The sequence below is a fragment of the Pleurodeles waltl genome, chromosome 7 (assembly GCF_031143425.1).
Source record: "Pleurodeles waltl isolate 20211129_DDA chromosome 7, aPleWal1.hap1.20221129, whole genome shotgun sequence".
Classification (NCBI taxonomy): domain Eukaryota; kingdom Metazoa; phylum Chordata; class Amphibia; order Caudata; family Salamandridae; genus Pleurodeles; species Pleurodeles waltl.
Window position 1 is genome coordinate 1,283,401,240 of NC_090446.1, and position 288,358 is coordinate 1,283,689,597.

General features: G+C 45.0%; 1 protein-coding gene across 2 annotated transcripts; it reads right to left on the minus strand.

Annotated features, from left to right (window-relative positions):
- Positions 1 to 110,791: 110,791 nt before the first annotated feature.
- On the minus strand, positions 110,792 to 194,769 carry LOC138246177 (uncharacterized protein ZSWIM9-like). Of its 2 annotated transcripts, none has more exons than XM_069200499.1 (4): positions 194,672 to 194,769; positions 149,395 to 149,748; positions 145,887 to 146,131; positions 110,792 to 116,640 (listed from the first exon to the last, which is right to left on the minus strand). In XM_069200499.1, the coding sequence occupies exons 2-4, from the start codon at positions 149,521 to 149,523 to the stop codon at positions 115,272 to 115,274; spliced, it is 1,743 nt and encodes a 580-aa protein (XP_069056600.1). In that variant the 5' UTR covers positions 149,524 to 149,748; positions 194,672 to 194,769; the 3' UTR covers positions 110,792 to 115,271. The 2 variants fall into 2 exon arrangements, with proteins under 2 accessions (XP_069056600.1, XP_069056601.1); XM_069200500.1 differs by having other exon boundaries at positions 112,086 to 116,640; positions 145,883 to 146,131.
- Positions 194,770 to 288,358: the final 93,589 nt, after the last annotated feature.

Consider the following 288,358-nt stretch of genomic DNA (forward strand, 5'->3'; position numbering starts at 1 on the left):
AAAGAGACAGGGGAATCCATGCCAAGAATGCTAGGTCTAACACGTGTCCCCCCCAGCTGAAAGTGGGGAGAACTACCCAACCTTATGGGAGATCTCATCACTAAGGCAGAAGAATCTGGACAGACCATCAGCATTGGCGTGTTCTGTACAAGGGCGGTGTTCCACCGTAAAGTCCATTCCCTGTAGGGAGATGGACCACATCAACAGTTTTGGGTTCTCACTGCTCATCTGCATTAACCATCTGAGGGACCTGACGTCTATCTGAACCCGGCCGTGAGTGTAGGAGGCTGGCCTGGCTTATAGTGGGTACCTTGTGGTACTTACACCTTGTGCCAGGGCCAGTTATCCCTTATTAGTAGTACAGAGGTGTTTCTAGCAGCTTAGGCTGTTAGAGGTAGCTATGGGAAAGCAGCTTAGGCTGAACTAGGAGACATGCAAAGCTCCTACTATACCACTTATATCATATAGCACAATATCATAAGAAAACACAATACTCAGAGTTACTAAAAATAAAGGTACTTTATTTTAGTGACAATATGCCAAAAGTATCTCAGAGGATACCCTCACTTAGGAGGTACATAATATACACAAATTATATGTACACAAACCCATAACAGGTAAGTAACAGTAAGAAACGTAGTGCAAACAATGTAGAATCACAATAGGATGCAATAGGTAGACATAGGCCTAGGGGCAACACAAACCATATACTCCAAAAGTGGAATGCGAATCACGAATGGACCCCAGACCTATGGGAGGTTGTAGAGGGTCGCTGGGACTGTGAGAAAACAGTAAGGGTGTCCAAAATACCCCACCCCAAGACCCTGAAAAGTAGGAGTAAAGTTACCCTACTACCCCAGAAAGACAGTATAGTCAAGATAGGGGATCCTGCAAGAACCACAACTGCTACCAAAGCACTAAAGACGGATTCCTGGACCTGAGGACCTGTAAAGGAAGGGGACCAAGTCCAAGAGTCACGCAAGTGTCTAGGGGGGCAGGAGCCCACTAAACCCCGGATGAAGGTGCAAAAGGGCTGCCTCCGAGTGGAAGAAGCCAAAGATTCTGCAACAACGGAAGGTGCCAGGAACTTCTCCTTTGGTCAGAAGATGTCCCACGGCGTGCTGGAGGAAGCAGGAGTGTTTCCACGCAGAAATACCACAAACAAGCCTTGCTAGCTGCAAGAGTCGCTGTTAAGGATTTTGGGTGCTGCTGGGGACCAGGAAGGACCAGGATGTCACCCTTTGGAGGAGGAGACATAGGGGGCACTCAGCAACTCAGAGAGCCCCCACAGAAGCAGGCAGCACCCTCAGAAGTCCTGGAACAGGCACTTAGAAGATCTGAGGACAGCGGTCAACTCAGAGTCACAAAGGAGGGTCCCATGACGTGGGAGTCCAACTCAGCGAGTTGGGCAATGCAGGACGGAGTGCTGGGGACGCAGGTTAGGCTGTGCACAAAGGAAGTTCTGGAAAAGTGCACAGAAGCCGGAGCAGCTGCAAATCACGCAGTACATAGGTTTGCTGTCGGGCGTGGCGAAGCATGGACTTACCTCCACCAAATTTGGACAGAAGGGCCACTGGACTGTGCAAGACACTTGGACCTAGCTCCTGTGTTCCAGGGACCACGCTAGTCAGGATGAGAGGGGACCCAGATGACCGGTGATGCAGAAGTTTGGTGCCTGCGTTGGCAGGGGGAAGATTCCGTCGACCCACAGGAGATTTCTTCTTGCCTTCCAGTGCAGGGTGAAGGCAGACAGCCCTCAGAGCATGCACCACCAGGAAACAGTTGAGAAAGCCGGCAGGATGAGGCACTACAATGTTGATGGTAGTCGTCTTGCTACTTTGTTGTGGTTTTGCAGGCGTCCTGGAGCAGTCAGCGGTCGATCCTTGGCAGAAGTCAAAGAGGGAAGTGCAGAGGAGCTCTGGTGAGCTCTTGGATTGGTTATCTGAGTAATAGCCCAGAGGAGAGACCCTAAATAGCCAAAAAAGGAAGTTTGGTTACTGAGAAAGGAGGATTGGCTACTGAAAGAGGTAAGCACCTATCAGGAGGGGTCTCTGATGTCACCTGCTGGCAATGGCTACTCAGAGCTGTCCATTGTGCCCCAACACCTCTGAATCCAAGATGGCGGAGGTCTGGGACACACTGGAGGAGCTCTGGGCACCTCCTCTGGGAGGTACTGGTCAGGGGAGTGGTCACTCCCCTTTCCTTTGTCCAGTTTTGCTCTATATGACACTTACTGGCCTTAATAGTGAGACCTGCCTTCTGCAGGGCCTTGAACACTTAACAGAGGTGTTGCAGGTGTTCTTCCGAGCTGGAGCTGGACACTGCGATGTCATCCAGGTAGGCAGCGCTGCAATCCTCCAGCCCAGCCAAGACTTGATTGACCAACCTCTGAAAGGTGGCAGGGGCATATTTCATCCTAAATGGCATAACCCAGAACTGATAGTGCCCCTCTGGGGTGGAAAATGCTGATATTTATTTTTTTCCCTATCAGTTAAGGCAATTTGCCAGTTCCCAGACATTATGTAAAATGTGTTGAGGTACTTGGCAGCTCCTAGACGATCTATGAGCTCATCAGCTCTGGCGATGTGGTGCGCGTCAGTCTTAGTGTTGGCGTTGAGTCCATGGTAATCCACACAGAATCTCAGTTCTGGGGTGGAACCGGGAGCAGCAGCCGTTGGGACCAAGACCACTGGGCTGGCCCAAGGACTGCTGGAGAACTCAATTACCCCTAACACTAGCATCTTGGAAAACTAATCCTAGATGCTGGCTCTGACCTTGTCAGTCACCCTGTAAAATTTGTGTTTCACAGGTGGAATGTCCACGTCCTAGGTACACAGATGAGTGACCACTGGGGTCAAGGAAAACAGGGAGGCAAACTGTCGCAGCAACCGGCGACAGTTCCTCTTTTGCTCTAGGGTCAGTGTTGGGGAGAGGTTCACACCCTCCACAGACCCATCCTTCTTCTGGGCAGACAGGAGGTCAGGAAGAGGCTCACTCTCCTCCTCCACCCCTTCATCTGTTGCCAAGAGCATAGTTAATTCAGACCTCTCAAAGTGAGGTTTGAGGCGGTTCACATGTAGGACCCTCAAAGGGTTCCTGGGACTCTGCAAGTTCACCAGATAGGTCACATCACTCTTGCGCTCCACCACCTCAAAAGGCCCAGTCCACTTGTCCTGTAGAGCACTGGGCTCTACTGGGTCCATGACCCACACTTTCTGGCCAGACTGAAACTTGACTAGAGTTGCATTCTGGTCGTACCACCGTATCTTTTCCTCCTGGCTGGCTTCTAGGTTCATCTGAGTGACTTTTCTTAAGTGTGCAGTCTGGTTTCTAAAGGCCAGCACAAAGCTAAACATGTCCTAGGGGGGCTTACTGGAAGTTTTCTCCAAGCCCTTCTTCACCAGACTCAGAGGTCCCCTTTACAGGGTGTCCATACAGCAGCTCAAAGGGATTAAAACCAAATCCCTTCTGTGGTACCTCCCTAAAAGCAAAGAAAAGGCATGGCATGGCATGTAGTGACATGTAGTGACCTGTGTCCAGTACACTGGTAAAATGGCTTCCCCACACTTACGAAGTCGAGTGCAGAGGAGCTGGAGTTCGTAGGGGTACCTCTGCTCGTGCAGAAGTGCCCTCACACACAGTGGCCTGCCCTCTGGGCTAGGAGGGCCTTCCATAGGGGTGACTTACAGTAACCTGTTATACAGACCTATGGTGAAAGGGTGCATACACCTTTTCATGCAGGCTGCAATGGCAGGCCTGCAGACACATTTTGCATGGGCTCCCATGGGTGGCACAGTACATGCTGCAACCCCTGAGGAACCCCTGGTGCCCCAATGCCATGGGTACCTAAGTACCATATATTAAGGACTTACAAGGAGGCACCAGTATGCCAATTGTGAAGTGCACAAAAGTCCTAGGCAACCAAATTTAGCGGAAGAGAGCACAATCAATGGGGTTCTGATTAGCAGGATCCCAGTGAAAACAGTCTAAGCACACTGATAGGCAAAAAATTGGGGTAACCATGCCAAAAAGAGAGTACTTTCCTACATACAGCAACTACTTGGTGAAGCACGTGGAAACTACTTGCTCTTCAGACACCAGGTGACACCACACATTAGTCACACTGGCTCCTGTGTCTCTCAGAGACTTCACCCTCTGTCCATTGATGGTCACCCACTGCCTGTACTTCTTACCATTCCCAGGCACAAAGGTCCTCTGGACCATCTCACAGCCCCCTAGTGAGGTGAGACAAGGATCATCTCAGCTGGCTCCCACGCTTCTCCTGGAACCTACTCCTCCCCAAGTGCTACACTGGCCAAACCCTGTGACTGAGCACCAGTGGGTGCCGGTGTCCACTTGGGACATTTAGGGTCTCCCCTCATGTGACCCACCTGATCACATGAAAAACCCTTGCAGGGACCCTTCTCTGCATGTTTCCCTGTAGAGATTGATGGTTTCATCTCACCTGGGGGCTGGGAATCCTTACCCTAGGAACTAGGTTAGGCTCTTTAGAGAACTTCCCCTTGTTTACTCTTACCTCCCCACTTCTTCTGATGGGGTTCCTGCCACCCGTGGCTAAGTCTCCCCTACACCTCTTTTGGACCCTGGTGCTCTCCCACCGGTCCGTTTCCTGGGCAAGCTTCCTGGGGTCAGTAAGCTTGCTGTGAATTAGGTGCTCATGTAGCTCTGGAAAACAAAGACTATACAAGTGCTCCCATGCAATCAAATTGTACAGCCCTTCATAAGTTGTTACCTTACTGCCCTTCACCCAACCATCCAGTGCCCTGGGAAAAGAGTCAATACGTTCTAACTAAGTTTGAGAAGTCCCCTTTTTGTTAGACCTGAACTTCTCCTTGTACTGCTTTGGAGTGAGGCCATATCTGGTGAGTAGGATGCCCTTCATGATAGAGTAGGTAAGCCCCGAGGATCCCCTGAGGCTGTCCAGCTGCCCCTCCCCTGTACTAGGTGCTTTCACAGACCCGCACCACAGTATACCTCAGGAATCAGGTTCATGTGAAGAGCTGACTCATGCCCTTTAAACCATAAGTGTATGTCATCCTCCCTCTTGTAATCTTTTACAAGGTCTTTGGTAATGTGCACTCTTTTCTCAGATTGCGCTATGGTACTGTTGCCACCATCTTTGCTGGACCTGCCCTTCAAGTCCAGCTCCTTTAAACTAAACTCTTGTGCAAAGATTAGTTTCTTCTCTTCCGTGGCAAGTCTGTCTTTTTATTCTTCCCTTTTTTTTTCGAGCCAGCTGCAGCTCCTTCTCATGCTGGAGTCTGAGCTTCTCCATCTCCAATTGATGCCTCCTGATTTCATCCTGTCCTCCAGTTCCTCCTGGGTCAGGCCTTTGGAGGAAACACTGCTACCTGCCCTGGAGGCCCTCCTTCTAGGCAGGTCAGGGTTATACAACACAACATCATGTATGCTCTGCACCTTCTCTTTCACAACAACATCCTCCTCTGCTGTGTGCTCTTCAGCCTCTTTTGCTGCCAACCAGGCCCTCAGCTCCTTTTGCAGGTTCTCCTTCCTAGCGGTGCTTTTGATTTGACATTTTGACTCCATACAAAACTGCTTGAGCTGAGCCACTGTGTACTCCTCCAGCTTCTCCAGCTCAAACACCACATTTGTAGCAGCTGCTGATGGCTCACCAGACCAGGACATGCTTGTGGAAAAAGTGCAAAATTCCAGCAGGCAAGGATAATCCAAAAAGAGAAAAAAACAATATGTGGTTGTGTAATGGTCTGCAATAAAACAGTAGTGTACACCAATCACTGTATGTCAAGTACAAATACAAGTTCTATCCTCACCGCGGATCACCAATGTTAGCAATGGGGTATTTGGTTGGCAGTCAGTTTGCACCCTGTCCAAGCAGGGACCCTCACTCTAGTCAGGGTAATGGACATACACACCTAGGATAACCCCTTCTCACCCCCTTGGTAGCTTGGCACAAGCAGGTTTATCTCAAAGGAAATTTGTAAAGTATTTGAACAATCACACACAGTAACACAGTGAAAACACCACAAAAGTGGATACACAGCAAATGCCAGTCTTTGTCCTCTTTAAGGCAGAAGCAGCAACTGCAGGCCAACCCAGCACAGTGCACACATCAAAAGGGCAGTACTCCTCCTTCAGCTCTTCTCCTCAGCAGAGGTTCCTCTTGATCCAAAAGTGTTCTAAAAGTCTGTGGTTTGGGGGCCACTACCTATACCCTTTTCTGCCTTTGAAGTAGGCAGACTTCACAGGAAAGTCTCTGTGGTTGAAAAGATCCTGCCTTGCCCAGGCCTGGACCCAGACACTCATCAGTATGTTGGAGACTGCATTGTGTGAGGACAGGCACACCCTTGTCAGGTGCAGGTGTCAGCTCCTCCCTCCCCACTCTAGTGCAGGAAAACTCATCAGGAAATCCAGGACCTAACTCAGCTCCCCTTGTGTCCCTGTCTAGAGTAAATTCACAAACAGTCAACTGTCAGTCTGACCCAGACATGTATTCAGCAGCCAGGCAGAGGCACAGAATGGTTAAGCAAGAAAATGCCCACTTTCTAAAAGTGGCAGTTTCAAACAGACAATCTAAAAAACAACTTTTCCAAAACTCCACATCTCTATCTGCTCCCAAAGGGAAACTGCACTTAATAGATATTTAAAGGCTGTCCCCATGTTAACCTATGGGAGAGATACACCTTGCAATAGTGAAAACCGAATGTGGCAGTATTTCACTATCAGGACATGTAAAACACATCAGTACATGTCCTGCCTTTAAAATACACTGTACCCTGCCCATGGGGCTGCCTAGGGCTTACTTTAGGGTTGATTACATGTAGTAAAAGGTAGGGTTTGGGCATGGCAAGTTGGTACACTTGCCAGGTTGAATTGGCAGTGCAAAACTGCATACACAGACACTGTGGTGGCAGGTCTCAGACATGTTTACAGGGCTACTCCTGTGGTTGACACAATCAGTATCTGCAGGCCTTTGATTTACAGGCCCTGGGCACACATAGTGCACTTTACCAGGGACTTACCAGTAAATCAAATGCTCCAATCAGGGAAACACAATTACCAATATCTTTTAGACAGAGAGCACTTGCACTTAAGCAATGGTTAGCAGTAGTGAGGTTCCCAGAGTATCAAAACCAGCAGAAACGAATTACAGCACAGCATCCAAAAAAATGGGCACAGAAGCACAAAAGTACAGGGAAGCCACGCCAAGAGCTGCCAGGTTAATGTCCACATATTAGTTTGTCTTGTATTTATTTTTCACTCCAGGTGTCTGCATTATATTTTAGATGCAGTTATCACCTGCGGTCAGAACCACAGATATTATGTAGTGGAGATGACATAAATAATGCAATAAAAGGTAAATTATGAGGCATAATGCAGCACATTTTGTGAAGGTATTATTTCATTATCTTTAAATTTTTAAAAACCTTAACAAAGGTGCCACATCATCAGTACCCATTTAACAGCCAAATACAGAAATAAGCAACAGAAAGACTGACAGGTCACCTTGAGAATGGCTCTCCACTGCACTGATTTGTGTGGCTGCAGTTTTAGTACCTTTGAATTGGTTTGAGCTAGAATTTTTTTGTTGTTAAACTCTGATGGTTATGCAGCAGAAGACAGATTATTTTACAAATGCAGCAAATCCATAATTATGAAGAAAATGCAGAAACCGCAGAATTGCATTATTCTGGCCCTGCTCATGGTGCACTGCGCTACAAGGTATTAGTGAAAGTAATAAGCTGGTCCACACACACATTAGAAACGTTAGCTCAGCACAGTAGGATACTACTTGACAAGACTTCCTATGCTCAGTTTTATGTGAAATGCTGTCACCATCAAGTGACCCATCGTGAATTCTAAAAGCAGTAAATGACATTTTGAACAGAGAATGTAAGAACATGGAGAACAGGAGAAACTGTTGGTGAAAGGTAACATAATGGTGAAGCTTCAACAAAGAAGCCTTGAATATTCTATCACCAGCCATTGAAACATGTTTCAGGGAGAGAATGAATTTACAGAAGCAACTCAACCCCTGGTTGTGCAGTCCTGCCATTTGATTGAGTAGTACAGATATTTAAATTGAGACTAAACATGATTAATCCAAGGATTTAAAATGTTTTTTTTTAGCTTGGGTTCCTCAATTTTTAAATCAGACAAAAAGTAATAAATATTTTATACAATAAAAAAAAGTCAGCTGGGTCTATAAATAAAAATTTATTCACAAGTTATCTATAAGTCAAACACTAGCAAAATGATTAAATAATATGATGTTATTTTTTCCACATCTCTATACCCATCTCCTTTGTGGTCCGTATCACAGTTCCCATGCTTTTATGCACTGAAAAACAAAAAGTTGAAAAAGACTCCATTGCTGCCTCTGTTTAAACTTTACATGTTGTTGGAGTGTGTATGGTTACACTGTAACAATCTCTTACCTGGCAATGGTAGTATGCAAGAATTGGGCTGGGCGGCACACTGATCGTCCTGTTTTTCAGCATGAAACTTGGCTCTGAAACATGAAGCAGGTTAGGGGTGCATAGCTGCCAACTTTCCCAGGTGCTTGAGTCAGGCGTTTTTCCCTTCAATTCTGGGACTTATGGTGTTGGTTTTATAATTCAAGAAATAATCCTACAAATTCCACAATTGAAAGAAAAAATCTAGAAGGAAGCAGCTTATAACACATGCATCTATGAAACCTGGTAGTGCTGTTTCTGAGGAGAGTCTGGGGCACTAGATGACACAGAGCCTGGTTCTGACAGCCAGTGGGTGATATGTGGAGGTCCTAATTCTCGTCCTTGGCAGGCTGCAGGCAGTAAAGAGTAGACCGCAAACATCTTCCTCCTCATTTGTCCTCAGTGGCACAGGACACTGAATCTGTGGGCAACCAGGCACACATAGAATGGGCAACGCCTTCGAGTTTAAATAAAAGGACAGAGCGATTAAGGCCTGAGTTAACTTCATGACAGTCTGTTACATTACTAAGGCCTGTCAGACAGTCAAAAGCAGGGCCATAATGAGCCAAAGTGACCACATTTTGAAAATCAAAAACCGGGACATTTGTCAAACACAGAAATAGTATTACATTTTTGCCTTGACTAATGGGCACAATGAACAAAAAGGAGATTTGGTGAACTAAAGTAGTTGCCTAGGATCACACGATGTATGGAAGCTGGGTTTGATCCCAGGTTTTCTAGCTTTTTGCTGAGCAATTCAGGAACTAGATGCGTATCTCTTTCTGACATAAAAGGGTAATGCTTTGTCTGTAATTCTTAGAGGATGAGATTAAAGCGCAGGTGGCAGACAGACTCCATATTTTATTTTGGACATTTTTAGATAGTAGATAGAAGAGATTGACTGTGAAACATATTTTATCTTTTTTCAGCACAGTGATATTTGCCAGGGTTCACAGGATGCGGAGCTAAGGCCAATATTCAAATTGGGTTCCCCATGTTGCATGGTCCGCAGCTGTAGCCATGCGGTCATATCATCTCTTGTGAACGTTTAGCTTGTTATGGGCTCGAGATTCCAAGAGGACCGCGAGCTGATTCACAGCCAGGCTTATGGCTCAAGCTTTTAGTGGCTTGTCCAGCTTGACATTCAGGCCCGTATTTATACTTTTTGACGCTAAACTGCGCTAACGCAGTTTAGCGTCAAAAAGTTTAGCGCCGGCTAACGCCATTCTGAAGCGCCATGCGGGCGCCGTATTTATTGAATGGCGTTAGCCGGCGCTAGCAGACCGGCGCTGCCTGGTGTGCGTGGAAAAAAACCACGTACACCAGGCAGCGCCGGCGTTAGGGAAAATGGCGTTAGGGCGTCTTAAAAATGGTGCAAGTCAGGTTGACGCTAAAAAATCACCTCCACCCGATTTGCGCCATTTTTAATGACGCCCAGACGCCATTTACATGACTCCTGTCTTAGTAAAGACAGGAGTCATGCCCCCTTGCCCAATGGCCATGCCCAGGGGACTTATGTCCCCTGGGCATGGTCATTGGGCATTGAGGCATGTAGGGGGGCACAAATCAGGCCCCCCTATGCCAAAAAAAAATATAAAAAAAATAAAAATGTATACTTACCTGAACTTACCTGAATGTCCCTGGGATGGGTCCCTCCATCCTTGGGTGTCCTCCTGGGGTGGGCAAGGGTGGCAGGGGGGGTCCCTGGGGGCAAGGGAGGGCAGCTGTGGGCTCATTTTGAGCCCACAGGTCCCTTAACGCCTGCCCTGACCCAGGCGTTAAAAAGAGGCGCAAATGCGGGGTTTTTTGCCCCGCCTACTCCCGGGCGTGATTTTTGCCCGGGAGTATAAATACGACGCATTTGTGTCACAGTCATTTTTTTGGACGGGAACGCCTACCTTGCATCTCATTAACGCAAGGAAGGCGTTCACGCAAAAAAATGACGCTCTTTCCTCATACTTTGGCGCTAGACGCGTCTAACGCCAAAGTATAAATATGGCGTTAGTTTTGCGCCGAATTTGCGTCGAAAAAAACGACGCTAATTTGGCGCAAACGGAGTATAAATATGCCCCTCAGTTTGGGTGCATTCTGGTACTTGCAGTTTTGACTCTAGAAAAGTAAAATCAGAGCTGTAAAATCCCGGAAGACAAATATAAAACCAGGGCTTAATATGTGCCTCCTAGACAGAAGGGATGGTAGTGAACAGAGGCACAAGGATCTATAAAAACAGACTGCCTTTTCTACAATCTGGAACCAAAAAAGAAAATATACGTGGCAGTTAAAAAAAAAAAAAAAACATGATTTAGCATCAGAGGTTTGCCAATTTTGTTACAATTTAAATGAAAACGGTGCAAACATGTTTTCATTATATAGCCCCTCTCCTTTTCAAAAATGTATTTTGCATCAAAGTGGGAATCTCAGGAACTCTGGCGTCAGCTGGCGGTCATTTCAGATGCTGATTTGTATCTCTTTCCCTCCTGCTGCACTGCTCCACTGAGAAACTGCAGCACAGCAGGGGAGTCTCTGAAACCACTTTAAAACAATTACCATACGCCCCTGTGATAGGAGTGGGATCTAGGGAGTGTCTAGCTAATGGTGGAGGTTCCCCAAAAGTTTTTTAATTCCCTTTCCTCCTCCCCCCCCCCCCCCCCACCTTGTCCCCTGTATCCCATCTACTCCAAAATCTGGGGGGAACATATCCCCGCATCTCCCACACGTTTTACGCCCATGAAGACAGGTCTCGTAAGTGCCTTTGAAGTTATATGTTAGTATACATGCCAACAGATTAAAAAAAAATAATCAGGAGAATGTATTTCCCCTACTGACATGTATTGTAGCAGAGGCAAATTCAGGTGGAAGGCAACCAAAATGAACCCTTTTTGGTTACAAAATCGGGAGTCTCCCGCCTGAATCAGGTCTACTGGCATGTGTGTTTGATTGTACAAGATTGCCCCATGTTAGAGAGCCCTATTTGAAAGCAAACTTTAAAACGCAAATGTATTTTTGTGTGCATATCAAGTTAGTCTGAGATTTGCCTGTAAAATAAAAGTAACTAATGAAACGGCTAAGGCAACAAGTCACAGTAACTTTTGTAGCGCATTATGAAATATTAATCTTCAGTGATATTTTTACAGAGCTTTGCTTTTTCAACAAGAGCATTGTGCTTTGCTAAAAAATCGATTTCTGCCCAAGTGTAGATTTCACACTATCCAGATTGCCTCAAAACAGTAGTTGCTTGTACCAAATGAGTAGACTTAAAAGTTGAATTTTTGAGCTTTCACTACTTTTGTTTATAATTTCAATAAGAAATTAATTACTTACATGTAGCTCTAGCTCGCAATCATTGTCATCTTTTATAGATTCACATATATGATTCATTTTCCGTCATCAAGGTGGGAATCCTCTGTGTTTTTAAAATGGCAAAAAAGTGTTAAAATGGCAATAGACTCAACAGCAGTGATTGATTTTATCACGTCCACCTCATTTGAAACAACCAGAGCTCCAGCCAATATTGTCAAAGTGCTGAGCTCTCTATCCCGCTGACCACAATTCCTCAGACTTCATTGCACAAGTATCAAGGATTTTAAGTAGTGAGGCTCACTCGGGAGGGTTGTATCCACAAAAGGTAAGAAAGTTGGAGAGCTAGAGTTACTGCTAGTGGAAAATTCCTTCTGCAGCATTGGAATCTTCATTGATTCACATGCTCGAGTCAGAACAGCAAGCAGTAGATCAAATTACAAATTAGCAGGAAACAGGCTCACCCTTAATGTAATATAATGCATAGTACTTGCTTTTACGTTGGCAGCACAGCATGAATGTAAGGTTAATTTATTTCCTGGCTGAGGTGAGAGCTAAGAGCCATGCATTTTCCATGAGAGAAATTTGATGTGCACTTTTTGGGTCGGCTGAATGAATGGCAAGATGACTGAAGACTGTGTTTAATTGCCACGGCAGAAGGGAATGTCCAAATAAGTCCTTCATGAGGTGCTTGATGATGCTCTGGGAAGACATTGATGTGGTATCTTTTGTTCTTCTAAGTTGTGATATTGCAGCAGGTGAACCCTGAAAAGTATTTGAGACCTTCTTGAGCTAAATGTTGCAGGTATGGCAGCATGGAAATGGATTCAGTCCTTTACCCTTGCACCACACACACAAGCATTTTTGCTTTTCATTGTACATTTCTGTTGTACTTGGTTTATATACAAGTGCCTGTACCAGTATCGTCCTTCCGTTTACAGGAATATTGATATGGCCAAATTCCTAGCGGTCAGGAACTAAGCTATCAGGTTGACTGACTTCTTGTCGTGGTGAAAGAACTGACAATTGTGTCTAGAGAGGATTTTGGGGTGGTTCTTTATTTGAAGTGTCATAGAAATGGGTGACTTGATAGTACCTGGATGCTCACTGGAAAGTTACAACCAATCTTGGAAAAACTGGTCTCTCAACTGTGGTGCTCTTAAAGGGGAAGATTCACCCAACTCCCCCAACTGCAAACCAAGGATTGACAACAAAACATGAGTTTTAAGGCACACACTAATCAGTGTTCAAAGCAGTACAATATACAGTCATAAGCAGTAATGTTTTTTCATTGGTGGTTTATTTTTGGCCAGATTGGCCTCTTCTTTAGCCTTCTTTCTTAGCCTTTAGCCATCCTTTAACCAACATGTGTTTCGTCATTTTAGGGTATATCCCTACGACTTCATCAGGGCTAAAAGTAACAGAGAACAACTACCATGTAATATTACATGTAATCCTCGCATGTAATTACATCACCCATCTCTTGGTGATATTCGTGTATAAGCTTAAAACACTGTGCAATATATAAGTGGAAACCCATGCACAATTTATAAGCAAAAGTTAATACCATGATAAGTATTATCTCCATAACAAAATAAACATTATCTATACCATACCAACTGTATCCACTTATTCATAGTAATACATCAGGCCATGAAGTAGGCACACAGAGTATTATCGCAACATCACGTGTCATGTACAATTTAATATCCATCAATATGGTGTGGGTGTAAATAAAACCTAATCACCCCAAACTAATCCTACTCAAGTGTGGGAAGACTTAATAGCAAAAGCATAAAAATAATAAGAAAAAGTGCAGAAGCCCAAGTCAGGGTACTGTCCATAAAGTCATACCAAAAAAAGTACCTGTCCCGCCAGCCAAAGATTAAAGTCTGTAAACAGAATGATACTAAGTGTCCACCATTTATATCCCATATACAGGGAGTGCAGAATTATTAGGCAAGTTGTATTTTTGAGGATTAATTTTATTATTGAACAACAACCATGTTCTCAATGAACCCAAAAAACTCATTAATATCAAAGCTGAATATTTTTGGAAGTAGTTTTTAGTTTGTTTTTAGTTTTAGCTATGTTAGGGGGATATCTGTGTGTGCAGGTGACTATTACTGTGCATAATTATTAGGCAACTTAACAAAAAACAAATATATACCCATTTCAATTATTTATTATTACCAGTGAAACCAATATAACATCTCAACATTCACAAATATACATTTCTGACATTCAAAAACAAAACAAAAACAAATCAGTGACCAATATAGCCACCTTACTTTGCAAGGACACTCAAAAGCCTGCCATCCATGGATTCTGTCAGTGTTTTGATCTGTTCACCATCAACATTGCGTGCAGCAGCAACCACAGCCTCCCAGACACTGTTCAGAGAGGTGTACTGTTTTCCCTCCTTGTAAATCTCACATTTGATGATGGACCACAGGTTCTCAATGGGGTTCAGATCAGGTGAACAAGGAGGCCATGTCATTAGATTTCCTTCTTTTATACCCTTTCTTGCCAGCCACGCTGTGGAGTACTTGGACGCGTGTGATGGAGCATTGTCCTGCATGAAAATCATGTTTTTCTTGAAGGATGCAGACTTCTTCCTGTACCACTGCTTGAAGAAGGTGTCTTCCAGGAACTGGCAGTAGGACTGGGAGTTGAGCTTGACTCCATCCTCAACCCGAAAAGGCCCCACAAGCTCATCTTTGATGATACCAGCCCAAACCAGTACTCCACCTCCACCTTGCTGGCATCTGAGTCGGACTGGAGCTCTCTGCCCTTTACCAATCCAGCCACGGGCCCATCCATCTGGCCCATCAAGACTCACTCTCATTTCATCAGTCCATAAAACCTTAGAAAAATCAGTCTTGAGATATTTCTTGGCCCAGTCTTGACGTTTCAGCTTGTGTGTCTTGTTCAGTGGTGGTCGTCTTTCAGCCTTTCTTACCTTGGCCATGTCTCTGAGTATTGCACACCTTGTGCTTTTGGGCACTCCAGTGATGTTGCAGCTCTGAAATATGGCCAAACTGGTGGCAAGTGGCATCGTGGCAGCTGCACGCTTGACTTTTCTCAGTTCATGGGCAGTTATTTTGCGCCTTGGTTTTTCCACACGCTTCTTGCGACCCTGTTGACTATTTTGAATGAAACGCTTGATTGTTCGATGGTCACGCTTCAGAAGCTTTGCAATTTTAAGAGTGCTGCATCCCTCTGCAAGATATCTCACTATTTTTGACTTTTCTGAGCCTGTCAAGTCCTTCTTTTGACCCATTTTGCCAAAGGAAAGGAAGTTGCCTAATAATTATGCACACCTGATATAGGGTGTTGATGTCATTAGACCACACCCCTTCTTATTACAGAGATGCACATCACCTAATATGCTTAATTGGTAGTAGGCTTTCGAGCCTATACAGCTTGGAGTAAGACAACATGCATAAAGAGGATGATGTGGTCAAAATACTCATTTGCCTAATAATTCTGCACTCCCTGTACACTCATTAGATTTCCTTCCTTATTTCCGGTTGAAATTCCTACCCGGAATAGCCACTTTCGTAGTTTCATTCTAGATATATAAGCAAAACAATTAGAGACGAACCCTATTGTATTTGCTTTTAGTCTATGGCCCAGTTAGCCACATTGCTAAAATAGCAATCCGCTCACCAGTACCTTCTGTTTTTGCTAAGCATTATAGGAACAGGCTCTTCAGTTCAATCCTATATCAGACATTATTGCATTAAAGATCCTCACGGGATGGGGACTTTCCTCCCTGAAATACAATGTATACAATGCAAAGGGTACAATTATTAATGTAAGATTATGCGGCCCCCACACCTTGAATTAGTTTTGTGATTATCAGTAACCAAAATCCTTTTATAACATTCTGTAAAAACATTCAGGACACCAACAGAGCTTGCGCCCTCCGATCTGGCGTCTAACCTGAGCACCACTGATCTGTGTCTGTAAAACAAGAAAGGAAAAGAAAACAAGAACAGGTCCGATTCATCAGAGATTATACCCGGATGTCTAATGTTTTACGGAGTAGTATGCATCTGACATTAGTAATTTAACCAAAAATATACCGCCAACGAAGAAACATTGCAGCTTACGACTGTATATTGTACTGTTATGTGTACTGATTAGCGTGCTTTACAATTCATGTTTTATTTGAAGTGGTGGGACGGTCACAGTAGACTAGTCTATAAGAATTGGTGCGGCCATAGTGGAGCGATTAGTAATAGCGAATAATGCTCTGCCTTGGCATTCCACAACACTTTGGGAATGAGGGGAAAGGACGGGAAGGTGTAGGCAGACAATCAACCACATCATCAGGCTTGCCTGTGTACCTCAGTTGCTAATACTTGCTGGCACAGCACAGGCATATCTTGTTCTGCAAGATGACAAACCGGTCCAGTGCCAGATGGCTCCATTTTCAGAAGACATGCTGAAGTCGATCTGATGCACCTCCCACTTAAAGTCTGAAAGTGCACGACTGCGAGCATGCACTTGTTCTGATCCTCCTGTCTTCTACAGATATGTTCATCTGGTTTGCCATGGGTTGGACTCATAGTGACTCCTCCAAAAGAGACTTTGTGCCCCCCCATCCCCTGTCTGGTGATGTAGTATATCGAAGTTTGTTGTCCTTCTAAGTCAAGACTTCTTAACCCATTACTCTTGGCATGAACACTTAGAGGCCCTTCTTACGACAGGGAGGTGTAAGATGTTTATGTGGAGTGCTATTTCCGTGTCCGACCTGAGATGTCTTGTCTGCATGTAAGCTCCCCAGCGTTCCACTGAAGCATCTGCTGTCATGTCAATCCTATATGCTACAGGGTGGAAGGGAAGGCCAGCTTTGAGGTAGTCTGGATATCTCCACCCTATCAGAGCTTGCTTGAAGCTTCTAGGGACCATTACCGTGTCGTCCATGACCCTATTGGCTGCTGCCATTGTTGGTCTAACTCTTGCTTAATGGGTCTCAGATGCAGTTGCAGAAGGGAATCGGCTCTATGAAGATGGCACTGGACCCAGTAGCGATTTGTAAGTCCTGACTGAGACAGACCTTTAGTGACAGATGCTTGCTGTCAGTGTTTGAAGCTTTTCAACCTATTCTGCTGAGGGAAATGTACTGCTGAGCTGCGTATCCAGACTTGTACCTAAGAACTGAATTCTTGTGACAGGACAGGTGGAAGGCTTTTGGGCACTTTGTATCAGACCACTTGTTGGAAGAGCCTACTGCAAGTTGCAATGGAAGCCAGACTCTTTTCTAAAGGAACCAGCATGAACCATTCCTTGTACACCTGGTGACCCTATCTCTGTAGGAAACCTGCCACTGGGGCAAGGCACTATGTGAATATCTGGGGGCAATTACATCCCAAAAGGGAGCATTGTGGACTGATGGTGCTTCCCCACCAAGAGGCTCACAGATATTGCCTATGGTTTGGGTTTATGGAGGGTTGGATGTAGACTCTTTGTAGATCAAGGAAAACAAGAAATTCCCCTTTCCGATGCAACAGAAGGATCTATTACAAGGTGACCTTCTTAAGTAACTGTTTCATCAGGAGCTTGAGTTTTCGACTACAGATCCAGAATAGGTCTCCATTATCCCATCCTCTTCCTTACCAGGAAGGACCTGGAATAGAATCCCCAAATTCTTTGGGACTTGAGTACCATATCAATCACACTTTTGAGAAGGAGTAGGAAGATTTCCTCTTTGCTGGGTGGGTGTTTGGGCAGTGTTTCTACAAACTCCAGTGCATGCCTAGACTGCATGATCTGGAGTACTTAGTAATCGGTCGAAATTGTAGTCCATTCGGGAACAAAGTGGGAAATCGTCCTCAACCCCTTACATCCTGCATGGGAATAGGCTGGGCAGGGGACATCATGCAGCAGTCAGAGTTGTTTAGTGGTATCCTGGAAGAGAGATTGTGAGGTGCCAGTTCTCTTTTTTGCTTACTTGTGGTACTTCTGACATCCTTAGTTTCTCCCTAAGGAACACTCCTGGTCCCAGCCAGGTTTTGTAGATGGGTATTGGTGACCTTGCCCACCGTATTAGTTGAAGGTCTGTGAATATATGGAACCATAAAAGGACATGGAGAGGGCACAGCTATACCATGGGCCCCAACAAGTGAGTTCTGCTAGTGCTCATTTTTCTACTTTGCAGTGGATCATTCACATTTGCCAAACAGAGTGTGCCCATTGAAGAGCATGTCAAGGATCTTCCTTCGCCTGCACTTCTGGGTGGAATGTGGTGGTATTGAACCAGCCTTGCCTCCTAAGGGCGGCAACACTGGCTAGCAGTCAAATGTCTGTGTTTAAAGATGTCTATCATACAAGAGTGACAGTAGCCAATGTTAGCTCCCTCCTTGTGGCTTTAGACTCCTCTTTTCTTTATTCCGGGTTGAAATATATCTAAGGTGATAGTAGTGTATTTTCTCCCTTTATTGATGTTGTGCTGTGGAGCTACTGCTAGATTCAGAGCTACCAATACACCTGTCATCTATTTCAGGGGAATTGGAGCTAGGAATTGTCAGGTTATTTGAGCACCATTGAACAGCTGCAGTTACGACTTAGTGAGGTTTATGGGGGCAATTAAGCATGCTGGAGCAGGGTCACATGCTCTGTATTTTTTTTCATGACGTGGCACAACAACATGAACTATGGCAGAAATATTCATGAGGTTTTGGCCTTCCTTTCAGTTAGAGAGAAACTTTGTTGTCTTCCTAGGCTACTCCTTGATTTTGTACAAAAAAGCAGTGGTGCTCAAGTGATGACACTTCTAAGCTGCCCTTTCCAGCATTGCATGAAACCGTGTGGTGTCATCCGGGGGAGAGTACAGTTGAGAGACCATCTTGTCTCCTTCTTTATGGAGGATAAAATTCCTCCCCTCCCTTTAAACCAGTTTGTCATCCTCATTTTATTGTTCTGCATATACAACCTCACCTTCTTTCTCTTTTAGATCTGTATCCAGATCACCATCTCATGAGTCTTATACTTCCTCCATTCCCCTTGCATTGTGTCCGAGGTGGTGGTCGATGTGCTACTCCAAGGCTCCATATGGCTGGGTCTAATCTGAGGTGGCATGATGAGCAAAAAACAATGGACTAGGATGAGGTCTGAGTAAGTACCAGTGGATGCAATTCACTCAAGCATTCCATGAATATTCACATTTTTCTATTTTTCAGAGGTACTACTTAAGGCGCCAGATGCAGTGCCAGTGGATATTGTGGAGGATGCATCTGAGACAAAGGTAACTGGAGTTGAGATAATGCTGGAAAAGGTGTTGCATGTATTGCAAAGTGGTCATGGAGGTGATAGGAACCCGCATCACCAGAGGTTCTCCACAATGATGCCTTGGCTCATAAAGGCATATGTTTGGAATGGTCTTTGGTGTCATACCTGGAGAGCTGGCTGATGATGGGGGCTTGGCAATAATGACATTTGTCATTGATGGTAAGGTCTTCACCGATAACGATGTTTGCAGAAGCATGGACAGATTTGTTAGTGGAGCTGGGTTTTCATGTCATTTTGTGAATAGGTTGGTCCTTGACCTTTTTCTTTACTTTATTTTACAAAGTTAGGTTTTACTTTTCATAGAGATGGATGCAGGTGCTTCAGTGGTGAATTCCAACCAAAGAAGCTCCACATGCTTCAATTTTGTTCCCCAATTGTATATGTGCTTGGAGGTGCGGTTTGTACTAGATCATCCGCAGATAAGGGATCACCTTCTTTAGAGGGGCACATTTTCTTCTTCTCCCAAACATACAAGGCAAGTCTTCTCTGCCTTTCTTTTTTAGTCTTCGAAGAAAGTTCTGCAGATATCACATCAAGATTCTTGTGGGATGGATATAGAAAAATGCACTGACTTTGCGGACCATCCGCTTAAACTTTATTTTGCCTGCAGTCTGAGTATGATTTTAGGAGAGACCTCTTCTCCTTCTCTGCCATGGTGGCAGTTGATAATGTCACCCTGGGCCAGTTGAAGTATAAAAACCCTAGGAACAACTGCCTAGAATAGAGAGCTCAGTGTTTCCACCATATAGGCTGAAGTTTGGATTGCTCCAAATGAAGTGGATTTGCTACTACTACATCAATATTGTTTCTGTTCATATGGCCATTTTAACAGTGCTTGTTGCTATTTTAAATGTACTGAGCAGACCCATCCCAATGGTGGGACATGATTCAGGCATGCTGGAAAAAATGTTAAATTAAAGAAACCCCAAATCTTAGCCTGTTGTCTGTATCCTCTTTCCTATAAGATAGCAGTTTAAGACTTGGGATACCCTATCTTGAAATATAGAATTTGGGAATGTTCTGATGTAAATCACCCCCTAATCTTAAAACATATATGTCTGAAAAATGAAACTGATCCTTAACATGCTCTGAAGGAAACCAGCATTTTTTTTTAAACTTTTTCATATTTTGAAATTGGATGCGTATTGAGGGTTGTGTTTGAGCCCATTGATTGTCTATATAATCTAGTTTTAACTCTTCACTGGGATTATTCTTCTTCACAGTTTTTTCTTGGTCTTCGTTTCTTTGCTCCAGTTTGAGCTTGGTTTAGATCTCTTACCTTTATTTTATAATTGTTCTTGTCTCTTAATTACTACAGGTACGGTGACTAAAATGTTAGAGGGGAAACGGGTTTGATCTTATCTGAGAGAAATTACAGAAGGAGTTGGGTTCAATCTTACCTGACAGAAATCACCAAAGTCAGTCAAAAGCAGTAGACTTGATTTTTGTTACATGTAGTTTGATGATAAGCCTCAAATAGTTGATACTGTAAAAGCCATGCAAAGATCTCGGTGAATTAGTGCACTGACAATGTGAATTGTGTGTCATCAAGATCGGTAACCCATACAGTTTTGTGCCACTGACAGGATCCAAATCTGCAGGAGATTCGAGGAAACTTGATGGCTGAACACCTCTAGTGTATTGGCTTGCAGGAGTAACAAAGACATAGGTGTAAATTGGAAAGTGATGCAGGCTCTCAGTTCACATCAGGGGAAGCATAACAGGTTCTTTCAGAGCCACTCGGATGCAAGCAGATGAGATAAGAGTTGAAAATATGAGAAATGGCAATAATTTTAAAGACTAAGGCCCTCATTCTGACATTGGCGGGCGGCGGAGGCCGCCCGCCAAAGTCCCGCCGTCAGGTTACCGTTCCGCGGTCGAAAGACCGCGGCGGTAATTCTGACTTTCCCGCTGGGCTGGCGGGCGGTCGCCTTCAGACCGCCAGCCAGCCCAGCGGGAAAGAGGCTTCCATGATGAAGCCGGCTCGGAATCGAGCCGGCGGAGTGGAAGCTGTGCGACGGGTGCAGTTGCACCCGTCGCGTATTTCACTGTCTGCACAGCAGACAGTGAAATACATGTAGGGGCCCTCTTACGGGGGCCCCTGCAATGCCCATGCCAGTGGCATGGGCACTGCAGGGGCCCCCAGGGGCCCCGCGACCCCCCCTACCGCCATCCGGATCTCGGCGGTCCGACCGCCGGGATCTGGATGGCGGTAGGGGGGGTCGGAATCCCCGCGGCGGTGCAGCAAGCTGCGCCGCCGCGGAGGATTCAATGGGGCCGCGGTACACTGGCGGGACCCCGCCAGTGGTGCCGGTCCGACCGCGGCTTTACCGCCGCGGTCGGAATCCCCATTGGAGCACCGCCGGCCTGTCGGCGGTGCTCCCGCGGTCCTCCGCCCTGGCGGTCAAAGACCGCCAGGGTCAGAATGACCACCTAAGTGCATTTGAGGTATTTTTCAGGTTCCATGATCTCCAGTCACCTGGGAATGTCAGGCGAACACAAGACATAATCCCTGAACTTCATGGGCACATGGGTTCTTAATTTTGGAAGAGACCAAAGGTGTGTGCAGAACATTGGTGCCGCTTGGTCGATGGCTACAAGATTTATATGTGATACACTCAACAGAACTCAAGTAAACTACAATTCCCCATGATGCCATGAACCCTTAAGACCTGCGGCGGCCATTGTGAGCCTTTGGTTATAATTTCCTTGTGTTGAATGCCGTTCAGTTCTATTCAATTGATCTTCATGTTACTATAGTAGGAGGCCTTGTTACCAGGAGTCAGGTTTCTTCATGTCTGTAAGTCAGTTTCATTTAGAACCTTGTGTGGAGAGAGAAGTATACTGGATGACCCTGTAGATATGAACTCTAGCCTACACTCTTCTGGTTTTGTGGCACGAACCCTATATTGGAGTGACTTGATTTAATGCTATGAGCTCTGTACTGGAGTCATCTTGCTGAATTCTGCAAACTTAGTACTGCAACCACTGGTAGACATACAGACTGTATTGTGCAGACATTTACTTTGTTTGACCCAGATAGGATAGTGAGATAATGGAGTATGTGAAATTAGGATTATTCAAATCACAAATGTAACTTCCAATCTGCTGAAGTTCCAGTAAACCAGAGTTGTCAGCAATCTCAGAGTGGGTACTGCAGAGAATATTACGAGGTATACCATGTGACATAGTGGAATCAGTGAATTGTTATCTTGATTACTATGATCTAAAAGAGTATTCTCGTTTTAAATGTGTCTGCCTCCACAGAGCACAATGAGACCGAGAGGAAGAATCAGGTGGGGTGAAGATATCCAATGACTCTACTTCTCTCTTTTTCTCCAATTCCCCTTAACCCCATACCCCTTCTGTCTGGCATACAAATCGTTTGATGGTCCCAGAAAATAGTTCCTGGGAAGTGTGGCTATTAGCATTGCTCCTGTTGCATTCAAATGACTAGATGAGTGCAATCATGACAACTTGCCTATTCAAAACCGAGCGATGGATCCCAGTGCCAACAGAAGGTTTGTTTGGTTAGGTCTCAAAATAAGCCCTTAAATTCAAGATTAATTTGTAAAAAAAAGAGAGTAGTGCCATGAAAATAAAGTTGAAGTTGCATTCATGCCCACTAGTTAAACCTCTCATACCGATGGTATCTCCAGAGAGGTTTTCAGGGAGTCCAAAGACATTTGCATTATTACTTAATCTGTGTCAATTGCACTTTTTGTGTAAGTCAAAAGAAAGTAGACTTGTTCTATCTTATTTAATGGGAATGCTTCCAATTTGTGTTCTTTTAGGCGCATGCAAACAGATGAGGAAGTTACTTGATTTAAAAAGATAATGCCTTCTTTCCTTAGACAGTGAGTTGCTGAACTTAAGACAGCGTCATCAGACTTTAGTTATATGATCATTTTTAATTGTTTGGTAGCTGAGACTGGTTGGCCAGAGGAGAAAAGGTCTACCCTCTCCTATCAAGGTTTACAAAATGAGTTAAAAGTTGTACTAGCACAAGTTATGCACCCCCCTACTAAGTGTGCTGAGTGCATAGATAGGTGGTACAGTTAGAATAATGTTTAGGGAAACACTTCTCAGAGAAATTTAAGAATGAGACTAAACTATTGGTGGTACCTTCGAAGTTTTAACAGAGCAAGCATTTAGAACCCCTTGAACCTAAGCAATTAGGCAGTATTAGAGGACTAATTTATAAAGAGTAAACAGGAAACAGGCCTCATTCCCCATGTTTTATTCTGCCACAAAACACCTTCCCTACTCCACCTGCCCTCCTCCCTCACCCTCAGCTCCACCTGGCGTTCCCCAAATATATCTACCATTAGCATAGGGCAGCTAGTACTTGGAATTGAGAGACATCTGTGTGGTACATCAATCGGAAAAATCAGTCCCACTCAATAATGCCCCATTCCATGGAGATTAACTTGTAATTGCACAGTATTTCGTCACTGGAGAGTTACAGTAAATTTGCATGCAAATTAACCTCACAGTAAAAAAGTCTCAGTACTGTGCAACTTTTAATTAGGACCCAAATGGGTCCTATGAAAATGACTTTACTTAACAGACAAAGGTTATTTCAACGCTTTGATTCAGTTGCCTCATGGACCTCTAGGGATATTAAGTTTGTGCAATATTTACTAATACCTATAATCCATACAGAATTCCTGATGAAGTTAACCCATTCGGTGCTGAAGATGGCCTGGAGCTGTCCTCAGCCATGGTGGTCATGTGCTAAGGATAGCTCCAGGTCATCCTTGCAACCACCTATATTCAGAGTGCTGGCCCTCTTCCCACCGGATGCCCGACTGTTAGATGTCTCCATTGGGGGTGGCAGCGGAAGCACTTTTGATGCCACCCTGACCTCCCGCGATCTGATGATGATGGTGCTGAGGACGCGCTGGAAGCCATTTGTTTCCAGCGCATCAGGAGAGAGGACCTCCAATAGGTGAGTTCTTCTCGGAGGGGGATTATGTTTTCAGCAAAATAAGACACAGGGGGAAAGGAAAGAGTGGGTAGGGCCACCATTGTGGAGCATGAATCTACACCACTAGACCACCAGGGCTTTGTTTTTTGTTGGTGGAGCAGGCCCCTGGGCAAGTGTTGCTCCCCAGGGGGGATAATTACACATCCATGTTTGGATTGGCCCCCGGGAGTTAGTTGGCCTGTTTGTTTTGGTCAATCTACCACCACGGGGTCAACACACACTAGAAGCCAAAGATTTAATGTTTGTGATTATTGCAGGGAACAACCCTTTAGGGGATATTTATTTTTTGTATGCCGTTCCCCCTTGCGCCCTCTGGGGGAGTGGAAGCCCACTAGACACCAGGGAAATATGCATAGAATGAGAGCGACCCCTTGGCAAGTGTCGCTCCCCTTGGGGGATAACTTTTTTTGTATTCTAGACACCAGGGATTGTGTTTTCAAGAAGACTGACCCTTGGGGGTCATGTGTTTTTATTTTATTCTGCCCTCCCTCGAAGGCAAATTGGCCGATCTGCCCTCTGGGGGGTGGTGGAAGCCCATTATACATCAGAGATTTTGTATGGGAGTGTCCCCTTGGGCACGGATTGCTCTCCTTAGCGGCCATATTATTTTTGCATTGCATCTTCCCCCTTGATGGAAGATTGTTTTGGTTTTTGGTCTTTTTTGAGTGGACTGTGCCTCTAGGTGGGTGGTAACACTAGAGTCACCTGGGAATAAGCTTGTGTATACAGTATGGTGGTGGATCTGCTTCTGGAGTAAGATCTACTCCCTTTTGGTGGTGTGTTTTTTTGCCTTTTTCACTCCCCCTTTCATGGGAATATCAGTGTCTTTTGATTGATATTTTGCTATCATTTTTATTTGTGTTTTAATTTTCTTTTTTTTTTATTGTAGAGCCAGTCGTTTTCTTTGTCTTGGTAGTCAACGCTGTTTGCGAGTGCAGCCTTGGCAGATCTGTAGTTTGTGAAGTTGTGGTTGGTAAGCAACTCAGTTTTTAATCTTTTAATCTAATGTGTATCCTTGGCTTGTTAGTATAATTATTTTTTTAATGCTGTACTAATGTTTGAATCTTTAGTTTTTTGCGTGAGTGTCTTTCAAAGTACTGTATTGATTTGTGCATGTTCTGTACTGCCTTGTGTAACTGTTTTTTCTTTTCCTTTCCAGTGGGACTTCTTTGGTGCTTTATGTGTCTGTGCATAGTAAGTGCAGGTGATCCTCAGTCTTGCTGTCTCTGGGAAGTGAGTGGTATTGTTTTTCAGTACATAGGTCTTTGTGTGCTTTGTATTGATTGACTTTTCCTTCCAGATCACTATATGCCAGCAATTTTACTTTGTTTGATAAAGCCACAGTTTGTTTATTACTTATTTTACACAGTGTTGGTTATTGTTGACTTATTTGTTGTGTTAACCGCTTAGCAGATTGTTGGTTTGCTCTCCGAATCTTTTTCCATGGTTATGAGACTTATCTGAGGTAGAGGAGAAAGTCCAAGATTCTGGCAGTAAATATTCTGTCCAAGAAGAATCATCTGATGATGAAGCCACTATCAGTGCGGTGGAAGTGCTTATTTTAGAGAAGGAGAATTGATGTGCTGATAGCGCAGCAAGAGGAATCTGGATTGTCACCCAGGGCTGAAAGGCTTCCCATTGGAAGTGCTGAACTCTGGGTTCTGGTGCAGTCTGTGTCCCCTGCCTTAGGTGGTATTGCAGGGCATAGAGTCAATACTGAAAACCTTTTGCCTTTAAATGTCTTTCAGTTGTTTATGGATGATGTATTTTGGATGAGATCTTTGACCAGACTAATTTTTATGCTGAACAGTATTTGAGGGACAACATTGCCAGACTAGTCTAGAGCTAGCTGGTGGACTCCCACAAATCTGGATGAGTTGTAGAAGTTGTAGAAACTCTTGGGTTTCCATTTTTTGATGGGATTGTCTTCATATTGGTCTACTAGTCTCTTGAATGGAAACTGCTATATTTCCTGCAACCATGAGTCATGTGATTGGTATTTGCTTCTGCTTAGGATGCTGCATTTGTTGCTAATGCTTCAGCATTGCCATGGGATCAACCTGAATGTGACCGTCTCTTCAAGATTCGGCCTGCCCTTGATCATTTTGTAGATCGTTTTTCAGAGATCTAAATTCCAGGGAAAGAAATAGCTGTGGATGAGTCTTTGGTCCTGTTCAAGGGCCATTTGGTTTTTAGGCAGTACATTCCTAGTACTTGTAGGGCATGTTAAGGAATTAGGATGTATATGCTGTCTTAGAGTGGTACTGGATATGTCAATAGCTCAGGGTCTCCACTGGTAGGGATTCTTCTATTATTGACACCAGGGTTATTCGTCCACTTTTAGAGTCAGTGAGAAAATTGTGCGAGAACTTGGTAGAGGACTTTTTACCAAAGGTCACCATTTACACACCGGTTTGCAGTTGTGCAAGGAACTGTTCAAAGTGGACACTGTTGCTTGTGGGACAATCCGTTCTAACTGTAAAGGTTACCCTGAAAAGCTTTCACGAAAAGACTTCAGAGGTGACAGTGTAGTGTCTTGCAGAGTGATGTACTTCTAGCTGTGAAATTTGCAAACAGGAGATAAGTCCACATGCTGGCAACCATTCATGATGAAAGTACTTCACCTGTGACTGTTTGGGGTTGTAGTGTAGCCATTTTAAATATAGCCTTTTGCGCGTTTGCTTCAAGCATTAGGCCTCTGTGCAGTTTGTTCTAGATGCATTTTATTTAGCCTTGCACTGTTATTTTTCAATAACATGTTTCACGGTCTTGTTTTATTTTCTTCTATCACACTGTTTAGCCTACTTCAGCATCGGAGTTCTCAAACAATACATTCTTGCTCGCTCTGTGCTTCAGTCAAGGATACAGTCTGGTACATTGCTGCTAGACATAGTAGGAGTTTACTCTTTAGGGTTCGTAGAAGATACATATTCTTACGTAGGGACGTTTGTTAGCACACCGGTTTGTTAGTTATAAAAACACTTCCTAGTCCTAATACAGGTAAGAGGGAGATTCTGACTAGGGGACCACAACTAGACTCTGACTGCCCTGTTGCAGATGCTGATCCAGATCACAGGCCTTTGCTCAGGTATGAGGGTTGATGTCCTCCCGGGGAATCTGAAACGCAAGCTTAGAGCTTAACATGCTGTGCTCAAAATAGAACTTAGTAGAGAGAACGTAGTCTGGTAACACTATGATAGCGTTATTTCTATGTTTCACTCTCCTCGTTACTATTTCAATCCTACTGTGTTGTATGGTTCTGGTTGTTGCGGCTCACGCCTTATTATCTAAAATGCAGTCGTTTTATTAAATCAATCTGTAAAACTTAAACTGCCTCTGTCATTTGTATATGAGACCACACTTGGTATGAGAGAACTGGTTGGGATCTGAGTGACCACGACTTCCCTGAGAAGCTCTAAGATGTCATGCGCTCGGCTGCCCAATCATCCCTTCCCTTTGGGAGAGATGAGGCACTGCTAGTTAGCCGGAGCAAAACCGGATTGAGGGTGACAGGGATCCTTCTCCGTGGGTTAGACTTGGTCCCCCACACTGAGAACGACCCTGATACCCAAAAATCCAGTAGTCTCATTAGGATAATGAGAGTCAACGCGACATGGCGCCGGCAACGTTTGGTCTGGCTCTAATTTTCGGGTCCACCAGTCTCTCTCAGTCTCATATATTACAATGATTCCTCGGTTCCTTTAACGGAGACGTCCGTGGCACTGAGGACTTCCAACACCGCGATATAGGTAATCCTAGTTATAGCGGATGGTTGTTCAAGCTTGAACTCTAAAAGGAAAGACCCCGTTTTTGGTGTGCCGTCTCTGAACAGTCGCTGTTTTCATAATGGCGAATCCCCAGGTAATACAAATAGCTCTTAATATGAGGCAACCGCTCACAGCACATTTGCTTGCACATGGTCTTACGAACCAGGGGGGGTCCAGTCACATTTGTGGTGGCCGCCCATGCAGCCTATAGAACAGAACTTTTTTACTACTGGGTCACATTTCCAGCAGCCGATGGGAATACAAATACATTTCACACATATGCGAACGCGCCTGGCCAGTACAGGGCGTACGCATATTTAGAGATACCTCTATCTTATCAAGAACATAATAATTGGCTTGATGGCGGCCTACCCCATACAATATTACCAGTTAGGTTAGGTCCACTGAGTAATGATCGTCCGACCTGGCCTTTATTGGCCACATATACACCACATCCAGCGGTTGCAAACATGGCGGTGGCTGAAGTTTGTCGTTTATATACAGACTTAACGGCTACATATAGACGCTTAGTACAATTTGTGATGCAGACACTAAAAACAAACCCAGCGCGTGCTGCTCCAGCTCAACAACATGCAGTCGCTCCAGGTATAAATCCGGCGACTGTACACTCTAGCATGGGTAAGGTTCCAGCAAAACGGGAGGAGACTCCATTTTGGCTGGCGCAAAAAATTAATACGCTGGAGGCGGTATTTCCCCATACGGGACCTCAGGATAAACATAGGATATTAACAATGTGTTTACCATTTGGAATGTTTCCCACAGTGGAACGTTGTAATACATGGGGCGCAGTGTTTGCCGCGCTCTACACAACCGCACACGGTACACCAACATTGGCAAACCTACCGGAAGTGCTTAAACAGATTCAGGATGAATATGGGGCTGCCCCAGCCTTAGATTTGGGAATGCAACTGATGGGCAATTTTGCCACGATTTCCTCAATAATATTGAGTAATCTAAAAGGGGAGGCAGTGGCACTAGCGGTGCGTATGCGTCTTCGTGATGTCCCGCAACTAGATCAAGAGCGGGAACTGCCTAAAATAATAGCGGAAACATATTCCAGTATCGGTCGAGATAGCCTAGGGGCTAGACCACAGAAACCACAATTTCAAGGAAAAATTAGTAAAGACAATACTAAACAGCAACCTGAGGGTAATAAAAAGCGCTGGGATAAAAAACAACAGACACCTAAAAAAGAAAGGGGAGAATCTCCGCGACCGGAGACCCCGCAGACTAGGTATAATCTAAGAAATAGGGATAACTTGAAAACGCCTGATAGTTATCAATACACTGATACACGCCAATCTTGTTCCTTTCAGGACTCATCGGACAAGAGAAATGAGAGAGGTGGGCGGTCAGAGCGGAGAACAGAATACGTGAAACCAAGACAGGAATCACAACGCTCTTCAGAGGTTTCTGTCAAAAAGGTCGAGAAACCAATACAACAAAAAAAAGAAAAAAGTGGCGGCAGTCTCAGTTAGACATGCCACACAGGAAGAGAGTTCTCTTGAAGAACAAGACATGGGCACTAGCACTGTTAGACAGCACGGCAGGGGTCACAATAGTTCGCCGGAATCTTCTAGAGCATCTGCAGGTGAAAGCAACTGATGACTTCATACAAGTCAAAACAGCAGATATGCGTGTCTCTGATCCCGATAGGGTATATACAGTGACTTTACAATTGGAAGGAGACATTGAACGCACTATAAACACAAACTTTTGGGATTGTGTAGTCAAGATATATGACATTTTGCTGGCTGAACAAGATTGTCCACCTGACTTTGTTCGCACCTGCCCAGTTGGGGAGGAGGTTATTAAACCTTCGTTCTCACCACTTGTTCCAGGGAACTCGCAGAGTCATATAGCATCAAATGGGCTCTAGCACAAGCACCTGCCTTATATAGAAATCACGTGGGGTGGGATAGGGATTCCCCATACCATGTAATTCCGATTAAAGGCGAACCTCAGCCACAACCGCAATATCCAATAAAACATGAAGCAAGGGCACCGGTGAGAGAAATACTTACACAATTGCAGTACCAGGGAGTGATTGAACCCTGCGTCTCACCTATGAATAATCCCATATTTCCTGTAGCTAAACCGGACCATTTATATGGAATAGTGTTGGACTACAGACATTTGAACGGACATACACGTACATATGCTATACAAAATTCACATAGCGCAGCACTAATGAACATTGTGCGGAAAATGTACAAAACAACTTTGGACATCTCGAATGGTTTCTTCTGCCAGAATATAGCCCCTGAAAGTAGGGATCTTACAAGCTTTAGTGCGTTAGGCTCTTAGAAAAATTATGTCGTTTGCCTCAGGGGTATAAGAATAGCCCAGGACTGTTTTCGGCTCGTGTGACTGAAATATTGCACGAGTTGGACCCTGAAGCATTATCATATGTAGATGATATATATCTCACAGATGACGAGTCACTACAACATTTAAGACGAGTAGACCGCATTGTTGTAGGGTTTGCCAAAATTGGCTACAAATTTAACTTCAAAAAGTCGAAAATTGCCTTCCTCAACGTCATCTTCTTGGGATATGAGCTGTCGAACGAAGGTAAGAGCCTAGCGCCACAATTTTTAGAGAAATGTGCACAATTGCAACCTCCTAATACGATTAAGAAACTCCAATCATTGTTGGGATTTCTAAATTTTGGCAAAACGTACATTCCTGATTATGCTACATGCATAAAACTATTATACGAATTAATACGTCCTGATTTTTCAAGCAGATTTTGAACGACTGAGCATACACATACTCTTCGAGAATTGCAAACAGATCTTCTAGCTGCAAAGCATTTACATACACGGGACAATAAGACACATTTGGTCATCAGGGTAATAGCTGGGGCCATTGGGTTTACTTATGTCACCTTTAATGAGGGTGAAACAGTCCCGATAGGATACAAGTCTCACTTGTATTCGACTGCTGAACAACGATTCGCACCAACAGAGAAAATTCTCACTGCTGTGCAGGTGGCTGTTATTAAAGAACGACCTCTTGCCCAGGGCAAACGCATTATAGTCATTTCCCCCATTCCGGCCCTAGAGGCTGTTACGAAGGCGAGTGTTCCTAACGCAAAAGCATTACACCCGTGATGGATACAATGGGATACGTCTTTAACAGCCACTGATGTAGATTACATTTTTGACCCAAAGCTACAGACACAGGAATTTCTACAATAAGAAATTGAATACCCAGTTCCCGCTGACAAGTTGCCTATTGATCACTATCAAGTAGTCATGTACACCGATGGCTCTGCGCAACCGGCGGTGGGGACAAAACACCAATATTCTGCTGCATGTTCAGTAGTGAGCGGCCATATGGAGGGGCAGAAGTTCTGCCCCCAACATACTTATACACAAACATTAGGGGACTGTACGGCACAATTGGCTGAGCTGAAAGCTCTATTACTGGCCCTGGAACATACGGATCCGGCACAGTTTACACTAATTGTTTGTGATTCATATTACTGTGTCCAGTCTTTTAATGAATATCTACATTACTGGCGGTTGAATGGGTGCAGAGATTCAAAGGGCAACACCATAAAGCACAAACTTCTGTGGGGGAAGGTAGCAGACCTGAAGGAGACGCTACCTAAAGTCCATGTTGTACATACTCTTGGACACCAGCGCGTTGGAATACACGGTGCTGGGAATACTTTGGCTGATGAAGCCGCAAAGTCAGCAGTGGCAGTTGCCACTGTGGCCGCAGTTACTCGTTCGGGTTCCAAACCAGACACAGAGATTCTGGCTGCCATAAAAGCTACGGTTGATGGCACCCCTTATCCTAAGGGATTTCCAAATAAATATCAATTCTTAATGGGAAGTATGCTGAATGCTGAGGTTAAAATACCAGGCGTAGGCGTACGCGAGATCCCCAATAAAATTGTACAACCTCAATTGATTAATGCAGCGCATGAGGGGGCGGCATCTGCACATGCTGGCGTGGCTGCCACAATTTCACTATTACAGGCCCGTTACTGTGGCCTGGTCTCTGTAAGGACATGAGGCAGTATGTCCTTTGTTGCGACATTTGTCAACAAATTAAAGTTTCAACGGCTAAGTGCCCACCGCAGACGCCCCTCTTAATATCAAATAGACCATTACAATGTGTGTACTTGGATCATTGTGGTCCACTGACACCAGACAGTGCATACAAATATATCTTGGTGGCTGTAGATTCTTGCTCCAGATTTGTGTTGGTATGGCCACAGCGCTCGGCTGACGCCCGAACTGTTATTAAAGATTTGCGTATCTTTGTCGGTACATATGCAGTTGCGGCGTTCCATTCGGACCAGGGCCCTGCTTTTGCCTCAAGGGCATTCAGGGATGCCATGGCTTCGTTGGGGGTCCAGCTCCAGTTCTCGTCTCCATTTCATCCCGAGGGAAATTCTGTCGTGGAGCGTTTAAATCGCGATTTAAAGCAATCCTTAACGGCTAGAGCAGTGGTTCCCAATCTGTGTGCCGCGGCACCCCGGTGGGCTGTAAAAACTAGCCAGGGGCGCCATACACTAAGCCCACATTTTGGAAACCACTACTCGATGTGCTGGGAAAACCACACTTACTCAGAATAACAAGGTTGATTTAGTAGTGTTGAGAAAAAAATGCTATCTTTCCTGCATTATTTTGCTGCATCAGCTGTGAAAGGGGCCATGCAAGAGTGTGGCATGTTCAGAAATGAGCTGCTTTGCAAATACAGTTGCAAATACGGAGTCAGAGACTAAAGGAGGAAAGTGTGTAACTGCCAGGAGCGTTTACTTGGCTGTCCCAGCAGAGGGCGCTTCCTCCCAAGAACTGGCTTCTTTGATAAGGTTAAGAAAGTAAAAAGTATATCAGGTATGTGGTGATATTGTGCAAGCTGTTGCTACACAAGTGAAGGCCTGCATCAATGCACATAAGGGTGAATTAATGTCATCACTTATTATGGAAAAATGAATGAAATAACTCATTTACGAGTGGATTAATGTGGTAATGCATGGCTATATGGTAATGGCATGCACTGAAGACTAGTTAGTGGATAAATCCTAGCAGTAATGCCAATGCTGGTGGCTCAAAAGACTGTACATATTAAATGGAAGGCAACGATGAATTAATAAATGCTCAGATATTTGGGTGAATTAAGCGATGAGCAAATTAATGGAAACATAAGATGAGGTGACTGGACCAAAAACATTTTTTCAACACATTTATAAAATGCATACATTTAATTTCCGAATTCAAGATCTATTTTTCACATGTTGGGGAGGGGGCGGCAGGGGCACCATTAGTCACATGCACCTTTTATAAAGATCTATAGACAGATAAATAATCTCAAGTCCACAGCAGTTTCTGTGGTGCACAGTCGGAGTTAAATACGCTTTTGGGACACATTTGACTGGCTTATAATGTGCAGATTTTTATATTTTAAATGAATAAAAATCTATAAAATAATATACACAAATAACACAATTAATAATTACTATTGTCATACAAAACAAAAACAAAACAACAAATGCCAGAAATTACCATATGAAAAGAAATAATAAAAAAGACATTGGCCACGCCGCCAACTGGACGATTACACTGTGCACACTACAAATAATACAGTTTAAAGCATTATAACTTTAATAACGCTGGGCCTGAAATGTACAGAAGAGAAACAATACATCCTGTTAATTCCAGCAGCTATGAAGACAATATTGTAGAAGAATGTTAATAATAACATTGACAGCTGAAGTTAGAAATATTTTAAGCAGTATTTTTTAGCAGGCAGAACTGAATTTGTTTGACAGCCAGTTCCAAATATGTTGCCACTCGGAAGAGTATTCTATTTCTAAAAACCTATGAAACTAAAATCAAAGGTTGATTTCTGTATTCCACAGCCAGACTTATTACAAATGAAACATTTTTTTTTGCAGAGACTGAGTTACCCTGGGCATATATGCAAATTTAATGGTGAAAGATTTCAGTAGATGGCTTGCATGTAAAATGATACTCCAGGGGCCAGCTTACATCCCCCCACCTGCCAAAAAAAGTAACATAATGGGAAGCCATGGCCAAAGACCAATAGGTGAAGGGAGCCACCGGTCGGAAAAGTTTGGGAACCACTGGGCTAGAGTATTAGGTACGGGTCGTAGTTGGCTAACCAACCTGTATGGAGTACAGAGAGCACTAAATAACTCATATGAGTGCCTGTTAGGAACACAAATGTTTGTTCCGGATCTAGATGGTCCTGGTGTGGAGGCGGCGGAAACGCCTTTTGACATAAATGATCGTGTCACTGTTTTACAGGAATTACAACAGTTCTGTGAAGATAACTCTTGTGCAAGTTCTGCCTCCACAGGAATTAAGGATGTGCCAGTAACACCTACTGGTTGGATTCCCAGAGTTGGGGATCTTGTGCATGAAAAGGTCGCAGTAAAAAAAGCATTTGGCCCTTCTTATCGAGCACCAATCCCTGTGCTGGGAATACACGGAACAAGAACTGTTTTTTACCACCGTTGCCAGGTGCCAAAAAAAATCGCTTTGTCTCCATCGACAATGTCAAGCTACAACATGTGCCCGATTCTGCACAGCAGACCAAGAGGAACGCCCAGTAGTTCCCGAATCCCTCTCACTACTGGGGAAGATGTTCCGCTCCAAGTGATTTACACCAACACTGTTGCCTCTCCGAGCTTGGGGAGGGTGGAAGATGATCTTGCGATAGTTCCACTGACGACAAATAATTTGGAAACATTTGATCGAGTCACTGTGACTGCTGATGTTGCAGGTGGTGTTATCTACAGTGTACCACTGCGAGAGACACCTACTACTCCATTGTATACGGCGGCACCTTTTGCAAGAACTGCCTCCGGATGCTTTTCCAACAACGACGATGGTCTGTCTGACTCTTTTGCCTCTTCAACACCTGACCCAGGTCCACGTAAGCTGATTTATTGGCTTAAAGATAAGTATTTTGTTTTTCCTTGGAACTATCTGTGGCTTTTCATGACTATGGCAGCATTTTTTCTGTGGATAGGGTTTGTCGTTACCTTTTTTCTGTTGATACATGGTCATTTTCTTCCTGAGAGGTCAGCGGTTGAACAGGTGGAGGAGGTGTTGAAGCCATATTTTTCATCACATAGGGTTCGAAGAGACTTGTCCTTTGTGAACATTTCTGCAGTGCCAATTCCGGATGGGATTGTGTGGAATAAAGTAATGTTTGATATATACGGTCCCCCTGAGATAATTCCGTATGTTCTAAAGTTATCCATGAATGATATTGTAATACCAGGCATCGTATCTGATGATTGGGACGTGAAGACCGTTGATTCCATGATGACTGAGTTACAATATTATACTGTCACGTTCCGCCTCCTCACCCACGCACACAAGGCCCTCCACGACCTGGGCCCCAGGTACCTCAACAACCGCCTAACCTTCTACACTCCCACCCGCCAGCTACGATCGACCAGCCACGCCCTCGCCGCCGTGCCACGCATCAGAAAAGCCACCATGGGAGGAAGATCCTTCTCCTACCTGGCAGCCAAGACTTGGAACTCACTCCCCATCCACCTCCATCTGACCCAAGACCACCTCTCCTTCAGGAAGCAACTCACAAACCTGGCTGTTTGAGCAGTAGCGGTCACCCCTCCCCCAGCGCCTTGAGACCCTCTGGGTGAGTAGCGCGCTATACAAATTTCTTGATTGATTGATTGATTGATCTATGAGAATGAAGATGTTTACCAGTTTAAAGATAATTATGGTGACATGTTTTGTTACAATTATTATGGGCACCACTTTATACATAAAGCCAGTAGTCCAAAGACAATATTTAACTACACGCAATGGGAGCATTGCCCGACTCCCCCACGAGGGAGTTCTAAAACATATTCTGACAAATTTGCGTATTTTTCTGGGCATAATCAAATGAATGCTAAGTCATATTATTTTAAGTTAACTCTGTATAAAGATAAGCAAATGTTGTTGACTAATAAGAAATTCCTATACTCAGATTCTTTTGTTTCCCGACTGTCAATTGAGGGCTATGAATATTGGTCAAAAAATGTTGATTTGAAAAGTGTTTGGGGAACAAAACATTGGCAGACACAGGGTAGAGAAACATTGTTTAGAGCATGTCTCATTCCTGCCCAATTGATTTTTTTAAATGACACTGTACAACAGACTAGCTGTTTGGGCTTAGCGACGATTAGAGAATTGAATATGCCTGGCATACCTGTCCCTACCAAATGAAGGATTGGCAAAAATATATCAATGCCACTTTTAGTGAACTTGCAGAGTGGGTCCAGAATGGTACGTTTAACACTTCATTGTCACGTCCGGGCGGGTGGTTATTGTGGCCTATAGACACCAACGAGTGTCATCAACGTTTTGTCACCTCCTCGGGGGGTTTCAGGACAAGTAGGGCAGACCCTCGCTACATATCACCTGAACATGCTGAAATTATTATTACATATGGCGTGGGAAAATTATGTCAACAATGGTTAAAATCATCCACGCTAGATGCAGTTAAGACACATCTCACGCTCCTGTCTAATAACACTGACTTGCAAGATTTTTTGTCAGGCCCGAAGACACCCCGTAGGAAACGTTTTTTATACGAAGTATACAATGAAATATGGAAACTTTCCCAACAAGAGGCTGCGGCCCGGTTAAGGCAGATAGATCAGGAAAATTTGAAACAGGCATTAGCTGTTGTAGATAATGGAATTCACACCCTGTCCGACCGAATATATACCATTGACAACATTGTTTCTTCTGCTATAGACATTATACGATCTGACATGTCTTCATTATACCATGGACAAAGTCAAACAAGGTCCATTATGCAGTTGGGTTGGACACTTCAGACACTGAAGGCGGGTCGCGTTCCATGGCAGCATATCAGAGCCAGGGAGATATTTTTTCCTTTAATTTAACACGTCAACAACAACTGATGGCTAAAAAGGAGGCGACTTATGTCATGTTAAACATTGAAAAATTGGAAAGATGGAATGGTTTCTTACCTGTAACTCCAGTTCTCTCGTAGGGGTATTTCCATGATAGTCATAAGCACTGAATAGTACTGCGCGCCTGCGGGGACCCCGGAGCACTGATGTGAAATATATTCTTAAGTGCAGATACCAGCCCTTTTGAAAAGGGCCTGTCAAAAACCACTTAAGAATAACACTGTGCAGCCAATGTGAACAGCTACACAGGCCAAATTGTTTAAAAGAAAGACAGCTGTAGTGTAAATACATCTTCAAACACAAATTTACTCTAGAAATGTAATAAAAAATACATTCTCATACTTTATTTACACCTCTAATGAGAATAAAACAATGCAGGGCAGTGTAGCCCATAGGCTGCCATTATACAGGATGTAAATAGAGCTGTGCCTTTAACCCCTTCGCTGCCAGGCCTTTTCCCCCTCCTGTGCCAGGCCTTTTTTTGCCTATTTGGGGCAGTTCGCGCTTAGGCCCTCATAACTTTTTGTCCACATAAGCTAACCAAGCCAAATTTGCGTCCTTTTTTTCCAACATCCTAGGGATTCTAGAGGTACCCAGACTTTGTGGGTTCCCTTGAAGGAGGCCAAGAAATTGGCCAAAATACAGTGAAAATTTCGTTTTTTTCAAAAAAATTGGAAAAAGTGGCTGCAGAAGAAGGCTTGTGGATTTCCCCCTGAAAATGGCATCAACAAAGGGTTTGTAGTGCTAAACTCAGCAGCTTCCTAGCTTTCAGGAACAGGCAGACTTGAATCAGAAAACCCAATTTTTCAACATAATTTTGGCATTTTACTGGGGCATACCCCATTTTTGCTATTTTTTGTGCTTTCAGCCTCCTTCCAGTCAGTGACAGGAATGGGCATGAAACCAATGCTGGATCCCAGAAACCTAACCATTTCTGAAAAGTAGACAAAATTCTGAATTCAGCAAGGGGTCATTTGTGTAGATCCTACAAGGGTTTCCTACAGAAAATAACAGCTGAAAAAGAAAAATAATGAAATTGAGGTAAAAAAACACCAATTTTTCTCTACGTTTTACTCTGTAACTTTTCCCTGCAATGTCAGATTATGGAAAGCAATATACCGTTACGTCTGCTGGACTCCTCTGGTTGCGGGGATATATAGGGCTTGTAGGTTCATCAAGAACCCGAGGAACCCAGAGCCAATAAATGAGCTGCGCCCTGCAGTGCGTTTTCATTCTATACCAGGTATACAGCAATTCATTTGCTGAAATATAAAGAGTAAAAAATTGCTATCAAGAAAACCTTTGCATTTCCAAAAAGGGCACAAGATAAGGTGCTGAGGAGCAGTGGTTATTTGCACATCTCTGAATTCCGGGGTGACCATACAAGCATGTGAATTATAGGGAATTTCTCAAATAGATGTCTTTTTTACACACTCTCCTATATTTGGAAGGAAAAAATGTAGAGAAAGACAAGGGGCAATAGCACTTGTTTTGCTAATCTATGTTCCCCCAAGTCTCCCGATAAAAATGATACCTCACTTGCGTGGGTACGCCTAGCGCCAGCGACAGGAAACACCCCAAAGCGCAACGTGGACACATCCTAAATTTTGGAAAAAAACAGAGGTGTTTTTTGCGAAGTGCCTACCTGTAGATTTTGGCCTCTAGCTCAGCCGGCACCTAGGGAAACCTACCAAACCTGTGCATTTCTGAAAACTAGAGACCTAGGGGAATCCAAGGAGGGCTGACTTGCGGGGCTCGGACCAGGTTCTGTTACCCAGAATCCTTTGCAAACCTCAAAATTTGGCTAAAAAAACACATGTCCCTCACATTTCTGTGGCAGAAAGTTCTGGAATCTGAGAGGAGCTACAAATTTCCTTCCACCCAGCGTTCCCCCAAGTCTCCCGATAAAAATTATACCTCACTTGCGTGGGTAGGCCTAGCGCCGGCGACAGGAAACACCCCAAAGCGCAACGTGGACACATCCTAAATTTTGGGAAAAAACAGAGGTGTTTTTTGCGAAGTGCCTACCTGTAGATTTTGGCCTCTAGCTCAGCCGGCACCTAGGAAAACCTACCAAACCTGTGCATTTCTGAATACTAGAGACCTAGGGGAATCCAAGGAGGGCTGACTTGCAGGGCTCGGACCAGGTTCTGTTACCCAGAATCCTTTGCAAACCTCAAAATTTGGCTAAAAAAACACATGTCCCTCACATTTCTGTGGCAGAAAGTTCTGGAATCTGAGAGGAGCTACAAATTTCCTTCCACCCAGCGTTCCCCCAAGTCTCCCGCTAAAAATGATACCTCACTTGCGTGGGTAGGCCTAGCGCCGGCGACAGGAAACACCCCAAAGCGCAACGTGGACACATCCTAAATTTTGGGAAAAAACAGAGGTGTTTTTTGCGAAGTGCCTACCTGTAGATTTTGGCCTCTAGCTCAGCCGGCACCTAGGGAAACCTACCAAACCTGTGCATTTCTGAAAACTAGAGACCTAGGGGAATCCAAGGAGGGCTGACTTGCGGGGCTCGGACCAGGTTCTGTTACCCAGAATCCTTTGCAAACCTCAAAATTTGGCTAAAAAAACACATGTCCCTCAAATTTCTGTGGCAGAAAGTTCTGGAATCTGAGAGGAGCTACAAATTTCCTTCCACCCAGCGTTCCCCCAAGTCTCCCGATAAAAATGATACCTCACTTGCGTGGGTAGGCCTAGCGCCGGCGACAGGAAACACCCCAAAGCGCAACGTGGACACATCCTAAATTTTGGGAAAAAACAGAGGTGTTTTTTGCGAAGTGCCTACCTGTAGATTTTGGCCTCTAGCTCAGCCGGCACCTAGGGAAACCTACCAAACCTGTGCATTTCTGAAAACTAGAGACCTAGGGGAATCCAAGGAGGGCTGACTTGCGGGGCTCGGACCAGGTTCTGTTACCCAGAATCCTTTGCAAACCTCAAAATGTGGCTAAAAAAACACATGTCCCTCACATTTCTGTGGCAGAAAGTTCTGGAATCTGAGAGGAGCTACAAATTTCCTTCCACCCAGCGTTCCCCCAAGTCTCCCGATAAAAATTATACCTCACTTGCGTGGGTAGGCCTAGCGCCGGCGACAGGAAACACCCCAAAGCGCAACGTGGACACATCCTAAATTTTGGGAAAAAACAGAGGTGTTTTTTGCGAAGTGCCTACCTGTAGATTTTGGCCTCTAGCTCAGCCGGCACCTAGGGAAACCTACCAAACCTGTGCATTTCTGAAAACTAGAGACCTAGGGGAATCCAAGGAGGGCTGACTTGCGGGGCTCGGACCAGGTTCTGTTACCCAGAATTCTTTGCAAACCTCAAAATTTGGCTAAAAAAACACATGTCCCTCACATTTCTGTGGCAGAAAGTTCTGGAATCTGAGAGGAGCTACAAATTTCCTTCCACCCAGCGTTCCCCAAGTCTCCCGATAAAAATGATACCTCACTTGCGTGGGTAGGCCTAGCGCCGGCGACAGGAAACACCCCAAAGCGCAACGTGGACACATCCTAAATTTTGGGAAAAAACAGAGGTGTTTTTTGCGAAGTGCCTACCTGTAGATTTTGGCCTCTAGCTCAGCCGGCACCTAGGAAAACCTACCAAACCTGTGCATTTCAGAAAACTAGAGACCTAGGGGAATCCAAGGAGGGCTGACTTGCGGGGCTCGGACCAGGTTCTGTTACCCAGAATCCTTTGCAAACCTCAAAATTTGGCTAAAAAAACACATGTCCCTCATATTTCTGTGGCAGAAAGTTCTGGAATCTGAGAGGAGCTACAAATTTCCTTCCACCCAGCGTTCCCCCAAGTCTCCCGATAAAAATGATACCTCACTTGCGTGGGTAGGCCTAGCGCCGGCGACAGGAAACACCCCAAAGCGCAACGTGGACACATCCTAAATTTTGGGAAAAAACAGAGGTGTTTTTTGCGAAGTGCCTACCTGTAGATTTTGGCCTCTAGCTCAGCCGGCACCTAGGAAAACCTACCAAACCTGTGCATTTCTGAAAACTAGAGACCTAGGGGAATCCAAGGAGGGCTGACTTGCGGGGCTCGGACCAGGTTCTGTTACCCAGAATCCTTTGCAAACCTCAAAATTTGGCTAAAAAAACACATGTCCCTCACATTTCTGTGGCAGAAAGTTCTGGAATCTGAGAGGAGCTACAAATTTCCTTCCACCCAGCGTTCCCCCAAGTCTCCCGCTAAAAATGATACCTCACTTGCATGGGTAGGCCTAGCGCCCGCGACAGGAGACGCCCCAAAACGCAACGTGGACACATCCCATTTTTTGAAAGAAAACAGTGCCTACCTGTCGATTTTGGCCTGTAGCTCACCTGGCACCTAGGAAAACCTACCAAACCTGTGCATTTCTGAAAACTAGAGACCTAGGGGAATCCAAGATGGGGTGACTTGCGGGGCTCGGACCAGGTTCTGTTACCCAGAATCCTTTTCAAACCTCAAAATGTGGCTAAAAAAACACATGTTCCTCACATTTCTGTGGCAGAAAGTTCTGGAATCTGAGAGGAGCCACAAATTTCCTTCCACCCAGCGTTCCCCCAAGTCTCCCGATAAAAATGATACCTCACTTGTGTGGGTGGGCCAGGTGCCTGGAACAGAATAAGGCCCAAAACCTGAAGGGATAGAAGGGATAGTTGGGGGAGCCACGCAAGCCACACCTCCCTGGACTCCTTGGGGTGCCTATTTTTAAAAAATTTCTGGGTTTTGTAGGTTTCCCAACATGACAGCCGCACCCTGGACCAAAAACATAGGTGGGCCCTCCCCCCCCCAAACACAGGCATTTTTGGAATATATCACTTTGATGTGTGCACATACGTCCGTGATGTGCCAAACACTAAAATTGTGAAAAGAAACACACTTAGGTTATGTGAAGAAGACCCAACACCCACCAACCAAGTTGATGGCATGCTTCATCATCGGGGTCCCACCCGAGGCACCTAGCGTGTCACAGGTGTGCTGCGACGCCTGATTACAGCGGAGCAGGTTTTGTCTTTTTTTACAACACATACTGGTTGGATTTGGCACGAGGGTGAGTGATGGTTCAGTGAATCAAATTTTATTAACAAGAGATTTCACAAAAATGAAATGCACTGCTAATAACTGAAAGGCAAAAAAGTGAACCAATGACTCACAGCTCGTGAGCTGTAAAGCCGCGACAAGGCACCAACCGCTTTACAGGCCATTCACACACCTTTCATACATGACACGCACAAGACCATTCACATCGCCAGCCACGGGCCCAGCACATTACAACACTCACATCGACAGACCGCGCCACTCAAGGGCCCATCACTTACATACGCCCACATGCCTGATACAAGAATTACACCAGCTGATGGGAGTGTGGACTGCCGTTCGGCTGGCACCGCCAGCCAAGCGCCACCCCACGCACACCGCCAGCCAAGCGCCACCCCACGCACACCGCAATCACTTTTTTTTATTTATAAACAACAAAGAAACTACTAATTATAAAATAAGCACAAAACTACAAACACAAAAGCTCTAACTAAATACACAACAGATGCCAACCGTGAAACATATGAAAATATAAAACAGACAGCTTACGCTCAAGGTATTTCCCCGATTTTTTTTTTGGGTATGGTAACTTCTGTAACAGCCGGGAACACACAGCCCAGGCTTTGAAGGGCATTCGGGGCAGTACATCCGGCTCTCCCTCCGGATTAATCTCCGGGCACATACTCTACATTTCTTTGTGGGCATGTCTTTTTTGGGAGTGGGAGGAATGTGATCTGGAAAGTGCCGATCTTTCAATCTAGCCACATCCTCCACCACTTCTACTCTAGGAACTCTTGCCGGTTCCACCACAATAAGGCTTTCTATCACCGACTCCTGAAATTTAACAAATGTCATCCTTGACTCGGGTGAACAATCCTTGTATACAATAAAGGCATTAAAAGTTGCCAAATGAAATAAATGTAGGGCCAACTTTTTATACCACACATATGACTTACGAAGAGCAGTGTAAGGTTCTAACCTCTGATCTACTCTATCAACACCACCCATGTGCCTATTGTAGTCCAAAATGCACGCAGGTTTGCGCACTTCCGCAACCTGACCCCAAACAGCCACAGGGGAAGTACTCTCATCATGGATGGTCGATAGCATGTACACATCCCTCCTGTCTGAAAATTTCAGAGCTAGCAGCTCATTATTCCGCAAGGCACTGCACTGTCCCCTCTCAAGTTTTTTTACAGACAAGCTCCCTTGGATAGCCTTTCCGGTTAGAACGGATTGTGCCACAAGCAACAGTGTCCACCCTAAACAACTCCTTGAACAACTGCACTCCAGTGTAGAAATTATCTACGTACAAATGGTGACCTTTGTTAAACAGCCGTCTAGCAAGTTCCCACACAATTTTTTCGCTAACTCCAAAAGTGGCCGGACAACCAGGAGGGTCAATACTGGAATCCCTACCAGTGTAGACCCGGAAATTATACACATATCCTGTACTGCTTTCTGACAGCAGATACAATTTAATCCCATACCATGCCCTCTTACTAGGAATGTACAGCTTAAAAACTAAACGCCCCTTGAAAAGGACCAAAGACTCGTCCACACTTATCTCTTTGCCTGGGACATAGACCTCTGAAAACCGATCCACAAAATGATCAAGGACAGGCCTAATCTTAAAAAGGCGGTCACAATCAGGGTGATCTCGTGGCAAGGCTAAAGCATTGTCTACAAAATGCAGCATACGAAGAAGAAGCAAATACCGATTACGTGTCATAGTTGCAGGAAATATAGCAGTTGCCATCAAGGGACTAGTAGACCAATAAGAAGCCAGTGACGGCTTCCTGATCAACCCCATCAAAAAAGACAAACCTAAAAACCTTTTCATCTCTTCCAGATATGTGGGAACCCAATGAGTAGCTCTAGACTGAGGTTTAAGTCTGGCAGCGTTGTCCCGCAAATATTGCTCTGCATACACATTTGTCTGCTCCACAATCTCTTCCAAAAATACATCGTCCATAAACAAGTGAAAGAAATGGACAGGCAGAAAGTTTTCCGTATTAACTCTACACCCTGGGAGACCAGTAAATGCAGGTAACTGTGGCTGCTCCATGTTTGGGGCAATCCAGGTGTCAGGTCTTCCAATGGGAAACCCTGCAGCCCCAGGCTGCTGCACTCTTGGCACATCAATGTCCTCCTCTAACACAGGCCCTTCATCTGCACTGAGAGTAGCTATCTCATCAGAAGAATACTCTCGGACAGAAAACTCACTTCCAGAATCTCCTGCTTCCTCCTCTGCCTCAGATGCAGAGTCAGTGTCGTAATCATGGTCTGAAGACGACTCAAAGAGCATGCGAACAACCTGCTGAGCGGTCACTTTGCGGCTAGCCATGATCCTAACAACAAATGGATTGCCAACAACAACTAGCACTAAAATAAGTAATAAACAAAGTGTAGCTTTATCACAAAGAGTTATGTACTACAAAAAACAATACCACACAGTTGCCTGAAATAGCTACTCACCAAGCAACTACTCTGCAATCACCAATGATATCCCACTAAAAAGAAAAAAGAAAAAAGCAATTTAGACATATGACAACACAAACACCACTGTGCTCAAATCTAAGGACAATGTCAAACACACAATACTGCATTTAGTACACCACCTACAAACATGTCAACAATACTCCTTTGGAGTAAATTGCGTTCACTTACCTAAAACATGCAACTATGCAAACGGCAGGACAACTACTGCAAAAACCGCAAAGATCCACAGCAAAGGAAGCAAAAGCGTTGAACTAGAAGAAAAAGAAGAAATAAATTGTTATAATCCCAAATACAAATACTTTGCCAGTTGACAAACACCCCAGCACCAAGAACTTAGCAGTTGTCCCTGGTACCTAAGTGGATCCTGCCCCCCTCGGGGTAGATGGGCGTAAAAGATTTGGCCAATCTGACCCCAAGGGGGGCAGAAATGGGCAACACCTCTGTGCCCCCTTTCAGGTGGCGACCCTTCCCCAAGGGGGCACCCCCAGCACAACACAAAACAAAAAAAATCCCTGCCCTCCTTGGGGGCAGATAGCCCTACAAAATTACGGGCAGAGATGGGCAATACAAATTTTCCCCACCTTAGGGGGGCGACCGTTGCCCAAGGGGTGCCCCCAAACACACACCAAACACAATCCCTGGCACCTAGTGTGCTTCCACCACCCCCCCGGGCCAGATCGTCCAAAAAATGGCTGGTCTGCCATCGGGGGGGGGGGGCCGAAACAGAAAAAAAAAAAGCTCCCCAGGGGAGCGACCCTTGCCACAGGAGTTGCCCCCAAAATAAACAATAAAAACAAAATCCCTGGTGTCTAGTGGTTTTCGCCCCCCCCCCCCCCCCGGGGGCAGATCAGCCCAAAAATCGGCTGATCTGCCCCCGGGGGGGGGGGCAAAATACAAATAAAAATTGCCCCCGGGGGGAGGGCGACCCTTGCCCAAGGGGTCGCCCCCAAAAACACACATAAACAAAGATATCCCTGGTGTCTAGTGGTTTTCGCCCCCCCCCCTGGGGGCAGATCCGCTGAAAAATCGGCGGATCTGCCCCCAGGGGGGGGCGAAATACAAATAAAAATTGCCCCCGGGGGGGGGCGACCCTTGCCCAAGGGGTCGCTCCCAAAAACACACATAAACAAAGATATCCCTGGTGTCTAGTGGTTTTCACCCCCCCTGGGGGCAGATCCGCCGAAAAAACGGCGGATCTGCCCCCAGGGGGGGCGAAATACAAATAAAAATTGCCCCCGGGGAGGGGCGACCCTTGGCCAAGGGGTCGCCCCCAAAAACACACATAAAAAAGGTTATCCCTGGTGTCTAGTGGTTTTCGCCCCCCCCTGGGGACAGATCCGCCGAAAAAACGGCCGATCTGCCCCCAGGGGGGGGCGAAATACAAATAAAAATTGCCCCCAGGGGGGGGCGACCCTTGCCCAAGGGGTCGCCCCCAAAAACAAACATAAAAAAATATATCCCTTGTGTCTAGTGGTTTTCGCCCCCCCCCTGGGGGCAGATCAGCCGAAAAAACGGCCGATCTGCCCCCAGGGGGGGGCGAAATCCAAATAAAAATTGCCCCCGGGGGGGGCGACCCTTGCCCAAGGGGTCGCCCCCAAATTTAGCCACAAAGAAAATCCCTGGTGGCTAGTGGAGATTCGGATCAGGAATCTTGAGAAAACAGACACAGGGGGAAAGGAAAAACCCTTTCCTTTCCCACCGTGTCTGTTTTCTCAACCCCCCCGCCCCCCAAAAACGGAGAGGACTCACCTTTGAGCTCCTGCTCCGAAGACGCGCTGGAAGCAAATGGCTTTCAGCGCGCCGGCAACACTAGATGACGTCAGCGCGCTGCGCGCGCGCTGACGTCATCGGATTGCCGTGGGGGGGGCGGGGGTGGAAGGGGAAGGTCTTCCCCTTCCATCCCCGCCTGGGGGGGGAATGGGGGTGCACGGGGGGGCGCACTAGCGTTCCCCCAAGTTCCCCTGTGCCTAGGACGAGATGATCTCGTCCAAGGCACAGGGGAACTGTAGCCTTGGACGAGATCATCTCGTCCAAGGCACAGAAGGGGTTAAGAAAGTAAAGTCTTCCTGTATCCCATCATGCACAGCAAAAGGCAGTTGCCTCAGTTCTTTTTTGGAGGCTTGTAACATGACATGAATGAACAAAACATTTGTTATAGTACCAACATCGATATTATTATGGCAACTTTTCCTATGTCAACTCCACCGGGGAGGAGGGAGGGTTGCTTATGACTATCATGGAAATACCCCTACGAGAGAACTGGAGTTACAGGTAAGAAACCATTCTTTCTCTCGTAGGGGATTTCCATGTATAGTCATAAGCACTGAATAGACTAGCAAGCCCATCCCCATAACCGCGGTGGAGTAGACAGAATAATACTGAAACCATGAATCATGCAAATAGATTCTTGAGAGAGGCCTGTACGACCTGTGCATCTGCCCTAGCATCTGTATCAAGGCAGTAATGTTTTGTAAAGGTATGGACCGATTTCCAAGTGGCCGCTTTGCATATCTCTGCCAAAGGGATATTTCTCATTAAGGCCGCAGTAGCTGCCTTCCCTGTAGTAGAATGGGCTTTTGGCCTGCTATCAAGAGATTTATTTGCTAACTGATAACAAAAAACTATACATGAAACAATCCATCTGGATAAAGATTGTTTAGACGTGGCCAGCCCTGTTCTAACTGGGCCATAGTTAACAAAGAGCTGCTGTGATTTACGCAAGCATTTTGTCCTGTCCAAGTAAAACTTTAAAACCCTCTTTACGTCAAGAGAATGCAGGGTTCTCTCTGCAGGGGTAGTTGGATTTTGAAAGAAAGTTGGTAATGAAATGGTTTGATTCACATGAAAGTCTGAAACGACTTTTGGTAAAAATGTTGGATGTGTCCTCATCAATACTTTCGAAAAATGAAAAACAGTGTAGGGTTCTTGAGCGCAAAGGGCCTGGATCTCACTGACCCTACGAGCTGATGTGATTGCAACCAGAAAAGCAGTTTTCCACGTAAGGTGTTGTAGAGATGCTTTATGGATCGGTTCAAACGGAGGTAGCATCAGACGTGAGAGGACAATATTCAGTTCCCATGGAGGAGATGGTCTCCTAATGGGAGGGAAGACCTTTTTCAAGCCCTCCAGGAAGTCCTTTATGATTGGAATCCTAAAGAAAGAGGGTTGAGAGGGGCTCTTTCTATATGCCGTTAGAGCCGCCAGGTGTACTTTTATTGATGACAATTGCAATCCAGACTTCGCCAAACCTAATAAGTATGGCAGGATAGTCTCCTCTCCGCAGGATATTGGGTCGACGTTGTTGTCCAAGCACCACACGCAGAACCTTTTCCACTTGCAGGCATAAGCTGTCCTTGTGGAAGGGCGCTTTGCTTCCCTTAGGATTTCCATGCAGTCCTGAGGTAGGTTCAAGTGTCCATATTGTACTAACTCAGGAGCCATGCTGCCAAATTCAACGATGAGAGGTTGGGATGAGATATCTGGCCTCGGAACTTGGTGAGAAGGTCTGGGCAATAAGGCAGCCTGATGTGTGGCTTGAGTGACCGGTGAAGGAGGTCTGGAAACCACCATTGGCGTGGCCATTCTGGGGCAATTAGAATCATCTTGGTGTGAGCATTGGACAGCTTCTGGAGGACTGCCGGTATCAGGGGAAGCGGTGGAAAGGCATAAAGAAATGCTCCTGACCAGTTTATCCACAGGGCATTCCCCAGCGTCCCTGGATGGTAATATCTGGAGGCGAAGTATGGGCATTTTTTGTTTTCTTGGGTTGCGAATAGGTCTATAGAGGGGGTACCCCACATGGCAAAAATGGAACGGACGGCGTCGTCGTGCAATACCCATTCGTGGTTCTCGTCCATTGTGCGGCTGAGGGCATCCGCTTGAACATTCTGTATGCCGGGAAGGAGAGTTGCCACTAATGACAGGTTCCTGGCTAGAAGCCAGTGCCAGATTGTTTGAGCCTCTGTCGACAAGATCCTGGACCTGGTGCCTCCTTGTTTGTTTACGTAATACATGGTGGCCACGTTGTCCGTCTGGAGGAGGAGAGTTTCTGTCTTCAGAGATGGGAGGAAGGCCTTGAGCGCAAGATGGACTGCGCGAAGCTCCAACAGGTTGATATGATACAGACGCTCTCTCTGTGACCACTTGCCTTGGACTCGAAGGTGATCCATATGCGCTCCCCATCCGAGCAGCGATGCGTCTGTTACGATGGTTTGAGCTGGAGGCTGTCATTGGAATGGAATCCCCACCAAAAGATTGTTGGGTGAACACCACCACTTGAGGGATTGTAAGGCGTGGGGAGAAAGAAGGACTCTGCTCTCCCAATCGTCCATCAGTTGACACCATTGATCCTCCAGGCATTCGTGTAAGGGTCTCATATGGAGGCGAGCATTGGGAATGAGGTGGATGCAAGACGCCATCGAGCCCAGGAGTGAGGATATTGCTCTTGCAGTGGTCTGAGGTGTTCTCTCGAGCTGCTGGCATTTTTGGAGAATTGATAACCGTTGTTCCTCAGAAGGAAACACCTTTCCTTGTTTGGTATCTATGATGGCACCTAAGTAATGCAGCCTCTGAACAGGTGTTGCTGTGGACTTGGGAAGACTGACTTGAAGGCCCAGGCTCTGCAGAAGCTGCTGAGACCAGTTGAAATGCTGTTGAGCCTCTAGATAGGTGGAGGCTTTTATGAGCCAATCGTCTAGATAGGGGTAGACGAATATTCAATGCTTCCTCAAATGGGCTGCCACCACCGCCATGCATTTGGAAAAAGTTCTTGGTGCTGATTTGAGGCCGAAGGGTAGTACCGTAAATTGGTAATGACTTTTTCCGACGATGAACCTTAGAAATTTTCGATGTTTCTCGATCACCGGAATGTGAAAGTAAGCGTCGCAGAGGTCTATCGCGCAGAGCCAGTCGCCCTGACGAAGTTGAGGGTAAATTTGGTGCAAGGATAGCATCCTGAATTTTTCTCTGCGGATCCACTTGTTTGCTATCCTTAGGTCTAGAATGGGACGAAACTCTTGTTTGTCTTTTTTTGGTACCAAAAAATACCTTGAGTAAATCCCCTTTCCGCGCTGATTGATCGGGACGGGCTCTATTGCTCTCTTTTTTAATAGGGTTGCTACTTCTAATTGAAGAGCTTCGAGGTGGTGGCTGACTGGTTTGGGTGGAACAGATGGAGGAGGACTGATGAACCTGAGAGCGTAGCCATTCCGCACAATATTCAATACCCAGGCGTCTGATATGATGCGTAGCCACTCGTCCAGATGATTTGAGATACTTCCCCCTAACGGAGTGGGTAACGGAGGAGGGGGAAGCGAAGATTCAGGGCTTAGACGCTGGTGCCTGACGAGTTGTCTGGGTTTGCGGTGTGGAACGACCCCTTGTCGACTTTCGTTGTGCTGAGAAGGTTCTTTGATGCTGTTGTTGCTGCTGGGATCGTGAAGCCATCCACTGTGGCGTTTGATATCTGTAAGTGAACAGCCTTCGTTGGTAGGGACGGAATGCTTTCCGTTGCTCCCTTGGTCGTTCGATGCCCACCGCTTTCAAAGTATCTAGCTCAGATTTCATTCTCGACATCTCGACATCGGCATGAGAGCCAAACAAAGTGGAGCCTGAGAAGGGTAAATTTTGAATTCTCTGTTGTGCCTCTGGTTTGAGAGACGTCAAGCGTAGCCAAGCGTGTCTTCTTAAGGCCACTCCATGAGCATAGTTATGTGCCGATAGCACCGAAGAGTCAGCAGCAGCACTTATCACTTGGTTGGAGACCATGGCACCTTCACTCACGATCTCCCAAAAATCTTCTCTTTTCTCTTTAGGTAGATGCTCCGCAAACTGTAGTACAGAGTCCCAAAGAGCACGATCATATCTACCTAATAGCGCAGTAGCACTGGCTGCTTTCATTGTGATGGCTGCGGTAGAGCATACTTTACGACCTGCGGCATCGATCTTTCTGCTCTCCTTGTCCGGAGGCGAGGAGGAAGATGGAGATGTAGATTGCAGCTTTTTTGCCGCCACTATAACCACCGAGTCAGGCACTGGATCCGACCTTAGGAATAGAGGGTCTTGCTCCGGTGGGCGATACTTCTTTATAAGCCTGGAAGGAGCAGTTTTAGTTGTGGCCGGTGTTAAAAATATATCCATTGCCGGTTCAAGAAGACCCGGGACCAGTGGTAGTAATGGTCTTGAGGATGTTCTCTGATGTAAAGTCTTGAAAATCACTGAGGTCGCTGGCGTGGGTACCGCCAGCGGGATGTTTAGTTTGGTAGCACCGCGCACTAGGACCTCTTGGAAGGTGTTCACGTCGTCTATGGGAGAAACTCACGGAGACGGTGAGTCAGATAGGGTTGGAGAGTAATCCCTTGTGGAAGAAGAAGAATGTCTATGACGTGAATGAGAAGATCTTTGAACTGATTCATGTCGACAATGGTGTCGAGAGGAAGAAGAGCGTCTCGAGGAATGCCGGGAATGTCTTGTGGATTCCGCTGGAGTCACCGGGATGGACTCTGAGGGAGGAGCCGGAGGAGGAGCTGTAGGTGCCACAGGTGTCTGTGGCAGAGGTGACTGCTGAGGAGATGGCTGAGGTGAAGTTGGCAGAAGAATGAGAGAGGCCGAGGATTCTGAGGTGGTATAAACCCTTCTAGGCCTCTTTGAATGTCTCCTCGACGTCGACACACTTCTCGATGTCGAAGTACGGTGACAGCGAGTACCTCTCGGCGTTGACTCCTCTCGTTGCTGAGATCCTCTCGTCGGTGATCTTCCTCGACGTCGATGAGATGCAGTGAGCGTCTTAGACGGCGAGCACTGTCCTCGACGTCGATCGTCCTCATCGCGTCAACGGCGACCCGGACCAAGACGTTCTTGACGGCGAGCGTCTACGCCGTCTCGACGGCGAAACGGCTGTCGACGTCGAGCGATGCCTCTTTCTCGGCGGTGAGCCGGTCCTAGACGGCGAACATGTTGGTGCCGTTCCCGGTCTCGGCGTTGATGCTCTCGACGTCGTCGGAGACCTATGGCGTTTGTGAGCAGGTCTGGCAGTTGCTCCAGAGGAAACAGGGAGAGCCCTGGTAGAAGACTGACCTTCGCCTCGCTCTGTGGCAGATTGACCACTTCTTCTCCAGTCCTCTCTTGCCTGAAGCCGAATTTTCTCCCTGTTGCGAAGAGTTCTTCTGGAGAAAGTTCTGCAGATGTCACAGGAGTCAGGTTTGTGACTGGATGGTAGGCAAATAATACAGACCTGGTGTGGATCTGGTTTGGCCTTTTTCCTGCCACAACTAGGGCATTTGTCAAAAAGTGAAGGCATTCTAAAGACAGAAAAACGTTACATTTCTGTCAGAATTTGGCAGGAAAGGCTAGCAAATGTTCACTCAAGATGAAAGACGTCGAGTGAAATCGAAATTCAAAAGATTTTAATTGAATTTTCTGTCAAAAAAGGCTTTGTGAGGTAGAGCTCAATGCTTCAGGGTCCTGTCAGAAGGAGCCGGAAAAAAGAACTGAGGCAACTGCCTTTTGCTGTGCATGATGGGATACAGGAAGACTTTACTTTCTTAAAGGCACAGCTCTATTTACATCCTGTATAATGGCAGCCTATGGGCTACACTGCCCTGCATTGTTTTATTCTCATTAGAGGTGTAAATAAAGTATGAGAATGTATTTTTTATTACATTTCTAGAATAAATGTGTGTTTGAAGATGTATTTACACTACAGCTGTCTTTCTTTTCAACAATTTGGCCTGTGTAGCTGTTCACATAGGCTGCACAGTGTTATTCTTAAGTGGTTTTTGACAGGCCCTTTTCAAAAGGGCTGGTATCTGCACTTAAGAATATATTTCACATCAGTGCTCCGGGGTCCCCGCAGGCGCGCGGAACTATTCAGTGCTTATGACTATACATGGAAATCCCCTACGAGAGAATGCCTTTTAACGTGGCCGAGATTCCCTCAGCTGAGTGGTTGATACACAGGGTTATTAATCTGCCTATTTCTACACTGCAATTCACTTCTTGTTTAAAACATGGTCCAGTAGGCAGATATGAAAAGCTGGGAGACAGTTATATACATGAGGTGTGGGAACTTCCCTTCTTGTACAAATGTCTTAATGGCATGAGAGAGGTTTTTCTTAGCGGTACTGAATACGAGACTTCAGTCAGCCATTCGATGATTTGTAAGCAGCTGTCCTTGCATGGGCCATGTAATGCCTCGGTTGTGAATTCGGCTTGCTATCTGAAGGGAGTTCCGGTCCCCTTGATTAAACACACATTACAGGTGCTTTGAAACGGCAGCTACGTACTCCTCAATAGTGAAGACTGTTGTGGCATGCGGGCCGGAATAGTTTACGTTGTTTCGGTCACCAAGGTCGTTACTTGCTGCGGGAATGTGTTATTTCCCCCCACTAAATTAAGGGAGGTAGCAGATATCTGGCCTCACATTGCTACTTCCAAGGTGAATTTCGAAAAGTTAAGTAGATTAAAGGCTTTATTGTTTCAGAAGCATGTGGCCCTTACATCTGCACGCGAGACCTACGCACTTCAGGTGGCAAGGTCACCAGCAGAAATACAGTCCCTGTTAAATACCAACTTTCCGAGCCACTTTGGTGAACTCGTGGGACGTATATTTAATGCATCCAGCACAGCTGGACTAGCACATTTTTTCAAAGCTGTGGGTATTGGTTTTGCTCACACCTTCTCTTCCATATTCGGTTTGATACCTTCGGCTATTCATTCAATTTTCGGAAGCATTTTTGGGGGATTTCCGATCACTTTGCCTTTATTAGCCGGCGTTTTGCTGTTGCTGTTGTTTTTCAGCAATGGCTGTCCCGCCGCAACAAGAGCGAATGTGGGCGCTCCCATCAGCGCAGCTGTGTCGTGAACGCATGATGCAGCACTTCGGAGCAACACTCCTGGAACATTTGGAGTGTGACAGGTCTCTGTCATTCAGACCAGTTTTGGATTGTGTGCAGCCCGTGTTTCGGTGCCATTGGTGCTCGTTTGAACATGCACTAGACATCTGTCTCTCACGGCAACGCCCCCCAGTGGTTGATGCTGTTCTGTTGATGTTCCCGGTGAGGGCTTATTCCCAGACATGCGCGCTGCGGCTGCGTTTGCTTCATGAGGCTGATTACGAGATACCCTTCCAGGAGGAAGTTGATATTACCTTGTTCACAGGCCCTGCACGGGATGCCGCCTGGGATGATTCTGAGGCTTTGGAACACACCTGCTCCTTAATAATATTTGGCGTGGAGTTTTCAGTCTTGTTATCTGCCGAAGTGGAGAACCTTCTGCTTTCCATGACCACCGTCTGAATTGAATTTGATCTAAATTGACACTGTTATATGAATTTGGCTCTTAGCCGCATGCTTATTTTTAAATTTAGGATTATTGTGCTTTGGTGTCCTCTTGACTTGTTGAAATTATTACGTTTTCGTAGATTTTTAATATAGGGCATTTTTTAAGCTTCGATTAGAACCACTTTCTACCGACAAGGTGAGGGTGTAGTGTAGCCATTTTTAATATAGCCTTTGCGCGTTTGCTTCAAGCATTAGGCCTCTGTGCACTTTGTTCTAGATGCATTTTATTTAGCCTCGCACTGTTATTTTTCAATAACCAGTTTCACGGTCTTGTTTTATTTTCTTCTATCACACTGTTTAGCCTACTTCAGCACCGGAGTTCTCAAACAATACATTCTTGCTCGCTCTGTGCTACAGTCAAGGATACAGTCTGGTACATTGCCGATAGACGTGGTAGGAGTTTAGTCTTTAGGGTTCGTAGAAGATACACATTCATACGCTGCTTTTACTGTATCCGCTATTTCTGAAGTATAGCTGTGTCATGTTCTGTAACTGAGGGTTGAAACATGTATGTGCTGTATTTATTTAGCATTTGTGCTGTCTCTGTTCGGTTTCTGAATGAATCTTCCACAGTTGCTAGCTGTCTGACTGTGGAAGATTCATTCAGAAACCGGGCAGACACAGCACTTGCAAGCACAGCACAACTAGGTTATCCGAAAGAACATTGTGCACAAAAATATTGAGAGACAAATATTGTGTGAAAAAACATCGATTATCCTATACTTATTGTGGGATTGAAAATATATTGTTTCAGAAATACTGTGGGATGGAATATCTACCAAAACAAGGTAACATTATAATTTTTTGTAAATTTGGACTGTAATGTAATACTTTTATTTTTAATAGGATATAAAATAAATAGTCTTAATTATTTCACTACATATATCTGTGTGTGTAATTTATAAAATATATACACATTTTCAGATACATTTAAGTTCAAATATTTACAGTAAAGTAAATTGATACAAACAATATGTAATCTAATTTGAACCTTAGCATCAACATATTTAAATAGTGTTTTTTTCATTAAATATAGAAACTCAACATTAAATAGAGAAATATGTATATACATACATTCTGATTTTTTTTTAAATATGTACTACAACTGTGTTGCTGTTGTTGAAGTAAGCCTCAGCAAGGCCTACTAGTGCAAGGGGTTCACCTTTCTCTGCACAAAGTCCTCAGACCATGTATGAAGAAGTTGGCACAGAAACTGGAATAAAAGACAAAAGTTTATTAACCTCATGAGGTGGTACTACAGTTCAAACAGCACCCTAGGGTAATGTCTGAAGTAGCACACTGAACTGAGAGAGCATGGTCCTTTTATACCCACACAGGGGCTAAAAGGAGATGGTACAATTATGGAAACAAGACTTGTATACATGTAAGGTCATGTGGAAAATGCACAGTCGACAGGTAGGAGGAGCTAACAGTTTCCAAGGACTAACAGCTGCAGACCTTACTGAGCATGTGCGAAAGTAAGAGATGCTAAATATAACTTGTCACTAGGCAGATTTCAAGAGCAGTTAACAGAAAGGTAGGACAGAGCACATGGTGAGCACATGGCAGCATGTAGCAGAGAAAATGGCTGCCATGAATACAAAATGGATTCCGCAAAATGTTCACAATAGTTACTAAATACAAGATGTCTTCTGCTAATGCTTAATCTAATCACTGCTAAATTACAACAGACGAGCCTTTCAGCATTAGCTGAAGACATTCGTCTTTCTGGGATAATCTAAATATTCATCCTGTATATTTATGCTCATCATTTCAGCTATTTCCTTATCTAACATATGTTGTGCCTTCATTTCTGTAATATTTCTTTTGGTAGGCATACAAGCAGTAATACACATGGAGCAGAACATTGGACCACACTGAATACAGATACAGCATGTAAAAAATATTGCAATTATTACACACAGGACCTTCCAACAGGTAGTTGGTAATATCCATAGTTACCACAAACAAAATATGTATTATGTGAAGCTGTAAAACTACTATTATTTACACTCTCAATAGTTAAAATCGAGGTACAATCGCTTATCCCTACTGGAATTCGTTCAATGCTTCGTATACATAAATCTGCTTTAGTTTTTGTAACAGAAATCACAAATTGTTCTTTCTTGTCAGAGTCTCGTATATTTGTGAAGACATATGGTATTGAAACATTGTCCGGTTGATACTCTTCCGATTCCCATTTAGTTCCTTTAGCTTGGGGATACCCATCTTTGTCTTGGTAGCACACTTTATTAAGGCGAAAAAGAAGTCCGCCCTCTGTATGTTTTCCAGATGCAAACAAAAGCATGTACCAAGCTTGACAAGAACCATTGTGTGAAAAAGGAAGAGGAATGAAAGGTGTTCCTCCTTTCTTTTGATGCGCAGGTATCATTCCACATACCCAACAGTTAGTAGTATTTGTAGCATTATGAGTATGATGCAACATCTGAATGAAAGTATTATTGAAGTACGATTGACGGTGCTTCTGCTCCTGATAGGGAAGCGTAAAGTAATAGTGATCCTCTGGTACTGGAGTAGTGGCAACAAAAAACTCACGAGCAGGAGACTTCTTTTCAATAAACCAGGTGATTGTTGCTGTAACCACCAAAACAACAACAAACCCCATAATACTAATGATCAAGTTGTTATTCATTTTAGCAACAGTGATAATCGACCCTTTCAGAAATGAATTAAAAACAATCGTTGGAGCTCTTATCCCTGGGCAGCCGCTGATTTCTTCACCACGGGCCAAGACCGGTGTCACTACTCTAATGCACGGCTGATCCACCCCCCTTGCCACATTGGCTCTCCGTTTCACTAACCCAGGGCGGTAGCTCAACCAGTCTTTTCAAAACAATTTTCAGATTCTTTCCTTGGTCTCAAATTATATTGCGACACTCCAGAAGTCGTATGGTCCGGGAAGACCTCTGCAGATTCGTCAGGTGATATAGCACGGCCTTTCTCCGTAGTCAAAATCTCTCGATGATCAGTCACCACAGCAGGTTCCGCCAAGGTAGGTAGCACTCTCTTGCAGTACTATGGACCCAATTCTTTCGGTTCGTCACTCGAACTGCTGTCCTTGTCGCAAGGAGCACCTGTTCTGGGCCTCGCCACCTTGGTTCCAAGCTGCTTGATCTTTCAAAAGACTTAATCATCACCTGGTCACCAGGTCGGAGTTCATGGCCTTCACCTGTAGATCTGTCAGGAAGTACTTCTCGAACCTGTTGATGAATAGAAACCAAATTGTCGGTTAACTGTGCCAAATAATCATTCATCAGGACACAAGGTACATCATATACAGATTTTGGTTTAGGAACTCCCCAAATATTCATTGGTCTCCCAAATACTACTTCATAGGGGCTAAGGCCAAGTCGGGAGTGTGGCACTGACCTAATAGACAATAATGCCAATGGTAATGCATCCGGCCAAGTTAAGGATGTGGAAGCCTGTATCTTTGCTAATTTCAGCTTCAATGTAGCATTATACCTTTCCACCAACCCTGCTGATTGTGGGTGGAAAACCGCATGGAACTTCTGTTTGATCCCTAATCCTTTCAGGACATACTTAATAACTTCCCCAACAAAATGAGGTCCGTTATCACTCCATAAAAGTCTGCAAACACCAAACCTAGGGAAAAATTATTTCAAAAGCACCTTCGCTGTGGTAATGGCAGTATTATCCTTTGTGGGGTACGCCTCTATCCATTTACTGAAGGCACAAACCACCACCAAGACATACTTTAAATTGTTGCAGCGTTCAAGCTGAATATAATCCATTTGTAGAACTTCAAAAGGTGCAATTGGTGTAGCAAACCCTCCTGCAGGAGTACGTGTCCCTTTTCCAGGATTGTATTGTAAGCAGATCAAACAAGACTGTACTACTCTCTTAGCTGTACTGGAAATTTCTGGATGCTCCCAAACTTGCGTAAGCAACTTCGTTATTGTTGAAGCTCCAACATGTGCCAGCCCACGTGCCATCTGAACCATAGGTTGTACAAAAGCTATAGGCAATTTCCATTTATCCATCTGCTTATTCCGCCAACAGCCCTCATCATCCAATTCTCCATCTTTAGACCATTGCTCACGTTCTTTCACAGAAGCAGATTTCTGTATATCTAATACGTCATGTAATCTGGAGTACCTAACACTGGTGCAGAACAAAGGGCTTGTCGCAGCTGCCGGAAAGCAGTCTCACATTCATCTGTCCATGGGAGGGGCATTGGAGTATCTTTAGTAAAAAGTGCTAGCAAGGGTTTGGCAATGTGTGAAAACCCTAATATCCATTGCCTACAAAAAGAAGTAAGACCAAGGAATGCACGAACATCTTTCTGAGTAGAGGGTACTGGTGTGTCTAAAATTGCTTGAATACGATCTGATGTAAGTGCACGGCCCTCCTTAGACAAAAGGTGACCTAAATAGGTTACCTTTGGTCTACAATATTGCAATTTCTTTCGTGACACTTTATGATGGTGTGAAGCAAGAAAAGAAAGTAAGGACAAAGTGCACTTTTCACATTGCTCCGGGGTATCAGCTGCCAACAAAATATCATCAACATATTGTATGAGAGCCACACCTTCAGGTAAAACAAAAGAATCAAGGTGTCCAAAGTCATAGTACAAGAACTAATTGCTCCCTCAACTTCCTCATAAAAGGCGGCTGGATTTTTCCGCGGGTCAGGTAATGCTGTTTTAAGTGCCATTACATCTGCCCTATTCCAAGGAGTATACACCCAATTATAAATAAAATAACCCTTAGCATCAACAGAAGTTTTATCATCACTTGTACCCAATCCTTTAGGAGGAACATACAAAGGCGCGGCCTCCCGCATTGGTTTCGCGTGAACTATCATAATCTTATCTGTTTCAAAGATGGAAGCTTGCGCCCCTTCGGTCTGAGATGCTCGTGCAACTGCGTCCGCAGCCCTTTTCTCTTCTTGCAAACGGACTGCCACAATACGTAATTTCATTAAAAGCCTGATTGCATCAGCCACCTGGGAGAAAACAAAAAGACCATCACGCATTTGCTTATGATCAGCTGCTACATCATCGGGCTCTAACTCATCAGAATATTTCCGATATAGTTCAATAACTTCTGAGCCAAATGCCTCAGTAAAATATAGCTGCTCCTTTTCCGTCCACCCTTTCATGTTGTCTAAAAGTTCAGAAGCAGAAACAACGCTACGAATTGTTTTACGAGCAATAGATCTAAGCTCAGACGCACGGTCAGCAGGCAGCATAGAGCGACTGTCCCGCATCTTCTGTTGCTCCGAACTGGAGACTTTAGGTAACTCATGAGGGGCAGAAGGGACGACATACGGAGGTGGAGGGCGATCTAGTAAGAATAAATCATCATGTGGTTTATTAAGGATAGGATAGAGAGGTTGCCTAACAGCGTATTGGCCAGTTACCTGTAGCTTACGTGCTTTCTCTTCTAGCTCCTTTAAGTCATTTATTTCTTTCTTTCTCATTTCCAATGCTTTCACATATACATTCTTCCGCTGCTCTTTCTCAAGCAAGGCTTGCTCACGCTTCACTCGTCCATGCGCTTCTTTCTCCCACATTCGTACACAGTCAAACATATCTTGCCTAGACTTTCGCTTACACATACATTGTTACACATACTCAATCTTTCGCAAATCAAATGACCCATGCATAGGCCAACATAACTCAGGATCCGCGCGGGTGTATTTATTCCATAATGTGCTGTACATTATAGAAGAAAGACCATGTTTAACATACATATCTCTATTTGGCGTCCCCTCTGGGGGTGCCGGTTGCGATTCTTCCAGTCTCAAATTGGTACCATTACAAAAGCAACACATCCTACGAAGTGCGCTAAAAACATGCATGCCAAAAATAGTGCAGAATATGCAATATTATAATCAAAGTAGCACTTAAGGTGCCGTTCAAATCAAAATTAAATTGGAGAGAATTCTCCTCATTACCTGCCTATATAAATTGCAATTTATATATCAAATCCAAAGAATACAAATTGACTAGTCACCCAAATCACGAGAGCCACAGTAAGTAGTGCTAAACTACATTACCAAACACAGGCATCAAAACCCACAGCAAGTGCCGTAAAACGGCTCTTACCAATCACAGGGTGTCCAGGTTCCAACTGCCAAGTTCTAAAATCGACCAAATGGTCACTGCATGACGAATGAACAAAAAGGATCTCAGTCGAGGACCGGCGCCACCTGGATGGTCAAGTCAGAAGGAAGGGAAAAACGCTGTGGTTGCCAAGACTCGGGTCTCCTCAGGCATTGATCGTCCGCAGCGAGATCCCAATCCTTCGTCGCGACCAATCCGTTGGGCATCCGAGTCGCCGATGAGTCCCTGTTCGGGCGCCAATTTGTTGAAGTAAGCCTCAGCAAGGCCTACTAGTGCAAGGGGTTCACCTTTCTCTGCACAAAGTCCTCAGACCATGTAGGAAGAAGTTGGCACAGAAACTGGAATAAAAGACAAAAGTTTATTAACCTCATGAGGTGGTACTACAGTTCAAACAGCACCCTAGAGTAATGTCTGAAGTAGCACACTGAACTGAGAGAGCATGGTCCTTTTATACCCACACAGGGGCTAAAAGGAGATGGTACAATTATGGAAACAAGATTTGTATACATGTAAGGTCATGTGGAAAATGCACAGTCGACAGGTAGGAGGAGCTAACAGTTTCCAAGGACTAACAGCTGCAGACCTTACTGAGCATGTGGGAAAGTAAGAGATGCTAAATATAACTTGTCACTAGGCAGATTTCAAGAGCAGTTAACAGAAAGGTAGGACTGAGCACATGGCAGCATGTAGCAGAGAAAATGGCTGCCATGAATACAAAATGGATTCCGCAAAATGTTCACAATAGTTACTAAAATACAAGATGTCTTCTGCTAATGCTTAATCTAATCACTGCTAAATTACAACACTGTGAGAAGAGTGTGGTGGCCCTCAATCGAACAGCCTGCAAGAAAATGAGACCCTGAGGTGAGGAGAAGTTTGGCCCCAGGGTACATTGTTCCCTGCTGTGAGGAGAGTGCGGCGGCCCTCAATCGGGCGGCCTGCACGAAACTTAGGCCCTGAGTTGAGGAGAGTTTTGGCCCGGGGTGTATTGTCCACTGTACCTCCCCCCTCCTCGAAAGACAGAATTAGAATCCAGGGTGGCGAGGAGTGACCGCCGCTCGATGGAATGGCCCAAACCGGGCTTAAGTGAACTCGGGGCATGGCTGAGGATGGCGTGGCAATCCTGCAGTCAGTGGGGGTGCTGGTGGACTGATTCAAGAGCCGGTCACCACTGGTGCTAGATGTAGGCCGGGAGGGCCTTTGGCTGTAATTCTTATGAACTTTTGGCCCCCGGGTGGGAGGACCAGTGAGAGGCTTCTGGGCCTACCTGCATGACTGAAGTGCAGACCAGGGCCTGGGATGGAGAAGACCTGCCTGCTCAGGACCAGCTAAGTGCCCAGCTAAGTGCCTCACAGTCCCCCTGCTAGAACAGGTATGGACAGTGTTATAATGTGCTATTGGTTAGAATAGAATGTTGGTAGGTTGTTATAGAAACAGTGTCTTAGTAACGTGAGATTCTGCCTGGGAACGGTTGATTCAAGCTGGCCGAGGTGGAGGTCACATTTATGTACTGTGCTTAATAAACACGTAATGAAGACATCCTCGCTGTCCAGACACATCATTACAACATAAATTTGGCGACGAGTTGGAGCCAGCTGCTACGACCTAGAAGTGGTGTGACCTCTATCCTCAAGGAGTAAACGGACTAGCGTGCAGTGGAAAAGAGAGGACTTCGTCGAATCTATGCCTGGTTACAATACACCTGTATTGTTGATGGTGATTAAAGGTTAGGATTGTCGGAAGGAATCAACAGAGGCTGTGGTCATCTGGAGACAAAGAGGGAAGAGAAAGGATATCGTTGGAGCGACGTCTTGCTACAATTTAGCGCATACAGTACAGCGCAGGTACTGTGGGCAAAGGAAACACAGCCAACGGTAGTTATAGGTTGCGGGCGCTGTGTGGAGTGCGACTTTCGTTCAGCGCAGAGCGCTAGAGTCCGGAAAAAGGAAAAGAAGGGACTCTGTTGAATTTTAACTTTTGCCTTGTTACTATACAGTGTTTTGCTACAATTTAGCGCTAAGTTGCTACAATCTAGCGCATACAGTACAGCGCAGGTACTGTGTGTAAAGGAAACACAGCCAACGGTAATTATAAGTCGCGCGCGCGGAGTGGAGCGTGGTGGTGTCTGTTATCCTTTCAGCGCAGAGCGCGAGACTGGCTCTGTTATTCTTTCAGCGCAGAGCGCGAGACTGGCTGCGTGGACAGCGCAATCTGCAGCGCGTAACTCACCTCAGTTCTTCACGGCGACCGCGGAGTGGTGTGCGGTCACATCCTGCAGCGTGTGGGACTTGAGCTCATCTCGGTTTTCACGGTGGGCGCGGAGTGGTGTGTAGTCTCATCTGTGTTCGTTCTTTATCTCAAGAGGTCTTCACGGCAAGTGGTTCCGGTGTTACGGTATTAGAGGAAAGGAACTTACCATCAACTTGACATGAACTTAAGCTGGTCACAAGCTGGAAAACTTTAGATTTTAAATTTGACGTGGTATATCTTCATGTTCTTATCGCATTATTGTTGTTTACGGGGAAGATTACTTTGATATTTTTGATATTTGTATTTTAGGTGTCAACATCAACATGGATTTACATTCCATTGCGCCACCACCATTGTTTTTACCTCAACCTGGTGAGCCTTCGTTTGAATGGGAAGAATGGATAGATGTATTTGATAACTATTTAGAAGCAATAGATGGGCGCAACTTTTCTCTTGGGAGGAAAAATTGCATTTTATTGAATGCTTTAGGAAAGGAAGGGCAACACATCTTTAAGTATCTACCGGCTTTACCCATTCAAGAAGACCAACCTGATGTAGATGTTTATTCTGATGCTCGTAAACGTTTAGAAATTACATTTGCAAAGGGTCGAAATATTGTAATTAGACGACACAAATTTTACACTCAGCCACAACGTCCTGGGGAGTCGATTGATGACTTCATTACTAGATTAAGAGAATTATCGTTAAAATGTCAGTTTGGTCCAATGACTGAGGAGATGATACGTGATCAATTGATAGTGCAGTGCAACAGTCGCAAAATACAAGAAAGATTGTGGGCTGCTAAGAATCCTACTCTAAAAGATGCCATTGAGATAGCTAAAGTTATAGAGGAGTCTGAATATTGCATGAGAGTAATGGATAACAGAGAGGAAAAAAACAGTGTGTCAATCATCGGTCAACATACAGAAAGTCAAGTTTTTAGCAGCAAAAGTGGTACCAGTGCATACAAAGGTGGTACAGGTGGTCAGAGGGTAAAAACAACAGGGAAAGCATGCAATAATTGTGGTAGCTACAACCATGTAACTGGAGCAAGAAATAGTTTTGCGAAGGGAAAGGATTGTAGGAAGTGTAATCAAAAAGGACATTTTGCCAGGATGTTTCGAAGTTCTGCAAAGATGAGAGTAGCAGTGTTATCAGAGGGATCTGATGATAATTTGAATGAATGCCCAGACAGAGTATTATTAGTGGAGGATGGATATTATAGAAAGCAAAGACCCACAGCTGAATTTCGCATTATGGGACAGGCAATTCACTTAATGGTTGACTCTGGGTCTCTTTATACCATTATACCTAAGAGTTTATTCAGGTCCAAGTGGCCAGACATTAAGTTATTGCCGAAAGACATCAACCCTGGTGGGTATCAGGGTGAAAAAATTGATATTATAGGTTATGTGGTAGCTGACATCGCCTTTAGTGAAAGGATTATCCAAGGGAAAGTATATGTTGCAGAAGCGGGTCCGCCGATTCTTGGGTGGGCTCATCAATACGATTTACACATCATTATAAATCCACGTGCGGAGAATCCTGTCATGGTTGTTCAGGAGGTTACATTGGAAGACATTATTAGGGGTGCCGATAATGTGTTTCGTGAGGATATGGGTGAACTCAAAGGGTATGTGCATAAGATTAAATTGAAACGTGGTGCGATTCCTATTCAACATAAAGTTAGAAGAGTACCTGTTCTGATAAGAGAAGAGGTCAACAAATTAATATGTGACATGTTAAAAAGGGGAATAATTGAGCCAGTGGAGACGGCAGAGTGGATTTCTCCAGTGGTTATCACACGTAAAGCTGATGGCAAATTGAGATTTTGTGTTGACTTGAGGAGCCTAAATCAATCTGTTGTTACAGACAATTTTCCACTTCCAAATATCAACGAACTTTTGACTCTCCTGAAGGGTGGAAAAATGTTCACGAAACTAGATCTGAAGCATGCATATCATCAGATTAAATTGCACAGTGACTCTAAATCTTTAACCTCCTTCATAACTATGGAAGGCACGTTTCAATTTACACGTATGCCGTTTGGGTTATGTTCGGCGGCTAGTGTGTTTCAGAGAGTAATGACTGATGTATTCCGTGAATTGGAAAATGTTCTATTTTTCCAGGATGATATCTTAATTTTTGGAGACACAGTGGAGAATCATAATTTCACCTTGAAGCACGTCTTGGACAGAATTTCTAATGCTGGGCTAACTTTGAGGAAGGAGAAATGTGTGTTCTTAGTCAGGGAGATAGAATATCTCGGGCATACTCTTTCAGGGGAAGGTATCAAGCCTAAAAAAAATCTACTTGATTCCATTAGATTGGCTCCATCGCCGCAGGACAAAGATCAATTAAGGTCTTTTTTAGGAATATTAGAATATTACTCTAAATTTGTGAAGAATTTCGCCTCTAAGACTGAGAGTTTGAGAGGGTTGTTAAGGAAAGGGGCAAGATTTTCATGGACCAACATGCATCAAGAGTGTTTTGAGAGTATTAAAGAGGAGGTGTGCTGCGCTGGTATATTGACTCCATTTGACATTGGAAAGAAATCCACAATTACGGTAGATGCGAGTGCATGTGGTATAGGGGCAGTGCTGGCACAAATACACCCAACAGGTGAGAAGACTGTTGCGTTTGCTTCACGTTCCTTAACGGATTCAGAGCGCAATTACTCCGTTATCGAGAGAGAAGCTTTGGCTGCAGCTTGGGGCATGGAGTATTTCAGCGTCTATGTATGGGGAACAAGAGTGACTCTACGTTTCGATCACAAACCTTTGTTGAAAATTTTGTCTTCTGGTGGTGCTGGCAAGTGTTCTGCAAGATTGGCTCGACTAGCTGCAAGGTTGCAGGAATATATGTACGACTTAGAATACATACCAGAGTGGAGGAATGTGCAGGCAGACTGTTTATCACGCTTACCTTTAGGTTGGGAGGGAGTTGATGGTGAAGGTGTACTGAAATACTAAAGTGAAGGTGCAGTTGCGAGTGTTTATGATGTAACTCATTGGACCTTGGGGGCGGTGAGTAAAGAAGAGTGGGAGCGAGCTTTTACACATGATGAGGTGCTTATGGGAGTAGTTAAAATGATAGTGGAAGGGGGGAGGAGAGAGAGTACGTTACCCCCAGCTCTTAGACCTTATGGTAAGGTCTTGGACGAATTATCTATCTTGGACAAAGGAGTTTTAGTACGGGGAGAAAGGTTGATACCTCCTGTAGGTGTCAGGAAAAGGTTATTTGATATAGCCCATGAAGGACACTTAGGACAAACTATGTCAAAGAAAAGCCTCAGGGCTGAGTTTTGGTGGCCAGGAATGGACGATGATGAGGTAAACTGGGTGGAAAGGTGTTCTGAATGCATGGAGAGTGAGAAAAGGTTGGAGGTGGGCAAACAAACGGTGTGTGGGACCATGCGGGATCCAGGCATAGCTTGGCATACTGTGTGTGGTGATTTTATTGGTCCAATTGCAGGAGTAAGTTATAGTCAGAGGTTTGCGTTTGTATTGATTGATTTGAATACCAAATGGTTAGTAGTTAAGTGTAGGAAGTTGGCTCTGTATGTGCTATTTCAAAGTAAGGAATAGCATGCACAGAGTCCAAGGGTTCCCCTTAGAGGTAAGATAGTGGCAAAAAGAGATAATACTAATGCTCTATTTTGTGGTAGTGTGGTCGAGCAGTAGGCTTATCCAAGGAGTAGTGTTAAGCATTTGTTGTACATACACATAGACAATAAATGAGGTACACACACTCAGAGACAAATCCAGCCAATAGGTTTTTGTATAGAAAAATATATTTTCTTAGTTTATTTTAAGAACCACAGGTTCAAATTCTACATGTAATATCTCATTCGAAAGGTATTGCAGGTAAGTACTTTAGGAACTTCAAATCATCAAAATTGCATGTATACTTTTCAAGTTATTCACAAATAGCTGTTTTAAAAGTGGACACAGTGCAATTTTCACAGTTCCTAGGGGAGGTAAGTATTCGTTAGGTTAACCAGGTAAGTAAGACACTTACAGGGCTTAGTTCTTGGTCCAAGGTAGCCCACCGTTGGGGGTTCAGAGCAACCCCAAAGTCACCACACCAGCAGCTCAGGGCCGGTCAGGTGCAGAGTTCAAAGTGGTGCCCAAAACACATAGGCTAGAATGGAGAGAAGGGGGTGCCCCGGTTCCGGTCTGCTTGCAGGTAAGTACCCGCGTCTTCGGAGGTTTTGTAGGGCACCGGGGGGGGACACAAGCCCACACAGAAATTTCACCCTCAGCAGCGCGGGGGCGGCCGGGTGCAGTGTAGAAACAAGCGTCGGGTTTGTAATGGAAGTCAATGGGAGATCTGGTGATCTCTTCAGCGCTGCAGGCAGGCAAGGGGGGGGTTCCTCGGGGAAACCTCCACTTGGGCAAGGGAGAGGGACTCCTGGGGGTCACTTCTCCAGTGAAAGTCCGGTCCTTCAGGTCCTGGGGGCTGCGGGTGCAGGGTCTCTCCCAGGCGTCGGGACTTAGGATTCAAAGAGTCGCGGTCAGGGGAAGCCTCGGGATTCCCTCTGCAGGCGGCGCTGTGGGGGCTCAGGGGGGACAGGTCTTGGTACTCACAGTCTTAGAGTAGTCCTGGGGTCCCTCCTGAGGTGTTGGATCGCCACCAGCCGAGTCGGGGTCGCCGGGTGCAGTGTTGCAAGTCTCACGCTTCTTGCGGGGAGCTTGCAGGGTTCTTTAAAGCTGCTGGAAACAAAGTTGCAGCTTTTCTTGGAGCAGGTCCGCTGTCCTCGGGAGTTTCTTGTCTTTTCGAAGCAGGGGCAGTCCTCAGAGGATGTCGAGGTCGCTGGTCCCTTTGGAAGGCGTCGCTCGAGCAGGATCTTTGGAAGGCAGGAGACAGGCCGGTGAGTTTCTGGAGCCAAGGCAGTTGTCGTCTTCTGGTCTTCCTCTGCAGGGGTTTTCAGCTAGGCAGTCCTTCTTCTTGTAGTTGCAGGAATCTGATTTTCTAGGGTTCAGGGTAGCCCTTAAATACTAAATTTAAGGGCGTGTTTAGGTCTGGGGGGTTAGTAGCCAATGGCTACTAGCCCTGAGGGTGGGTACACCCTCTTTGTGCCTCCTCCCAAGGGGAGGGGGGTCACAATCCTAACCCTATTGGGGGAATCCTCCATCTGCAAGATGGAGGATTTCTAAAAGTCAGAGTCACCTCAGCTCAGGACACCTTAGGGGCTGTCCTGACTGGCCAGTGACTCCTCCTTGTTGCTTTCTTTGTTCCCTCCAGCCTTGCCGCCAACAGTGGGGGCCGTGGCCGGAGGGGGCGGGCAACTCCACTAAGCTGGAGTGCCCTGCTGGGCTGTGACAAAGGGGTGAGCCTTTGAGGCTCACCGCCAGGTGTTACAGCTCCTGCCTGGGGGAGGTGTTAGCATCTCCACCCAGTGCAGGCTTTGTTACTGGCCTCAGAGTGACAAAGGCACTCTCCCCATGGGGCCAGCAACATGTCTCTGGTGTGGCAGGCTGCTGGAACTAGTCAGCCTACACAGACAGTCGGTTAAGTTTCAGGGGGCACCTCTAAGGTGCCCTCTGTGGTGTATTTTACAATAAAATGTACACTGGCATCAGTGTGCATTTATTGTGCTGAGAAGTTTGATACCAAACTTCCCAGTTTTCAGTGTAGCCATTATGGTGCTGTGGAGTTCGTGTTTGACAGACTCCCAGACCATATACTCTTATGGCTACCCTGCACTTACAATGTCTAAGGTTTTGTTTAGACACTGTAGGGGTACCATGCTCATGCACTGGTACCCTCACCTATGGCATAGTGCACCCTGCCTTAGGGCTGTAAGGCCTGCTAGAGGGGTGGCTTACCTATACTGCATAGGCAGTGAGAGGCTGGCATGGCACCCTGAGGGGAGTGCCATGTCGACTTACTCGTTTTGTCCTCACTAGCACACACAAGCTGGCAAGCAGTGTGTCTGTGCTGAGTGAGAGGTCTCCAGGGTGGCATAAGACATGCTGCAGCCCTTAGAGACCTTCCTTGGCATCAGGGCCCTTGGTACTAGAAGTACCAGTTACAAGGGACTTATCTGGATGCCAGGGTCTGCCAATTGTGGATACAAAAGTACAGGTTAGGGAAAGAACACTGGTGCTGGGGCCTGGTTAGCAGGCCTCAGCACACTTTCAATTGTAAACATAGCATCAGCAAAGGCAAAAAGTCAGGGGGCAACCATGCCAAGGAGGCATTTCCTTACACAACCCCCCCCCAAACGAAAGAGGATGAGACTAACCTTTCCCAAGAGAGTCTTCATTTTCTAAGTGGAAGAACCTGGAAAGGCCATCTGCATTGGCATGGGCAGTCCCAGGTCTGTGTTCCACTATAAAGTCCATTCCCTGTAGGGAGATGGACCACCTCAACAGTTTAGGATTTTCACCTTTCATTTGCATCAGCCATTTGAGAGGTCTGTGGTCAGTTTGAACTAGGAAGTAAGTCCCAAAGAGGTATGGTCTCAGCTTCTTCAGGGACCAAACCACAGCAAAGGCCTCCCTCTCAATGGCACTCCAACGCTGCTCCCTGGGGAGTAACCTCCTGCTAATGAAAGCAACAGGCTGGTCAAGGCCATCATCATTTGTTTGGGACAAAACTGCCCCTATCCCATGTTCAGAGGCATCAGTCTGCACAATGAACTGCTTAGAATAATCTGGAGCTTTTAGAACTGGTGCTGAGCACATTGCTTGTTTCAGGGTGTCAAAGGCCTGTTGGCATTCCACAGTCCAGTTCACTTTCTTGGGCATTTTCTTGGAGGTGAGTTCAGTGAGGGCTGTCACAATGGATCCATATCCCTTCACAAACCTCCTGTAATACCCAGTCAAGCCAAGGAATGCCCTGACTTGAGTCTGGGTTTTTGGAGCTACCCAGTCCAGAATAGTCTGGATCTTGGGTTGGAGTGGCTGAACTTGGCCTCCACCTACAAGGTGGCCCAAGTAAACCACAGTTCCCTGCCCTATCTGGCATTTGGATGCCTTGATAGAGAGGCCTGCAGATTGCAGAGCCTTCAAAACCTTCTTCAGGTGGACCAGGTGATCCTGCCAGGTGGAGCTAAAGACAGCAATATCATCAAGATAAGCTGTGCTAAAGGACTCCAAGCCAGCAAGGACTTGATTCACCAACCTTTGGAAGGTGGCAGGGGCATTCTTTAAACCAAAGGGCATAACAGTAAACTGATAATGCCCATCAGGTGTGGAGAATGCTGTTTTCTCTTTTGCTCCAGGTGCCATTTTTATTTGCCAGTACCCTGCTGTCAAGTCAAAGGTACTTAAGAATTTGGCAGCACCTAATTTGTCTATGAGCTCATCAGCTCTTGGAATTGGATGAGCATCTGTCTTGGTGACAGAATTGAGCCCTCTGTAGTCCACACAAAACCTCATCTCTTTCTTTCCATCTTTGGTGTGAGGTTTGGGGACTAAGACCACTGGGCTAGCCCAGGGGCTGTCAGAGCGCTCAATTACTCCCAATTCCAGCATCTTGTGGACTTCCACCTTGATGCTTTCCTTAACATGGTCAGACTGTCTAAAGATTTTGTTTTTGACAGGCATGCTGTCTCCTGTGTCCACATCATGGGTACACAGGTGTGTCTGACCAGGGGTTAAGGAGAAGAGTTCAGGAAACTGTTGTAGGACTCTCCTACAATCAGCTTGCTGTTGGCCAGAGAGGGTGTCTGAGTAGATCACTCCATCTACTGTGCCATCTTTTGGGTCTGATGACAGAAGATCAGGGAGAGGTTCACTCTCTGCCTCCTGATCCTCATCTGTTACCATCAACAGATTCACATCAGCCCTGTCATGGAAGAGCTTAAGGCGGTTCACATGGATCACCCTCTTGGGGCTCCTGCTTGTGCCCAGGTCCACCAGGTAGGTGACCTGACTCTTCCTCTCTAGCACTGGGTAAGGGCCACTCCATTTGTCCTGGAGTGCCCTGGGAGCCACAGGCTCCAGAACCCAGACTTTCTGCCCTGGTTGGAACTCAACCAGTGCAGCCTTTTGGTCATACCAAAACTTCTGGAGTTGTTGGCTGGCCTCAAGGTTTTTGGTTGCCTTTTCCATGTACTCTGCCATTCTAGAGCGAAGGCCAAGTACATAGTCCACTATGTCCTGTTTAGGCTCATGGAGAGGTCTCTCCCAGCCTTCTTTAACAAGAGCAAGTGGTCCCCTTACAGGATGACCAAACAGAAGTTCAAAGGGTGAGAATCCTACTCCCTTCTGTGGCACCTCTCTGTAAGCGAAAAGCAGACATGGCAAGAGGACATCCCATCTCCTTTTGAGTTTTTCTGGGAGCCCCATGATCATGCCTTTTAATGTCTTGTTGAATCTCTCAACTAAGCCATTAGTTTGTGGATGGTAGGGTGTAGTGAATTTATAAGTCACTCCACACTCATTCCACATGTGCTTTAGGTATGCTGACATGAAGTTGGTACCTCTGTCAGACACCACCTCCTTAGGGAAACCCACTCTGGTAAAAATACCAATGAGGGCCTTGGCTACTGCAGGGGCAGTAGTCGACCTAAGGGGAATAGCTTCAGGATACCTGGTAGCATGATCCACTACTACCAGGATATACAGATTTCCTGAGGCTGTGGGAGGTTCTAGTGGACCAACTATGTCCACACCCACTCTTTCAAAGGGAACCCCCACCACTGGAAGTGGAATGAGGGGGGCCTTTGGATGCCCACCTGTCTTACCACTGGCTTGACAGGTGGGGCAGGAGAGGCAAAACTCCTTAACCATGTTGGACATATTGGGCCAGTAGAAGTGGTTGACTAACCTCTCCCACGTCTTGGTTTGTCCCAAATGTCCAGCAAGGGGAATGTCATGGGCCAATGTTAGGATGAACTCTCTGAACAGCTGAGGCACTACCACTCTCCTAGTGGCACCAGGTTTGGGGTCTCTGGCCTCAGTGTACAGGAGTCCATCTTCCCAATAGACCCTATGCGTTCCATTTTTCTTGCCTTTGGACTCTTCAGCAGCTTGCTGCCTAAGGCCTTCAAGAGAGGGGCAGGTTTCTTGTCCCTTACACAGCTCCTCCCTTGAGGGTCCCCCTGGGCCTAAGAGCTCAACCTGATAAGGTTCAAGCTCCAAAGGCTCAGTTCCCTCAGAGGGCAGAACTTCTTCCTGAGAAGAGAGGTTCCCTTTCTTTTGCTGTGTTGCAGTTGGTTTCCCAACTGACTTTCCTGTTCTCTTGGTAGGCTGGGCCATTCTTCCAGACTCCAGCTCTACTTGTTCACCCTGTGCCTTGCACTGTGCTCTTGTTTTCACACACACCAGTTCAGGGATACCCAGCATTGCTGCATGGGTTTTTAGTTCTACCTCAGCCCATGCTGAGGACTCCAGGTCATTTCCAAGCAGACAGTCCACTGGGATATTTGAGGAGACCACCACCTGTTTCAGGCCATTGACCCCTCCCCATTCTAAAGTAACCATTGCCATGGGATGTACTTTTCTCTGATTGTCAGCGTTGGTGACTGTGTAAGTTTTTCCAGTCAGGTATTGGCCAGGGGAAACCAGTTTCTCTGTCACCATGGTGACACTGGCACCTGTATCCCTCAGGCCCTCTATTCTAGTCCCATTAATTAAGAGTTGCTGTCTGTATTTTTGCATGTTAGGCGGCCAGACAGCTAGTGTGGCTAAATCCACCCCACCCTCAGAAACTAGAGTAGCTTCAGTGTGGACCCTGATTTGCTCTGGGCACACTGTTGATCCCACTTGGAGACTAGCCATACCAGTGTTACCTGGATGGGAGTTTGGAGTGGAACCTTTCTTGGGACAGGCCTTGTCTCCAGTTTGGTGTCCATGCTGTTTACAGCTATGACACCAGGCCTTTTTGGGATCAAAGTTTTTACCCTTGTACCCATTGTTTTGTGAAGAGGCTCTGGGCCCACCCTCCTGTGCAGGTTTTTGGGGGCCTGTAGAAGACTCTTTACTATTTTTAGTTTTGGTTGTCTCATCACCCTTCCCCTGGGGAGTCTTTGTGACCCCTTTCTTTTGGTCACCCCCTGTTGAAGTCTTGGACACCCTTGTCTTGACCCAATGGTCTGCCTTCTTTCCCAATTCTTGGGGAGAAATTGGTCCTAGGTCTACCAGATGCTGATGCAGTTTATCATTGAAACAATTACTTAACAGGTGTTCTTTCACAAATAAATTGTACAGCCCATCATAATTACTTACACCACTGCCTTGAATCCAACCATCTAGTGTTTTCACTGAGTAGTCAACAAAGTCAACCCAGGTCTGGCTCGAGGATTTTTGAGCCCCCCTGAACCTAATCCTGTACTCCTCAGTGGAGAATCCAAAGCCCTCAATCAGGGTACCCTTCATGAGGTCATAAGATTCTGCATCTTTTCCAGAGAGTGTGAGGAGTCTATCCCTACACTTTCCAGTGAACATTTCCCAAAGGAGAGCACCCCAGTGAGATCTGTTCACTTTTCTGGTTACACAAGCCCTCTCAAAAGCTGTGAACCATTTGGTGATGTCATCACCATCTTCATATTTTGTCACAATCCCTTTGGGGATTTTTAACATGTCAGGAGAATCTCTGACCCTATTTATATTGCTGCCACCATTGATGGGTCCTAGGCCCATCTCTTGTCTTTCCCTTTCTATGGCTAGGAGCTGTCTCTCTAAAGCCAATCTTTTGGCCATCCTGGCTAACAGGAGGTCATCTTCACTGAGAGCATCCTCAGTGATTTCAGAAATGTGGGACCCTCCTGTGAGGGACTCACTATTTCTGACTAACACAGTTGGAGACAGGACTTGAGGGGTCCTGTTCTCCCTATTTAGGACTGGAGGAGGGACATTGGCCTCCAAGTCACTAATTTCTTCCTCTGTGAGGTCATCATCAGAGGGGTTGGCTTTTTCAAACTCTGCCAACAGCTCCTGGAGCTGAATTTTGGTAGGTCTGGAGCCAATGGTTATTTTTTTGATATTACAGAGAGACCTTAGCTCCCTCATCTTAAGATGGAGGTAAGGTGTGGTGTCGAGTTCCACCACCTGCATCTCTGTATCAGACATTATTCTGCTAAGAGTTGGAATACTTTTTTAAGAATCTAAAACTGTTTCTAGAATCTAATTCAAACTTTTAACAAACTTTTAAACTCTAAAAAGACAATGCTAAACAGGGACTTAACACACAAGGCCCTAGCAGGACTTTTAAGAATTTAGAAAAATTTCAAATTGCAAAAATGAATTTCTAATGACAATTTTGGAATTTGTCGTGTGATCAGGTATTGGCTGAGTAGTCCAGCAAATGCAAAGTCTTGTACCCCACCGCTGATCCACCAATGTAGGAAGTTGGCTCTGTATGTGCTATTTCAAAGTAAGGAATAGCATGCACAGAGTCCAAGGGTTCCCCTTAGAGGTAAGATAGTGGCAAAAAGAGATAATACTAATGCTCTATTTTGTGGTAGTGTGGTCGAGCAGTAGGCTTATCCAAGGAGTAGTGTTAAGCATTTGTTGTACATACACATAGACAATAAATGAGGTACACACACTCAGAGACAAATCCAGCCAATAGGTTTTTGTATAGAAAAATATCTTTTCTTAGTTTATTTTAAGAACCACAGGTTCAAATTCTACATGTAATATCTCATTCGAAAGGTATTGCAGGTAAGTACTTTAGGAACTTCAAATCATCAAAATTGCATGTATACTTTTCAAGTTATTCACAAATAGCTGTTTTAAAAGTGGACACTTAGTGCAATTTTCACAGTTCCTAGGGGAGGTAAGTATTCGTTAGGTTAACCAGGTAAGTAAGACACTTACAGGGCTTAGTTCTTGGTCCAAGGTAGCCCACCGTTGGGGGTTCAGAGCAACCCCAAAGTCACCACACCAGCAGCTCAGGGCCGGTCAGGTGCAGAGTTCAAAGTGGTGCCCAAAACACATAGGCTAGAATGGAGAGAAGGGGGTGCCCCGGTTCCGGTCTGCTTGCAGGTAAGTACCCGCGTCTTCGGAGGGCAGACCAGGGGGGTTTTGTAGGGCACCGGGGGGGACACAAGCCCACACAGAAATTTCACCCTCAGCAGCGCGGGGGCGGCCGGGTGCAGTGTAGAAACAAGCGTCGGGTTTGTAATGGAAGTCAATGGGAGATCTAGGGATCTCTTCAGCGCTGCAGGCAGGCAAGGGGGGGGTTCCTCGGGGAAACCTCCACTTGGGCAAGGGAGAGGGACTCCTGGGGGTCACTACTCCAGTGAAAGTCCGGTCCTTCAGGTCCTGGGGGCTGCGGGTGCAGGGTCTCTCCCAGGCGTCGGGACTTAGGATTCAAAGAGTCGCGGTCAGGGGAAGCCTCGGGATTCCCTCTGCAGGCGGCGCTGTGGGGGCTCAGGGGGGACAGGTCTTGGTACTCACAGTCTTAGAGTAGTCCTGGGGTCCCTCCTGAGGTGTTGGATCGCCACCAGCCGAGTCGGGGTCGCCGGGTGCAGTGTTGCAAGTCTCACGCTTCTTGCGGGGAGCTTGCAGGGTTCTTTAAAGCTGCTGGAAACAAAGTTGCAGCTTTTCTTGGAGCAGGTCCGCTGTCCTCGGGAGTTTCTTGTCTTTTCGAAGCAGGGGCAGTCCTCAGAGGATGTCGAGGTCGCTGGTCCCTTTGGAAGGCGTCGCTGGAGCAGGATCTTTGGAAGGCAGGAGACAGGCCGGTGAGTTTCTGGAGCCAAGGCAGTTGTCGTCTTCTGGTCTTCCTCTGCAGGGGTTTTCAGCTAGGCAGTCCTTCTTCTTGTAGTTGCAGGAATCTGATTTTCTAGGGTTCAGGGTAGCCCTTAAATACTAAATTTAAGGGCGTATTTAGGTCTGGGGGGTTAGTAGCCAATGGCTACTAGCCCTGAGGGTGGGTACACCCTCTTTGTGCCTCCTCCCAAGGGGAGGGGGTCACAATCCTAACCCTATTGGGGGAATCCTCCATCTGCAAGATGGAGGATTTCTAAAAGTCAGAGTCACCTCAGCTCAGGACACCTTAGGGGCTGTCCTGACTGGCCAGTGACTCCTCCTTGTTGCTTTCTTTGTTCCCTCCAGCCTTGCCGCCAAAAGTGGGGGCCGTGGCCGGAGGGGGCGGGCAACTCCACTAAGCTGGAGTGCCCTGCTGGGCTGTGACAAAGGGGTGAGCCTTTGAGGCTCACCGCCAGGTGTTACAGCTCCTGCCTGGGGGAGGTGTTAGCATCTCCACCCAGTGCAGGCTTTGTTACTGGCCTCAGAGTGACAAAGGCACTCTCCCCATGGGGCCAGCAACATGTCTCTGGTGTGGCAGGCTGCTGGAACTAGTCAGCCTACACAGACAGTCGGTTAAGTTTCAGGGGGCACCTCTAAGGTGCCCTCTGTGGTGTATTTTACAATAAAATGTACACTGGCATCAGTGTGCATTTATTGTGCTGAGAAGTTTGATACCAAACTTCCCAGTTTTCAGTGTAGCCATTATGGTGCTGTGGAGTTCGTGTTTGACAGACTCCCAGACCATATACTCTTATGGCTACCCTGCACTTACAATGTCTAAGGTTTTGTTTAGACACTGTAGGGGTACCATGCTCATGCACTGGTACCCTCACCTATGGTATAGTGCACCCTGCCTTAGGGCTGTAAGGCCTGCTAGAGGGGTGGCTTACCTATACTGCATAGGCAGTGAGAGGCTGGCATGGCACCCTGAGGGGAGTGCCATGTCGACTTACTCGTTTTGTCCTCACTAGCACACACAAGCTGGCAAGCAGTGTGTCTGTGCTGAGTGAGAGGTCTCCAGGGTGGCATAAGACATGCTGCAGCCCTTAGAGACCTTCCTTGGCATCAGGGCCCTTGGTACTAGAAGTACCAGTTACAAGGGACTTATCTGGATGCCAGGGTCTGCCAATTGTGGATACAAAAGTACAGGTTAGGGAAAGAACACTGGTGCTGGGGCCTGGTTAGCAGGCCTCAGCACACTTTCAATTGTAAACATAGCATCAGCAAAGGCAAAAAGTCAGGGGGCAACCATGCCAAGGAGGCATTTCCTTACATTAAGTTTATGGCGGAAGTGACGACGGTTTCTACTATGAGGGTGCTATCCGAGATTTTTTGTGAGGAAGGTTATCCTGATTGTCTCATCACGGATAATGGTACTCAACTTACTTCAGATCGTATGAAACAATTCTTAAATGAATGTGGTGTGAAACATGCACGCACTTCTCTCTATAATCCTCTGGGAAATGGCACTGTAGAAAGAGCTAATAGGGTAGTTAAGGGCGCCATTCAACTAGCTTTGGCGAATAGACTAAGCGTAGGAAAAGTTGTGAGTGATTTAGTGTGGGTTTATCGGTCTACTGTGCACAATACGCTAGTATCTTCACCTTTTGAGTTGATGCGGGGCAGGAAGCCCAGTACCAAATTAACACCGTTTTGGATTAAATCCCTGCTGGAAGGAAATAGTTTGGAGGAGGAATGTCAGAAGGGTGAAAGTAGACACACTAAAAAAATAAGTTCTGGGGATTGGGTAAAAATAAAATCGGGACGGTGTGCTGGAGGATTGAACAAATTTCGTGGGCCGTTTCAAGTTAAGCATGTTGGCAGATGGCATGTTGTGTTAGAAAATGGTGAAAAGTGGAATTTTAGGAGGGTAGCTAGGTTTGGTGCGCAAGACTCAAAGTTTGGTACACAGAGGAGTGAGTGTGAGGGGTCAGTGTTGGGTGAAGATGAAGGAGTAACTTCAGAATCTCGGAGTTCAACTAAAGATATTGGGTCAAATTCTTTAACATTTAATATTGATGTTGATAGACCCAGTAGCGAAACAACACAGGATTTGAAGAAGGGGGCCACATCTTTCTCTAAGGATTTGGTAGACAATAGAGTGTCTTCTTCTCAAACATCAGGCATTGAATCTTCTGGTATTATTCCAGAGGTGGAACAATACTCTGGATCTTCCCGAAGGGTTGCAAGTTGTGTACAAAACACTGCGGTAGAGAGTTTGCCTGTAAGGGAGCAGAGACAAAGACGTCCTCCTATGTATTTGCAAGATTATGTAAGATAGTAATATTTAAAGTGATACATACCTTAAGGTAAAGTTCAAGTAATTTTAGTTAGGTGATTTTTGATAATGTACTTTTGCTTCAAATCAAAAGGGTGTTATTATGTAAAGGGGGAGGATATGTTATAATGTGCTATTGGTTAGAATAGAATGTTGGTAGGTTGTTATAGAAACAGTGTCTTAGTAACGTGAGATTCTGCCTGGGAACGGTTGATTCAAGCTGGCCGAGGTGGAGGTCACATTTATGTACTGTGCTTAATAAACACGTAATGAAGACATCCTCGCTGTCCAGACCCATCATTACAACAGACAGCAGCTCTGTGGGAAGTCCCTAGAGAACCATGCTGTGCATCGACCATGTGCAGGGGTGAGGCTCCTTCAACAAACACCCCACAATGATGACCCAGGACTTAGGTTACTCTGCATTACGAAGTCCATACTGGAAGCAGCTCCGTGCCAGGATCATGGCCTTACTTTGCCTGCACCGTGTTAGACTTCAGCATGCTAGCGGGAGACTTTCTGGTGTAAATGGTGTGTCCAAAGCAAGGCAAGTTGGCGCAGGGAGCTGAAATGCAAGGTCTAAAGGTGGATGAGGGTGCGCAGCATGATGGAGGAATGCCACTCGAGGCACACACAGACAGAATCTTGGTGGCAATTCGCAACACAAAAGTGGCATTGGAATGGAAACAAGAAACAGTAGCCCAAGACGTGGGCCTGTTACAGGCGGATTCTAAAAATAAAAATAAAATAAAAAACTGGAGGCAAAGGTGGCTGATGCAGACCAATCTTTAACTGAGATAGCACCACAAGTCACAATTACACAAATGCAGTTGGACTTACTAGGTTGATGGCCCACATGGATACCACTGAGGGCCGCTCCAGGCAAAACAGTGTCCATGTAATTGGCGTCTCGGAACATGTGGAGGGCCCCAATATAGAATTGTATGTGGAACAGTGGCTGCTGAAGAAGGTGCTCAGAGGTTGGTCCTCCAATGTGTACACTGTACCTTAAGTGCACAGAGTCCCAGGCAGCCTTCCTCACCGGAGTACCACCAAGGCCGATAATTGCTAGACTGCTCAACTTCAGGAGACCGGGACTGCATACTGCAGGAGGCAAAGGGCCCTTGGCAGGTCGAGGGCAATCCGGTTAACCTCTATCCAAACTACATCAAAGCGGTCCAACGGCAGGGGGAGACTTTCTTAAAGATGAAACAGCATCTGAGAGGCTTTTATCCGAAGTCTTTGTTTTATCCCTGCGATACTATGCATATCTTTATGCAGGGAGTTTTTCTTCTTTGCTTCGACTACAGAGGTCTTGGACTGGTTGGTGCGAAAGGGGTACCCAGTGTCTGGATTGGCTGACTGGAGCTGTGACCCAAAATGACGAGAGCTGAGATCCAGCCGCTCTGCCCGGCAAAGAGACCACAACAAATGACCAGGCCCAGATGAAGCACTCAAAGGTGGTGCAGGTCAGGAAAGGGCACCCTTAGTCCACCAACAACAAATGGTCCACCCTGGGAGCGGACTCCATGATTCTGGAGACAGCGATGTGATAATTGCTGATGAAGGGGGTATTCGATCCAGCTTTTGATAACCCCCATGACAGCGGATGAAATAGTCTAGGGCAGTGGTTCCCAACCTTTTGATTTCTGTGGACCCCCACTTTAACATTAATGGAACCCAGGGACCCCCACTGAATCATTATTGGAATCCGGGGACCCCCGCCTGAGTCATTACTGGAAGCTGGGGACCTAATTTGTCAATATTTGTTAATATATTTTACTTTTCTAGGCTCTCGCGGACCCCCTGAGAAGGCTTCAGGGACCCCCAGGGGTCCCCGGCCCACAGGTTGGGAACCACTGGTCTAGGGGTACTGACTGGGGGACATCCACCCAGGAGTGACTGTCGGTTGGGGCCTAGGAGTGTGGGCCTTTCCAAGCCAGAGCACAGGATGACTGGTGAGCTGTGGGGCATGGCCCTACTTCACCGAGCCACTGGACTGTAACCCCAGTAGGGTGAAGTATAGTATGTTGGGGGAGGGTGACAGGTACCTTATGCATTGGGGAGGAGGGAGACAGTAGTTGCAAACTCACCGCATGAAGGAACAGGGTGGGTTATGGACTTGAGAGGTGTAGGAGGGGATGGGGGAGACACAATGGCAATCAATGGACATATCTGTAGAAGGTACCTGGACAAAGAAACAATGGGGGGTGCACATAGCAGAGACAAGCCAGGCACTCTCCAGACATTGTCCTGCTACAGGAGACCCACCTATTGGGCAACAACTGTGTCTTATTGTGTAAAGGTAGATACACTTGCTTGCCCATGCAGGTTGCACAGTAGGCTCACATGGCAACTGTCTTCCAGCCCACAACTCCCTCAAGCACCAGGAGAAGGTAACATGGGTAGATCCCAAAGTGTGATGGGTAGCCACAGGAGGTACATAGCAGGGGGAGAACTTACATGTGGCATCTGAGTACTTTCCCCTGGACCTCCAGTATCTGGGCCTTGATATGATGTTGGGATGTTTCATGTCGATCAATAGGCGCTGCTGGAGGTGGAGGGAGATCTTAACCTTTTTCTTTGGGTGGAGTTGGACAGGATGGTCGGGGTGGGGGGACAAATCCTGTCTCTACCTGCTGGTTTGATGGCAACCCATGGAGACGCAGTGCTGTCTGGTTCCCATCGTGGAACAGGGGTGCAGACACTTGGGAATCCATGTGACCAGGGACCTTGAGCTCTTTTATGATAATCTGGGCAGGCTGCTGGGTGAGTATAGGAGCGACATGAGCCATTGGCATACATTACTGTTGTTGCTGCTTGGGTGTGCACCACTCTACAAATGCATATACTTGCTAAAACTTTTGTACGCCTTGCAGAACTCCCTTTTTTGATGTCACAGACAGCTTCTTCAAACAAGTGCTGCTCTCGACCAGGCTGCTACTGTGGGATTGGAAAGCCCCCAGAATTGCGATGTCTACTGCTAGGAAAGTATTTGATAGGGGCATTGTCCTCCGTCTACATTACCGGGCAACACAGTTAGTCGTCATCAACGATTGGTCGTATGTGGAGCAGAAGTAACCCTCCTCGCTAGCAGATCTGAGACAGTGGAGCTGGGGAACTATATTTGACAGTAATATGGTAAGGGGAAATTGAAATAGTTGCCTTCCCCCACAGCTACGATAAACAGGGCCTACAGAAGGGTCATGAAGCACATTGGATGGCAGGGCATCATTAAGTTCGAAACACCCCTCTGGGAGGCCAAAGCACTGGCACCACTGCAAGGAGTTGGGGCAGGAAGGGATGGGATAACTTGGTGATTTCAAAGATGGGGAACACGTGGACTACAGGGGGTCCGATCCCCTTTGAGTCACTTCAGGTGGAGAATGAATTGGCAGGGAGTCTGTGCTTGCGGCACATACAAATCAGACACCTCCTCTGTGGTTGTATAGGCTAGATCAAGGAGACCCTGGAGGACAGACCCCTAAAATTTAAGGTTCTGTGCGCCCCACTACACTGGCAAGCCATATCTGCAGTTTATCACACATTGCTAGCTAACAACACCACAACACTCACAGTCCTTAGAGATAGGCGGGAGACGGATCTTGGCAGATTGGAAGATAATGAGTGGGGGGGAGGAATGCCGCTGTCCGGGTAGGTGTCGATGGCGATACGGACAAACTTTAGGTCGATCCAGCTCAAATACTACATAAGGCGTATTACTCAAAGATGCAGCTCTTTGCTATGAATAGATGCCTGTCGGACAGGTGCTTTAGGAGTGGCACAGACCGAGGCCCATTACTGCATACACTATGGGAGCATCCCAGGCTGCGACTGTTTTGGATAGGTGTCCGCAACATGGTGCCTGAGGTCATAAACACCCCACTGGACCTCATGCCTAAATTAATAATGCTTGGCATCTGGAGAGGGCAATCATTGGACAAATATACCTATTTATTCTGTAACATGGCTATAATAGTGTCCAGGTGTGATGTGATCCAGAAATGGAGAAGTGGCTGGGGTCAGGGGGTGGAGGACTGGAAAGTCAACGTGGACTGGTGCATGAGAGCAAAATAGGTCTATTAGGCTCGGGCCTGTCCAAACAAGTTTGCAAAAATATGGAGAAATTGGAAAGCCTGGATTGAGGGCATGGACAGAGATGGGTGGGGTGGTTTGCGGCATTTGATGAACCACAGTGGAGTTACACTAGGAGGACATTGAGAACGAAGGACTGAGTTACCAACCACAACCCCAGTCCGGAGAACTCTGCGCAACAGTGGGAAGATATAGTTTCAACTGTTGGCTAATGTGTCCTCGCAGTTGGGGGAGTGGGTTGGAGGCTGGAAGGAGGGCTGGAGATTTGTTTTTTGGTCTTTTGAAACGCAATGAAAATATATTTTAAAAATATATATAAAATCATACAACATATCACATATAATAAAGCAGTACAATAAATATAAAAAATACATTTAAATAAAAAAAAAATCTACAAATAATATAAACGTTCTGAAATACAAATGATTAAACAGGTAACAAGAAAACAACATTAAATAACAATACAAAAAAAAGAATATACATACAGCTAAACCAACAGCAGGGAAAGTATTCAACTTATGAGTTATTAATTTACTATTCCCACTCCAGTCTATGAAACATTAGAGAAAGTGTTAGACTTTGGTGGGATTACATTTACTATTTCTACTCCAGTCTAGTCAACAGTAGAGGAAACCGTTGGACTTCTGAGGGGTTACATTTACTATTCTCACGCCAGTCTAAGCATCAGTTGGAAAATTGCTGGGCTCCAGATGGGCTTATATTCACTATTCTCACTTCAGTCTAATAAACAGCAGAGAACTATTGGACTTCAAAGGGGTTAGATTTGTTATTCCCACTTCAGTCCAAGTGACAATAAGGAAAGTGCTGTACTGCAGAAGGGTTCGAATGACTATTACCATTCTAGTCTAAGCACCAGTAGGCAAAAGTGTTAGACATTCCACCTCCTAATCATTTTATAAAAAAAAAAAAAAAAAATACAGAATAAAATGTAAAAATACTTCAGTTAATTAATAAAATTCATTTCCATAGAAAAACATTTTACAAAAATACAATATTGCATACATTACACAAATGAATACAATTTAAAACAACAAAATAAAAATACATTTTACAAATATTGTTAAAACAACTAAATAAATAATGCAAATAAAACAAATTTACATTAATGAACCATTAAAAAGATACATACTTAATTCTGTATTAATCAACTGAATATAATTAGCATATATAACAAACAATTTTAAAAAATAACGTCAATACCTTCCAACCCTATTCTAGGAAACCAACAGCCCACTACCAAACTATAAATTAAAAAAAATATATACATTTTAAGTACAATAAAATTTAAAAACAAATAATACATTAAACAACAATTTAGAAATTAGAGTTTACATAATGAATAATACATCAAAACAATTTTCATTTTGGGAATTAATACTGATCTAAAATTAGCGTAATTTAATTAACTTCCAATCCTAGTCCCTTACAAACCCAACAACTCGCTATGAAAATAAAAATAATGAACAAAAATGTAAAAACTTAAGTATACATTAAAATGAACAAATTTAACTCAATTACATAAAATAATTAAACTGACATTTATTATTGATTAAAATATTTAATTTAGAACAAAAAGAATTAATACAATTACATTACTTATAATTTAATTAACTTCCTACCCTTTTCCTCTACAAACGCAACAACCCTCTACTGAAATATAAATTATGAACAAAATGAAAATGCCTAAAAATTAACAAATGAAACTTAAATATATAACATTTCCATAATCTGCATACATAATAATCAATGTAATCATTAATCTTTAATTTACAATAGAAATGAACACTAAAATTAATCATAATTCAATTAATTTCCTACCCTACTCCCCTACAAACCAAACAACCAGCTACAACATTATAAATTATTAATTAAATATCAAAACAAATTATCCTAACATGTTAAATTAATTAACATGTTAGAATAATTCCCCCTACAGGTCAAGATATATGATAGTCTATTTGTTTTGTCTAATGGCCAGCAAGGTCTTTTTTGGGCACAGTTATTTAGCTCTTTCAGCCTTTTATGGTTGCCATACCAGTCCTCATTATTTATGTCACTGGTTGTAATGAATGTATTTTTTAAAGTTCTGTCAGAACTTGGCTGGTGCGCCATATAGGGCCCGCCCCAGCTCAGTCGCCGGCACATGCGTGCCTACCATTGTGTGCCAAACCATTTTGTGGGGAGGCTCATCAAGCAGCCTGCAAAGCCAACTGGTGGTCTTGTTGCTTGTTTTATTATTAACCTGTTTGTCACCTTATGAGGTTATATTGTTGCGTGCATTGTCAGGATGAAAGTTTACTTGATTAGGATAAAAGTTTCTTGATTGACATAACTGTGCCTTAGAGTTGTGCTGCTCCTTTCTCTATTGTTTTATTGTAGTCAATAGAAAACTACATTTCCCAGCAGGCAGTATAAGCCACGATCTTGTGTGGCAGCAAGTATAAAAGCAGCCCGCCCAGCATGTGTTGCTCACTATTCTTTCCGGATTCCTCTCAAAGATCAGTTTGGTTCCTGTTTCCGGCTCAGCTGAGAAGAGTCTTCCTCGCACCACCAGCTTTACCGCGTTTGCGGTAATCCGATTTCAGATTAATTGGACAGAATCCTTCTTCATTCATCTGGAGCACAATGGAATAGGGAAGATTGATTTCCCCTCATGCGCACTTGCAGAACAGGTCGTGTTCTATACGGTAAGGCGATAAGGCGCATGGACTATTAGTGTCTAACCCACACTAAAAAAAAAAAAGGCTTGTAAGGTTCGTTTTACTAATTGCATAGTGGTTATTACAGAACGAACGGTTACTAACAACTAACGCATAACCTCCTGAGTTCTTTGACATTTTGGCATTGTTGTTGCGTGCATACTTGGTTTGCGAACCTTTTGGTTCATTTTGAGATTGTCAGTGTGAATGCTGGTTTAATATGAATACATGCGAGTGTCGTGAACTCATTGAGCAATTGCTACACAAATCATACTTTTATTGATAAGAACAACATATATTCTCTCTCAGAAACTAAAGTTAATGGAAAGTGGTCAAACCAATCCCACTCCAGGATATTCATATCAACAAGATTTCCAAATTGCATGAAGGAATAGCGAGTATATTCAGAATTGTATGATATTTCTTTCTTAAAGGTCTCCTTCCCTGCTGACCCCCATCCCACACCCTTCCCCTCATCAGATCGCTCCAAGAATCTGCGCTATCAGAGCATTCAGATTTGGAGTTATCTGAAGATGGGCCTTGATGAGCTTCAAACAGATCCCGAGGAAGTGTGCTCCGTCTGACAAGTTCTCCAGCACTTGTTTACTCCTCTTTTTTTCTCATGCCTCAGTTAGACCTTAATTGTTCATCACATATGTAATGTGCACTCCTTTTAAGCCACTTAACAGCTGTCGTTGTCATCACCTTCGTGCAGCGAGTAAGTGAGCTTCAGGCTCTGTGTTAATCTGCTGTACACCACCTTCACAGACAAACTGGTTCTGTGGACATGAGCATCCTTCTTACCAAAAGTCGTAATGTTGTTCCATGTTGATCAAACCATCACCTTGTCGGAGTTCTGTGCTTCACCTTACCCATCTAAGAAGAAAAGACTAAATTGATTGGACCCAAAAAGAGCGCCTAGCTTTTACATCAATGGTACCAAGCAATACTGGGTGGACGATCAGCTTTTTGTGGCGTTCACTGTGTCGCGCAGCGGCACGAGCCGAACATTCGGCTCACGCCGCGCCCCCAGCCTCTCCTGTCTAACTCGATGCCCCCAATTTGGCATGGGGCCTCGCTTCTATACTGGCGCGACGCGCCTCCATTGACTCCTATGGTTTCCCCCACTTACCTTCTATAATGTTCCTTTTCTCTTGCTGTCGCCCTCGTTTTTTCTCCCTTTTTTGTTTTCCTTTACCCATGATTCCCCTCTCTTTCCAAGCCTGCCTTGGTTCCCTATTCACTATGGTGCCTTATCTATTGCCTTCTGTGTATTGTTCCCTATCCAATATGGTGTCCTTTTACTTCCTGCCGGTCGTTTCCTGTTCTGTGGGTATTTAAGGGCTGTGATTCCTTTTCTTCTTGCGCTGCAACACTTCCTTTTGGATGGTGGTCTTCGCTCCTTCTCCTTTGCATCAGATACTGATTCCGCTTTTGTTCAAGTGTTTTCCTGTTCATTTTATCTTGTGTTCTGAAATTATTGATCTTTTTGCTCTTATTTCAGGAGGTCCTTTTTGAGTTTTTTTTCCCCTTTTTAAGGTTTTTTTTCCCTCTGGCACTCCTTCTTAAGGACACGGACTGCCCTTGACGTTCCAATCGCCTGCAGCACTGTGGCTACCAGAAAGAGTTGCCCCCATCTGGGCCAAGGCAGACCCTGCAAGAACAAGAACTTCGTCACACGTTCAGCGGACTCCAGGCTCAAGCAACGAGTAAGTCGTGACACACTGAGGTACCAAAAGGTAAGGCTGTGAAGAGCACCATTTCCCGTTGGATCGTACTCTGCATCAAAATTTGCTTCACATTGGCCAAAAGCAGCCTCTGGAAGGCCTGCAAGCCCATTCTACCAAGGCCAAAGCTGCTACTACTGTTTGGCATGTGGTGTTCCTGTCCTGGCTACGTGGGTGTCACCCCATATTTTGAAGCAATTTTGTCAGGACAGCCAGCTTCACAAAGAAGGGTATTTCAGCCACTCTGCCCTACAGGACTTAGTGGTTTGAACCAATTTTCAGACCTACCACCTAATAGATACTGCTCTGGTATCTGATCAAAAGATGAAAACTCTGTGGTGAGAAGTCTCTTTCAGAATAAGTTACTTACCTTCAGTAATGCTGTTTCTGGTAGAAACTTTATCCAATTGCAGATTCCTCACTAATCCTCCCCTTTCTGTGAATTGGGCTTTATCCTTTAATGAGATCCCAAGTCTAGGGATCTTCTCACTGGTCAAAGCCAAACTGCTGTTTGAGTTCTGCATCTAGAGGGCCAGGCTGGTTGCGGAAAAGACCCTGTTACCGAATGTTTTCACTCACTTAGATTCCCTTTCAGGTGGAGAGGTAGGAAATATGTTAGGAATAGACAAACTCGTGGAGGCCTAAACCACAGGGCTGTGGGGTGAAGGGTGCTGCCACAGGAAAACAGGGTCACCTGGAGAAAGCCAAATGCGCCTGGCTATTAGTCAGTTGACAGGTTTAGCCCAGGACCCTAATAAAATGGCAGTCAGTAACTCATTAAATGGGAAGAGAGGCTCAGTAGAAGTCTGTCTTCATTGTGAGACCTCCGAAAGAACATTGCTTTTTACCTCCATGGTGGGGAGCCTAAGGACGAGAACTTTACCCCACCTCCCATGCATAGCAATATTGTAGGAAGCAGATTCCTTTGTGGATGAGAAAAAAGTGCAGTCCCTTGAGAGGTATCAAGGGCACTAGCCTCCTGTAAGTTCTCGTACCAATTGTCATCAGTGATGGGTTGAGCGAACTTATCACCCAGGTCATAGTCGTCAGAATCAGTGCCAAAGAGGGAGTGCAAAGTGGGCTGCCTCCCCTGAGGCGATGGTAAGTCAAATGGAGTTAGAGGTGAGTAAGGTGGATTGAGGCATGACTTCAGTGAAGGTCTGATCAGTGCCGGCGATCAGGTCCTCCGCCTGATGGAGTTTGCTTAGGTGTTGAAGAACCCGGGTCCACCACTGGTTTCAGGGCCGGAAGTGGGGTTGATAGTGAAACTGGAGGTAAAACTGTCTCAGAGGGTCCAACTGGTGCTGATGGCCAATCTGCTGCCAGTACACCAGATGGAAGTCCTTTGGGCCCGTAGGCATGTCGGAGGTACTGGATAGGGATCCGAAGATCCTGAGCATGGCTGCACAGAACTCTATGATCTGAAGCAGCATGGTATTTGGCCCTGGGAACTCAGGTTGTGCTTGCATGAGTTGTGGTATTGGTTCCAAAGGCAGCAGGCACATGAGAGTGGCACGAGGGAGCAGAATCCTGCATCAAATTCTTGTTTCTTCTTAGAGTTACCCAAAGACTTCAGTGAGACAGAGACTGGCCTCTTGAGTGGCTCCAAAAGCGCTGGGAAAGGAAACAAGACTGGGACCAAAAGTTGGATGCGGCCAGGACTTGGAGCAGCTCCGACTCAGCAGGAGAGTTTCGCCTTGCTTTACCTAATGGCCTTCGGCTTCATCGCCGCACAATCATGGAAGGCTTTGGAGTCGTGGCTCGACCCCCCAGGCACCACAAGCATAACTGATGGGGTTCTATCACAGACATTTGTTTGCAACAGTCCATACAGGACTTGAAACTTGTAATTTTGTAGGCTGACATCCCTTGCACATTGGAGAAATCTGAGGTACAAAGTCTCAGATAGATATGAAGGGATCTCTAGACCCACATCTGGTGGCGTGGACGGAAAAGAATTGGCATCAGCATGTGGGAATGGTGCTTGTATTGACCCTGCACGTCACTTCCAGAGTGGAACTTCATCAGTGAGGAGCCACAAGGCGCCATCTTTGGGCACCAAGAGGTGCTGCTGAAATGTTTCTGGATCTAGTCTGACGCCTGGGGAATATTCAATAGGTGAGGAATCTGCGAGTAGAAATCTCTTTTAGAAGACCAAGGGCCAGATGTAGCAAGGGTTTTCCACGTCACAAACAGCAAAAATCGCTGTTTGCGACTCGCAAAACCCACATCGCGATGCCCTATTCCCATTTTGCGAGTCGGTAACCTGGTTACCGACTCGCAAAATGGGACTGCGAGTCGCAAATAGGAAGGGGTGTTCCCCTTCCTATTTGCGAGTCGCAGCGCGATGCAGGATTGCTTTGTGACCGCGAATGCGGTCGCAAAGCAATCGGAGTTACCACCAATGTCACACTGGTGGTAACCCATTCGCAAAAGGGAAGTGGTCCCCATGGGACCCCTTCCCCTTTGTGAATGGCCTTGAAAACATTTTTTCAGAGCAGGCAGTTGTCCTGCCTGCTCTGAAAAACTGAAACTGACACGTTTCCTTTTTTTTATTTTGTAACGCATCTCGTTTTCCTTTAAGGAAAACGTGCTGCATTACAAAAAAAAAAAAACTGCTTTATTTAAAAGTAGTCACAGACATGGTGGTCTGCTGTCTCCAGCAGGCCACCATCCCTGTGAGTGTTGCGAGTCACATGGGGGGCACAAATTGCGAATAAATATTAATGAGGTGGGCCTTTGCGACCCCCTTGCGACTCGCAGATGGTGTCAGGGACACCATCCTGCATTGCGACTCGCAATGCAGGATTTTCCTACATCTGGCTCGAAATTCTGTGTCCTCATGAACTGGTAGAAATGGGGTCTCTGGTTGGCAGTCAGTTTGCACTCTGTCCAAGAAGGGACTCTCTCTCTAGTCAGGGTAAGGGAGATACATAGCTCAGATAACCCCTGCTGACCCCATTAGTAGCTTGGCCCAAGCAGTCAGGCTTATCTCAGAGGCGATGTGTAAAGTATTTGTACAAACACACACAGTAACATAGTGAAAACACCACATACGTACTCCACACCAGTTTAGAAAAATAGCCAATATGTATCTTAATCAAACCAGACCAAAATGACAAAAATCCAACACAGACAGGTAGAAATATGAATTTTAAAATATTAAATCCTCATACAAACGCTGAAAAACACGATAGCTCCAACTAGGGCTATCACGACGTCGTTGACGGAGTCGTTCCCAACAGTCTGACGCCACTCATGGGGAGGGTGGCGCCGGTCACTGAGTTGCACGGACCCCCAAGTACAGTACCTTTGGTAAACGAGGCAACAAGCCTGTGCACGGAATTGGGGAGGTGCAGCATTGCTGGATCCGGTGCAGTGTTGGTTCATTACTGCACAGCAGCGGAGGTGTTGTAGTGTCGTCCCTGATGATCCAGCGAGGTCGATGAATATGGCCGGTCAAAATGCGTTGGATGACCTCACGGGGTTGCGGTCACGCCATGGACCTAGAAGCACAGCAGTGGAGTTGGGTGTCACAGCACTCAGGACTCACAATGTTGCAGGACTTCAGCAAGGCTGCGGTGGCATTGGCCTCTGGCGTCACTCGCGTAATAGCTTTCCAGCAGGGACCACGGCTTCGGGTGTAGGCGACATCACAGAGTCGGGCACCAGCATCGGTCCTGGAGTCATCCGGTGTCCGTGACCTGGTTCTTGTTTTAGGCCAGCTTTCTCTCCCAAGGGCCCAGAAACTGAAATAGGCACCAACTGTTAAGTTAGGGTCCACAGCAAGCGAACCCAGAGGCTGGTAGGCTTAGTCTTTGATGTCCCTGAGACTTCTTAACAGGAGGCATGCTCAGTACAAGCCCTTGGAGAAACGTTAGAAGCAGGATTTCAGAAAGTAAAGTCCAGTCCTTTCCCTCTTAGGCAGAAGCAGCAGGCCAGCAAAGCAACAGCCAGAGTGACAGGTCCTCCTCAATCACCAAGCTCTTCTCCTTGGCAGTGGTTCCTCTTAATCCAGAGCTAATCTAAAATTGTGGGGTCAGCAGTCCAATACTTAATACTCATTTCTGCCTTGAAGTAGGCAAACTTCAAAGGAAAGTCTTTGCAGTGCACATGACCCTGCCTCTTCCTTACCACTACCCCAGACACACTCTAGGGTGTTGGAGTCTGTATTGTGTGAGGGCAGGCACAGCCCTTTCAAGTGCAGGGGACAGCTCCTCCTTCCCACTCTAACCCAGGAAGACTCATCAGGAAATGCAACACACACCTCAGCTCTCTTTGTGTCACTTTCTAGAGTAAATTCACAAACAGCCAAACTGTCAATCTGACCCAGACGTGTATTCAGGAGCCAGACAGAGGCACAGAATGGTTAAGCAAAAGTGACATTTTCAAACAGACAATCTAAAAACGAACTCCACCAAAAGATGTATTTTTAAATTGTGAGTTCAGAGACCCCAAACTCCATCTGCTCCCAATAAGAAACTGCACTTAAAAGATATTCAAAGGCAGTCCCCATGTTAATCTATGGGAGAGATAGTGGAATACTGCCAAATTTGTGTTTCACTATCAGGACATGTAAAACACACCAGAACATGTCCTACCTTTTAAATACACTGCACCCTGCCCATGGGGCTACCTAGATCCTACCTTAGGGTTGACATACATGTAATAAAAGGGAAGGCTTAAGCCTGTCAAGGGGGTAATTGTGCCAGGTCGAATTGGCAGTGCAAGAAACTGCAGGGCAGGTCTGAGAGATGTTTACAGGGCTTCTTAAATGGGTGGCACAATTAGTGCTGCAGGCCCAATAGTACCATTTGATTTGCATGCCCTGGGCACCTCTAGTGCACTTTACTAGGGACTTACTAGCAAATAAAATATGCCAATCATGGATAAGCCCATCAACAATGCAATTTAGACAGAGAGCACTTGCACTTTAGCACTGATTAGCAGTGGCAAAGTGCCCACAGTATCAAAATCAGCAAAAACTAATTACAGCTTAGGGTCCAAAAACATGGGGTCAGGAGCAAAAAAACTACAGGGAAACCACACCAAGAGCTTCCAGCTCCAACAGGCTCAGGATAGCTGGTTACAGAAGGAATACCTGCCCTACACATGCTGTTAGCAAGTTATGATGTGCTTGGCGCTTCATGACCCAGTCCTGCCTCATTTCCTCTAGATCTGTGAGCTATGTTTTTTCATCCCACTGAGGAGCTACTAGGATTAGTTTTATGTGTGCCTGTTAGCATTTCTTTATCACACATAGTATCAACAGGATTGGTGGAAAAGCATAGGCAAATATCCCTGACCATTTTATTGACAGGGAAAATTCTAGCGAATGTTAAAGAGAGAACCTGAAGGTGAAACTTTGGCATTCTGCATTCTTCTGATTTGTAAAAATGTGTGTATGTGGTGTGCGCCACCTATGAAAAATATCTTACACCACCCTTTGCTTCAACTCTCACTCATGTGCAATATGTGCCTGTCTCTTTGTCTACTTCTGTGTTCTGGACCTGCAGTAGGTGTATCTCTACTAGTATTATCCTTTTTTCTAGGGCCCATTCATCTTTTTTTCTACTGTTCTCCCTGTCGACATTGACCAATCAGGTCGAGCTTGCTCAGATAGTGCCTAGACTCTTTTTGTTTAAGGGAAAATCTTGGCATTTACCGTATTTATTCTTCCAAATAGAAAAATCTTTTCCCTTTACAGATTTGGGGATGACTTTTCTAATCCTAGCTTGTGAAGAGTTCCCAATACAGCATTTTCTTTCCTTGGATCATTTGAACAAGTTCCTCTTTACCAGCTAGTTGTCTGAATAGGGATACACATGCATTCCCCTTCTTTGGAGGTCTGCTGGTACTATGGCTAGATACTCTAAAAACCCTTGCTATGGATTTTATCCCAAAAGGTAATACCTCAAACTGATAATGTAACTTGCCAATGATGAACCTCAGGAATTTTCCGTGTCCAGTGTTCACAGGGATGTGTAGACATGCATCAATGAGACCTATCGTTGCCACATAGTCTCCTTTCTGCATCAGCTGAATGACGTATTGCAATGAAGATACTTTGAAATTTTGTGCCTTGGTTGATCTGTTGAGTGCATTTATGTTGAATATGGGCCATAGTGTCTTGCCTGGTTATGGTACCAAGAAAAAGATGGAATGGACTTCTCGGTTCCTTTCTTTAGGTGGTATTAGTGCTACTGTCCTCTTGCTTAAGATGCAGTTTATTGCTTGTCAAAGGAGCAGCTTTTTTCTTTCTTTTTTCTTTGTTGGGTCCTCTTGTTGGTGGTCTTCTTGTAGGTGGTCTTTTAGTAAGTCTATACATTAACTGTGCTGGATCAGTGTTCATCTGTTGGAGGGGGATATTCCATTCCTGGAAGAATTCTACAATTCTCTTCCCTTGTGTAGGAGGGATTGTGTTGAAAAACAAAAAAAATCACTTGGTAGAGGATTCACCCCCACTGGGGTGGTTCCGCTTCCTCTCCTATGGAAGGTGTGCTGCAAGGGCGAGCCATCCTACCACTGTGGTGATGTAGTTGATGAACCGCTTTCAGATACAAAGGATGCTTAATTGTCGAAAGTTGCATCCCTCCTTTTGTGCATGTTTTTTTACACCCACAAGAGGAGGGATACAACCTTCCAAGAAAAGGCCCTTCGTACTGCAAAACCCTATTGCCTTCTCGCTCTCATTTTTCTTTTGATGTGCTCTAGCGCTTCATCAGTCATCTGAAACTGTTCCCTGTAAAGGGCATGTTGATTACTGAGGCATGCACTTCTTGTCACCCACTGCCAGCCACTTCTCTTCACTATTATGGACACACACAGTTGCCTGCTGGCAGTATTTACCACCTGTAACACCCATCTCAGGTAAGTGTTGGCAAGTCTTACCCTCTTGTACCACTGTTTTTGCCTTCTTTTGGTACTGTTCTGGCAGATGATGCATGGGTTCGGTGACCTTGTCCACTGTTTATGTGTGTATCTGTGTGTAACAGTGTGTTTGGGTTTGCTATGCGTCACTGGGCTGCTGCTAACCTGTCCATCTTTTGTTCCATCATGTCTACCCACTTGCTTTCCTTATCCTGAAGGGTCCTGTTGAAATGGTAGTGACTGCCCTTTTCATGCTGTTGCCACAATTGAGTCTGCTGACACACTGCTCTTTATGTATGGTTGGTCCCTAGTAAAGTATCTGTACTTTTTTTTTTTTACTCAGTCAATAATGTCTCCAGCAGGAAACCTGATTCAGACTGCTTTTCTGATTCTGACTGCTCTTCTTTCAGCTGAAGACCATAGGGGTGTGCTGCTGTCTTTATTACAGCATTGTAGACTGTGAGATTGTCAGGGGGTGATGGCCTTGACAGATATGAATCTACTCCTGCTTCTGGTGAATCTACATAAAATCTTGCCATTTCTCTGTAGATCAAACTAATTGGGAGTGATCCTGCTCAATCAGTCCTTCCTCCACCTGGGGTTCAGGTGCATCCAGTGGCTTCCAAGTGCGTCACCTCCTATTCTTTCTCTAGTGAAGTTTTTTTTTTTTTTTTTTTTTAAGAGGGTCTCGTCAAACCCTTTTTTCTTCTCAAGAAAGCCTCCATTTTGGCTTCAAGGTGGCATCTTTTTTTCTTGACATATTTATGTTTGACGTCGATTGTTTCTAGGTTTTTTTTTTTTAATGAAGGGCTGTTGTTGAAACCTCCTTTATGGGAGTTTTTTTCCTCTCTCCTGTGCTCTCAATCAACTTTCGAAGCCCAGGCCAGCTCGGAGGGTTTCCTTGCAATGGTATCCTTTTGCCTGGACCCTTGGGTCTCTCTCAGGCATCAAAGGTTTCAGCATAAAATGGATTTAACATGTTTCTAGCCCCAGGGTTTTCGACTCAGTCACTGTCCACTCTTGGTATGTTACTTTAATTTTTTTTTTCATTTCAGTGTCTCTGATGTAGTTTTGGGTGTTTATTTCTGTGCCTCAACGAATGTTTCGAGGTCAGGACCTTCTGTGTTTTGTTGCCATCTTCATGTGTTTCGTCGTCGCTTGATAACCTGAAGTCCTTGAACGACTTCCTTGCGCTGGGATGAAACCATAGCGTAGTGTGCCCACCTCTGCTTTTCCCTTGTCTTGAGGGCTTTGGGCTGAAACTTTGCACATGCCATGCACCCTTCTGACCTGTGATCTTTCAGGAGGCAGAGATTGCAGATGTCTTGAGGTGGCATCTGGGGCAAAACCTAAATGGAGTATGCTTAATTCGCATCGGTCATTGTCCGATCCACATGGTCTTTCAGATTCTTGATTGGCTGAAAAACATCAATGTATTTTTGGTTTCCTTCTTTATTTTGTTTTTCCTCTATGACTGTTAGTAATTTGGCTATAAGTCTTTCTGCGATCGGTGTCTTTGATGATTTCATGTAGTTTTTAGCAGCTCCAGAGCCCATGCCTATGCAGCTATGGCGGAAAAAAGAATCTGAAGATGGTGACTGCGTTCATTGGTTTACGGGGCACGTGTATGACACCATCCAAGAGGGACAAGGGACCAAATGGTCACAAACTCATTGATGCCCCCCCCCCAAAAAAAAATGGGTCTCGCATTTGCTCAATTTAGCGCTGTTAGCGTTGTAAACTCCTAACCAGACTTTTCTTGCCACATAACCTGATAATGAAAATTAAAACAGTTTCACATATGCGAGCCAACAGTCGCCATGAGTGTGAAGGAGACACAGAAAAGGAAACAGACGTTCGCTTGCAGTGAAACGTATTGGCAAAAGTGCAATTATCCATGTACCCGGCAAAAGTAGAATTATCCATGTAACAGAATCCATGTCATGCAAAGCGCTCGACTACTGCCCAGCGAGATTACGCTACCTAGGAAATAAAAAGAAATAGTGTAGAAGCCATTCGGAAAACACAGAGCCTCGTATGTTTTCAGTAGTTTACTGGTGCTGTAGAGGAGGGCTAAACACCAGAAAAGGCATGATGTATGGATGCCTTCACTAATTAAATCAAGCGAGTTTTAAAAGGCAAGTCCACAAACCAACCAAACTGATGGGCGTGGTTAAAATCCCACAGAGAGATTACAACAGGGGCCACAGTGCCTGCACGCACTCGACCATAAAAAGAGAGAGAGAAAAGGACTTAGAGCCTAAAAATTCTGGACTAAACCACTAGACAGTGCAATAATGCACAGCTAGTTAATCCAGAAACAATTAATGCTGCAAAGTGTTTTCCAGGACGTGACTCTCTGATTGGTTTAAGGGGACAGCTTCTCAACAGCTGAGCCTCTTCTGTCATCTGCACATCAACCTTTTCAGAAAACCCCACCTCCTGCGTCAGACAACCTTGTTTCTTTCTTTCAGCCATGTTGCTGCCCCTGATAATTACATTTTTACGCGATCAGCATTAATATTGCCTTGTTCATCTGTGTCATAAACTTTCAAAGTGAATAAACGTAGCAGTCATTTAATTTATGGTCCTTTGGCAGACTACCATATACACAGACTGTGATTAGAGGCAAATTTTCTCTGGCAATTAAGGCAGAATATACCCACAGAAACAAAACATTCACTTACCTTGTTGAAAGAAAAAAAAATCTTTACTCCTCAACACTGTCCTGCTGTTGCCACTTTTAGTTAATCTTCAACTACAGTCAAATTTACATGGTCATTCTTCTTGCACTGCAGCTCACAAAAGCCACTGTCACCGTCATTAAAATGGAAGTCAAGTATTGTGGCATTGTAACCTACCACCGACATCACACTGGCACCACTAATGGTCAACACACATCTATCTGCTCTTCTTGAAACACTCACACCCCTAATACTAGATAGTGGCTCTACATGTGACTCTAAAAGTGGATCACACTGGAACAGCTACATACACGGCCTGCATTTGGAGTTGGAAAAACATAATTTTCATAAAGAATTTCAATATACCACCCCGTTTCACCAAATGGTGGACTGTTCATGATTTCCAATGGAAGCTCTCTAGAGGCAGGTTGCTTTTGATGCTCCCGTATTTTGTGCTCCTGCAATACCTCTTAAGGCCTGAATGAAAGTTCAATCAAAGACGTTCAAAGAGGGACTGACCTTTTTTTCTCTATTTCTTTATATAATATCTCCGAGTCAGTGTAGAACAGTTAAAACTGTTTCTTGTCTAGTCCTAAAAATGGCAGGTCATGCGTCTGGAAAACACTTCCTTTTGAGACAAACATTAAAGCACAACATTGTAAGTGCTGAGCTTTCCAGCATCACAGGAGCATGAGAGATGATGCATTTCATGCAACCTGTTCACCTGTCCACTTAACTGTTTTACCCCACAATTCTAAGAAGTTCCAGCACGAATGCTTGAACAATACCTTGGTAAGGAATAACAAAGCTTGCATTTAAAAAAGAAAATAAATTGTTTATTTTAGAAAGATTTTTTGTAGAAAGAGGAGTTAAACTAATCGGGTACCTGTCTTTATCTAACAAAACTCAGTAAATATCAGACTAATGTTTTCATGAAATCGATTCCATTTTTGTACGAGAAACCTTCATGAGCAGTGTCCCACAGATCCAGGGACATAAAAGGAGGTCAACATGCTGTATTGAAGGTGGAGTCTGATGCTGCTTAGCTCCCACCAGGGTCCTTGCACTCTGTACAACTGGATTTAGGCACTTTCTCCATGACGGGAGCCATCAGCTATGCATTAACAGAATCACATTTCTAGATGGCATCATGTACAGATCTAAGTGACTTCTTATACTAAGGTTTGTACATATGTGAACCACTTCATATCTCTTTGCAGATGGGCTCTTTTGTAATATTAAGTATTCCAGGAGAGCTAAGGAGCAATAACAATGCTCATTGCTCTCTCAGATTTGCACGCTTTTATACAGCACTTTGACAGTCTTACATCTCAATAATTTACATAAAGTATCAAATCGAGGAAATTGAGGATTTTTTTTGTTGCACTCTTTCTCTGGCAAGAAAAGAAAAAAAAACATAAGCATTATATAATTATAACTTCGACGTAAATATAACTATCCTCCCAAATGCAAACTCATAACAGAATAAGCATGTGGTATTTTGTATTAAAATACTCTTATGTGCCATGCATTGATAATCTGTCATCCACAAACTGCAATAATTGCCCCAGATCCAAGGGTAAAAGAGAAGCAAGCAGAGGGTGCTTGAAGGGGGAAATACAGCAAAGTATGATTCCTTAACCTATTGGCCTACCTGAAGGATTTGGGACGAAAGTCCTAAGCAAGGCGTGGAAAACTTGTGATGCACAGTTTGCCTCCACTGAAATCAATAAACTGCAAATTCAAACCAGGTACTCCAAATTTTAACAAAATGTGAGAAAACAAAGCTTACGCACTTCTGAATATTGGTGCACAAATGGTGCTCTCTCACCCATAGATAGTCATACCAGACCACAAGGTGGCTGTCAGTCTGTAGCAGATTTCTATAGTTGGCAATACAGGCTTTGCTACTACCACATGATAGGCAGCTTACCTACTGACTCTCCCCGGTAAAACCAAACCAGTCCCAGTCCCTCATTACAGTTTTTTTGTCCCTTTAGTACACGTAATTTGCGTTTTCACATACATTTGACCAGAAAAAACGTGCGATGGATGGGATTCATGGGGGGATACTGTATGTGAGTTGCACAAGATACCTCGTTTTACTACAGTGAATATAGCATCCTAACTTTCCTTTATTCTAATACCATCACAGTCAGTGAAGCAATTCATAAATTACAAAAGGATGCAGCAAACAAGACTAATAACAGAATAACAGTGAGTATTTACAGAGAAAGGGAGGGCAGCCGTAGTCCTTTTGGTGCATGCTGAAAAGGTGTAAGTAATACTGAACAGCTAGGATATTAAAAGAAATTCTGAGTGCTTCAGGTAGATGATTCTAGATTGTAGAAACGAGGTAGAAGGCCTGATTAGCCTGTGTGACTTTTTTGGGAATTCAAGTAGGAAACAGGCCTCCCTAAATGTAATCTCATCCCTTCTCCTTGAATGAGGGTGGACTGCTCAACCTTGCCAACCACGGAGAGTTAAGTACCTACACCAATACTGGTGATGGTGTGACACCAATTTTAAGTGAATATTGGCAATAAAGCATGGGTTGACCATGCACCACAAGAACTGGCCCCCCCACAGTTAATTCCTCTGCTGAATAACTTAAATAAAGTACCATTGAAGATATGTTTCAAACTAGGTTTTCTGGTCTATTTATATATGCCACTTTTCCCCCTTCCCATCATGTCAGGCACGTCCAAGCATACCTTCCCATTTGGATCCGGGAGGTTTGCACCTTCATCTGGCTGACAAATCCCTCTAAAACAAGTATTATAGAAGTAGCAGATCCTTCACCAGCTAGGGCCCCAATTGCTGCAACACCCTACTCCAGGCTGAGAATCCGATTTGCTTAGTGATTTAGGAAAACAATTAAGACATTTTTTCTATTGTCAAACTTCTGGTCCCATAATACACCTGCAACAAGAGACCCTCTAGTGTAGACCAAAGCGTAAAAATGCAGTCAGCCAGCACCCTTGGACCAACTATGACAGGAACCAAGTAACTGCATTATCCTTTGGACCCGCCTGTCCAGCTAACAATATTTCTGTCCAACCACTTGGACCAAGCAATGCCCCAGCCATGACTAGGGAGGCATCAATGATCATATCTTTTAGCTGTACCTTCACCAACTATCCAGTATTTTGTTTACCCACCATGAGTCACTTTTGGTACATGGATACAAACTCTCCTGCTCCATCTTGAGTGCAACCTGCCTCCAGTTGCCATGGTAACAATTTCTTCAACTGATTGGGTGCAACTGCTTTGGAAACATTAGGAACCAGAACAAAGGGTATTCTCTTTTTTTCTACATTGCTATTTACAGTTCAACAAAAACAATATTCTTTGCCCCTTAATCACTGTTCTTTTGAGGTCAATGAACTGCACCTAAGCTCACATCTCTTCTAGATTCTACAATCCTCTTCTCATAAGTCACTGTCACTATTAAAATGTTTAGTGACTGAAGGATGAGCCCAAGCCCCTTCCTATGTACTTACGTATGCCTACTATCCTTCCTAGGGTATAGGCCATCAACCAGGACTCTCCAGCATCTCTGTCCTGGGCTGTTCTTTCAATCTGGCTCCAGGTGTAACCCAACTCCTTGCAGTCAGCCTTGAGGCCTCAATGCCAGGTGTTTCTTGGACTTCCTCCTTTCCTTTTCCCTTGAGGGTTCCAGGTCAGGGCTTGCCTGGTAGTGTTTGATGCAGGCTTGCAGAGGGTGACACGTATCCAGCTCCAGCATCTTGTCATGATTTCTTCATGAGCAGAGTTGGAAAGCCTGCTGACACAGGTTGCTGTTGCTGATAGTGTTTGGACAGCGGATTTGGGGGATTTACCTCAGGAGGATGTTGATGAAGATCTGTTAGTGTTGGTGATGGTTTTCCTCAAAGTTTTTAACCCATACAGAAGGGCTGGTTTGACATTGGTGTTAAACAGTCTGATCTTGGTTTACAGCATTAGGTCTTTGGAGTGCCAGATCTTACTTAGATGAATGAAGGAAGCTTTTGCTTTGCAGATTCTTGCCTCGACGTTGGCGCCTGTGCCACCCTGCTTGTCCATTACACTGCCCTATTAGGTGAAGGCTTCAACCTCTTCCAGTGCATCACCTGCAAAAGTGACTGCAGTTGCGACAGCCTTGTTATCCTTCATAATCTTGTTTTTCCCCCTTGTGATTGTTTAGGCCACGTTGTGCTGATATGGCAGTCACATTCTCAGTCTTCTCTCGCATCTGCAGATGTTTTATACATATATTGTTATTGGCATTTTCAAGGTGTAGCACAATCTTCTGGACTTATTGCATTACTGCAAACAGTCAATAATCGGTACATTTACCATTGTGTATATTTAGAACCATCCTTTACATAAGCTCATTTGGAACCACATGCACATCATAAGGTAGCGCAGGAGCTGCACTCAGCATCTTACTGGTTTCGAAACTGTGTTGTACAGATATAATCGTAGTGCTCCGTCATCGGTAATGGAAGTGTTCATGCTATATCATATAAAGTATCAAAAACCTACTAATGATAATAAACTGCATAACCATTGAACCATGTCCCTAAAAACAAGTGGTCCCCAGGGTCTGTAGGCCATCTCCGTTGCAGGTATGTGCATTATATTACTGCACGCATGTCTAGTGCTAGTGACTACAGGAAAGTTTTAACAGGTGATAGGAATCAGGGAGGGCCAAGTAGTGGGAGGGTGTGCTCAAGCATTTTATGTGTTGGAGCGTCGAGGAGGGCTGACGTGTGGGGCTCCACAGTGCTTCCAGTCACGACTACCAGCCCTGACGTGTTGGTCAACTTCTATTTGGTGTGGCCCCTTTTTCCCCATCATTCAGGTCATCGTTCACTGTACTTATACTGGCAACTGATGTAGTGTTGTTGACTATGTCTAGAGACTCCCATTCATCCACTACTTCAAACCAGAGGTGGGCTATGGGGCAGCGTCTAAGTCCCCTGGACTCTTCCTTCATTAACACCTGCTCTTCGGCTCGAGCCCAACATGTAACGTCTCGTATTCATGCGATCAATCAGGGTCCCCTTGGGGGCTTTCCAAGTCAGTGCCAAAGCCAGGTCCACAAATCGATTCCCCACTTTTTTGGGGGTTGGTCTATTCAGAGACCCAATAGACGGACCTCCAGGGTAACGGGTAGTGTCCTATCTAATGTCCTATTAATTCATGTGATGACCGCATCCCAGTAGGCCGTCAAGTTTGGGCATCCCCATGTCATGTGGCACAAGTCAGCATCTAGAGTCATACATCTGGGACAGCCCCGGGGTCCACCTCCATATATGGCCTGAAGTCCATGTGGAGTAAGGTATGTCCTTTGTGTAATATTGTATTGGATAAACTTAAGGCGCATGTTTCTGGATGCATATGCAGGTATCCGACCCCATTCAGCGTCCAACAGCTCCCTACCTAGGTCAGTGTCCCATCGGGCTCTAAAAGAGCCCAACGACCCACCCACACTCTATACCATTCAATGCCCTGTACAGCCATGTCACCAAGAGTCAGCATCCACACATCCTTCGCGGCTTTCCCCCATAGATACCTCACTGATCTAACCAAAGCCTGGTATCTCAGAAATTGGCCCCTAGGGAGTCCCACCCACTCTGTGAGTTCGTCAAAGGGCTCCAGCCGGTCCTGTGCGTAGCAGTCGCCCACCATCTGCAAACCCACATGTGAGTGTCCGGGGCACCCAGACGAGGACCGGAAGTACCCTGGGGCACACTTGAGAACACCAACACCAACCCAGAATTATTGGGAGAAGCGGCTATCTGGAGGAAGAACAACGAAGCGTAAGAAAAAGGAGTTTTCTCTCGGAGGAGAAGACGGGCCGTGACAAGCAGACCAGAACAAAAACCTGGGAGAAGATGACGTCAGGGAGAGATGCCGAGCAAACCCAGAGTGCAGCCGGAGGAAGGCAACCGGGAGGAGAGAAGAGGCGAACAGACCGGCCACGCTCTGGGAAGAGCATGGCCCTGGCAGGTAAGGAGTGAAAACAGAGCGGTAAGCGGGGAAAACGTGAATTAGGTTTGCTTCCTTAAAATAGAAGGAGACAGATGGGAAAATTTGGTAGTTTAACCTGGGACACGGTTTAGTTTTTATTTTGAATGTTTTTTATTTCATTTTCACTTCCACTGATTCACAGGGCACTAGAGTGGTTAGTAGTGGTTTATATCAGAGAGAGTCTGAAAGGGAAAACGAAGGAAAGGAAAGTACCTACTCCCTAAAGAAAGTACAAGAAAAAGGAGACAGATAAAATAGTGTAAGAAAGAGACAGAAGGTTACCGAGAAGCTTTTGGAACCAAGGAAAGAAAGAAAAGAAGACGGAAAGACAGGAATAGAGAAAAGTCAGAAAATAGAAAGGCCATTCCCTCATAAGAGTTCCTGATAATTCTTCCAAGTTTACTGGCTTAGGATTTTCCAAAGGGTCTCTATGTCCATGCTGTTGAATGCCTTCTCAATGTCACTGAAGTTTACGCGGGAGGGTGGGGGGGGTGACTTCCATTCCATTGACTGCCCATGCTCAGTGTTGCAATCTAGTGTATGCAGGATCTATCTTTCTGGTTACGCAACCAAGCGTCAACTTGATCCTTCATTCTGTTCAGGATGACTCTATTGAACACTATGACCAGGGCTGATAGAACACTTATCCCTCTGTAGTTTGGGTAGTTGCTCAGGTCCCCTTTCTTGGGGATCTCGATATGATATCCTTCCTTCCAGTCTGATGTTACCTTTTCCTCTTCCCAGATCTTTCCAAACATGGGGTACAGCACGTTTACTGGTGTTCCAATGGTTGCCTTCTGTGCCTCTGCAGGAACATTGTCAGGTCCTGCTGCCGTCCCATTTCTCAGATGTTTGATGGTTTGCCGTATTTCTCCATTGGTTGATCTGCTGCAGTCGATTGGCAAGTCCTTGTTAGCTGGTTGTATGCTTGGTGGAGACTGCGGCATGGCCTGATTCAGCAGTTCCTCAAAGTGCTCCACCCATCTTCATTGTTGGACTTCAATTCTCATGATTGTCTTACCAGCTTATTCTTTAACAGGTCTTTCTGACTTGCTGTATCTGCTGGAGAGTTTCCTTGTTATGCTGCAGAGTTCTTTCAAGTTTCCATGGATGCTGCTTTCTAAGTTCTGTGGCAAGCTCATCAATTAATTTTTGCTTGTGCCCTCTTATGCAGTGAGGTATAATAGTTCACTGATTTCAACTTCCTCCTCATTGGAGCGATGATGTGGAGAAACTTCTCAAATCAAATCTTTCCATACAATGACCTTTGACTCCTATTCTTCAGGAAAACATTGTAATATGGGCAAGCCAAAAAACACCATGAATGTGTGGGATGACAGCAGAGCCCTAAATATAAACTTTGAGAAGAATGGAACTCATTACACCACCTTCTATCTGTGCCACCATTCATTTAGCTATTACCCTTCTGCTAGCATCTTTGCAGAAGTCAAATCATGGATGTAACCAGTGGAACAACTTTGAGGCAACTACTGTATCTGTGGTTTTCTTAAGCACACTCTGCTACCCAAAGGGTATAGTGGTGCTAATAGGAAGGCCTAGTAAATGAGATGCTGGATGCAGCTCCCCTGCTTTTACCCCCTAAGCTCTCTCAGGCTAAGCTGAGTGATAGGTCCTAGATCCTGACTGCTGCCGCCCTGTCTCTGAAAAACCCACAATGTGGCCTGCCAGCCTTGCAGAGATTAAGACAGGTGGGGTGAATGTTAGCCATTTGTTGGTACCTGCTCCAGTGAGGCACTTCACTATTTAAAGAGGGTGTAATCAGTTTCCCCATTGTTCCTAACATCAGCCTCTTTCCCAATAGGGGTGCCATAGCATCTCAGGGTAACCACAGCTGTGCATATGTGACACAGGCCTGGATAATTTGTTAACAGAGCAGAGCCATCTGAGACTAAACAAAAAGTACAGCCAAGGCCTTGGATAAAATACATATATTGGATGACCTAGAAATGACAAACTCAGACAGTAGAGCTCTCACATTACACAAATCGGGTATACTGAGGCCTTAGTAGAGTAATCACTTACATAACACTGCTTGTATTTCATGACCAATTAAACATACTATAGATCAACCAAACTAAGGGCTCATTACGAGTTTGGCGGAGGGTATTACTCCATCACAAACGTGACGGATATCCCATCCGCCGTATTACAAGTTCCATTATATCCTATTGAACTTGTAATGCAGCGGACGGGATATCCGACACGTTTGTGACGGAGTAATCCCCTCTGACAAACTCATAAAGGCCCTTCTTGTCCCGGCCCACTCAGAGTCATCAAGCAGCTGAAAATTCATTTGAACCGAAGCACACAAATTGCTGTCAATATAGATCCCATTCCACCCTAGCAGTCCTTAGATCAACATTTATCAACCAAAGATATAGCCTCAGAAGTAGTGTCTCCATGAAGAAGCGTATTTGCTAACATCATTATGCCTAAAAAAGGGCTGTAAGGGTGGGACAGACAGGCACATGTCTGCACAGATATTTCTCAAACATATATTCTGGCAGCATGCTAAGTAAAAGTAAATCTAGCACAACATAATATGCGACCAGGCACTGGCATGGTGAGACATCAACAACTTCTGTAAGATCAACAGAAAGCACTCCAAGAAATAATAGAAAGCATCAAAGACTTGAGGTGAATCAGAGAAGCTATGGAATTTCTGCTATTGCTCCTACAAAAGAAAATACACCTTCTTTATATAAGCTTATCAGCAGGGAACGACTAACTACTGCCCCCCATACCTATACACCTCAACTTGGAAGCAAAAGCCTGATTAGCACCATTTTCATTTGTTGCCCATTCTTGACTCAAATATGGGTCCCTTCGTGGCCAACCCTTTGTTTCAAAACTGCTTTTTATATACATTTATTTCTAAGCGTCCAATGCAGAAAAGTTGTATAAGCACTATATAGTTATACCAGTATTTAACAACACAGGTAAAAAAATCCTATTTTTTACACTAAATACCCTTCTTTGCAAATCAACATTCCTTAAACTCCTATCGCAAAACAATTAAAAACTAAAAAGAAAAACATGTTAATTTGGGGTTTAAAAAGGATGACTTGTGATTCATATCAATTAACCTTTAAGCAGACAACAATACATCAAAGTAAAAAAATACTTTTAGATCCAAAAAGAGGAGCAGTCCTTCGTAGTGGAAGACTGTGGTAGAGGCAATGCTCCGGGATAAGTACAATATGACACTCTCTCCAGTCATGATATCACAATGCTATCTGCTGTTTAGCCCAACATAATGTTACCAATATCACATCCATACTGACAACTGTGACTCTGGCACTATACTGCTGCCTCAGAATGTGCATCTGCAGCACAGGAACAATATGACTGCCTGCGGCAGCCTTGCTATCCGCTACCCTCACAACATATTGCTTTCTACAGCTTAGTTATCACCCAAGAATCCCCTGAAAGTATTCCACAATACAGCAGCTGTATGTGATCAGCAAGGTTATCACCTTGAGCAATACGGATGCCTTTCGGCACACTCACACAGTTACACACACATGCTAATTACAGAAGGTTAGCCCTTCCAGATTTTTATTTCCTTGTATGCACTAGCGTGCAAATTTGGGGCGTGCCTGGCTCCCTTGCAGGACGGAACGGATGCCATTTGCAAGGCTCTCGAGCTTTGCTTTTAAAATTGCTATTTTTATGGTTTTTATTCTTTCTCTCAGTTTTGTTCATTTTGCTTGTGTTGCCAGTACTTGTGTGAGACAAAGGAGGTTGTACCTGCATAGGAGGGGTTGCTGGACCCTCGTCAGTCATTTATTTTGCCCACACAGTTATCGCGTGCTGAAGTGAGCTTTGGACACGCCCCCTCACACCCGCCCCAGATGTTTTGGGTTGTACAAGAGGTCAAACTGCGCATCTGTGCTGCCAATTACAGAAGGTTAGCCCATCCTCATTTTTATTCCCTTGTGTGCACTAGCGTGCTCATTTGGCAGGTGCCTGGCTCCCTTGCATGACAGAACGTGTGCCATTTGCAAGGCTCTCGAGTTTTGCTTTTAAAATTGCTATTTTTATGGTTTTTACTCTTTCTCCTAGTTTTGTTAATTTTGCTTGTGTTGCCAGTACTTGCGTAGGACAAGGAAGCTTGTACCTGCACAAGAAAGGTTGCTGGACCCTCTTTAGTAATGCCCGCACAGTTAACGCGCACGAAAGTGCCCTTTGGACACGCCCCATCACACCCTCCCCAGATGTTTGGGATATATAAGAGGCCAAACTTTGCAGCCGTGCAGAGGGTGCGGCACTGGCGCGCCTAAGGCAAGGCCATCTGCAAACGTCCGTGCTTGGACAGCGCTCAGTGCCAGTCACACAGTCAGTTTGCCATTAGATTGCAGCCTGAGACTCCAATATACCAGAGAAGAGCTTCAGAGAATGCAGGCACAAGAAGGCTGTGAACATCGGTCCATGCTTGATCCTTCTTGTGAGAAAGGCAAGTGGAATTGTCCACGCTGCCCTTTCATGTTAACTAACCTTAAAGCTAGTCCAGCTACCAGCATCAAGCAGCCTTGTAACACAGCCTTTTCTACCTATCATGTGCTCCAGGGTATGCTAACCAATGCCAGATCACTTATTAACCCCTACAGTGCGGGTGTCTCCCCCTCTCCCCACAAGCAAAGGTAAGGTGACCTCTACTGTTGCAGCGGGACAATAGTGGGTTAGCCCAACCCAGAGAGCAGGTGCATGCTGCGGCAAGCACAGAGAGAGTGCTCTCTTGGGAGAGCCTCGATTTAGTTCAGCCCCAAATTCCACCACCCAAATCGTATTCTGGAGACATCACAATTATCTATCACAAAACAACCTGGTTTTGTAAGGCAGGCACCTGTATTTTTGGTCCTGGCCTCGGAGGCCTTATAGGGAAACCTACCAAATCCAGACATTTCTGGAAACTAGACATCCAGGTGAGTCCACAGAGGTGTGACTTGTGTGGATTCCCCAAAGTTTTTCTGCCCAGAATACCGTGCAAAGGTGAAATGTTGAATAAAAACTCAAGTTTTTCTTCATTTCTGTCACACAAACTACAGGAATAAGCTGGGATCCACAAAATTCCTACCACCCAGTGTTTTCCCACCCGTACTATTAAAAATGCTACCCCACTTGAGTGCCTGTACCTAGTGCCTGTGTCAGGAATGGATCACCCCCGGGTCAACAGTTGCTCTCATGTAAGGACCAACATTGACTGGGCCTACCCACACAAGTGAGGTACCATTTTTATCGGGAGACTTGGGGGAATGCTGGGTGGAAGGAAGTTTGGGGCTCCTCTCAGATTCCAGAACTTTGCAGCACCGAAATCTGAGTGAAAAGTGTTTTTTTGCCAAATTTGTAGGTTTGCAAAGGATTCTTGGTAACAGAACCTGGTGAGAGCCCCACAAGTCACCCCATCCCAGATTCCCCCAGGTGTCTAGTTTTCAGACATGCACAGGTCTGGTAGGTTTCCCTAGGTGCTGGCTGAGCTAGAGGCCAAAACCCAGAGCTAGGCACTTTCCAAAAAACACGTCAGATTTCAATGTAAAAATTTTATGTGTTCATGTTTCGTTTCCCGACGCTGGCATCAGGCCTACCCACGCAAGTGAGGTACCATTTTTTATCGGAAGACTTGGGGGAAAAACAAAATAGCAAAACAAGTGTTACCCCTTGTCTTTCTCTACATTTTTTCCTTCAAAATGTAAGACAGTGTGTAAAAAAAGACATCTATTTGAGAAATGCCCTGTAATTCACATGCTAGCACCCCAGAATTCAGAGATGTGCAAATAACCACTGCTTCTCAACACCTTATCTTGTGCCTTTTTTGGAAATAAAAGTATTTCCTGATACCTATTTTTCACTCTTTATATTTCACCAAATAAATTGCTGTACACCTGGTATACACTGAAAACCCATTGCAAGGTGCAGCTCCTTTATTTGCTCTGGGTACCTAGGGCTCTTGATGAACCTAAAAGCCCTATATAACCCCGCAACCAGAAGAGTCCAGCAGACGTAATGGTATATTACTTTTGAAAATATGACATAGCAGGAAAAAAGTTACAGAGTAAAATGTGCAGAAAAATTGCAGTTTTTTTCACCTCAATTTCAATATTTTTTTTATTTCAGCTGTTATTTTCTATAGGAAAACCTAGTAGGATCTACACAAAGTACCCATTGCTGAATTCAGAATTTTGTCTACTTTTTGGAAATGTTTAGCTATCACAGATCCAGCAATGGTTTCACACCCATTTCTGTCACTAACTGGAAGGAGGCTAAAAGAACATAAATTAGTAAAAATGTGGTATGTCCCAGTAAAATGCAAAAATTGTATGTAAAATGTGGTTTTCTGATTCAAGTCTGCCTGTTCCTGAAAGCTGTGAAGATGGTTTAGCACCGCAAACCCTTTGTTGATGCCATTTTCAGGGAAAAACACATGCTTTCTTCTGCAGTCCTTTTCCCCATTTTTCTGAAAAACAATAATAATAATTTAGCTGCATTTTGGTTAATTTCTTGGTCTCCCTAGGATGTTAGGAAAAAAAGGACACAAATTTGGCGTGGATAGCTTATGTGGACAAAAAGTTATGAAAGCATAGGCACAAACTACCCCAAATAGTAAAAAAAAAAAAAAAAAAAAAAAAAAAAAAGGCTCAGCACAGGGGTGAGTGGGGGGGGGGGGGGGGGGGGGGGTGAGGGGCAGGGAAGGCCCAGCAGGTGAGAGGTTAAAAATAAGGGGGAATTTTTCACGTTTCTCAAAGCACATAATGTAGATATTGCACTTGACACTGAAACCTAGGCATATAGAGTTCCGGCCCTGACTTTGTATCAGCAAATCCAGAGGGCTTTTAAGTCTTCAAGTTAGATCGGGCAGGGAAAAAAGGGGCGGACTGGCCGTTGTTTATAGGAACTATCTTATTGGCAGTTTCTCAGCAGCCCCTCTCTTGATTGATTTGGAGGCTTGTTTTTAGGTCGAGCCCAGGCAGCACATGCGCTGTCTCTCTGAGAAATTTAGAAATGAGTATGAGGGTTGACAGTACCGCCATTGGCTTTTCATTGGTTTATTTGACTGTCTTGTAAAAAAATTCTTCCTTTGCGGTGATTCATTTGGGTTTTAGTCCCTCCTTTTAGTTGTTTGGTTACACCTACACAGCACCGCTTAACTACCGTAAACTTTCCACCAGTGGGTTGAAGTACTTGGTTTGGAACTCATTTTTTCATTTTGCTTGCTTTTGTTGAACGTGCATGCAGCTTCTTTTTGGTTGGGTTTGTAATTGAAAATGTGTTTGTGCATTGCCAATATTTTTCCAATAGAAGGATTGTGTTTGTATTTTGATGAATTGGTCGGTCATGAAAGGCCGCTTTTTTGTGAATATAACAGAGTGTGGTGAAGAAGTCAATACATTAAAGGGAACTTCAAAAGAAAGCGCTTTTATATTGTAGCGTATTTAAACTAAATTTGTTCAACATGCATGCAGCTTATTTTTGCCTATTTAGACCGTAGCTTTATTTCCTAATTTTACTGTAATGTGTAACTGTATTTGCAAAGTGAGGAGGATGGATAAGTAGATACATTTAAGGGAACTTTAAAAGAAAGTGCTCTTATATTGTAGCATATTTTCAATGAATTGTTAAATGTGAATGCAGTTTATTTTTGCTAGGGTCTGTAATTGAACATTTGTTTGTGTGTTGCCGATATTTTTTAGGTGGAAGGAACATGTTTGTATTTTGATGAATTGGTGCGTAAGGCTGCTTTTTTGCAAATATTACAGAGTATGCTGGTTAATTCTTTTGTATTACTTTTATATTTTGCTCCATGGAATTATTTCTATGTTTTCCGACATTGTTTTTTTTTTTTTTTGCTCCATGTGTGCATTTAAACTATGTAAGGTTACAGGTTTTTTTTATGTTGAAACTGAGCGTTGTGGGTAATTTTTGCTGATGTATTTATTTGTTTAGTTCCTTAATAGCAGCAACAAAAGGATTTTATTTGGCCATCTTCTTGATATTTGCTGTGTTAATTGAATGTTTTTACGTTCTGCTCAGTTAGTTTATAGCGTTGTTGTTTTTTATTTATTTTTATTTTACTGTAATGTTCAGATTGTAAGAGACTCCAGATTGGTAATTAATAGTAGTTTTCACCCTCTGGCGCATTTTTTATGTTTGAAAGGGTTCATTTATTATTGGAACAGAGCGTGTGGGTACTTATTTTTACAAGTTCTTAGCAGCGCTATATTGATTTTGGTTTGTGAGGGCAACCTGAAAAGAAAGAGTTACAACATTGTAGCATATACAATAATTAAACAAATGGCTACTGTGCACTGATTTGGATATGAATTCAGTCTTCCAGAGCAATTATTTTGGCTGTAACCATTTGTAATACTAGATTAAAAAACATTTTTGCTTATTTATGTGCTTTTTTATCACATTTATTTCAGTTTAGTTTACTTTTTCATTTTTTCATTGATTGTAGTATGTGAAATGTTATTTCTATATGGCTTGGCAGCATCAGCGGTAACTTACAGTTTGTGTGGGAAGTTTCACATCCTGCTGTTTCCGGCAACTGAGTTGATGTATATTCCACATATGCTGCAGACACAAACGTAACGATCTTTACGACGAGCCTTATTTGCGCTTGATTATCCAGTCTCTGTTTCCTTTCAAAACACGTGGATAAAAAATTCTAATGCAGCACACTACTCCAGACTTTTAGGCACACTCTTGCCTCTTTTTTAAAGAAGTGTGACTACCTTCTATTTCGTTTATAGTGTAAAGGCAGCTTAAAGGAGACATTATTGTTTTTTTTAAATAAATAAATGCTTGATTTCAACAAACTGGTGTTGCTTTATTTTTTTATTTTTTGGGGGGGGGCGAATCGCGTTTATTTACTTACTTCTTTCTCAATTACATTCACAAATTACTTTTGTGGAAATTAAATGCAGCACTATTTTCAAATTATATATTTTTGATTGAAAAACAATCTACTGCTATATACAAAGCTGTGTGGCTCTCTTTCCCATATTTTATGTAGGTCTAAAGGTTTATTGAGATGATTTACTGCCACTGAAAATGCTGCATGTTGTTTATTTCAGGTATGCTTTTGGATTTGAAGGTTTAATCTCAAGTGGAAACAGAGCATATGGACACATACTTTTATTATTTATTTTCTGTGTGCAACAATGTAGCAGTGCTTTACTGTGTTGTTGCCTTTCTTTAATACCTTCAATAAAAAGCTTGGCAGCTTGATATATCTATTTCAGTAGTGAAGGCAACCTAAAACTAAAGCGCTGCTAGACTGTGGCACACATAAAATAACTATTACAACCATTTGCTAACACGCATTAATTTAAATATATATTCCGTCTTCTGTAGCAAAATAGTTTGAAGACGCCCTACTCGCAATAACAAAAGGCACAGCTGGTATGCTGCACACTCCCATCTTTGTAATTTTCAGCAGTTGGGTGAGGCACTTTTTGCCAACTTGTCTTCAGTGTTACTATTGAAGTGCATTCTTGTCTTTGTAGTTTGACTTTCACTAGTGGCTGCAAAATGCCGGTATGGAAAGCCGATGTGATGGCCTTTCCACCACTTCCTCTCCACAGAACTCTCACATGTATTTCAGCTATTAACTGTCCTAATGATACTCATTAGTTGTGCTTTAAAGTGAGCTGCAAAAGTTGGAACAGACTTTGCTTTTAATTTTTGTGGTGGAGACAGTGAACACAGGAGATTTAATGCCTTAAAGTAGCACTTGCTTAAAGCTTCACATGATATAAGGAGATAAAGCAGCTGTGCACAAGAGATCTGATGGTGCGTGTTCTTTACTTTAGTTAGATATTTGGCTTTTATGAGGTTAATTTATTTTTTAACGAGCGTGCATGTGGACACATCAACAGTACATTACTGAGATTCATAAGTGTGACCTGCTCCTGGTATATATGTCGCGCCGCTCACGCACACTGCCTCACCCCACTTCCAAGCGCAGGAGGCACCTCACCCTCACATTACTGCCATTCACAACTGTGACCTGTGGTCGGTATATCCCCCTCTCTCTCTTATTCACACACATGCAGCAGGCACATCACCCCGCGAGTTATCTCGCTGGCCAGTTGTGACGTGCAGGTTCTACACATTTCTGTACAACAATAGACCTATCTCTCTCTCTTCCGCTCTATTTCACTCTCCCTCTCTCATACACTGTTCCCACATCACTAATGTCATTAACTTCAAATCTTCACACACAATTTATGTACGTCCCTTTTCAAAGTTTCCTTCCCTCAAGCACACCCTATCCTCCTCTTCTAAGCAATTCTTCAACATACACAAAAGGTCCCTCTTTAAACATCTATAAAATCCTCTCACCTTCTTTCTCACATACTATTACTGCTCATCTTTCTCAACATCAATAACAACTTCATAAAAACTACCCATCCCTCATACTTCCTTTCTATCTATTCTCTACAACTATCATTACTATCGATTCACCAAAACACATAGGCCCATATTTATACTTTTTTAGCGCCGCATTTGTGCCATTTTTTGACGCAAAAGCGGCGCAAACTTACAAAATACAATTGCATTTTGTAAGTTTGCGCTGCTTTTGCATCAAAAAGTTGCGCAAATGCAGCGCTAAAAAAATATAAATGTGGGCCATAATTCTACTACACAAATACACTAAACAACACACAAATCCACAAAACAAAAAAAAAAAAACAGTACTACACACATAGGTACATTACACACCACATACATATACTACAAAACACATAACTAAAAAACATTATCATTTACAACACCAATAGCTCTAACTCTAACAAATGTGAGACCTATTGCATTGCAAATGCTTGTTTCATGTGTATTCAACAACAATACCTTCTTCAATGGTACATTAATCTACCGACTGCCAGGACAGAGATCAGCGTTCCTACACAGCTTTTGCCAATTATTAGAAGGTAAGGCAGAGACCGCCGATTTTACTGGTTCAGGACAATTTAATTTCCATTTGGAGAACAAAAATGACAGGGACACAGAGGGCCTAATTGATTTAATGAACAGTCTTGCCCCGAATCACTTGGTCTATTCCCCAACCCACACGCAGCTGGCCACACACTTGATGGTATTTTCTCTAAAAAATTCTGCATTATCCTTCTCAGAAGCACTACCACTAACCTGGTTCGATCATGCTGCAGTCATGTTCAATCTAAATCTCGAGGATAGGACCAATCCAAAACCCTCTCCCCTTGTTACTGAAAGCTATTCGTCAGTGGCATAAGATCGATGCCACCTTGCTTGAAAAAAAAAGTTGCACACCAGGCTACCCACAGTCACGAAATGTCTTGTCTATGACATCTTGGAATATTAGTCCTGGCTAACCACTGCTTTTACTCAATTGCAATTAACGCAAATAAGAAATGTCTCACTCTCAGCCTTGGTTCTCTGAGAATCTCAAAGAACTGAAAAAGCGCTGCCGACGGCAGCAGCGTTGTTGGAGGGAAAAGTTTGACCCGGCTGAAAAAGTTATTTATAGATTAGAAATCTCCAAATATAAAGAACTGATTTTTAAGGGAAACTGGCCTTCTTTTCACAGAAGATATTATCCTCGAAAACTCCTCTAATGATTGTTAACAGTTTAAAAAAACTTGCTAATTTAGAAGATTCTAACAAAATCTCTGGCAGTCAAACAAGGTGTGACAATAACGCAGCTGCCTTTCAGGCAAAGGTGGTTGACATCTATAACCACAAATCAGGAGTTAGGCTCTTCATTATTTAAAAATCCTATTTCAGACAGAACCGATGCTGTGGCTTACCCGAGGCAGAAAGAGATTTCTCCCTCTCCGGGTGCAATGGCACTCATCTTTTTCCACCCTAACCATAGAACAAGTTCAGGATCTAATACTATCAGTTAGATCTGGCTCACCTCTGGACCCCCTGCCCTCCTAAGATCCTACGACTGGTACCTACAACTATAGCCTGCCATGTTACCAACATTTTTAATGAAATGTTTAACCATGGCCACTTTCCGAACACCTGAAAAATTGACTGTATGCTACCACTCTTAAAAAAAAACAAATTTAAGCCCACTGGACCCAAATAATTACAGGCTCATTTCTCGGATCCCTTCTCTGGCTAAAATTGTAGAAAGGACAATTCATAAAAAATCTCTCTTTTTTTCAGAACTAACAATCTGTTGGACCAATCACAATTGAGTTTCCAAAGTCACTATAGTTGAAATCGTCTCTTTTAGTAGCTTCAGAGGAATTGATAGCCATCCTGATAGTGGCAGTAGTGCAGAACTGATTTTTCTGGATCGTTCGGCAGCTTTCAATATGGTCAATCGTGAGGTACTGATTGACCGTCTCGATCGTTTAGGTGTCTGGGGCTCAGCACTTGCTCTGCTCAAATCCTCTCTATCCAAAAGACAGCAATTGTTGCTGAGGGAGGTTTCACGTCAAGCACTTTTCCCTCCATGTGGGGTTCCTCAAGGCTCATCCTTGAGCGCAACTCTTTTCAATTTATATGTCACACCCTTAGCCAACCTCATTAAAAAGTTTGGGTTCTCTGTGTTAAGTAATGCAGATGACACCCAGATAGTGGTCTCCGTCTCTGGAAACCAGGAGGTTGCAGCTGCTAACTTCCACAGCTGTATACAACATATCAGCCTCTGGATGTCTAAGAATTGCTTACAAATGTATTCCGGTAAAACAGAAGTTCTTTTACTAGGGAACAGTATTTTTTTTTGGTCTCCAGATTGGTGGTCGCCACAGTTAAGTGATTTACTGGTCCCAGCCCTCAAAGTTAAAAATCTAGGGATTGTATTTTACAACAAACTGTCATTTGATAAACAGATTAATGCAGTGACCACCTCTTCTTTTCTGATTTTAAAGCTCTTAAGGAAAGTGCTTCCATTTATTCCTATGGATTTAAGGAAACTAGTTGTTACTGCCCTCATTCTTTCAAAACTTGATTACTATAACGCTCTTTATATTAATATGCAGAAGAGGCTTCTGAGCAAATTGCAGGTCCTACAGAATGCAGCAGCTCGCATGCTGATGGGGATCACCCAACCATAAATCTGCCTCTCAGGCTCTTGTCCAACTTCATTGGCTTCCGGTGCGCAAAAGCATTGATTTGAACACATTATGTATCGCTTTCAAGGCCCTAGAGGGGACAGTTCCGGACTATCTAAAGAAAACGAACACTTCACCTAAAGAATTGCAAGTCTCTGTTATCTTTCAGGAGAAAGCTTAAGACCTGGCTTTTCAGCATCTAGTCTAGTCACCCCTATCCTTTCTTGTCATTTCCCCTTCTGTTAATTGGCGGCACCAAGATGCCTACCGGCATTCGCACGCTTTATGAACATTCATTTCATTTTTACTCAATTACAGGGTTTCCGCCCCATGTCCTAGCTGGGATGGTACCGTCAAAATGTGAGACTGAGGCTACAGACTGGTGGCATGGCCCCATCTTAGTCAAATCAAACTTCATAAAACTATGATTCTCCCAAACTACTCCGCTCACCCTTCAAGTCCCAAATATTTACATTCTCAGATATCCTTTAGGAATTTGGTCGCATCACTAACATAATATCCATCTAACTGGTTGCTCAGCATTGTGTAACTATCAGTTTCATTATGTATCTTCCTTGGTGTACCAAGTTTGCATTATTTCAAGGTTATAACATAGGTTCTTGCCCACATATAGTAATGGCAGTATCTTCTTTATGCTATCAGCAGAAGGGGTAGTAGGGAGCTGTATTTATGTGTCACAGTTTGATCATTAAAGACTAGAAGGTGAAACAGATCATCAAAGTTTCTATTAAAGAAGCAGAGGTAAAGAGACTCTGACCACCCCCAAATATAACTATGTCCAGGCGAGCATAGCCCTGTACTCTTAGTTTGCAATCAAACATAAAGATGGTACTCCTAGTACCAAAATGCAGAGTATGCCAACATCCTGCAGCACAGCATCTACTACCATGCTTCATTTGGGCAACAGCGGTCTTTTCAGTACATCGGTCAGGTGCATTTAATACTTTATGTTTTTGAGAGATCTGCTACTGAGAGGTTTCTCAGGCAGTACTTCACTCCGACACTGGTAAATGAACTTGCACTGTAAGTCCACGTATAGGTCTGCAATTACACCTGAAAGTCCTCATGACTAGTGACTCTTTAGCAAGACAGTCATGTTCTTTTTGAGAAGCTGCATGTCAAATAAAGGTATTTTGTTTTGGAGGCGGGTGGCAAAGAGGTGACGACAGGGCAGGAGGCTCGAGGTGTGGATAGTACAGTTGCAAGAGGTCAAGCTGTGGTCCATAAAGAATTCAGAAATGCCATCATTCAGTGTAAAGCCTTCCTTTGTCTCAGTGATGGTGTAAGTGCCGGGCCGGGCAAATCCAAGTTCTTCTTCAATCAGACTGGCTGGTTCCAGTTTACAGATGGCATGGTAGCGGGCAGCCACCTCATCCTCAGTGAGACTTTCATTCTCCCCTTTGGGGTAGTGTATGAGCACCAGGTCTAGGATGCACTGAGCCACTGTTGAGGAAGACTTGAGGGCAACTTCCAGTTTCTGTTGGTGTTCTGTGATCAATTCACCGCAATCAACTTTCATTGTGTTCTTGGGAGCCCAGAGCTGCACCCACATCTCATGACATGGGTGCCAATGCTCCCGAAAGTAAGTCATAAAGGCCTTTGGAAGCATTCCATCCATACTTCTCACTGCCTGGTTGTAGGCATTTTGTGAGGTGGCTGATGTGAGCTCCACAAAAAAAGGCCAAATCTTCTCAACTTCTGTTGACCCCATCTCTTGTGCCTTCAGCAAAAGTAGGCGTTCAACCTGGGAATGGCAGATCTGGACCTTGGCGTATGGCAGCAAATCCCTTACCACAGCTTTGTCCTCCACTGCCACACCAAGTATCAAGCAAGTCACATTAGGCTTTATATCCGGCACACTCTGTACTAGTGACACCAGAGTGAAGCGTAGCAGGTCAGGCATCTTTCGTGTCAAGCAGTAAGCACATTCTCGTCCCTGGCCCTTGGAATCTATACAAAGAACAGTGTAGAGATCAAAGTCCTCATTCACATGCACCATCCTGTCAAAGATTAATGTAAAGGGGTTCCTCTGACAGAGGGACCTCATTACAGAGGTGAGGAAGAAGATGGTCTTGATGACAACTTGGTCCTCCATGAACACAAACTTGACTTTGGCTCCAGGGTCATTAGTGAAGAGGGCATCTAGAGAATGGAGGGTTTCCAGGACACCATTGTCTCGGTTTTTGCAGTAAGACAGTAAACGTTTGACTTCTTCTCCACTGATAAACTGCTTGGAGATCTTGTTGGTGGTGCGTACAGGTAGGCAGGAATTTGCAAGAAGGTATCCCTTCTTAAAGTAGTAGTTAAACTCAATGGGGCACTGCACATGGTTGTGGGTCAAGTGGCATCCGGTGATAAGGAGACAGTCTTTGTTTTCACTAATTCGGAGGACAATGTAGGCCTTGCAGCCAGTAATCATCTTTGGGTCTTTCCTATTCCTGAAAAGAGATCAGGAAAAAGAGGTCAGTTATCCTACATAATCTTCCCAAGGCAACGTAACATTTCAGAATTTGAAGCAAGTAACAAAACAGCCCCAAGCCTCTTTCATCAACATTATTAATACAATTTGATTATCATAATTCTTTGGATTTAAAGGAAATCGACAGTGCCATCCCAGATCAATAATGTATGGCTACCTTTATGATGAGCAGTAATGAAAATGTCACTTACCCAGTGTACATCTGTTCGTGGCATCAGTCGCTGTAGATTCGCATGTTTTGCATAGCTCGCCATCTGGTGTTGGGTCGGAGTGTTACAAGTTGTTTTTCTTCGAAGAAGTCTTTCGAGTCACGGGACCGAGTGACTCCTCCTTTTGTCTCCATTGCGCATGGGGGTCGACTCCATCTTCGATTGTTTTTCCCCGCAGAGGGTGAGGTAGGAGTTGTATTGTAGTAATAGTGGCCATGCAATGGAGTGACTAAGTATGTACCTATTTAAGGTTAAAATAATATATATACAAATAGTTGAAGGTACCTTCCGAACTGCTACAGGCTCCCGGGGAGGCGGGTGGGCGCATGCGAATCTACAGCGACTGATGCCACGAACAGATGTACACTGGGTAAGTGACATTTTCAGTTCGATGGCATCTGTCGCTGTAGATACGCATGTTTTGCATAGACTAGTAAGCAGTTATCTCCCCAAAGCGGTGGCTCAGCCTGTAGGAGTGGGAGTAGTCTGAAACAATGTTCTTAATACGGCTTGACCTACTGTGGCTTGTTGTGCGGATAACACGTCTACACAGTAGTGCTTGGTGAATGTGTGAGGCGTAGACCATGTGGCTGCCTTACATATTTCTTGCATTGGGATGTTTCCTAGAAAGGCCATGGTAGCACCTTTCTTTCTGGTTGAGTGTGCCCTTGGTGTAATGGGCAGTTGTCGTTTAGCTTTAAGGTAGCAGATTTGGATGCATTTAACTATCCATCTGGCTATACCTTGTTTTGATATTGGGTTTCCTGCATGAGGTTTTTGGAATGCAATAAATAGCTGTTTAGTTTTCCTGATGCTCTTTGTTCTGTCAATGTAATACAGGGAGTGCAGAATTATTAGGCAAGTTGTATTTTTGAGGATTAATTTTATTATTGAACAACAACCATGTTCTCAATGAACCCAAAAAACTAATTAATATCAAAGCTGAATATTTTTGGAAGTAGTTTTTAGTTTGTTTTTAGTTTTAGCTATGTTAGGGGGATATCTGTGTGTGCAGGTGACTATTACTGTGCATAATTATTAGGCAACTTAACAAAAAACAAATATATACCCATTTCAATTATTTATTATTACCAGTGAAACCAATATAACATCTCAACATTCACAAATATACATTTCTGACATTCAAAAACAAAACAAAAACAAATCAGTGACCAATATAGCCACCTTTCTTTGCAAGGACACTCAAAAGCCTGCCATCCATGGATGCTGTCAGTGTTTTGATCTGTTCACCATCAACATTGCGTGCAGCAGCAACCACAGCCTCCCAGACACTGTTCAGAGAGGTGTACTGTTTTCCCTCCTTGTAAATCTCACATTTGATGATGGACCACAGGTTCTCAATGGGGTTCAGATCAGGTGAACAAGGAGGCCATGTCATTAGATTTCCTTCTTTTATACCCTTTCTTGCCAGCCACGCTGTGGAGTACTTGGACGCGTGTGATGGAGCATTGTCCTGCATGAAAATCATGTTTTTCTTGAAGGATGTAGACTTCTTCCTGTACCACTGCTTGAAGAAGGTGTCTTCCAGGAACTGGCAGTAGGACTGGGAGTTGAGCTTGACTCCATCCTCAACCCGAAAAGGCCCCACAAGCTCATCTTTGATGATACCAGCCCAAACCAGTACTCCACCTCCACCTTGCTGGCGTCTGAGTCGGACTGGAGCTCTCTGCCCTTTACCAATCCAGCCACGGGCCCATCCATCTGGCCCATCAAGACTCACTCTCATGTCATCAGTCCATAAAACCTTAGAAAAATCAGTCTTGAGATATTTCTTGGCCCAGTCTTGACGTTTCAGCTGGTGTGTCTTGTTCAGTGGTGGTCGTCTTTCAGCCTTTCTTACCTTGGCCATGTCTCTGAGTATTGCACACCTTGTGCTTTTGGGCACTCCAGTGATGTTGCAGCTCTGAAATATGGCCAAACTGGTGGCAAGTGGCATCGTGGCAGCTGCACGCTTGACTTTTCTCAGTTCATGGGCAGTTATTTTGCGCCTTGGTTTTTCCACACGCTTCTTGCGACCCTGTTGACTATTTTGAATGAAACGCTTGATTGTTCGATGATCACGCTTCAGAAGCTTTGCAATTTTAAGAGTGCTGCATCCCTCTGCAAGATATCTCACTATTTTTGACTTTTCTGAGCCTGTCAAGTCCTTCTTTTGACCCATTTTGCCAAAGGAAAGGAAGTTGCCTAATAATTATGCACACCTGATATAGGGTGTTGATGTCATTAGACCACACCCCTTCTCATTACAGAGATGCACATCACCTAATATGCTTAATTGGTAGTAGGCTTTCGAGCCTATACAGCTTGGAGTAAGACAACATGCATAAAGAGGATGATGTGGTCAAAATACTAATTTGCCTAATAATTCTGCACTCCCTGTACATTAATGCTCTTTTGACATCTAAAGTATGTAGTGCCCTCTCAGCTACGGAATCTGGCTGTGGGAAGAACACTGGAAGTTCCACTGTTTGATTTAGATGGAACGGTGAAATAACTTTTGGTAGAAATTTAGGATTAGTCCTTAGGACGACCTTATTTTTGTGTAGTTGTATAAAAGGTTCTTGTATTGTAAACGCCTGAATCTCGCTTACTCTTCTTAGAGAGGTAATGGCGATGAGAAATGCAACCTTCCATGTTAGGAACTGTATTTCGCAGGAGTGCATGGGTTCAAAAGGTGGACCCATAAGTCTAGTTAAGACAACATTTAGGTTCCATGAAGGAACAGGTGGTGTTGTTGGTGGAATAATTCTTTTAAGGCCCTCCATGAATGCTTTAATGACTGGTATTCTATATAGGGAAGTTGAATAGGTAGGCTGCAGGTATGCAGATATTGCTGCAAGGTGTATTTTAATGGAAGAGAAAGCTAGGTTAGATTTTTGTAAGTGAAGCAAGTAACCCACTACATGTTTTGGGGTTGCGTGTAATGGTTGGATTTGATTAATATGGCAGTAGCAAACAAACCTCTTCCATTTACTGGCATAGCAGTGCCTGGTGGATGGCCTTCTGGCTTGCTTTATGACTTCCATACATTCTTGGGTAAGTTGTAAGTGTCCGAATTCTAGGATTTCAGGAGCCAGATTGCTAGATTCAGCGATGCTGGATCTGGGTGTCTGATCGTTTGGTTGTGTTGTGTTGTGTTAACAGATCCGGCCTGTTGGGCAGTTTGATGTGGGGTACTACTGATAGGTCTAGCAGCGTTGTGTACCAGGGTTGCCTTGCCCAAGTTGGTGCTATTAATATGAGTTTGAGTTTGTTTTGACTGAGTTTGTTTACCAGATAAGGAAGGAGAGGGAGAGGAGGAAAAGCGTAGGCAAATATCCCTGACCAGTTGATCCATAGGGCATTGCCGTGGGACTGCCTGTGTGGGTATCTGGATGCGAAGTTTTGGCATTTTGCGTTCTCTTTTGTCGCAAACAAGTCTATTTGAGGTGTTCCCCAGAGCGTGAAGTAAGTGTTCAGAATTTGGGGGTGAATTTCCCATTCGTGGACCTGTTGGTGATCTCGAGAGAGATTGTCTGCGAGTTGATTCTGAATTCCTGGGATAAATTGTGCTATTAGGCAAATTTGGTTGTGAATTGCCCAACGCCATATCTTTTGTGCCAGCAGGCTCAATTGCGTTGAGTGCGTCCCCCCCTGTTTGTTTAGATAATACATTGTTGTCATGTTGTCTGTTTTGACGAGAATGTATTTGTGAACTATTATTGGTTGAAAAGCCTTTAGTGCTTGAAAAACTGCTAGCAGTTCTAGGTGATTTATATGCAGTTTTGTTTGATGTACGTTCCATTGTCCTTGTATGCTGTGTTGATCGAGGTGTGCTCCCCACCCTGTCATGGAAGCATCTGTTGTTATTACGTATTGTGGCACTGGGTCTTGGAAAGGCCGCCCTTTGTTTAAATTTATATTGTTCCACCATAGAAGCGAGAGGTAAGTTTGGCGGTCTATTAACACCAGATCTGTAAGGTGACCCTGTGCTTGTGACCACTGTGATGCTAGGCACTGTTGTAAGGGCCTCATGTGCAGTCTTGCGTTTGGGACAATGGCTATGCATGAAGACATCATGCCTAGGAGTTGTAATATCATCTTTGCTTGTATTTTTTGTGTTGGATACATGCGTTGTATGATGTTGTTGAAATTTTGAATTCTTTGTGGACTTGGAGTGGCTACTCCTATTGTTGTGTTTATTATGGCTCCTAGGTATTGTTGTACCTTGCGCGGCAGAATGTTGGATTTTGCGAAGTTGACTGTGAACCCTAGTTTGTAGAGGGTTTGTATGATTTGATTTGTGTGGTGTGAGCACGTTATTAACGAATGGGTCTTGATTAGCCAGTCGTCTAGATACGGGAATACATGTATTTGCTGCCTTCTGATGTGTGCAGCGACTACTGCTAGACATTTGGTAAAGACTCTTGGTGCGGTTGTTAAACCGAAAGGCAGTACCTTGAATTGGTAGTGTATTCCTTTGAATACAAACCTTAGGTATTTCCTGTGCGATGGATGTATTGGTATATGGAAATACGCGTCTTTGAGGTCTAATGTTGTCATGTAGTCGTGTAGTTTCAGCAATGGTAACACTTCTTGTAGTGTGACCATGTGAAAGTGGTCTGATTTGATGTATGTGTTTAGTATTCTTAGGTCTAGGATTGGTCTTAGCGTTTTGTCCTTCTTTGGTATTAAGAAGTACAGTGAATAAACTCCTGTGTTTATTTGTGTGTTTGGTACTAACTCGATTGCGTTCTTTTGCAATAGTGCTTGAACTTCTATCTCCAGGAGCTCGGAATGATGTTTTGATAAATTTTGTGCTCTTGGTGGTATGTTTGGAGGGAATTGTAGAAATTCTATGCAATAACCATTTTGGATAATTGCTAGAACCCAAGTGTCTGTAGTGATTTCCTCCCATGCTTTGTAATAATGACCTATTCTTCCCCCCACTGGTGTTGTGTGGAGGGGGTGAGTGACATGTGAGTCACTGCTTAGTTGTAGGGGTTTTGGGGCTTTGAAATTTTCCCCTATTCCTAGGGAATTGCCCTCCTCTATATTGGCCCCGAAAGCCTCCCCTGTACTGTCCCTGGTAACTGGATGGTGTTGCCTGTGAGGTGCTGGCTTGTGTGGCCTGACCTCGAAACCCCCCTCTAAAGGGTGTTTTGCGGAAGGTGCTGTAATTTCCTCTGCTCTGCGGGGAGTAGAGTGCGCCCATGGCTTTAGCAGTGTCCGTGTCCTTTTTAAGTTTCTCAATCGCCGTGTCCACTTCTGGACCGAACAGTTCTTTTTCGTTGAATGGCATATTGAGAACTGCCTGCTGAATCTCTGGTTTAAACCCAGACGTTCGTAGCCATGCATGCCTTCTGATGGTCACAGATGTATTTATTGTTCTTGCAGCTGTGTCTGCTGCGTCCATGGAGGAGCGTATCTGGTTGTTTGAAATGTTCTGTCCTTCCTCAACCACCTGCTTTGCCCTCTTTTGTAGGTCTTTGGGTAGATGTTCAATGAGATGTTGCATCTCATCCCAATGGGCTCTGTCATAGCGCACAAGAAGTGCCTGTGAGTTAGCGATGCGCCACTGGTTTGCAGCTTGTGCTGCGACTCTTTCCAGCTGCATCGAACTTGCGGCTTTACTTATCTGGGGGTGATGCATCCCCAGATGTGTGGGAGTTGGCCCTCTTCCTAGCTGCTCCTACAACGACAGAATCTGGTGGCAGCTGTGAAGTTATGAAAATAGGGTCTGTAGGAGGCGCTTTATACTTTTTTTCCACCCTTGGTGTGATTGCCCTACTTTTGACCGGCTCCTTAAAGATGTCTTTTGCGTGCCGAAGCATACCAGGGAGCATAGGCAGGCTTTGGTAGGAGCTGTGGGTGGCGGAGAGGGTGTTGAATAGAAAGTCATCCTCGACTTGTTCTGAGTGGAGGCTTACATTGTGGAATTGTGCTGCTCTAGCCACCACCTGCGAATATGCAGTACTGTCTTCTGGTGGTGATGGCTTTGTAGGGTATGCCTCCGGACTGTTATCTGACACAGGGGCGTCGTATAAGTCCCATGCGTCCTGATCCTGGTCACCTTGGCTCATGGTGGTGTGAGCCGGGGAATGTGATGGAGTTTGTGCTGGTGAGACGTGAATTATAGGTGGAGGAGAGGGTGGCGGAGTAACCCTTTTCACCATTTTTGTTTGTGGTGTTTGGTCAGTTTGAAATTCCAGTCTTCTCTTTCTTCTAATAGGGGTAAGGGTGCTTATCTTTCCTGTCCCCTGCTGTATAAAAATACGTTTCTGCGTATGGTTTACATCGGTGGACTGCAGGTCTTCCTCAAACCTATGCTTTCGCATTTGGGAGGTCATTGATTGCTCTTCTGTATAAGAGCCTGAAACTGGGTCGGTTGCAGGTTGTTTTGGCACCGAAACCCTGTCTGCATCTTTTTTCGGCTCAGAGGTGACTTTTTTCTTTTTCGGAGTCGAAACATCTCGGCGTCGATCTTCATCGGTGCCGCTGTCTCGGCGTCGAGCCGTGTCTACACCGCTATCTCGGTGTCGATGTATGTCTCCAGCACTTTCTCGGTCCCGAGAAGGCTGCGTGCCGGTGTCTCGACCGGAGTCGGACGGTCTCGGCACTGATTGGGCCTTTTTCGGTGCCGACGGTCGGTCACCGAATTTATGGGTGGAGCCATGGCCTGGTGGCAGTGGCGTCCCCTGGGCCTTGACAACCTTCTTATGAGTGGTTTTCGACGTCTTACTCACGGTTCGTGGATCGTCGAATTCCTCGGAGTCCGATTCGTGTATCGAAAAGGTTTCTTCCTCTTCCTGTACCTCGAACTCTCGGTGCGCTGTCGGCGTGGATGCCATTTGAAGTCTTCTGGCTCGACGGTCTCGGAGTGTTTTTCGGGACCGGAACGCACGACAGGCCTCGCAAGTGTCTTCTTCACTGTGCTCAGGTGACAGGCACAGGTTACAGACCAAGTGTTGGTCTGAATAGGGGTATTTTTTGTGGCATTTGGGACAGAAACGGAACGGGGTCCGTTCCATCGGCGTTCTTCTACACGCGGTCGGGCCGAGGAGGCCCCGACGGGGGATCGAAAACTACCCCGAAGGGCTCCGGAGCTCTTCGATCTTCGATGCGGTGTTGATTCTAACTACGCCGATCCCGAACGCAACAATACCGACGAAAATCTTCCGAAATTTAGCTGTTTTTCCGTTCCGAAACTCGGAGCGACAGGAACACGTCCGAACCCGATGGCGGAAAAAAAACAATCGAAGATGGAGTCGACGCCCATGCGCAATGGAGACAAAAGGAGGAGTCACTCGGTCCCGTGACTCGAAAGACTTCTTCGAAGAAAAACAACTTGTAACACTCCGACCCAACACCAGATGGCGAGCTATGCAAAACATGCGTATCTACAGCGACAGATGCCATCAAACCAATAAATTCTGTTCTTTCTTTCCACCTCCACGCAAAACTCCCCAAAATGAGCTTGCCAGTACAAAGACTACTTTCCAGATATTTTCAGTGCACAACTTCCACAGTCCCACACCCTCTGCAATATGACACCAGTGGTTCAATGTGCCAACAATCACTGAGAAGGTGAATGCTTTTTCACTCTAGGTCTGCACAGCAAAATCTTTTACTTTTTTAACTTAACTACGCATAAAGAGAAGAAAAGAGTTACAAAATGCCAGTTTACTTATTTACAACCTTTTGTGTTATATCTCAGACAGCACCTTTTCATATCATCTGAGGGTGACAAAATAAAATAATTTATTGGCTGTGCTGTCTTTACTCCTGTAGGAAGGTCCTAACATAATTTTAAGTAAATCCTTTCAAATGTTTAAATGCATCATCCACTAGAAGTATGAAAAGGGCTTTATCTAATATTTTCAACTCCAACCATTTCAGACATTCATATTGCCTTTGCAGATGGTCAGGAAACCTGGCATATCAAAACAATAAGTATGTGGCATTTTCAACTTTATGAAATGTGTTAAAATACTAAATTACAATCAATCCACTTAAAAAAAAAAAAAAAAAAAAAAGATTTCAATATTTTCATGAGTGATGCAGAATAGTGTCCTTAATTGTAATGATGAGGGTTACTTAATATTATTTTAACTAATCTAGTAATCCTGTGTTTTGAATACTTTTATTTGCTCCAAGTACATACATGCATCTGTCCTCCTTCGGGCCACCAGATTCAGTTCTATCTTGATCATCATGGACTTACAGAACATTTACTGATAACTGCAACAGACATTTATTTTCATGCTTTGTTGTTTTGGAGGTACAAATTATAGTACTCCTTGAATTGTTTAAAGAGGATGTGGATGTCTAATCTCAATATATGGCAGGAAATCGTAGGTTTGAGTCCAATTAGGCCAACCTCATTGTAGACTGGCATGAAAATTAATATATATACGTGGAATTGTGGTAAGAGTGAGATCAAGATTATTTGGCATGGACAAACGTGCACACTGACATTCATTACCCTTCATATAAAAAGACTATTCAAGGGAAAACACAGTAGTAATCAAACAAAAATGTAGTCTTCACATTGTTTCTTTTAGACATGCCATTTCAAACTAAAGAACAAGGTGCAAAAAAGTTGTAATAAAGGGTTACTGGAATTTAGTGTGAACAGATTTCAGAAACCCATTGTGGAAAATGTTTCAACTAATCATTGAGTTGTGTTTCATCACAAAGTACATGTATGTAGTGGCATACCTGCAAACATGGGCATGCAAGCATCATATGTGGCTAGAAATGTAAAACTACTATTGAACCTGAGGAAGTGTGAAAAAAGCATAACCAGATTGTTCCCACATCAAAAAGGTATGCTCTCTATGTAAATCTGGAATTAACAACAGTTATATTACATGTCAAACATATACTCTCCTCTTACATAATTTACATACTCTTGTTTACTCACTCCAAAATATAATGGCATCACAGTTACCCTTTGAAGAATTTTATATACGGACACACACATCAAGCACTTTACACAGTTCTATAACAACGACATCTGAATTTGCAGTTATTGAAGGTGGTGGTGAACACACTTGGATTTGTTCATTCTGAGCCTTGAAAGCTATCACTATGACTAAACCATGTAAGATTTATTTTCAAGGTACGAAAAAACAAGACATGCAACATTGCCTTCTGCAGGCTAGTTTTGATTTCCAATTAAGAATGTTTACATTTGAAATGTCTTCTGGGATACTAAGCGTCACATATTCTACCGGTTGTGAATATCACTCACAGCCTAAGAAAGAGAACTAGCATTAATGAATGGTTTCATCTCATAAATACAATTTAGGATTTTATATGATTTGACCACAAGGACTATTATTCAATAGAAGGTAGTCTCTCTTCTGTTTTGTAAGGGTTTCACATAGTAGACACCATGCAGAGTATGTTCTGAAAATTAAAGTCTGCCCTTCAACTGTGCCTTTTTGCATACATTTCTCAACAGCATGAGCACCTTTAACTGTGCCATCCAGTTTCTGCCCTGATACAAGATAGCATGCCTCCAGAAGGGAGAGACCTTTTACAAGAAAATCAGTAAGCAAACCAGAAAACATCACAGTCCTATTGACTTTAGGTGATTAGAATAAATTTTTTTCACTAATACAAGAAAATTAGGATTGCAGTCAATGATCTTATGTGACATTCTACAAAAGTGTTGTGAATGTTTGTAATGCTGAAAGTGAAATACTTTAATTAAAACTATTTTTTACAACTAAAAGGTGCAAGTTACAATACACAATCGTGCTTACTGGCCATCTGTTGTATTTCCAGTTATGAACAATTACATTGTTTTGTTTAATATCCTTAGGTTTTCCTTTTTACCATTGCAAAAAGTATATATAAAAAATATATAAATTAATACAAAAAATATATAAAAAGTATGCAAGAGGCAAAGCAATGTATAAATGTCACATGCTTTGTCTATATGGAATCCTAGATAGCCTCTTATTATACTTAAATACCATGCAAACTACTTACTCCAGAAAGCAAACTTTGTATGAGTAAAGAAAATGTTTAACTGTATTCCTAGTTCTCTTCAAGGGAAATACTCATCAAAGTCATAAGCCCCGAATTGTCCCACACGTGTGGGATCTTGAAGCAGTTTGCAAAATATATATGTGCCTGCTTCTTTAGAAGATAAAAAGCACACGTACAATGAAAATGGTTTTTACAACCTAACAAGGCTAGAAATGGACACATTTCATTTCTTTCATTAAGCCGAAGCCTACCAGACAGAGCAGCTGTCTAGTTTGTTAACGATATCTTGAGAACATTTGGAAAGCTTCCCTGGGAATGCATTCCGCCCATTGATTACCATTGGCTTTGTGGTTTGTAACTCATATTTGCTAGCTTAATTTGTTTAAGGCTGTCCAGCTTGAGTTTGCCCCTCGGGAAGACCTTTTCTCATTTACTTTTTTTTTTTTTTTTCTTTATAGGCATTTCAGTCTATAAACATACACAGAGGAGTAATGCAAAGTCCATGATACATAGGCAGCATAATAAAGCAAATGACAATGAGTACAGCTGATGTCGCAGCAAATGCTGAGCAAGAGTTCAGAGTCAATATGGGTTGATAGAGATGATTGTACCTGGGGAAAGCAAGGTCTCAGAACATCACGATAAGCACAGGATAAACCAATAAGAGAAATCACATTACAGAAATAGTATTACCAAACAACAATATAACATTCTTGCAACAAACGGCTGTCTGGGGGAATCAGCAAGGAAAATGCATATTTTTCTTGCAGAAGTCTGGAGAGAAGAGGGGAAAGTGTGGGGGGGGGGGGGGGAGGAAGATGTGCATATTCACAAAACCCAAGATCCTAGTAAAAGATATTGCCTATAAGGTATGGAGTTAGGTGTATCAGAGGCAAAATAGCATCGTCTAGCAGGTGCTTGCAGCAGTGGCTCAGGCATAGGTCTGAAGCAAACTGGACACATATGTAGCCATCCACGGATATTATCAATCATCCCCATGTGTATGTAGTTTCTCAGACAATTTTAGGATGAACCTGTCCCAAGTCCTGACGGGGGCAGAGTCCCCTTGAAATCTGGACCTCTATAACAGCTGAGATTAATTCCATTACCTGACCCCAGGCGTGTAGAAGTGGGGGGGGGGAGGGGACAGTCCCAGACCATGTGACTAAAAGGTGCGCAGTACAGATTGCATCTGGGGCATCTGGGCTGTGTCCCGGGAAACATTTAGCGGAGGCGATATGGCGCGAAATAGGTCTGGTAATTAAATTGTGTGTATTTCAAACGTGCATTTCAGGAGACTCGGACTTGCTCAAGGGCCATGGTCCATTGTTGAAGAGTAAGTGTTATGGACAAGGAGTCCTCCCAGCATGCCTTACTCTGAGGCAGAGGGCCCACCTTACTGTTGTGAAGTGCTGTATAGAGGGTCAAAATTGCCCTGCGGCTCAAGCCATGTGCCAGTATACATTGGCGTCCCAGATGCATCAGGGGTTTGGTCATTCCCTGGGGCCAGATACTCGTGATCCCCGCCCTTATAGCCGAATAACAAAGAAAGAGACCAGTCCCTATACCATTCTGAGCTTGTATGTCAGGGGAAAGAAAGCAGGTTGCCCTCTCAACACAGTGAGCCTAGTTGGGACACTTCTGCGTAAGGGTGCAGAGCACGCTTGACATGTATGTATCAATTCCATGTTTGTTTGGCCACACATAGGAGCACATTTGCAACGCCACCCGGTTTGTCTGGGGAGAAAAGCCATCCTAAAAGGTCTTAATTACTTAGAAGCACCCCTATCATGTTGCCCTTCTGACCCAGTACCCGCTAACAACCTCATTGGCCACTAGAGTTGCACCGCAGCAAAGTACAGTTCCAAATCAGGACCACATAATCACATACACCCCCCCGCCCCCAACCAGGGGGATGGAGGGTTGATAGTGATGCCCTCTTTTGTGCCTGACTCCATATCAGGGTCGATATTAAACCATGTAGGGTGACGAAGAAGGATGTGGGTGGAAGCACTGGCCGGGCTGCAACAAAATACCTTGGGAGAGCCAACATTTTAGCAATCAATGCTCTCCCCAGAGGTGACAGTGGCAGACGCTTCCAGAACTGCATGGATTGACGTATAGAAGTCAATGCTTTCCGATGATTACCATCTAGGAGATTCTTGGTTGTATGATACACACACTCACCCCAGGATATCGGAAAGTATCGAAGGCCCGGGGAAGACAGCCGCTCTCAGCAAGTGGCATTGACCTTGCTCGACTCTCCACAATGGAAAAATGCAGGACTTACCCCAATTAATCTCAAGGCCTGTTAAATCCTCAAACTGTTCAAGGGGATCGTAGAAGTGTGGTAGCGTTGAAGCATGGTCCCGTAAATAGATAAGGACATCGTCAGCATTTAAAGAGACAATACGGCCAAAGCAAACAGTACTGGTGACAGAACAACCCTGACAAGTGCCTTGTTCTATATTAAAGGAGTGTGAGATACATTGGCCTGTGCGGACCCAGGCCTCTGGGATAGTATACAATAACTTGATCGCAGGAAGCTAGGGCTCATGCCAAAAACTTGTAAGACCTGAAGTACATAATTCCAACTAAGCGCGTTGAACGCCTTTTTAAAATCTAAGGAAAACGCCACTGGAAGGCACGGCCCTTCCACTGAGGTGTCAACTACATGACACAGGCCCCTAATATTAAAATGCGTGGCCCTATCTGGCACAAAGCCGTTTTGATCCGATTGAAGAAGAACTCCCAACAGTGAGAGTAGTCTATTAGCGAGGACTTTGCTTCAGATCTTATAGTCAATGTTGAGAGTAGCCTGTAGGACACTACTTCCATGGGATCCCTGCCTGGCTTTGGTAGCACAATAATTAGGGCTTCTCGAAGTGAATCAGGAAGAATGCCACACTCGTGTGCTTAGCTGTAAACTTCGAGAAGGCGAGGAGCAAGGGCGTCACCGAAGGCCGCATAAAACTCGACTGGGAACCCATCAGTGTCTTGCCCTGCACCATCCGTCAGTTAGCTAATACAATTTTTTTCCAACTGGAGCGGTTGCTCTAGTTTCCATCACTGTAGCGAAATCAGAGTGGGAAGCAAACCGTCCCGCAGGTAATCATGCATAATAAGTGTACTCTTGTTCTCCCGGATGACCCATCTGCCAAATGTCGTGGAGGTCCATGGTCTTGGACCAATGTTGAAAATGTTTTGTGGGTTGTATCCGGCTGTTCCCAGTAAGGGGAGGGGTAGTGACCGGTCCCAGTCTGTATCTTGTATACAGTTAAAGTCACCTCTCCACATCACCGAAGCCTGTAGTGATAATAGCATGATAGGTGACAGAGAGTCCAGGAAAACAGCCTGAGCAGTGTTAGGGGCGTAGACAGATATTAAATAAGGGCATCCTTCCAGGGTGCCCTCCACCACTACATAGCGGAACCTGGCATCAGCCAAGACCCTCCCTTCACAAATGGGACCTCAGGAGCAATCCCGGTAAGGGCCCCCTGAGCATAAGCAGAATAGTCCATGCCATATATCTGCCAGCCCCACTGTCTGCTCACTTTATCCAAATCACTCTTAGTGAGGTGAGTTTCCCGTAAACATACTAAATGTATTAGTCGCCGCCTGAGATATGCATAAATTTAATCTCTTATGGCTGGTGTAGCTACGCCCCTATTATTCCATATAAGCACACTTTAAACAGTAGCCATGGGTAGCAGGCGTGTGCGCCCATACGCAGTTGTACAGCAATCCCCCATACACAATACTTCCCTCACAATTCTTGGCCCAGTCAAAGTTTCCAGTCTTGCAATACAAACTAATAAACCTAGAAAATGAACAACCCCCATTTCTTAAAGTCTCCTCTCTTTCCACTTTAAATGGTGTGGCATCAAGAAACCTATGATGTTCATGCCCTCTACAGATTGTTCTAATAACTCACTCTACACCTTCGGCTTCATTTGTTGTACAACTGGAATACTAGAAAGTAAAAGTGTGAGTAGAAATGCCCATCCCTCATGCTGTGGTTGTTCCCCAGGGCCTCCTATTTAAGAATTCTGAATGTTTGATTGAGGGATTTCATGCAGTTTTCGGTTTTACTCTATGGTAAAACAATACCTTTTCACTTGTAAGCTGCAGAGCTGCCTCAGGCCCTAGCCTAGTCTCCATATACAAGTGTCTCATGATGTCAAACTGGGCTCCAGCACCTGCCTGAAGCAGATATGATATTGGCTGAGTGTGTCAGAATGGTGGATTTAGTTGTCTGCATGCTATTTATCCATTGGGGGACAAAGAGAGGACTGTTTACTAGGCACAATTTCAAATTTGCACTCTTCACCCCATGCATAAGAAGATATCCTCTGTCCTGGGGCATAGGTTTATCCTTATTCAAGATTTGCCCTCTACAGATATTCACTCCTTCGCCTGATTCACACGATTGTTGAATAACTGTGACAGTTCCCCTGTTCTTCTAAGATTACATGGCATACCTGTAGCTGAACCAGTTTTAGTTCTCTATCTTAGTCCATATGGCTTTGGAGACCCTTCTCCTGTTCCCTGATAGTGGACCTTTCGCTCTCACTGGGCCAATTGGTGTTGTACACCTGCACTCAACCACTCAGCTTAGCTTCCTGATGCTGAAGTCCAAGAAGCCGCTTGTGGCTGTTAAGCATTTGCTCTAACCTCAATATACTGCAGTCCAAATACAAAAGCAGTTGGTGAGGATTTCCCACTGGAAATTGGAGGGGGACACCAATATGCTGCTGTGTGTTACAAGAAGTGCCTAGTGATTTCTTGACTAGGCAAGTTCGGTCACACAGTTTGGGTCCTGCAAGCTCTGTCTGAGAACTATCAGATTTTGTATAAATGGCCCTGCAAATCAGATTGACTCCTAAGACTAAGAACCATTGGACAACAGTTAGTGTCAGCTGGTGTAGAGTGACGTAGAACACACTGGCTTAAAGCAGAGTGGTGCACAATAGTGCAGCGTAGTGGTGTAGTGTAAAGTGCAGCGATATGGAGTGGTGCAGAGTAGAATGCAGTAGCCAGTAGTGGTGCAGATTATAGTGGAGTAGCGTAAAGAGGCGTATGCATGGTGTGGTAGCTCACTGCCATTTCAGACAACACGTTTTCAATTGAAATGACCATTACACGTGCACAGACATACATTTTTACTGATAAAAGTATACAGCACACAAATAATAATGTGTGGAAATATCATCACTTAGTGTATTGATTTGTTTTGATTGTATTATTTGTTTCCACCACACTTCAGTGTTACAAAACATGCACTTTATTTGTACTTTCATAATTTTGAGATATTCTGAAATGCCTGCACAGTTCATTACAGACATTTAAACTTTGTTGTTGCGCTAGAAAAAAAGACTCTCACTTTGAAGTCAGAGAAAGAAAAGTAAACATCAAGGTCCCTCTGAAGGCAGCCTGACATTTGTTCTCTGTATGCACAGAAAATGTGACAAGATAAGAACAAGATTTAAGGGTCTGCTTCCAGAAATGGAGCACTCTGAAAGATGCAGTAAATGAGAAAAAATGGGGCGTGGCAAAGATGGCGACCACGTTAGACCGCTAAGCACTAAAGTCAGTGTGAGCCCTACATTCATCCTGCCACACCTATCGACGTCCGTTCCCTCCGACTCTCAAAGGAAGGGGACCTTGCTCCGTTGCACCCCCAGAGTGCTTTGAGCAGCTGTGCTCCACTCTCGGAGGGACAGCCGGAGGGCGACCGTGAGTAGGAAGGCCGAAGGGCCAGCAGGCCGTGTGGAGTTAACGTGCAGCCTAGTCCTGCGTGAAATCACACTGCCTCAACGCAGGGTGACCAGAGAGAGATGCAGCGTTGCTTCGGGGCCCTAGAGCGGGGATTGAACTTACTCACCGCAGCCATGCTTGTTCGAGCAGACGCCAGCGGCCGCGTGGTGGAGCGGCACCGTTGGGGCTGGTACAATGTGACGGCGGCCTCCGCTGAACTCCAACGAGGGGAGGGGAAGCATTAAGAAAGCTGTGACGGCCTCTACGGTAGCACATTGACAGACCTCTTCACATCCTTCCCCACTTCCCCCGGCAACACTGGATGTGAACTCCGAGTCCTGCACAGGGCAATATTATTGACAGATCCTGGTGACCTGAGACCTGGGGCTGAGCCCCTCCTGGAAGGGCTGTACGACATGTTGGGAGATCTTCCTCTTCCATGTCTGGGCCTGATGGGACAACAGACTGGAGGCTTTCCCACAGTCAAAAGATAAGTACCGCTCTTTCATTTCACACGAAAGGGTGTACAGTGCAGGACCACATGAGACCTGAAGAGGGAGGAATCCAAGCGACATATATATAGATTGCCAACACTGTTGCCCCTTGGAAGGGAAAACTGACTTCCCTGCTATTTACTACGTCGCCCGCCCCTGTTTCCTGGCACCGAATCAGACACACTTTGTCTCCTGTTCATATACTAAGCCCGGTTACCTTACTTTTCGTACAACCTCTTTCAACTGCCCGGTAGCTGCCAAATATGATGGGGAAGACCAGATCTCTTAAGTCGATGACAATGGGGGCGTGCGAGGCATAAACACCCTTAAAACTCCCCATACAAAGCCCTGGATAGCCTACATCAGCTCGAAGCCACACTGCAAACACATTAATTGAAATTTGATAAGGTCCTACAGGCTATTTCAGACATCCTCCCTAGAAATCCAGATCGACACTATTTCACTGGAGATTAACCTGTTGCGAGTGGACCATCGCAAATCCGTCAACAGTGTTGGTGACAAAGAATCCACCCTCACCACGGTGAACCCCTCAATCCAAGATCTACAGGATCAGCTGAAGCAAGTTGAGACTGAGGTTGCCACACTTCAACGCGGAGCAGAAGATGCAGAGGGATGGTCTGGCCGAAATAAAGTTAGCATCTTTGGCTTCCTAGAGCGCGCAGAAGACAATGGCGCAGAATTATATCTTGAAAACTGGCTTGCTGAGATGGTGCTGGAGGGCAGATTCCGAAGTTCTTGTCCATTGAACGGGCACACCGCATCCCGGGGCAGCCCCCACCGCGACTAATAATAGCCTGGCTACTTAACTACTGAGACATGCTCTTGCAGCTCCACGAAGTGAACTTGAAATATGCCCTGCTGTTTCCAGCAAAACTCTGTGTGATTGATGTCGACAAGAGCCACATCTTCCACTCTGCAAAAGACGTTTGGACCTGGCTGCATGCCAAGAACCTAGCAGGAGAAATGGTTGAGGACACAGAGAATGAGCTTTTATTCACACCTAAGTCACAATAAGCTTGGCATTTAAGTGAATAACTAAAAGCACAGAAGGTGGTTTTATGGCAGATAGCTTCCAGTATGGATTTCGACCTTTGGCTGAACAAACCAAGAAGCGAAGACCACCAGTCTTGTTTTTATTGAATTTTAGGACAAGATTGCTTTTGATGATCATAAGGTTATACAGGGATTACAGTTCTAAAGATGGTTTCAAATAAAGAAGGTGTTATGGCCGTAAACAGCTTTATAACAATTCAGTGTCTTAAACTGAATATATTGTTTTATAGTAAACCGATGTAGGCGAGAAAGTGACTGGCAGCCATGAGAGAATCTAGGTTCTGCCCAGAATGAGGCATGCAGAGGCATTTTGAATCATTTGAAGATCATGTCTAAAGGGAGTCAGCATAGTCCAAACCAAGTGATGAAAGGGAAATAGGCTCGCCTTTTTCATTCCTTGGTTTAGAAAGTTAATATTTTTCTCCGCACTGCGAGAAGGAAAGTACAGGCGGAAATTACAGACGAAATTTGGTTAGCTGTGGGGAGATCGTTGTCTATTTTAAGTAAGAGGCTAAGGGATCCATCTCAACAGTAGGCATCCAGACGACGGACATGTTTACCATTTAAAAATCAATACTTGTGTTTTCCCATTAAATTTAAGCCAATTATTGCCCATCCAATTCCAAACAAATGTCATAGTTTACTGAAAATAGAGATGCATTGCGAGTTTATCGTCACGTTATAGCAGCAGTTGCGTACCATCAGCATACATGTTTGTTCCAATACCTGCATTTAATAGAAGTCTCATCAAGGTGCTCAAAGAAATGTTGAAAAGACGAACCCCGGGGAGCCCTCAACCAAACTGGAAGTGTTTGTGCATGGTACAGTGGCTTGGGAGCATACAAGTAAGAACCACTTTAGAGTGGTGCCATTGATGCCTGTTGCTTGGAAACAGTACAGCAATATAAAATGGCCAGGTAGTCTCAAATAGTCAACAGTATCAAAAGTCACTGACAAATCTAGTAGGATCAGGCATTAATCTGACCCTGATCAAAGAAAGACAAAAGGATTGAAAAATGCTGAGAAATCTAATAAGATCAGGGCATTAACCAGACCCTGATCCAATTCAATATTTGGGTTATCAATGATAGAGAGGTAGACGTTTACTGTACTATGTGCAAGATGGAAATCTGATTGATGGTTTCAAAGATGTTTGCAAAGTTGCTTGGCAACATGATTTTCAGAGATTTTGAAACCTACTGATAATGATGATACTGGTGAAAACTTTTAAAACTAGAGAGCTTCACGCTTTGTTTCTTTAGAAATGGGAGACCATGGCATATTTAAATGACTGAGTTATTATGATTTTCTCAAAATGAGTTCCGATGGAAGAATTGGATTTTAAGACTGTACTATGAATTTGTTTGACTGAAGCAACCCCATGTCATGAGGACTTCCTGAGTCAACTTTGGTTCTCCATTTTTAGTGACATTTTACACATTTTAAGCTTGCACAATATTATTCTGAGAATACACTGTACATGCTGTTTTTTAAAGTAAGTCTTTCTTGGAATGTAATCTGTCCACTCTGTTCAAGGCTAGGAACACAGAACAAGATATTCTAATGCCTGCATTGTCTGCACACAGCTCCTGAAACCTAGACATATCATTGCTTCAGAGCTGCACCTCTAACAGTGTGGTTTTCATTATATAGGCAGTGCACTGACCTACAGGGGTAAGAAGAGCATGCTGGCTGTGATTATCCAGGAACAAATCCTGTGTTTGGTATGCAGCTCTGCTGACACTGATCTTCCATCTTGCAGAGGATTGCCAACTTCACTGTAGGCTAGCTCCCTGGCTCAACTATCCCCATATGGGGGTCTCAAGCTATCCTCCTGTATCAGGCAGAGGGTGCACCTGATATGCTCTCAGAGTATAGGCAGTGATAGGTAGGGATACAAAGAAATAATATTGCCATGGTTGGATTATTTATTATGTTCGCCATGTTAGTATTGTTTCTTCTGCCTAATAATAGCAGGTCATTCTCCCTATGCAAGAAAAGTATAATTTCAATAAAGGGTTGACAACCTTTACTCATATCTTTCTTGTGTTTACCCTGGGCATGCATAAGTAAACAACGGAAGGGTCAAATCTATTTCCACAACGTCTTTGCGAGTCACAGTGGACATGTTCAAGGTTGCTGAATTCATCTGTTACCCTGGGAAGGTAAGGGGTTCAGGTGAGGCACTGTGACCTAGCTAAGAATTTGGCTGCCATTTCCTGATGGTGTAGACGGACTTAGGCCCGACCACCTGAAGTTCTGTTGTCCTAATACGCATTTCTACCTTTCAGTGGGCGCCATATAACACCCTTCAACATAAGCCTTCTCCTGGCGACTGTCCCCTATGGCTCTGCATTATCCACTCTTTAGAGAGGAGGGCAGGACTGACATTGTTTAAGGTAAAGTAGTTAACTAACACTTCATTGATAGTTTGGACTGACCTGGGATGCATTAAACAATATGACATTCTAAGAATCCTGTATTACCACTTCAACAGGTTGGAGAGGGAATCACACTTCCTAGAGGACGATTATGCACTCACTAAGGATACCAGAACACTGAGAGACCTTGTAGCAAAAATTACTGAGTTCACAGAGATGGCCGACAGGGAAATTAAGCAGATGGGTCATCTTGTCAGGACCAGAGTTTACGGCGAGGTTGAAAGACTAAGCAGAACATTGGTAGCACTACTGCGACTACCTGGAATTTCGCATGACATAATATCAACAGGCATTGGCAAAGCCAATATATCTGCACTATGCAAGAGCGTTTAGCTTTGCCAATGTCTTTTTGCCAAGTTGTAGAGTAGCGTGGCTTAAAGTTATTCAAAAAGTGCTATACACATTTCTTTTTTACCAATGTCATAGCGCATAGCATTTTAAAATAACGTTTGGCCATGCTGCACAGCACCCACACTGCTTTACCAGATGGCAAACACACTTTGGCAAAGCTAAAAGCTTTCACATAGGTGAGACACATTGGCTTTGACATGCTTGTTAACAGTGACAAACACTCGGGCCCCTGAAGGGCCATAAAGTCTGGATGACCTTGGTAAGATGAAACAGAAGTAAGTCAATCACACTGAGCCAGTGCCTTTAACAGACTAGCATGGCTGAAACAGAGCCCATCACTCTCAATCAGGAAACTGTCTCCGAAGGATGGCACAGCAGAAGTTGAAGTGGGAAACACAGACAATGGAAGCAGAAGTGGGGATGGGCAATACTGACAATGGGCGTGGGGGTGGGCAACACTGACAACGGGAGTGGGGGTGGGCAACACTGACAATCCACGGGGATTGGCAACACTGACAATGAGAGGGAAAGAACAGACAATGGGAAGAAGGCAACAGGACAGTAAAAAAAATATGATATTACTCGATTATCGCTGGCCGTATCAGAGCAATTTTTTCCTCTTATGGTAGAGGGAGGGGCAAGACAACGAGAATGTGGGGGGGAGGGAAGAAGCTACACAGGCAGCAGGATGGTGGGGGGTGGGATATAAGAAGCTATACAGACAACGGAGTTTTTGTGGGTGGGAGGGAAAAAGCACACTGCACAAGGGTGAGAGAAGAAGCACATTATATAAAACTGATAAGACATTATATACAACTGAAGGAAACTATTTAAAAAAAATAATTATTATCGGTGTTGGAGACACTCATGCAAATGTATACATACTTGCTTTGTATATCGTGGTTTTCTAATCATTTAACATGCCAATTGCTTGTGTTTTGTTTGTTAGTGAAAATTAAACTAAAATGAATTTAAAAGAAAAAAATAATTATTATTTAACCTTTGTGGACTGTATGGAAGCCAAAATTTGTTTAAGTGATGAAAGGGCAAAAACTACTGCTGCTTTAAAGACCGGTGCTCCTTTCCTTTGTTTGGTATTCTCAACAGTACTTGGGCCCCATTATGCCGCTCACTTTGCGCCATCACATCTAGAAAGTTAATAAGAATTACACCCCAATTTCGGGTGGCCCTGAATAAGCAGTTCAGTGTACTCTGGAAATCAAAGAGTTGCAGCCGTTTATTCACTGCTCTGTGCATCATAATCATATTATTGGTGAAAACCTAGGATAAAGGAATGCATCGAACGAAAATAAGAATTCAATAAGCAATCATTAAAAAACTTTGAAAATAAGAAGGGTCATCATTCGACTGCTATGCCATTATGCATCAAACAAAAGGAATAAGCAACTCGGAAGAACAGCAATCAAGATGAAGAAATTAGTACTTGGCCCATGCCCCAGGCAAAAAAAGAGGAAGTGAAGCCAGCACATACTGTCGAATTAAGAGGCAGCAAATGAGTGAGACAATTAAGCCAAAGAATGGTACGCAATGGGCAGGTTCCACGCCATTTGTAGGAAACAATATCTCCTGCAAGCTATAGCACTTGCCGTCACAGGCGAGACCTAAAAATAGTAATGGGGACATGCTTTATGAAGATGACCATATACTGAGAGAGTTCAGTGCATTTTACCTGACTTATATACCTCACAGGAAGCCTCCCCACCCCTAGGCCTTCCTAGATAGAATAACCATGACATGGCTAGGTGGAACTAAACGCCAATACTTCAATGCCCCTCTAACTCTTGAAGTGGTTAAAGAGGTGATCTCTGGTCTTCGTACCTGCAAGGCACCGTGGGGAGATGGGCTTCCCAATTAATTTTACAAGGCATTTGTAGACCTGCTGGCCCAGCTGCTCCTGTAGGTTTTTGAAGAGGCCCATGTGAGGGGTACTCTCCCCCAAACATTGCAGGAAAATGTGCTAATCACATTTCGAAAGCCTGGCGAGTCACCAGATCGTTATGAATTGTACAGGCTGGTCTCTCTCTCTCAAAAACACAAATGGTAAAATACTTGCCCAGGTGTCAGCCAGTAGGCTGCTGCTCCTATTACCAGAAAAGGTGTGTCTAGCTCAAGCAAGCTTTATCCCAGGCAGGTCCATCTCACACAAACTGAGGTGTAGTTTCGCCCTAATGCACAAACTGATTTGAAGGCCATGACTGTCCTGCTAGACTCCACCAAGGCCTTTGATTCCCTAGAGTGGAATATCCTTTTTATATATTAAGAATGGGGATCCCAACCACTTTCTTGATATGGGCCTGACTACTTTATAATGGATCAACAACCAGAGTTCACCTGAACCGACTTCTCTCTGCCACGATTCTAATTCACAGAGCCACCTGTCAAGGGTGCCCACTCTTACTCAAGTTATTTGCACTGGTGTTAGAGCAACTGGCCTGTATTATTAGTCAATGCCATTCCCACAGAGGTATTAATTTTACCTCCTGCAACCTGATTATGTCCTTATACGCAGATGACATCACACTGTACCTCTGTGATCTGAACCGGAACCTGGCCCCAGTCATAAGAGAATTTACTGTGCTTAAACGCTTGTCCAGCATCTCTATAAATTGGACTAAGTCTACAATATTCCATTAACTCCCAGTATGCAGTTTTGATGCCTGGAGTTTTCTCTTCTTTGGTGCACTTCCTTAGTTAAATATTTGGGCATATGGATTACCTAAGTTAAAAAATATATGTTTTATCAGAGAATTATGGCACAGCAATGTTGAAAACAGAAGATTGGATCAAGCGATGATGGTCATTCCCCTTCTCACTATCCAGAAGAATATCCTTTATTAAAATTGCTATATTTCCCCACCTGTTGACCCTATTCATCCATATTTCTATTTCACTTACTCAATACTTTTTCAAGCAATTGAGCTTGCTCATGATTGACTTGGTGTGGGCCGGTGCTCACCCCAGGATCACATGGGAGATGCTGACGCTACATCACCAGTGTGGCCTTGAGGCGCTGGATTTTGAGTTATATTACCTCTGTATAACTGCCCAAGCAGTTTGCGTTTTACTAGCTACACCCAAACACTTTATGGCCCATGTGGCCTTTGAACTGGATATACTGGTTCCTGTACCACTGATGGTAGCCCCGGGACAGTGCCCATTGCATAATAGTCTCAAAATCAATTCCTCAGCCTGCACTCAACTGGCATGGGACAAACTCCATAAGAGAGTTGCAAGCCCCATTCTGTATGCCCCTGAACAGTCTATGTCACAGTACCCTTTATACTCGCTCACTAAGGACAAGGTAATTTGTGACAGACTTAAGCAAAGGGGCTTGTTAACACTGGCTGACCTGTTCCCATTCAACACATTCATTGCCCACCACCATACTGCTAACAGATAAAATGTTATGGCCATGGACAGTTCCCTTTACTATAGACTACAGGTAACATGCAAGGCAGTCTTCTTATCTTTCCTGCAGGAACCAAAGCCATGCAAATGTTCTCCTTAATCCTTACCTTTACCCTTACGACTAACAAACAGATTGTCACTAACCTCTATAGGTCTGTGCAGGCTGAAGCCCCACTCGCAGCTCACTGTGCAAGGGAGGAATGGGAACATGATCTCCAAACTGCTCTATAGGATTAGACTTGGCTTTATTGTTGCACACAGACTGGAGCACTCTCCCCTAGTAATAGGTTGCGTCTACTTCATTTCAAATTTCTGCATCGGTTTTATAGCTCCCCTGTGCTTCTCCAAAAAAGAGGGTTGGTGGAGAAATCAAGTTACCTGAAATGCCGTAATCCCCACACATACTTAATACATCTTGCCTGGTGGGTTGACATTTTCCAAGATGGGTTTTCACTGCTGTACTTGGAAATACAATAATCACCACTGAAGCTGCTGCTAGGTTACACATCCCCTTTCCCTAAAGGACCACATCTGGTGTGTGTCTGTGTGTGGCTCTCTTGCTGGTTAAAATAAGAGTGGCATGTTTCTAGGGTAGAAGCCACTCACCAACAGATAAAGATTGGTTATTGGATATAATTTATTGTAATGACCAATTAGAATACTATTACTCCATGTAATCTCCAAAGACATCTGGTCTGCACTGAATGAATTACTTAATATTACGATAACACACCTATTGCACCTGTGTGATGTTTGGATGCTTTCTTCCAGGGAGTATGTGCTTGAAGAAGAGGCTGAATCATTGTCAGATGTGTGTAGATACTTTGATGGTTATGTTATTACCTACTGCTGCTGTGACTATTGCCTATTTGACTACTTGCTTTTGTAAATGTAGAAAGTGTTACAATATGGCACTACCATCACCAAGTATGATTCCTCTTTTCGTTCTGTGAACTATTTTTGCTACTGAAACTTCTGTAAATAAATACATTTTAGAAAGAAATCCGTAAGCACTTTTGTATTAAGCACAAGTTCACTGGTGGGTAAAGAAATTGGCCTTGCTTCACCCCCTCCTCGCAGAGAATTTTTGTTTACGAAAAATAGTTATTTAGTTGTTCACTGAAGGCCGCCTTAGAAGGGGAAATCTCTTGTGAAATTCAGTGCATATCAGGCCATTTTTTGCAGAAATGATTGTGTCTGAATAATAAGTGAGTCTAGTGCTTAAAAAAATCTTGTGCTTATAATTTGTGATTTCTTTTTACACTATAGTTCAGCTCCCTCATTTTTGTTTGTTTTCCATTTCGCTTCTGTTGCAATTTTGTTTTGACTTTCTATTTACTGGGAGTACCAAGGAAATGTTTCATACTGTTTATCATAAATTTTGAGACTGCAAAGTGCAGCCAACACTCGAAGGGCATGCTTGTGCTTCAGCTAACCTATTTGGAATATAGGAGGAATTACGTAAGATTTTAATAAATTCCTCGGTATGAACCATATTCCATTGTAGGTTAAGCTTATGATCTATTTTTGTGACAACCCTGAATCAGGATACAGTGATTCAAAATGTAATGATAAAACAGTCAGACCACTGTCAGAAGTATCTGGAGATTACTTATAACTGTATTAATAATCCAGATACGATCCCTTATAAATGGGTTGGTCTCTGAATATTTGGGTTATATTTAAAGACACTAATGGATCTGAATATTATTTGGCCTTCGGGTTACGCAGTAGTTGGTCTGCCCAGCAGCTAAAACTGCCAACATCGTTAATTCTGAGCTGAATGTAATTAAAGAAGTGAACAGAAACAACTCAAGTGTGTAGGTGGGGTAACAGGTCAAAAATATTGAAATTGTGAAGGAATTGACAGGTAAGACTATAAACCGGTTTTAGTGTCTTTTGCTGAGGTTATAGGGGATACAGTAATCTAAACACTACTTTTAATAAAGGCTGCCACCCTTCATTCTGCTCTGTGAATTAATCTATTTTATAGTAAAATTTGATATCCATAAGGAACAATATTAATTATGACTGAAAAAGAAGCATTTCAATCAAGTGTAGAAGAATATCAAAGAAAAAACAGAGTATCTCAGCTTTGATTTCAACAACGTGTCCGGATAAAGATATATGTATACTCCTGTTGAAAAAGGGTAGAAACATTTGACTTCCATCTCCACTCCATACTCAAACTCAGTGTGCAAGCCCCCTGTAGCTGTGCTAGGCCAGAAAAACAAGGCTGGTTTAACAGGTATTTGTAGCACTGGGCCATAGTGTGCCAGGTCCAGGCTTGAAGTGAAACCACCAACAGCAGCTTCTAGGATAAAGACCTGAATGGTTCCTTTACAGGGTAAAAGCCATGGCCCTGGTAATAACACAGCAGCTGAACCTAAAGTAAAAAGCTATACTTGACTTAGGCAAAATCTAGCAGACCATGGAAATCCGTGGCCCATCAGTAGAGCTAGCATTTCTCCTGATAATCCAAAGGTTCATGGTGGGCCCACAGGCAACTGCAGAGAAACAGAGGTTGGTACTCCAGAAAGGAGATCAACCAGAATTATGGAATCCTGTGTACAGGTATCCAGTGGAACTTGGCACTAGACATTTCTACTGAGACCATGTTTGGTCAAGCCTCACCTGACCCTGAGCCCTGTAGGCCTACGGTTTCTAGCACCCCTGACTGTTCCTCATGCTTCTCTTGTACCCAGAAATTTCCTCAATAGAAATGGGGCTGTAGCGGGCACCAAACCATCTAGGGTCAGATTAATTGAGGAGGTGGATTTTAAATTATATGATGAACAACTTTGCCTACATCAGTGACTCTGGTGAAATGAATGGGGGAAGATGAGTGATATAGGACCTGATTACAACCTTGGCTGAGGGGATTACTCCATCACAAACGTGATGGCTATCCCGTCCGCTGTATTACAAATTCCATAGGATATAATGAAACTTGTAATATGGCGGGCGGGATATCCGTCACGTTTGTGGCGGAGTAATCCCCCTCCGCCAAGGTCGTTATCAGACCCTTAGTCTGGTAAACTTGAAAGGTGGAAGACTTATCTCATGATCACAAACCTAACAATGGTCTTAAATATAATCTGTCAGAGCTGTGTAGTATGGTCAGAATATTAGTGTTAGTCTGTAATGAAGAGCCGGTTTTGACAAGGACACAAGAATATTTTTCTTTCCTCCTCTAACTGATACCCATACAGGTGTGCAACTCTTGTTAACAACTCAAACCATGGAGTCCACCTCATCTGCACATCTCTTCTGTAAATCTTATGGTACTACACAGAAAACAGTGTAAAATCTGTCTCCAGGAGACTCTTCCTTGCGCCCTTTGATTGTAATGGTGATACTACAAGTCATCCTTTTCTCACAACATTGTATGGTATAGCACGAGGGTGGTATCAAAATCATGTTGAGAGACATCCTGTTGTGTAGCCATTTTAGGTATAGCTCCATGCACGTTATTTTAGAATACTAGGCCTGCCGCTGTGTACTTTAACCTAGATATATTTTATTCAGTTTGTTTTATTATTCTTACCATAGCCACTTTTGCAGTCTTGTTTTATTTCTTTCTATCTAGCTGTTTTTGCTTAGGCCAGCACTATGTTCTTAAACAAGACATTCTTGTTCACTCTGTGCTTCTTTCAAGGCTTCAGTAAGATGGGTTGCCGGTGAACGTGGTATGAGTTTTGTCTCTGGTATTCATAGAAAAACACACATCCTTATGCAGGGACATTTTCTCGGAACATCAGCTGCTTTATTATAAAAACACTTCAATGTCCATTACTCGTTAGAGGGAAATTCTAGCGGGAGAACCATGACTGTATGCCGATTGCTGAACGCTTCACTACAGCTGCTTATGCAGACTTAAGGCCTTTGCTCAGGTATGGGGGATGATATCTTCCCAGGGGAACTTGAAGGGCAGAATTAGAGCTTAACATGCTGTGCTTTATTAGAACACTAGGTAGGAATCAGTCTATTGACTCTAGTGACAATATGGTAGCGTTATTTCTATGCTTTACTCTCCTTGTCACAATTTTAATCTTGTCATTCTGCATCGTCCTGGTTATTGCAGTACAATCTTTGTTATCTAAGATGCAGTTGCTTCAATAACACCTTATTGAAACATATACTGCCTCTATTTGTCATTGTGTATGTGAGACTAATGTAACTGAGAGAAACGGATGAGACCTGAGTGACCACGGTTTCCCTGAGAAATCAATTATGTCATGCGCTCGGCTGCCCAATCATCCTTGCCCTCGGGTAGAGATGAGGCACTGCTAGTTAGCCGGAGCAAAACCCGGATTAGAGCGGCAGATATCACCAGTAGTGGGTCAGACTCAGTCTCCCACACCGCAGGCGATTCTGCTGCTCAAAATCCAGTAGTCTCATTAGAATAATGAGAGCCTACGCGACAATCTTAACCATCCTGCACTGGTGACATGGTGTGTGATTTAGCCATTGTATCTTATCCTTTCGTTTTTTTCCAAACTGTATGGGTACTGTGTAGAACGTACTTCTTTGAAAGAAATTTTAGTCTTTCTTTAATGCTGGTAACAATCCAGCTTAGAAAAACTGAAACATTTTCAGTGCTGAGCTTGGATGCCTGGCTAGTTTCGAAGTTAAGTGGTTTCATTTGCAACTATATGCTGAAGTCCTTTTTTGATGCCTGCTCCTAAGACGTTTTGGCATGATGGTAGATATCCTCCACTCAGAAGCAGGTGGTGTTGAAATAATAATTGTGAAACTGTTGAGCACTTTATGGAGACCACTTTCCTAATCTATTGATAGGTGAGGGTGCAGGATTCTGGACTTCACGAAAGGTTAAGATAGTCAAACAAATAATTTTTGCCAGATTCAGTACCATTGCATGCAACTCCAGGTGTTCCCCTCCCTGCATTTTAAAAGTACTGTGCAGAAATTCTGTGCAACTCTGACACCAGGATTGATTGCTGTTACATGAAACAGACAGGTTATACCAAGTTCTCTTAAAATATGTATAGGGTAGGTTTTGAGCAAAACGGCACTGTGTACAAGTCTGACTTTGAACAGTGGGTGACTGTCACAAATTGCTGACAACTGGGAGTCTAGTTATAGTGCCTGATCAGCTCTCTATGACCAGTACTACTTTGTGCTACTGTGTTTAATATATACATATGTAGAAAATCTTCGGATCTTCCATTGGACAGATGGTTTTTAATCAATTGGCACCCAATATTAGCTTTTTTACCCTCTTGCCTTTCCTGGATGCCCCATGAATCCCTAACTCACTGAAAACACCCATGCCCCTATTCTCCCCTCTACATATCATGGATCATCTATTACCCCTTCACTCTCCATGGACATCTTATTTTGCCTCGAATGGACACAGTAGCATGACTACCCCTCTACTTTCCCACAGGGGAAATCAATGTATGCATTTGAGAAAAACCTACTTACGCATCCACCCTGGTGCTGGCATTAAATTCCTTGCAAACAAGACGCAGAGAGTTGTACTTCAGGGCCTCCACCACTTCAGGCGACGGTGGGTCACTCGCCCACTTGCACTTGCTAAGGGAGGTGGAGTGCTTGACGAAGAAGAGGGCTTTAGAATCTATGCAAAACGTGTCGAAAAAACTGCTAAACTCTTCCAAGGAGTAGAACTGCTTGCCCAGCAAGCTCTTCTCTTCCACCGTGGGAGACCACTAGAAAAAAAAAAAAAAAACAGAAGGTTAATACTTCATAACGCTAACAAAGTGAGATGTTTTTTTTCCATAACATTCAGAATTGAACAAGATGGTTCTCTCGCCATGCCCGCTATCCTCCTCCTTTCCACACTCATTCTCAGTCTCGCCAGACATATACTTCACTTTCCCTCCCAGACTATCACAGCTAGTATATCTCCAACACCACTGCTCCTTCCATACTCCTTCACTCATTCTTTTCTTCACCACTAGTTACCTTATTCCGAAACACACTTTTCCATAGGTGCTAACTCTATGGTCACTCTAATCAATTATTACTCTCGCATAGTGATCATTTATCATAGACATACAAACTGTACAAGAACAGATTGACCCTGTTTTATTATACAGTGCTTATAATGTGAATTGCATGGGCGATGCTGAACCTGGTCTATTTAAATTAGATTATTTGGGGTTGGAGGGGGTGTGGCCAACACACCAAGATGCAGACACGACTGAAGCTCAGGACCAAGACAGCTTGATAGCCCCTAACATCATTTGATGCTAGGATTCACAAAGCCCTTAATTGTCCTGTCAAGCCTGCAAAACAACAGGCCCCTCCATGTAGATGAAACATGGAGCCACCTTCTAACATGTGTGTGCCTCAGGCCTGTGGGCAGAATTCTGGCACAGCATTACGAACATGACACTGCATTTTCTTGGGAGTTAAGACATGAAGGAAGGGAAACAGGGTCACACTTAAAGAGTACACAGATTCAGCCACCACAGAAAGAGCTAAATGAATTGCCTGCTAGACATTGTAGCCAAAATGTCAGGGAAGTGAGGTGCTGCTTGAAGCCGCCACCCTCTACCTTAGCAAAACAGGAATCATTCAAGTAGATTACAGGTGAACTTGGCAAGAACTCTATAACGGGGGAAATGCTATTGACTTCATTTCCAGCTGCAATATAAAACTAATCTTGGAACCATAGTGTATGAGGGGACATTACTCATTAGTTTCGAGCAAGGGGAAAATATAGGATTGTTCCCTAATCAAGAACAAAGTGATGTGCACAGGTCTTCAAAAGAACAGTGGCAGATGCAGAGACAAAAACCTGGGAGAAAAGGAACATCATTAGAGCAATATAATTGCTGAATATGGAGATGGACACTCTTGTGCATGTATTGGCTATGGCACAGGTCTCCAATGAGCATTGTACTTTACACATTAAGATGGTCTGAGGTAAGAGATGAAGTACAAGAAAAGTGAGAGCAGACTGTACACATCAATACCCAGTTAAGGGCTTATCTGAAGGAAGGGCTGCGTGGGTGAAAGCCCAAGAAAGACAAGTGCTGCTAGTAATATCTGAGGATATTAAGCTTCGAACACCGAGTTCTATATATGTTTGTTCTTTCTGTAATGTTTGTTAAGTTAAAGTAGGTATTAGGTTAAATAGTGTTAAAGAGAGCTTGGGTCCAGGGGATGGACAGAACCCCATTGATAGAAGCCTTTTCGAGGTAAGATAGGGCTATGAATAACTGGTGGAACAAACTGAGAAATAAGTGCACCATTGAAGGTTTTAATGTTTAATGCCAGCTGACTACATTCCCCAAATTAAATGTTCTACAGTGTATTCCAAACAAAGAGTCTAACCTAGGTAGTGTTCCTGAAGGGAAACACTTAAAAAAAAAAAAAAAAAAAACACATTCAGGTAAGTTATGATCAAAGCATTACAATTCAGAAACATAATCAGCAGCAGACAAGACACCCTATGGAGCTGCAATTATTTTTTGAACATTTTAAAAGCCGTGCTCCTGGAATACAATGGCTTTGATCAATACCCAGAATCAGACTCAATGAGTTCATCACAGTGGCCATGAGAAACTAAGGATAGGTCATTCTTGGGTGGGAGACTTTAATCAAAGCATGGAGGGCGGACTTAATAGAGATATCGGAGAAAGAATACACAATTTGGACAGATGCAGAATAGAAAAAAAGTAATTTCAGATGAAGGAGTTTGTATGGAAGGTCTAGAAGCAAGACGTTGCTTTATCGGGTCAAGCTTAGTTGTGCAACAACCTGTGGTGCCCCAGAATTGGAGTCCAAATAGGAGTGAAAGAAAAAAAACACAAGTCAAGTTGGAAGTGGGCTTCCTTCAGTCAACCATCTTATGAAAACCAAGCAAGCCGAAGAAATTATCGAGATTCCTGAATCTGGGACTAGAGACAGTGGCAACTACCAAGTGAATATCCTAAAAGGGTTCGGGAAGGTGGAAAGCGAGAAGTCGCCTTCTCTCATATCTTAATATAACTTGGTAAATTAAACTACTTATAGAACTGAGAAAACATGTACTCTTCGTCATTTCTGCTGCTCTGGCAACCACGAAAATGCAGTGTGATGAGTCAAACTCCAAAGTAGGCTTGTGCCAGGAAGGTATTAGCTTTCAAACTATCTTCTGAAACTATACTCTTTAAAGATTTCTTATAATTTATATGATAAATTAATGCCCATTTCAGGCGTGGGCCACAAAGTATCAACATAATGCGAATTAGTGGGCATTTGAGCAATAGTATGCTGCCCAGTGGTAGAAACATTCACCCCTCCAAAATAAATGATATCATCTCTCAGGCTTCAGCTATTCAAATTTTCAATATACATACATTTAAAGAGATCACTTTCCTGTAAGCAAACTTGAATTACACTATAGACTAGCATGGTATTAAACATGCTGCCCAGCCTGGGCAGAAGAAATAAATGTATTGTGTAGAAGTAGTCATTTTGAGGACTGACAAGCCAACAGAGATAGACTGATTATGCAGGCTAGATGCTACTCTGTGGAACATTCTTCCTTCATCTTTTAACAGAGTTTCTGAAGAAAGCACATGTCATTTCCACACACACAAGTATCCAGAATCCTGGCTATATATCCGACATACTCTATGGTTACACTTGTGGTGACAGGCAAAAACTCTATTGGTGCTCAAAGAAGGAGGGCTATCGCTAGCTGCAAGAGAAAGGAGGCTGGGGAGTAATGATTTGTGGATGGCTGTTGCGTTGCTAGTGAGTGAGAAATGTTGCTGAAAGCAATTCTGAGAACAAGAATCATCAGCTGGGATAGGCTGCAAGAGGAACATGTTTGAAGAAATACGTATTTGTAACTGTTGTTCGGAAAGTGTATGCACGTTTAATAATCATCCTTGCCTTAGCTAGTGGTCAGTGTGATTATTTCAATCTGAAACTAAAATAATATGACTTGTGTTTAGCTGTAAAATAGATTACTTACGAGATCAGCTGTCAAGCGTGTTCTTGAGAGGGCCATTAACTTTCTTTCTTCAGCACAGAGGTCATGAGTTTCACACAGTTTCTGGGAGACGTCATTGTGCACATGGGGCAGAGGGTTCATATTCGCCATTTGCGTAAGTGGCAACGCCTGGGTGGCGTGGCCTTCCGTTTGTGCACAACACAAACAACTGATGAATTGCTTACAGGATAAGGATCTTTGAAGAACTGCTTACAGGCAGGTCAGACCGTGTTTCAGATTGGGAGCACGTGGAGAAGAGTGCTACTGAGATTATGGTTTGCCTTTAGTGGTGAGATACCTATTTCTGGTCACCACGATCAGTTTGCAGTTGCTGGCCTGTAAAACAACAAAAATAAATGAATACATAAATAAATACATGAATAAACAGTCGAATTAGTGCTTGACAAATGTTCTTTAGTGGGTGACATGGGGTTATGCAAACTATTTAAGTGTTCAAGTGCAATCGGAAGGTGCTGCAGAGAACAGTACAGTACACTTTTGCCATGGATGCGATCTCTCTCTATCAACTGTGGCTCACAGTGGCCTGAGGAGCTGTAGCCTCTGGAGGTTTGGCCCCTCAACGTATGTTAAGGCATTACGTATGTGTTATTTTAATGAAGTGTTGATGTACCAACTACTATGAAGTTTTCCTCATACAGAAATACTAAAGGTGGTCACTTAGCAGGGGGTAAGTGTATTGTGACTTGTAGTTAAAGTGGTATAATTACAGTGTTCACGAGAAATATCAGCTTGGTGCCTGGAACACATTATATGACTGGCATGATAGTTAACTTCTTGTGTGAACATACTGTCCGGAGCACACTGCTTGTCTGCATATGAGGCACACTGTGCGGGTGAGCGTGGTGCTTAGAATACACTATATATTGCTCTGCATAATACCGTTAGTGAAAAGTGATATTCCTACCCTACTAGAGTTGCCCACTGCCTAACTAGAGGGTGGATACGTTAACCTATTATTTATGTTTTCGTACCAGGTCTGAACTCTGGTGATCTGTGAGGACTGGAATTTAGTTTGAGGATATAAGGTAGAATCTGTATATAAATACTTTCATATTGTGCCCGACAAAGGTCTAGTAACACATTTTTTTTTTTTAAAGGTAAATCAGCTTTATTAAAATCAAAATACATATGGATCTCATAATATCAATACAAGATATCTGTCCCAACGAAAATTAAATAAACTTGAAAGGAATTGTAAAAGCTGTTTAACATTTTAAAGTGTAAAATGGGGGAAAACCATAAAAAACGGAACAAGACCAATGAAAAATAAAAAAGACAGAATGGTACTGAAAAGCTAAAAAAACAGTGATATTGAGTAAAGCATAAAATGACCTAAAATTAGATTCAATCACAAACAGAGATAACAATCAATTCATGGCGGCTTAAAATTCTCAGATAATGTACAATTAGTAGAATTGTAAGCAACAGCATTCAAATAATCAGTCAAAGGTAACCAGTAAAGATCTCTAGCTATGGAGGGACAGCATAAAGAGGTCAAAGCAATGTCTAGTCTATGATAGTGGCAGACAGTATGCGACCAAGCCTGGTAGGAAATGTTGGATGACATTTTCCAATTAAGAGTAATTTGCTGAAAGGCTAAAGCTAACATGAGATCCAACAACTTTATATTATCATCATCTGAAACAATGTTGGCAGAGAGGCTACCTAGAAAAAGCACTGAGGGAGATAACTGGGATTGCAAATGAAAAATGGAGGTAAGCTGAATGTAAACTTTTCTCCGGAAGGAGACAGTGGGAGGGCACTCAAAGAGGAGATGCATAAGGTCTCCTTTTGGACTATCGCAAGACCAACAATTTGAAGTTGAAGATACAGAAAATGCTAAAGAAAGAAAAGTGACTGTGTGGTAGAAGCTGATCTAGATATTCTATAACATCTATGCCAAATCTTATTCCAGAAGGGAATAGTCCAGGTATGTCCCAAATCCAATTCCCATTGAGATTCAATTTTAGACTTAGGCCATGTCAAAAAAAGTTTGAAAAAGTTTATAAATAATTGATGCCTTAGAAAATGAGGATAGAACGGAGGACAAAGAAAAGGGTAATTCTGAAGAAGAAGGAAGGGAAGGCAATGAAAAAAGCACATCCAGAATAACATTAATAAGAAGATTTTTAGACATAAATGAATTAGGACAATGAAATAGAAGTTGGAATTGTGAAAATGAATGTGGAGTATAATTGGAGAATAAATCTTTGACCCACACTACGCCTCTTTGTCGCCAGGATTTCCAAAATAAGGGTTTTTTATTGATAGTGATGAGACGATTATGCCAAATAGGGGAATTCAGAAAAGAGGAATAAGTGAAGTTGGAAGTAAATAGTGAGAACGCAAAGTAGCACAAGTATGTTTAAGAAGCGGGGAGGAGCTAAGCGAAATATTATAAGAGAAGGATACCACCATAGTGACACATTTGTGAAGCTTAGGTTTCATGCGCTGGAGTCTTGGGCTTGTATGATGAACAATGTATTTAGTTGCCTCTCAGGGGCTTCTTACCAATGTTTTCTTTCCAAACTTCTGTTTCATTAATATGTATGAAGAAGGGTAAGAATGTGGATACAAAGCACTCCCTGCTTTCATCTGCCTGAACTGGTGAGGAAATGTTGGCTCTGTCACTGTGAGAATTGATTTGCCCCTCAAGAGAGGCTGGTTGAGAGGGTAGAAGCTGCTCCTCAGAAGACCTTCTTTTGTCCATAACAACCTAGTTCCTGACTTCTGGATGTCACTAATATTTCCAAACTATTTGGGACTCCCCTACTCATTCACAAGAATTCCTTACCATGGTAGGGAAATTTTTATCCCTATTTTCTCTTTCTTTTTTAGAATAACGAGGATGCATACATCTGAATAGCAGTCTAGGTGCATTTAATAAAAAGCTACTAAAAGCTTTGCCACGTTATTCAAGAACATAGCATGTTTAGATATGCCTCCTGTACTAACAAAAATAATACAACTCCCACTCACAGAGAAATCCTAACATTTCAGTATAACTGGAGTAACATTCAGTGTGTAACTACATAACTCATCAGTGTCTAGCTATTGCTACAAAATACTAAGTAAAGTCACCACGCCTGCTCGACTCAGTCGTTCAACCTGAAACTCGCATCAGTTACATTTACTTACTGGCTGAGGACTAGGTACTAACTGCAGTACTGCCTTCTACAGATGTGTGACACACTTACCGCAGTCCACCGATGAATGCATCACATCCAATTAACTGTTCCTCTAGTACGTTAAGACTTGTTTCTTTATCCTCATTACAGCTTAGACCATTCTAACATTAGCTGACAAAGTACTCATATGACATCTAAAGGCACACTATACACCAGCTCTTAACTTACTTGGGAGGGTCAAGTGACCACATCTTTGTCCTTAATAGAATATTAACTTTCTTACATTATACATAGGAAATTTAACAGTGTATACAAGAATCTACAGGCTCAAAATATGCAAGCTGAAGGCTTGTTCGAACTATCAAAGGCCACATCCCTTATTGGTTTGAAAAAGAATATTTGAAAAGTGGACTTCTTGAATCAGCCTCCCGAACTGATATAATTGTATATGTGATTGCCCTCAAAAAAAGAACTTCAAAGCTCCCCTATCTGAGCAAGCCCTAATAATCAAAGTTTCAATTTCTGCCACCTGCATCGCTCATATGACCCAGTATGGATATATGCTTAACACTGTCTTTTGGGTGCCAAAGCTCCCCCTGCAATCAGGACACAGGCAGGTTCCCATTGTCATTTTCTAAAGTATAGTCAAACAAATGAATGGCACAGACCTTCAATGGCATTTTTCGACTTCAGGAATGATTGCCATATATTATATCGCTGAGGACCAATTTCTTTCAATTTGGCATTGGATATTTGAATGTCGAGGGCTAGCTTTTTGACTGCAAGTATATGCCACAGACAGTCCATCTAAAGAACCTACGTCGGTGCCTGCTGTTTCTTCCAAAAAACAACTCGAATAGCAGTTTGGCTGCTGCGTGGAGGTGATACTGAACAATTCTATTTGTTTTTTCCTCCATATCTCCTAACCATTCTCTAAATGCAACAGGACCGTAGACATTGTTACTCCTGTAATAACTCAATACGACTAAGGATCTCATTCCAGAAAATTTTTTTTTCACATTCCCACCAGATGTGGATAAAAGTGTCCCTATCTTTGACACATTTCCAACATGTATCTGCTGATGCAGGATATACCCTTTGCAGTGTGCTCAGGGTCAACTACACATCATCAATACCATAATATTCAACTTTTATGCGTTGAAGCTTTATTTTACGTTGAACCATTCTATTTTCCAACCTGTACTGCTCAGGGATGTGGAATTCCTATCGCCCGACGCCCGGGACATCTTGTTTGGGGTCAAGGGCAACAAGTTTTTATGTTTACTTTGTCCTTGGGACAAGTAGGCCCAACCCTCTGCAGCACAAACCCTCTGGCTGCCTGTTTACAGAGAGTGGAACTCTCTGCAGTTGAGGTAATGTGTTTCCGAAAGACAATGCTGTTCAAACTTGTATTTATGGTTCATTATTTGAAAACCTTCATTATTAGGGTGAGTGCTGTAAATAAATGTTTTAAGGTCACACTTCACTACTGACGTTGGTTCCAGTACAAAAAAAAAAAAAACGTGTATACACATGTTTGAAAAGTTTAGGCTATGAGGCTAAGTATAATGCTCCCAGAATGCTCTCTGATTAGATGCAAATGAAGTGTCATTTAGTAAAATGTTTTGATGCATGCTAGTATTTCCCAAAAATATTTCTAATGGAAAATCAGTGTAACCATTTTCAACATGATTATGGGAAGCATGAAAATACACAAACACTGACAAAGCCAACTGATCTGACATATTTTTATAAGTCTTCTAGTTTCATCAATGCGTGTCTTGTTTTGACATGGCTTTTGTAACACTTTATGGTTGTGGGAGCTACCAGGCCCTTAACATTTTAACAAACACTGGCAAAAAAAACCCAAAACGTTTTTGAACTCTAAAAGCACACCTTGCCACCAGTGGCATAACAAAGGCCCCGCAGCCGCCCTCCAGGGGGCCCCTTCAGCACAGCACCTGCCCTGAGTGAGTCTGGATAGGGGGCTCCTCCATGTTCTTTGCAAAGGGGCACTCTCCAGTTTCGTTACGTCACTGATTGCCACTGTAGTTCCTGACACTGAACAAAACTACTCCTTGTGGAAGGGCAGAATGCAATTACTCACAGCAAAGCCAGCCGAAAGAGAGAGAAATAGAAGTTTAATAAAAACAAAATGTCTTTGTTAACACCAGACCTAATTAGGGGCCAAGACCCACATGTAGGCAGCTTTTTGCATGACGCAAACGTCGACTTTCGCTGTGTGCGACGTGCAAAAAGCACATTGCGATGCACAAACCCAGTTTTGCGATTCGGTAACCTGGTTACCGAATCGCAAAACGGGTTTGCGACTCGCAATTAGGAAGGGGTGTTTCCTTTCTAATTGCGACTCGCAGTGCAATGTAGGATTGTTCTGCGAACGCGGGTGCAAACCAATCGCAGTTTGCACCCATTTCAAATGGGTGCTAACACTTTCGCAAAAGGGAAGGGGTCCCCATGGGACCCCTTCCCCATTGTGAATGTCACTGTAAAAAAAATTTCAGAGCAGGCAGTGGTCTTACGGACCACTGCCTGCTCTGAAAAAATGAAACGAAAACGTTTCATTTTTTGTTTTTGTTATGCATCTCGTTTTCCTTTAAGGAAAACGGGCTGCATTACAAAAAAAAAAAAAAAACTGCTTTATTGAAAAGCAGTCACAGACATGGTGGTCTGCTGTCTCCAGCAGGCCACCATCCCTGTGAGGGCCGCCATTCGCAAGGGGGTCGCAAATTGCGACCCACCTCATGATTATTCATGAGGTGGGCATTTGCGAAGCCCTTGCGAATCACAGATGGTGTCAGGGACACCATCCTACATTTGGATTTGCGACTCGCAAATTGCGACTCGCTCTGACTCGCAATTTGCGGGTCGCAAATCTGAACCTACCTACATGTGGCCCCAGATTCTTAAAGAAAGTCACAAAAGTGCACCCATGGTATATGTCGTACCCCTATAAAATATTTGTGAACTGTATTTTAGCATGGGTAAATACGCATGTGTAGATTTGCTCATGTGAAAATCTATTGAGCATTTGCAAGTTCATTTTCCCTCCAGCCACTTTCTTCCCAACCCTGGAAGAAGTTCTAATTCTGCCATTGTCAGGAGTAAATGTCCAACCTTTCTTATTATGGGAAAATATTAGAGAGAAGCTGGTGAAAATCTTTAAAACATGCAGGTTAGTAGGTTTGCAGACTCAAAGGCATTCCAGCCCTTGAACTATTGCTTACTGCTTCCTCCAGCCCCAGTATGCAGATCTGCAGAAAGGTGCAAAATAAGGAAATTGCTACAGTAGGGATTGAAACTTCAAGTATTCAAGCCCTAATATGGTAGTAGCCCTGGCATATCAGAGAGGTTATTATCAGAGCTCTTACATAATGAGATTGCTGCCATAATTTGGCGCCACACTACATGGCACCAAAGGGACAAGTAGATCATTTTACAGGACAAGTAGATTTGAGCACCAACCTGTCCCCTGGACAAGTAGATATTTTAATAAATTCCACACCCCTGCTGCTAAATTAAAATTCCAATTCTATTTCCCACTGTTTCTGGTAGCCCCATCTTTTCGGGCCCGTGCTACTGCCCAGTAGATTGCATAGTCTTGAGATCAGACTTTTGGTCACATAGTATGTCGAGAGCAACTTCTAAAAGGGAGTCAGAGAACTATCCTGTGTGTCTAATTTGTGGGTGCCTAGCTCAGTGTCTAAACTCTGCATACTGAAATCTGTTAAACTCAGTTTGAGGGATTTTTGTTTTTTCCTTTGCTGGGATTACTCCACCTGCCCCTGTTTAAACAGGCCTTTGATCATTAGACATCCTTTCCGACTCAATTCCCAAATCTTGCTTTGTCCGTTCCAGGCGGGAAGGAGGAATTTAGGTGAATTTGCAGGAATGTGGCCAGAGCAATTATTACGCCTCCTTCGATTCTCACTCTGTTTCCTCTCAAGAAGGGAATTTTAGTAATTTCCAGTGGATACACATTTTGTAGTCGTTCCCATTTAAGGAGCGCTGAAATGTCCCATAAGAGGGGACACCAGTAAGGCCTGATCCATAAACAACCATCTTTTTTATGACTCTCTGGAGAACTATTCAACCGTTTTTCTGAACTGCGTGGTATAATAATACTGCAAAATGTCAAAGGCAAACATGGGCCATGTGTGCACTATCTCACATCATGAAGTCTTTGTAGTAGACATTGGGAAAACAATAACATAAGTTCCTGGCGTGTGATTTGTAAGCAAAGGAGTAGAAGGAATAATCACTTTGAAAAGAATATTGTATTCTTACTACTTTAACGTCCAAGTCCTCCTTGCACCTGTATATCACAACATGCATGGATATATTTTATAATTAAATATGAGTATTTTCTTATTAATTTGAAGTGGCATTTAGTCTCAAAATGTTTGTTAATTTTCATGTGTCTGGCTTAAAAGTCATTATATTTGAGGTAGTACATTTGCACATTTTCTGCATCTCATAGTAAAGTGGAGCCTCACTTTCAGTATTGGCAACCAGTAGCATGATTTTAAGAAATTAATGAAGTCATCAGTGTGTTCACGTATTGTATCCGTTTCAAGATATTTTTGAAGTTTCTCTGTGAGAAGATCCTGTCACTTGCTCATTACACAAGTTTTGCTAAAAGTAACAAGCTTCTGTTACATGCTTCCTCTCTAGAGACTGAGAGGAGAATATATATCCATTCACATTTACATGCATTTTAGCATTACATGCTCCAAGTGGCCATTTTGGGCGAGAGCGCTGGTCGGCTGAAATTATAACGGTCTTGATTATTTGCTGTGATGACCGTTATTTATGTACTAAACGCACGTTAGGCTTTTAACTTCCAGACATGTAACTTTTATTTTAACATCCCTCTCCTGGAGCGAGGAGTTGTCACCAAGTGTTCACCAGGCTTTATTCCCTGAAATTCCTTTATATGCATCTAATCATATCTCTAATCGATTGAGTGTGTCCTGAGAAATCCTATCTAGTGTTAAGTCCCAGATACATTCAAATAGTCCCCAAACATAACCCGGTCCCCCATCATCCTGACACAGCCTTTGTTGACCTGCTCTAGAAAGGTATCTTGGGGCATATGAACAATTAGCTTGTACCTTGAATTTCAACTCATCTCCTGGTGTGCCTACCATTGGGGTCTCGATAGTGTTTTAGTATTTTTTATCTCCATGCGCTTTTAAAAACATATGACCACCACTGTTTTCCCCAAAACCCATGCCTGAACAGAGTATCCTTTCTATTTCATTCTAAATTAGGCTTTTCTTAATTTATGGGATCCCTGAATGAAAAGAATATTGGCATCTTGTTGCCCAAGATACCCTCATACCATGGATCTTTTGTTATAGGAGTTAAGACCCCCCTCCCATTTTGTGATACGAACTTGAAGGGTGTCCAGTAGTGGCGGTTTTAACTATAGCTTGTGTCTGTAACAGTGCAATAAGTGCCATAACCAGTAATAACCATAACCAGTAATCTGTGACATAATTTATACAACAATAACAACAAAAGACTGTTGTTGAGAAATGGTTGTCCCTTCCCCAAATTTGGTTTGGCCAGGAGTATGGCTTTCCTGGTGCTCAGTATTCATATCTGGCATTTTGTGTTGCGGGGATATGATGCGTTACAAAATATCTTTATAAGACCTTATTGGTAACCCTTCCCTATATCTCCTGGCTTATCTCGTTGGGTGTCATACTAGTAATGACTGCTCATGGTTGGAGCCTTTGTTATGTTATTGTATTAACTGAGAGGTTCCTTTAATTGGACCATTTCTCCTATCTGGTTACTCACTGTGTTTAGATATTCAGGCGGCATTTTGCCCAATTCTTCACCCCATCTCATGGTACCATCCCTCCTATCCATACCAGCTTAAGCATTGAGCTCACTCTCCTCATCGATTGTCTTTCCTTATAGTTTGGGTCTGGCATTTCTGGTTCAATGTCCCACCTTGGTTGTGAGAGGCGGATGAAGTATTGTCTGACTCAGAGTTGAACTCTTCATTCCAAATTCCTAAAAAGGAACGGTCCTCCTTTTGTGATCATATTATGGTTTGATTGCCTTTCAATGTGAAATTAAAATATCAATCAATCAGGATTCATAGAGTGCAGCAAATCACCTGTGAGGGTCTCAAGGCACTGGAGCTGCTAGCTGCTTCACGGTGCTCTGTCTATTCAAACAGCCATGTCTTGAGTTCCTTTCTGAATTCCCGGAGAGGTTAGGTGTTCCTGAGGTGCAGTGGAAGGTCGTTCAAGGATTTGACCAGCAGGTGAGAGAAGGAGCGTCCTCGGTGGTTGGATTGGCGGATATGGGAGGTGTCTGTGAGGAACACGGAGGTGGATCGCAGGTGTCTGGATGGTTGGTGGAAGGTCACTGTATACTGGCCCTTCGTTGTGCAGGGCTTTGTACGCATGGGTCAGCATCTTGAACTGGCATTTCTTCTGGATCAGGAGCCAGTGTAGCTTCTTGAGGTGCGAGATGATGAAAGTCTGTCTGGGAAGGTCAATGATGAGTTTTGCAGCAGAGTTTTGTGTTGTCTGTAGTCTCTTCAGGAGGCGTGCAGCGATTCCTACCTAAAGAGTGTTACCATAGTCCAGTCTGCTGGCTTTGAGTGATGGTCCTTGAAGGGAGCCACCTGAAGATCTTATGGAGCATGCATATGGTGTAGAAGTAGGCAGACAAGACTGCGTTTACCTGTATTTTGCATAGATGACTTGCTGTCCAAGATGATGATGAGTTTGCAGGCGTAGTCTGTCAGGGCGTGGGAAGGGATGAGCTCAGCAGGCCACCAAGTGTCGTTCCATGGCAAGGAGTTGGTCCCAAAGATGAGGACTTCCGTCTTATTAGTGTTCAGCTTGAGACAGTTGTCCTTCATTCAGTCAGTGATGTTCATCACACATCTGTGGAAGTTGGTTCTGGTGGCGGAGGGTGTCTTCTGACAGCGAGAGGATGAGCTGGGTGCCGTTGGAATAGGAGAGGATGTTGAATCCATGCGATCTGACGGTGTTGGTCAGGGGGTCATGTATGTGTTGAAGAGGGTGGGGCTGAGTTACGGTCCGTATGTGATGCTGCAGATCTTCTTGGGTTTCAAGGTGAATGGTGGGAGATGGACTCTCTGGGTTCTTCTGGTGAGGTATGAGGCGATCCATATGAGGATGTCTCTCAGGATTCCGATTTGGTGGAGTCTGCTGATCAAAATGTAATGGAAGATGGTGTCTAAGTCGGCTGACGGGTCCAGGAGGTTGAGGGCTGCTGTGTCACCACGGTCTAGGAGGGCCCGATGTCGCTGGTGGCTGCAATCAGTGCTGTCTCAGTGCTACGGTTTGCTCAGAATCCAGATTGGGAAGGGTCCAAGAAGTTGCAGTGTTCCAAGTGTTTGGCGAATTGCATGGTTGATTGCCTTTGAGAGTCTTCACCTGAAAGGGGAGCAGGGAAATGGGCTACTAGTTCTTTGGATCTGCAGGTGGTTTCTTCAGGAGGGGCCTCACTTCAGCGTGTTTCCAGTCCTCAGGGAAGGAGGCTTTGGTGATTACTGTGTTCAGGACTTTCTTGAGTTTGTCGCCAATCGTCTTGCTACTGAGGTTGAAGATGTGGTGCGGACAAGAGTCCATGAGTGCTACTGAGTGTACGGAGTTCACGATGGAGATTGTGAGCATTGTTACACTGGTTTTCTGATACCTTTTTCCAGTTTCTGCATGTGGAGCTGGGGGGCATGTTGCCAGTGTTGGGAGGTCCTGAGATGGGGAAGTGGATGCTGTAGTGGTCAGTCCAGGTGAGCTGTGAGACGTGGTTGTACTTGACTTTGTTGCTGGATGTAAAAATGGCGTTGAGCATATGTCCTGCAATGTGAGTGGGGTCGGAGACAATTTGTTGGAGGCCAATGTTGTTTATGCTTTCTAGGAGATCAGTGTGTTGGTGTCGTTGGGGGTGGTGGAACTTAAGCTCTCCTCGGAAGATGTAGTGTTCAGTGTCTATGGCGATCGAGATGATGAGGTCAGGGATGGTGTTGCAGAAGCTGGGGAATGGTCCCGGTGGCCTGTATGCTAGGGTGCCTTGGATGGCGTTTTTTCCATCTCTGTGAAGGTGGAAATTGAGACGCTCCATTATCAGGGTTGGGTCGTCTAAGGAGGTTGTGCAGTGGATGGTGTCCTTGTAGATGATGACAATTCAACCTCCGTGTTTGTTGTTTCGGTTCCGGTGTGTTATCTTGTAGCCTTTGGTTGTGGCAATGTCGATGTCTCACGAGGAGGCGGGGTACAGCCAGGTCTCTGTGAGGAAGATGCCTTCCTGGGTGTAGGGTGAGATTATGTCACAGATTTCCGTGGCTTTGCGTTGAGTAGAATGCACTGGAGTTATGTTGTGGAGGTCACGGTCATCATTGTGGGCACAGTCATGTTTGCGGTGACAATGGCACTGCTGGTTGCTGCAAGTGTCGGTGTTGCAAGTGATGTGACAAAGCTGGCAAGAGAGCAGTCCTCTGGTGGTGCGTGGAGATGTGCGGCAGCAGTTGTTGTCGATGCGCCCGAGGTCGAGGGCTCGGAGATCTGCAGAGGTGTAGCTGGATCCAGGCAGGGACGGGCAGCGATAGGCTTGCCTTTGTCATGTCAGCGGTGCATCCTCTGCACATGTATGCTTAGCACCCCTACTGCGCCCTCCATTAAGTAGGGAGCGGTGCTCAAAGGCAGTGGGCAGGCCTAGGCTTGAAAATGGGCAGCATGGGGCACGGCAAATGAGGGAAAAACAAGTAGCAAGCATTGAAAAATGAGGGAAAAGCAAGGGAAAGCACTCGGAAAATAGGGCAAGGATGGAGCAAGTAGTGAAAATTGAGGAAAAATTAGGAGAAAGCACTCAGAAAACGGGGGAAAGGAGGAAGAAAGCAGTAAAAAAAACGAGGGAAAAGCAGGAAAAATCACTCAGGACGGGGAGGAAGCAGAGTGATGCAGCAGCAGGGGAGAGCTGGCCTGGAACTCGCAATTCCTGTGGCATAATTAATCTATAAAATGTTTGTCATTTAAAAGTTCCAGGGTCATGACATATTATGGACCATGTCGATTTGGTTTAGATCTCCTCACACTCCCAAGTGTATCTATCCCAGTCCTCTGGCTATGCCGTATTCGACTACATCTTCAGTTAAAATGGTTTTTCACAGTTCTCCTTTTGACCATATTTCAACAATTTATGGATCACTGCCTCCAACATCTGTCATACGCTTCAAAGTCACCACAAGTCTATCACCCCATGGAACTTCCTCCATCTTTTGCATACTTAGTTTACTACTTGTATCACAGGTACTACCTTTGTAGATTCAAGACAGGACTTTAGTCCATGGCTCCCTAGTTGTGCGCTGTGCTAACCACGCAGCCCTCGCAGTTCAGTGGCCTTACAGCAGAGCTGATTTTTGTTTCTGGGCTCCCTAAGCATGATGAACGAGCCCCAAGCCTGATGCACCATCTAATCCATCTCGTTGCTCTAGGCACTCTATTTTGTATTCAGCTTCAGGCGACCTCCATGCCTCTCTTCTTTTTGTCCATAACCCAATGAAAAGGAAAGGGGGGGGGATGCGTCTCCTCTTCTCCTACGCACTTCTCAAGCACCTCTCCCTCTGCTTCCTTTACATTGTTCACCTGGCCAGGAGGCTTCATCATCCCACCTGTCTGGCTTCCAGCTGCAGCTACTCATGGTTCGTCACTTTGTACCCAGCAGAGCTTCAGCACACTAAGGGCATCCAACGGGCCTCTCTAGTCGTTTACTGCGTGAATGACTCAGTGTGCTACATCTGCTCACCACCCATGATTGGCTTTCTTCTCTCGGGTCTAGAGTGACTGAAATTCCTTATTACTTTGCGGCCATCTTGACAGGAAGTTTTGTGTTATTTAATACCTTTCTTTAAGAATCTTTGTTCTTTCAGTTTACCTTCGAGTTTTGTAGATTCTTCGCCTAAATGCTCCAGACTTGAACAATGTCTCCTAAGTTTCTGGAATTGTCCTATTGGTAGGTTAGCACAAAAGAAACCTTGGTCCACTAGACTCCTTTGGAAAGGTTCCTCAAACTTTGGTCATCTTAATGAGGAGGGGATGCCTCCAATCCATTCATATTGGGTAGTTTGTGTTCACAGCGAAATACAATGCTTGTTGAACTCAGCCCAACAGGATGTCTGGTGAAGTGGCTTCCTCAGCTCAGTCCGCTTTTTTTTCAAGGGACCCGTCAAGTCTCTTTTTGCATCCTTAACAGATTTCCCAAGGAAATTGGCCATACGCACATCAATCTCTGGGATAACAATCACTTTGTCAGTCAGTGATGGAAGAGGAATCTCCAAACTACGGTAACCCGTGCCTTCCATTTTCAGGGGCTTCCGCATTGTACTACATATATATCTGGTAAAGTGCTACCAGAGCCTGCATGCACAGGGATGGAAAATATCCTCGGGGTAAATATGCCCTTGCCTTCTCCATCCTTTTGGTCTGCCGTGGTACCTCTTCTTCTGGAGTGCTTATGGACGGTCTAGATCTGCCTTCAGAAAGCAATATCCTCTAGACTCCCATCGTCATCACCTAAACCCCCTTCTTTTTCAATGGAAGCTTTTCTATGAGGTAAATCGCTGCCTGCCCAGAGTGTTAGTGGAAGATGGGTCAGTCGTCTGGCAACAGGGTATGGGGTTGACTGCGCACAATTTCTTGAGAAACGCTTTTCTGAGCAGAGGGGGCCCATTTTTCAAATTCCCTATCCTCTTGAGGTTTAGCTGTCCTATGGCTCAATAAAATCACTCTGAGAGAAAGGTCTCTAGTTGAGGAGCTGCCCACTACAGCAATCACCTTTTCAGGGGTTTGAGGTCCCGGGATGAAAACCTCTGCACAAAGCAGTCCAGAATTTTATATAACTATCCTTCCAATCAGGAGAATGTCTGCAGCTCTTCATAAAGATTCCCCTCCCTCTAGCCAGCCACATTTGCCAGTGGGTATACACCCAGTTTTACAGCAAGATGCTTCAAAGGGCAGATCAGGATGTTAAGGAGCTGCTTATGTGCAGATATGACAGCTTCTAATAGCAAAACACCTACTGATCAATACTCCCATCATGCTAACTAAAGGAGGGGAAGGAGGGTTTAAAGGGACTGGATCTATCCTCCTTGAAGTTTCGGTAATCGTACAAAAAGGCCCAACCCGAAAGAACTTCCACAGGGAGACAAAAAGGTTTTCGTGTATGAAAAACCCTGACCCACCAGGGTTACCCCTTGGTGGCATGCTTCATCATTGGGTTTCCTCCTGTTCTGCTACAGAACGTGGCATGCTGCGACCAACAGAATACATGGGAGCACTGCTGGTTTCAACAATGTGAATGCTAAAACGGATAGAAGTGGTGGGGTCTTGGTGAGTTAAAAATACTGCCCTCTGGATGATATCACTAATTTAATACGTCTCACAGGGGTGGTATGATTAAAAAGGGGTGTTGGGAGGGTGGGTATATTCTGTACCTTACCTCCTAAATGGTCTACATGTTTCGGAGTCTACCCCAGACCAAGGTGAACTCCCTAGTGTCACTCCTTGTGCACCTACCACTAATGAAAGCACTATTACTACATGCTCTGTGGTATGGTTTATAAATAACTAAAGTAAATTAAATAATACCCATAGGTATTGTTGTTCTGCTGGGCAAACCTGTGGAAGAAAGAAAGAATAACAGAGTAAAGGTTGCTAAATGCATCTCTCAAGGGTGTGGTGCTATTGCCACCATCATCCTTGCCTAATGGCACTTATAATCCACATAGAAAAACATAAGAAACACTACAACACACTTCAACACGTGAGGCACCTCTAAGAAAACACAGTTGGTGCATGCGTGACCTCTTTTAGTGTCTACCCTAATCGCCTCTTAGATCCTCCGGGAGGGGGGTTGTGCTTGTAGTCTAATATATACAATATCTAATAATATGCACTAATATATATGTGGCAAAGTCAGACTCACCGAGCGCGTTGCCATCACTGCTGGTGGTCAGAGGCATTGTGCACACTTACTTCATCAAAGCGACACTCCGGCTTGCTGCCTAATTCTCACCTCACAGGGCCCGAAAACACCGCAATCCCAGTTGGGATCTGGTATTTATGAGAGAAAGCTTTTCACGCGTCCCAGCTCGTGGCTGCATCTAGCACTAGACCAATGACCTCAAAAAATGGCAGTCATCGGTGTCCACACAGAGGTCTGCGAGGGCCCCAGGTTATGGGTGTCACCCAAAGTGCCTGAAAAAAGTTTTTTTTATTTCACTCGGGCACCAGAATCCTCAAGAAAGGGGGGGCTTGCGGGAAAGAGGGAACGGGGGGGCGGGAGAGAAGTAACCAATAGGTCACCAAATTAACAATAAAAAAAAGAAATAAAATAAACATAGCTACCATATGTCAGGGCAAAAGAAAGGAAATTATTTGTTGAATCCCTAAATGGTTACAAACGACTTAAAGGGATACATGTGAAGTTTATTAGCATATTATTGGTGAGCTGCTGGATGTTTTGATGTCTTGCTCGTGAAAGGGAAACAGTCGTTAGTGTTGCATTAGTTGTCCCCAGGGGATGTTTTCGTTCAGACCACGTTGATGAGTGCATAATTTAAAAACCCAAAGTTGTTCCCTTTCGAGTAGGAAGGATTTGCTTCTAGCCGCCTTATGATGCTAAAGGATGACTCATTGGTAATCGTCTACTGTGTGTGTGCTACTGATGTAGTGAGAGGACATTTTTGTGGTGGCGCGGCCACTGCTACGATGTCCACCAATGCAAATGGTCGCTTTGCGGGTAGTGATTCCTATGTAATGTAGATTGCATGGGCATGTGATCATATAGACTACTCCTTGGGTATTGCAGTTGGTGAAACCCTTAATTTGCCATGTGGTATTGTCATTGAAAATAACCCTCTTAGTTGTGTTTGTCAAATGGCACACACTGCAATTGCCACATAGATAGTGTCCTATGGGTGGTGGAAGAGGTTGGTAGTGCCCAACCCTCTCCTGGGTGGGCGTGGCCAGGTATGTACTAGTATGTCCTTTATACTTTTGCCACGCCTATGGGAAAACATAGGTTTAGGAAAGTCCAAAAGGCCGCTATTCAAAATGCGCCAATGCTTGTTGATAATCTTGTTAACCAGATTGGAGGCTACATTGTATGGCGTAATATAGATGGGTCTTTCCTCTTTCTCTTTTTGGGGAGGGGTGTCCAAAAGAGCCTCCCTGTTGTTATTGTGTGCTCGTTTCATAGCATGATTGATGATTCCGGGAGGGTATTTTCAACGATTACCAATACTTTCATCAACCCAACAGCAAATAATGTAAATTCCCTAGAAGTGGCCGTTCTTGATATTCAACAAAATTAACAACAGCCTGTCACATCATAGGGGAAGATCCTGCTTTAGTATTGTCACAGACTGTCTGCCAAGCGATATACTAAAATATATAAATGCTAATTCAAAATATGCACAACCTCCGTATCCCACCCTTGGAGGCAAGAAGACAAGGAAATTACATGTGCTATGTTCTGCTATTCAGCATATTATAACAAGTCATAAAAGTATTTCCAAAGTAAGAATATGAGGTATATAAAATGAAACCAAAAGGACGAATGTGTACTTTTTGGTGTTTATTGCATCTTCTTGTGATACGCACACATATTTTGTTACCCTCTCGTTACTGAGATCTGATGTCTTTGTTATTATTCAGTCTCAAACTCGTTCTAAGCTTCTTTTTAAAACAGATTTTATTTTCTCAATAACCAAAAGCATCTTCTTTGCAGAGCAGAGAACAACATTTTGGTTTCTTGCTCACTTTGGTTATCTGGTACTAAGGACATAGTATGCAGGTGCCTTGTGCGCTTTCACACAAAACTGAAATGGGACTAGCCACAATAAGACTGAAGTATGAGACATTATTCAATTACTTTAACAGAACACTTTAGCTATCTGGGTACATGAAAGGACATAATTTTGGTGTAATATCTATCTTTTTCAGTTTATTAACAGAAACAGTACAATTCAGTCTCGACTGTCATTGCTGCTAAATCAACACCCTCTAGCTGCTTCTAGAGTCAGTGTATTTGTATTTTGTTATTGTGAGATATTTGTACAGCACTCAGTTCCAAGCTTTGCAGGATGATCCACAAAACGTTCAAGCTCCTGATCTGGCCCTTAACCGTAGTCAGGACTTGGAGAAGTTTTAGAGAAAAAGCTTCTTAATGTACAAGATGGATAATAGTGGCGAAATGTGAAGGTGACAAATGGAGGGGGTGAAAATAAGATTATTTTGGGTACAGTTGTTAGGGACCTGAACAGGAAACTTTTCCACAGGGAGCAAATGTAATTTACAGAGAGTAGATGAAATAGGTTTCACTTCTTGCAACCAGTGAGAAGTAAGGCTAATGCGTTGTGGATCAACAGAAGTATCTATTGTACTTTGGTGAATGCACCTAGGTAAATGCACTGACTATAATCAATTTGAGAGTGGACCAGGGCCATGATGGGTAATGTTAGATTGGTCCAAAATGGAAGTTCTCAAAGCAACTTTAGTTGGTGAGAACAAGACTGAAATGCATCTGCCACTTGATGTTCTAGGAAAAGATGTTCATCAAGTGTAATGCTGGGAATACTGATGTGATGGGAAGAAGGAGAATGAATACTCACTGAAGGAGGTCAGTTTACTTTCTGCCACAGTGGTGAATTCCAGTCACTGAGTAGTACTTTCATCTTAGACATGTTTAAGTGACTGCAATTCACTGCTGTACTGTTGTGACTGTAGAAGGAGAAGAAACATAGACAACGCCACCATCTGAAATCTATTAGAGATTTAAAAAGTGAACCATTTCAGGGCATTTCCCTGGCAGCTAATGTCTGTGAGTTTTTGGAACAGCCAGTCACTGTTGTGGAAAGCAATTGGCAAATCTGAAAGTATCATTGCTCTGATGATTCCCAACTTCCTTTCAGAGGTTGTCTAGAGAAGACAGGATGACAAATTCAGTGCTGTGACCTGGTCGGAATTCAGATCGAGCGTGGTAGTTGCTGCAGTTGAAGAGCAACAAATTATAATAAGTATTTCCCCAGACAGGCTAGGACGAAAACAGTTACAAAATTAGACCACTTATTAGGATCCAAGTGGGGCTCTTTCAGCAAAGAGGTGACCACTGCTGTTTTCCACTTAGTTGGCATGGTGCCTGTAACTAAGGAGCTGTTAAAAACAGAAGTCAGGAATGATGCCGAAGACGTTCTAGCTGGAACACTGATACAAAATCAAGTGGTGACTCTGATCGTTTGGCACATCAACTTTTTTTTTTTTATACTTTTTTAATCTAGATAAGGAGGGACTTTTAAAGATGGCCTAGCAGATCGAAGAGAAGCAAAGGCCACTATGTATTCAAGAATGGGTACCACAGTTGCCAGGACAACCAAAAGTAGCCTGTAGTGCTGATGCCCCATAGAAGCCAGGGCACACCCCCACTGACTTCATTCCATATTACCCTACCACTAAAGAACACACATCTACTAAGAATATCACTACATCAAAAAAGAAAAGTACAAGATTAATGGCATGGGCTAGAGACAAGGCAAGGGTAGAATTCTGGTTTAGGAGCAGTGGTGATTTAGGGTTAAGGTAAGCTGTAGGGTTAAGGTTAGTAGTTCTTTGCTGAAGAGAATGCTGAAAGTATAGCCTGCAGCAGCTGACATTGTGCAACTCCAAATCCTCAGTAAAGTCAAGTGTCGAACGACCACGGATTCTCACGTGGCAAAGACTGAGGATTTGGCCGAGACAAAAAAGGCGGGACCGAAAGTCACCACAATGACTTCTGATTGTGTTACATGACTGCTGAGCGCCTAAATATACACAATCTACTAGTGAAAGCCAGCAGACCGAGGCCAAAATAGCAACTGCTCATCATAGATTGCTTCCTTTGGGTTAAAATGGTAGTGCATGAGATGGTATATTGCCCTTTAAACTCATGCAGTAATGAGGATGGGGTGGAGCAAAGCTGTCAGAAACTACTTACTCCACATTTGTTAATTTTGTGCCTTACATTATTGGAATTTTCAACTCTTGCAAAATTGCTTAAAAAGGGTTTATGACATGAGTGGCCTTCTCTACACTTTCATGAACTGAACACCTGGCACTTTATCTGGCCTGTCAGTGAATTGGAAGAAGTCATGCCCGTTTCCACTCCACAAGTCAACCCTGTATGCTCTGTAACTGTTGAACCCTTCCCCATTGATTAAAGCACCCAATATTGTTGAATATATGGGGATCCACTCAGATAGGAACCTCATAGGCGGAATATACATAAATCAATACAGCATTTAGAACCTCTGTGCACTTTTGTAGTATGCTGCTATTATCTATAGTGGGCTGGAGATTGTTGTCCAAGACAATTATGTCACTGTTTTTTTTTAAAGTTTTTCCCCCACTCATTATTTCAAGAACTAAAATTCATTATCATATGCATCCATCTGTAAGGGTAGATGACAAAGTTAGCACTGAATAAATAGACTCCCTTTGTTGACAAAGTGACTGGGGGCTCTGAACTAGGAGTATTACTACAAAGCAGCATAATTACAATATATAGCTAAATGGGCTCTGTAGGGAAATGCCCCCCCTTCGCATGGTTACCCCCTAACTTTTTGCCTTTTGTTGATGCTAGTTATGATTGAAAGTGTGCTGGGATCCTGCTAACCAGGCCCCAACACAGGTGTTCTTTCCCTAAACTGTACCTTTGTTCCCACAATTGGCACAGCCCTGGCACACATATAAGTCCCTTGTAACTGGTACCCCTGGTACCAAGGGCCCTGTGGCCAGGGAAGGTTTCTAAGGGCTGCAGCATGTATTACGCCACCCTGGGCACCCCTCACTCAGCACATGCAGACTGCCTCACAGCTTGTGTGTGCTGTTGGGGAGAAAATGACCAAGTCGACATGGCACTCCCCTCAGAGTGCCATGCCCTCGACCCACTGCCTGTGGCATAGGTAAGTCACCCCTCTAGCAGGCCTTACAGCCCTAAAGCAGGGTGCACTATACCACAGGTGAGGGCATAGTTGCATGAGCACTATGCCCCTACAGTGTCTAAGCCAAACCTTAAACATTGTAAGTGCAGGGTAGCCATAAAGAGTATATGGTCTGGGAGTTTGTCAAACATGAACTCCACAGTTCCATAAAGGCTACACTGAAATCTGGGAAGTTTGGTATGAAACTTCAGCACAATAAATCCACACTGATGCCAGGGTGGGATTTATTGAAAAATTCATACGTGGGCATCTTAGAGATGCCCCCGTATACCAGTCCAAACACCAGTGTTAGGATGACCAGTTCCTGCCAGCCTGCCACAACCGGACGGGTTTCTGACCATATGGGGTCACTCTGTGACCAGGAACAAAGCCTGCACTGGGTGGAGGTGCTTCTCACCTCCCCCTGCAGGAACTGTAACACTTGGTGGTGAGCCTCAAAGGCTCATGCCTGTTGTTACAGCACCCCAGGGCATCCCAGCTAGTGGAAAGGCTCGCCACTCCGGACACAGCCCCCACTTTTGGCAGCAAGTCCGGAGGAGATAATGAGAAAAACAAGGAATCACCCAGCAGTCAGGACAGACCATAAGGTGTCCTGAGCTGAGGTGACCCCTGCCTTAAGAAATCCTCCATCTTTGTTTTGGAGGATTCCCCCAATGGGAATAGAGATGTGCCCCCCTCCCCTCTGGGAGGAGACACAAAAAGGGTGTAGCCACCTTCCAGGACAGTCGCCATTGGCTACTGCCCCCCAGACCTAAACACACCACTAAATTCAGTATTTAGGGGCAACCCTGAACCCAGGAAATCAGATTCCTGCAACCTGAAGAAAGAAGGACTGCTGACCTGAAAGCCCGCAGAGACGACAACGGACTTGGCCCCACCCTACCGGCCTGTAGGCTCAAAGAACCTGCACAGCGACGACCAGCAACCTCTGAGGACTCAGAGGACTGACCTGCACCTAAAGGACCAAGAACCTCTCATGGACAGCGGCTCTGTCCAGAAACATCAACAAAGAAAACAACTTTAAAGAGACTAACTTCCCGCCAGAAGCGTGAGTCTTCACACTCTGCACCCAACGCCCCCAACTTGAGTTCAGGAGAACCAACACCACAGAGAGGACTCCAAGGCGACTCCAATGACGTGGACACCCTGAGTCGACCTCCCTGCACCCCCTACAGCAACGCCTGCAGAGAGGATCCAGAGGCTCCCCACCTGACCGCGACTGCAAGGCAACAAAGGAACCCGATTCCTGGACCAACCACTGCACCTGCAGCCCCCCAGACCGAGAGGAACCACCTACCAGTGCAGGAGTGACCAGCTGGTGACCCTCATCCTAGCCCAGACGGTGCCTGGCCCAAGAAGCCCGCCCCCCCACTGTGCCCTGCCTGCATCGCCAGAGTGACCCCCAGGTCCCTCCATTGTTTTCAACAACAAACCTGACACCTACTTTGCACACTGCACCCGGCCGCCCCTGTGCCGCTGAGGGTGTGTTTTGTGTGCCTGTGTGTGTCCCAGTGCTCTACAAACCCCTCCGGTCTGCTTTCCGAGGAAGCAGGTACTTACCTGCTACCAGACTGGAACTGGAGCACCCCTGTTCTCCATAGGCACCTATGTTATTTGGGCCCTCCCTGTCAAAACTGTGTATACTACTGTTTTAAATCAAAGTTCTATACTTACCTGTGTGAAGTACATTACAATTTATGTACTTTCCTTAAATTTGAATCTTGTGGTTCTAAAATAAATTAAGAAAATAATATTTTTCTATATAAAAGCCTATTGGCCTAAAGTTAAGTCTTTGAGTGTGTGTTCCCATTTATTGCCTGTGTGTGTACAACAAATGCTTAACACTACCCTCTGATAAGCCTACTGCTCGACCACACTACCACAAAATAGAGCATTAGTATTATCTAATTTTGCCACTATCAACCTCTAAGGGTAACCCTTGGACTCTGTGCACACTATCTCTCACTTTGAGATAGTATATACTGAGCCAACTTCCTACAGGCTCCTCAATCAGGATCACTAGAAGCCAACTATTTGTATGATGCTTTGGTACTAGATAACGTAGGGGCAATGTGCTTGGCATTAGAACTCAGGAGACACAGATACCTAAATTTGTAGCCATGGGTAGGATAGGCCTGTAAAATTGAAGAAAGTCAAAAATGCCAAAGCACTGGAACTCCACCTCTGATGCCTAAATCATTAGTCTAAATCCCAAATGACATTCACTACAGAACTATGTGAAAAACTGTCACTGGAGAAGTGGGGGAAGTGCACTCAAATGGTTAACCCTGCCTCTTTGTGGAGGTGCAGATTACATATCTTTTGCTTTGTTCTATGTCAGATAATAGGTCCCCACCATGACAATTCCTGACTTTCCAAGCCCTAATTCACACAGCTAATATCTATGTGGGAGAATGGTGGCACTGAACACACAAATGTACAGAGATGATACTGACATGGGGACAGGATTGAGGATATGGTCACTTCTCTCAACCTAAATTCTGGAGATGCTAGGACTTGGGACAGGTTGGGAGGAATCTATAGCAAAGAACTTGGAGAACGATGACTAGGATACAACAGTAGCCTGCAGAGTCAGATCATCTAGGAAACGCAGAATCAAGTAAATAAAATTTAAACTTTCTCCTGTTTAGATCTCACCCCATCAGGATCGGCACAATATTTTAGACAGAGCTGGGCAGTTGCCCCATGCGTCATTCCCCCAATGCTTACCATAATTATGCAAAGAGGGACTGCCCAGTAATAAAGTACTACTGGTCCGAAATAAATGAACACATCAATAGAGTTGAAGACATTCAAGTGAAGATGTCATCTGAAACAGTTACTAGGGTGGAGAGTTTGGGTGTCCCCACATGGATAGATGGCGGGGAGGGGAATACAAAAGTGGTTTCGTAGACTTGGCTCTAGTCTTGACCAAATGCAGAATAACTAGGAACAGAAAAAAGGCATGGGATCCCTCAACTACAATACCGAGATCTGATGCAGTTAAGTAGGCAAAGGCATTAAGTGAATTACAGACACAAAAATGTTAGACCCCTTAAGGTTGGGGACATAGGAGGCTCTAGAGGCACTCACTATAAAAATAAAAATAAATAAAAAAAGTTAAGACTCCCTTGATGACTAGGAATCCTACTCCCTTCCGCTCATGTAGTGCATATAGGGAAGTGTTACAATTAGAAGAGGTGGCTCTGAGACACTAGAGCACAGTTTCTCAAAATGTGGGCAGTGAGCCGTGAAAGTTAGAGTAATTAATAAAGATGCATTTAAATTCTGTGTTTAATTTGTCGCATTTGCTGGTGAGTCGAAGACAGAGGTCAAATGTCAAGCTGCTTTATTCTTTAACAAAGAGTGCGGTTTACTTTTTTTTACTCTGACTGCAAAGTGGGAGGAGTTTTTAAAGCAAATTATGTGACCATGTGGGATTTCGCTTTTAGCAATACACAACACAATGTAAATACCTGTAAAGGAACTGTAGGCACACAGCAGTTAGGAAAGCAAAAAAAGCACTTTTTTGTTTATCTGAAGTGTGCTGGAACAGAGGTTTTAATAGGATCAAAACAAATGGTGATGCACAAATTATACCTATTCACAGAAACCCTGTGCACATTTAGTGGCTATTTCAATACGAAATGTGTTGTCTGTAAATTACAAAGGGCTACCACACAACGCTTTAGTTACATTAAAAAATTACCACATCTAATGTCCATTAAAGGAGTCCTGGAATAAATGACAAAGGTCATGTTGTGGTTTGTTGGGTGCAGATGAAGGCAAACAGGTATTGAAACATTAATGATTGTGGGTCTGGAGTGGGTCACCACCAATGTATGTTGCTCAGCAATTTACTCAGAATAGTGTCTAAAAAGTGTGGCCTAAGGTAGTGTTGAAGCAGATATACTAATTAGAAATTATTAATAAATGCTTATATGTTATGGTTTATAAAAGTTCATAGAAAATTTAATTGTAGAGATCAATTAATGTGCTCGTTTGAAAATGTGCCCATGGGGAATGGCAGCCACTTATACGAACTTGTACTAAAATTACTAAAAATGCGTGAAATAATGAAAATGTATAATAATAATGTAGTAATGTGTCATATTAAGATGTATAACTCATGTTTTGCATTGTACTGTAGAGTTAACTTAGCCGAAGTTGTAGCCTAGTCTTTCCAGGCCTCATGCAGGAGCCAAATTAATAGACGCACAAGTTGCTGGTGCATTGAACTGACCGTGAACTGTTGGCTGTTTAATAAAATCTGCTTTGCTACAGTTTTCTGCAATATACCGATGGACAGGAGATGATGAAACTAAAATTGTTACAGTTTGGTGTAAGTCCCAGGACTTAAACAATAGAGACACTGACTGGAGAAGAAGATGCAACATTGTCGATAACTGATGAGCCGGATGATGAGGACATTGTACAGTGAACCAATCACTAATCGGGAACGGAGACATATTAGAATTCATAGATTTGTAAAATTAATATTATAGGTTAGAGTCATAACTGCTGATTGACTGACCAATTAGGAATTAGAGGGATGGTCTGAAAAACTCTAATAAAAAGTAATGACAAGGTGCTAAAATTTCAGATGCAGGAGAATAGAGGCAGATGTGAGGGGTGAAATACTGATGCCAAAAGACGCGATTCGAGATTATGTCATTGGGCTCATGCTCTTGAGAGCCTGATTGCGTTGCTGATTGATTGATGACCTGAGGACGAAAACTGACTTTGTTGCTGATCCACTTCGTGGATAGGTAGCTATGACAATGTGACTGATTAACTTTTGTGCCTTTCCTTTCTAGGTACCAACTGTGCTGTTTTTATAGGTTCTCTACCAGCTAGATGTTTTCCAAATTCATGTTCCAAATTGTTTTCGCATGAAGTCCCACATGCTAAATGCTAATTTGGGTTAGGTAGGGCTTCCTTTGGGTGACGTTGACAGTGACAAATGGTTGACGAACTGATTGCTGAAATCTGCTATTAATGCTGTTATATTCATCCTTGTTGGCTTATGCTGAAGCATTCGAGCATATGTTTTCTCAAGTTCTGATTAGATTATGTTATTGGTGGCCATTAATGAACTAATTTTGAGCTGATTGAATAAAGTTGGAATTAACCGTCTGACTTAGTATTGTAACTAATAGGGAAATAAAACTGATAAAACATAACAGAGTTGTGGTTATTCTTGTAATGTTGATATATTGTCTCATGCTTAATGATTCTCTTAGTGGTTATTGATTGATTACATTGATAATTGATGTTCATCGATTACTACATAGCTAGGATACTCCATGCGATCCAAAAGGTTAATCGGCCTATACGCGTCCCCTTGTAAGTTTACTTACTAAGGACCAGGTGCGCTAGCAGTAGCATAATGTCTGCTAAACGACTGGGGCTTCTCTAGGGAGACTTATTTGAGTTTCCTTTATGAGAAATTCTTGTTAAGGTCCTTTCCTCCTTTTGAGCATGAAGGTTTTTCCTATTTTCACCTTTCTGTGGACATTGTATACATATTTGGCTCTTCAAGTTGCAGTTTAATTAAAGGGATGCGCTGCTTGATTTTGGGTTTACACGCAACAAATCTACAGCGCCAACTAGAAGCGTCTGAATTTGTTCCGATATTGCTTCTGCAAGTTCAGGGGGTTCCCCTTCCCTTTTCTGAGCTGCTCAAGCAAGGACCACTGGTAGGCTGGCAGCCTTTTGGGTAGGATGCTGGGGAGTGTCCGAGCTTGATATAAGTAGATCCGCAACATGGGGTTCCCCCCTCACACATCTGGTTCACATTATAAATCAAAACGTGTCAGTGGCTCTATTTGGGTTGTTGTGCTTAGCGTTGCTTTCACCTCTGCTTATTGAGCACTTTGTATGGAAACGGAAATTGGTTTAATGAACTATGTGAACCTTTCTGTGACTTGCACTGTCAGTGTTTGACTCCTGTGTGTGTCTAACACCAGCTCTCTGCTTGCTACATCTTCATTTGTTAGGACTGGCACAGGAAGTGTGGGAGAGGGGTAATGCCTGGATTACTTAGCCACGCTTCAAACCCCACCTCAAAATCTAGTTGAGTAGGTAGCCTCTGTTGTGCTGGGATTTAAATATAAGACACATAAATAACAGATGCACCGTTGCAGCAGCCCAAACTAGAGCTTCTGGGCTGAAGTTAGAGCCAAATATCTAAGCTCTGTTTCCAGCCCTTTCACTAGTCAATAGATCAAATGGCCTTGCTATTTGGGCAACCCTCCTGACCCCACATAAACCATCTCCAGAATGGCATCCAGAGTTAGGTGGAAAATTTGCCCAAGTAGCCTTACCTCCAGTTTGCTAAAGAAAATCATAAAAATTCAGAGTGCCTTTACTTTGATTCCAACTGCAATCAATTCAGGCAGAGACAAACTGAGTTATCAGAAAGTGGATTTTAACCCAGTGAATGAGCTAAGGTTCAATATTAGGAGGGTCTTTTGAGACTGTAGGTCTCAGTAGGCCTTGCTGTTGAGAAGTAGTAATAGAGATGCTCCCCAAACATGATGGTACAACCGCACCCGAACAAAACACTATTGCATATACTTAGGAAGACACTTTCTTGTTGCTCGCTAGGAAATCGCAACATCTGTTACAAGGAAAAATACTTTCTTGATGCTAAAGTAGACATAGTGCAATTTCACTTTGGCTAGACTTGTGGGCATAGAGAATGTGCAATGGGTAGGGTAGTTCCCAAAAGAAGGCGAATCCCCTTTAGCGTCCCTAGGAATTATGCCACATCGTGGAATGTGAATGTCAGACTCATTCCAAGTGTGTTCTCTCTTTGCACTTCTGTCTCTGCATTAATAACATGGAGCAATAAAGGAGATAGGGTAGGAACCGTGTAAGTCCAGCTAGGCTGGGCTGCACCCCTCCCCCTCACTTCAAGTGTGTCTCATAGTAGCTGCAGACAAACCATTGGTAGTAGACCCACCAGTAAACATAGTCTATGAATCAGTAACAAGCCTGACACCATCTTGGCTGCAATCTTCATCCACTACACAGTGGGGTACTTAGCTGTGCCTCACACATTCCACCAAGCCTGTTTCTGTCCTCTAACAAGGTGTACTTGACTATGTTCAGAGTAATACACAGAGTTTTGTTAACTGAATCGATACTGCTGTACGAGAGGACATATTCTGGAATGATTGTAACATGTTCCATTGATAAAACACTGGTGACTTAGCATTTAGGGTACATTTAAAAATAAAACTCAACAGGGAGAATGTTAACTTCTTTAGGACCCTCTGTTGTGTTCTGGGAGAGTCGGCCTGTCTGCAGTATCTTTATGTAAACTGCTGATATCGGGACTAACTTAAACAAAGTAAATGTTGCCAGGCCTTTTAGCCCATAGTGAAGCACTGGTTTATTTTTTGTATGATGTTATCTACTCATTTGGCTCACTTTCCACTCCTTCGCTTTTAGGTGAGCGTTGTTGGCATGGCTATACCATATTGTGGGCCCTGTTCCAACATCCATCAGGTAAACACTTTTCCTGTATTTACAGATCTTACTTCAGGACCAGAGTATATTAGTGGCCACCCATACTCCAAGAGATAATTATGCCATCCCTTCATCCAGCCTTACTACATAAATAATACTATAATAATACTTCTAATATCAGTTATTATACCTTTCACCTAGATGCCCCTTACATTTCGCTGTCCTTATAAGACATCAAGAATACAAACACGGTCAAGACATCAAGAATACAAACACGGTCAAAACATCAGACAACCCACAGCATATAAAACACAAGTCTTTGCTCACTTTTTCTTCTCCGTAGTTTCTTTCCACTGGGGACACCGTGCACCATTTCCCTTTATGAAACGTAAAGCCAAAACTGCAGAAATTAATACTATAACATTAATTGTTGGATCAATTTATCAACAAAGCTGGCTATAATTATAGCACTTGCTGCATGCAGTGATTTATACTGCACAAATACTTAATTGAGATGGCATCTTTTGTATGCAGCGGCTTCCACTACTGAAAGATACACTAATATATTTTACAAGACAAACATTCACAAAGCCAATAGGTCTTGCCAGTAAGAGCTATTGACTCTAAACCCTTTTGTTCATACCGTACGGCATAAACAAAAGGTGAAAATGGTGCTATGAAGTGGCTGCTGTAATTTGTAGATGAATGCATGTGTGAGAACGTATGCGTGAACAACTTTGAACACAGGGGGAAACATACAGATGAGACAGAATAATATAGAGTGCATGCTATTCCACTTTGCGCACTATCTTGATGATGCAAATGTCTCTGGGTAATACATGGAGGAATGTGCATGCCCAAAACCCAGGGAACTTGTATTATGGAATCCAGCACAAACATCATCTAAGTCCAACATTACATTAATGAATTAAAGACACTGATGATATGGTATAAATATTTTTCTGACGTTTTCCATTATAATGTTTGAGGATGATGTACAATTGCAGTGCTGGCTCGTACTGTTCAATTGTTATTTGTCAATCTGCTACTGAGGTGGCTCTAAAAACATAACACATTAGGTCTGTGGTTCGCAAGTGGAATCCTTTAATAACAGCACTGCATTGTTCCCACGTACAATGCTTGTTTGACACTTGAATCGTAGGAGAATACTAGTCTCCTCATGGTTAGTTGTAATCAAATGGTTCTGGAGATTGCTACGTATGCGATTACTGTCTCTGTAATCTTGCTATCCTCGTATATGTATTTTGGCATATGAGGTCGTAGCATTAAAGTTGTTTTCTGTGAATGATCATGTAAACGTTTCCCAAAAAAGCTGACATAGCTTCCCTTGCTTTTCACTAAAGCAGGGTTTGGAAAATGGCATTAGAAAACCTTTGCAAAAGTGTGAATTCAATAATTAGTTGTGACTGTCCCATTTCAGCTGAGTTAGGACAAAGCTGTGTGTGTGTGTGTGTGTGTGTGTGTGTGTGTGTGTATATATATATATATATATATATATATATATATATATATATAAAAATCCTGCTTCCTCTTCTCTTACAAACTGCATGAGTTTGTTGATTGAGGGCATTGAAATCCAATTTACATACAGATAGGAGACACGCTTTCCTTACCAACAAGTGCTATCTAATAAATAAATGAAAGTGACCTTGTGTAAAATAATCTGGTATTTATGTATAGCGATTAATGCCCTTGAGACGATGTTGCAATATACAAAAAAAAAAAAAAAAAAAAAGAGATGGGATGGGAAATTGAGGGGATGGCTGTGAGCGGGCCAGGAGGAGGCTGCATTCATAAAAGGAGGGTTTGGCAAAAAAAAAAATATGAAAATTATGAAAGGGTGACTTAAATAATTTGTTGTCGCTGTTGCATTTTAGCTGAGCTAGAACAAATCTGTATTTTTATATTTATAATAAATGAAACTGAGAATGTGTAACCTAATTGGATACTCATGTAAAATGCTCCAATAGCCTCAAGCTGATTTTGTGCTATATAAAATAAAATTGTAGGGTAGGGGGGGAGCAGGAAAAAAAAGAAACGGATTGCTAAACTATGCAACCTTATGGGGTGCTAGAATAAAGAGAAAAACACAACTCTGCAAGCGCACGGTCAGTGGAAGGACAATTGCTACAGACAGGAAATGAGTTCCTTGTGCATTTTCAATAATTGGTCCATGCTCCACAGAATGGATGAAAACAAGAAGACAATGCGAAACTAGAAAGCAGAGTGGCTTTGGAGGCAACCAATGGTAAGTAATGGGCGGGCACTAAGCCCCTATTAAGCTTTTTTGTTTTATTTGCAAGACACTAGCAAGCAAAGCATTTGGGCTGTGCTAGCCTACACCAAATGTGTCCTCAATGAATCACTATTTTTCTAGACATTTACTGACCCGGTTTCTTACTTTACTGGGCTACTCTCGCTTGTATTAAAACATGGAGGTAACAAAGGAGAGAGAGCGAAAGAGCGTGAGAGAGAGAGTAAATTTTATTTTTATAAAAAGCCAAGTACGGAGTACAAAATGCAATTCCGATGTCTCCAATGGGGAATGACTTAGTCAGCATTTTTCAAAGGACATTTTATACAAGACCACAGAGGGAGAACTAAACGACAGATCGGCTTGTGACATGCTTAAATGAACTTGCTGGTGTTTGCGAGATAGGTGAAATGAAAGACCAACTAACGAACATTGGCAATGCCAAAATATCTCATCTCACCTATTTGATCTACTGGCTATGCCAATAGTAAGCAGAAAAAATATTTTTGCTCATAATGTAGCACATTGGCAAAGAAAAAAAATGGCACAATGACGAGAACGTGTACATCATGGCACTGCTTGCTTTCACATCATACAATATGTGCGACTTTAGAATGACGAGGGGCTTCATTTGATTTATTTACTCTTACAACACGCAAAATGCCTCAAGGGGCCATAAATTAAAAAAAAAAATATATATATATATATATATATATATATATATATATATATATTTTATATATACACTGTTGGAAAAAATATTTCATGGAGCATGATTATTGCGTGAAGCAATGATGAGCATGTGGAAAGGATAAGCCTGAAGCCAGTTGGAAAAAAATTTCCTCAGCTGGAACCCCATACTCCTGGAAGCAAAATCCATTGCTAAATTGTAGGAGAAATCAGCAAGATCCTTGACAGAGCTAGACTTAAAGGTTTGAGAAAACGTGCAAAGATGTCAATGTAGTAAAAAAGAATTAACTGTAGAACAAAAATTAAGAAAAAAAAAGTCAAAAGCACACAAAAGGATACTCCGAGAAAAGAAAATTAACACAGTATGTTACCGCTGAGGGAACCCAGAACATGTCCAGCACAAGATTTTAAAGTATGTAGAGTAAGATTATAAAACAACAGAGCATTAGCATGTATGGAAGAGGAAGACAATGTGATGAAGCTGTAGAACATTGTGCTGTGTATCGGGAGGGAAGAATGGTAAAAGAGAAGAGAGTAAAAGGAAAGAGTTAAAGAAACCTAGATGCTTTACATATGATGATGAGAAGAGCACTGAACTGAAGGTAGACTCTAGGTCACTGTGCATTATTATATTTGCAGGCTTGGATAATGCTGTGAGGTTCAATAAAGCACTTGAAAACGCCATTGTTGTTGACAAGACAGATGAATATTCTATTTAATAAATTAATGGGTTGCTAAAATAAGAGTACGAAGAGAGAATATGTAAAGGCTGGGTGTAAGTAGCAAAAAAAGGGGGTAGCTATCCTGGGAGGAACATGGAACTTTCATTTGGACATGACACTCGACGTGCAATATATGGAATAAGTCCTCGTCATAGACAAAAGCACACAGAACAAAATAGGAAAACGTGCCTTTATTTGTAAAGAGAGTAGGCTAATTGATGGGAAATAAGCAATAAATAAAAATGAGATAAGCGCTATGGCAGTTAGACACTAAGATCTATTCTAGAAGCAGGAATGGAAGAGGTCATTGAGGTGTGCAAGAACATGGAGAATAAGCACTGGCAGAGCGCCTTTGGGACTAATCTGCTTTACCAGTGGTTTTTAGCCACGCGGCACAGTATCACTGTGCCGCATGGCTAAACAATTAAATAACAACTGCAAAAAAAAAATAACTTTGAGGGGACCATTCGCGTCACTTAGTAGGCATGTGCACCATACATACGTTCCGCATCGGATTGGTAACTAAAGAGAAAAAGAAAACAAATGTGACAGCTTTTTTTTTTTTTTTTTTTAAATGAGTGGCACGGAAACAACACATGAGGCAGAAGCAACACTGGAAATGGGTGAGAGAAAGCAATACAGAGGCTCGGTGGGGGAGTAAAGCAATATGAGGGCATGGGTGGATGTGGTAGCCACATGGAGGGTGTGATGGGAGGGTGGATCCAGACGATGGTGGGAGAGCAAAGTGGAGGAGGGGAAAAGAAGCATGCGGGGGAGTAAACAATGGGGGAAGAGTACATGATGGTAAGCGCAACATTGAGTGGGGTGGGGAGAAGCATACATGTGGCAGAGAGCAATACAGAATGTAGGGGAAGAGAAGTACATGTGGGAGACAGCTGAAAAACACATGCACTCCCATGAACTGCTTAACCCAAAAGATAAAACAGTGCTTGAAAAGCAAGCAGTGGAAAGCACAGAAGCCAGCCAATCAAAAGATACGATAAAGAGGCTATGGTCCATGGGAAGGGCAAACATAATATTGACAAGCTGAGACACGAATAAAAAGCAGGCATATATGTATGAAATAAAAGTCAGCCAATGATAAGCAATGGGTAGGTTTAAGCCCCTTTATCTTCTTGGTAAGCTCACAATATGTCTTCCAAAAGACACAGCAATCGCAATCTAGTAGGTGAGATCTAGAAATGGCTTAAGTGAATAAGATGAAACAACTGAGTAGCTGTCACAGGAGCAAATTCAAATTGTAGCAATAGTAAGGTTTGTTTTTGTGTAAACCTACGACATTTTAATAAAAGCAGTTACCTTCAAAAACAAGATGTTAATAATCTTAAAGGACCAAACATTTTCAGCAAACTGGACCTACAAATGGCTCTATCACCAAATTAAGCTTCAGCCTAAATGCAGCCATGTAAAGTAAATTATTACATCAGAAGATGTGTACCAGTTCAAGAGAAGATCATTTGGTTTAGTGATGGTGGCTTACGATTTCTAAAGACTACTAAACAATATTTTCTGAGGTCAAACACAGACCCAATACTTCAAGGATGATATTCTAGGCCAAGAAGCTGGTGAGGAGAAGCACAAAGCAGCACTAGAAAACCTACTAACAATACTGGAAAGGGGGGGGGGGAGAGCTTACTCAGAACAAAGTGCCATATCGATGTTGAAGAGACTGAGTATCTTGGCAATGTAATCTCTGGTCAGGGAATCAACCGCAAAAAAGATATATTGAGAGCAATAAGAGAATCATCGCCCCCTGAAAACAAAGAACAATTAAGATAGTATTTCATTAGTCCCATAAACTATTTAATGTTAGTCTGTTTGTACTGTACAACAACTGAACCGCTGCAATGGCTGATAAAATAAATAAGTAAATAAATAGTGAGAGAAGCAAACAACCGGTTTTGAGAAAGTAAAAAATACACTTTGAAAACAAAGAGATTTAAACTATTTGCATTAATAAAGAGCCTTTATCATGGCAGTGGACGCCAGCCTACAGACTTGTATTAACACCAAAAAATGACATAAAGAGAAGAGGTATTACCGTGTGCTGCAAGAACACCCACTGAAATGGAACAGATGTATGCTGTAGTCAGAAGAGAGAAGCTTGCATATGGGCAACCATACTAGAAGTCAGAGAAGAGAGCCTGGCTCATCTGGCTTTACGATAACAAAAGTACTAGAAATGAAATACCTACCAGGATGAAAAGAAATCAATTGGAAGACTTCCCATCAAGAAAATCACCCACAGCATCAACAGATAACAGAAACAAAGCTAATTATGAAATGGTGTTACGAAGTTTAAATGAGAACGGGCCAAAGAACTGAACACTTACGAAAATTGGAAGCAGTCATAAGAGAACAAAAATGTAGGTAGTGTGACCACCTCTACCCAAGTTATTACCGATACTGTTTCCAATCATGGACTTTTGTGTTATAGCATAATGCATTCTGGACGTTGGAAGTCTTATTTTGCTTCCTATTAACTAATTAGACTAACACAACTGAAATCACCGATTTGTAGCTTAAGTGATCAAGATTGGAGACAATTTCCATAATCACCTGAAGTGAGGTGGTAACCTTATTGGTAGGTAAACACAGAGCAGTCCACAAAAGAGGGATATTCATTGGAGACCGGCTAGTGGCATCCATCAACATGCGACAAAGGCTATTTACACGGGTGCATCGGGCCACTGAGGTGACATTGTCAAAAAGGCATCCAGAAAGAAAATTAATGGTGGCTTGGGGTTAGAACTTGAAGCAGAGGATTGGGTAGAATATTGTCCAGAGCATATATTAAGTGAAAAAGACCCATTATTTGGACCATACTGCTTCCATCAGTTGAAATACCAGAAGCAACATGATGGAAAATGGGTTTAGATTTCATTGTGCCTAAACATACCTTACCACAGGAGTTAAGATAAGCAGTAGCTATCCTACACTACAGAAACAAATGGATTGAATTAAATTTCGAGCTAAAATTACTACAAGCGATGCAGTTATGTTCTTGGAAGAGAGAGTGAGTAGGGAAGAGGTGCTGCAAAAAAAAAAAAAAAAAAAAAAAAAGAAAGACAAAAAAACGTCAAGAGACTATTGTGCATTTCACATCAAGGCAAATGACAGAATATCTTAACAGTAATGGTATCAAATGCATACAATCTAAGGCAAAGGCACTAAGTCTGGGTTTATGTGCCAATGCATGCAACATTAGCACACTTTAGTTCCTTGTGTATTTATTATCAGTGCAATCAGTCGAGCTAAGGCAGAAAAATGTGCCCAAACAACCAATAGCATAGGTGAGAGAAAAATACTCCCCCAAGCTCAGCCATGCTGTGATTGACAAAGTATAATGCCAATGGTTTAAAGAGGAGGACTGAAGAAGAAGAAAAAAACAATGGTTGAAAGGGGCATACCCTAAGCCCACTCTGTGTATATTTTGAGCAAAAGGTCTGTTTGGCAGCTGTTATGTCAAAACCTAGACCTAACACCGACACCTTACTTTCCACAAAACCACAGAGAGGATGGTTAAAGGGTACTATACAGCTTGTGATCTATAATATTAGCATGGAAACAGTATTACAAGATATATTAAATGCACACAAAAGTATATTCTGCAAGAATGTCGGGATCGTTGAAGACCTGCTGAAGCGTGTGGCCTATTAATAAACTGTGTGTTATTTAAATAAATAACAATGTAAGGCTGCGCCCTACCGTTGCTGTGAACTTCTCTCTCGCATCACCCGCTTTCTTTTCAGACTGGAATAAATTTAAAAGACATTGTGCTGATAACCTGTGTACTGATTGGTTACATTTCTATGCTTAGAGCAACGAGACTTCAGTCTAGGACAGAGGATTTCAAACTTGTTAATGTCGCCCCCCCCGTGAGGGGGAGGGGATGAAATCACTGCCCCCACCAGAGTTTTTGACAATTATTCTATTAATTTGCCAATGTTTAAATATGTCTAGGCTTATTTAAACATTGCAGTTAAGTTCTGTTGCTTTTTAAAAAATGCAATAAATGTTTTTTTTTTGCTTAAAAGAAAGCCCTGTTATCTGCATAATCCCTATTTTGGCCAGAGCCTGGTGCCATAGCCCCACCACGATCACTTGAGGCACCCCCAGTTTGAAGACCCCTGGGCGAGGAAGTCACAGTTTAAATATAGCAGATACTCAGTATACACTGCCATCTAGTGATACAAGTGGACATTTCAAGTAGAACATCAAAAGGAAACAGTATATTGGCAATGGTAATGCCACAGCAACAACACCTTCTTTCTTGATGATACTAGGGGGACCTCCGATAAGAGTGGGAGGACTGGATTGGTTGCTTGGAAAACTATCTTTTGCCTCTTGATGGTGCCAGATTTTCAGCAATCAGAGAAAAAGGCATCACTGTTGGGTTCACTGGGGAAAGAAGGCCAACATGTATTCATATATCTTCCACCGATAACGAAACATCAAGGAGAAAAAGTGCAAGACGTGTCTAAGGATGCAGTGTTGCGACTGCAAACCAGATATGTAAAACAAGTAAATGTGGTGATGCGTCTGCACGGATCTACAAAATCTATTGTGGCCAGACAGAGAATTATAAGCAAAGTGTCAATTTGGGCAGATGCAGTGCTTAATTTGTAAATAAAAATGCGCCTGTGCCCAAAGTCCTCCGCTTAAGTACGCGGCTGCTGCATTTAAATGTGCAAACACGAGGCAGCATAATCCTGAAGCCATCTCGGGATCTTTAATCCATTTACAGCTACTTCCTGCCCCTCCAGCTCACTCTTGCAGCTTTCTGCTTTCTCCCATTGTGACGCTTTTTCGTTTTCTCTTCCTCGATCTTTCCCTTATGTGTCTTTTGCTCACAGTAAATGCTGGAGGCAGAAAATTAAGTGCAGGCCCTCAAAAATAAGTGCCGATGCTCCGCACTGGAAACAAACAAGCACAAATTAAGCACTGGGCAGATGACAGAAGAAATGATAAGGGATCACTTAGCTGTCCAATGTAACAGCATGAAAATACAAAAAAAGATTGTGGGCTGCCAGTAATCGTACTTTGAAAGATTCTATAGCTTTTGCAAAAGTTGTGGAACAGTCAGATTAGTGCATGTGTGAAATGAGAATACAAGTCAAGAGAATAAAGTCTTTGATGTAGCAGCAATAGGGGATGAAAAAGAGGTGAATGTAGTAAAGAATAAATTTCACTCCTCAAGTGGCAGCTCCAACAAGAACAATGCAACAAGGAGGTTCTAGGTCACCAAATGCATCAGGGGAGACAATGACTTGTTTCTGTCACAGATGTCGCGGCAACTATTACATGGCAGACTAAGAATTGCTTTGCTCTGGGTCAGGAGTATTGCAAGTGCAGCAAGAAGGGACACTTTGCATGCATGTGTAAGGCTGCAGAGAAGACGATAGCACTGGTGGATGAGGAAGAACAGGAACCCAGAGTACTTATGGTCAAAGTGAAGGTATAAGTGGAAGTATGGTTCCGGAAAAGAGAAGAACACATCCCAAGGCTGACTTTGTAGTCAATGGAAAAATGTTAACACTGACAGTAAATAGAGTTTCCTTATACACCAGTGGTTTCCAACCTGTGGTCCGCGGACCCCCATGAGTCTGTGACACATTCCCAGGCGGTCCGCCTGCCTGTGCCGGGAGGAAGGCACTTCTCCAGCTGGGGCCACTGACAAACGTGTGTTTAGGGTCAAGCCTGCGTCGCATGTGCTTGCGAGATGCTTTAGGACTTAGAAAAGGGTTCGGAGCCCCGTTGACGCCAGTTGTCTTTCATTGGTTAGTGGGCTTGCCTGTTAAAATCTGCTTGCTTTCATTAGTGGCAGGCACGCTTACGTCATGCCTTTTCCGGTGGTTAGCCCTTCTTGAGCGCATCGACCAAGTACTGGAAACATGCAAGGCTCGCTGTTTCCCGTCAGGGTTGTGGACTACTTTTTATCTTTTGTTTGCAGCGCGATCTCGCTTGTTTTTGTTGTTGCTGTACAATAACATGACCACACCTGACTAAACGGTTTCCTCAAATATGACTAAAATATTTTTTACGCTTTTTCGTATCGAGGACTAAAAAGAAGGGATACTATAACATACAAGCCTGTATGTGCGTTTGGTTAGCAGCAATGATGTAATAAGGAAAGGGGCAATGTCAATGTGTGTCATAACCCGTTTAGTCGTCAGGGAGCAAGAATGGTTTACTGAGCCTCAACCATAGGGGCAGAGGCTTTTTTACCATTAATGTCCCAGGCCCTGATCAATTTATGACTCTGAAAACAATGTCAATGATAACTGCTCCTGATGTTAGGAGTAGTTCCATTTTGTCCCACTGTTGTTGAGACTTCCTAAAATCCTGTGTAACATAGGCGTTCATGTTTTTCGGGAGTCCCCACTGAAGGCGCATTCGGTCCAAAATGCATCGAGGCAAAAAACTGTGCTTACCTTATAATTTGGAGAGAAACCTGAGTTCAATGATGAGCATTTTACATAGTGATTGTTTGGTGCGAATCTTGCAGTTCTGCGCCAGGAAAGTTGTAAATTAAGTTGTGTTTACGATTCAAATCAGGTTGATGAATTGAAACACTGTAATAATGTTATAATACATTTCTGAGAACACGGGATTTTTTTAATTTAATGTAGCCTGCGGGAATCAGGCTTTGAGAGGAAAAATGTGCGCCGTAGAACTGCTTCTACCATCAGGAGAATCTATAAGTGTCATGGTTTGTGTGTAAACGGGTGGAAGACACTCCTTGTAGCACTTAATTGAACAGGGCAATAATCCACTGAAATTGTAGGACATTGGAATGCACAGTTGAGGGTATATATAACTGAAAACAATGTGCCATGTAAACTCTTTTAGCACCTGACTCGCAGGGCAAGCAGTCTAAGGCTTCTCAGGGATCGAGTACGGAGGAGGGGTAGTATCTCAGAAATTAAAACATTTATGCAACAACAACAAAAGCTGAGGAGCCCGGTGACAGTCGTTCGAGAAAAATAGAATTACTTTTTTAACTAAACAAAAACATAATACCACACAAAGTAAGGGCAGTCAGGCACAGGTTTGTAATAGGGCTGCTACAAGATTATAATCACGCTGAATACAGCTAGTTAAGAATATGGCAAAGGTGCGAGATCAATATGGCATAGGCAAGCAGCTTTCATGCTAATGTAGGGCATTTCAATCGTGTCCTACTAGTAAAACATTTTATCAGAGGTTCAATGTGTGTAGTAGACAAATCCCATTCAGTTTAACAGTAGAGGCACAAGCAATGTTCGAGTTAACTTTGTTGGTTTACCTGAAGTACCAGACGCTCTGGATTCTTGAGTGATAGGCCCCTAGAGAACAGCAGCTTGAGCAGTCCTGCTCATGGTTCACAACAGCGGTATAGGTAGGAGGCCCACCGTCTTTTTCCAGTGTTGGTCAATTAAAACAATGCCAGTGGCAAAATAGCAGCACACGCCCAGGTGGAGTCATTCATTCAGTCGTAATCCATCCCTAGACCCAGCTTGAGACAGCCATGTCACAAAAAGATGTAGAATGGCATGAGGCTCTAGAGGACACGGGGCACAAGGAAACACCACCAAGTGGTGCATGAGACACTACCACACAAAGTGGGCTGCAGGGAAAGCAGATGGTGAGGGAAAGAGAAATGTATTTGCCACTACATAAAACGCCCATTGCTGATTCAATGCGGTCATGTTTGTAGGGTTCAGGTCCACTCTACCTGCCTGATTTTGCAGTCATTTGAATCCGTTTGAGTTTATTTGGAGATGCTGTGCATCCTCGTGTAAACAATAACTTGTAAAATATTTTCAATTGTTTACTCCTCATCAACTGAAAAAGATTTAGTCTCAGGACCAAGGCCCCCAGAACATAGGGTGATAGCATACCAGCAGATGGTAACCCAAGTTGCTACACAGGAAAATGCTACCACCCATTATGGATAAATTCGCAGTACTCAGTAGAGTGCATTTCTGGGTAGACTCAATTGCTGGAGAAATCAGACTTGTTTTCATCAGTCAAAGCGTACTTCATATATAGTGACTTCATTTACATTGGTATGTCCCCTATGCAAAGGAAGTTCACCTTCTTGCACTGAACAGAAGTATGATTTCCTTAGCTACATTTCCAGTACCTTAGAGGGTAAACCCACCCAAAATAACACCAGCTTTCTGAAGCTCTTAGTCCGGATGTAGCTGTGGAGAGCAATAGGGAGACCTCTTGTGACACCCCCTTCTCCTACAAAGGGCAAGTTTTGGGTACCCTGCCTCTTCATAAGGAATGAGTCATAAAAGCTAATCAGTTGGTGGTGGGCAGCACTCTTCATTAAATATATACTGTAACTTGAACTAACGACCAGAAATGGTCAGGTGGGAGCTTCAATCATTTACTCGATCCTTTTTAAGGTTGAGCGCACAAGCACTCTGTTCCTGTTATAATCTCTCTTTGGGCTTTTAACCATGCCATGCCTGTTATTTTCATTGGTTGGTGGGCTTGCCCTTTAAAATCCGCTTGATTTCATTAATGAAAGGCATGCATATGTCATACCTTTTTTGGTGTTTAACCCTCCTCGAGCGCACTGGCCATCTACTGAAAACATACGAGGCTCCATGTTTTCAGCCTAATTTCTGCACTACTTTATCTTTTTATTTTCCACACAGTACCATTGCGCTGGGTTTTACATAGCACAATCGCGCTAGTTTTTTTTGGTTTTCAATTTCAGCTCAATCGCGCTGGGTTTTACACAGTGTGATTGCGCACATCTTTTTTTCTTTCAATTTATGTGGCAAGAAAAGTCCGAATAGGAGTTTACAACGCTAATAGCTCTAACTTGAGCAAATGAGAGACCTGTTGCATTGCAAATGCTTGTTTTATATTTATTACTTCCTTTGTGCAGCTGTTTTAAAAGCACTGCAAAGTTTCCTTCACATCTCGCAGCTTTAGCGTCAAGATAATTCTAGTGATTAATGTACCTGCTGGAGAGAGTTGGGAGTTTTGTCTAGTGGCAGTACAAGGTAGCGCAGATGGTTAATGTGTCTGCTGCAAAGATTTTCCATCATGCAAAGAACAGTATTTCATGTGCCTAGCACAGTGAAATACTGCTTTTGTCACAGAGATTCTTTTGTTACTGTGCTGTTCATAAATTACAATCGTAATCTAGCACAGTGAGCGGTGAACTGCCATTAAAGAGTTGTATGCAAACTGCAAGGCACAAATTAGAAAGCTGTTTTTTCCCCCAGTCTTTCATTTTTCTTATGCTGCTAAAAATGTTTTCTTGCGCAGAAATATTTTCTTATTATTAAAGCCAACGCTAACCACTGTGTTGTGTTCTGAATCCTGGGTTTGTGCCTCTCCAGACCAAGCACTTTTAGAAAACATCTACCAGTGTGGATGACATGTGAATCCTCCTCCTTGTAGCCCCCTGTTAAGTGCTCCAACACCCTACACTGGTATGAAAGGTGATACAAAACAAGGGAATTACATGTGACACAGACGCTATGGAGAGAGGCGAGACCCTTGTGGTTTTACTTCCTTTCCCCACCACACATCTATGTTAAAAGGCTTTCTTAAATCTTATGTAGCCAAAAAGTAAAAACATAAATCACTTGGGAAATGTAGAATCTGACCTAAGGATTCAACTTTCCTAAATAAAACAAAACATTGAAAAGTTAGTCGCTGAGATGAAGCGACAACCTTCCCATTAAAATGTTTCAATTTAAAATAATTATATCTTTAGTCATTCGAGTATTTGTTTGGTGTGTACTTGTTTGTGTATTTTCTGCGAATTACTGTTTTAATGTTGGAAATTTAAGTTGGAAAAATTGCTTGAGGGTCCCCGGCTTCCACTAATGATTCAGTAGGGGTCCTCAGGAGTCAAAAGGTGGGGAACCACTGTTATACACCATACTACCTAAAAGGATGTATATTGCTGTGTGGCCAGAAGGAGAGCTGATGTCCACAGACATCTTTCTGAAGGGATACCGAGGAGCTGACATATGAGTCATGGGCTTTATAAATACACAAATCAAATTTGCAGGGTGGCAGAAAACAGGAAAGGAGTTTGTTGCTCCTGATGGTCCTCTGATTTTGGGACGGTCACATCAATACGACCTCCATATTGTGTTAAATCTGAGAGCAGACAGTAATGGTGATTGAAGAAAGTGATTTGAAGGACCTTTTAGCTCGACTTCAGGAAGTTTGTAAAATAGGCTTGGCGAAGAAAAAGAATATGTACACAAGATCAAATTAAAGGAAAAATCTGTTCCTGTTAAACACTTTGCTTAAAAGATTCTGATTGCAGTAAGGGCAAAAGTAAACGATATAACAAAACAACTGCTGGATGATGGTGTAATAGATATACTGGAGGCTGCTGAATGGCTGTTTCTAGTGGCTATTACTAGAAAATCTGATGGGTTTCTCAGATTTTGTCTTGATTTGCATAGTCTGAATGAGAATATGTTAATGGATAGTCTTCTCTTACACAACATAAAGGAGTTGTTTCTTATGTTGTCTGGGGGAAAATATTTCTCAAAACTTGACTTGAGGAGTGCATACCGTCAAGTGAAACTCCATCCATGTTCCAAGCATTTGACATTGTTTAAAAACTTCTGAGGGTATGTTTCAATTTTGCAGACTTCCGTTTGGGCTCTGCTTTGGCAAAGGTGTTACTCGGCAGTTGATAACCCAGGTACTATCTGGTCTTAATACGGTCATCTTTTTCCAGGATGATATTACTGTGTTTGGAGAGGATGTGGAAGAGAGCTGTTAACATTGAAGGGGGCAGGTTTACCCTTGCGTAAAGAGAAGTGTGTGTTCCTTATGCAAGAGGTGGAGTACTTAAGCTACCTTATCACAAGAGAATGTGTGAAACCCAAACATAATTTGATCAGTGCTATAGTAATGCTGAGGTTCCTAGTGACAAGGAGAAACCTATGTCTTTCATGGGCCTAGAGGAGTATTACTCCAAAATTGTAAAAGATTTTGCTCATAAAACTGAGCCTTTGAGCGCATTATTGCGGAAGGACAGGAAGTATGAGTGGATGGACATGAAAATGCAGCTTTTACATTGGTCAAAGACAATATTGCCCAAGCTGGGGTGTTGGTACAATTTCAGCCTGCATTAAAAACCAGTGTTATTGTGGGTACCAGTGCAGTAGGCATAGGTGCTGTTTTAGCACCAATGCATGACAAGGCAGAGAAAACATTAGCTTTGCTTCACGCTCGTTGATGGATGCAGAAAAAAATGATTCCGTCATCGAACAGGAAGCATTAGCAGCTGCTTGGGAAACTACCAATTTCAGGGGCTTTTATGGGGTACTGTATTTTCATTAAAGATGGATCACAAATCCCTTCTCAAAGTTTTGAAACCAGGAGGCATAAAGAAATGTTCTGGTAGGTTAACACGATTAGCAGTCACGTTGCAGGAATAAGAGCCGGAGTTTCAAAATAAAAAAAAAAGGTGGCTGACTGTCTGTCTAGGCTACCTGACAAAGCTGCAGAACAGTCTGAGTTGATAACGGAGGAATTGGTGGCTAGTATGGATGATGCACAGAAGTGTTAAGTAACTCAGTTTCAAACTAAGACTGGGTCAGAGCAATGGAACAGGATGAGGCTCAAGAGTGTTGTAAAATTGGTGACAGGAATGGTGAGGAGAGAGAGAGTAACTTACCAAATAGTGCAAAACCGTTTTTCAAATTGATAGATGAACTGATTGGTAGATAATGAGAGGGGGTTGGTTGATAATGAGAGAGGAAAAGTTTGTACCACCTGGGGCAGTCAGACCTAGATTAACTTGGCACATGAGGGACATCTGGGTCAAACGCTGACCATCAAAAGAGTGAGGGGAACATTTTGGTGGCAAGTCATGGAGAATCAAATTAAGGACTGGGTAGAAAAATTTGAATCGTGCAAGGATTCAGAAAAAAAAAAAAGGTTGAGAGAGGGCATAGGTAAGTTAGAAGGGAACAAGCAAGTATCAGAAGTAGATGAGGTTTGCGAGAAGTTATGTTTGGATTTAATTGGGCCTTTCACATGTCTTCCTGACCATGACAAGTTTTCTGCTATTTTACTGTGCAGTCCCCAAGGTACGTGGAGAGGGTATACAAAATAGTGAAGGATACAATGCAACTGGCATGTAGTGCTGGTCTACCTGTGCATGATACTGTGAAAGAAATGCTATGAGCGTATAGCACCACAGTGAACGCCAACACATGAAAATCCCCTTTTGAGATGATGCGGGGTAGACAGACAGGAACCAAATTGGTTCCATCGTGGATTTGTGAAGGTACCTCAGAAAAAGGAGGAGCTTTGAAAGAAACATTCAGAAAAGGTTCATTCAGGAGGGAGATTGGGTTAAAGTCGAGCCTGGTGGAGTTGGGAAAGGGTTGACCACATTTTGTGGGCATTATAGAGGCAACGTTGTTGGATGCAACTGGGTCAACTTAGATAATGGACAAACGTGGAATCTCAGGAGGGTGGCTTTGTACCAGAGACAAGAGATGGTGGAAAAGAAGTTGGGCGATAGTGAGGGTTCATGCCCTCCTTGGTTATTAGTGAATGATGAAGAACTTACAAACTGGCCAGAAGAAACCAGCTCCCAGGCAACATCAGGTTTTCATATGTGAGGAGATGAATCTATAAGTAGACTCCAAACTGGAAGAGAAGGGAGAATAAGAAGGTCGCCAGGATGTGTGGAAGATTATGTTTGCAGCTAAGAAGCATCAAAGGTTAAGAGGAGAGAGGCTGTTGGATTTAATATGCTGCAGAGTTGGGTATTCATTTATGTTTTGAGTGCGCATTTGTCTTGTTGTTTTTCATGTTGTGTTTCCTTGATTTAATCGGATGTTTTCTTAGTTTTGTTTGTTGTTGTGTATTAGTCTAGGGTTTAATGGTATATTGCTCTCTGTAAGTTTAATATTTTATGGAATGTTTATTTACTTCCCAAAGGAAGGATATGTTTTGTAATATAGTTATCAAGCTTCAGCTGGGCGGAAGCTGCAGTGACATGCTTACATTCCATTGTGACATGTGAGAGAGTTCCATTATTTGAATAAGTAATCTGTTGCTAGTTGTGCCTGCATGACTGCGGTTTGGTGTTTATCTCTGGTTAAATAAATTCGTTTTGAAGGACTTCCTGCGTGAGAACTTCACTTTTAGTGCAACGCAAGCTTACTGGCTTTGCTGTTGCTTGAAAGGAATACAAAAATAGGGGGAGGTACCAAGAGGCAGACAGGAAGGAGATGATACGGAGCTCGGTGGGGAAAGCAACATTCTAAAGTATTAACGGCAGCCAGACTACTACCGAAATAAAAGAGGCACAGAAAGATGTATTAGCTGCCACTGACTCGTCTGTGTGAGTTGCGTGATGAGATGAGTTCTGCCAAACAGCTAAAGATGTGAATAATCAGACAAAACACAGGAGAGCTCTTCACAGGCAACAGGGGAAGTTAGAAATTAATGTTTTCATAACACGATTTAAATTAAAGGAGTTTTACAGCATCCAATTAAATAGACCATAATAGTCGACCTTACAGTTTCCTTTATGAGGCGTTTAAAAAATACACGCTCAACTGAACTGAGCTGAAAACAATGCATATATTTTTTGGAGCCCTCGACGCTACACGTGACCCTCTGCACGAGGATGCATCACCACCTCCACCAGGGGATCATCAGCGAGCAGGCTAAACATGCACGTGCTGTAGTACTGTTACAGAGCAATCTCGCGCTGAAACCCAGTAAAACTATCTGCATACTCCGGCCTCCTCAAACTCTACTTGATCCCAAAGTATAGCTTCCTTCCAAGCTGTACACACAAAAAATACCATTTTGATTTCAGGGGCGCCCCGTAACGCCAAGCAAGTGGAATGAACTCTTGTCCGCTACTTACAAAGATATCAATAAATCCAACCCGACGTCAGATCTCCACCGCTGATCTTTTCATGAAACACATTTGTCTATAAATTCAGTGCATCCGGGGCATACGACAGCCAATCCCATGGCTGAACTTATTCCGAGAGTCGTCTGGGAGGTGGAGGGACTGGTAATGTGTAAGGTGATCTAGGATTGCACCATTAACAGCACCTTAGCCAATCTTAGTGCCTGCGCACAATCCCTATGTGCTGATTGGCTGTGGGTTTCGCACACGTCTTTGTGCTGGGTAAACACTAACGGAACTCTCCTAGGAAAGTCTGTGGGCGGGGATGGATTTGGCTGGCCTGCCTGATAACGAATGGCCGGACCTAGCGCTGACAGTAGATGGGGCTCTGGCCGGCAGTCCCTCTTGAAGTTGCCACCGACGAATCTGGATGGATGGAGGAGGGGAGATGATTGAACATGCCACTGCCTGGCTGCAAAAGTTTGACAGTTTGGAGCAAGGTTGACACCGGGTGGTGAGATTGAGAGGTGGATGGAGGTGGGGGGAACCCATAACGCAGACCCACCGGCTGGTTGCATGGGCGGGCCTCGTTCTTTATGCCTACCTTACTGGGTAGTGACTGACATACGAGGCGCGGCCTTGGGAGCCAGGGTCACAAAATTATTGGTGGGGCCTGAATCAGTTGACGAAATGATTAATATAAATGTTAAAGTATTACAGTGGGTTGCAACGAGCGTATTCTTCATGTGAAGGATATGGATTTTGTTACATTATAAGCTACGACAAGTCAATTAATATAAAGTGACGGTTCTAGTATATTGCGAGCTGTATTACTAATAATTCGATGACTGTTTTGTTATTCGTTTTTAAAGTGTTTATTTTTGTTTTTTGCATACAACAAATAAAACAACTTACAGATGCAGCTTGAGCATACAATTTCTTCTGACAGATACAGTGCAACGGACACGCGAGCGCACATAGCGACCCATACGCGATACATGAGGCGGAACTATATCCTCTCCCAGGCTTAGTCATAATTGTAATCAACCTGTAATCAATTGAATCAGCTTGCTTCCAATTATTGTTCCATGTTTTTTTCTTTTCAATTCATTGTGTTCATAACAAACATATTCAAAGGTGCATTGCAAATCCCCAGTGCAATTCAAATTCCCCTGTGCATTTCTGAACACACGTTGTCCATCGTCAGGGGATGTCCTAAAAAAAATAATATATATATACATTTTGTTTGGAACATGATTGATAGATCTACTACGCGATCAACATAAAGTGCAGCATAAATCCCATTCATCTCTATGCTTAGTCCACGTAAGTAAGGTGGGACCTTTAGGAGATAACATCGAATAGCCACTATCCTCTTCCCCAAGACTTAAACCAAGTAGCGTCATTCTGTAGTGCACTGTACCATTTTTAAGGCCTGAGACAAGATTAAAGAGACCGTTTCTAGCGCTAACTTCCAGTTGAAAAGATGTAATCATTTGTATCCGGTGAACTAGACCATTGCAGTGTGGTTCACTATGTTTACAGATTCATAGTATGTGTAGAAAAGTGCCCCCTTGCACAGCATCTAGAACAGTCATCTGATCTCCCTGGATAGATTCTGCTCAGTTTGCTGGTGATAGATATGCACGATGCAGTACATAGAAGTGCGCTAATTTGAAGCAGGCGTTTCTAGACATCCCTGGACCAGTGGGCATGCGGTGCTCCACTAGATGTCTGGGAGAACCCAGGTCTAGTATTACGTCTAATGTATGTGACGTTACTGGCATGTCGGGAAAACCTGTCCAAATTTCACTGACTGATTTCGTAAGCTTGGCAAATTGCAAAAACTGCCCAGGGCCTTCATCAAACACTCTTGTGCCTCAAGGAACGTGATGCAGTGGTCCCCCAGATACAAATCTCCAAATGTGTCGTATGTTGCCCCACGCCGCGATAGTCCTGTTCTTATCAATATTATTAAGGGGTTGCAAACACCATAACTGTAGTTATCTAGAGAAGAGTGAAAAAGTTTCTAGCTTACGCGTCAAGAATTTTCAATTCTATTAAGGACATGGAGGCGAGGATTATGCTTTCTCTTTCTTTACTGAAAATTCACAGCAGCCAATTAAAACACAATAAACAAAAAACTTCATCTCCCTAGATGCTCTAGTCCTTGTATCACGTGCACCAATCACAGTATGTGACCTTAGTCTTTATAATGCTTAACCCCAAACGTCATATCCTCTTTCTTTGACCAAACCAGTAACTTTAACTCCTTTCTCAACGACCTCTTCTGCAATGGATGATTCGGAAACCTCATCCTGTAACGGAACGTTCAACGAAGGAAAAACCAGGTGGAACTTCAAGTCGACTTCCCACTCAAGAAAAAGAGTGGATCTTTAACACATCGATATCAGTATGAAGAGACCATCAAGAATTCTTCTGATCCGATCCTGGAAAAAATAGTAAATACAGGCCGGTAATATTCTCATAACGATGGAATATATTAACAAACATAAGAATATTATCATTTTAAACCCCAATATAACCCACTGGGAGGGTATAAATGAATACATTTCAAAACATAAACAATATAAACATCATTATTCATTATAGGGTGGGATAATCCTCGCCTCCGTGTCCTTAATAGAATTGAAAATTCTTGACGCGTAAAATAGAATATTTTTCATTCTATATCAGGACCGGAGGCTCGGATTATGCTAGTTCAAAGCTGACCCATAACAACAGAGGCCACATCTAGCACTGGTTTAAAATAAAACTTACGAAAAGTACCCTCAGACGACCAGTCTGCTGATTTCATAATGTCTTCTAGGCTAGAACCTAGAGAAAAAGATTTAGATGCCATGGCTTCTCTAACTGAATGAGCACCAAAATGACTAGTATCAATGCCTGCTTCATTCATAAGCCACCTTATCCACCTCGCAAGAGTGGCAGAGGAAACTGGCTTGATTGGTTTCTGTAATGCAATTAAAACCTGTCCATTCATGTTTTGCCTAAACTCTTCTGTAACCACTTCATAATCCTTAAAACACTGTACCACACATAATTTCGAATTATCTGGAAACCAGGGATAGGATACTGACCTGCAATTATTCTTAGTTCTTCTGGAAATATTAAAGGTTACACCTTCTGGAAAATAAATTCTACCCGATAAGTCTAATGCTCTAACATCTGACACTCTTTTGCAAGAGACTAAACATAGCAATAGAGTTAGTTTGGCTGAAAGCGGTTTACGGGATAAGTATTTATTACTGGGCCAAGAATCCAAGAATTTTAGCACAATGTTCACATCCCAAAGAACTGAATATTTGGCTTGAGGAGGGTTTGAAAAACGAATACCCCTCAAGAGCTTGCATACCAAAGGATGTTCACCTACCGGTTTGCCGTCTATATGTGTATGACCCGATGAAATTGCAGACCTGAAATTATTAATGGTCCTATAAGCCAGTGCAGAAGAAGCTAATTTCGCGAAAAAATTGATAATTAAATCAATACTTGACTCCAAGGGATTAATACCCCTTCCATTGCACCAACTTTCCCATCTACGCCATGCAGAAGCATATCTCTTGTGGGTGCTCTTTGCCCATGCTCCTTTGATATAGTCTTTAGCTTGTTGCGAAAGTCCTGGGGTTTTCCATCTTGACCTGACACCCTCCATGCCATCAACGTTAGAGTTCCCGAGATAATCAAGGGATGTTGAAGGCCCTCCGGACTCAACAACATGTCCTGACGAGGAGGAATGAGCAATGGAAGAGCACACACTAATTGGAGTGCAATAGGGAACCAAGGCTGAGACCTCCACAATGGGGTCACCAGGATCAGGTCTGCCTTCTGCCTCCGCACTTGAGACAGGACTCTGGGAATCAAGAGGAAAGGAGGGAACGCATAACTCAGGACAGAGTGCCAATTCTGTAAAAATGCATCCGTCGCTATCGCTTGTGGATCTGGTCTCCAACTGTAAAACTTCGGGATCTGAGTGTTGAGTCGAGACGCAAACAGATCTATCTCGCAGCAACCCCATTCCTGGACTATCTGTTGATAAATCAACGGATCCAGTTTCCAATCGCTGGGATCCGACAGATATCTGGAGTTCCAGTCTGCTACAGTGTTCTGAGCCCCCGGAAGATATTCCGCCATTATCACTAATCTGTGACTCAGACAGTAATGCCAAAATTCCTTGGCTATCTCTGCAAGAACTCTGGATTTTGTGCCTCCCAACTTGTTGACATAACGGACTGCTGAAATATTGTCCATTCTCAGAAGAATGCAGCAGTCTGTCTTGCTCGGGGATAGACTCTTTATTGCAAAGGACCCCGCCAGGAGTTCCAAGCAATTGATGTGTAGATCCTGTTCCCCTCTTGACCAACGTCCCCCTGTCACTAAAGAGCCGCAGCGAGCTCCTCAACCCCACTGACTGGCGTCTGATTCTATGACAATTTCTGGGTGAGATCCGAAGATGGCTCTGCCATTCCATGCTTCCATGTGGTGAAGCCACCACTGAATCTCTTCCTTGACCTCTGGGGTCAGAGGAATCAGAGCCGAGTAACTCAACCCTTGTCTCAAGTATTGGATCTTCAGTCTCTGGAGAGCACGATAATGCAATGGGGCCGGAAAGATTGCTTGAATGGATGAGGCTAACAGGCCTACCAAACGAGCAATATTCCTTAGAGAAATCGTCGGTCTGAGTAGAGCCGATCTCAACTCTCTCTTGATGTTGCGAATCTTCAACGCAGGAAGAATCAAATCGATCTTGAAACCCAAAAACTCTATTACTTGTGCTGGTTTCAACAATGGCTTCTGCGCATTGATAAGGAAACCTAAATCTTGTAACAGACTGATTGTCCAATTCAAGTGTGTCAATAAAGTCAGGGAGTCTTGCGCCATCAGTAGGATGTCGTCCAGATATATGATAAGATGAACACCATTGGTTCTCAACCATTCCACCACTGGTCTTAATAGCTTTGTGAAACACCATGGTGCCGAGGATAGGCCAAACGGGAGAGCCGTGAACTCCATCCAATGACCCGTCCACTGAAATTGGAGGAACTTCCTGTGAGGCGCAAAGACCGGAATTGAGAAGTATGCATCTTTTAAATCTAGTCGCACCATCCAGTCTCCTTCTAGAAGGATATCTCTCAGCATGTAAATCCCTTCCATCTTGAAGTGTCTGTACACTATCCAAGAATTGAAGTCTTTTAAGTTCAGTACCAGTCGATGACCTCCTCCCTTCTTGTCTACTACAAAGATGGGATTGCAAAACCCGGAAGGGTGAGGGGTTGCATAGATTACTGCTCCTTTGTTTAATAAAGTTTGAACCTCTAAATCTATAAAATTCTGATTTTCGTGGCAAAAAATCATATTTATAGGAGGGGTTACCTGGATCGGGGAGCTGATAAATTCCAGGTGAAAGCCTGTCACAGTCTGAATAACCCAAGGATCCCCAGAGATCTCTTTCCATTTGTCCACAAACAATCTCACTCTTCCGCCAAGCGTAACTTGTGAATGGTGAATAATGCCTACCAGTATAGGAGGAGTCTTGGATAGCTCCTTGTTGTCTACGATGTCCCCTGCGGAATCTGGATCTCCCTCCTCGGGGACGGGAAGGGTAGAACGTGGTATCTGCTTGGTCTCCGGACCAATTACCTCAACCTCTCGGGTAATAGTTTTGGGGACTGTTGAAACTACCTCGGCTGGGCATTCGTCCTCCATAACGCCCAGCCCTGATAAAAAGGCCTCTTCTGAAAACTTTTTTGCGGGATAACTGAGCTTTATCGAGCGTGGAAAAAGTCAAACAGAATTTTGCCAGTTCTTTAATGAAAGATGAGCCAATAAGGAGACCTTCGGCTGACGGGCCCGCTTCTGACGAGGCCAAGTCTACTAATTTAGGGTCCATTCTCATGAGTATAGATTTTCTGCGCTCGGTGGAAATAGCACAATTTGTGTTACCCAAGAGACATACTGCCCTCTGAGCCCAACCTAAGAGGACGTCCGTGTTAACAGGGGTGTCTGACTCCTTGGAAACGACAGCCAAATCTAATATTTTTGTTAAGGGTCCCGACATATCCAGTAATTTATCTTGGCAGAGGCGCCACAATCTATCTAAACCTTTCTTGGGTCTTTTCGCATATTTTTTAAGAAATGTGATCATGGTAGGATCAATTTCTGGAGTGTCAGTCACATTATTGTCCAAATCTGGTCTAGGACAGACTGCCTTAAGTCTAGAGCGAACCTCTTTATCAAAACTTTTTCTTATGTTTGCGTGCACATACTGAGCAACCTCCGAAGATGGGGCCCAATTAGAAGACCTAGGGTGCATAATATCAGAAGGAACGAAGTCTAAAAATTGAAGGGTCGTGGGCTGTTTTTTTTGTGGCTTTTTTACTGGCCGCTGGTTCGGCTAAGTCATCCGAATCGGGGTCGTTAGAATCCCCAGAGGAGGAAGAATCCTGTTGAGTGCTGTAATTATGTTCCGCACTCCTTTTCCTACGCAGTTTTTCAAACATATCTGCGTGTAAATCACCGCAGGCTCGTCCCTTGTCAGGTTTTTAGATTTAGTCTTGGACTTAGAAGGTGCCTTAGGAAGTACTTCTTCCGCTATAGAGGATTCATTGCCAGCCATCCAGCCCTGGGATTGGGCATATTCTAATAATTGCCCTGAAAATGGGCCAAGCGCTCTTACCAGGGCATCATTAACTGACTGTTGCACTCTGGAGTCTAGTGCCTCAACCAAATTCACCTCTAATTGGTTGTCAGTATCCTCAGGGTAATACCCTGCATCCTGGTCACTCCACTGAGCCATAGAGATTAATAAAAAATCAATTTAGTCAGAAAAATACAGGGGGAGTGGAAAAACCCCTACAGACACCTTTACACTGTATATAAATATATATATATAAATATGAACAGGCATATAACAAAGGTATAGATATATAAATATATACAAGTCACGTAACAGTAAATAGTGGAGGAAGCTGCCTGTATCCACCACTCTAGGCAAAGCCTTGATTTGATTTTACAACCCAGCAAGGATTTAAGCTGGGCGTCAGGGAGTGCTGAAAGTCTCTGTAATTCCTTTATTGCAATCACGATGCCTCGCGCGCTGGTCAGAACGAGCCAATCTCCATGAAATACACAGGGAAAGGGGATCGGCTCGTCAGGATCGCGCGCATTGCAACTTTCGTTGCAATAGAAGACAGACTACGCGTTTTAGCGCGTAGAACACTCCGGCTTCGCTCCACACTTAATCGGAGAATGAAAACACCGTCAATACTCGGCGAGAAACAGACAATAAACACTCACTAACACAGTGAAGCGAGCGGAATCTCGTCGCTATAAAGAATTAGCATACAACAATCAAATACTGCATGAATACTTTACAATAAAGTAAAAACGAGAGATAAATGTTACTTATCTGCTGCGAAGCAGCAAAGAAAGAGGATATGACGTTTGGGGTTAAGCATTATAAAGACTAAGGTCACATACTGTGATTGGTGCACGTGATACAAGGATTAGAGCATCTTGGGAGATTACGTTTTTTGTTTATTGTGTTTTAATTGGCTGCTGTGAATTTTCAGTAAAGAAAGAGAAAGCATAATCCGAGCCTCCGGTCCTGATATAGAATGGTATGCGCAAGACCAATTTTATCATCCTCTCCCATGCCTGTACCACTCATCGGACCACATACGAGCAGTGTTTGTCTAGGTAGAAACCAACCACTAGGCACTTGGGCAAGTGCCCCTCAAGCAGAGCTCCTGCCAGCATTGGCTTTTCCCAATTGCTGCCAATTGGCTGCATGCTGGATCTGTGTCGCCAGATAATACAACTCTAGGAATGGGATTTCCAGCCCCCTTTCGTTCATGTCCAACTTAAGAACGCACAGTCAAACCTTGATCCCTTTACCTGCCCATATTAGAAAGATTAACAGGCTGCCTAACTGCTTAACCATGTTCCTCTGATACCTTATACTTAATACTATTGTTCTAGTTTCCCTCAACCCTCAGATCTCTGCACTTAGTTGGGTTTAGAAAGTAAAAGGAGCATTGTTTGAAAATTACCATTATAAGATTTCTACAGTGCCGGTCTCTGTGTGAGCACCTCTGAAATAAAGGTGCAGCTTACTTACTCCGTGGATTTTCATCATTATAATGGTAGGCCGTTTTTTATGAAAATTCAAAATTGTATTACCACAGAGTGATTAACACGTTCGCTGCTAGGCCTTTCCCCTCCCCAGTGCTAGTTCTTTCTTTCTTTTTTTTTTTTTTGGGGGAGGGGGGCTATTTGGGGTAGCAAGCTCTAAGGCCTCCATAACCTTTTGTCCACATTGGCTATCCACACCAAATTTGTGTCATTTTTCCCCCAACATCCTGGGGGGAATTCTAAAGGTACCATGGGTTTGGGTGTTCTCCTGGAGCGGACTGATAAATTGGCCAAAATATTGGTAACTTTTGGGGCTTTTTATTTGGGAAAAAATGCTGCAGAAGAAAGTGTGTGTGTTTTTTTTTCTCCTGCAAATGGCATCAACGAAAGGATTGTGTTTTGCTAAATCATCATATTCCCCCCTTTCAGGAACAGGCAGACTTGATTCAGAAAACCACATTTTCTTTAACACAGTTGTGGCATTTTACTGGACATAGTCAATTTTTCCAATTTTTTGCGCTTTCAACCTCCTTCCAGTTTGTGGTGTAAACTGGTGTGAAATCTATGGTGGATCCCAGAAAGCTCTAATTTCTGAAATACAGGCAAAATTCTGAATTCAGCCAGGGGTCATTTGGGTAGATCCTTCAAGGTTTTCTAAAGAAACTAAGGGGGTTATTACAACTTTGGAGGAGGTGTTAATCCGTCCCAAAAGTGAAGGTAAAGTGACGGATATACCACCAGCCGTATTACGAGTCCATTATATCCTATGGAACTCGTAATACGGCTGGTGGTATATCCGTCACTTTACCGTCACTTTTGGGACGGATTAACACCTCCTCCAAAGTTGTAATAACCCCCTAAGTGTTGAAATAAAACAATAGTAAAAATTAGTAGGAAAAAATGGCCACTTGTGACAGTGTTTTAATTTGTAACTTCTCGCCTCAATGGCTGATTTACTAAAGCAATAACCCATTACATGTACTATACACTTTTGGTTGTGGGACTATATAGGGTTTGTGGGTTTTCCAAGAACTCAAGGTACCGGGTATAGAGCAATTTATGTGGTAAAATATGAAGAGTGAAAAATAGGTATCAAGGAAACCAATGTATTTCCGTAATGGGCACAAGATGAGTTTAGAAGCAGGGGTTATTTGCACATATCCAAATTTGTAGGTATCCATAGTAGCATGTAAATTAGAGGGTATGTCTCAAAATATCTTCTTTCTTGCACGCTGGCTTACATTTAGAATGCACAAATGCAGAGAAATGCAATTGGTAATAACACTTTTTCTACTGTTCTGTGTTCTCCTAAGTCTCTAGATAAAAATAGTACCACCCTTGTCTGGGTAGGGCTAGTTCCAGCGACAGATCAGGCCCTGAAACACAACATGGACTCATCAAATGTTTCAACTGAAAACTGACCCTTTTTTTGCAGTGTGCCTTTGCAGTGGATTTTGAGCCCTACATTTTTTAAAACTAGACACCTAGGGGAATACAGGATGGGGTGACCTGCATGACTCTCACCAGGCTGGTTTGCCCACGGTCCCTTGCAAACTTAAATCTGTGACTAAATACAAATTTTTCTCACATTTCTGTCATGGAAAGTTCTGGAGTCTGTTGGGGGAGCCACAAACTTTCTTCCACCCAGCATTCCCCTAAGTCTTCTGATAAAAATGGTACCTCACTTGTGTGGGTAGGCCTAGTGCTTGCGACAGGAAATAGCCAAAAGTGCTTCATGGATACATCACATTTTTTCCACTCAAAACTGACCCTTTTTTTTGCAGTGTGCCTACTTGTGGATTTTGGGCCCTAGCTCAGCTGGCACCTTGGGAAACCTAGGAAACCTGCACATTTTTGAAAACTAGACACCAAGGGGAATCCAGGATGGGGTGACTAGTGTGGCTCTTACCAGGTTGTTTTACCCAGAATACCTTACACCTCAAACGTTGCCTGAAATCACACATTTTCTGTACATTTCTGTGATGGGAACTTCCAGAATTTGCAGGAATCCACTAAATTCCTACCACCCAGGATTGACCCACCTGTGCTGATAAAAACGTTGCCTCACTTGTGTGGCTGGGCCTGGTGTCTGCGACAGGAACCGATCAAACCAAGGACAATGACAATCCTTACCTGGGGACTCCTAAATTGATCTCGGTTGGATCCCCTTTCTGCCCCCCAGGGGAGCCAATCGAGGGTAACTGCCTCAATCTACCCCCTAGGTGGGGGAAGAAAGACTGTTCCCTATTTTTATGGGGATGGGTACATGGCCAGGCCCATGCTGTGCACCCTCACTCCTACAATTATAAAAACAAAAAAGTAATTCCTGGTGCCTAGTGGGCTTTTTGTGTCTCCCCCCCGAGGTGGGGGTGGCAGATGGGGCTAATTGACCCCATCTGCCCCCCTCACCCCCCAGAGGGCAGAAACATTATTTTTTCATTTTTAGGGGGATAGGAGCTTGGCCATGTCCATGCTGGGCAGTCCTGACCCCTACAAATAAATTAAAAAAAGTAATCCCTGGTGTCTAGTTGTCCCCCAGGGGGAGCAGAAAGACCACTTCCTCATTTTTATGGGGGTGGGGACATGCCCATGCTGGCAACACCCACCCCTACAATTAAAATAAAAAAAGTAATCCCTGGTGCCTAGTGGGCATTCTACCTCCTCCCCCCGGTGGAGCAGATGAGGATAATTACCCCAGAGGGGCAGAAATACTTTCCCCATTTTTATGGGGATGGGGGCATGGCCATGCCCATGCTGGGTACCCCACCCCTACAATTCTAAAACAAAAAAAAGTAAGAGTAATCTCTGGCTACTTGCCCCCATCGGCCCCCCATGGAGGGCAGAAAGACAATGTTTTTCATTTTTATGTGTCTGGGGGCATGGCCATGCTGATTCTGGGAAGCTCCCACCGCTACAAATAAATACAAAATATAATCCCTGGTGTCCAGTAGGCTTTCTGCCCCCCACACCCCCACCCAGGGGGAGCAGAAAGACTGTTCCCTCATTTTTATAGGGGTGGGGCATGGCCATGCCCATGCTGGGCAGCTCCCACCCCTACAATTAAAAAAAGAAGTAGTTTAGTGGGCGTACTGCCTCCCTCCCCCCTGCCGTGGGGCAGAAGGGGGCGGTTACCACCTTCTGCCTTCCATGGGGAGTAGAAAGTCTACCTCCTAATTTTTTTGGGGTGGGGGCATTGCCATGCCAATGCTGGGAAGATCCAACCCCTACAAATATATTCTAAAAAAGTATTCCCTGTTGTCTAGTGGGCTTTCTGCAATCCCCCTCCCCCCTTGATCAGCTCATTTCACTTGCAAGGTAATGACGTTAGTGCACCATGCGGACCTATAGTCAATACACTGAAAAACAAAAAATGCCTCGGACTGCTGGGGAAGCTCTTCCCCAGCTCCCAAGGCTAAAATAAAACAGGCATTGCAAAGCCAATAAGTCTAATCTCAGCAAGAGATACTGAGTTACTTTAGTTTAGTTGTGTTGTACAGAACTGTGGCTGTACAGTGTAATTAAAGTTTTATTCTAAATTGATATTGAAGAGCCATTATTCATTTGTTGTTTATTAAAGTGTGAGGGATGGTATGAGATTTGAATTAAAATATGAAATGTAAGTAAAGTAGGAACATACACAACGGCTGTCTTAAAGTATTCTGATATAATGAACACTGTATTTTTTATGGGGATGGGGATGCCTAATATAGAGAATGGGATGGGTAGTGGTAGGTAATAAATCAGTTGGATAAAGGGTAGTGTGATAGTAAATATGCATCATGTTTAGTGGAAAGGACTGTTTAATTTATGAAATAACTTCATTTAACTTGATGAAAACGTGTTCAGTTATGGTGCAAATTAAGTAACGTGCACATGTAAAACAGGTGAATGAGATTTCCCCAGTAACATTGAGAAACTTCATGTGTGTGTATGTACCAGGCAAGCAGTTCCCAGAATTTGATTACGTGTGCTTGAGCTAAGAATAAGGTGACCAGGTGTTACGGGCTTGCCAGGAAAGTCACAGTTTTTCACCAGCTGTCCCGGCAGTTTTCTGCAAATTTGGCTCATGTCCCAGTTTTTTAGAGGGGGCTGACTAAAAACAGTGAGACACACTTTTTTAGGTGTTCTAAAGTTGTGCTAGCTAGCAGCTGTTATAAGTAAGCTATTTAACCCCTTGGGTGCTTTGGACGTAATGGTTATGTCCTCGGCTGCACTGCTCGGGTGCCGAGGACATAACGATTATGTCCAGCACCCGGCCCACCCGGGGAGTGCTACCTCGTGGGCCTCCCACCCCCACTCCTGGGAAGGGATGGAAGGGGAATCCCTTCCCCTTCAACCCCTGGTTCCCCCCTTCACACCCCGCCCAGAGCCTACTCCCCACCCCTTAACCCCTCCATCCCCAGTAACTTCTGATGAGCTCATCAGAGGTCAGCTCCATCGCGCTGGAAGCATGGCTTTCAGCGCAACCGAGGAGAAACAAATTAGTTTCTCTTCGGTACGGGGGTAGGGGAGGTCAAGGAGGCATGAAAAGGAAAGGCTTTTCCTTTCCTTTTCATGTCTCTCTGAGCATTCCTGCAGCCCGATCGCATAGCAAACGGGCTGAAGATATGCCCACTCGACGCCAGGGAGTTTTTTTTTTTTTTTTTTAAATGGCATGAGGGGAGTGGCCCCTTGGGCAAGGGTCACTCCCCGGGTGGGTGTTGGGGGGGGGGGGTTATGTTTTAGGCCATTTCTGCCCCCCTTGGGAGGGCCTTAATTAGGCTGATCTGCTCCCAAGGGGGGCAGAAACCACTAGGCACCATGGATTTGTAGTTTTTAAATTTTTTACAGATGGGGAGTGACCCCTTAGGCAAGGGTCGCTCCCCCAAGGGGGGGCAAATTTATTTTAGGCCATTTCTGCCCCCCCTGGGGGGTAGATCGACCTATTTGTATTAGGCCCATCTGTCCCTAAGGGGGGCATAAAGCCCACTAGACCCCAGGAAAGATTTTTTTTTTTTAAAGAGGGTGGGGTTATGTCTATACCTCCACCCACAAATAAATGAGGACAAAGTTGTTCTGCCCACAGGTGGGCAGATGGGGTAATTATCCCCGATCCACCCCTGGGGGGAGGGTGGCAGGGGTGCAGAAACCCTACTAGATGCCAGGGAATTAAAAAAAAATAGTGTGGTGGTGGTCACCAACCAGTATAGGCATGGTTATGCCCCCACCCCAACTGAAGGTGGTAACAGTCTTTCAGCTCTCCCCTGCACACTAAAAGATCTTATCCCAACGGCAAGCAAGAGGACATTTGATTATTTTGGGTTTTGGTTTTACATTTGGGCCATGAGAGAGCTTAGCTAAGCCTCAAAATCGTCCCACTTAGAATGGTGAGGGCTACACTTTTTGGACTTTGGGACACTGCCATCTAGAAAAATCTACGAGACCTAGACACATTTGAAAACCAAACATCTGGTTAAGTCCAGGGTGGCATGCTTCACATGCACACCGCACCATTTTCTTACCCACCATGCCCGCAGACATACAACTTTGCTTGAAATCACACATTTTACCCACATTTTTGTGATGGAACTTTCTGGAATCTGCAGGAATCCACAAAATTCCTACCAGCCAGCATTGTCGCAACTATACCAATAACAATTCAGCCCCACATGCCAGCCTAAAAACGTTTTTTTTAAACTATCCTTTTGGATTCACTTTGGTTCCCCTTCAATTCCGGCATGTTTTTGGCTCTTCCCTTTCACAGGCACTTGGCCCACCTACACAAGTGAGGTATCATTTTAATCGGGTGACTAAAGGGAACATTGAGTGGTAGGAAATTTGTGCTGGAACAGTGATCCCACACAGAAATGTGCTAAAATTGAGGTTTGCTAAGGATTCTGTGTAAGAAAACACTGGGGGATCCACACAAGTCACACCTCCCTGGACTCCCTTGCATGTCTAGTTTTCAGAAATGTCTAGGTTTGGTAGGTTTCTTTAGATGGCTGCTTAGCCCAGGGCCAAAAACTCAGGTGCCCCTCCTCTGCACAACCATATAGTTTTGTAATTGATAATTTTGATGTGTCCAAGTAGTGTTTGGGGCATTTCCTGTTGCAAGCAATAGGCCTACCCACACAAGTGAGGTACCATTTTTATCGGGAGATGTGAGGGAATGCTGGGTAGAAGGAAGTTTGTGGCTCCCCTCAAATTCCAGAACTTTGCAGCACCGAAATGTAAGGAAAAGGTGTTTTTTTTGGTCAAATATGAGGTTTGCTAAGGATTTTGGGTAACAGAACCTGGAGAAAGCCCTACAAGTCACCCCATCCTGGATTCCCCAAGGCATCCAGTTTTAAAAAAAGTCCAGGTTTGCTAGGTTTTCCTAGGTGTCGGATGAGCTAGAGGCAAAAATTGACAGTTAGGCACTTTGCAAAAAACACATCAGTTTTCTTTTGTGAAAATGTGATGTGTCGATGTTGTGTTTTGGGGCATTCCCTGTCGCAGGCACTAGGCCTATCCACACAAGTGAGGCACCATTTTTATCGGGAGATATGGGGGAATGCTGGGTAGAAGGAAGTTTGAGGCTCCTCTCAGATTCCAGAACTTTCAATCCACAAAGTGTGAGGAAAAAGTTTTTTTTTTTTTTTAGGCCCGATTTTGAGGTTTGCAAAGGATTCTGGGTAACAGAACCTGGTGAGAGCCCCACAAGTCACCCCATTCTGAATTCCCCTAGGTGTCTAGTTTTCAAAAATGTATAGGTTTGCTAAGTGCCCCTAGGTGCTGGCTGAGCTAGAGGCCAAAATCACCAGCTAGGCACTTTGCAAAAAAACAGGTCAGTTTTCTTTGGGAAAATGTGATGTGTCCATGTTGTGTTTTGGGGCATTTCCTGTCGCAGGCACTAGGCCGGCGCACACATGTGAAATCCCATTCTTATCGGGAGACGTGGGGGAATGCTGGGTGGAAGGGAATTTGTGGCTCCTCTCTGATTCCAGAACTTTCTATCCCTTAAATGTGAGGAAAAAGTGTTTTTTTTTTGTTGCCAAATATTTAGGTTTGCAAAGGATTCTGGGTAACAGAACCTGGTGAGAGCTCCACAAGTCACCCCAGCCTGGATTCCCCTAGGTGTCTAGTTTTAAAAAATGCACAGGTTTGTTAGGTTTCCCTAGGTGCTGGCTGAGCCAGAGGGCAAAATCCATGGCTGAGTTAGAGGCCAATATCCAGAGCTAGGCACCTTCCTTAAAACACATCAGATTAAAATGTAAAAATGTTATGTGCCCATGTTGCGTTTCTTGTCGCGGGCATTAGGCCTACCCACACAAGTGAGGTACCATTTTTATTGGGAGACTTGGGAGGAACACAGAATAGAAAAACAAGTGTTATTGCCCCTTTTCTTTCTATACATGTTTTTCTTCCAAATGTAATACAGTGTGTAAAAAAGACCTCTATTTGAGAAATGCCCTGTAATTCACATGCTAGTATGGCTCTGGTACCAAGGGTTCTTGATGAACCTACAAGCCCTATATATCCCCGCAACCAGAAGAGTCCAGCAAACATAACAGTAAATCTGCCATAGGTGGGAAAAGTTACAGAAGATAACGTGGACAGAAATATATATATTTTGTTTTAGCTCAATTTCAATATTTGTTTATTTTAGCTGTTACCTTCTGTAGGAAAACCTTTAAGGATCTACACAAATGACCCCTTGCTGAACTCAGAATTGTGTCTACTTTTCAGAAATGTTAGTTGTCCGGCATCCAGCATTGGTTTCACACCTATTTCTGTCACTAACTGGAAGGAGGCTGAAAATGCAAAAAGTAGTAAAAATGGGGTATGTCCCAGTCAAATGCCAAAATTGTGTTGAAAAATGTGGTTTTCTGATTCAAGTCTGCCTGTTCCTGAAAGCTGGGAAGATGGTGATTTTAGCACCGCAAACCCTTTGTTGAAGGCATTTTCAGGGACAAAAACACATGCTTTCTTCTGCATCCCTTTATTCCCATTTTTTTGTGTGAACAAAATTTTAGCTGTATTTTGGCTTTTTTCTTGGTCTTCTCTAGGGGAACCCGCAAACTCTGGGTACCTCTAGAATCCCAAGAATGTTGGAAAAAAAGGACACAAATTTGACATGGGTAGTTTATGTGGACACAAAGTTATGAGGGCCTAAGTGCAAACTACCCCAAATAGCCAAAAAAAAGGCTTGGCCCAGGAGGGGGAAAAGGCCTGTCAGTGAAGGAGTTAACTAACAGGTATGATGCTGGTTTCAAAAATTAAATGTTATATATTTTGTTATTGCCTCTTCTGTCTTCCTATGCTGATGTGAGTTGTCATTCTGAGCCGCTCCCTTGATGTAAAATTGTAGTCCATCTACTATTTTTGCAAAATGTCCCATTTTTTGGTTCTCAAGATCTGGTCACCCTAGCTAAGAATCAATACTATTTGTTTTTAGTAGAACAGTAAAAGTGTGTAGTTGAAGCTCGCTTTTTAGCATAGTAAAGTTGAAAATAAAACCTAGGTTGTGGGTGGGATACAGTCATAAATATTGTTTAAAGCTGTCTAACTTAACTGTTGAATGGTAGCATTATAAAAGGTGGAATAAGGGTAAATGTAAAGCTGAATGTAAATGTTGCCCTCTTGTCCACTTTTTGGACACCCATGAACTTAAATAGGTGAAAGGTAACATTGTCCTGTATACTTTGCACACATCTGTGTTTTTGCAGTCACAACTTTTTAAATCTGTCTAACAAAATAATTGAAACTCAGCGTTTTTCGAGGGGAATAAAACTTAGGTTGTGATTGAGATGTAGTCACAAATATTGTTTAAAGCTGTCTAACATAACACATGAAAGGCAGCATTGTCTGAGGTGAAATAAAGGTAAATATGAAGCTGGGTGCAAATGTTGCCCTCTTGGTCGCTTTGTGGTGACCCATAAGCTAAAATAACTGAAGGGTAACATTTTCCCATGTACTTAGCACACATTGTGTTTTTGCAGTCACAATTGTTGCTTAAAGCTGTCTAACAAAAGAATAGAATAGCAGCATTGTTCGAGGGGAATACAAGTTAGGTTGTGGTTGAGATGCAGTTGCAAATATTGTTTAAAGCTTTCTAACCTCACAACGGAAAGACAGCACTGTCTTAGGTGGAATAAAGGTAAATTTAAAGCTGAATGTAAATGTTGCTCTCTTTGTTGCTTTTTGGACATCCATAAGCTAGAATAAGTGAAAGGTAACATTTTCCCATTTACCTTGCACAGGTCCTGTGTTTCTGCAGTCACAACCATTGTTAAAAGCATACACACTCTTCTGACAGATACAGTGCAATGATATGGTACACGCAAACACACACAGCGACCCATACGAGATGCAGGAGGCAGCAATATACCCTCTCCCAGGCATAATCATAATTGTACTCAATTGAATCAACTTGCTTCCAATTATTGTTCCATGTTTTTATTTTTTAATTAATTGTGTTTGTAGGAAGTTGGCTCTGTATGTGCTATTTCAAAGTAAGGAATAGCATGCACAGAGTCCAAGGGTTCCCCTTAGAGGTAAAATAGTGGTAAAAAGAGATAATACTAATGCTCTATTTTGTGGTAGTGTGGTCGAGCAGTAGGCTTATCCAAGGAGTAGTGTTAAGCATTTGTTGTACATACACATAGACAATAAAGGAGGTACACACACTCAGAGACAAATCCAGCCAATAGGTTTTGTTATAGAAAAATATCTTTTCTTAGTTTATTTTAAGAACCACAGGTTCACATTTTACATGTAATAGCTCTTTTGAAAGGTATTGCAGGTAAGTACTCTAGGAACTTTGAATCATTACTTTAGCATGTATACTTTTTACATAAAACACAATAAGCTGTTTTAAAAGTGGACACAGTGCAATTTTCACAGTTCCTGGGGGGAGGTAAGTTATTGTTAGTTTTCACAGGTAAGTAAGTCACTTACAGGTTTGAGTTTTTGGTCCAAGGTAGCCCACCGTTGGGGGTTCAGAGCAACCCCAAAGTTATCACACCAGAAGCTCAGGGCCGGTCAGGTGCCAAGGTCAAAGAGGTGCCCAAAACACATAGGCTATAATGGAGAGAAGGGGGTGCCCCGGTTCCAGTCTGCCAGCAGGTAAGTACCCGCGTCTTCGGAGGGCAGACCAGGGGGGTTTTGTAGGGCACCGGGGGGGGACACAAAGTAGCACAGAAAGTACACCCTCAGCAGCGCGGGGGCGGCCGGGTGCAGTGTGCAAACACGCGTCGGGTTTCCTTCAGGTTTCAATGGGAGACCAAGGGGTCTCTTCAGCGATGCAGGCAGGCAAGGGGGGGGCTCCTCGGGGTAGCCACCACCTGGGCAAGGGAGAGGGCCTCCTGGGGGTCACTCCTGCACAGAAGTTCCGTTTCTTTAGGGGCTGGGGGCTGCGGGTGCGCAGGGTCTTTTCCAGCAGTCGGGAAATGGAGTTCAGACAGTCGCGGTCAGGGGGAGCCTGGGGATTCCCTCTGCAGGCGTCGCTGTAGGGGCTCAGGGGGGACAACTTTGGTTACTCACAGTCGTAGAGTCGCCGGAGGGTCCTCCCTGAGTTGGTTGTTCTCCACCAGTCGAGTCGGGGTCGCCGGGTGCAGTGTTGCAAGTCTCACGCTTCTTGTGGGGAGTTGCAGGGGTCTTTAAATCTGCTCCTTGTAACAAAGTTGCAGTTCTTTTGGAGCAGTGCCGCTGTCCTCGGGAGTTTCTTGTCTTTTTCGAAGCAGGGCAGTCCTCAGAGGATTCAGAGGTCGCTGGTCCCTTGGAAAGCGTCGCTGGAGCAGGTTTCTTTGGAAGGCAGGAGACAGGCCGGTAAGTCTGGGGCCAAGGCATTTGGTGTCTTCTGTTCTTCCTCTGCAGGGGTTTGTCAGCTCGGCAGTCCTTCTTCTTGTAGTTGCAGGAATCTAAATTCTTAGGTTCAGGGGAGCCCTTAAATACTAAATTTAAGGGCGTGTTTAGGTCTGGGGGGTTAGTAGCCAATGGCTACTAGCCCTGAGGGTGGGTACACCCTCTTTGTGCCTCCTCCCAAGGGGAGGGGGTCACATTCCTATCCCTATTGGGGGAATCCTCTTTCTACAAGATGGAGGATTTCTAAAAGTCAGAGTCACCTCAGCTCAGGACACCTTAGGGGCTGTCCTGACTGGCCAGTGACTCCTCCTTGTGTTTCTCATTATCTCTCCTGGACTTGCCGCCAAAAGTGGGGGCTGTGTCCAGGGGGCGGGCATCTCCACTAGCTGGAGTGCCCTGGGGCATTGTAACACGAAACTTGAGCCTTTGAAGCTCACTGCTAGGTGTTACAGTTCCTGCAGGGGGGAGGTGTGAAGCACCTCCACCCAGAGCAGGCTTTGTTTCTGTCCTCAGAGAGCACAAAGGCTCTCACCGCATGAGGTCAGACACTCGTCTCTCAGCAGCAGGCTGGCACAGACCAGTCAGTCCTGCACTGAACAATTGGGTAAAATACAGGGGGTATCTCTAAGATGCCCTCTGTGTGCATTTTTTAATAAATCCAACAATGGCATCAGTGTGGGTTTATTATTCTGAGAAGTTTGATACTAAACTTCCCAGTATTCAGTGTAGCCATTATGGAGCTGTGGAGTTCGTTTTTGACAGACTCCCAGCCTATATATTCTTATGGCTACCCTGCACTTACAATGTCTAAGGTTTTGCTTAGACACTGTAGGGGCATAGTGCTCATGCACATATGCCCTCACCTGTGGTATAGTGCACCCTGCCTTAGGGCTGTAAGGCCAGCTAGAGGGGTGACTTACCTATGCCACAGGCAGTGTGAGGTTGGCATGGCACCCTGAGGGGAGTGCCATGTCGACTTAGTCATTTTCTCCCCACTAGCACACACAAGCTGGCAAGCAGTGTGTCTGTGCTGAGTGAGGGGCCCCTAGGGTGGCATAAGACATGCTGCAGCCCTTAGAGACCTTCCCTGGCATCAGGGCCCTTGGTACCAGGGGTACCAGTTACAAGGGACTTACCTGGGTGCCAGGGTTGTGCCAATTGTGGAGACAATGGTACATTTTAGGTGAAAGAACACTGGTGCTGGGGCCTGGTTAGCAGGGTCCCAGCACACTTCTCAGTCAAGTCAGCATCAGTATCAGGCAAAAAGTGGGGGGTAACTGCAATAGGGAGCCATTTCTTTACACAAGCCCCCCCAGCCCACAGGCCAGGAGACTCAGCCAAAGCTGGGAGAGTCTTCCTAGTCTGTCAGGCGAGGAAGAGTAGAGGAAATAGGCTGGTTTGTTGCAGGGCCTACTCTGCCTTACATCCTCCTGTTCAGGTCATTCCCTCTGGGGAACTGACCCACTTCCACAGTGATAGGACCTAGTCTGAATTGCCGCTTGTCTGTGTCTTTAATGTCTCCACCCATTCTCTCTATTTTGGGGTTAGAGGTATCCACCTCTGCTAATCTTATCTTAGCCAGGGTCACCCCTAGCTTACCCAAAGAGGTTACCCAGAGCTGGAGTAACCCCACCATGACCAACAGGGTCAGGGGGCCTAACTTGCTATTTGGCATGGGGTCTGACCACCATGCCAAGGATAGTGCAGCCATAAAGGCTAACACCCAGCAGAGGCCACTGACAGCTGTCAGTGCCCAGAACCACACCTTTAGCTCTTCACCTACAAGGGAAGGGGCTAAGTTACAGGCTTCTTTGGGTTCAGGGTGCCTGTCTGCTGTATTAGAGTGGGGGCTTACCACATCTTGTAGTAAACGCCCTTCTTCTACTCTTTCTTCTGTTAGTTGAGGAGCCACCCACTCAGGCTTAACAGTTGCCTGACTAGCCAGGACTTCTTGTGGGTCAGGTTGGACTTTACCAGTGCCACATTTGGAGTTCTCCCCTACTGGAGCAGAATCTCCTTGGCTTGCTGGAACCTTGGCTAAAGGTTGCCCACCCTTCCTACACTGTTTTCTTTTCTTTTTCTTCTGGGGCCTACTTGCATTTACTGCAGAGGCAGGAACTCCAGAATCCTTGGGAGAGGACTGGCACTGGACCAGTTCCTCTCTTGGGCTCTGACTAACCTCTGGGTAGTCATTTCCAAGGAGACAATCAAGGGGGAGGTCTGTACTGACTACCACCCTTCTCCAGCTAAAAGTCCCACCCACTTCTATGGGCACAAAAGCCACAGGCCTATCAGTGACTCTGTCTGGGCTAACTCTTACTCTGGCAGTCTCACCTGGGATGTACTGGTTTGAGAACACCAGCCTGTCATGCACAATAGTGTGACTGGCACAAGTGTCTCTCAGGGCAGTGGCTGGGATTCCATTCACCAGTAGGTGGTGGAATTGTCTACTTCCCTCTGGAATCTCCAACTCACCTGTTGGGCCCTTTTTCCAGTTGAAGGCTATGAAGACCTCCTCATCTGAGGAGTCATCTCCAATGGCTACTCTGGTCACCCCTGGGATTTTGATAGGGGGTTTGTTTTTGGGACAAGAAGTGTCCTTGGTGTGGTGCCCTGTCTGTTTACAGTTATGGCACCATGCCTTAGTGGCATCCCAGTTCTTACCCTGGTACCCACCTTTGTTTTGGGTTGTGTCTCGGGGCCCACCCACCTGGTCTGGTTTTTGGGGGCCTACAGAGGACTCTTTTTCTTTGTTTCTAGTGTCACCCACTTTCTCCTGAGGAGGTTTTGTAACCCCTTTCTTTTGGTCACCCCCAGTGGAAGTTTTGGTTACCCTAGTCTTGACCCAGTGGTCTGCCTTCTTTCCCAATTCTTGGGGAGAAATTGGACCTAGGTCTACCAGATACTGATGCAACTTTTCATTGAAGCAGTTACTTAAAATGTGTTCTTTCATAAACAAATTATAAAGCCCAACATAGTCATGCACTTCATTTCCAGTTACCCAACCATCCAGTGTTTTCACTGAGTAGTCTACAAAATCAACCCAGGTCTGGCTCGAGGATTTTTGAGCCCCCCTGAATCTAATCCTATACTCCTCAGTGGAGAATCCAAAGCCCTCAATCAGGGTACCCTTCATGAGGTCATAAGATTCTGCATCTTTTCCAGAGAGTGTGAGGAGTCTATCCCTACACTTTCCTGTGAACATTTCCCAAAGGAGAGCACCCCAGTGAGATTTGTTCACTTTTCTGGTTACACAAGCCCTCTCAAAAGCTGTGAACCATTTGGTGATGTCATCACCATCTTCATATTTAGTTACAATCCCTTTAGGGATTTTCAACATGTCAGGAGAATCTCTGACCCTAGTTATGTTGCTGCCACCATTGATGGGTCCTAGGCCCATCTCTTGTCTTTCCCTTTCTATGGCTAGGATCTGTCTTTCCAAAGCCAATCTTTTGGCCATCCTGGCTAACTGGATGTCCTCTTCACTGGAGTTATCCTCAGTGATTTCAGAGAGGTTGGTCCCTCCTGTGAGGGAACCAGCATCTCTGACTATGATTTGTGGAGTCAGTGCTTGAGAGGCCCTGTCTTCCCTAGATAGGACTGGTAGGGGGGAATCACCCTCCAAGTCACTATCATCATCCTCTGTGTTGCCATCCTCAGAGGGGTTGGCTCTTTCAAACTCTGCCAAAAGCTCCTGGAGCTGTAGTTTGGAAGGTCTGGGGCCCATTACTATTTTCTTTAGTGTACAGAGTGACCTTAGCTCCCTCATCTTAAGATGGAGGTAAGGTGTGGTGTCGAGTTCCACCACATTCATCTCTCCACTAGACATTATGCTTCTAAAAGTTGGAATACTTTTTAAGAATCTAAAACTAGTTCTAGAATCTAATTCAAACTTTTAAACTCTAAAAGAAATGCTAACAGGGACTAACACAAGGCCCTAGCAGGACTTTAAAGAATTTAGAAAACTTTTCAGATTGCAAAAATCAATTTCTAATGACAATTTTGGAATTTGTCGTGTGATCAGGTATTGGCTGAGTAGTCCAGCAAATGCAAAGTCTTGTACCCCACCGCTGATCCACCAATGTAGGAAGTTGGCTCTGTATGTGCTATTTCAAAGTAAGGAATAGCATGCACAGAGTCCAAGGGTTCCCCTTAGAGGTAAAATAGTGGTAAAAAGAGATAATACTAATGCTCTATTTTGTGGTAGTGTGGTCGAGCAGTAGGCTTATCCAAGGAGTAGTGTTAAGCATTTGTTGTACATACACATAGACAATAAAGGAGGTACACACACTCAGAGACAAATCCAGCCAATAGGTTTTGTTATAGAAAAATATATTTTCTTAGTTTATTTTAAGAACCACAGGTTCAAATTTTACATGTAATAGCTCTTTTGAAAGGTATTGCAGGTAAGTACTCTAGGAACTTTGAATCATTACTTTAGCATGTCTACTTTTTACATAAAACACAATAAGCTGTTTTAAAAGTGGACACTTAGTGCAATTTTCACAGTTCCTGGGGGGAGGTAAGTTATTGTTAGTTTTCACAGGTAAGTAAGTCACTTACAGGTTTGAGTTTTTGGTCCAAGGTAGCCCACCGTTGGGGGTTCAGAGCAACCCCAAAGTTATCACACCAGCAGCTCAGGGCCGGTCAGGTGCAAAGGTCAAAGAGGTGCCCAAAACACATAGGCTATAATGGAGAGAAGGGGGTGCCCTGGTTCCAGTCTGCCAGCAGGTAAGTACCCGCGTCTTCGGAGGGCAGACCAGGGGGGTTTTGTAGGGCACCGGGGGGGACACAAAGTAGCACAGAAAGTACACCCTCAGCAGCGCGGGGGCGGCCGGGTGCAGTGTGCAAACACTCGTCGGGTTTCCTTCAGGTTTCAATGGGAGACCAAGGGGTCTCTTCAGCGATGCAGGCAGGCAAGGGGGGGGCTCCTCGGGGTAGCCACCACCTGGGCAAGGGAGAGGGCCTCCTGGGGGTCACTCCTGCACAGAAGTTCTGTTTCTTTAGGGGCTGGGGGCTGCGGGTGCAGGGTCTTTTCCAGCCGTCGGGAAATGGAGTTCAGACAGTCGCGGTCAGGGGGAGCCTGGGGATTCCCTCTGCAGGCGTCGCTGTGGGGGCTCAGGGGGGCCAACTTTGGTTACTCACAGTCGTAGAGTCGCCGGAGGGTCCTCCCTGAGTTGGTTGTTCTCCACCAGTCGAGTCGGGGTCGCCAGGTGCAGTGTTGCAAGTCTCACGCTTCTTGCGGGGAGTTGCAGGGGTCTTTAAATCTGCTCCTTGTAACAAAGTTGCAGTTCTTTTGGAGCAGTGCCGCTGTCCTCGGGAGTTTCTTGTCTTTTTCGAAGCAGGGCAGTCCTCAGAGGATTCAGAGGTCGCTGGTCCCTTGGAAAGCGTCGCTGGAGCAGGTTTCTTTGGAAGGCAGGAGACAGGCCGGTAAGTCTGGGGCCAAGGCAGTTGGTGTCTTCTGTTCTTCCTCTGCAGGGGTTTGTCAGCTCGGCAGTCCTTCTTCTTGTAGTTGCAGGAATCTAAATTCTTAGGTTCAGGGGAGCCCTTAAATACTAAATTTAAGGGCGTGTTTAGGTCTGGGGGGTTAGTAGCCAATGGCTACTAGCCCTGAGGGTGGGTACACCCTCTTTGTGCCTCCTCCCAAGGGGAGGGGGTCACATTCCTATCCCTATTGGGGGAATCCTCTTTCTACAAGATGGAGGATTTCTAAAAGTCAGAGTCACCTCAGCTCAGGACACCTTAGGGGCTGTCCTGACTGGCCAGTGACTCCTCCTTGTGTTTCTCATTATCTCTCCTGGACTTGCCGCCAAAAGTGGGGGCTGTGTCCAGGGGGCGGGCATCTCCACTAGCTGGAGTGCCCTGGGGCATTGTAACACGAAGCTTGAGCCTTTGAAGCTCACTGCTAGGTGTTACAGTTCCTGCAGGGGGGAGGTGTGAAGCACCTCCACCCAGAGCAGGCTTTGTTTCTGTCCTCAGAGAGCACAAAGGCTCTCACCGCATGAGGTCAGACACTCGTCTCTCAGCAGCAGGCTGGCACAGACCAGTCAGTCCTGCACTGAACAATTGGGTAAAATACAGGGGGTATCTCTAAGATGCCCTCTGTGTGCATTTTTTAATAAATCCAACAATGGCATCAGTGTGGGTTTATTATTCTGAGAAGTTTGATACTAAACTTCCCAGTATTCAGTGTAGCCATTATGGAGCTGTGGAGTTCGTTTTTGACAGACTCCCAGCCCATATACTCTTATGGCTACCCTGCACTTACAATGTCTAAGGTTTTGCTTAGACACTGTAGGGGCATAGTGCTCATGCACATATGCCCTCACCTGTGGTATAGTGCACCCTGCCTTAGGGCTGTAAGGCCAGCTAGAGGGGTGACTTACCTATGCCACAGGCAGTGTGAGGTTGGCATGGCACCCTGAGGGGAGTGCCATGTCGACGTAGTCATTTTCTCCCCACTAGCACACACAAGCTGGCAAGCAGTGTGTCTGTGCTGAGTGAGGGGTCCCTAGGGTGGCATAAGACATGCTGCAGCCCTTAGAGACCTTCCCTGGCATCAGGGCCCTTGGTACCAGGGGTACCAGTTACAAGGGACTTTCCTGGGTGCCAGGGTTGTGCCAATTGTGGAGACAATGGTACATTTTAGGTGAAAGAACACTGGTGCTGGGGCCTGGTTAGCAGGGTCCCAGCACACTTCTCAGTCAAGTCAGCATCAGTATCAGGCAAAAAGTGGGGGGTAACTGCAACAGGGAGCCATTTCTTTACAGTGTTCATAATGAACATATCTAAAAGTGCACTGAAAATCCACAGTGCAATTCAAATTCCCCATTACATATCTGAACACGTGGTCCTTCGTCAGGGGGTATCCTAAAGAACGAAAAAAAGCAAGATATTTTGTTTGGCACATGATTGTTCGATCTACTACATGATCAACAAAAAGTACATCACAAATCCGATTCAGCAATATCCTTAGTCCACTTATGTACTGTGGGTCCTATAGGGTATAGCCATCAAATAGCCACTATCCTCTTCGCCAAGACTAATCCAAGTAGTGTCATTCTGTAGTGCATTTCATCATTTTTAGGGCATGAAAAAAGATTTAGGAGACCGTACCTAATGCTAACTTCATGTTGAATATGTGTAATCATTTGTAGCCGGTGAAATAGCCCGTCCAGTATGGTTCTCTATGCTTACAGCTTCATAGTATGTGTACACATTCTCCACCCCTCCGCACCCCCTTTACACAGCATCTAGGACAGTCATCTGATCTGCCTAGATAGATTCTGCTCAGGTTGGTGGGGATAGGTATGCACGCTGCAAGACATAGAAGTGTGCTAATTTGAAGCAGGCATTTCTAGACACTCCCAAGAGGCGCATGCTGTGTTCCACTAGATGTCTGGGAAAACCCATGTCTACTGTTTGTGAGGTAAGTGGTGTGTCGAGAAAACCAGTCTAAATTTCACTGACTGTTTTCGTAAGCTTGGCAGATTGCAAAAACTGCTCTTGGCCTACATCAAACACTCTTGTGCCTCAGGGAAAGTGATGCAGTGTTCCCTCAGAAACAAATCTTCAAACATGTTGAATGGTCCCCAAACACTGCTATAGTCATGACGTTATTAATATTAAAAAAAGGTTGCAGCCACCATAACAGTAATTGTCTAGAGGAGGGTGATCTTCACAAGACCAATTGCATCATCCTCTCCCATGTCTGCACCACTCAGCTTTCACCTGCAGTGTTAAGGGGTGTGGGGGGATCTGGATTAATATTTTTCCACATGTCCACTTTAACAGATTTGCACCCCAATCACAAGAAGTTGTGGCACCGCTGGGACTTGAATGGGGTTCCCCAGCTTCAAAGGCCACATCTCTGGAAAGAACGAAAAGCATAGCAATGCAGGTCTCCTCATCTGCAGATCAGTGGTCTTCGAAGCTGGGAGTTGGCATTGGAAAAACATTTTCTTATCTCAAAGGGAATGGAATGCGACGGCGTCTGTATAGAAGGCAAATAGTTAATGTGATAATGTGTGCTTGAGGTAAGAATAAACAAACACATGCAAGATCCCTTTGCAGTCATGTGTTAACCACAAAAACTCAGGCAAATGAAACTTGATTAAAAAATAAATAAAAACACAGTAAGGAGGTAGCCGAGGTGCAGTTGCAAACAGTGGTGAAAGCTAAACAACCACACACAGACAACGGGAGGGAGTAAGTGACAGAGCCAGCTACAAAAGATGAACTCTGTAGAGTGGCTCAACAAAAAGAAAAAAAGTAGCTCCCAAAAGTGCCAGTAGGGGAAGGACAGAAGTATTTGGTCCATCCTCTAGGGGAGGGTCAATTGCAAGAAGAAGGAAATGCAGAGTTGACCAGCAGGAAGCAAGTATTCAAGCATTGTTTTTAAGCCCACCAATTGTAAGTAAAGGGAGGGCTTCAAGCCCACTAACAGTAAACAAGATGTATCAAAGAGAAAGTGCATGCACTGTCTATGCAAGATCTGAAAAAGGAACTCAGTCTGGTGGGACTTCCTGTCTGTTGTGCGAGGACGGCCTGGAGCCGTCCTTGGCACATGAGAACCGGTACGGAGGACAGCATGGAGCGGTCCTCCACACCAGTAGGGTTAAGGTAAAGAAAATGAGATATTTTACTGTGAAACTGTTTAATTTAACATTAACTATGTAGGCCTTGATTTTTACATACTCTCGGCAACAACAGAAACAAAGTTTTGAAACACAATGTCATTCTGTCATTTCCAACTATGCTTGTTTTCAAGCTGAACTTTCATGACGTGTTAGCAAAGTGAATACTTTCTCAAGGCCTAATCTATTGGAAACGCAATGTAATTTTCAATGCAAACTCAACCTTAAGTTGTACCAGAATTTGTACTAACTGTATGGTGTCGTAGGATGGGAACTACATTGTAAAAATCTTTGTGAGATTGTTGCCAAATGTGATTTTAAACTGTATCGTTCTTTCTGTAAGATGATTTGTTCAGATCTTTGGGCTTTTGCACTTTCTCACCAAAATGTGTAGATATTACTGTATTTTACCCAGTAGAGCAGGCTTCACTCTGAGGGTGTTGAGCTGAGTAGGCCAAACTCTCTCGGACTAATATCTGATTTATGACTTATTTCCCGAGCTGCATTATACACTGGTATACTATGGTATGATTTGCATTTTATTCTCAGCTTCATCCTTTTATATGACAAATGATTATCTGACTGACTCTTTGCCACTGATTTTGCTTTCTGTAATGCCTTTAAACTTCTAATAAACCTTCATGTTTCATTTTAAAGCTTGTCATTTTTTAATGCGAAGCCTGATGTGCTTTACATGTTATTCTGAAATGTCATTTGATGTTGAATTTGCATGTTGACTCTTCGAGCACCAAAATTCCAAAGGGGATTAATAGCGCTCCCAGTTCATCAGTCAGTAGGACTTGCGATTGAAGACTAGTATAAAAAATGCTACATTCTGATAACAATCTGGAGGATGGTTCCAGACTGGACTTTGATGATTTCACCTGGATCTGGATAGGTTGGTTTGATTTGGGCAAACTTTTATGGTTCAGCAAATTAACTACTAAAAATAAATTGTCCCTATTTCCCCCTGTACATATCTGAATTCCAATGGTTCATTGTGAATTAATGGCAACGTTCTGGTGTCTCTGAAGCAGATCCACAAGTTGAGAAGAAGTGAGTATAAGTAGGGTGATGCTTTGTGGCAAATTGTGACACTGAAACCATTGTATTTCACTTTTAAGCAGTGCATTTTGAAGTTTGTAGTTTGGGTTTGATGTCAGTGAGAAATGTATGCAGGTTGTGAATGCTTTGATGACATGGCTTTGATTTGTGGAATTGTAGTGACGTTGTTGTAATTTTGATGCTCTTGTCTTATCTTTGAATTGTGTTTCTGTGTGTCTGACGCACGTTTGAGGGGGCTGTGTGTATACATTGAGATTTAGGAGTTCATTCATTCATTCATACTGAATGGGCTTACTATGTTAATTTCTTGAAATTTGCAAAGTTGATGCTTTTTGCCTTATTTCTGAGTTGAGCTTTCGTGGTGTCCAAGCTGTGTCCAATAAGGCTTTGTGTAGATTGTGAAATTTTGAGTGTTAGTTTGTGTTTTTTGACTGCACTCATTGATATTAATAATTTATTATTGTAAAATTGTAGTTATTGGATATTGTGAAAAATCCAAGATCTCAAGATAGGTCATTGTTGGTAGTTGTCTACTAATGTGAGATGTGTATTTTGAGGCACCACATTCATGCCATGATAGAAATTAACTAACACATTCAAATGTGATGTCTCTACCAGGAACTCCTTGATAAGAGAAATCAGGAGAGAGTTTAGATCAGCTTTCCACTCTCTCTTTTAAAACCTCTGCACAAGGGAGAGACCGTGAGCAAGACCCTGGACCCGGCTGGCGAAGACAGCAGCAACGTGGACAGCTGGAAGGAGAATTCCTCTTATGCCCCTGACAGACTAAGGACTTTGCCTGCAGTTGACCCCCATTACTATACGGCTCTCACCAAGGCCAGTGGCGCAGGCCCCTTTATGCTATCTGAGAACTACTAGGGGGAAGGGGCTCCACCTCCCTGCAAGATGGCCAGGAAGTCATGGGGCCTGGGTAGGGCAAAGCAGAGGAGAATGGGTACCCCATCACCTGGGATGAAGAGGACGAATCGTTGGGGCACCACATCGCCCGTCTCTCAGCTCCCAGGATAGCTGGAGACCCAGGAGGAAGACCAACCAAATTTCACCTCAACCACCACCCAGCCCAACCTGGAGTGGAGGTCCAGACACAAGCAGCTCTGCCACAGTAGCCAAGTAGAGCACTCTGGCACGTTGGGAGCAACAAAGGAGCTGAGATGTCTGTGGTGGCTCTGATGCTGCACAGGAGCGGCACGCAAGGGACTTGGGGCTCCCCCTCATCCCAACCACAGCCCAGATCTTCTTTGGTGGCTCAGGGTGCCCTGGGTGGGACTAGGGCACCCATTTAAGAGAAGAAACAAAAAGGAACTAGAGATGCTCAGCACAAGGCTGCAAGTGTAAACAAAGTAACAACATACGGACACTCCCAGCGAGGAGCGCCCCATAATGCACTGCAAGAGCTTTTTTTATGTTACAAGGAAGGACAGGTGAACCACCAGTGTTGATTCAATGTGTTGTGGGGGGCTGTAGGAGGTGCAGCAGCCCTCACCTAAAAAAATACTTTTTAAATGAGGTAACTAACCCTGCATCTCCCAGAGAATTTCATCTCTGACCTGAGAGCAACTTCAATTAATTTCCAAAGCATTCTTAGAGCTGAGGTTTTGCTCTTTAGTGCAGGGACCCTCTAGGAGTTGGTCCTGTAACACATGTTTAAAGTTGGAGTGAATACAAAAGATTCATTGACATCCTTTACCGATGAACTGTGCAATGCTTATTGAGGGTGAATATATTTGAACATGGTTACTAAGTCCTAATGGTGAATCCTATTGTGAGATTATTCCATTTGTTTTAATGTGGGGACTCCCTGACAAATCCAATAGACTAGGCTTATATTGATGTTATGACCCTTGGCAAAAGCCAATAGGCCTGCTTTATTTCAGATGGCACCCCCTTGTATTGTGATGTTGGTTTTGGTACAAGTGGGAAGTATTGTGATTTTGGGCGTCATAACTCACTAAGGATCAGATGTGATTTGAGAATGTCATTATAGGTATTTTCATCCACGTTATGTACATAGTTGTAATTTACAGCATAGCATTCGGTGGTGTGTGTTATAATGGTACCTTTACTTTTTCAAAGAAAAAGCACTGACTGGACAGTAATTTGAGTGTTGTTGTTGCCTTCCACTGGATGACTATTACTAGCCCACACCACCTCTCCTAAATAGGCCTTGGACTGCTCTGTTTCGCAGCCCCGAGAGATTGCTACAATGAGGTACTTGGTTGCCAGTAAGGAGAAAATTGTGGACCTATTACTTGCACAGGCCTCACATCCTGCATGACTAATAACCCAATTTCTTACAGTTCCCCCTCCTGAAGCTGAAGCAGAACTGCACTTATTACTTGTGCAGGCCTCACATCCTGCATGACTAATAACCCAATTTCTTACAGCCCCCCTTCTGAAGTTGAAGCAGAACTGTTCCCAGAGCAAAATTAGAGGTATCAGTTACCACAATAAATTTCTGAGACTGACCTGGGCTTGGATGAAAGCCTTCTTGGACTGGATAGTGGCCACCTGAGCTTTTGGAGTCCAAGAAACAACGTTAGTTGGGTTCTCCTTCTTCATAGTAATAGAAATATGACTAGTCATCTCAGCAAAGTTTTTAATAAACTGCCTGTAAAAGTTAGCTAGCCCCAATAAAAAGTCTGGATCTTTTTAATATATATGGGGGTTGGGGGCGGGGGCGTGGCCGGCAAGATGGCCGCTCAGCAGCACTAGAAGAGTGCTCTCGGCCCTGGCGTTTCTATCCTGCACTATCCTTCCGGCCCATGGACCCGGCGGAATGGTCCTGGAGGTCCCCGGGATGGGGATGGGGCGTGAGGTGCAAAAAAAACAAAAAAACAAGCACAGTGATTGCGCCGCAGGGGAGGGTGTGTGGAGTGCGCCTGACCCCAAGATGGCGGCCGCGATCACGATCGCAGGGGTAAACCGGGCCGAAAGCTGCTGAACGCAGTGGCAGAACAGCAAAGCCTAGGAGGGGGTTGGGCGGGTCATTTGAGGTGAGGAGTTGGTTGTGGTTTTGGCACCACCCCCATCTTGCCACCCCCCTGTGTAAAGTGAGCGGAGCTGAAGGCCCTGGCCTGGAGACCCACGGAGGAGACCTGGAGGCAGCAAACGTGCAGTTTTGCGGTGGTGGAGGTGCCCCTGGCGGGAGAGAAACCTTGTGGTGGCTGATACAGCGAGGAATGTGGGGTGCCCCTGCTCGGTTGACTGTCTGCTGAAGTGGGCACCCGGGCTGCAGGAGTCTAGGGCAGTTTAGGACCGCCGCTGGACTGGTGTTAAGAGTGCGCACCCCGGCTGCAACGTTCTGGCTGGATGGCCCGTGCTGGCCGGTTCCTGGGTACGGGACCGGCCGGTAGTGGGGCAGAAAGTCTGAGACGTGTAGAACGCTTGCGCTGATACCACCTGTGCTGGAATTCGCCCTAGAGTGGCTCTGTGAGGGCGAGCCCGTTAGTGATCGTGTGGTGGTGAGGATACAGAGATCGAGCTCTTGAGCTGCTGCTGGCATTGTGGCTCCCAGTACCTTGTGTATTCATTGGTAGCTGACACTGCATCAGGTGTACAACATGGGCAAAGACAGAACAAATAATTCCTGTGTGAGGAGGAAGAGGGGGCTCGCAGCACTTTAGAGAGCCCTCAGGATGCCAGCCAGCACCCCCCAGAAGCTGCAGGATCCGGGTTCAAAGGAGGTGCAAAATGCAGTTGATGCAGCACAAGAAAAGAAGGTCCCACGCCGCCGGAGAACAACTCAGTGAGTAGAGCGTCGCAGGGTAGAGTGCTGGGGACCTGGGCCAGGCTGTGCATGAAGAAATTTTGCAAAGAGTGCACAGAGTCCTCAGGAGGTGAAGGAGACACAGTACGCAGGGGTACCGTCATTTTTGGGGAAGGCAAGGCCTTACCTCCTCCAACTTACGTCAGCAGGACCTCAGGACAGTCTATGTCGATGATGTCCATCCTCTGTGTCCTTAGGAGCACACTCGTCATTGTGAGAGGAGTCCCAGGGTACCGGTCGTCTTCTTGGAAGGTGCCTACTTGGAGCAGGGGAGTGGCTCCATCACTCCACTGGAGATTTCTTCAGTTCTTCTGGTGCAGGATGAAGACAGGGAGTCCCCAGAGCATGCACACCATTGAAACTGTTGCAGTTGCTGACTTGGAGCTGAGGTTGCTGAAGAAAAGTGTCTCTTTTAGACACTTTGTTGCAGTTACAGCATTTCTTGGAGGAGGCTGCAGTTGATCCGCGGTCAGAAGAGTCTGAAGTTGTTGCAGAGGATTCCTGAAGGAAACTTGCAAGCAGAATCTGAATAGAACCCACAGGGGAGACCCTAAATAGCCCCGAGAGGGGGATTGGCTACCTTATCAGGTATTGACCTATCAGGAGGGGTCTCTGACATCACCTGCTGGCACTGGCCACTCAGAGCCCTCCAGAGTGCCCCCACACCTTGCAAAGCAAGATGGCTGAAGTCTGGGACACACTAGAGGAGCGCTGGGTGCCCCCCCAGGGGTGGTGATGGACATGGGAGGGGACACTCCCCTTTCCTTTGTCCAGTTTCCCACCAGAGCAGGGGAGAAGGGGTCCCTGAACCGGTGTAGACTGGTTTATGCAAGGAGGTCACCATCTGTGCCCTTCAAAGCATTTCCAGAGGCTGGGGTAGGCTACCCCTCCCCAGCCTGTGACACCTATTTCCAAAGGGAGAGGGTGTAACACCCTGCTCTCAGAGGAAATGCTTTGTTCTGCCTTCCTGGGACTGGGCTGCCCAGACCCCAGGGGGGCAGAACCCTGTCTGTGAGGTGGCAGCAGCTGTAGCTGCAATGCAAGCCTCAGAGAGCTGGTTTGGCAGTACTGGGGGTCCATGGTGGAGCCCCCAGGATGCATGGAATTGGCTTCCCAATACCATATTTGGAATGGGGGGACAATTCCATGATCTTAGACATGTTACATGGCCATATGCGGAGTTAACATTGTGAAGCTACCTGTATGTAGTGCACACGTCACAAAGTCTGGGGAAGTGGCCCTGAACTATGTGGGTGCACCTTTGCTAGTGCAAGTGTGCCCTCACACTTAGTAACTTTGCACCTAACCTTCAGCAAGTGAAGGTTAGACATATAGGTGACTTATAAGTTACTTAAGTGCAGTGAAAATTGCTGTGAAATACTGTGTGCGCTATTTCACGCAGGCTGCGATGGCAGTCCTGTGTAAGGGTTTGTCTGAGCTCCCTATGGGTGGCAAAAGAAATGCTGCAGCCCATTTGGATCTCCTGGAACCCCAATGCCCTGGGTACCTAGGTACCAAATACTAGGGACAAATAAGGGGGGTCCAGTATGCCAATTGAAATTGGTAAATGAAGTCACTGGCCTACAGTGACAAATTTAAAAGTAGAGAGAGCATAAGCACTGAGGTTCTGGTTAGCAGAGCCTCAGTGGCACAGTTAGGCACTACACAGGCATACACATTAGGCCACAAACTATGAGCACTGGGTTCCTGGCTAGCAGGATCCCAGTGAGACAGGCAAACACACTGGCATATAGATTTTTATCTATGAGCACTGGGGTCCTGGCTAGCACGATCCCAGTGACACAGTAAAAACCCACTGACACACACTCACAAACAGGCCAAAAGTGGGAGTAACCATGCTAGAAAGAGGCTACTTTCCTACAGATACTGGTTGAATTTTACCTAACCTATTCCGCAGTGGTTCTTCCCCACTTGTTGGACATACTTCATGAGGCGCGGAGTGAGGGTTTTTTACCAGATCATATGAGGGAAGCTTTGATAGTTATGTTACCGAAACCAGGGAAGGAAGTTGAGGACCCGGGCTCCTATAGACCGTTGTCTATGCTTAATGTTGATGTTAAATTACTAGCTAAAGTTCTGGTGTCTCGTTCAAGTCAAGTGTTGGCACATTTAGTGCAGGGAGAGCAATGCGGATTTATACCGGGGAGGGGGACTCATGAATATATGGCACTTATCACATATAATGCACAAGACTAGTGACTCTGCGCTTCATGCAGCACTGGTGGCCTTAGATATAGAGAAGGCATTTGATACTTTACCCTGGGAATACTTACTGGAGGTGATGCGCAGGATGGGCATAAGTCCCGTCTTCCTATCCTGGGTGCGTCTCTTGTATACAGCACCTCGGGTGCGAGTGCGTATGGGGGCGATAGTGTCAGATTCCTTTACCATTGAACAGGGAACGCAGCAGAGATGCCCTTGTCGCCACTGCTGTTCACGTTGGCCGTGGAGCCCCTGGCCATACAACTGCAGACTGGCCTGGATAGGTGGGGCATCCGTGTAGGGACGAGAACACATTATATCACTGTATGCGGATGATGCTCTAGTGTACGTTACAGATCCGGAGCGGTCGTCCTCCTCTTGTTGAGTATGATGGATGTTTTTGGTCAGGTGTCGGGCCTCTGAGTTAACTGACGAAAAACGGTGTTGTTCCTGATGGAGGTCTGTCGACTAAGGCAGCATCACAATTACCACGATTCGGTCTGACCTTGGAAACTGAGTCCTTTCCATATTTGGGCATCCAAATAAGGCACTCCCTGCAACTACAATTTACTTTACATATGGGGAGAGTGCTGGAGGGCCTCCGTGCCTCTATTCAATTTTGGACCTCCCTCCCATTCTCGGTTATGGGTAGAATCCCACTTAGTAAAATTATCTTACTCCAACGGTGCCTGTATGTTATGCAGAATTCACTCTGTGAGTTTCCCCCTTGAGTTTCCAACTTGATAAATTGCTATTATCCCTAGTCTGGGGCAAGAGATGTAGAGTCCGCATGGAAGTATTCAAGCTAGACCTAGTTAGTGGAGACCTGGGGCTGCCAGACCTATATTTATATAGCTTAGCTGGGTTACTACAGTATGCACTCCGGTGGTATGATGATGTCCCCAATTGGGAAACGGATTTGTTAGGTGGCTCTGTCTGTGTGGCACGTCTCCCGCATATTCTAATGGGTGGCTCTGGGGTTCCGCAAGGTGCCCCCTACCTGGTGGAGCAGGTGTCAAGGGCCTGGGAGAGAGCGGTTGTGCGGGTTCTGCGCAAGGCTCCATACGCACGCCTGCTTCCGCTATGGTGGATCCAACCCTTTGCCAAAGCTGCTGAGGTGATGGATTTTGCGCAGTGGCGTGTAAGGGGCTGTAACAATGCAGGTGACATATCAAAATGGCACATTTATCACAAGGGAGGAGGGCGAATCCATTTTTGGAGTAGATCAGAGGCAGTTCCTGAAATATGCAAACATATCGCAGATGGTCAGAGAGATTTGGACATCCTTTCCAGAGGAACCTGCCGAATCCCACCTCCTGGTGACACTTCTTGATCCTGGCAGTGACCACGGTCTCCTATCTCGAACTAATAAGGCTCTAAAAGGAGATAGGCATACAGGAGACTAGGGACCATTGGGAGGCTGGCCTGGGAACGACACTCATGGATGGGGAATGGAATAGAACTTGTTCCCTGGGGCGGGATGCGACTAGCAACGCTAGATTTAAGTTGACACACTTTTATGACTTGCATAGAACATAACTGACACCTCAACGCTTGCATAGAATATTCCCATCAAGGCCTAACAGCTGTGCCCGCTATGGCGTGCCGTCGGCTTCATTTGACCACATAATGTGGATCTGTGGCTCTGTTCAACCCTTGCGGCGACGAGTGGTGAAGACGCTGAGGGAGGTCACGACTGTGGTCTACGATGAAGCACTGCCTGCTGGGTCTGCTCCCCATTCCTAAAAAGGGATGCATAATGGTGTATAGATTTGTGCAGTTGGGGCTTATTTTGGCGAAGAGGCACATTGCGATCCGGTTGGCCAGTCCAAACCCCCGCTGGATGATTTAATTGAATGGGCAACCGCAGAGGAATGTCGGCTACGAAAGGTTCGAGTGGATAAACATGCTGAACGTGATCTGGAGATCTGGCGAAGTATGATTATTGAACTACCCGGTGTGCAGGAGAGTGAGGGGGAGGACTCCTTAACAGACACTTCTGCTAGTTGAGCTCTGGCCATGGTTAGGCCACTCAAGAAATGAGTATGGGAGTTATGGGAGTATGGGTGTGAGTTTTTGAGAGAAGGGGTGCTTCTATCTCTCTCTCTTGGTGTGGGTGTCTTCATGAGTTGGCCCTCATTCTTTCTTGGCTAGTGGGGGTTCCCTGCTCATCCACGGGCTGCTGTTCCCCCCCCCAGGCGTCTCCCCACATGTGCTAGTTGGCTTGGATGAATGACTGATACCCATTGCTCCCTCTCCTGTTTGTCTGTGATAACTAAAGATTACAGTGTTATGTTCAATAGTTAATGTGTTAATGTATACTACACTGAATTTGTAGGGGATAATGCCACTAGTCTATGCTTTCTGTGTTCTGTATTTGTTGAGACGACCTAGCCTATTACCATCATTGTGTTACTTCTGCGTACACGCATGCTAGGTTATAGCAGTGTGTGCAGATCCGGAGCTGTGGACTCTAAGATGGTATGGACATTGGCCTGAGCGGCTGGGCTGCAATATACCCCTAAAGAAATGTGGCTATAATGTGGTGCATATTTGTATGCGTTCTTTTACATGCATAAATATATTTTTATATATATATATATATATATATATATATATATATATATATATATATATATATATATATATATGGGCTGGTCAATCAAAAATGGCAGAGATCTTAAGAGAGTCCATAGACAATCTACTTTCTGACAACACCCTAGACACTCCACTCCGCTGCTCTTTTACACTTCTCCGCCCAGGACGGATGGTGTTTTCACTGAGACAAAGGACGAAATGAACATGGGCTCGAAGCTCCAGAAGGTAAGCAGAGAAAATCAGAATATCTTTCAGGTATACCACAAGAAAGTGGTTCAGGATAACAGAGATCATGCTAATGACTAATCTCTGAAAAACTACAGGGGTATTAGTAACACCAAAGGGCATGACACAATATTCATTGTATCAGAAGGCTGTCCAAATCACTGTCTTGAACTCATCACCTTCCTTAATGGTAAGCTCCTTGGAGATCGCACTTTGTGAAATACTTTGCTCCACAAAATGACTCAAGTATATCTTTGATGAATGGAAGCAGGTATCAGCCCATAATTTTGATCTTATTTAGCCTATGATAATCAATGCAAGGTCTCAGGTCTTTGGACTTTTAACGGACAAAGGAAAGTTGAGCTCCTTCATGTGGCTGGTACAGAGATTGCATACTACCATAGGGAATTAACAGGGATGTAGCTTCAAGGGGTTGTTTGGGGTGCTACACCACCCTAATAAGTGTATTTTGTGATACATAGTTGGATACAGGTACTTTTTTTTAGTCTGATATGGTGCTGTGTCTATCTGATTTCACCAGGATATTTTACACACACAGACAAAACATACACATACACACTCTCCCTCTGTTTGAAATCACTTCAAAATGTTAGTTATTTCATAAAATAATGTGCTTTCTCTCACTTAGTACCCCTACTAATTTTCATTCCTCTCTCTTTCCGCTGCCCCTTAAGCCCCTCTTGTGTGCCCTGCTTGTCGTATAATGTATTTTAACATTATGTGCCAGCATGACTGTTGGGAAATCTGAAGCTAACACCCCCATCTTATTAACCAAGCTATACCTCTGGGAATTAGGACTCAGGGTACAGTTGATATGGAACAATCCAAAACTCTGTGAGGATGACAGACATAGAGCTAGACGTCTGAAAGACATCAGAAAGTTCCTGGTACGCAGTAGAAATAAATGGACAGAGTCTGACCAACTGTAGCTTGAAACCAGTCTTCAGAAATGTCTTTTACCACGGAAGCCCAATAACTGACATCTGAGTAATAGTTATCTCTGGAGAACTGTGAAAATAGATATGACTGTGGTCTCCTAAGTGACATAGGGATTGTGTTCCAGCCCGGGTGCGCCAAGTGCTATGGCATAGTTAGGAGGTGTGATTAAATCAAAAACAACCATCTCTTTATCATTGCATAAGGACACTAAGGCCCTCATTAATAAAGGTGCGGTAATACTGCCAACAGGCCGGCGGAAAACAAAATGGGATTTTGACCATGCCGGTTACCGCCATGCAAAACCACCACTTTCACACACCGACCGCCAGGGTGGTAACGACCGCTGAGCTGGAGACTTCGTCTCCAGTCCGGCGGCCGTCACTAGACTGCCGGCGGTATCAGGACCCCGCATACCACCATGGATTTTGTGGGGTTTTGTACCGCCACAAAATCCATGGCGGTAGGCACTATCAGTGCCAGGGAATTCATTCCCTGGCTCCCTCCCCCTCCCCTGAGACCTCCCCCAACACCCACGACCCCCCTACCGCCCCCCAAAGGTGGTAGGACCCCCTCCCCACCCCCGCCCCCCCACATCCACAGAAACCCCCACACACACCACACACGCCCCCTACACGCACACTCACACCACTCAAACACATACACATACACCCACACATACAAGAACACATACATACATGTCACATTTCCCATACACACATTACACTCCCGCATGCATACACGCACTCACACAACCCCTCTACACACTCACTTGCACACCCCCATGCACGCACACAACACCCTCCACCCCCGTCCCCTAACAGACAATCACCTTACCTGTTCCGGTGATCCTCCAGGAGGGAACGGGATTGATGGGGGCTGCTCCGCCAGCAGCACCCCGTCACCAGAACACCGCCACACCGGATACTGGGACGTAATTCAGTGGGTGGTGTTCTGATGAAGTGGCGGTGGAGCAGCCTCCACTTCACCGCCGACCGCCAGTATGGCTGCTCGCAGCTCTCCGTCCGAAAAAGGGTGGAGGGCTGCCAGCTGTCATGATATGGTTGGCGGAAGACCGCCACCACTGTGGGTCTTTGGCCCGGAGGAACCTCGGCGGTCTTGGAAAAAGACCGCCGAGGTTGAAATGAGGTCCTAAGAGCTGAATTGTAACCAATGTCACAAGACCTGAAAGTCAAAGGAGTTCAGTTGATTATTTGTACATGACCTGGAAATAGTGTGTTCCTCATCAGAATATGGAGTGTCTGAGCACAACTCAAGTCCATATACATTCAGGAGGCAGCGGAATCGACAGTGCAGAAACAAAGACAGACTGGCCAGGATGGGCTTGAGGATCAATTGTAACACAAACAAGCATGATTTGGACCCACTAGAGGAACAAAACATTTTTTGAAGAGTGGAATCTTCTACCTCTTTCTCCCTTACAAAGGACGGGACCAGGTGTTTCCCTGTGGGTCTGGTGGGTTAAACAGCACAATTAGGCTGCAGATGGTTAGGTTTTGCAAAATAGAGACACCAACCTCTCTTTAGTCTACGTTCTCTTTTAGGTATTGGACAAGGGACATCTAGCAGATTCAAGCTGCATTGGCTCTTTAGGCACCTCAGGAGAAAGAATAGATGGCTCAGTAATTGGGCCAGTCTGCCTAAAGGTTTGAAAAGAAGGAGTAAAAAAGAGCCTCTTCTTTCCGTAAATCGGTGTTGAGTCAGGAGAACCTCATCCAGAAGGTCTGAAAATGAGGAAGCTTATGGAACTCTTTTCAGCTCATCCTTTAGTTCTCTCTGGAATAAAGTAATTTGAGTGCATTCCATCAGGTAGTCTCAGCAGCAAGATTGTGGGTGTAATATGTGAGGACTTTAGAATTTCCCTGCAAGATCTTGCATAGGGCATCCTCGGCAAAAGCTACAAAATCTGGTCTTTCAAACATCTTCAGCTTTGCTGCTGATAGTGGCATAAGTATTTAGGCAAGTATCTTCAGTGAAATATACAGGAGTTGCCTAGGTCAGAGCTACACTGGTCAAAGAACAAATCAAATATCCCAGTTTGGATTGTTCTGAGGAAATTTGTCCAGGCTGAAAGACAAAATACACCATCAGGCCGTAAAAACATTCCTTCAATCCTTTAGGATCTGCAGAATACTTCGATGTTAAGGAGCAGATGGCGGGCAGATTGTGAAATCTGGAGTGAACAGCTTGACGAAAGCCAGCATTCTCAGTCCTCATCCAATTCCATGGTTTGTTGCTGGGGTACAGCAGCCAAGTCAACATCAGGATCCATGCGGAAAACAGTTTTGGGTATCACAACGTGTTCAGGACTAGATGCTTACCTGTAATCCAGATCTAGGTCTTCTGCTGTCAGAGGTAAGGGCGACTGTTTCTGTAAGCCACAATGTCACCATACACTGGAATAAGTGGTAGGCAGTTGCCTGAAGAAGCTGCCACCACCAAGGAGGAAACAGCCAGAGGCATAAAAAAACCTTCTTGTGGATGAAGTCTTCACTGGGTTATAAATAAAAAACAGGAGTCAGGAATCCAGACAAAGAGGTCCCGAAGGCAGGATCAGCAAATGGAGAGGGCGAGGAAAGAATTGAAGGAACATAACATTGTTGAGAAGCACCAACCAACCAGACTGAGACCGTTAAGTAGTAAAAAAAAAACAGTAAAAGGATGTCAAACACCACACGAGAGTGTTATATAATGGATTGGAAAAGCCAGGATGAAACCAAAGGAGGAGCAGCCATGATGGAAAGAGAATAGAAAGGAGAATTAAAACCTAAATTGGACTAGCTATTGAGACAATTTAAAAGGAAGCTTGCAACCCCTCAGAAAAGAGCTCTGCCTGTTTATGGTTCAGATCTCTTTATTTGCATATCAAGAACAAAAAGAACTGTGCATTACCGCGAACATCACCTCACTCTCCGTAGATGTCACATATATAACCAAAACATCAAAACGCCCCATCAAAGGCTCCCCCCCCCCAACTGCCTCGCCCCTATAGAAATGCAGGGCGATATGTCTTTACATAAATATGGCACTTTGTGACTCCAGTGTTGTCATCCTAGTCTGCATCTTTGGATTGAGTGTGGTGGTAATGTCTGTCAGGCGTAGTAAGTAGAGGTATTTTATTTAGGGCACATTATTTCTCTAAATTCCGTGAAGAGTAAGGCAATGTACGGGTGTCAGAGTTCCCCATATGAGTCACCCTGCGCAGTGACAGTGATGGTGAGCTTCTCCAGCCCCAGTATATGCCAAAGGCGGCGATGCATCCATCTCTGGTGTGTTGGAATGTGTTCTGTGCCCCAGTGTGTTAAGATATTCTGGAGGACTGCTCCTAAGGCTAGTCCTATCCATCGCCCTCTGCAGGATTTTAGTGGGAAGGTGAGCTCGTTTGGAAGTCCTCGAACCATGTAAGCAGGGAATTGAGGTAGTTGAGTATTCAGATGTGTGTCGGTATCATCTAGGATTGTGTCCAAGTACCTTGTAAGCTTAGGACAATTCCACAGCAAGTGATGCAACGTCCCTGGGGATCTGCAGCCCCTCCAGCAATCAGCGCTCCACACAGTGTTGCCTCTATGTGGGCGCACTGGCGTGAGGTACCAATATGTGGCTATCTTGGTGGCAGTTTTGATGCTGGTTGTATGGCGAACTGTGTGTCTCGCTCTATAATACACCTCCTCCAATTCTTTATGTGTCAATTCCACCCCAGTTCTAATTCCTATCTCTTGGCCTGCTGTTTTAACCTGTGGGGTGGCCTGGTGTAAAATGCAGTATAGTTTGGTTATTAGGGGCCTGTTTGAGGTTTTATTCATCAACCGTTTCTCGAAAGGTGTAAGGGAGTGTTTGGTCCCTGGGTGGATCCTTGGGTGTGCAAGCCAGTGTCAGATTTGGAGGTAGTTAATTCTCTCAGTTTCCGTCAGCGCATAACCAGAGCAAAGTTGGTCAAAGGAAAGTGGGCCCACTTCATCAAACATATGGATCAGGATCCAGCTCGCTGCCATGACAAGAGTGCCGTCTGGTCTAGGCATGGAGTGAAGTCAGCTTTACCCATGATCGGTGTCAACATGGAGGGGAACGATGATAAGCCCCTTCGCACCCCCACCTGGTTCCACACCTCTGATGTAGACCTAGTCACAGGGGAGGAATAGAGGCTCCTCGGCTGGTCCATCTTTTTTCAAGAAAGGAACTTTCCATAAGTGCTTCCTGGCAACTGCCTGGTCCGTAAACAGCCAGTGCTTCTCTGATTCCTCTCTGGTTGATTCTGCTATATACCAGAGTTGTGTTGCTTGATAGTACAGTAAGAGAGTTCTGATGTCCAGGTCTCCTTCTTTTGGGGCCTATAGCTCTATTGCCTCCGCATATGGGATTGCCCTTCTGCCCAAACGAAGCAGTTCATTTCCCTTTGTAGGATCTGGATCACACCTTTAGAAGGTTCCACTGGAAGAGCCTGGAACAAAAAACAGGATCTTTGTCAAGGCAGCCACTGGGCTGAGCCAGGAGAGCCGATAGTGTCTCCACCTGGTCAGATCACTTTTAATTTGCAGATATAAGGCCTTATAGTTTAAAGTTGCAGTTGCTTTTACCGAGGAGGCCAATTTTATCCCCAGATAGGGGACAGAGGTGGCCTTCCATTGGATTGGATATCAATGTGTAAACTGCGCCACCATCTCTAGAGATACCAAGAGGTTAAGGCTCTATGTAGAGAGAAAATAACAGGGGGAGGAGTGGAGACCCCTGGTGCATGCCCCTCCTAATATGGAAAGGAGTCAAAGCCTGTCCATTAACCCAGACTATCTCACTGGTTGGCCGTAGTTGCTGAGAACCCATGCGTGGGCGTATCTACCGAAGTTGAAGTGGATAAGTGGACTCGGTCAAATGCTATCTCAGCATCTGTGGCCAAGAGCATTATCTCCTATCTGGATCGCTGGGACCTGTCTATCAAATGCAAGATGTGTTTAATGTTGTCACTGCACTGTCTATTCGGTACAACGTATGCTTGGTCCTGGGAAATCAGGCCTGGCATAAGGGATCCCAGTCGGGCGGCTAAAATACTATTGAATAATTTAATATCCACATTAAGAAGGGATATTGGGCAGTAAGAGCCACATTGTGGTTTGTCTTTCCCTGGCTTTGAAATGATCACAGTAGAAGCCTCCAACATGTTTCTGGATCTGGTATTGAACTGGTGTCGGCTGAGCATAGGGGCAAGCGTAGAGCAGAAGGTTTTATAAAAGAGCACTGGAAAGCCATCCAGCCCTGGGGATATGAGAGGTTTCTGTCTAGCGATGGTGGAAATTACTTCTTCTGTCTGGATCAGACGATCCAGGGTGTCTGACTGTTCTAGTGATAGCCGTGAAGTGTATACTTCTTGGAGGTATAGGTGTAGCCTTTCCAGAGCTAGGGTCTGCCCTGTATAGAGCTCCTTGTAGAGGTCTTAAAAGGCAGAAGCTATGGGGCCATCATCCCTAATTTCAGAGCCATCTTTGCCTAGGAGGGAATGCACACCCACGGCCTGCCGCTGCACTCTCAGTCTAAGAGCTAAAAGGCGCTCACATCTGTCTCCCCCCTACATAAAAGGAGTGGTGGAGCCGAAGTGAAGCATATTCAGCCTTATCTTAGTCACGCCCGCTAGTTGTGCACGTGCCGCTTGTAGCTGTCACCAGACTCTCAGATTGCCAGTGCACTTGTGTATGCTTTCATGTTCCTGACCTCGCTGGCTTAATCGCTCTCTCTTGTCACAGCTGAGTTTATTGTCTTCCGCTGAGACGGCAGTCAGTTCCCCTCATATGACGGCCTTTAAGGTTTCCCATAGTGTGGTGATAGAAGTGCCAGAATCGTTGTTTAGTCCTAGGAAGTCTACTTTTCCTTGATTAATCCTTTTCACCACCTCAGGCGTATGCAGCAGGGTTTCCTGCATCTGTCATATCTGGGAGGGACATCTTACTGGGGGAGGGCCAGGGTAAGGGATACCGTGGCTTGGTCTAATAGGAAGCATGGCTCAATCGCCGATGCTGTGATTAAAGGCTGGAGCTCCCTCATCCCCAGAAAGTGATGGGTGTGTGAGTAGAATGTGTAATCCTGAGTCTGTGGGTGTAGCCCATCTCCTGTAGCCATTGTGCTCCCTCCAGGCATAGGGCCCAAGTGTGAGCCCCAGTATGTGGCTATCTTAGTGGCAGTTTTGATGCCAGCTGTATTGCAGGCTGTGTCTCTCACTCTATAATACACCTCCTCCAATTCTTTCTGTGTCAATTCTCACCGCAGTTCTAATTCCTATCTCTTGGCCTGCTGTTTTAACCTGTGGGGTGGCCTGGTATAAGATGCTGTTTAGTTTGGTTAATAGAGGCCTGTTTGATAGTGCGCTGGTCTATCCAGGTCATTGTTGAACACTAAATTGAGGTCACCCCTCAGGAGCACCATCCTGTCTTGGATGGACCTCACATCTGCTACAGCCCGGTGTAAGAAGTGTTCCTGTTCGTCATTTGGGGCGTTTAGGGTCCCTAATATAAATGTATAGTTGTGTAAACTCACGGTGTGTGCCAGTAGCCTGCCTTTAGTTTCAACTATTTGGACCCCACCTTGCCACGGAAGGAGCTGGATACTAATATAGACACTACTGCGGTCTTGGAGGGAGCAGATGAAAATAATTGTTGCAGGGAAGCGCGAGAACGCAACCTGTGCCAGTCACGGGCAACTATGTGAGCTTACTGCAGGAGGCAGAGGTCTGCCCTGAGCGTGCCAGGTAGGAGAGAAAGGCACGGCGTTTGATTAGGTTGTTGAGCCCTTTCACGTTAATGGTGATAACCTTTAAAGTATTATGTGTACCGTGCGTGTAAGGGTCTTGTTCAGACCCCCATCTCCTCTTTCCCCGAGTCTGACTCCGACTGCGGATAGGCCAGTACGTAAGGGTGCCAGCAAAGCCTCTTGTTCTACGAGTATCCGCCCCACCAAACAATAACGAACGCAACATTGTTCTCAGGCGAGAGACCTCGAAAAGTATCAACGATGTCATACTGGTAATGGAGTTATCGGGTGCCCACACGTTTCCTTCCCTGCCCCCTGGTCCCGCCTGCCTCAAGTATTAAAGCTGTCTGAGGAGTCCCAGAGGTGCTCACGTTCTGTCTGCTGTGTCGAGTCGCCAGGCAGCTTCTCCAGCACCTCTTGCCTCACCATCGCTAATGTCTCTGCTCGTAGCCCCTTAAGTGTGGCTTTGTTCCCTTGCCAGTGTAAATGCTTATGGGCTTCCCGGTCTCGGGTCTCTAAGAAGGATCGGTCACCGGTCCCTTCACATCTTCACTATCTGGCTGGTGTGTGGCGGGTGGTCTCCGGGCTGGCCTCCGACTAGCTTGGTCCGCATTTCTTTCGGGGAGAGATCTTTTCCCTCGTGCCGCAGCCATGTCTGTGTGGTCTGTGAAAGCTCAGCTCGGGGAAAAAATGCTAATGGCTTCTATGTGGCCTCCACTCAAGCAGGGCCAGGCTCCAAGAGTGTGTTAGTGGGTGTTCTGCTGGGTGTCGCAACACCCGCCGTCCCCAGCTTCAACTTCGGAGGCAGGGGTCTCTTCTGGGCTCAAATCCCCCCACCCCGCTCGCTGCAGCACCTCCAGCCTCACCAGGAATCCAGGTCCTGCTGTCACCGGTGATTCCTTTGCCGCAGCCGCGGCAGCCCCTGTGTGCACCTCAAGGCCCGCCAGAGTATGGTGCAGGTTTGTCGTGCCCTTCTTGTGTCTCTTCAAGCCAACCCCTTGCTATCAAGCACATGAGGTCTCCTTTGGCACGGACATCTGATGTCTTTGCTGGGTAGGGGGTGCAAAAACCTTTTGAGTGGCAGGAAGCCCCCGGGAGTTTGCTGCTTGCCGACAAGGACCTGATGCGACAGCCTGCTATCAGAGGTGCGGGCTATGGGCTTTCAGCAAATCCAGGTGTAGGTCGCAACAGACCACCTCCTCCAATCCTAGCACAAGTGCCAGGAGTCAATGTGTCTGGGGCCCCCAATGCCGCTTTTGCTGCTGTCTGTGTCCCTCTGAGGGTAAAACTTACGACCTCAGGGAGCTGTTGGGTGCTGCCTGGTGGGGTCTCCCTCCCAAAAATGCCAGGGGCATAGACCGCTGTTGTTGCCAGCAGCAATGGGAGTGAGTCCTCAGGGGGGCATCGACCTCGAACCCCGGCTCCCTGCTGCTAATAACTATTCCGCCCCAACAAGCACCTGGTTAACGTCTCTCCCGGGGAGTGAGGTCCGCAGATACAGCAACTGTTGTCTTTGGGCTGTGGGTGGCTGGTGGCACTCAGCCCTTTACAATGCAGCGGTAGGCCGCGTTGCAGGACTTCCCTGCGTCTTTGGGATGGCGTCAGGCCTGGAAGGGTATGAAGTAGCAGTCTTCAAAAGAAGATGTGGCATGCCTAGTATTTATTCACATTGGATATTCCATTTATTATTTATCATCTGCAGGTGTCATGATCTGTGTTCCTCCGGGGAGGCCAACATGTGCAGCTAGGCTCTGGTGGGCATTAAACGAGCTGCAACTTAACCACAGATACCGCAGGTTTAACTTGGCTTCATCTGCAGCAACTCACAAATTCAATCAGAGAGAAGCTAGCATGCTGGCATTTTTGGTAGCCCTTTGATACCCCTCTGGGTGCTCGAGATGACATTTGTTAGTCTCACAACTATTCAGCTGCCCCCATTTTACTTAGACTGATGCAGGTAGAGTAATGGTTCTAACAGGCCTTTTTTAGGCTTCTAACAAACTTGGGCTACAGCACTCATAAAGCTTCATCCAAACACCTCAGTTCTGGCCTGCACTTAATTCCCGCTGCTGTCAGTTATCATAGCTTATCCTTATAGGTTGGAGACAGCAGTCAGTCTGCATTGAAGAGTTGGGAGCTGGGCTCTTCATTGATGCAAAGCCATCTGAGACAGAGCCACTCTGCAGGAAGGTTAAGCCTCAGCAGTCAGGCACTACAGAAGGGGAGCATTCTATTTGTCTGAGTGACACAAAGTCAGTTTGGCTCTAAAAGAGTATTACTCTTAGAGCTTGTCTGCCTTCAACGTCCCAGTCAAGTGGCGCTTTTCTCGGTTTGGGATAGCATATTTGGTTACTATACCCTCATTATCACATGGATCCATTATTTTCAATCTATTAAGATCCATCAATGTACTCCTCCAGAGGTGTTCATGTTTCATGCTTGTGGCCCTAGCTGAACAGGGGCACAATGACACTTAAAGCCCTGCAGGGCCTGAGGCTTTCACCTAGATCACAGGTCTTAATGTAGGCATATATGTGTGATTCTTCGATGGTTACTCAAACTGGTGGTGGTTGAGCAATTTTAATGGACTATCAATAATGCCATCTAAGAAGATTGGGCTAGCCCCCTTCAGCTGATTTTGGTACTGTAGGTTGCTGGCTCTTTATATGATCTATATCAAAATGAGATATATTGGGCAAGGAGTCCAGGGGTTTCCCCACTAGTGGACAGGGGCTTGTTTTAGCAATACTAGGGTGCTCTTTTAGGGGGTTGTGTGATTGAGCAGCCTTAGACTTATCAGAGAGGAGTGTTAGACATCAGCAAATACACACACAGCCAATAAATAATACACACAACCCAAGAAGGAGATCCACACCAATTTACAAACCTAACAAGTATCTTTAAATATGTTTTGGCACCAGAATCAATATGTTCAGGTAAGTACGTTTTGAAAAAGAAATCTTTACAGTTTTAAAACGTCAACAGTGCAATTTCTGTAAAACTGCAATGTTATCTATCCCATGGAGAGAAAAACAAGTACTGCATTCAGGTATAGTACAGTGGCTTATGGGTCCAGTCTGGACTTTATGTAAGTATTGGGCAAGGATCAGGACCACATCAACAGGTCACACCGAGTGGCACTGGGGTGGCCGGGTGCAGAGGTGTGGCACAGCATTGGGTGCTCAGTGTTGGTCAATGGGGATCGATCCGGTTGAAAAAAGACTGTAGGTCTGGACAGGGAGTCCAGTCGGGAAGAACCATCAAGTGGGGTCCAATCTTGAGATGTACAGAGACAGAGGGACACCTTTGGTCCTCTTCTCCATTGGCCAGGGGCAACGGTGCAGAGATGTCATGAGGCTTCAGGTTTTCTCCACGAGGTGCACTTGCGGTTGAGGAGGCCTGTGGGCAAATGCTGCAGGCGACGTAGATGAGTCCACAGTGGGCAAGTCAAAGATGGGCTTTTTCTCTGGAGGGCGGCTGGGGGATCATATTGGCACTGTGCACTTCAGCTTGGGCTAGGCAACACAGGAGCAGTGGTGCTTTCCAGTGTTGAGTTTTCTGCGGTCTAGAGTCCTCTCAGGTGTCTCGGGTGCCTGCAAGACGCAGGGAAGCAGCTCCTCGGCTACACAGGAATTCCTCGGTCTTTGTTGAGGGCAGGCAGACCTCCCAGGCTTTTGGAGGCACAGGAGCTTACAGGATGACTCGACTTTAGCACAAATCGGCAGGAACAGCAGACAGGCCGGCAAGGCTGGTGCCAAGTCAGGTGCTTCTCCCTCTGGCTTTGCTTTTACGACTGTTGGGTGTCCATCTTCTTCGTAAATGAGCACAAATCCAATTTCCTGGTGCCAGGGGCTCCCCTAAATACTGAATTTAGGCGTGTTTTGGGGTGTGTAGGGTAGTAGCCAATGGGCTTACTTACACTTGGCGTCACTGCACCCCCTATAAGACCACTTCTTGTGGAAAGTGGGAATAACCCTGTCCCAGAGTTCCTAAATCTGCCAACACCAAGATGACAGATTTCTAAATGCTGTGTCCACATCAGGCAGCTCACCTTAGTGGTGGGAATGACCTGAGGGGAGGACACACCTCTCTGAATATTAAATTAGCCACCTCTCCAGGTGCTGAAGGGGCCCTGGGCCAGGGGTGTCGACATCTCTCCTGTGAGTGAAGCCAGATCTGCTTACCAAGGGCAGTGTGCTTCTTTGAAGCCCCCTGCCTTGGAATGCAGGTTTGCATGTCATCACATCCTGTTGGGTGGGGTGTGTAATCACCTCTCACAGGGCAGGCTTTGTTTATGACCGCCCAGGAGCAAAGGCTCTCAACCTTGAGGGATTAGACTCATGCAGGATGGCTAACACTGGTCAGTCTGCAAATGGGTAGATGGTAGGTTTTCGGGGGACACCTCTAAGGTGCCCTCTGGGTGCATGTATGAATAAATCCATCACTGGCATCAGTGAGGGTTTACTAATACGAGATGTTTGATACAAAGATCCCTATTTTCAGTGAAGCCCTCATGTAGCTGAGGAACTCACATTTACCAGTGTCCAGCACACATACTTCAAATGGCTTCCCTGTTCACTCACTATGTCCAAGAATCGACAAAGACATAGCAGGGGCATATCTGCTCATCCAGATACGTCCTTACATGCAATGTAATGCACTCTGTTTTAGGGCTGCAAGGCCTGCTGTAGGGGTGACTTACTCATATTGCATGCAGTGTTTAGGAGACATGGCATACTGCTGTGTGCCATGTCATGTTTTCACCTTTAGCTGCATCAAGACACGCAGCTTGCAATGGCAGTCTGCACGTGCTAGGCGAGGGCTACCTTAGGGTGGCACAATACATTTATTTAAAATGTAGTTTATAAAATTTTCAATAAAACAGGTACAGTACATATAATGAGCTACAGTTCCCCTTCTTATCTACAGCATTCTGTATTGGTCACATTAGGGAGACAGTGAACCACTCCATTGTGTGTCTGTGTCATCGTATAAATGTATGTAATCCCAGCAATTGTTGACATTGTATGTTATGGTGTATATCCATACATAGAACCTACCCCTCACCCCTCGCCCAAACAGGTTTGCCGTACGATGCAGTATAATACAATTACACAATTATTGGCAAAAAGTAGGAAACAAAGAGGTTACTCCTTACAAAACTGTTAAATGAAGACAAACCTCATGTTTACATTCTTACTCTATGATGGGAGTAGGTGGATTAATCAGGATTTGGAGTCTCTACATACTGAGTCACTTTCCAAATGTATCGATTCAATCACTGTCATCTCCCTGCACCTAAAGAGTTCCAGCATAGTATCCCATGCTATAGCTATGGGTCGCTTACATAGTTCTCTGTATTCTTCTCTTCGCAGCGTGGAGCGCTCAGCAGAACCCAATTTCCAGGCCTCCTACCGCCAGCTGGTCACAGGAGGCGTGATGGAGGACTTCCAGCGACATGTGATCTATCTGTTGGCTACGAGAAGTGCGAGGTCCATAAAGCATTTCTGTTTGTAATGATTTGGATCTAGGGCCTGTCGCGTTGGCTCTCATTGTACCTATGAGGCTGCTGGATTTGGGCGGCAGCATCACCTGAATTGTGGGGAACTGAGTCCAATCCCATACAATGTGACAACTGTCGACCTAATCCGTTTCCGGCTAGCTTGCAGCGCCTCATCTCTGCTCAAGAGCAGGGACTATTTGTTGCAACTGGGCGCATAACATTATGACTTCTCAAGGAAGTCGTGGTGGATCAGGTCTATCCTTTTCTCTCAGTTACATTAGTCTCACACATGCAAAGACAAGTAGAGGCAGGAAATGGTTCAATATCCAAAAACGGGGGTCCAATCTTGAGATGTTCAGAGACAGAGGGACACCTTTGCTCCTCTTCTCCATGGGCCAGGGGCAACGGGTGCAGAGATGCCCCGAGGCATCGGGTTTTCTCTACCAGGTGCACTTGTGGTTGAGGAGGCTTGCGGGCAGAGGATACAGGCGACATTGGTGAGTCCACAGACTATTGAATCAGCCGCGTCCTAGATAAAATGCCATGAAATGCAATAACTAGAATGATTATACATTAGAAGCAAAATGGTGACAACAAAAGTGAAACCCAGGGAAGGTCCCACCATACTGCCACTATGCACGCTATATGCAATTCACAGAGCACAGCAGGATAAGCCCTAATCCGCTCTTCAGGAAGACAACATCCCCCATACCTGAGTATGATGGTAGTGAAGAGGCAGTATGTATAGAGACACCATCCCCATGTGGGCCAGGGAATCTGGTCTCAGCAAGCAGCTGAAACGAAGTCAGACAGCCTGCGGTCATGGTCATCTGGTAGGACCCTCCCTCTAACTTGCATGGGACAGGGAAATGTTTTTATATTAAAACAACTAATGTATCTGAGAAAATGTCACCATGTAAAAATAAGTGTGTCTCTGTGAATGTTAGAGACACAGTGTACCACTTGTGCCGACAATCCTATCTCTCTGCAGCCTTGATGAAAGCACAGAGTGAAAGAATGTGGTGCGAAGAAATGTAATGCTTTCCTGGGCGAAGGTACAACTAGATAAAGAAAATAAAACACCACCACAAATGTGGCCATTTCTAAAATAATAAAATGAAGCTGAATAAAATGTTACTACGCTAAAGGGCCCAAGCAGCAGGCTTACTTGCTAAACTAATGTACCCAGAGACATCACTAAAATGGCTATACAACAGGTCAAGTCCCAATTTACAATGTTCCATTGTGTTCCAATGCTGTCATTCCATCAGGGACACCAAAGTTTCCTTAATTTCCCAGACGGGAGCCAGTGATCCGAGGGAAGATTCTGGTCAGTTTTGAGGGCGTGAGGTAAGCCCTGTGGAGTACTGTAAGACTGAATGAATTTGCACAGTGTACTGGGAGGTATTATACTGGGATACTCCAGCAAAAATCTCCATTCTTTATCATGAGGTACACGGTTAAGGTCTGTTTCCCATTAGGCCCTCAGTGGTGTGAGTGAAATATGTAAGTGGGAACATAGCCCTTTATAAAGCCATTTGACTAAGTGTCTGCCAGCCCCCATTTTGTGAACTGCTTGAACAAAGGCATGTGAGCTTAGTTCGGAACCCGTTGGTGACCAATATGTGCTTATATATTATAGTATGTGGGCATGTGTGATGAATAGAGTTCCAGGCAAGCCATTTAGTTGTGTGAAGTGTTGATGAGACATTAGCAAGCCTTCCTCAAATAGATCACCAACCGTGGCCACTCCCACAGCCTTCCAGGGTGTCAATCTCGCCACTGTGAGCCTGCCAAATGGGGTAGGCATAGGGGAGCATTCGGGGCATAAGGTAAAATGCTGCGTGTGGTACAGAGCGCAGCTCTCCAATTTATTAGACATTGTGGAGTAGTAAAGGAAGTGTAGAGGGACATGTCACTCCTGCCAGCAGTAGGTATTATAATCAGTCAGCATTTAATATGGGATGTTTGTAAGCTATTTCCTAGAGGTGTATTCCATCCATGCAGTGGAAAAGCAATTGCAGATGGCTGCATGACAATACGCTTAGAAGTCAGGGGCTCCCAGTCCACCACTGTCCGTCTGTAGTTGCAATTTTTGAAGATTAACCTGTTTTACCAGGGCCCCATATTAAGTCAAGTAGGAGGAAGTCAAGGGTTTGGAAAACCCTCAGTGGGATGAATACCAGGAGATTGACAAAAAACAAAGTAGTTTAAAGTCATTTGGGCAGCATGACCAACTTGGAAAGGGCTAACCGTCCTGTTAGTGGTAGTGTGACCCAAAACTTAACTTGTGCCCTTAGTGATGAAATGGTTCCCGTCCATGAGGACCGTGGGAGATTTATAGACTTGGATGCCCAAATAATGAAATGTGTCTCATGCTAACGATATAGCAGGCGTACCCATGTGAACCATGTCATGCTGGATGGTGTCCCAGAAGAAGAAGGCATAGGTAATTGCATAACTGCTCTGAAGGGCAGATAAGGCCTCTCAAGATTGCAGGAGACTGGCGATCGGTGAAAGATCCACATTGAGGTTACGGATGTAAACTAGCATATCCTCTGCATATAGCAATATTGCTTGGCCTTGTGGGCCTTTTGGGATACACCAGTGTGTTGCCTGCTGACAAAGTTTTTGTGCAAGAGACTCCATGGCCAGCACGAACAACAGCGGGGACCGTGGGCATCCCTGTCATGTACCCCTACCTATGGTATACTCCATGGAAATGTGTGGCCCGCTGTGGCCCTTGCCGTAGGTTTAGTATATAATATTTTAACCCACTTAATAAATGTAGGGGGTATATTGAAGAGCTGCACAACCATGGACAAATACTCCCAATCTAGTGAATCAAAGGTCTGTTGAAGGTCCAGTGATATGCAGCTGGCATCTGGGAAGTCCTCGTTCAGAGTCTCTATCACCTGATATAAGCTTCTAATGTTAAGTGATGTGCTCCGGCGTGGTAAAAATCCACATTGATCTATGTGGCTTAGACCTGGAAGCAGGGGGAGCAGTCTGCAGGCTAATACTTTACTAAGAATTTTGTATTCAGTAGGTAAGAGAGTGACCTATATAATGACAGCTCTTCTGAGGCACAGCCAAACTTAAGCAGGGAAGTGACCAGGGCCTGTTTGGTGGTCAGTGGTAGTGTACCTGCTTCTAAGGGCATGTTGTATATTTTCTCAAGTCTCAGGATCAATCGGGAGGCAAAGGTAGAATAAACTTCAACAGGCAGGTATGCCAGGCGTTTTATTGCACACAATCTCCATTATCGCAGCACGTATTTCCCCTGAAGACAGGAGTGCTTCAAGCGATTCACGCAGAGTTGGAGTTATCTGTGGGAGTCTCGGGTTGCTCAGAAAAACATCTCTATCCACAGCTGGTGGGGCGACTCGAGTTTATAGAGCTCAGTGTAATAAGAGCGGAAAGCCTCATTAATATCGACTTGAGTGGTGCATGGAACCCCATTGTAGGATGTAACTTTCATTATCGGGGTGGGAGACAACCCTTAAGGACCCTCCTTGGTACCCATGCCCTAGGTTCCAGGGTACCATTTACTATTGACTTACAGGGGTGGGGGGCAAAGCTATTGCCAATTGGGTGAACAATTGCTGTTTTAGGGAAAGAGGTCTGGCACTGGGACCTGGTTAGAAGGGACACTGTGCATTTTCAGTCAAAATTGCATTGAATACCAGGTACCATGTCAAAAAGGGGCACTTTCCTACATGTACCCACTGGGTATATGTGATTTTAGAGCCCACATGCACCATGCAAGAGGAGTAGTGGACTGACAAGACTATATACTACTGCCCTTGGCCCAAGACCCACACTTCATCATTGGGGGGCTGTCAGGACCATTCCCACCAGCCTATGCTCTATGGGAGTAGTACTGCTGAGGTGCTGCCAGAATAGTTAGTCTCCCCTTAGTGGAGGTGGCATGGAGCACTGTGCTGCACCTGCTGCTGTCACTGCTGCTTGGGCTGTAACTCTCCAGCCTAACTACACAACTACTGTGCGATCCTGTTATTAGAAGCTGACACGTATCTGTCAGATGGGGCATGATTATTATTCTCATACTTCCTTTTCTCAGTAAAGCATTCGACCCATAGTATATCCTTGGCTAATGCTGTTACAAATCACAACAATTTTAACCGTCCTCTGACAAAAGGAAATAGAGGTAAAAGGATGGCAAGGAGTGTGATGGGCAGTGAGACAAAATTAAATGGGAGGGTGTTAAAAATGGGGTCTTTGGTTGACAGTCAGGTTACCCCCTGTTCAAGCAAGGACCCTCACTCTAGTCAGGATAAAAGAGAATCACCCTCAGCTAACTCCTGCTTACCCCCTTGGTAGCTTGGCAGAGCAGTAGACTTAACTTCAGAGTGCTAGGTGTAAAATATGTGTACCAACACACACAGTAACTTAATGAAAACACTACAAAATGACACAACACAGTATAGAATAACAGGAAATATTTATCTAAACAAAACAAGACCAAAACGACAAACATCTGACATACACAAGTCAAGTTATGAATTTTTAAAGATTAAGCTCAAAAATAGCGCTTAGACACACAAAATGCTTAGATGAGGTGTTAACACGGCGTCGTAATGGAGTTGTTCCGAAACAATCCGACACCAGCGGCGCCGGACACGGAGTCGCGTAGACCTCCATGTACAGTACCTTTGGTGAAGAGTGAAAAGAAGCCGAAGTCGGGGATCGCGGCGTCTGTGCGAAACGTTAAATCCGCACACTTCGAGCGGCGTTGGTCACGAGGTGGTGTAGTGACTTCCACGGAGTCACAAACTTCGGCGGAGCTGCAGCGATGTCGGGCCTGCGAAGGTCATCGTGTTCCAGCGAAGATCACGGAGTAAGGTGCAGGCGGCATCACCGGATCCAGTGGCGGCGTCAGTCGATTTCCTTGAATTTCCACCAGCTTTCCTTCCAAGGGCCCAGGGACTGGATAGGGCACCACTTTCAGAGCAGGAGTCTCTCCAGAGACTCAAGGTGCTGGCATAGAGAAGTCTTTGCTATCCCTGAGACTTCAAACAAGAGGAGGCAAGCTCTAAATCAAGCCCTTGGAAATGTCTTCACAAGATAGAAGGCTTTCTCCTTTGAAGTAGGCCTACTTCAAAGTAAATTCTCTTTTGAATGTGAAATCTTGCTTTGCCCAGGCCAGGCCCCAGACACTTACCAGGGGGTTGGAGACTGCATTGTGTGAGGACAGGCACAGCCCTTTCAGGTGTAAGTGACCACTCTCTCCTCCCCCCCCCCCCCCCCCACCCACCAGCACAGATGGCTCATCAGGAAATGCAGACTACACCCCAGCTCCTTTTGTGTCACTGTCTAGTGTGAGGTGCAACCAGCCCAACTGTCAAACTGACCCAGACAGGGAAACAGGCAGAGACAGAAATGGTATAAGCAAGAAAATGCTCACTTTCTAAAAGTGGCATTTTCAAACACACAATCTTAAAATCAACTTTACTAAAAGATGTATTTTTAAATTGTGAGCTCAGAGACCCCAAACTCCACATGTCCATCCGCTCCCAAAGGGAATCTATACTTTAATCAGATTTAAAGGTAGCCCCCATGTTAACCTATGAGAGGGACAGGCCTTGCAACGGTGGAAAACGAATTTAGCAATATTTCACTGTCAGGACATATAAAACACATTACTATATGTCCAACTTAACCATACACTGCACCCTGCCCTTGGGGCTACCTAAGGCCTACCTTAGGGGTGTCTGACATGTAAGAAAAGGGAAGGTTTAGGCCTGGCAAGTGGGTACACTTGCCATGCCGACTTTACAGTTAACACTGCACACACAGACACTGCAGTGGCAGGTCTGAGACATGATTACTGAGCTACTTATGTGGGTGGCACAACCAGTACTGCAGGCCCACTAGTAGCTTTTGATTTACTGGCCCTGGCACCTCTAGTGCACTTTACTAAGGACTTACTAGTAAATCAAATATGCCAATCATGGATAAACCAATCATACAATTTTGCACAGAGAGCATATGCATTTTAGCACTGGTTAGCAGTGGTAAAATTCTCAGAGTTCAAAAGCCAACAGCAACAGGTCAGAAAAATAGGAGGGAGGAGGCAAAAAGATTGGGGATGACCCTGCATATGCAAAAAAGTCCAACAGAGGGAAAAGCAAAAAACGTGAAAACAAGACACAGAAAGTCAATAGGGAGAGAGAGAGAGGAAAATAGCAGAGAAAGGAGAGTTGGAGAAGCAGAGGAAAAGAGAATGTAAGGAGTGAAAGAGATTGTAAGAAAATGGAGCAGTACAAGATAGATTTAGAGAAGGATAGTGAAGCTTTGGGGAACAGAGTGAAGTTAGGTGGGTATGAAGCAATACCGGTGGAAAGGAAGACAACAAACAGTGAAGAATGAAAAAGCAAATGATAAAGAGAGGGTGTCATAAGCATCAGAGTCTCTAAAAGGAGAAGTACATACCATAATTCACATGCATTTTCTTCATTCTCTTTTGGGCCAGCAGCAAAGGGACCTTATTCAGAGTCAGATTGCAATAGAGAATCCTCTAATTCCGGGTGATTGTGCCTAAATTAGAGGATCGTAGGGTTAGAGGCATACTTTGAACCCTTAACCAACTCTCATGTAGACAAATGTGTGAAATACAAGACTGCACCTTTTAAAATGATAATAATGCCATTTATATTGTTCAATGTGTTTTGTTTTCTAGAAAATGTATGCCTTTCATTCAGTATCACCAATAGCAGAAAGCAAAAGTATGTTGTTAATCTACGTGCATTAGTAGATCACATGACCTGTAAAATGTAAAGTATATGAATGCCACTTGGATACCTAAATCTCTAAACAGCATACCACCAGGGTGTGTTCTTTTTACTCTTACAATTAATGGAGTGGATGCAAATTTGGCTAATGTTTTCAGTAAAAAGGTTTGCTACAAAGCGACTTAATAATGTTAAAAACTTGACCGATTGGTGAAATACCTGTTGTGGCAGGCTGGAGAAGTTATCTCGATCGAAGGTTTAAAGCTTTTTGTATATAGTTGAGTACAATATGGAACTAAAAAACAACGTCATTTGAATATATTACAGGATGTTAACCTAATATGAGAAGCTGTTCAGAAAACATGTGCAATGCAAGATGTAGCATATATAATGGAGTCTTCTCAGTTGCTTATGGAGGTGAGTGCAATACGAATCCTCATGGTTCTGGTTGCTTCGCCAACCACATTATGTACAGTTGGGTCAAGAAATCTAAAGTAACTTACACTGACTCGTCCGTTGTATTGAAGACCTTCCGCAGCTGTAATAAGGCATGACATCACCAGAAATCCACCTGCACCCCTATACTAACAGTAAGTAGATGAAGACCTAAAGCATGGATATTTCTTAGTTGGTAGTGAATAATCGTATTGTGGATTTGTTTGATTATGCCCGCTTTTGTTGAAGTACTCCAGCCTAACCTCTGGTGTGACTTGCTCTTTGGTAGATTTCTATGTTAATGCTGAAAAGACCGCATGTGCAATTGCAAAGTACATTACAACAAAATTAATGGTATGTGACTGTGGTGAAACTGCAAATGTGAATTATATTTTAGTTACTGGAAGAAGTCAGTTGAGATATTTTTCCAGAAAACTATCCTGCTCACATCTTGCAGAACTGTGCTAAGCAAAGCATAATGGCATTTTTATCAATAATGATATGTTTATTTTAACAGTGTACAGTCATTTCCGTTCTGCATACTGTATATAAAAATGAACCCTTTTTTAATTTGCAGATGCTTTGAGGCAGACTTTGATGTAGTATGTTCCAACACCTTGGCTTACTTTATTTCCAGACATTGACTATTGCAGTGCTAGGCAAAAGTGAACCCAATTTTCCAAGCCTAGAACACAACACTAGCACTGCGACAGAAGCTGAATTGGGCCTTTCCTTTGTTGATGACACAACAGCCATTCTTAAAATACTGTTGAACAAGCAAAAGAACCGGGTGGAAAGCTATTTCTTTGGTGTGCTAATAAAAACTCCAAGAATTCCCGTGCATCTGCTCTAGGAATGAACATTAAGAAATAGCTTATAACCTATTTTGAGAGTTGAGTAGCCTTCTTGGCAGCCTACTTTGAATATTTTGAGACCCATTCATTAACTGTAAAATAACCTTGATGTTTAAGACAAATGACAAACATTAAACAACTTTGCAAAAGTGCTAATGCTGTAGCCCTTTCCATCATCTGCAACTCAAAAATCCCTCAAATTAATACAGTTTATTTGCTCCAGGTTTATTACTAATCACATGCACTGATTTACAATGTGTACTGAAATGACTACCTGCTTTTTTAATTTGCCATCTGAAGTCCCCAGTTTGAAAATATGTCAGTAATTCTCTCATTTCCACAAAGTAATCCAGCAACTGAGAAAAGATGTTCTCAAAGAAACAGGAAATATATATTGGCAGAGCTACTTGCCCAGTTATTATTTTGAGTTGTCGAATTTAGAGGTTATATGTTCTAAAAGCCAACATAAAGCACATGCGTTCTGGTGTTTAGTTGAATGAACTTCGTACACAAATCATACTAAGTCAGCAGCATACAAGCTCACAACTTAACCTCTCTTGGAAAATGTCTTGAACTTCTTTTCATTCTTCCCATAGCCTTCAGTTGAGGGGGAGGGAGTTGTTGCATCCTAGAAACCTTTGTCATCCTCCAAAGTAGATTGAATCTCCATTAACTGACAGATTTCAATTGTATCACCTGCTACAAACAGCCGATTTCATCCTCCTTTGGCTGAGAGTTTGCACTCCTTTCAGTTGATTGGTTATATTAATTATAAATTGTGTATTAGTTTTTATAGCTCGAATTTTGGTCTCTGAACTTTAGTGATTAATATTTCCAAATCTATTAGCACAATGTCCTTCTTCAGAAAGAAAACACTTCTCCTGCTATTGTTTCTTCTGCTGAGAGGACAGAATCCTCTGAACACACTGTCTCCTGTTTACGAATCCTACCTGCTATTGACTTTAGGTGCGTGTACACCTGTGCTACACTTTCTGTGCAGATTTTCTTTTCTGTTAGTTTGACTGTGTCCAGAATTTTTAGCCATTGTCCAGAATGTATCTTTATGCCAGGTTGTCAAGTTATTGTAGCAAATCGCCAGCCCTACAAACTCCCTTGAACTGTCCATATTCAACCCCTCCCCTTCACTGTTAACCAAGTTGCTTGGCAGAAGCCTCAGCATTTGTTATGTTTAGAATGGCTTTGGTTCCTGAAAACAGCATGAAAGTAGTTACTGACCCACCTAGGCCTCGGCTTCCAGACTGACTACAGCCATTTCAGCTTCCTCCACCTGGCGTTGAAGGTGCAATGCCGGTATACAGCTCATGTAAAGGCACTGAATAGTGGATGTCAGAGTATTCTGAAGGCTCCCAGAATGATTGGTGACGTTTTAATGCTAATTGTGTGAAGAGGATGACGCGACTCTGAGAGACTCTCAGGCAAGGGGAAGGGCACATGTTGTTGGAAAACAGTTATGATGTGTAAAACAGCGGGTAAAAAATGAGGCGGCATTCAGGACAGACAAGAGGAAGTGGGGAGGGCATGTTAGAGAGGCAACACACAAAATAAAGTTTACAGATAATCAGATTCGCAAAGTTAATCAGAAGATTTCGTATTGTTTAAATGTTGTATTCTTCGTCATATATGAAAAGGAGTGCAGCCAATGCTTTTCACACAAAATTGAGCTTCATCAGGGCATAAAATCTAAGAATGGTCAGTATCATGAAAAGTCCAAGCAGAATCAATGTGGTAGGCATGAATGAAACAGAATCCACCCATTTAAAACACTCCTGAAGTGTGTGGACCGTTTTAGGTCCAGTGTCCAATGATCACTACACTTAGTACAAATGGTGCACGCAGCTCCTCCTTAATTCAGTGAGTTTGCAGTGAACCGCACAAGCCGCAGTGAAGTCTTTTTTTGACTGTGACTTGTACGGTTCAGTCGATTTCAATAATAATCTTTATTCGGTCAATTGCTCGACCATAAAAGCACAAAAAATAAGCATAAAACATACAGCACATTATACAATACGCCACTCAACCGGGTAATATAAAATATCATCAAATCATATAAAGTATTATCAATCGTGCCACAGGATAAATTAAAACAATCTTCATTGTCTAGACCTCTAAGATTATATAACAGAAAAAGACAATGGACTTGACAACATTTTGAGAGGATACCAAAACATTACACAGAATAATTATCCCTTCCTGTTAAAGGTAAAGTGCATGTATACTATATTAAAAACAAGGATGCTCTGGGACTTATAAAACATCATTTACATATGAAACTACATATTCATAAACATTAAGGGGAATGGGCAGCCTAGATCAATAATAAGTCAACAACAAAAAAATGTATATTTGTTATTGGAACGTAACTTTCAGTCTATCCTTCCATGGATTTTCTACACCTAACCGCCACACAAAGGAAATAGCTAACCCTTATGCACGTCGCTGCATCGCACAACAATTGCAAATGGAAAAGTGCATCCCTACCTTTGCCATACCCCAACTTAACCAAAAGTGGCTTAAGAAAGATTCTAATCTGTAAAGTAAAAAATCTACAAAATAATATGAAATGCAGCGAAGACTGCTCCCCTTGACCATCACATGGGCACGGCGGTAGGGAATTTCCAATCAATCCGCCTTCACCCAAAAAACACAATAGCCTCCACACCGTGCCTGCTCTAAAACGAAACAAGAGGGACTTCTCCCAATTTGTAATTGATAAATACATATGAAATGCTAGCCCTCAAGTTTCAAACGATCTAAAATAATATAAAACTGACACTTAGTTCAGTTTTGAGTCTAGTCTCAGTGAAATATTCAAGGGAATGGCACTTTACAATCAGCCTATCACTCTTGCTAATAGACGTAGGAGACCGTATAAAATTCCCCAATCCCAATATGCTAAAGATTCAAAATACATAATTAATCCAAGGGATAGAGCGCCTCTTTTCTAGACTAAAGCAGTCTTTTATTATACTCCTTCACAAAGACGCTTCTGGATTCGACCACACTCTTACCCACATCAACAAAGGAGCCATCCTCACCCCATCAGTAATATACTTAAGGCTTAGCTCTGAGTGCATCACATAACTCGAGCTGGTGGGGGAAACTTGGAGGAGCCTGCAATTTAAATGGGATTCCTCACTTTGCCTAATATTACAAAAGCCCCAAACTGTAGCCCCATATGTAGCCACAGGAATGCATTGGGCATTGTAAATATTTATCAGTGGAAGAATTAGACCTTTCATCCCACCCCTAGGTAAACTAAATGATGAACTTGCAGCGCTACTTATTCTTAAGCGGGCTTGACACACCTGGGGCAACCATGAACCCTTAGAGTTAAAATTAACTCCTGAATAACTAAAATCATGAACATGCTCGAAATACTGCCCCTTGGTTTTAAGCCTAGGAATATTACACTTACCAGGCCCACATACCATAACCTGTGTCTTTCCATAGTTGGTGGTAAGGTCCAAACTACTCAGGAAAGCCACAAAACGTTCTACCAACAACACTGCATTGTCAGCGTATAAAAGCACCGGAACCTGGATGTGGGAATCCTAGAGACATCCACTGAGGCCTCAATTAGTACATAGCACAGTTTACTTATATTAATAGAGAATAACAACGGAGCCATGATACACTCCTGCTGAACCCCTCGTTTCGATTGAAATTCCGCAGACATATCCCCCTGGGCATTCAGCCATACTCTGGCAACAAGATCAACATGGAGCGTATGCAAACAATTTACTACGGATAAATCCAACCCCATATTTAATAACACATCAACAGTTTGGTTCGATTCACATGATCGAAAGCTGTTGAGAGGTCCATAAAGGCCAGGTACAACGTATATTTCTCAACCAATAGACTCAAGTTATAACATTGCTCCACTGTATCCAACCCGGACCGCAACCCAAACTGAAAAGAGCAAAAGATGCTATTTTCTTCAGCCCAAGTTGTAAGACGATTAAAAAGCACCCTACCTATTATCTTTACAACGCTATCTATTAAAGATATTGGCCAATAACATCTGGGTGAGCCACAGTTGCCCTCTTAAATATGAACCAATAGTGGAAAAGGCCCAAGAAAGAGGGATCTTCTTATTCAAAAAGCCATTAAATGCATTAGTAATCACAGGACCCCACAAGTCACCTTTACATTTTGTAAGACCTATTGGGACCCCATCAGGACCTGGGGCTTTCCCACCTGAACTTTGCCATATTGCGTCCTCCACTTCGCCAAGCGTGACTAAAAGGGCCTAAGAGTTCCGGTAATCAGGAGATCAAGAAATAACAAATAGGCCCTCATTATGACATTGGTGGTAAATCGCACTTACAGCCATGCTGACTGCCGCCAACATACCGCCGCCGCAGCGGATTACCGCCACCCATATCATAACCCACACATAGCAATCCGTCACTATATAGCCACAGACACAAGTCTGCCAGCCCAAAGGTCAGTGATAAACTGGCGGTAGCAAAACCCACACCGTTACGCCAACAGAACTACGCCCACAGCATTATGACCCTTGAATCCCCGTGGCGGACATTCAATGGCGCTAAACCATTGGCAGTACATACTGCTGCGTTCAAAAAACACACACTCAAACAAAATAACACCATATTGGACAATTTGAACAACACACTTGCCACACATACACACACCACACCCACACCACTATAAAACACATACCAACACTACCTACAACCCTTTATCATTACAAACAAGTGCCACAAGAGAGATTGCAAGAGCACAGACAAGACCACAGACACAACCACCCTCACCTATTTACCATCTACGCACCCCACATCACACACCCCAACACAACACCCCACACACCCTCATCCACACCACTCACAATACACCCATGGCACCGCAACGACACCCCAGGTTCTCAGAGGAGGAGCTAAGGGTCATAGTGGAGGAAATCATCCGGGTAGAGCCACAGCTATTCGGATCACAGGTGCAGCAAACGTCCTTTGCAGGGAAGATGGAGCTATGGTGGAAAATCATGAACAGGGTCAACGTCATGGGACAGCACCCCAGAACAAGGGACGACATCAGGAAGAGGTGGAACGACCTACGGGGGAAGTTACGATCCACAGCAGCAAGACACCAACTAGCTGTAGAGGGGACTGGCGGTGGACCCCCACCTCCTCCCCCACAACTAACAACATGGGAGGAGCAAGTCTTGGTGATCATGCATCCTGAGGGCCTGGCAGGAGTAGGAGGAGGATTGGACTCTGGTAAGTCAATTCTCTATTACTATCACCCCCCTACCTGCATGCCATCACAAACCCCCCCACTCACGCCCATCAATTCACCACCTCCCACATACCCCACCATCACAACCCACTTATCTCAATACCAAGCCCTGCATGTAACATCAATGCATGGACACCCCTCACAGACCTGCATGGACACCTATCAACACTGCATGCACACTGGAGAGAATCACCTAGCCCACCAAATAGCTACTCACTCAAATGCAAATCTTCCAGGGCAATAAGAACCATACAGGCTAACACACCCATGCACAAGATGACACACACAGAAACAATAGCACTGCATTTACATCCCCACAGGTCCCCCACCCAACGTCACCGGAGAGGAGGTGCCAGCAACTTCCAGTCCACTCCCAGAAGAGGCCCACAGTGATGACAGCAGCCCTGGGTGCCTGGATCTGGATGATCAACCTGGCCCATCAGGGATCTCCAGTCAGTTACCCAGGCACAGTCCCATGTCACCGCGGAGCCTCCCCCCTCAGGAAACACCAGCACAGTACCCACCCGGCGGGCCCATACCTCTGTCCCCAGGACACGTCAATCAGCAGTGCGCCACCACTACAGGGACCCCAGGCCACCCCACAAACACAGGACGATCAGGGACCTGGGGTCAGTGGCAGTGTGCACACGGTTCAGTGGACAGAGGCAAAGGACAAGAGGGAACCTGGGAGGACTGCTGTGTGACAGGGGGAGGACAGGCCCAGGGAACCAACTCTCCAGGAGACACTCACCAACATCCTGGGAGCATGTCACCATTCCCAGGAGACGATGGGCCAGATACTGGACAAATTGCAGGAGACCCAGCAGCTGCAGGAGGGACAGTACCTGGGAATCAGGTAGGACTTGAAGGACATCCTGGTCACCACTGCAGGGGTGCTGGCTGACATTACCAACACCATGAGGGAGGCAGTGGCACACCACTGGGCCCCTGACACTACCCAAACTGATGAACAGCCTTCCACCTCCAGTGCCGCTAGTAGACAGGAGGCCCGCCACAGGACTAACAGGCCACCAGCACCCCACCCCCTGCAGAAGGAGAACCACCCCGCAAACAGTCCCTGCAATCCAGGCAGAAGCCAGAGAACATTGCCAAGACCCCCGCCAGGAAATAAGACTCTCCTGAATGTCACCCTTGTGTCCCACTCTGTCACCCTGTCCACCTTGAACTGCTATTGCTCCACTCCCTATGCCCCCTTGGACAATGCACCTGTGATACAAATAGACTGGACTACAACCTGGACTTTCCTCCATCATCACCCCAGCCCATTGCACATCCCCCCTCTAAACATTCGCACTGAAATAAACACCATTTGAAAAGAATACATGTATGGAGTCTGTCAAATCATTTAACCATGTATTCGTTTAACAAGCTTTAAACACTGCATGATAACTGTACAGTATTGTATACATAGGAATGACCTGTAGTTGGCTGCAGTAAACACACCAGGAGCGATAGTGGGACACAAATATCTGAAAATAGAGATGCCAAAGGGTACAGTAAGTGGCCATTGAATTGGGAAAATCAGCCTGCCAGTGACCATGTCAAATAAAAAACTGTCAATGTAAAGTGTAATTACAGTGTCCTACCTGTGTGTCTTTAGAAGTACTGTCTTATAATAGCACTTCTGTTGTCCTTATCCTCATCCTCTGCCTCCTCATCTACAGGGTCCACTGCTGCCACACGCCCATCTCCAGCCTCATCCTCCTGCAGAAAAGGCACCTGGCAACGTAAGGCAAGGTTGTGCAACATACAGCATGCCACGATGATCTGGCACACCTTCTTGGATGGGTAGTACAGGGATCGACCTGTTAGATGGAGGCAACGAGACCTGGCCTTCAGGAGGCCGAATGTCCTTTCTATTATTCTTCTTGTTCGCCCATGTGCCTTATTGTAAAGTTCCTTTGCCCTTGTCCTGGGATTCCTCATAGGGGTAGGTAGCCATGAGAGGTTGGGGTAATCTGAGTCACCTGCAAATATCGAGGGGCAACTGTTAAACACACACTAACCCTTAAGGCCCAGACCATACCCATACACCAACATACACTGGGTGGGAACCAGGGCTCACCTATTAGCCACACCCGGTGCTTCTGGAGTTGAGCCATCACATATGGAATGCTGCTATACCTCAGGATAAGGGCATCATGCACAGACCCAGGATATTTTGCATTGACATGGGAGATGTACTGGTCCGCCAGGCACACTATCTGCACATTCATTGAGTGAAAGCTCTTTCAATTTCTGAACACCTGTTCATTTTTCCGGGGGAGACAAATGCAATATGTGTACCATCTATTGCCCCAATAACGTTGGGGATATGTCCCATTGCATAGAAATCTGCTTTCACTGTGGCCAAATCCTCCACCTGGGGGAAAACGATGTAGCTGAGCATGTGTTTAATTAGGGCAGACAGCACTCTGGTCAGCACTATTGAGAACATTGGCTGAGACATTCCTGCTGCCAAGCCCACTGTCACTTGGAAGGAGCCACTTGCCAGGAAATGGAGCACTGATAGAACTTGCATGAGAGGGGGGATCCCAGTGGGGTGACGGATAGCAGATATCAGGTCAGGTTCCAATTGGGCACACAGCTCTGTGATTGTGGCCCTGTCAAGTCTGTAGGTGAGGATAATGTGCCTGTCCTCCATTGTTGCCAAGTCCACCAGGGGCCTGTACAGGGGGGGGATATCTCCATCTCCCATTCATCCACAGCGGTTGCAGTCTCGGGGGCAAACGGTGAGTAGGTGGCCAGTATCCCATATTTCAAAACACTACACTGCATTGCATGTTGTGACTGTAACATAAGATTGTTGTATAGGCCCAAATGGTGCATATGTGTACTGTGACGCAGTTAGGTGCCATAGTCTGCCCTCCCCCCTGAAATGGCGTCCGCTTGTCTTGTATGGAGGGACATGTGGAAATGATGTAATTCTGCTGACGTTGTGCGCCGTTGCGGGAGGCGGTCGAAAACCACTGTGCAACTCCTCATTGGATCGTATTGGGCCCTATGGGTTACAGTGGCCAATGGTGATGTACGCCGGCGGTGATGGTACGCACTGCCGCGGACGTCACTGCCATTTTATGTCTGTTCACTCACTTGCTACCTGACCTTCAACAGGAGAGGAACTACACTGCAAGTGCTGCTGTGAACTGTGTCTGGAACCGACCATGGCTCGTGTCACTGGGGAAAGGGGCCCTGCCTTCACAGCTGCAGAGTTGGAGAGACTGGTGGATGGGGTCCTACCCCAGTACCGAATGCTGTATGGGCTTCCAGCACAACAGGTGAGTACACTGTGAGCACGATGCATGGGGCATGAATGCATGGTGTGCTGTGTGTGAGGGCCTCGTGTAAGGAGGGGAGTGGTGGAAGGGTCCTGGGCAGCGTGCTGCATGTATGGTGGGCAATGTCTGTCCGTAAGGGGATGGGAGTGCTATGGTGGGACATGAGTGTAACAGGCCGGACGGTCTGACTGATAACTTTTTTCTATGTGTATTTTTCTGCAGGTCAGCACCCATCAGAAAAAGGGTATATGGCGTGCCCTCGCCAAGGACGTGCGGACCCTGGGGGTCTATGGCAGGCGGAGCACCCACTGTCGCAAACGGTGGGAGGACCTGAGACGCTGGGCAAGGAAGACGGTAGAGGCCCAGCTGGGGATGGCCTCCCAACAAGGAAGGGGGGCCCGTCGAACCCTGACCCCCCTGATGGCCCGCATACTGGTGGTGGCCTATCCGGAGCTGGATGGGCGCTTGAAGGCATCACAGCAGCCACAAGGGGGTGAGTACAGTTTCCAAATATACTATTTGCACGTGGTGGGGTAGTCTCTGGGTGGGGGATGTGGGCCTGTGGGTGCCCCTAGGCCAGGCCGGACATTGCAGGGTAGGTCCCATGTTGGGCATGGTATGATGTGAACCACCACCAAACAAGCTAGTAGGCATCCACTACTGGGCAGGGGTCTGTTGGGTCTCTGGTGTGCTGTTAGTAGCGTTAGGTATAACTGTCCATGGCCTGGTGACTAGCATTGTGACTGGTAGTGCATTGCCTAGTGCGTAGGGCTGTTCCCTGTGTGTGTGTGTCGTGTACGCCAACGGTGGTGTTGGAGCAACTATTGACCCAGTGTATCCTTTGTCTCTTCCCCCCCCCCCTTTTTGTTTTGTCACCCTGTCCTTCTGTGTATTAGCATCATCTGGCGGAGGAGCTGAGGCACCGGCGACGGAAGGAGCTGCATCCCACAGGGCCCAGGAGTCCGAATCCACCGACGGTGAGGACAACAGTGGGATGGAGGGCGAGGGGAGTACCACAGCAGAGACAGGAGGGGATAGTTTGGACAGTGATACCTCCTCCAATGGAAGCTCCCTGGTGGTGGCGGACACCCCAACTGCAGGTACAGCCGCCACCTCCCCGTACCAGCACCGCCTTCCCAGTCGCCCCTCAGCGAGTTTCCCATGCCCGCTCACCCAGGAGGATAGGCCTCTCCTTCGCCCCAGGCACCTCAGGACCTGCCCCGTTAGCCTGCTGCCCTGAGTGAGAAGGCTATTGACCTCCTGCGATCCATCTCTGTTGGGCAGTCAACCATTGTGAATGCCATCCAGGGGCTGGCAGCCCATTTGCAACAAACAAATGCATTCCTGGAGGGCATTCACTCTGACATGGCGGCCCAACAGAGATCAATCTAGGCTCTGGCCTCCTCTCTGATGGCAGCCATTGTCCCTGTTTTTAGACTCCCCCCTCCAACTTCCTCTACCCAGTCCCATTCCCCTCAACCCCAACCTATCCCAAGCACACAGGCAGACCGGCATGCACCCAGGACAACACACAGGAGTGGTTCAGGCAAACACAAGCACCACACATCATCCCACAGACACTCACACAAACACCATCCAGATGCGGATATACCGACATCTACTGCCTCCACTGTGTCCCCCTCCTCCTCCTCTTCCACCTCTCTTCCAGTAGCGGCTACACACACACCTGCATGCACTACATCCTCATCCACTACTACCATCACCATCTCGCCTATCACTACACACCCCTTACTGGCAGTCACCCCCCCCCACATCCATGCACACGTCCCCTGTGTCCCCCCCCCACTGTGTCTGTGCCCCCTCCTCCCAAAGTACACAAAGGCAAGCACTCAGACACCCAACAGCCATCCACCTCACAACAGCATCCAGCCCATGCACCTGCACCCAAACACATCAGTCAGACACCTCCTACAACCACTTCCTCATCCTCCACTCCCAAATCTTCACCCTCTTCCCGCCCCAATGTCCCTAAGAAGCTTTTCCTCTCCACTGTTGACCTCTTCCCTACCACTCCCATCACGTCGGGCCAGGGTGGTCAGAACCAGGTGAGCACCTCAGCCACCCATTCCACGGCCACAGTAGTGTCAACAACTACTGCAGGTGGGAGAGGATCCCGGGAACTAGCCAGCAGTACTGGAAGTGTGCATGCACCAGGTGCATCAAGGAAGGGCAAGGAGGCACCACCAGCTGCCAAAGGGAAGGGCAAGGAGGCACCACCAGCTGCCAAAGGGAAGGGCAAGGAGACACCACCAGCTGCAAAAGTGAAGGGCAAGGAGCCAGCACCAGCAGGCAGGATGGACAGGAGGCCTTGTGCTGGGACTCATTTGGAGCCCCCACCACCAACCATGGCGGTTAAGCTGTCCAAGGCTGCAGGGGAGGGCTGGAGCCTCCCCCCACCACTGCCAGCACTGCCACCGGCAGCAGCAGCCACACCAGCAGCAGCAGCAGCCTTAGTGGGAAGCCATCCGAGGCTGCAGGGGAAGGGCTGGAGCCTCCCCCCACCACTGCCAGCACTGCCACCAGCAGCAGCAGCCTTAGTGGGAAGCCGTCCGAGGCTGCAGGGGAAGGGCTGGAGCCTCCCCCCACAACTGCCAGCACAGCCAGCAGCAGCCCTAGCACTGCCGCATGCACCGCCACCAGCAGCAGCAGCCCCAGTGGGCAGCCGTCCAGGCTGCAGGGGAAGGGCTGGAGCCTCCCCCCACCACTGCCAGCACCGCCACCGGCACCACTGCCAGCAGCAGCCCCAGTGGGCAACTGTCTGAGGCTGCAGGGGAAGGGCTGGAGCCTCCCCCCACCACTGCCAACACCGCCACCAGCACCACTGCTAGCAGCAGCAGCCCCATTGGGCAGCCGTCTGAGGCTGCAGGGGAAGGGATGGAGCCTCCCCCCACCACTGCCAGCCCCGACACCAGCACCGCCACTGCCACCACTGAGCAGCCGTCTCCACCAGCAGGCAGTGTGTAGTCCTGCCTCCATGGGCTGTACTGCATTGTGGACCCTGCAAATCCTGTAGGTGTGACACCCAGGTGAGAGTCTGTGACCTTGCACACCCCAAGATCTGCGTCACAGGGCACAATGCCCCCTCAAGAACCAGTGGAAAAAGCCATCCACTCACCCCATCCTTGCCAGGATGAAGCACACTGGGCACAAGGCCCAATCCAGAACCAGTGGAAGAAGCCATCCACTCACCCATCCTTGCCAGAATGAAGCACACTGGGCACAAGCCCCCCTCCAGAACCAGTTGAAGAAGCCATCCACTCACCCCATCCTTGCCAGGATGAAGCACACTGGGCACAATGCCCCTCCAGAACCAATGGAGAAGCCATCCACTAGAGAGACTGTGGCTTTGCACTCCCCAGGATCAAGCAGTGGGCAAACCACCCACTTGAGAGACCGTGGCCTTGCACTCCCCAGAACCAAGCACAGGGCATGTTGCCCCCTCCAGGACCAGTGGCATTGTACCATCTTCCGGCTGAGGTGCCCTCCCTATTCTCCATCCCCCTGAGGTGCCTGTGTATTTTCGACCTGATGCCCCTGCAGTGTTCTCTCATGTTGTTGCAGGAGTGAGGTGGGACCTTGGCCTATGTGTTGTGGCCCTGTGGCCCACAGTCATTGAGGACTGGGCAGTGTCCCTACATTAGTAGATATGTATATACGTTTGTATTTTGATGCACTAATTCATGTTATTTTATCGTATTACACTCACTTTCTTCTAATCTTTTTGTCCTTGCATTATTCCTGAGGCATAGGGGGTGAATATGTAATGTTACTGCATCGGGTTGTGTTTATGGTGTTGGGGGTGGGGAGGTGGGGTGTGTGTGTCACTCTCTTTTTCCTCCCCCCTCCCTTGTGTGCTAGGCGGCAGTACTCACCGTGGTCATCTTCGCCGGCATTGCTGCTCGTAATGCAGGAAGAGGTATACGAGCATGGGGAAAATGTGTAACTCTGGCTCCATGGCGTCGTGGTTGTTCCCTTAGTGTCCAGGGGTGAGTCCTTTGACTTCTGTGTTCTGTTTCCACCATGCTTTTGATGTTGTTGGTACCACCCCGGAAAAGGTGGCGGATAGGCCTGTTGTAATACTGTGGGAGGTACATTGTCTCCCGCCTGGCTGTTGGCGGTTACCGCCGTGGTGCTTGTTGTTACCGCCGTGGCGGTCGGAGTGTTAAAGTGGCTGTCTGTCTGAGCGGTTTCCACAGTCGTCATAATCCCATTTTTTTACCGCAGGCCTGTTGGCGGTTCTACCTCCACTTTATCACCGTACGCCAAGGTTGTAATGAGGGCCATAGTCATGTCCTCCTCCAGATGGTAAATTGAACTAAAGTGGGACACCCAATCCGACCCAAAGACATTATTCTGCAGGGACGGGTTATCAGGCGCATACCTTTCCCTAATCCCTTTCACGGTGTCCCAAAAGATCTTGCTATGTTTAATTTTTGCAGCTAACTGCAGGCACTCCCAGTCGTACTCCAAAAAGACCCTTTCCTTTTCCTGGGGCTTCCCATCCTGGGTCTGCTAGTTTTGAGGAGAAAATGTCTAATATCCTGCATCAGACCAACATACCCGTTAAGCATACCCTCTCCACTAGCACTACTTAAACAGTTCAAAATTTGATCTGTATAGATCTTAAGAATGAGATCCAGAGTCCCTCCCCGTGATATAAGTCGCAAATTCAACCTTAGACCATCAGTGGAGTGTTCAGTAATACCTACTGGTTTTGTGGGACGAATATGCCGCCTGAGTGTCGGGAGTAAGCCCCTAAATAAAAGAACATTCTGATCCCCCCCAACTCATTCAGAACCACCTCCCTTTCAGAAAACCAAGGCATAAAATTGTGATTTGCAAATCTATAATCAATAACCGAACTCGCCCCGGTCTCTAAAAGAGTCTAAACAGTGTATCTCCTCTAAAGTTGTTAATAAGTTCAACCAGGTGTAGTTTGGCGATATGAACAGCTAGTTCATCACCCCTACCATCTTTATTTACGCCAGCTGATCCCTCAAATGGGGTTCCAGTATCCGTGGTACTGTCCCTCAACAGTCCATTAAAATCCCCACACAGACATAGAAAAGGCTGGACTTTGCCAGCGTCCCCAGCAAACAACAAGGTATCTAAAAAAAAATAAACAGAACATTGAAATACATACAAGGACCACTCACAAAATCATTATTATAAAAGTTCACCATAAAAAAGAAAACCGTGAGGGTTTGTCTTTTATACACAACGATAACAATGAGGGACTCCCTGTATTGGTAACTGTAGCATTTACCTGCAAACTCAAACTAACCCAAATGGCCAGCCCTCCCTTCGCCCCACCTCTTACAAAGGGCAACGCTGGGGTCAAATTAAATGCAAACCCCTCACGGCAAATAGGATCCACAGCCCATGTTTACTGAAGGGCAATGATGTTGTATCTTAATACATAATCAGCCCAGCAACATTCCAACTAAGTATTGAAAAAGAGCGGGCCTTACCATAACCAAAACTACATTTGTAACCAGCCGGACCACCCTTACCGCCTATCTCAGAAGTAGACACCCCCGAAAGCGAGATGGGGCCTGAGCTAATATAGTATTCTGTCCGGGGTCAATCTACACCCGAAAGTGCTTTAACTCTGTTAAATGTGAGTATAGCGGGGGGGAACTAAAGTTAATTGATGGACCTGCCACTGGGCCTGCAGGCATCTGCTGTCTACCCTTACTTCGGGGGATAGCAGCGGAATACAGGATATACCCATCTGAGGACATTGCCCCCCTCTGGATATCCCCCCAACCCACCCCACGGTTTCCCTCTTCTGGTCACTAATCCTTTCACCACTCCACTCGCCTCTAAAACCCCAAGGCTAAAATTACTAACTTCCTCTCTAGAGAGTTCAAACAAGGGACGGGGTTGAAAATTCGATCTTTAGAAAAGATACTAGTCTATCAAAATGTTCTGCCAAGAGCCTAGAAATGCTATCTTCAACCGTCTTAACCAGATCTTCCTTTATCGATGACAACTTTGAGTCAACCAGGGCAGCATCGATGCCCAGGGTCAGCTGTTCTGAAACCCCCAGAGTAGCTGTGGTACCTAAATTCTTAAGCCGACGCCTGCAATTCTCATAATTGGATCTCTGTGCAGAAGCCGAAGACTGAGTACTACAATCTTCTGGTAAAAAGACCACTGCTTTACGTTGGACAAGAAGACCATCTAAAGACGAGATGGAGTCACTCAGTCACAGCAATCTGGACCTGTCTTCCTTGACCTCCATTACCTCACTCGACATGCTGGACACAGCGCATTCAGATCCCACCCCAGACCCAGGCCTGGTCTCCTGGCCAGTGTTCAGCGAGAGTCTTCGGCTAGCGCAGTTTCAATATTCATTACACCAACAGCACATTCTAACATACGATCAATTGTAGTTGGTTTGGCCGGGGGTACTATAGGAGCAGAAACATGCTGTGACCCAGTCGCTGCCTTCTTCCCCATAATCACTCACTCCAATTAGCTGTTAGCTGCAAAAATTCATCTTTGCCTGCCAGGCAAGCTCCCAGCAATATCTTCGGGATGTAGTTGGTGCAAGAACCAAGGGACGTAGCCCAGACCAGTCTCGTCCGGGCAAAGACGGGCCCCATGACGCAGATATCCTGGCCTGATTTACGGGCCTCCAGGTGCAGAGATGACATTCGGCAGACGTTGGCAGCCTTCCTGCTGCTTGCCCTGCTGGCCTCTAGTCCTTTGTGCGATATGCCCTTACAAAGAGTCCCTATCGGCACCATTTCCGTGAGGTTGGGCTCAACCGAATGTGGCTACATTAACGAAAACCATACCCCAGCCCTGTTTCAGGACTCCTAGAAGCCAAACTTCAAACAGAAGCAATTAAGGTCAAGACCGGTCAAAACCATGTACCATAGCAGCAGCACTACCCACCTGGTCGCCCACCCGGATCCCACAAACTCAGACCACACCAATTTTGCTTTTATGGGAGAATTGTGGCCGGAGTTTATTAGGCAATATTCAACTTACAAGCGATCCTTCAACCACCATATTACATTTTTTAAAGAGCTGTTGTCCTTTTCATGGGCCTCCGAAGCACTGTGCCCTACATTGCCTGCTAGTCTGCCCCAGGTGCCCTATCTCCTTGGGGTGTGTAACCATTCAATTGCATTCAGGGCAAGCGTCTTCTTCCAGACTCAACCGGAACAAGCCTGTGCCCTCCTTGCCATGGCCCCAAGCACTGTGCCCTACATTCAGTGCTGGCCAATCTGACCCAGGTGCTCTATCACCAGGTGACCTTTTACTTCCGGTGTATCCACTCCGTTTCTTCCGGGTAAGCGTCTGCCTCCAACCCAGCCGGGTGACCTTTCACTTCCGGCACCACCACACCTTTTAGAGCAGACGTCTGCTTCCAGCCCACCGGGTGACCATTCACTTCCGGTATCACTATTCATTTCATTCAGGGCAAGCGTCAGCTTCCAGCCCAAGAATGAATTGATATCCTTGATGAATGTTTCCACCCTTCTTTGCCAGTTGACCCAGTCACCTCTACACCAACTTCTTCCAGGCCACAGGCTGTGCCCTTGATTGTTTCCTTCCGGTTCAACACACAAGGCCATTGTGGTAGCTTGCCAGTTCCACCCTGGGTCCTGACTGTCACCTGTTTGTGGCTTGTTCCGCTCCAGCAACTTGCCATCATTCTTTAGGATCGCATTGTAAGTACCGCCATGCCTTGTTGGGAGCTTTTGCTGCCAGCAAGGACCCCCCAGCGCCATAGGTGCGCCTCAATTCTTCCACTCTATGAATAACCTCTTGCATTTAATGCTGCCCGTCTGACATGTGCACCCCATTCGGACAATGATAGTCTGGCTGCCGCAAATAAGGCTATGCTTAATCCCATATATGGCCACCCCCAACAGGAATTTGGCCATGAGGCTGTTTAGCCTTCATCTTGACAACTATATACTATCTTGGGATTGAGCCCCTATCTAGAACCTCCTGGGGATGATCTCTGACGATACCACCTCTGTGGCATCCATGGTCCTAGCCAACTCAATGAGGGATTCCTTCTTAATCTGAAACAAGTTCCCCCTACCGATAGCCGGGAGGTCATTCCGTACCAAGTGGATGATCAAAATATCTGAGTTCCTTGCCCGGGCTCGACATGCCTGAATCTTTCCCCCACAATCCAGGCTTTGCGAGCCATTCGACCCTTGTGCGGCAAAACAGGAAAATTGCATCCCCCCCTGTTGCCGGCTCTTTATATCCTTCAACACTCGTAACACTGTGCTCCCACCGGCCCATTCCACTCCTTGAACAGGCATCACCTCAGAGAACTCATCCAATTTACCAGTTTCAGGCATTAGTGTAACCTCCTTGTTGGCAGATCCCTTTTCTTCAGAACTGCCACTGAGGCATGCACAAGGGATTTTTATTTTCTTTTTTTGTGCTATCCCCTGACCCTCCATTATCTTTTGTTATTAAGTGTTTAGGTATTACCAGTCATAAAATTCCTTATCGTGACTCTTCTATGTACTTTGACTGTGCACTGCCGTGGGGGGTGGTCTCGCCTCCAGGCCATTGCCAGCCCCCCTACTACTGCTGGCTTATGTTGATGTTGCAAATGGGGCATAAAACTGCTCAGACGTTCTCCAGCCTGGTAATTCACATCCTGGGTCACCCCTAACCGGACCTGCCTCGTCCTCCAAGGCCAGACCTAAATCGACGCTGTGGGCACTCCCTCCTCAGGACTCGTCTGATCCACATCCCTTTTGCAGCTGACCTAAAATGAAATAGGCATTAGCATAATGAAAGGTATCAGTGTTATTGGTGTGCAAGTGCGGGTACCTTCGTAAATGCAGAGGAACCTGACTCAGTGGGGAGAAATAAGAAAATCTGTCCTACTTCCTTTCCCCTATTCAGCCCCGCTAATCCAACGCTTTACTTCAACCCATCCACCTTGTCATTGGGCCCCAATTATGAGAATGGAGAAAGAATGTTCTCCTTTTATTTTGTGTGATAGTCTTTAAATTCCATCTGTGAAAATTCTTCTTCTAAAACATCTTTTGTTAAACGTTTAATCAGCTATACTGTACCCACCTACTTAGAACAATGATGACAGCCTGAGGATGCCTGAGAGGCGACTCAATCTCTTCCAATTTCACCACAGACATAAAAGGTTTTGAATCCCCAGTATAACATTATCCTTTTTAGCACTTGTTTTCCAGCACTGCAACTTATTCCCATGCTCGGAGTTGAAAACTTTTGCGTGCAGAAACCTCTAACCCTTTCTGCCTTTCACATTCCCATGCTTGGATGTGAATTCTTTTTTTTTTTCATGCACAAACCTACTACTCTTTCTGCCTTTCACAAAGACCTATATCATATGCCTTACCTCACTCCCCTTGACCCACCTTGCACCGATGTGGAACACTGGGGAAGGGGGAAGAAAGAGCGGAGAGCGCTCAGTATCTCCCAACTCCCTCCACCTTGAACCCCCGGCGAGGTGCCTTGCACAGCCACCAAAGTCAGAAGAGGGCCAAGGTATACCTCCCACCACAGCTGACCGGGTGAGGTTTCTAGGAACAAATGCAAACTTCTCTGCCAACCCCGAGTACTAAGCACCTGCTGTAGAGATCGCCGTCCGTCCAGCATTTAAAAGGTGCCAAACTAACAGTAAAAGACAATGCCGTTGTTGAAGCGATTTATGACTTGTTGCAGTTTCACCCCTTAGGTCACCCTGAAAGCATAAAGGGTACATAATGTTAAGGTTAGGGGTTTCCACAATAAGGACCGTGCATCACTGCTTGTGTAACTGGTTGATGTGCCCTCCATTTGAGGGTAGTATCTATAAAGACCCACCAGAAACACTGCATTTGCTAATGGTTGTTAGGTAATTGTTTGCACATGTTCCCCTTCTGCATATCAGTCTTTTCGCTCTCTCTTAGTTGTGCTTTTCCACAATCTTCTTCATCCCTTTAAATCAGTAATGGACCCATTCCCCTGTAACCAGTGCATTTCATATGCTTTTGCGTGAGCCCTTTTTTTTAAATTTTTTTTTTATACCTCCTTTCCATACATCTGCACAAAATTACCATTGCCAGCAGAATACATCACACCACTATACTCTATGCCACACCACTTCACTCCATAGTAAAATTACCATAAGTGAGTGCTAAGCACATACAAACCAAGAATTAGGCAAACACTGTAGGAGGTGCAGCATTAAATAAGGAATGTCCATTGTAAATATTGACATGTATTAAGCTATGACCAGTTCTGGCATCACTGCTAGTCCCACAGAGAGATCCCATGCATCTACTCTAGTGACCCAAGCCCCTATTTATTTCTTATCCAGTGTCAGGTCGCTTCAAATCTGGGAATTCCAAGTATGCACCGCTCAATCAAACCTGTACCATCCAGAACCATCACCCTGCCCCCTCCCCCACCCTTCCTTCAATACCTGAAAAAGGTATGCACAAAGCCGTTGTTGTAGAAATCACTGTTTTGAGAGAGGTTGAAAGAATGTGGCAGAAAAATGCTGAAGCCACCTTGGGCCTCTTTAATCCATTTACAGCTACTCCCTGCCCCTTCAGCTCACTCTTGCAGCTTTCTGCTTTCTCACATTGTGACGCTGTTCCGTTTTTCTCCTCCTCCAACTTTCCCATATGTGTCTTTAGCTCGTAGTAAATGCTTGAGGCAGGAAAATAATTGCCAGCCCTCATAATTAAGTGCTAGTGCTCCGCACCGGAAACAACAAGCACAAATTAAGCGCTGGTCTGAAAACCGTTAGCACAGTGACCACTACAGTTACTTAATATTTCTGCTGCCTGGGAAACAGCTCTATGCCCCCAGGAAGCTCATATACTTTTAACCCAGCGCTCCCCAGCAGAGTCCGCACCACAACAGCTGCACTGGTAATATCTGCCCTAGGATGCACGCTCCTCTTCCCCCACGCAAACCTGTCCCCACCACCACATTGACTCGACAGCACGGCCTATGGCAATGATTCCCGGCAGCACCACCCTGCACCCCGCTTTAAAGAGGAATCATCGACATGGTGCAACACAACAAATGACCTGCCTCTTTCCATGGCAACAGCACTGTAGGAGGCTGGCCTGGCTTGTAGTGGGGTACCAATGGGTACTTACACGCTGTACCAGGTCCAGTTATCCCTTATTAGTGTAGAAGAGGTGTTTCTAGCAGCTTAGGCTGATAGAAGGTAGCTATAGCAGAGCAGCTTAGGCTGAACTAGGAGACATGCAAAGCTCCTACTATACCACTAGTGTCATATGCACAATATCATAAGAAAACACAATACACAGATATACTAAAAATAAAGGTACTTTATTTTTATGACAATATGCCAAAAGTATCTCAGTGAGTACCCTCAGTATGAGGATACCAAATATACACAAGATATATGTACACAATACCAAAAATATGCAGTAATACCAAAAGGAAGAAATGCAAGCAGTGTAAATTTACAGTAGATTGCAATAGGAGCACATAGGTATAGGGGCAACACAAACCATATACTCCAAAAGTGGAATGCGAATCACGAATGGACCCCAAACCTATGTGAGCTTGTAGAGGGTCGCTGGGACTGTAAGAAAACAGTGAGGGTTAGAAAGATAGCCCACGGCAAGACCCTGCAAAGTAGGTGTAAAGTGCACCTATAACCCCCAGAGAGCACAGAAGTCATGATAGGGGGTTTCTGCAAGGAAGACCAACACCAGCAAAGCAACAACAGTGGATTTCCGGACCTGAGTACCTGTGAAACAAGGGGACTAAGTCCAAGAGTCGCGACAATGTCGAGAGTGGGCAGATGCCCAGGAAATGCCAGCTGAGGGTGCAAAGAAGCTGCCACTGGATGGAAGAAGCTTTGGTTTCTGCAAGAACTTAAGAGGACTAGGAACTTCCCCTTTGGAGGATGGATGTCCCACGTCATGAAGAAGCGTGCAGAGGTGTTCCCATGCAGAAAGACCGCAAACAAGCCTTACTAGCTGCAAGGGTCGCGGTTAGAGTTTTTGGATGCTGCTGTGGCCCAGGAGGGACCAGGATGTCGCTACTTGGATGAGGAGACAGAGGGGGCGCCCAGCAAGTCAGGGAGCCCTCACAGAAGCAGGCAGCACCCACAGAAGTACCGGAACAGGCACTTAGAAGAGGAGTGAACCGGAGTCCACCCGAAGTCACAAAAGGGAGTCCCACGACGCCGGAGGACAACTCAGAAGGTTGTGCACTGCAGGTTAGAGTGTCGGAGACCCAGGCTTGGCTGTGCACGAAGGAAATCCTGGAAGAGTGCATAGGAGCCGGAGCAGCTGCAAATCACACGGTACCCAGCAATGCAGTCTAGCGTGGGGAGGCAAGAACTTACCTCCACCAAACTTGGACTGAAGAGTCACTGGACTGTGGGAGTCACTTGGACAGAGTTGCTGAGTTCCAGGGACCACGCTCGTCGTGCTGAGAAGGGACCCAGAGGACCGGTGATGCAGTCTTTTGCTGCCTGCAGTTGCAGGGGGAAGATTCCGTCGACCCACGGGAGATTTCTTCAGAGCTCCTGGTGCAGAAAGGAGGCAGGCTACCCCCAGAGCATGCACCACCAGGAAACAGTTGAGAAGGCGGCAGGATAAGCGATACAAGGTTGAAGTAGTCGTCTTTGCTACTTTGTTGCGGTTTTTGCAGGCGTCCTGGGCAGTCAGCGGTCGATCCTTTGGCAGAAGGTGAAGAGAGAGATGCAGAGGAACTCTGGTGAGCTCTTGCATTCGGTATCTAAAGAATTCCCCAAAGCAGAGACCCTAAATAGCCAGAAAAGGAGGTTTGGCTACCTAGGAAGGAGGATAGGCTAGTAACACAGGTAAGAGCCTATCAGAAGGAGTCTCTGACGTCACCTGCTGGCCCTGGCCACTCAGAGCAGTCCAGTGTGCCAGCACACCTCTGAATCCAAGATGGCAGAGGTCTGGGGCATGCTGGAGGAGCTCTGGGCACCTCCCCTGGGAGGTGCAGGTCAGGGGAGTGGTCACTCCCCTTTCCTTTGTCCAGTTTCGCGCCAGAGCAGGGCTGGGGGATCCCTGAACTGGTGTAGACTGGCTTATGCAGAGATGGGCACCATCTGTGCCCATCAAAGCATTTCCAGAGGCTGGGGGAGGCTACTCCTCCCCAGCCCTGACACCTTTTTCCAAAGGGAGAGGGTGTAACACCCTCTCTCTGAGGAAGCCCTTTGTTCTGCCTTCCTGGGCCAAGCCTGGCTGGACCCCAGGAGGGCAGAAACCTGTCTGAGGGGTTGGCAGCAGCAGCAGCTGCAGTGAAACCCCGGGAAAGGTAGTTTGGCAGTACCCGGGTCTGTGCTAGAGACTCGGGGATCATGGAATTGTCTCCCCAATGCCAGCATGGCATTGGGGTGACCATTCCATGATCTTAGACATGTTACATGGCCATGTTCGGAGTTACCATTGTGACGCTATACATAGGTAGTGACCTATGTATAGTGCACGCGTGAAATGGTGTCCCCGCACTCACAAAGTTCGGGGAATTTTCCCTGAACGATGTGGGGGCACCTTGGCTAGTGCCAGGGTGCCCACACACTAAGTAACTTAGCACCCAACCTTCACCAGGTGAAGGTTAGACATATAGGTGACTTATAAGTTACTTAAGTGCAGTGGTAAATGGCTGTGAAATAACGTGGACGTTATTTCACTCAGGCTGCAGTGGCAGGCCTGTGTAAGAATTGTCAGAGCTCCCTATGGGTGGCAAAAGAAATGCTGCAGCCCATAGGGATCTCCTGGAACCCCAATACCCTGGGTACCTCAGTACCATATACTAGGGAATTATAAGGGTGATCCAGTATGCCAATGTGAATTGGTGAAATTGGTCACTAGCCTGTTAGTGACAATTTGGAAAGCAGAGAGAGCATAACCACTGAGGTTCTGGTTAGCAGAGCCTCAGTGAGACAGTTAGTCATCACACAGGGAACACATACAGGGCACACCTATGAGCAGTGGGGCCCTGGCTGGCAGGGTCCCAGTGACACATACACTAAAACAACATATATACAGTGAAATATGGGGGTAACATGCCAAGCAAGATGGTACTTTCCTACAGGCACACTCTCTGTTCCCGAGACGGGAGCCGTGCGAATTTGCCCCCCACTTTGCATCACCATCCGCCTGCCTCCCCAACCACGGGACCCCAGCGAGGCAGTCGTCCAACAGCGAAGTGCTCCAATAGTTCCCAGTGCTTAATTTGTAAATAAACGTGCTGGTGCCTAAAGGTCTCCTCTGAAATGCGGCTGCTGCAATTCCATTTACGGCCACTCTCTGCCCCTTTTAGCTCACTTTGCAGCTTCCTTTCTCCCTTTGTGATGTGCTTTGTCTTCCCCATTTATCAAAATTATCGAGGCCCACATTTGCGTTGTGGTTACATATTTTTTTTGGGGGGGGGGCACAACCAAGACACACCTCATTTGTTAAATTTCATAATTTGCGCAAATGTACACCTGCTAGACATGCAAAACGTGTGTAAAGTGTTAAGATTTGCATTCAGTGCATTTTTACTAGTAGTATGCTCCTTTTGGTTCAAGTTCCTTAAAAATTGTTGCTTATTGTATGAAGTACTTTGTTTTTACTTATTTAGTACCCATACCAACCTGCATTACTCGCTCTTTCCGCCCCAAAGCCCTCTTGTGCACACTGCTTGTCATATCATGTATTTTAAGATTATGCGGCGGCCTGAAAGACGTAAAATCTGAAGCTTTCCTCCCCAATCTTACTGACTGAGCTACGCCCCCACCCCACACACACACACACACTGCCATGGATCCCAATGTGCCCAATATGCTTCCCGCGTGCCCAACCCAAAATTGTGTCCCGTAGATTCTTCAAGTATAAACATTGTGGCTGTAGAGGCGACGACCCAATGAGCCATGTCTGTTCCTCAAGCAGACTGTAGTTGCTGGCCGAAAGTACTGCCTACATGCCTCGCCCTGAATGCAACAATTCCGCAGCCACCCCACCTCTCACTCCGCAGCAGGAGTCCTGCATATCCAGAACAAAAGGTGCCTTGAAAGATCTCTGCCCTAAAGACAACATCTCATCCCGCCTATCCCATTCACTGCCAGCCCCATTCAATCAAGTGCACACCGCATTATCAATTCAATACAGTGGCAACACCACCCACTCCCTCCCTTAATCAAACCAGCAAATGGTGCATCTAAAGTTTTTCCGGTCCGCAGATGCACTTGCACTGCACTCCAAATGCAAGTACATGTCAGCCGTGCTCAAATAACTGCACACTGCATTATAAACAGAACACTTTTCTAAGTACAATTGAAACAAACCATTGCAAGATGTTCGCAGTTTCTTTAAAGCGAACTACAGTGCACCGCAAAAGCGGCTAATTTCAAATTAACTGAAGGGGGATGCAGTTCCAACTAATTGTGAGTGCCAGTTATTGTTAGACTCGTTTCTGTCCGAAGCTAAAGGAAGGCCTGTGCTCTGGTCTTTGGCCTTAGTGCTTACACAAGATTTATGGCCTCCTGTGAAGTGACCACATTCCAGGGATTGTTGATAATGCTTCGCTTGATGAACGCTGTGTAAGGCATTGGGGCGGGGAGGGCAGCGCTACTCGAGCACTTTGGTCGCGTGCATAAACGCATTTTATCGCATTAATTTACCTCACACAATTAATTAACGCTTCCCAGTGTCAGTATTAAAAATAAAAATTGAGAACAAGTTAATGCCAGGTGTATCGGCGTGTCGGGCATCTCCAATACAGGTCTTGCGGGTATGCCTGCACTGGAATAGCGTTCTCGAAGTAGTGTAGGGGGTATTACCCCGAGGCCAGTCTGCCAGATATGTAGGGTGTGCTGCCCTTGGGCTTACTTGCAAATAGAAGACAGGAAGAAATGCAGGTTACCTGACTTGAGAATCTGAAATAACCGGGTGATCGTAGTTAGTCTCCTGTTCCGTTTACTGAAGGTTCTTTTTCTGTATTTGCGAAAGACGTGGATACAGGGGATTCCTGCTAACCATCCACTCACTTGTTAGGCAACATTGGCATTTATTTTGAATGTATTAATTAGAAACTTTGCCGCCCGGTCACATCACGGGCAGGTTATTATCAGCCCTTGTGCCTGGCCAGTCTAGACAAAGCCCAGTGGAGCTACACCCCCTGAGCGTTCTCTGCAGAGCGCAAGTGCATCTCTGGGCGCCATAACACCTCCCACCCCGCCAAGTCCCCAGAGTAGGCACCAACCACAGCGGTCAGAATGCATTGAGTGGGTGAAATGCCCTGCATAGCTCACTACCGCGGCCCTAGTGGAGCATCTGCCCAAAAGCAGAGCTTACCCCAGATGGGAAAAATGCAGCACATGATAATTATAGAGGTCAAAGCTACAGCTACAGGCAAGGTAATTCGCCAGACACTGCGTAGGAGAACCGTCGAAATGATGTGTCTGACAAGGCAAGCAGGAACAATGTGCTGCCCAAATTATTTACACCCACTGCTCCATGCCAGCATTTCACACTCAAGGGAAACACCCAGGGCCTGCCAGAAAACCTGCGCCGCAAACTGTTAGTTTAAACCAATGTCATAAATCAGTGGTTCCCAACCTTTTGACTTCTGTGGACCCCCACTTTATCAGCACTGGAACCCAGGGACCCCCAATGAATCATTATTGGAATCCGTGGACACCCCAGTGAGTCATTACTGAAAGCTGGGGACCTACTCTGTTAATATTATTACATTTTCTAATCAGTCACGGACCCCCTGAGGAGGCTTCGAGGACCCCCAGGGGTCCCCGGACCACAGGTTGGGAACCACTGTCATAATTCTTACTACGAGGGACAAATCAAACCAACCGAGATAGAATGTAAATAAGCCAGGGCAATCTCTTCTCAATAGTGGAACACTCCAGCGAGGATAGCAGTGGCGGCTGGCAGCTTTAGGAGGGAGGGGGGTGGGCGGGACACACACACACACATTAATTCTTTCACACACAGACACGCACGCACGCACATCCATTAACAACACTCATACCATTCAAACATGCACGCACGCACCAAACATTCATTTTAAAAGATCGCATACACTCATTCTTTCACACACGCATGCACATCCATTAACAACACTCATAACACTCAAACATGCATGCGCACACCAAACATTCAATTTAAAACATCACACACATACATACACACACACACACTTACCTTCAGCCTCCAGGTCCCATGAGGGAAGGCAGCAGTCCCAGCCTCGTCACAGAGTGGGATGGGGTCAGTGAGACTGCTGACCCCACCCCACTCAATTATGAAGTGTCACTGATTGACACTCGCCCTGGGCACTTCAGGGCTTAAACCTGAAGTGCCCAGGGAGAGTGTCAATTGGTGACGCTTTCCTCGTCACCCAGGGGAGGGCCTCGAGGCACCTTTGCTGAGCCAAGGAGGTCACGCCCATATGAGCTGTGACCTCCTCAGCCCAGCAAAGTTCAGCTCAGGCAGCCAGGAGTGTGCGCAAATCGAGCATGGCTCACTCCTGACTGTCTTAGCTGAACATGTAGAGTGTCTGTCAGGCTGACCTTTGTTCAGCCTGACAGACACTCTTTATGAGGGGCAAAAGGTGGGGGGGCGTGGCCCCTCCGCCCTAAAGGACGGGCCGCCACTGGAGGATAGCTACCTAGCACCACAAGGTGGCCCAGGAATTGAGAAGATTTTCACCCTACAAATCGAATGTTTCCAACCTGAGGTAATTCTTGTAAGTCGCAGCAGGGTATCTTAGTAATGTGATTGGCATCGAGTTGCTATGACATTTGATATTCTAATATCCCCAAATCCTCTCGGAATGGGGAATAAATGCATTTCATTTAGCCTAAGTCCGATCCCCTCTCTATTGATTCCCTTTTAATTACGCCGTAATTGCGTTAGTACGGACTCTCCCATGGGGATGCCAGGTGGGCAACCGGAGATGGTGAGCAAACCCTATCCCCGGCATTCCTTTGTGTTCCTTCACCTACAATTTGATGCCAGGGCCCCCAGCTAACTAGAAAGAGCACTGGGGATCTGATCTCTCTGTGCTTGCTGGGCCCGTGTTTGGCGCGGCAAAGGATGGTGCGGCCCTTCGATAATAAGGCTCCCTGGGGCCTACATTATGTAGCGCCAGCCCTGTCTGTAATAATACCGGCTAGTCAGGCGCCGCCACTCCCAACCTCCCATCTCTAGAAATGGAGGAATGCCACTAGATCATCGGACAGCCTTACCAAACCGCCCTCTTCCAAAGGCCTAACCAGGACACCCTGCCCCATCAGAGCTGCGACAAACCGCCGACATTCGGAACCCTGTTCGTGCACGCCTGCACCGCTCCTGATAATGGCGCACAGCCCCATTTGCTTGATGCGGAGGTTTGAAAAGTACTGCGGTACTCCTACAAGCCCCTCGAGCAATGTGCTGTTATCCAGCGGGAGCGTGGCACAACACGGTGGACCCGTTTGCAATGAAATGTAAGCCCTGCTGCTGGAAAGGAGACCAGAGAGTGAAGAAACGAACTAACCAAACTAAAGGCAAATAAAAGTATCTGTGGGGGGCAATGGCTCAGAGCCATTCTCCCTCCGTAAGGATGGAGAATCCCTGAATCTCATTTCACAATTGCGTGCCACTCCCTCTTCTCCCCATACCTGACGCGACCCAGCCGCCTGCCCTAAGCTCACTCGTATTGTTTGCCTTTTGTTGAGCGCGGGGAGCACTGTGTCTGGTGCTAGCCTAAATAACGGTTGATTCTTCTCTACCCTTGAGGGACCCTCCCAGATAATCTCCTCTCACAAATGCGCCTTTGCTCCGATTCCCTTCAGCAACGTGCATTGTCACCAACCAAACCATACAGCATAGCTTTTTCTCTTTCCCCAGCCACACCGCTCCCCCTAAGTCCTCCCAAAATAACTCCCCCTTCACCTCACACAATGCAGCAGCAGCACCTCTGTCCTCTGAAGAATCCCCAGGAGAACGAGGGTCTGCCCCAGCCAAATTCCTATGGCTAAATTTACGACTGGTGTGGACCCAGTGTCCCATTTCTTAACCAGTAACCTCCTTGCCTGCCTTATCTTCCCCCCTTACCCCCGCCAAGTCCAGGTTCTGCTCCCTGGGGGTGACCTTCACTTAGGCCCATGGTCCAGCCATATCCCCCCACCCAATTGGGCGGGGGGGCCGGACCAAGCGGCAGACCTGAATCCACAAATAGCACACAGCAAGGGTCTCTGAACAACTCATGGTGTCTCAGGATATCTCAGGGTCAAGCGATTAAGTAGTTCAGCCACGAGGCATCCATCTGAGCGCTGAACTCTGGGCCTAAGTCTGGTCAAACAGCTCCACCTCTGTGGAAGGAGAACAGAAACAGGCACCTGAGCATAAGAGGGACGCCGCTCTAAAAGTAGCTGTAACAGTCGTGTGAGGGGCTCGGACACCAGTACAACACAGCTGCAACTGGCAGCACCTGGCTAGTGAGCAGTGATGGCCACAGGCCCGGCAACGCCTGAGCCAGCAGTCAGCTCTTCCACTGCTGCGGCACGGCAATCTTCACGGCAACTCACTGCAGGTTGCAGGCATGGCCACCCTTGCGCGCAAGATTTACTGCGACGGGGGCGGCAGTGAGGGAGGCTTCTCTCTCTCCTGGTTGCAGGCCGTGGTGAAGCTGTTCTGGCTCGCTTGCTTCTCCCCCTCCTGGTGTCAATGCTCGTTTCTTTCAGTTTTCGTGTGCTGAGTCCCCTGCGACATCCTTTTCTTGTACAGATCATTTGAGGGTGGATGCTTTTGCTGACCACAGCTTAGGCTATTGACTTTGTGAACGCATTAAATTAAGGAGGTGTTTCGTGCACCATTTGTACTAAGTGTAGCCACCGTTGGACGCTGGACCTGTTATGGTCCACCTGCTTCATGAGTGCTTTAAATGGATGGCTGCTGTTTTGTTCACGCCTGCCACATTAATTCTGTTTGAACTTTTTGTGATAGGGACCATTCTATTCCTTGATGAAGCTCTATTTCGGGTGAAACGTGTTGGCTGCGTTCCTGTTCGCACATGAAGAAAAATAAAGAATTTAAGCAATAAGACATTTCTGATCAACTTTGCAAATTTGACTATTTGTATACTTTATTATGTGTGTTGCCTTTCTAATGTACAAAAATTATCTTTATGTTGGGCTACTTGGTAGATAACCTATGAAGATGGGCAGCAGGTGAACATATTTTAAGGAACTCAGAGGCGGTGTGATACAGTGGTCCTTGGCTACCTTTTATTTGTATAAACAAAGTAATAAATTAAGAGCTGAAGTGTGCAAACGTCCTTGCTTGGTGGACTGCATAGAGTATTCAAGGCCTGATGCTAATATGGCCACTGAGAGTGATAACGCTTGGAAGGGTGATGGAGCAGAGAGAAAGAGGACATTTTTTCCTGACGATTTAGGGAACTGCCTTCTAACCCCCCATGACTAATAGCTATGCTGATGACCCGCCCCCATGGTAAGTGGGTTACTCCCAGACAGTGGATGTGATATCACTACTTTTAAGTCGTACACATCAGTGATATGCCTTGGGCTAGTTCCAAAACTTGATATGCAGCTACAAATCTAATGGGATCCTGAAACAAGGCAATGGCTGAAGAGGGCTGACCGAAAGCTAAAATGTGGGAAAAATATGTCAAATTTGGCTCTGATGCCATAGAAATAAGTAAATGCACCTGATTATTGGTATATATGCCTTAGAAACAGTGCACGGTCAGAGGTGCGTGGCCACGCCAGCGTCCAAGATGGCTGCTTGAGAAGCTCTGGTGCTGGCATACCTAATGGCTTCCCTCTTTCAAACCCGGTCCTGAGAGCCCTGTGGGACCGGCCCCTGATGTCCACCGCACTGCTGCACTAGTTAGAGGTGCGCTGGGCACCTCGGGGGCTCCTTTCTCTGTAGAGTGGCTGCGCTCTTGCTGCCTGCCCTGGGCCTCGGAGGCCCTGTGGTGACAGAAGCCATGGGTGAGGCGGCCCAGGCCTTGCTGGGCTGCGCGGTTGGTTCACTGAACTGCTTCATGTGTGTGAGGTGTCGCGCTTGCTGCAGCGATATGCCACGATCTGCACTGACCTGCTGGTGGATGCCTATGTGCGGTGGTCATCCCGCTATACATTTTAAGCTGAAGGTACACGGCGCAACTCCCTCACTTCTTTGTGACACCATTGCCACAGCCTGGGAGCTGTAGGGAACTTACAGCGGGGCGCCATTACAGCCGCAGCTGTGCTGTTTTTCCTGATCTCGTGCGGCGCCCTGGGCGCTGGCTGCGCTCGCCCTTGGCCCACCCCTGCTCTGAAGCCTGGTGCCTGCGCTGTAGGGGTGAGGCACCGGGGAGGCGTCTGCCCCAGGTTGGGTAGAGTTTTTCGTGCGGGGCTGATGGCGACTGTTCTGCGCAGACTGTGGGTCTGTCTTCATCAGCATGGACTGTGCAGACCGCTGGGTAGCTGGAAGTCCACGTATTGGCATCAGCAGCATGCAAATCTATATATTTGCTTGCTCCAAAGCGATGATTGTGCTTTCTTTCTGAGTCGGACCCCACTGCTTTGATACTGCCATGTTTAATGCGCTCCTACGCACTGGCTGCAATCTTCTTTCCTCCTCTCCCCGCCTGGGGACCCTAGCCTCCTTTGGGGACTCTAGCCTCCTTGGCCATTTTCTGTGCTAGAATAATAACTGATTGCCATCAGAGCTTACTCCTTCATATTAGTCACTGTGACTCTATCTATACCCGCTAGCCTTATCAATACGGATAGAGGCGATCCCAAACGGAGGAAAACAGTATTGGAGCAGGGCAAGCCTGCATGAAAGACGCACTCCGTGTCTGACTCAGAGGAGGGCCCCACTAAGGGCGTGATCGACAGTGCGACAGATGGCACCAGCGCCATAATGGCTGAACTTCAAGGTGGATACCGGTCCATTGATGCTTGCATTGATTCGCTTGCCCAAAGAACTGATTGCATGAGTGAATGTATAGATCATCAGAATACCAGACTAGACGGCGATGAAGAGTGGATCTCCAAGCTAGAAAATGACTCCTCTTTGTCTACTAAAGGACTGGAGAAGATCCCCAAGACTGTCATGGCTAAGAACAAAGACCTCGAGGCCAGATTCTCTTGCAGCAACATCCGTATTATGGGGGTGGTGGAGTCCACAGCCATGGACCGACCTGATCCATTTGTTGTAAAACTGCTGAAGGACCTCTTTGTTAAAAATAGCTTCTTGAGCACCTTTGTAGTAGACCAGGCCCATCTCTCCCTTCTCCACAACCCCACCCATTCCCCGCTCCCCTCCCCAACTCCTCCTGGTTAGCACCACTTCTCAACTTCTGGGACCAGAATACTGTTATATGTCTGCCTCGAGAGTGTGGTCCAGTAACTTTTCAAGTCTCTACTATTGCTATTTACCCGGATTTTATGCTAGCGGTGCAGGAGGCGCGATGTAAGTTCACTGATGTGAAGAACACACTCCACAAACGGGCTCAAATCCAGCATGCTCTACCCAGCTCAACAGCAGATCAAAATGGATGGCAAGGCGTGGATCTTCTCCACCCAGCTGAAGCTGTTAACTTCAGCAGGCAGCCCTGCAGGGAGCGTGGCTCTCCCCAGCAAACCTCACCTACTCCCTCCTCGACTGCCCGAGTCGCTGATGTCTACTGCCCTTCAGCTGAGTGACCTACTGGACAACTTTATTCGCCCCTGGCCGGTTTGTGCCAAAGCTCAACTATAAGGCATGCTGAGTTTCAGCAATATGCTCTCTGAAACATACTGTTCTTCGTACCCACTGACATATATTCCTTTACCGTGATGTGTTGATAGATGACATCTGCCAGAGTATCACCACCTCCAGTGGTGTATATCAACTTGTTAATTGTTGGGGAAGTTGTTTTGTATGAGGATTCACTGCATGGTCTCTGATTCAGCGTGGAAGGGGTTAGGTTGATTGCATGTTCTCTGATTCAGCGTGGGAGGGGTTAGTTGATGTTTGGTCATCATATTCTTCCTTTTTGACAGATTGCATCAGTGAATTTTATGTACACGTCACTGGGTGTTTTTGATCACAACCTTGTGTAATCGGGAGTTCTGCTAGAATGGTCTAATCCATGGAGCTAGTATTTATGAGTTGGAATATAAGAGGCCTCAATAACCCCCTCTCTCTCCCCAAAAAGGTAAGCAAATACTCTCCTATTTGACACACTGTGGCGGCCAAGGGGACCAATTTGCCACATACACCATCTGTCACACCCTGGTTAGAATGGTATTGGAGATACCCAGTGATAGCAACCCAAGGCCGCACTGGAGGTTCCCTCACTGAGTCTTTGCATGACTTCATGTTTCGTGTTGAGCTGTGTGAGGCTATTGTAGAATACTTCATAATCAATACTGGCACTGTCTCTACCCATGCAACACACTGGGAGGCATTCAAGGCCTACATACATGGTGTCAGTATTGCCCAACACGTGTATTGCAGGCCATTCGCTACCAGCGAGTCTCCTTGGGGCCGGATTGGCTCGGGTGGACCAATCCACGGCAGTTGGGGAGCAGTGATCGCTTGCATCACCGTTCCGTACTGATGGAAGAATTCCAGGAGCTGGCGGACAGGCGGGTTGTGTAATTAGGGAAGTATGCACAGGCCCTGCAAGATGGGGAAGGTGAGCGACCCGGCCGAACGCTGGCCCGTTTGCTGCGCCTTAACGACCAGAGTGAGTACATAACTGAGTGCTAGGCTCAGACTACAAATCTGTACTCACTAACGCTCATATCCTGCAAGAACGAGTTAAATACTGAGTTTATACACAACCCGCGCCACTGTGAGCACCCAAGGGCTCACAGACTGTCACTGAAGTGATGATGGTCTGGTTACTGGCAGACAATAGCAGTTCTTGAGTGCCCCCATTTTCTGTGAGGAGAAAGTACAGACCGTTGATGTACTCGATGGAACTAAGGCCCCCGGCCTCGATGGCCTCACTGGGAGCTTTGATAACGCTTATAAACATTCACTTGCCCCTCACCTGCTGGAGGTGAACGCGGAGGCACTGGAGGCAGGATCCCTCCCACCCACCCTCCGAGAGGTGGCAATCACTCTGCTCCCGAAGCCGGGTAGCGCTCCCAGCCAGTGGCCATCGTACCGGCCCATCTCACCAACAGCAGTTCCTGAGCCCCCGTTTTCTGTGAGGAGATAATGCAGGCCATTTATGCCCTCAATGAAATAAGGCCCGCCCTCGATGGCGTCACTGGGAGCTTTGATAACGCTTATAAACATTCACTTGCCCCTCACCTGCTGGAGGCAGGATCCCTCCCACCCACCCTCCGAGAGGTGGCAATCACACTGCTCCTGAAGCGGGTAGGGCTCCCATCCAGTGTTCATCACACGGGCCCTCTGCCTTCCTAATCAGGACAATAACATTCTGGCTAAAGTTATTGGTACCTGCATTTCTCTTCTCATGGAAAAAATAATATCCCCAGCGCAGTCCGGCTTCATTATGCACAGTTCCACTGCTATTATTTTATTAATTTACGAAGCGTCTTCGCCGTACTGCAGCAAATAAGTCCCGGACTCCCTGCGGCAGTCCCACTTCTTGACACTGAGAGAGCACTGGACTCGCTGGAGTGGGCATTCCTGAAAGCACCCCGGGCAACCTCGGGATTCTGCGCGGATTCTTGAATCCCATTCTGCTGCTACATGCAGACAGTCCCAGTGGCGTGTGTTCTTGTCGGTGGTGTCACTACAGACCCTTCTGCTGTGACCAGCGCTGTCCGCTCTCACCTTTGCTCTCACTATAGCCATGGACCCGCCGGTCTGGCATCTACAGAAGCGGCATCTTCACCACGGGGGACGTACGCCGACGACATACTGCCCTTCGGGTCGGCCCAACGAACATTTTCCACCGCCTGCGCGGGAAATGATTCGCTTTGGCAGCTCCTTTTGTCTGTTTATAAACTGGACAAAGTCTGAGCTCTTCCCCTCACGGGCAGGACAGGCCCCTGCGTGTTTGAATATCCTCTTGCGTGGAGCCCTGACTCCACTGAATACCTGGGCGTTGTACGCCACAGGCAGAAAGGTACTGGTGTCCGATAGAAATACGGCCTAGCTCCTGATAAACTCACTAAACGAGGGGAGATTTGGATTACGCTACCACTGTCTTTGTCTGGCCGCATCACTATCATTAAGAGGACAGCGCTGCAGACATTTCTCCATTTGTTTACCGCCATTCCATTGACCAGTTGTTGTTTTTTTGCCCTGCTTAGGAGTCTTTTGATCCTGCTGCTATGGGCTGGCCATAGACCCCTGGTCCGCTGGGAGGGATTGACTGCCTTGTGGCAGGGGTGGGCTCTGGGTGCCCGATCGCGAGCTTTACTTCTTGGTCGCCAGTGCCAGTTTGCAGGACACAGGTACCACGCGGATGCTCGCCTTCAGTACCTTTGGTCTGAGAGGGACCAGGGCAGGGAATCCCTTTGCCTTCCCACGTGGCTGCCTCATAGTCCCGCCGATATTCAGACACTTTCCACAGCATGCTGGGCTTGGAAAATGCTATGTGGTAAGTTGGGCGGATGACTGCTTTATTCGCCATCCAGCCCCCTGGCTCATCACACAAGGCTCAGACTCATGATGGAGAGGTTGGTGCAGTGTACCTTGCTTCGTCTTCATCTGCGTACCATGGGCAACCTGTCCTCACAAGGACACTTTATAACGCAGGCGGACAGTGCCAACCACCATAACAACATCCGTGGACCATTTTATACTTACCAGGCTGCATTAAAATGTACGCGAAAAGCTCCCATCCTTCCCGATGTTGCCAGATGATTTCCCTCCGTTAACCCTTGCCGTCACCTTACTCGACACCACAAGACCAGTGTCCAGGCTGTACCACACCTGTGCTGCCCTGAGTCCGATCCCTGGCAGGAGGGTTGGGGCTGCCTGGCACAGACTTAGGACACCTGATACCTGAGGCAACGTGGAAATACTGCTGTAATCAAGTGAAACTGTGTGGTATCTTGTTGATTCTGATCCACGCGCTGTTTGTGCGCCGTGCGTAGCTCGCAGCGCGTGGAGCAGAACAGACAGAGAGAGGAATACGGAGTGCGGTGGGGACAGCGGCCGTTGGAAGTCTCCCTCCCGGTTTTATAGCAATAAATCTTGTTTTAAAGTACCCCGGTGAATCTTCGAGCAGTTGGTTGTTCCAACTGTTTTGCGGGAACGGGTGTTAAAATTGGCTCACGAGGGTCATCTTGGGATGAGCGCCACTAAAAGGCGGGTCAGATCTGAGTATTGGTGGCCAGGCCTGGATAGGGAGGTGGAACATCATGTGAGGGAGTGTGTGTTGTG

What these genes read in the sequence shown, in the direction of transcription:
- LOC138246177 (XM_069200499.1), bottom strand. Translation starts at nt 149,523, where the DNA reads ATGGCGAATATGAACCCTCTGCCCCATGTGCACAATGACGTCTCCCAG. An exon ending in CACGCTTGACAGCTGATCTC is followed by an intron (nt 146,132 to 149,394) that starts GTAAGTAATCTA and finishes TTTTTTTTCTAG; the next exon opens with TGGTCTCCCACGGTGGAAGA. An exon ending in GCCAGCACCAGGGTGGATGC is followed by an intron (nt 116,641 to 145,886) that starts GTAAGTAGGTTT and finishes ATCTCTTTTCAG; the next exon opens with GAATAGGAAAGACCCAAAGA.